The following is a 287,599-nucleotide window of genomic DNA, read 5'->3' as shown; positions in this document are numbered from 1 at the left end:
TACTCAGGCCCAGATGCTAGGATATGCATATTATTAGTAGATTTTGATAGAAACACTCTGAAGTTTCTAAAACTGCTTGAATTCTGTCTGTGACTATAACAGAACTCATATGGCAGGCAAAAACCCGAGAAGAAATCCAACCAGGAAGTGGGAAATCTGAGGTTTTTAGTTTTTCAACTCTTTGCTTATCCAAGATACAGTGGAAATGGGGTCATGTTGCACTTCCTAAGGTTTCCACTAGATGTCAACAGTCTTTAGAACCTTGTTTGATGCTTCTACTGTGAAGTGGGGGCGAATGAGAGGGGATTGAGTAAGGTCTGCCATGAGCTGACCATGAGCTGACCATGCGTGTTCGTGTGAGAGTTAGCTTGAGTTCCATTGCATTTCTGAAGACAAAGGAATTCTCCGGTTGGAACATTATTGAAGATTTATGTTAAAAACATCCTAAAGATTGATTCTATATTTCGATTGACATGTTTCTATGGACTGTAATATGACTTTTCGTCTGAACTTTTGCCTGGACCTGCCTGCGCATCGTGAGTTTAGATTGTGTACTGAACGCGCAAACAACAAGGAGGAATTTGGACATAAATGATGGACATTATCGAACAAAACAAACATTTATTGTGGAACTGGGATTCCTGGGAGTGCATTCTGATGAAGATCATCAAAGGTAAGTGAATATTTATAATGCTATTTCTGACTCCAACATGGCGGATATCTCTTTGGGTTGATTTGTCGTCTGAGCGTTGTACTCAGATTATTGCATGGTTTGCTTTTTCCGTAAAGTTTTTTTGAAATCTGACACAGCGGTTGCATTAAGGAGAAGTGGATCTAAAATTCCATGTATGACACTTGTATTTTCATCAAAATTTATGATGACTATTTCTGTAAATTGATGTGGCTCTCTGCAAAATCACCGGATGTTTTGGAACTACTGAACATAACGCGCCAATGTAAACTCAGATTTTTGGATATGAATATGAACTTTACCGAACAAAACATGCATGTATTGTGTAACATGAAGTCCTATGAGTGTCATCTGATGAAGATCATCAAAGGTTAGTGATTCATTTTATCTATATTCCTGCTTTTTGTGACTCCTCTCTTTGGCTGGAAAAATGGCTGTGTTTTTCTGTGAATAGGCACTCACCTAACGTAATCGTTTGGTTTGCTTTTGTCGTAAAGCCTTTTTGAAATCGGACACTGTGGCTGGATTTACAACAAGTGTATCTTTAAAATGGTGTAAAATACATGTATGTTTGAGGAATTTTAATTATAGGATTTCTGTTGTTTTGAATTTGGCGCCCTGCAGTTTCACTGGCTGTTGACGAGGTGAGACGCTACCGTCCCACATACCCTAGAGAGGTTAAGAGGGAGCCATGTCACCTGGAGAGATAGGGAAACTGTTCAACAGCGTGCACTGTCTAATAAAATCTACATCTGCACTACGCATCATGTATCCAAGATGGCGTAGCAGTCGGACGTCTGTTTTTGTTTTGTCCCGTCCATTCCCGTGTATATATAGCATTTTTTTTGTTTTCTTCGAATATATTTCGTATATATCTTTAATCTCAATTTCCATCTACGGACTGAGCATACTCTCCTGCAACCCGCCTCACCCAATATGGTACGGATCTGCTATTTTTTATACTTAGAACCGGATCCCTCATCAGAAGCTAGCCAGCTAACTAGCCACTGCTAGAGGTCATCATCGTTAACTCGGACATCAGCCAGCCTCAGCCCAGGCAATTCCTGCCAGTCTGCGCAGCACGATATCAACCCAGAGCATATCGGACTGCTTTTTCTCTACCACATCTCCGGATACCTACCGCAAGCTCTGAACCTTTACACCGGATCTAGCTAGATGCTATCCGAGTGGCTACTCCTGGCTAACGTCTCAGTCCCGAAGCAAGCACCAGTTAGCCTGGAGCTAGCCTCGAGCTAGGCCCATCTCCCGGCTAACCGAAGAGGTCCATCAGCCAATTCTTGGGCTACAATACATTGTTTGCCAATTGGCCTGGACCCTTTACTGCCGACACGGAGTCCCGCCGATCCATCACGACTGGTCTGCCGACATAACCGTCTGAGGTGGTTTCAACAGGCTCTTCCGTTGCGACGTCCCCGGAGGCCCATCTGCTAGCCCCGGCCCGCTAGCTGTCTGAATCGCCATGTCTCCAGCTCGCCTAGCGCAGTAGCACTACTGAATTGGCTCCCTGACTCATCTATTGCTACTCACTGGACCCTATGATCACTTGGCTACACATGCTTCTCCCTAATGTCAATATGCCTTGTCTATTGCTGTTTTGGTTAGTGACTGTAGAGCCTCCAGCCCTGCCCAATATGCCTTAAATAGCCCTTTTGTTCCACCCCCCACACATGCGGTGACCTCACCTGGCTTAATTGGTGCCTCTCGAGTCAAAATCTCTCTCATCGTCACTCAATGCCTAGGTTTACCTCCACTGTACTCACATCCTACCATACCCTTGTTTGTATATTATGCCTTGAATCTATTGAATCCACGCCCAAGAAATCTGCTCCTCTGTTCCAAACGCACTAGACGACCAGTTCTTAGCCTTAGCCTTTAGCCGTTACTCTGGTGATGTAAAGGTTAACCCAGGCCCTGCAGCCCCCTGCACCACTCCCATTCCCCAGGCGCTCTCATTTGTTGACTTCTGTAACCGTAAAAGCCTTGGTTTCATGCATGTTAACATTAGAAGTCTCCTCCCTACATTTGTTTTATTCACTGCTTTAGCACACTCCGCCAACCCGGATGTCCTAGCCGTGTCTGAATCCTGGCTTAGGAAGGCCACCAAAAATCCTGCAATTTCCATCCCTAACTATAACATTTTCCGACAAGATAGAACTGCCAAAGGAGGCAGAGTTGCAATCTACTGCAGAGATAGCCTGTAGAGTTCTGTAATACTATCCAGGTCTGTTCCCAAATAATTCAAGCTTCTACTTTTAAAATTGCACCTTTCCAGAAACAAGTCTCTCAACGTTGCCGCTTGTTATAGACCCCATTCAGCCCCCAGCTGTGCCTTGGACACCATATGTGAATTGATTGCCCCCATCTATCTCCAGAGTTTGTACTGTTAGGTGACCTAAACTGGGACATGCTTAACACCCCGGCCATCCTACAATCTAAGCTTGATGCCCTCAATCTCACATAAATTATCAAGGAATTTACCAGGTACAACCCCAAATCCGTAACCATGGGCACCCTCTTAGATTTCATCCTGAACAACCTGCCCTCCAAATACACCTCTGTTGTCTTCAACCAGAATCTCAGCGATCACTGCCTCATTGCCTGCGTGCGTAATGGGTCAGCGGTCTAAAGACCACCCCTCATCACTGTCAAACGCACCGTAAAACACTTCAGCGAGCAGGCCTTTCTAATCGACCTGGTCCGGGTATCCTGGAAGGATATTGACCTCATCCCGTCAGTAGAGGATGCCTGGTTGCTCTTTAAAAGTGCTTCCCTCACCATCTTAAATAAGCATGCCCCATTCAAAAAATGTAGAACTAAGAACAGATATAGCCCTCGGTTCACCCCAGACTTAACTTTTACTGCCTCAGAAACCCGGATCCGGGAGCACCCCCCACCACCCCCCCACTGACTAGCATAGCTAGCATAGCGTCACAAGTAAATTGTAGCTTCTAAATATCATTAAATCACAAGTCCAAGACACCTAATGAAAGATACAGATCTTGTGAATAAAGCCACCATTTCAGATTTTTAAAATGTTTTACAGGGAAGACAAAATATGTAAATCTATTAGCTAACCACGTTAGCAAAAGACACCATTTTTCTTTGTCCACCATTTTTTCTCAACACCAGTAGCTATCACCAATTCGGCCAAATAAAGATATTGATAGCCACTAACCAAGAAAAAACCTCATCAGATGACAGTCTGATAACATATTTATGGTATAGGATAGGTTTTGTTAGAAAAATTTGCATATTTCAGGTATAAATCATAGTTTACAATTGCACCCACCATCACAACTCGACTAGAATAAATACACAGAGCAACGTGTATTACCTAATTACTAATCATAAAACATTTCTTAAAAATACACAGCTCACAGCAATGGAAAGACACAGATCTTGTGAATTCAGACAATATTTCAGATGTTCTAAGTGTTTTACTGCGAAAACACAATAAATCGTTATATTAGCATACCACATGTGCAAACGTTACCAGAGCATTGATTCTAGCCAAAGAGAGCGATAACGTAATCATCGCCAAAATATATTAATTTTTTCACTAACCTTCTCAGAATCCTTCAGATGACACTCCTGTAACATCATATTACAACATACATATAGAGTTTGTTCGAAAATGTGCATATTTAGCCACCAAAATCATGGTTAGACAATGAGAAAAGTAGCCCAGCTGGTCAGAAAATGTCGTGCGCCATATTAGACAGTGATCTAGTCTTATACATAAATACTCATAAACTTGACTAAAAAATACAGGGTGGACAGCGATTGATAGACAATTTAATTCTTAATACAATCGCTGAATTACATTTTTTAAATTATCCTTACTTTTCAATACAGGTTGCGCCAAGCGAAGCTATACCAAACAAAATGGCGGCATAAGCGTTTAACATTTTTCGACAGAAACACGATTTATCATCATAAATTGTTCTTACTATGAGCTGTTCTTCCATCAGAATCTTGGGCAATGAATCCTTTCTTGGGTCTAATCGTCTTTTGGTCGAAAGCTGTCCTCTTGCCATGTGGAAATGCCCACTAACGTTCGGCATGAACTGGAAACGTGCCCAGCGGTTCAAAGTGTCTCAGAAAGAAATGCCTCAAAATCGCACTAAACGGATATAAATTGCTATAAAACGGTTTAAATTAACTACCTTATGATGTTTTTAACACCCATAACGAGTAAAAACATGACCGGAGAAATATTACTGGCTAAACAACAGGTTGGAAGGAGGCGAGTCCGACGTCCTTCGTGCGTCAGGCGCAGGCAGCAAAGGGAAGCTACTTCCACCTTGTGCTGTTTTATACAGGCCCTGATTGCGCAATCGACTCCATTCAAAACGTCACCACGTACTGACATCCAGGGGAAGACGTAAGCAGTGTTTGTATCCTCATAGCATTTACAGGGACTTTTAAACTGACCCCAGATCAGGGGCCAAGATTTCTGAAATCTGACTCCCTGTCAGGAAAAGTGCTGTAGAATGAGTTCTGTTCCACTCAGAGACATAATTCAAACGGCTATAGAAACTAGAGAGTGTTTTGTATCCAATAATAACAATAATATGCATATTGTACGAGCAAGAATTGAGTACTAGGCAGTTTAATCTGTAGAGCAAATTATGCTAATGCGAAACAGCACCCCCTATAGTGGCAAAAGGTTAACTGCCCTTGACCAGCACAAAAACATCCTGTGGCGTTCTGCATTAGCATCGAACGAATAGCCCCCGCGATATGCAACTTTTCAGGGAAGTCAGGAACCAATATACTCAGTCAGTTAGGAAAGCTAAGGTTAGCTTTTTCAAACAGAAATTTGCATCCTGTAGCACTAATTCCAAAAGGTTTTGGGACACTAAAGTCCATGGAGAATAAGAGCACCTCCTCCCAGCTGCCCACTGCACTGAGACTAGGAAACACTATCACCACCGATAAATCTACAATAATCGCTAATTTCAATAAGCATTCTTCTATGGCTGGCCATGATTTCCACCTGGCTACCCCTACCCCGGTCAAGAGCTCAGCACCCCCTGCAGCAACTTGCCCAAGCCCCCCCCCCCCTCCCGCTTCTCCTTCACCCAAATCCAGACAACTGATGTTCTGAAAGAGCGGCAAAATCTGGATCCCTACAAATCAGCTGGGCTAGACAATCTGGACCCTCTTTTTCTAAAATGATCCGCCAAAATTGTTGCTACCCCTATTACTAGCCTATTCAACCTCTCTTTTGTATCGTCTGAGATCCCCAAAGATTGGAAAGCTGCCGCGGTCATCCCCCTCTTCAAAGGGGGAGATACTCTAGACCCAAACTGTTATAGACCTATATCCATCCTGCCCTGCCTTTCAAAAATCTTCGAAAGCCAAGTTAACAAACAGATCACCGACCATTTCGAATCCCACCGTACTTTCTCCACTATGCAATCTGGTTTCCGAGCTGGTCATGGGTGCACCTCAGCCATGCTCAAGGTCCGAAACGATATCTTAACCGGCATCAATAAAAGACAGTACTGTGCAAACGTCTTCATCGACCTGGCCAAGGTCATTCGACTCTGTCAATCACCGCATTCTTATCGGCAGACTCAATAGCCTTGGCTTCTCAAATGACTGCCTCACCTGGTTCACCAACTACTTCTCAGATAGAGTTCAGTGTGTCAAATCGGAGGGCCTGTTGTCTGGACCTCTGGCCTGTTGTCTGGACCTCTGGCAGTCTCAGGTAGGAGACCTGAGCCAATTCCCCGTGCTTACCGTGGCGAGAGAGTGACCGGGCAGGCACCGTGTTATGCGGTGAAGCGCACAGTGTCCCCAGTGCGCACTCATAGCCCGGTGCGCTACATCGCAGCTCCTCGCATCCTCCAGTGCGTCTCCTCGGCCCGGGTTATACTGCACCAGCCCTACGCACGGTGTCCCCGGTTCGCCAGCACAGCCCAGTGCGGCCTGTTCCAACTCCCCGCACTTGCCGGGCTACAGGGGGTATCCAGCCAGGACGAGTTGTGCTAGCTCTGCGCTTGAGACCGCCAGTGCGCCTCCACGGCCCAGTGTATCCGGTGCCTCGGCTAAGGAAGAGGCCTCCTGCATGTCTCCCCAGCCTGGTGAGTCCTGTGCCTGTGCTAAGCCCTAACACTCCTGCATGTCTCCCCAGCCTGGTGAGTCCTGTGCCTGCTGCCAGAGCCAGGCCTCCTGTGTGTCTCTCCACTCCAGTGATGATCCATGGCAAGAAGCCTCCAGTGGTGATCCATGGCACGAAGCCTCCAGTGATGATCCATGCAGGAAGCCTCCAGTGATGATCCATTGCACGAAGCCTCCAGTGATGATCCATGGCACGAAACCTCCAGTGATGATCCATGGCAAGAAGCCTCCAGTGATGATGCATGGCAAGAAGCCTCCAGTGATGATCCATAGCACGAAGCCTCCAGTGATGATCCATGGCAAGAAGCCTCCAGTGATGATCCATAGCACGAAGCCTCCAGTGATGATCCATGGCACGAAGCCTCCAGTGATGATCCATGGCACGAAGCCTCCAGTGATGATCCATGGTACGAAGCCTCCAGTGATGATCCATGGCACGAAGCCTCCAGTGATGATCCATGGCACGAAGCCTCCAGTGATGATCCATGGCAAGAAGCCTCCAGTGATGATCCATGGCACGAAGCCTCCAGTGATGATCCATGGCACGAAGCCTCCAGTGATGATCCATGGCACGAAGCCTCCAGTGAGGATCCATGGCACGAAGCCTCCAGTGATGATCCATGGCACGAAGCATCCAGTGATGATCCATGGCACGAAGCCTCCAGTGATGATCCATGGCAAGAAGCCTCCAGTGATGATCCATGGCAAGAAGCCTCCAGTGATGATCCATGGCACGAAGCCTCCAGTGATGATCCATGGCAAGAAGCCTCCAGTGATGATCCATGGCACGAAGCCTCCAGTGATGATCCATGGCACGAAGCCTCCAGTGAGGATCCATGGCACGAAGCCTCCAGTGATGATCCATGGCAAAAAGCCTCCAGTGATGATCCATGGCACGAAGCCTCCAGTGATGATCCATGGCAAGAAGCCTCCAGTGATGATCCATGGCACGAAGCCTCCAGTGATGATCCATGGCAAGAAGCCTCCAGTTATGATCCATGGCACGAAGCCTCCAGTGATGATCCATGGCACGAAGCCTCCAGTGAGGATCCATGGCACGAAGCCTCCAGTGATGATCCATTGCAAAAAGCCTCCAGTGATGATCCATGGCACGAAGCCTCCAGTGATGATCCATGGCAAGAAGCCTCCAGTGATGATCCATGGCACGAAGCCTCCAGTGATGATCCATGGCAAGAAGCCTCCAGTGATGATCCATGGCACGAAGCCTCCAGTGAGGATCCGTGGCACGAAACCTCCAGTGAGGAGTTATGGCACGAGGCCTCCAACAAAGGCCGTCAGTCCGGAGCCTCCAGCGACGCCCTCTAGTCCGGGGCCTCCAGCGACGCCCTCTAGTCCGGAGCCTCCAGCGTCGCCCTCCTGTCCGGAGCCTCCAGAGTCTCCCTCCTGTCCGGAGCTGCTAGAGTCGCCCTCCTGTCCGGAGCTGCCAGAGTCACCCTCCTGTCCGGGAACCGCTGCGAGGGTCCCCAGTCCGGGGTCGGCGGCGAGGGTCCCCGCTCTAGAGGCGCCACCTAAATGGGCCAAGCCAGAGGTGGAGCAGGGTCTACGTTCCGCACCAGAGCCGCCACCGCGGTGAAATGCCCACCCAGACTCTCCCCTATAGGTTCAGGTTTTTGTGGCCGGAGTCCGCACCTTTGGGGGGGGGGGGGGGGGGTACTGTCACGCCCTGACCTTAGTTCCTTTTTTATGTCTCTATTTTGGTTTGGTCAGGGCGTGAGTTGGGGTGGGCATTCTATGTTTTGTTCTATGTTGTTCTTTTCTATGTGTTTGGCCGGGTGTGGTTCTCAATCAGAGGCAGCTGTCTATCCTTGTCTCTGATTGAGAACCATACTTAGGTAGCCTGTTCCCACCTGTGTTTGTGGGTAGTTGTTTTCTGTTTTGTGTGTCTTCTTCACCTTACAGAACTGTTTTGTTTTTTCATTCTTGCTCTTTGTTATTTTGTTCAGTGTTCAGGTTATTTATTCTATTCAAATATGAACACTTACCACGCTGCACCTTGGTCCTCTCCTTCCAACAGCCGTTACAGCCTTTCCTTCTAGTTCTCTGCTGCCAATGACTGGAACAAATTGCAAAAATCACTGAAGCTGGAGTCTTATATCTCCTTATCTAAATTTAACCATCAGCCGTCAGAGCAGCTTACCGATCACTGTACCTGTACACAGCCAATCTGTAAATAGCACACCCAACTACCTCATCCCCATATTGTTATTTATTCTCTTGCTCTTTTGCACCCCAGTATCTCTACTTGCGCATCATCATCTGCACATCTTTCACTCCAGTGTTAACTTTTACCGCCTCTCAACCCCGTATCCGGGATCACCCCCCACCCCCCCCACACTGATTAGCATCGCTAGCATAGCTTCACAAGTAAATAGTAGCATCTAAATATCATTAAATCACAAGTCCAAGACACCAGATGAAAGATACAGATCTTGTGAATAAACCCATCATTTCTGTTTTTTAAAATGTTTTACAGGGAAGACACAATATGTAAATCTATTAGCTAACCACGTTAGCAAAATACACCATCTTTCTTTGTCCACCATTTTCTCTCTCCACCACTAGCTATCACCAATTCGGCTAAACTAAGATATTGATAGCCACAAACCAAGAAAAAAACTCATCAGATGACAGTCTGATAACATATTTATGGTATAGGATAGGTGTTGTTAGAAAAAAGTGCATATTTCAGGTAGAAATCACAGTTTACAATTGCACCGACCATCACAAATCGACTAGAATTACTAGATAGAGCAACGTGTATGACCAATTTACTCATCATAAAACATTTCATAAAAATAGACAAAGCATAGCAATGGAAAGACACAGTTCTTGTGATTTCAGACCATATTTCAGATTTTCTAAGCGTTTTTCAGCGAAAACACAATAAATCGATAAGTTAGCATACCACATGTGCAAACGTTAGTAGAGCATGAATTCAAGGCAAAGGGAGCTATAACGTTATCATCGCCAAAATATATTAATTTTTTCACTAACCTTCTCAGAATTCTTCCGATGACACTCCTGTAACATCATTTTACAACATACATATACAGTTTGTTCGAAAATGTGCATATTTAGCCATACAAAACCGTGGTTATACAATGGAAATAGTCACAACTCAAGCATCAAAATGAGGGACGTCAGCTTTCAGAGTGATCTAGTTTAATCGAAAGCTAATCATATACTTGACTAAAAAATACAGAGTTGACAGGAATCGAAAGACAAATTAGTTCTTAATGCAACCGCTGACTTACATTTTTAAAATTATCCTTACTTTTCAATACAGGGTTCGCCAAGTGAAGCTATACCAAACAAAATGGCGAAATATGCGTTTAAAATATTTCGACAGAACAACGATTTATCATATTAAATATTGCTTACTTTGAGCTGTTCTTCCATCAGATTCTTGGGCAATGTATCCTTTCTATGTTATAAATTTCTTTTGGTCGATAGATGTCCTCTGTCCTTCGAAATGTCCACTACCAACGACCGAGACCCCCGAAACGTTCCCAAAGCTAAAAAGTGCACGACAAAGAAATTCCTCAGAATCGCACTAAACGGATATAAATTGCTATAAAACGGTTCAAATTAACTACATTATGATGTTTTTAACAACTATAACGAGTAAAAACATGACCAGAGAAATATTACTGGTTAAACAACGATTTGGAATGAGGCAAGTCCGATGTCCATCCCGCTTGTGACGCGCGAACAAAAGAGAGTGTACTCCCACGTTTTGTGGTTTTATATGGGCTGGGATTGTGCAATCGATTCCATTCAAAACGTGATGACGTACAGACACCCAGAGGAAGACGTAGGCAGTGTCGGTTTCTTCATAGCATTCACTGTCGCCTTAAAAACAGACTCCAGATCAGAGGTAAAAATTTCTGAAATCTGACCCCTGTCATGAAAAGTGCTGTAGATATTGTTCTGTACCACTCAGAGACAAAATTCCAACGGCTATAGAAACTATAAAGTGTTTTCTATCCAATAATAACAATAATATGCATATTGTACGATCAAGAATTTAGCACGAGGCAGTTTAATTTGGAGACCCAAATATGCTAATGCGGAACAGCACCCCCTATAGTTCCAAGAGGTTTTAATGCTAAATTGTAATTATTTTTCCTCTATTGCCTATTTATTGCCTTACCTCCCTACTCTTCTACATTTGCACACACTGTACATAGATTTTTCTATTGTGTTATTGACTGTACGTCTGTTTATATGTAACTCTGTGTTGTTGTTATTGTCGCACTGCTTTGCTTTATCTTGGCAATGTCGCAGTTGTAAATGAGAACTTGTTATCAACTGGCCTACTTGGTTAAATAAAGGTGAATTAAAAATAAAAATGTCCTTATTTACCCTATTCAGCAGCAAGATTGTGTAATATAGGTTATGCTAGAAATATTAGGGTAAGGTTATGCACGGGAAGTTTGTGGACTGTGTGTGTTCTCAGCATTAGCTCTACTGTTCGGGGGAGAAGGACTAGATTAGAAGGAGGAATCCTTGGGGTTGTTTCAAGGGTTGCTCTGCACTTTTAGGTTGTTCACACACCTTAGTTCCAGATGCACAGAGTAAAAAATCATTAAAAAATCCAGGGAGATGTATATCTTCACTAACACAGTGTTTCCGTTTTCTTTTTCAGGTTGGTGGTGAAACAGGGGGATGAATAGCTAGCTGCATTAATAGCTTCCTCCACTGTCTGAATGTGAAGACATTACCAATAAACTTTGTTAAGGACTGGTTCAATAACCTCTGCCTAACATCTGACTTAAGAGATCACTTCTGTATTCGTTCATCAGGTATAGAATGGAAGATCACTTTACTTAATAGGCAGTTCAATGATCAATACCCTGCAATAAATGTCTTACTGGCTACGGTATATCATGATCTCAGCTTCCTGAGGAAAAGGAACAACTCACAAATACATGTTTTTCTAGAGTTATTTTTTGTGATCCAGCTGCTCTGGTGATAACATCTGACCAACAACAGCTCTCAACCAATCAGATCTCCTTTCCCTCTGGGTTATCAAAGTTACCAGAGGTTCTCACCAGCTATCAGGTGGATCACATGACACCTGCTGGGCGCTGGGCTTCTAGAACACCCTCTCACCACTTTCAGTTTGAAAATAAAGTGCAATGCACCCCTTAAACTCAGATTTACTGAAGCAAAGTAAGGTCAGTTTCCTAGACAATCCTCATCAGTCCTTCAACAACCCTACTGGCACCACCTCCACCCATAGTCCTGTATGCCAAGAAGAGTGGGAGACGTCATGTTCTTACCATCATATTGTAATGTCCAGTCAGCTGGGCTGATACAGTTATGACGTTCAGCAATTCAGGGTGGGTTTGGCAGGGTGTATACACACACACTTCACACGTCCGCTCTAAAGGCATTCTAGGTTTCCTTTGTGTGTGTGTGTGCATTAGGGCTGTCCCTGACTAAAAAATATATTTAAAAAAATAGTTGTCTGTTCTTTCAATCAATCGATTGGTCAAAATGTTAAAACGTGTATTTTTCCATATATAGACACATCCTATGTGTTTTAATCAAATCAAATATATCCACTGAGCTTGTCTGATGCTTTTAAGCAAACTGTTTGATGAAATAATTAAGACACACAAATGAGTAGAGGGAGTCCGACCGCAATTGATTTGATTGTGCCGGGCCAGGCTCAGACTTGCTGCGCTGTGTTAAAAAAAAAGGCAGTGAGTGACTGTGTGACTAGCATCCGTTGTCTCGCTCTCCTCCCTGCTGCAGCGACCACCAGAGAACATTAACAGTGTGTTTCGTGCTGTCCGTGTTGCTGAAGCTGCAACATAACTTCAGCCATTTCAGACGGAAAAGTTATGTTACTGAAATCTCTCATTTGTTTAGGAAAAAAATTCCATGTTCCCTCAACCCTTGCTCTCTTAACGTGACACATGTATGCATCACATGCACCTGACCAACAGGGCCTGACCTATAGCATATCATAATCACATCAATACATTTGTTATAACAAACTCTGAACACGGTAACACATGACAGCAAAATGGATACACAGGACGTGAAAAATAAACTCGAAACTGGGTAATATTTACTGTTTGCACAGGAGGTAAAGGGGAAGTCAGATGTGTGGAATAAATTACTGGAGACAAAGAAGGTATGGAGGAAGCGCTACGTGCATATTACAGTGCATTCGGAAAGTATTCAGACCACTTTACTTTTTCCACATTGTGTTATGTTACAGCCTTATTCTAACATGGATTAAATCGTTCCCCCCCCTCAATTTACACACAATACAGCATAATTACAAAGCAAAAACATTTTTTTTTTTTTTGTTGCAAATTTGTAAAAAATTTAAAACTAAATTATCACATTTACAGAAGTATTCAGACCCTTTACTCAGTACTTTGTTGAAGCACCTTCAATAGCGGTTACAGCCTCGGCATCTTGGGTATGACGCTACAAGCTTGGCAAACCTGTATTTGGGGAGTTTCTTCCATTGTCCTCTGCAGATCCTCTCAAGCTCTGTCAGGTTGGGTGGGGAGCATTGCCGCACAGCTATATTCATGTCTCTCCAGAGATGATCAATTGGGTTCAAGTCTGGGCTCTGGCTGGGCCACTCAAGGACATTCAGTGACTTGTCCCGAAGTCACTCCTGAGTTGTCTTGGATGTGTGATTAGGGTCGTTGGAAGGTGAACCTTTTCATCAAGGATCTCTGTACTTTGCTCTGTTCATCTTTCCCTCGATTCTGACTAGTCTTCCAGTCCCTGCCGCTGAAAAACATTTCCACAGCAAGATGCTGCCACCACCATGCTTCACCATAGAGATGGTGCTAGGTTTCCTCCAGACGTGACGCTTGGCATTCAGGCAAAATAGTTGAATCTTGGTTTCATCAAACCAGAGAATCTTGTTTCTCATGGTCTGCGTCCTTTAGGTGCCTTTTGGTGAACTCCAAGTGGGCTGTCATGCGCCTTTTACTGAGGAGTGGCTTCCGTCTGGCCACTCTGCCATAAAGGCCTGATTGGTGGAGTGCTGCAGAGATGGTTGTCCTTCTGGAAGGTTCTCCCATCTACACAGAGGATCTCTGGAGCTCTGTCAGAATGACTATCGGGTTATTGGTCACCTCCCTGACCAAGGCCCTTCTCCCCCGATCGCTCAGTTTGGCCGGGCGGCCAGCTCTAGGAAGTCTTGGTGGTTCCAAACTTCTTCATTTAAGAATAATGGAGGCCACTGGGGACCTTCAATGCGTCAGACATTTCTTGGTACCCTTCCCCAGATCTGTGCCTCGACACAATTCTGTCTCGGAGCGCTACGGACAATTCCTTCGATCTCATGGCTTGGTTTTTGCTCTGACATGGACTATCAACTGTGGGACCTTATATAGACAGGTGTGTGCCTTTCCAAATCATGTCTAATCAATTGAATTTACCACAGGTGGACACCAATCAAGTTGTAGAAACATCTAAAGGATGAACAAATGGAAACAGGATGCACCTGAACTCAATTTCGAGTCTTATAGCAAAGGGTCTGAATACTTATGTAAATAATGTATTTAAGTTTTTTAGTTTTAATACATATCCCAAAAAATCTAAAAACCTGTACTGCTTTGTCATTATAGGGTATTGTGTGTAGATTGATGAGGATTTTTTTGTATTTAATCAATTTGAGAATAATTCTGTAACGTAACAAAAAGTCAAGGGGTCTGAATATTTTCCCGAATGCACTGTATGTGTGCCAAACAGGTGCTGTTAGATTACAATATAATTGTTCTGACCATTTTGAACAATGTAAACAACACTAAATAAATGATAAGCGTATTTCTTTTTTTTGTAAAGCCTTTATTACAGCAAAGATTAACAGTCACATTCATAAGTGAATGCAATTTCCGAAATGGAACAAATTGCATTGAGAGCATACGTCATTGACAGAAATGACTTGAATTGTTGCATCTCGTTGTGTTGTTGTCTTCCAGTGGCTAGCTAGCTAAAATTGGCCCTTTCCTAAATTAGCCATCGATGGAGATAGGGATTTGGACTTGTGGTTTAACTTAATTCTCTGTGCTGGCCAATGATTACAACATCGATGCTGATCGAACCATTAATTAATATGTTGTGCCCCTGGCCTGAGAGGATGGAAGTTCCGTATGTAGCTAGATGTAGAAGGCTAATGTTAACTAGCTATCATTGCCCATGAAGTTAGGCTAGCGAGCAAGCATTTTAGCCAGGTAGCCTAGGACAACAAAAAATAAAAGCGTGTACTGTATGACAGAGGGATAGACCGTTTCGTCAAATATGGAAGAGAGGAGGATGGCATTGGTGTTTCTCTACAAGTAGGGTGAGTCAACATGTTTTTCTACTTGCACGAACACGCGCACACACATAAATCAGAATCATGGACAGCCACATCATATTTACATTATGTTGATTGGACTAAATTGTTTGTGGTATCTTTTAGTTGTCGCTGTATTAGACTAAAGCAGAGATGATTTGATGATGTTGAAGTTGACATGGTGCTGAAATAGTGGACGCAGCTCACGTTTTCTTTGTGACTTGAGGTTAACTCACCGTTGTTCTAAATCAATAGTTGTTTAGTGGTCCAAACATGTCGGAAACATTAACTTGCTTGAACATGCTGTAGGTCATGTAACTCGCTGTTACATGCAATATTCTTTGTGGACTTCAACGGTCGGAGGTTGCTATCCATTTTTGTGATAAAACTAAGGACCGACGCTGGAGTAGAGAAGCAGATACGGGGAGTCAACATTTAATAAGGAACAGACATGGAACAAGACAGGAACAGCGTCAGCACACGGGTAACACAACGACATACACAATTAATGCAGAAGCGGGAACAGAGCTGGGGAACAGACAGATATAGGGAAGGAAATAACACAGGTGATTGAGTCCAGGTGAGTGCAATGAATTGCTGATGCGCGTGACGAGGGAAGCAGGTGTGCGTAATGATGGTGGCAGGAGTGCGTAATGCAGGGCAGCCTGGCGCTGTCGAGCACCAGGGAGGGAGAGAGGGAGCGGGCGTGACAGTACCCCCCCTCTAGGGGCGCCACCCGGTGTCTCACCTGGACTAGCCTGACGGGCCGGCCGAGGCATGTGCGCTGGACAAGCTGGCTGGGGTGTAGAAGCCCAACGAACCAGCAGAGGCATAGGAACCTGGCGAACCGGCTGAGGCGTGGGAGCCTGACGATCTGGTTGAGGCGTGACAGCCTGATGATCCCACTGGGACGTGGGAGCCTGATGAGCCGGCTGAGGCGTAGACGCCTGGCGAGCCGGCTGAGCAGTAAAACCCTGACGATACAGCAGAGGCCTGATGTGGGATGGGCGCCTGCCGAGCCAACCGGGGCAAGGAATTTCTCGAGCCAGCTAGGGTGTGGAAGCCAACTAAGGCACCCCCGGTTCCATCGGCGGCGGCCCCCGGACCTGACGTCACCACCAACCGAAAAGCCAGCATTCTGTGAGCACCAACGCTGGAGTAGAGAAGCAGGTATGGGGAGTCAACATTAAATAAGGAACAGACATGGAACAAGACAGGAACAGCGTCAGCACACGGGTAACACAACGACATACGACAATTAATGCAGAAGCGGGGAACAGAGCTGGGGAACAGACAGATATAGGGAAGGAAATAATACAGGTGATTGAGTCCAGGTGAGTGCAATGAATCACTGATGCGTGTGACAAGGGAAGCAGGTGTGCGTAATGCAGGGTTGCCTGGCGCCCTGGAGCGCCAGGAAGGGAGAGCGGGAGCAGGCATGACAAAAACAAAGGTGTGGTTGAATTGGTATTTCTTATTCTTATCGTCTTGGCCCTTAGGCCTATATATCATGGTTGCAAGGCATATGAATTAACAAATTATAGAGCAAACAACTCAATTATCACAACACATAGGTTGTTGTATGGATTCTTTGGGTGGGGGGGCTTCGCTCCCCAATGATTTTACCCACGCACCGCTACTGTACGGTATTAAGACTAAACAGGATGCGCTCTTAGGCCTACTGTCACGCCCTGACCTTAGAGATCCTTATTTATTCTCTATGTTTGGTTAGGTCAGGGTGTGACTCGGGTGGGAAAATGTATGTTTTCTATTTCTTTGTTGTTTTGCCGTGTGTATGGTTCCCAATCAGAGGCAGCTGTCTATCGTTGTCTCTGATTGGGGATCATATATAAGTTGTCATTTTCCGTTTGGGTTTTGTGGGGTGTTGTTTTCTGTTTAGGTTGTTTCCCTGACAGAACTGTGCACTTTCGTTTTCTCCTTTTGTCATTTTGTTTGAGTGTTTTTGTGAACATTAAATTATGAACACTTTCCACGCTGCGCTTTGGTCTCATTCCGACGACGAACGTTACACCTACAGCTCGATGGTGGTTATACAAGGCTGCTATACTAAGCCTACTAAGGATTTTTATTAGTATTAGAATTTTTCTGAACATTTGGAACAGTGTAAGCAACACTAAATAAATGATAACTAATACCAGATAGGCTGGTCAAACGAAAAAAAGTCTACTGCCTTTATTACAACATAGAAAAGATTAAAAACAGACGAATTTGTGAAATTGTTGCATGAGGCTTGGTGCTAACGGAATCAGTAGGCTATTAAACAAACACTCAAACAGGGATAGAAGCAGGATCTGTCTTATTTCTGTAGATATACACAACCATTGAAAAGTTTGGGGTCACTTAGAAATGTCCTTGTTTTTGAAAGAAAAGCACATTTTTTGTCCATTAAAATAACATAAAATTGATCAGAAATACAGTGTAGACATTGTTAATGTTGTAAATGACTATTGTAGCTGGAAACGGCAGATTTTTTATGGAATATCTATTTCAGCAGCACTGATTGTTTGGTCGATAGGCTGTTGGTCGACCGAGATTTCTTTAGTAGAGCAGTAGCAAAACATTTTTATTTTCTATAAAAATCATGGTGTACAAGACAACTGTCTTCAACTGATGGACTGTGCCATCCCCACGGCCTCAACAATGGTTCCATCCACTCAGACAGGTGCGAATCAGACAGTTGTCTTGTACACCATGATTTTTATTTAAAAAATCTAATATTTTGCGACTGCTCGACGAAAGAAATCTCGGTCGACCAACAGCCTATCAACCAAATAATCGACCAGTCGACTAAATTGGGTCAGCTCTAGTGTGCCTGTGTCATTTCAGACATTATTAGACCTCAGTTGATCCCTAACAGTGTATATTCTAGATTCATTCTGAATATTTTCCAATGACAGAGCTGAACACACAAGTTACATTAAACAACCCTGGTCTAGGGGGTTTTCTCCACTATTACAACGCCAGTTACCCAGTCACTACAAGCGGACTCATATCTTACACTGTGTTTCTCTCCTGATAGTGGTCCATAGAAGTGTGTGACTGTTTCTCAAATGACACCCTATAGTATAGTGAACTGTTAAAATGTAGTGCACTATAATATAGAACTGGAAATAAGGTGTCATTTGAGATTTCCTATATATGTCCACTGTGGGGTCTTTTTTACAGCAGTTAGGGGGTTCGGGGTTCGGGGTGGGGGGTTTGGGGAAGTGAAGGGAGGGGGGGTGGGGGGGGTGGGGGGGCAACTGGGGAACTCTCTGGCCCTAAACGTTTCTCGAGCTGTGACTAAATGGCTGGATGATGGAAGCCAAGGTCAGCACTAATTCACACACACACACACCACACCACAGACTACCCTCACTGGGCTGTGTGTGTGTGTGTGTGTGTGTGTGTGTGTGTGTGTGTGTGTGTGTGTGTGTGTGTGTGTGTGTGTGTGTGTGTGTGTGTGTGTGTGTGTGTGTGTGTGTGTGTGTGTGTGTGTGTGTGTGTATGTGTGTTTGATAGACCAAGGGGTAAGAGAGAAAGAGAAGAGACTAGAGGTCGACCGATTAATCGGAATGGCCGATTAATTAGGGCCGATTTCAAGTTTTCATAACAATCGGAAATCTGTATTTTTGGACACCTTTTTTTTTTTTGCGTGTCCTGTGTTGCATATAATCGATGCGGTGCCTGTGAAAGGAGGAGGTAGGGAGACAAAGTAAGGGATCAAGATGTAGATTGGAGAAGGGGAAAGATGGAGAGCCAAATACCAGAATGACAAGGCTTCCTCAGAAGATGCTTCCTGTATCATATCTCTCCATCTGTTGCACACTGGTCTTGGTCTCTCTCTCTCTCTCCCCTGCTCACTCTCTTCCCTGTGCATCAGATGAATGCTTACAGATGAATGCTTACATTCATATCACTGAAGATATACAGTACCAGTCGAAAGTTCAAGGGGTTGTTCTTTATTTTCACTATTTTCTACATTGTAGAATAATAGTGAAGACATCAAAACTATGAAATAACACATATGGAATTAAGTAGTAAGTATATTATATATTTGAAATGCTTCATTCCAGGTGAAGCTGGCATTCTCTCAACCAGCTTCACCTGGAATGATTTCCCAACAGTCTTGAAGGAGTTCCCACATATACTGAGCACTTGTTGGCTGCTTTTCCTTCACTCTGCGGTCCAACTCATCCCAAAACATCTCAATTGGGTTGAGGTCGGGTGATTGTGGAGGCCAGGTCATCTGATGCAGCACTCCATTACTCTCTTTCTTGTTCAAATTGCCCTTACACAGCCTGGAGGTGTGTTGGGTCATTGTCCTGTTGAAAAACAAACAATAGTCCCACTAAGCGCAAACCAGATGGGATGGTGTATCGCTGCAGAATGCTGTGTGCCTTGAATTCTAAATAAATCACAGACAGTGTCACCAGCAAAGCACCCCCACACGTCCTCCTCCATGCTTCACGTTGGGAACCACACATGCGGAGATCCTCCATTCACCTACTCTGCTTCTCACAAAGACACGGAGTTTGGAACCAAAAATCTCAAATTCGGACTCATCTCATGTCCATTGCTGCTGTTTCTTGGTCAAAGCAAGTCTCTTCTTCTTATTGGTTTCCTTTATTAGTGGTTTCTTTTCAGCAATATGACCATGGAGGCCTGATTCACACAGCCTCCTCTGAACAGTTGATGTTGAGATGTGTCTGTTACTTGAACTCTGTGAAGCATTTATTTGGGCTGCAATTTCTGAGGCTGGTAACTCTAATGAACATGTCCTCTGCAGCAGAGGTAATTCTAGGTCTTCCTTTCCTTTGGCTGTCCTCATGAGAGCCAGTTTCATCATAGCACTTGATGATTTTTCAGACTGCACTTGAAGTTCTTGAAATGTTCCAGATTGACTGAACTTCAAGTCTTAAAGTAATGATGGACTGTCATTTCGCTTTGCTTATTTGAGCTGTTCTTTCCATAATATGGACTTGGTCTTTTACCAATTGGGCTATCTTCTGTATAGCACCCCTACCTTGTCACAACACAACTGATTGGCTCAAACGCATTAAGAAGGAAAGATATTCCACAAATTAACTTTTTACAAGGCACAATTGTTAATTGAAATGCATTCACAACTGTTAATTGAAATGCATTCCAGGTGACTACCTCATGAAGCTGGTTGAGAGAATTTCAAGAGTGTGCAAAGCTGTCATCAAGGCAAAGGGTGGCTACTTTGAAGAATCTCAAATATAAAATATGTTTTGATTTGTTTTTCTACATGATTTCATGTGTTTTATTTCATAGTTTTGATGTCTTCACTATTATTCTACAATGTAAAAATAGTAAAAATAAAGAAAAACTCTGTAATGAGTAGGTGTGTCCAAACTTTCGACTGGTACTGTACATAAACTGTAAAGAATGTTTATCTACTTATCGCAATGACTGGAAGTCTATGGGTATCTCCTAGCAGTCATTGCGCTTACGCTAGTTAGCATTGGCTCGCGAAACTACCTCTAACTTCTTTCATATTGGACACAGAGACATAAAAATGTGACGGACCGGCTCGATTTATCAAAATTGGATAAATGTTTCACATTAGATAAAAGTCGAGACTCAGAGCTAGAAAATGGTATATCATACACTACAGTTGAGGAACAATGGGAAAGTAATTCTATTTTGTAACCCAACTTTTGAGAAAATGGACCTTGAATGTTTTGGTACACCTACTGGAGAGCTCTTCTTTGTCTACACCCATTCAGTATCGTTCACACCCTCTTAAGCCTTAGCCCCGCCCATCTCTTTAAGGATTCACATGTGAGGCCATGTACTAAACCACCAAAGATTTCAAGACTAAAGGCTGGTTTATACTACGTCTATCGACAGTTGTCGCAGTGACATCATGACCATTCTATGGTCGTCCGAAATCAAACTCTTTATGAAAAAGAATAAACACAAAAACTACAGTCTGTATGACATCAGGAGCCTGGTGGTCCAAAATAGCGTAACTGGTGTGTTTTAGCACCAATAAATCCACCCGTTTGAAAATGAATGTAGTGTATGTGTAACGGATGTGAAATGGCTAGCTAGTTAGCGGGTACGCGCTAGTAGCGTTTCAATCAGTTACGTCACTTGCTCTGAAACCTATTAGTAGTGTTGCCCCTTGCTCTGCAAGGGCCGCGGCCTTTGTGGAGCGATGGGTAACGATGCTTCGTGGGCGACCGTTGTTGATGTGTGCAGAGGGTCCCTGGTTCGCGCCCGGGTCGGGGCGAGGGGACGGTTTAAAGTTATACTGTTACATTGATGCTGTTGACCTGGATCACTGGTTGCTGCGGAAAAGGAGGAGGTTGAAAGGGGGGTGAGTGTAACGGATGTGAAATGGCTAGCTAGTTAGCGGGTACGCGCTAGTAGCGTTTCAATCAGTTACGTCACTTGCTCTGAAACCTATTAGTAGTGTTGCCCCTTGCTCTGCAAGGGCCGTGGCTTTTGTGGAGCGATGGGTAACGACGCTTCGTGGGTGTCAGTTGTTGATGTATGCAGAGGGTCCCTGGTTCGCGCCCGTGTCGGGGCGAGGGGACGGTTTAAAGTTATACTGTTACATATGTCAATCTAGCAAACCGGGTAACTAAAAGCAACTTTCTCAACAATGTTTTGGTTCATTTGTAGCTTGTTAGCTAGCTAGCTAATGTTAAGTTATCTGGCTAGCCACATTTTTATTCATTATTACAGGAAAATAAACAACAAGATCCTTATTTACAAGTGAATGGCGAGCCACTTACAGAAAATAGCTTACGGTTCTGAGTGTGATGAAATAAAAGCAGGACATTCTACCAGAGAATTTTAGAACTTGGACACTGTCTCGTTGGCCTAACGTTATATCCTGATTTGACTTTGGTGCAGGTCATGTTGTTCTTCACATTACCGTCTCTGGTAAACACATACTCTATCAAATAAAATCTAAGTTTATTTGTCACATGCACAGGATACAGAAGGTGTAAACGGTACAGTGAAATGGTTACTTGCATAGTGGAGTCTTTTGTTTAGACATGTAGCTAGCTAGCTAAACAATGAACCATAATCCCAACTCGTAACGTTACTACCCTGCATGAATCTGCAGGTAGCAAACCAGCCAGGTTCAATGTTAGCTAGCTAGCTAACATTAGGCTATAACTAGCAATGCAAACGGCTCTTAGATATGAATAATATTACAACACAGATCATACACGTAATGTTATCTAGTGAGCCAGCCAGCTAACATTAGCTAGCTAGCTAACAGTACGCTTTAACTTGCAATGAAAATGACTTTCTGACAAAATTTGAAATGTATAATATCTGAAAATGTAGCTAGCTAGACTCTCTTACCTGTATACATGGATGAATGATTCGCCCTCACTGTCACGGTTGCCATGGTTGCCTTCGGTTCTCCAGAAAGTGGAGAGCAACACTTTTGCAGTTCTACTATGTGATATATAAAAAAAAAGATTAGAAAGGATTATCTACATATACTGACCAGCTCATGTTACAGACAGAAGTGTGCTACTTGGCAGCCCAATCCGACCTCATCTCTCGGCATATCCAGCCCATCCATTACCTCAGCCCATCCATTATCATGGCTAGTGGGAAGGTTCTTGTTTTTTCCGTAGCTAAACCAACAAGGCTCGTAATTTTATTCGTATTTACAGATGGCATACAAGTTTGTTATTTAGGCACATGAAAGTTCACATGTTCCAGAAGGCATTTCTGTCTAAAAATGATATTTACGTTCAAATGCCTCTCCTGTGAAGTAGTGACGCACGCGCGACATACGCCTAGTTTCCTGAAACGAGTCACAAATGGTATCCACGAGTTCATCTAACTCTGGGGAAGTAGATAAATGGCCTCATTGCTAAAATCCCGAAGTATCCCTTTAACTTCTTACGGCTGGATATGACAACAGCCAGTGAAAGTGCAGGGAGCCAAATTGAAAACAACAGAAATCTCATAATTAAAATTCCTCAGACATACAAGTATTTTACACCATTTTAAAGATACACTTATTGTTAATCCCACCACAGTGTCCGATTTCAAATAGGCTTTTCGGCGAAAGCACCACAAACGATTATGTTAGGTCAGAGCCAAGTCACAGAAAAACACAGCCATTTTTCCAGCCAAAGAGAGGAGTCACAAAAATCAGAAATAGAGATAGAATTAATCACTAACCTTGATCTTCATCAGATGACACTTATAGGACTTCATGTTACACAATACATGTATGTTTTGTTCGATAAAGTTCATATTTATATCAAAAAATCTTAGTTTACATTGGCGCGTTATGTTCAGTAATGTTTTGCCTCCAAAACATCCGGTGATTTTGCAGAGCCACATCAATTTACAGAAATACTCATAATAAACATTGATAAAAGATACAAGTATTAAACATGGAACTTTAGATAAACTTCTCCTTAATGCAACCGCTGTGTTAGATTTCAAAAAAACTTTACGGAAAAAGCACACCATGCTATAATCTGAGTACAGCGCTCAGAGCCCAAATAAGACAAAGATATCCGCCATTTTTTGGAGTCAACAGAAGTCAGAAATAGCATTATAAATATTCACTTACCTTTGATGATCTTCATCAGAATGCACTCCCAGGAATCCCAGTTCCACAATAAATGTGTGTTTTGTTCGATATAGTTCATAATTTATGTCCAAATACCTTCATTTTGTTCGCACGTTCAGTCCAGTAATCCACAATCATGACGCGCAGGTCAGACGAAAAGTCAAACAATTCCATTACAGTTCGTAGAAACATGTAAAACGATGTATAGAATCAATCTTTAGGATGTTTTAACATAAATCTTCAATAATGTTTCAACTGGAGAATTCCTCTTACATCAGGCAGTGTCTTCAGAAATGCGATGGAAAGCAGGTCGCTCTCACGTAAGCGAGCATGTTCAGCTCGTGCCAGAGACCTGACTCAAAGAGCTCTCCTTCCCTCATTCGTCACAGTAGAAGCATCAAACAAGGTTCTAAAGACTGTTGACATCTAGTGGAAGCCTTAGGAAGTGCAAAATGACCAATATCCCACTCTATATTGGATAGGCAAACCTACAAACCTCAGATTTCCCACTTCCTGGTTGGATTTTTTCTCAGGTGTTTGCCTGCCATATAAGTTCTGTTATACTCACAGACATCATTCAAACAGTTTTAGAAACTTCAGAGTGTTTTCTATCCACATCTACTAATGATATGCATATCTTAGCCTCTGAGCCTGAGTAGCAGGCAGTTTACTCTGGGCACCTTTTCAAGCTACTCAATACTGCCACCCAGACATAGGAAGTTTTAACACATGAAACCTTTAGGGGTTGTGAAAAATGTGTTGCTATTTGCGATATTTGTGAAATGCTCTTTAAATAAAGTTTGATTTGATTATTCTGACTCCACTCTATGAGAAACACCTACAGACATTGATGGGACAGTCACAGTAAGTTAGCATGTTAAGCCACACTTCCACACACAAGCACAGACAGGTATACACTGTATATAAGAGAAATGCAGAGACGACAAACACAACCAATTATATTTCTGCAGAATAATAACCAAGCAATCCCTGGTCAGTTCTGTTATGTTTTGTTTCCACTCTGCATACCAGCTTTTCTACATTTAACACACATTTTGTTTGGAGACCAGCATGAAGACCAGAGACCAGAGACTTTGAAAGCCTTTCCAGGAGCTCTTCAAAGAGACAATCAGAGGAAAAGGAAAAACCTTTGGGTTTGTGGTGCTGCTGCAGTTTCCGTTTTCATATCAGAGCTATCCATCTGCCTCAGCAAGAGAGAGAGAGAAAGTGGGACTGAGGCTATGTCACTCTTTGCTCCTACCTCAGGATGTGTGCTTTATATTAGGACTGCTCTACAGGAAAACATATACTTAATATTACTGGTCAATTGCACACAGGGTCCAACCGAAATTTGATTTCCGCTTTTAACCAAACCCCTCCGAAAGACACACATACATGTTTGGGAGAGGTGCAGGGGGCTGCCACACTGGGAACCCAGGGAGCTGTTGTGGGGGGTTAAGTGCCTTGCTCAGGGACACAACAGCAGGCAATGACATCTAGAATTTGATACCAGCAACCTTTGCCAACAGATTTTTCCAGTCGGACCCAGGATTCGAACTGGCAACACTCCAGTTGCTGGCTCACCTCTCTAACCGCTAGTCTACCTGCTCACCTCTCTAACCGCTAGTCTACCTGCCGCCTATACTGTCACTAAGTTACAGTCTCAACCGAGCAGCAAAAACAGAGGAACAAACCGGTTGTGAGAGGGAGATCGAACTCTGTCCCTTTAAAATGTCATCATCACATCCAAGAGCACTTAGTTGCCTCTGCAAAATAAACTTAGTTCTCCTGATCACACTCAGGCCTTCACTTCACTGCTTTGTAACTTTGGCCATTAAGACAGAACACCAGCTGTAAAATACAAGGTGTGCAAAACCACCCTTAGGCAATACACACAACTCAATGATTAAACAAACACTCTCTAATTTCCTCACTGTCTTTATTGAGGTGTGTGTACATTGTATGTGTGTAAATTGTATATATGCGTGCATTCGTGCACTGTACTTGTGTGTGTGGCTGGCTGGCATGTACCGTGTGTGTGTGTGTGTGTGTGTGTGTGTGTGTGTGTGTGTGTGTGTGTGTGTGTGTGTGTGTGTGTGTGTGTGTGTGTGTGTGTGTGTGTGTGTGTGTGTGTGTGTGTGTGTGTTGCCCGCAGACCACCAACGAACTCACACAGAAACAGATGACGTCAACTTGCAGTGATTACTTTAATAGCTGAGTAGAGTAGAGGCTGTGGAGCAGCACAGAAGGCTGGACAGCATCAACCTAACCATGAGGACCTGTCTCTCTGTCTGTCTGCTCAGCCAGCTACAGATGTAGGATGTTCATTTGGAACCAGCTTGCTACAGCAGGAAAATAATCCTGCAACAACAGGAAATGTGAATTATTATGTGGATTATCATTAATGGACATTTTTTGTAGGGGTTTGTTGGAAACTGACTAATTGACTCGAGCATGTTTAGTATGTTTAAAAAATTCACTGTCCTATAACACTGCCTTATATCTTAACATGTTTTATATCATTGTATTTTCTTAAGATGTTTTATGTCATTATATTTTCTTAATATGTTTCGTATCATTATATTTTCTTAAGATGTTGGATATCATCATTTCTTAGAATAGAAAGAAGTGTTCTCTCTGTGTATGAGAAGAGCAATTATGTAGTGGATTGACTCCCTAACATCAAGGCCTCTCCTGACTGATAAGGATACCAGTTGAGACATTTTTGGTTACGGCAAATCAAGTCTGACATTTTAAAGCAGAATTGACTAACTTTAAAAGCCTTTTTAAACCTTGAATACACTACAAGTTTGAATGTCCTGTTTTGTGGGATAATTCTCACCAACAAAAGAGTGATCAAATTAAGATCCTACATCTGTACTGCCTGATGTAAAATACCTGACCAGAAACACATCTGTAACAAAGACACAGCAACTTCCAGCAGCACACTACTCTATTGGCCAGTACAAGAGAAGATAATTATGAACTCAATGACTGGGGGCTTCTGATCAGTGTTCTGCTGTGTTGACTTAATTGTTCCAACAGAGAATGAGCTGAGTTTCCTGATTGCATGCAGCCAAGACAGGAGAACAGAGCAAAATACAACAGCAGAGGTACGCAAAGACACACTCACACACACACACACACACACACACACACACACACACACACACACACACACACACACACACACACACACACACACACACACACACACACACACACACACACACACACACACACACACACACACACACACACACATGCTGGTGAAGACATTTGGCCTGCTGATTTAAAGAGTGCTGTGAATGTGGGAATGGGGTGATTCATAATAACTTCATGATGTCTGTTTTCAGACAGACTTAAGATGGATCTATGATGCCTGGGAGTCAGAAAGAGACTACTGTGTTCTCTGACAGACTTAGCATAGAGACTAGAGGTCGACCGATTAATCGGAATGGCCGATTAATTAGGGCCGATTTCAAAATTTCATAACAATCGGAAATCTGTATTTTTGGACACCTTTTATTTATTTTTTTTACACCTTTATTTAACTAGGCAAGTCAGTTAAGAACACATTCTTATTTTCAATGACGGCCTAGGAACGGTGGGTTAACTTCCTTGTTCAGGGGCAGAACTACAGATTTTTACCTTGTCAGCTCGGGGATTCGTTTTTGCAACCTTCCAGTTACTAGTCCAACGCTCTAACCACCTGCCTTACATTGCACTCCACGAGGAGCCTGCGTGGCAGGCAGACTACCTGTTACGCGAGGGCAGCAAGAAGGCAAGGTAAGTTGCTAGCTAGCATTAAACTTATCTTATAAAAAACAATCAATCTTAACATAATCACTAGTTAACTACACATGGTTGATGATATTACTAGTTTATCTAGCGTGTCCTGTGTTGCATATAATCGATGCGGTGCCCGTTAATTTCTCATTGAATCACAGCCTACTTTGACAAACGGGTGATGATTTAACAAGCGCATTTGCGAAAAAAGCACTGCCGTTGCACCAATGTACCTAACCATAAACATCAATGCGTTTCTTTAAAATCAATACACAAGTATATATTTTTAAACCTGCATATTTAGTTAATATTGCCTGCTAACATGAATTTCTTATAATTAGGGAAATTGTGTCACTTCTCTTGCGTTCTGTGCAAGCAGTCAGGGTATATGCAGCAGTTTGGGCCGCCTGGCTCGTTGCGAACTGTGTGAAGTCCATTTATTCCTAACAAAGACCTTAATTAATTTGCCAGAATTGTACATAATTATGACATAATATTGAAGGTTGTACAATGTAACAGCAATATTTAGACTTAGGGATGCCACCCGTTAGATAAAATACGGAACTGTTCCGTATTTCACTGAAAGAATAAACGTTTTGTTTTCGAAATGATAGTTTCCGGATTTGATCATATCAATGACCAAAGGCTCGTATTTCTTTGTGTTATTATGTTTTAATTAAGTCTATGATTTTATATTTGATAGAGCAGTCTGACTGAGCGATGGTAGGCAGCAGCAGGCTCATAAGCATTCATTCAAACAGCACTTTTGTGCGTTTGACAGCAGCTCTTCGCTGTGCTTCAAGCATTGAGCTGTTTATGACTTCAAGCCTATCAACTCCCGAGATTAGGCTGGTGTAACCGATGTGAAATTGCTAGCTAGTTAGCGGGGAGCGCGCTAATAGCGTTTCAATCGGTGACGTCACTTGCTCTGAGACTTGGAGTAGTTGTTCCCCTTGCTCTGCAAGGGCCGCGGCTTTTGTGGAGCGATAGGTAACGATGCTTCGAGGGTGGCTGTTGTCGATGTGTTCCTGGTTCAAGCCCAGGTAGTGGCGAGGAAAGGGACAGAAGCTATACTGTTACACCGGCACTAAAGTGCCTATAAGAACATCCAATAGTCAAAGGTATATGAAATACAAATGGTATAATAGAGAGAAATAGTCCTATAATTCCTATAATAACTACAACCTAAAACTTCTTACCTGGGAATATTGAAGACTCGTGTTAAAAGGAACCACCAGCTTTCATATGTTCTCATGTTCTGAGCAAGGAACTTAAATGTTAGCTTTTTTACATGGCACATATTGCACTTTTACTTTCTTCTCCAACACTTTTGTTTTTGCATTATTTAAACCAAATTGAACATGTTCCATTATTTATTTGAGGCTAAATTGATTTTATTGATGTATTATATTAACTATGGCTGAAATCCCGGTAATGGGATCGATATGACAACAGCCAGTGAAAGTGCATGGCGCCAAATTCAAACAACAGAAATCTCATAATTAAAATTCCTCAAACATACATGTATCTCATACCATTTTAAAGGTAATCTTGTTGTTAATCCCACCAAAGTGTCCGATTTCAAATAGGCTTTTCAGCGAAAGCACCACAAACGATTATGTTAGGTCACCGCACAATCACAGACAAACACAGCCATTTTTCCAGCCAAAGACAGGAGTCACAAAAAGCAGAAATAGAGATAAAATTAATCACTAACCTTTGATGATCTTCATCAGATGACACTCATAGGACTTCATGTTACACAATACATATATGTTTTGTTCGATAAAGTTAATATTTATATACAAAAACCTCAGTTTACATTGTTCAGAAATGCCTCCAAAATATCCGGAGAAATTGCAGAGAGCCACGTCAAATAACATAAATACTCATCATAAACTTTGATGAAAGATACATGTTTTACATAGAATTAAAGATACACTTGTTCTTAATGCAACCGCTGTGTCAGATTTCAAAAAGCTTTACGGCAAAACACAATATTCAATAATCTGAAAACAGTGTTCAGCCACAAAAGCAAGCCATACAGTTACCCGCCAAATTATGCAGTCAACAAAACTCATAAAAAGCATTATAAATCTTCACTTACCTTTGCTGATCTTCGTCGGAATGCACTCCCAGGACTCCCACTTCCACAATAAATGTTTGTTTTGTTCGGTAATGTCCATCATTTATGTCCAAATAGCTACTTTTGTTAGCGCGTTTGGTAAACAAATCCAAAGTCACGAAGCGCGTTCACTAAAAGCTGACGAAATGTCCAAAAGTTCCGTAACAGTCAGTAGAAACATGTCAAACGATGTATTTAATCAATCTTTAGAATGTTTTTAACATAAATCTTGAATAATGTTCCAACCAGAGAATTACATTGACTTCAGATGAGCGATGGAACAGAGCTCCCTCTCATGTGAACGCGCATGGTTAGAGCATGGTCAGGTCATGGCAGACCTGACTAATTCCCCTCTCATTCGGGCCCCCTTCACAATAGAGGCATCAGACAAAGTTCTACAGACTGTTGACATCTAGTGGAAGCCGTAGGAAGTGCAAACTCATCCATATATCGCTGTGATTTCAATAGGATCTTGGTTGAAAATCAACCAGCCTCATAATTCCCACTTCCTGTTTGGATTTTCTCTCAGGTTTTTGCCTGCCATATGAGTTCTGTTATACTCACAGACATCATTCAAACAGTTGTAGAAACTTCAGAGTGTTTTCTATCCAATATGAATAATAATATGCATATATTAGCAACTGGGACTGAGGAGCAGGCAGTTTAATATGGGCACCTCTGTGCACCTTTCATCCAAGCTACTCAATACTGCCCCTTCAGCCATAAGAAGTTAAGGTAAAAGAAAAGTGTTCATTCAGTATTGTTGTGATTGTCATTACTACAAATACATTTAAAAAAAAATTGGCCGATCAATCGGTATCGGCTTTTTTTGGTCATTATTACAAATACATTTTTAAAAATTGGCCGAATAATTGGTATTGGCATTGAAAAATCATAAATCGGTCGACCTCTAATAGAGACTGGTGAGATATGTAGGTCACACACACACACACACACACACACACACACACACACACACACACACACACACACACACACACACACACACACACACACACACACACACACACACACACACACACACACACACACACACACACGGCTAATAACAGTCTGGTAACAATGGATGGGAGGTTAATACTCCTGGTCTGGACCTCGGCCAGGAGAAGACATCCGCTTTTGGACCAGAAACATGTTCTCCTTCCTCTCTTCCTTCCTGGTCCAGACCAATCCTATTTCTGTTCTTCCTGAGTATTGACTGTGATCAGTTTCTATTGTACTGAGGTATTAAATACTTCTCAGCAGTATAGAAGCCACTCCTAGCCTCCCCCTTCAGTAACACAGGCCATTTTCCTCCAGGAATCTGATGACTTTACAATAACAAGGCTATAATGGAGCCTGTAATGTCTGTCTACAGAGCAGAGGATCACACAGTGTTTACAGAGAGGGGCGACAGCTAACTGCCTGCCACTAAAACCCTTTCTTTACAAACCCCTAGAGACTAGAGGGATGGTTTCAGAAAGCAGAAAGCATAGAGATGGAGAGGGCTGGAAGAGAGGAAGAGGGAGAGATAAAAGGAGGGCTGAGGGAGATAGAGAGACAGAGCCAGACGAGAAGGAGACAGAAAGGGAGAGTGAGCGAGAGGGAGAGAGAAAAAGGTGAGGGTGGGTGGAGAATGAGGGAAGACGGGGGATAGGGAAAAGGTGAGGGCGGGTTGGAGGGAGGAGGCTGAGAGAGAAAAGGCGAGGGCGGGGGAGGGTGGAGGCTGAGAGACAAAAGGCGAGGGCGGGTGGAGAGAGGAGGCTGAGAGAGAAAAGGCGAGTGCAGGTGGAGGGAGGAGGCTGAGAGAGAAAAGGCGAGGGCAGGTGAAGGGAGGAGGCTGAGAGAGAAAAGGCGAGGGCGGGGGAGGGTGGAGGCTGAGAGAGAAAAGGCGAGAGCAGGTGGAGGGAGGAGGCTGAGAGAGAAAAGGCAAGGGCAGGTGGAGGGTGGAGGCTGAGAGAGAAAAGGCGAGGGCAGGTGGAGGCTGAGAGAGAAAAGGCGACGGCAGTGAAGGGTGGAGGCTGAGAGAGAAAAGACGAGAGCGAGTGAAGGGAGGAGGGTGAGAACACCAGAGTGTAGGGTTCCAGACTGGGAACTCTGGGAGATGGATCACAGATGTCTGACGTTCACTGCCGCCCCTCGGCTGTGCAGGATAATTGTGAAACAAAGCATCTCCCTCCCTCTCCCACCCCTCTTTCACTACCTCTCTGCATTTTTAAGCCCCTCTACCTTCTTCCTTTCCCTCTCTACTTTCACTCGCTGCTTTCTCTCTCTCTTTATTCTTCCTCTCTCCTTCTCATGCTTCTCTCTATTCTTTCTCTATCCTCCCTCTATCTTCTCTCACTTTCTCTAATGACAGCAAACACAGATCCCTTATCTTCTGCAATCAGCCTGGATAACTGCAGCATACAAGCACATGAGTCTTCCATCTCTAAAGGTAACCCTACGCAAACAAACACCCTGTCTCAAGACCAGCCTCCTTGAGGAAGAGGCAACCATATGCAAGCAGCAAGCATTGTGAAGAAGCCTGTGTAAAAGCCCTTAGTAAGAGAAGAGGCGATGAGAACCAGACAGAGTGAGAGATAACAAGACAGAGATAGTCCTCCTTACTCAGACAGGGAACAGCAGCACTCATTTACCTGAGGCAATATGTAAGCACTTCTGATGGCTGCAGATAGCAGCATGCACACACACAGTCTGAGGTTGCAGATACACTACATCACCAAAAGTATGTGGACACCCCTTCAAATTAGTTGATTTGGCTATTTCAGCCACACCCGTTGCTGAGAGGTGTATAAAATCTAGCACACAGCCATGCAATCTCCATAGACAGTACCGTCATAGGATGTCACCTTTCCAACAAGTCAGTTTGCCAAATTTATTCCTTGCTAGAGCTGCCCTGGTAAACTGTAAGTTCTATTATTGTGAAGTGGAAATGTCTAGGAGCAACAATGGCTCAGCCGCAAAGTGGTAGGCCACACAAGCTCACAGAACGGGACTGCCGAGTGCTGAAGCGCACAGCTCGTAAAAATTGTCTGTCCTCGGTTGCAACAACAACTGTTTGTTTGGAGCTTCATGAAATGGGTTTCCATGGCCGAGCAGCCACACGCAAGCCTAAGATCACCATGCGCAATGCCAAGCGTAGGCTGGAGTGGTGTAAAGCTCGCCGCCATTGGACTCTGGAGCAGAGGAAACGCGTTCTTTGGAGTGATGAATCACGCTTCACCATGTGACAGTTCGATGGACAAATCTGGGTTTGGCGGATGCCGGAAAACACTACCTGCCCGAATGCATAGTGCCAACTGTAAAGTTTGGTGGAGGAGGAATAATGGTCTGGGGCTGTTTTTCACGGTTCGGGACCCTTAGTTCCAGTGAAGGGAAATCTTAACTCTACAGCATACATTGACATTCTAGCCGATTCTGTGCTTCCAACTTTGTGGCAACAGTTTGCAGAAGGCCCTTTCCTGTTTCAGCATGACAATGCCCCCGTGCACAAAGCGAAGTCGATACAGAAATTGTTTGTCGAGATCAGTGTGAAAGAAATTGACTGGCCTGCACAGAGCCCAGACCCCAACCCCATCGGACACCTTTGAGATGAACTGGAACGCCGACTGCGAGCCAGGACTAATATCAGTGCCCAACCTCACTAATGCTCTTGTGGCTGAATGGAAGCAAGTCCCCGCAACAATGTTCCAACATCTAGTGGAAAGCCTTCGAGGTTGTTATAGCAGCAAAAGGGGTACTAACTCCATATTAATGCACATGATTGATTTTGGAATGAAATGTTTGACGAACAGGTGTCCACGTACTTTTGGTCATGTAGTATATCTTTGAGCCAGCCAACAGGCCGGCCCACTGAACTAATGTAGCCTCCCAAGAAGCCTCCCTGACATAAGTAGACCAGGTTTAAAGACAATGGAAAAGGGAGGGAGGGAGGTGAGCTGGAGGTGAAGCTGAAACTGTGTCAGTTCTTTCAGTGTTTGTTTACTTACTGAAAGTGTGTCAGTGTCCAGCTGCCCGTACAACACCTGAGATTTCATCAAACAGGATACATCTGCTGATTAGGAGAGGAGAGGCAGTGTGGTGGTGAGATAACTGCTTTGGCAAATTCCAGCTAAATTAAATGAGTCCTGTATTCATATGAGACTGAGAGGGATATGAGTTCTAGGGGCCTTGGGACACAGTGGTGTTTTATGTGGGTTTAACTAGACTTATGGCCATTGCTAACAAACAGACTGCATCTGTCTCTGTCTGTGCAGCATTGTCTGTCTCTTAAAATCTCCCGGTTTGTCCTTGGGCAGTCTGACATGAAGAATTAGAGACAATAAAAACAAGCTTCAAATTTTATTGAATCATATTAGGCATGGTCATGTGTGAGTGCATGTAAGTGTACGTGTGTATGTGTGTGTGTGTGTGTCTCTAGTCCTCTGGTATTATAACGCTATATCTCGCCCCTGTCCGGTCCAGTGTGAGTGCTCTCCAGTCGCCTGGAGCAGCAGGAGCAGCAGCCAACCCTGGAGACTCTTTCTCTCAACTACAAATCCATTCACAGCTGCACACACCATTAAGATAACCCTATACATTACATACATTACACAGAGAGAGCCTGGTACACACCATTACTCTGGCCTGTACACAGAGAGAGCCTAGTACACCCCATTAACCTGGCCTACACACAGAGAGACCTGATACACACCATTACTCTGGCCTATACACAGAGAGAGCCTAGTACACCGGATTACCCTGGCCTACACACAGAGAGACCTGCTACACACCATTACCCTGGCCTACACACAGAGAGAGACCTGGTACACACCATTACCATGGCCTACACACAGAGAGACCTGCTACACACCATTACCCTGGCCTATACACAAAGAGAGATGATACACACCATTACTCTGGCCTATACACACAGAGAGCCTAGTACACCGGATTACCCTGGCCTACACACAGAGAGACCTGCTACACACCATTACCCTGGCCTACACACAGAGAGAGACCTGGTACACACCATTACCCTGGCCTACACACAGAGAGACCTGATACACACCATTACCCTGGCCTACACACAGAGAGACCTGATACACACCATTACCCTGGCCTACACACAGAGAGACCTGCTACACACCATTACCCTGGCCTACACACAGAGAGAGACCTGATACACACCATTACCCTGGCCTACACACAGAGAGACCTGATACACACCATTACTCTGGCCTATACACACAGAGAGCCTAGTACACCGGATTACCCTGGCCTACACACAGAGAGACCTGCTACACACCATTACCCTGGCCTAGACACAGAGAGAGACCTGGTACACACCATTACCCTGGCCTATACACAAAGAGAGATGATACACACCATTACCCTGGCCTATATACAGAGAGAGATGATACACACCATTACCCTGGCCTATATACAGAGAGAGATGATACACACCATTACCCTGGCCTATATACAGAGAGACCTGCTACATACCATTACCCTGGCCTATACACAGAGAGAGAGATGATACACACCATTACCCTGGCCTATATACAGAGAGAGATGATACACATGATTACCCTGGCCTATATACAGAGAGAGATGATACACATCATTTCCCTGGCCTATATACAGAGAGAGATGATACACATGATTACCCTGGCCTATATACAGAGAGAGATGATACACATCATTACCCTGGCCTATATACCGAAAGACCTGCTACATACCATTACCCTGGCCTATACACAGAGAGAGATGATACACACCATTACCCTGGCCTATATACAGAGAGAGATGATACACACCATTACCCTGGCCTATATACAGAGAGAGATGATACACACCATTACCCTGGCCTATATACAGAGAGAGATGATACACACCATTACCCTGGCCTATATACAGAGAGAGATGATACACATCATTACCCTGGCCTATACACAGAGAGAGATGATACACATCATTACCCTGGCCTATACACAGAGAGAGCCTGGTACACACCATTACCCTAAACTATACACAGAGAGAGACATGGTACACACCATTACTCTGGCCTATACACAGAGACCAGAGATCAGGGCTTTAGGTCTCCAGTCAATATGAGTGGAAACAGTGGGCCTTCTTCAAAAACACTTTCTAAACACTAGCTCTTAGGGGTTATTTTATTGCACTATGTGAATTTCCATTTGGATTGATTAGACATAATCAATGGAAATCAATAGAAACATATTTACTATGTGAAACTACACAAAACCTCCTGCAGGGCCCAGGCCACTCACTCACAATGACTGAACTATCCCCCTCTGTTTAGGACCTGGCTTTCTCTGTCTCCATGACTACCCTACCATAGTTTATCACCTGCAGCTAGGGCCTAGTGCCGACGTCATAGCGCTAGTCACAAACCAACTGCCATAACGGTCTCTCTCTCTCTCTCTCTCTCTCTCTCTCTCTCTCTCTCTCTCTCTCTCTCTCTCTCGGTCTCTCTCTCTCTCTCTGTCTCTCAGCTGTATGCTAATGAGGAGAGAGATTACAGCCAATCAGCGACACCTGGCCCTCTGTGCCTGGCGGTAAGGAGATTATCATATAGTGTGTGTCTGATTATGAAAAATATGCTTTGTGTTGGGTTTTATACTGGTGTTGAAGATGACAGGCTACATGATTGTAGTTGTTAGTCAGACTTTGGGATATGAATGCTTTGTGTTGTCGTTCGTTACTGGTTTATATCTGAAAGATAGAACTGCTTCACTGTTGATACAGACATCAACTCCACCCTGCTGTAGAAGTTTAAAGCTGGTATTCTATAAGAGATGCTGTTACTCAAGCTGTAGAGAAGTTCTGGTTTTCAGTACTGGTCAGCCCCTTCAACCAAGTCAAGAAGTCTAATCAAGCTCTGACAACTCTTTTCTAGCTTACCGTTAGTTTACATGCAGGGATGAGTTCCAGACTTGAGTTCCAGCCAATCAATACCCATAAACCCCAGACAGAACATCTGCTACCATGGCAACCTAAGGATGGCTGAAAGGATCATTCTACAAGGAACTCAGAATCCATAAAGGAAAGAATTTGCATTGTTATTAAGTGTCACAGTCATATTGGCAATAAGAAAACCAGTTTAAGTGGACCACGGGACTCCCAGTTGTATACACTGAGCATGTTACATGCAGAAATAACAGATCCACACAGTTTTTGCCACACCAAGTGGAAATACAAACAACTAATCTGAAACTAAATTCTATGATAGGTCAGCTGAGAAAGGCTGCTGTCTGTCTATTGTGTGAGCACCACCCTGCTGGTTTCCCAGTAAAGGCACCAGGCTGGGGGCCAGTAGGGGCCAGGAAGGGGTCGGGAGTGTTGTACCCCCAGCAGAGCCTCATCTCTGGGAGCCACGGAACCCAAAGGACAGCGGGAGAGGAGGAAAAATTTGTCAGACAAAAGAGTGAAAAGTAAAGTACACTCAGGGAGAGAGAGTAAGAGAGAAGAAGCGAGTAATTAACGCAGACGCTGCCTAATCTTATCAGTGTGCATGACTGCCCTAGAGTAGAGAGAGAGAGAGAGAGAGCGAGCGAGCGAGAGAAGGGAAATACCTGTGTGCCATCCCAGCAGCAAGATTTGTGACCTGCTGCCCCAAGAAAAGGGCAACCTGTGAAAAACAAACACCATTGTAAATTCAACCCATATTTATGTTTATTTATTTCCCCTTTTGTACTTTAACTATTTGCACATCGTTACGGGTATGGGTATATACCCATAATATGACATTTGAAATGTCTCTATTATTTGGAACTTCTGTGAGTGTAATGTCTACTGTTCATTTTTATTGTTTATTTCACTTTTGTTTATTATCTATTTCACTTGTTTTGGCAATGTAAACATATGTTTCCCATGCCAATAAATCCCTTTGAATGGAATTGAATTGAGAGAGAGAGGCTGAGACTGAGAGAAAGAATGTGGTATTCACTCTTCTATACAGTTATTTTCCTTACTATGATCAAGTGAACATGGCTCTGAGCAGGATGGTTGTGAAATCTACAGAGAAACTCTTCATCTTCTTTAGACCATCATAGAAAATGTCATCACTTGAGCTGCTTCCACTCCTTTGACCTTTTACATAGCACTGGCCTGCCATAAAACCACTGTAACACATTTACACTGTACACACGCATACACACACACAAACACGCAGACGCATGCACATACACACACAAATAAGAAGAGAGGACAATAGTCTTCCCATTCTACTGCTCTCCTTTTCCACTCTGCTCTGCTGCTGAAGAACAGTGAGCGAGACTTTTCCAGAGACACCTGTATGAGGTAGGCCACCTCATCTCCCAACCCTCCCAACTCTCTGTGGGTCTATAAAGCCATCGGATAGACAGACACTTTTAATTCAATCACAACTGCTCCTTTTGGGAGGATGGGACAGAAAACCTCCTAACGTAATGTGACCCAGTTAGAGTCAGTCAGTAGGTCTGCCTGTGTTCCAACGCAGCCCTCCTCAGAGGCAGTATGGCGGTTGTATTGCCAATTAACGGATCTTCGGGAAAGAAGACACGCTGAAAACAATTAATTTCACGTGTTGGATTGATTAGAGCACTTCCTGGGGTTTGTTGTTGAAAGACTTCTAGCCGACAAACTCGCACACAAAAATCTAAGAATATAGATGGGGGGGGGACAAAGACGATGTCAAAAACAGATGTAGCAGTGAGTCAGTGAAAGTGAAAATGATCATGTTTGTTACTGTCCCCCTCCCGCATCTGGAACACTTTAGTTTGAAGCAGTATAATGCAAACAGTGGTTGAAGGGGCTGACCAGTACTGAAAACCAGAACTTCTCTACAGCTTGAGTAACAGCATCTCTTATAGAATACCAGCTTTAAACTTCAAACCCTGGTGTGGTAAAATAGGAGTAAAAAAAATGGAGTATGGAGTATTAATGGCTCCTTTTTAATTCCCCTTCAGGCAATCTGATACAAACCAAACAGCCTTGTTATCAGGACTATCTCCTCTAGTAGTGGGGTCCTGTGGTGCCAAACAGTACATCAGATGTTGGACCTGGCCTCCACACTACTGCCTGACCCCTGACCCCACAGACTCCATTTAATAAGCCAATTTTACAGGCCTGTCACACCAAGCCTGTGGTCCGGCCTCGGGTTTCACGCACACACTGATAGAGACGGGATCAGATTTCGGCTAAGAGCCCGCTCCAAATATTGATGTTAACATACTCATCATAGCAAATGTTTATATTTGGAAAAAGCCCGACCACTGCTTTGAGAAGGTGTGTATGTGTACCACTGCACCAAACCCTCCAATTGAAAGTTGCTTTAAGCGTCGCCATGCCAAAGGGGAACATATTGACGAAACCTATAAAGTGAGGTCAAGGGCCTGGTCTAATGACACACACACAAGACGATATCATCAAAGAGCAGAAAAGCTGAAGTTTGGAGCGCAGACTATGTGGTCTGTATGGAGCAGACTATGTGGTCTGTATGAACTGGTTGCCAGTCAAAGACGAAGAGGTTTTATGTGACGTTAAAAGAATCGCCAACTGCACCCACACAGCACCAAGCAGGCCGGGGAAAAAAGAGCAGAGGCTGGTAAGATTTTTTCCACTCTTTGATAATTTACCATTCGGTTTAGGCAAAGGAAGAAGAACAAAAAAAAAACATTAAATAACTTTTCTGCACTCCTAGCCTGCACTCCTAGTCTGCACTCCTAGACTGTACTCCTAGCCTGCACAGGCAGCCAGCAGTAGGAATCTTGTATTTTCCCCTTTTCCTGAGGTCAGAGCTGAACAGAGCAGACCAGAGGAACATTCTCCAGCAGGCCTGTAATGATTGAAGCCTGTTTTATTCTGGTTTTTTTATTGGTCCAAACACGGAACCCTGAGGGACACCACGTGCCTCGGCCCTCTGGCTCTAGCCACTGCCAGTGGTCCAACAACCAGCCGGCCTGCCAACGGCTATCATTTTTATTCTTAGATACTGTAAAGTCACCCATTCAATGATGTCATTAAACTTCTAAACCACAACTGGGTGCCCATTAAAGATGGTGATAAAGAAATTGCGTCAAACAAACGTACCAGGAAGGACTTCAACTTGAGATCGAGACCACACAGTGACTGTGCTGCAGCCAGCGACTGCCACGCATCCACGGTTGGCTATAATGTGACAATGAATGGTAGCATATTTAGCAATTCACTTTAAAGGTCCTGTCTTTCTAAATGTGCTTTGTGTATTCATGCAAGTACAGTGACGGGAAAGAGAGAGAAGAAAAATAAAGTGCAACACAGCGAATTCAAACTTAACACCGGGACTAGAAGTGTTCTCTTAGGTGAATGGCTATTGATTACCTACTGACCGTTGCTATGCAGTACACAGTCCATCAATGGCTTGAGCCTTGGGACAAGAACAAGCATTCTCATTCAACACATTGCCACATCCATTATTCATACAAATCAGTATTTTACTGCAGCAATTCAGTTTGGATTCTTTAGACAATTGTATTGGCTGCCAACTCCCCCTGCAGAGTTATGGTCTGGCTAACAAAGGAAAGGGGAGGGGGTCAGGCTGGCCTATAAATGAGATCTCATATATGGGATGTTTTTTTTAATGGGACACAATCTCTATATCCTGACTATTATAAGGTTGACAATACAGGGGTCCAAAAGCTTCACCTTAGTTGGTAATCTAATATTTCTTACCCCCCAGGGCTCTCGCACACTAAGGTGAGCACAAGTGTGTACGAGCACACACCGCACACAGGTGGAATCTGTTTTCAGGTTGTTGGTTTGAAGTGGGGGAAGGGGGAGTAAGGTCAGAACCTTCAATCTCATGAGCCCCTCTAGGAAAGATCTTTAGACTTCCTCAGTTTGTCATGAGCTAGTCATTCAGTTTGTCATGAGCTAGTCATTCAGTTTGTCATGAGCTAGTCATTCAGTTTGACCAGTCAACAGTCTAAATGCAGGTTTAGATATTCAAAAATCACAGTTCAGGGAGTTGCCTCTGGACCATTTCGAGATCGGCCAAACTGCCCATTCACTAGGTCAGAGAGAAAAACAGCTACATCTGCCTCAGTCACAACCACATCTGCTTTGTTTACATTATGAGTTGACTGTTTGTTGTATATAAATAGGTTAATGTGTTTTTTTCATGAAATGTCATTCATTGTGAAGGCAATTGACTTTCCTTTGTGTCCTATTACTGATGTGTCAATAATTAATTTGACAGTTCATTTGACAGGAGAGAAGCTCTGCTAAAATAACTATTATACATAGGCCTATTACTAACATTAATAACGTGATAACGGCAACAGCTGATTGTATTCGTGTCAGAAAAAAAAGAATGGAAAAGTATGCTAGAATGTGCAACGTTGTCTGGCAAACTATTCGTCATTCTGGTCGGCTTTCCTGCCACGAGTTTCCCCTTCAGCGACTGGGGAAAACGCCGAACCAGCAGCTCTCAGACAAATGAAAGTAATTAGGCCTACATTTACAATGAAATTAACATAGCTCAAAAGTAGGCTGAGCGTTGTTGAAAATTTGAAAAGGGGGAAACAAAGTGAATAGGAAATCTGTGTAAATGAATAACGAGAAGAATAGACGAAAAGCGTATTGAATTGCAGAAGAAATCCTTCCCCTTACTTACGAATAGGTTTTCCAAGTTGTGCAAAACGTCCGGTGATCAATATGCTCGCTTTCCAATAAAAAATCCAACTAGCCTAAATATTTTTTGAAAATCGCTGTCTTTGGGATAGAAGTTTTCTTTTAGGATAACGCCGTGTGTTTCTTCCACCCACACGACTCCTTGGTCCAAGTGTCTTCCTCCCCCACGCTCTCTGTGACCACGGATAACAGAGCTGCGAGCCTTTTTCTCCAGACCAGCATGCCTACATTTGGGAGCTAGTGACGTTATCCTCCTGTTACCATTTAATCTCTCTCTCTCTCTCTCTCTCTCTCTCTCTCTCTCTCTCTCTCTCTCTCTCTCTCTCTCTCTCTCTCTCTCTCAAATGAAAATTATTTTATTGGCATGGGAAACACGTTTAAGTTGCCAAAGCAAATTGCTCTATCTCATCCCCTATATTTGCCATAGAGCCCCTATATTTGCCCTACATGCCCTATATCTGCCCTACCTGCCCTTGATTTGTCCTACATGCCCTATATCTGTCCTACATGCCCTATATCTGCCCTACATGCCCTACATGCCCTATATCTGTTCTATATGCCCTATATCTGTCCTACAAAATTACATCTATTTCGCAAACTAAGCATCCTTCACTCATGCTGCCAAACATACCCTCGTAAAACTGACTATCCTACCGATCCTTGACTTCGGCGATGTAATTTACAACATCGCCTCCAACACTCTACTCAGCAAATTGGATGCAGTCTATCACAGTGCCATCTGTTTCGTCACAAAAGCCCCATATACTACCCACCACTGCGACCTGTATGCCTTCGTTGGCTGGCTCTCGCTTCATATTCGTCGCCAAACCCACTGGCTCCAGGTCATCTATAAGTCTTTGCTAGGTAAAGCCCCACCTTATCTCAGCTCACTGGTCACCATAGCAGCACCCACCCATTGCACGCGCTCCAGCAGGTATATTTCACTGGTCACCCCCAAAGCCAATTCCTCGTTTGGCCGCCTTTCCTTCCAGTTGTCTGCTGCCAATGACTGGAACGAATTGCAAAAATCACTGAAGCTGGAGACTCATATCTCCCTCACTAACTTTAAGCATCAGCTATCAGAGCAGCTTACAGATCATTGCACCTGTACATAGCCCATTTGTAAATAGCCCACCAACTCCCTCATCCCCAAATTGTTATTTATTTTATTCATATTTTTTTTGTTACTCCTTTGCACCCCAGTATCTCTACTTGCACATGCATCTTCTGCACATCTATCACTCCAGTGTTTATTTGCTAAATTGTAATTATTTCGCCACTACGGCCTATTTATTGCCTTACCTCCCTAATCTTACTTAATTTGCACACACTGTATATAGACTTTTCTATTGTGTTATTGACTGTACGTTTGTTTATTCCATGTGTAACTCTGTGTTGTTGTTTGGGTTGCACTGCTTTGCTTTATCTTGGCCAGGTTGCAGTTGTAAATTAGAGCTTATTCTCAACTGGCTTACCTGGTTAAATAAAGGTGAAATAAATGAAATAAAACACATCCCCTATATCTGCCACACATGCCCTTTATCTGTCCTACATGCCCAATATCTGCCCTACATTCCCTATATCTGCCCTACATGCCCTATATCTGTTCTATATACCCTATATATGTCCCTCATGCCCTATATCTGCCCTACATGTCCTATATCTGTCCTACATGCCCTATATCTGTCCTACATGCCTTTTATCTGCCCTATATCTGTCCTACATGCCCTATATATGTCCTACATGCCCTATATCTGCCCTACATGTCCTGTATCTGTCCTATATACCCTATATATGTCCCACATGCCCTATATCTGCCCTACATGCCCTGTATCTGCCCTACGTGCCCTATATCTGTCCTATGTGCCCTATATCTGCTCTACTTGCCCTATATCTGCCCTACATGCCCTATATCTGTCATACATGCCTTATATCTGCCCTACATGCCCTTTATCTGTTCTACATCCCCTATATCTGTCCTACATACCCTATATCTTCCCTACATGCCCTATATCTGTCCTACATGCCATATATCTAAATTACATGCCCTTTATATGTCCCACATACCCTTCATCTGTCACACATACCCTTTATCTATCCTACATGCCCTATATATGTCCTACATACTCTATATCTGCCCTACATGTTCTGTATCTGTCCTACATGCCCTATATCTGTCCTACATGCCCTATATATGTCCTACATACTCTATATCTGCCCTACATGTTCTGTATCTGTCCTACATGCCCTATATCTGTACTACATGCCCTGTATCTGCCCTACATGCCCTGTATCTGCCCTACATGCCCTATATCTGTCCTACGTGCCCTATATCTGCTCTACATGCCCTATATCTGCCCTACATGCCCTATATCTGTCATACATGCCTTATATCTGCCCTACATGCCCTTTGTCTGTCCCACATACCCTTCATCTATCCTACATGCCCTATATCTGTCCTACATGCCCTATATCTGCCCTACATGCCCTACATCTGTTCTATATACCCTATATATGTCCGACATGCCCTAAATCTGCCCTACATGTCCTGTATCTGTCCTACATGCCCTATATCTGTCCTACATGCCTTTTATCTGCCCTATATCTGTCCTACATGCCCTACATCTGCCCTACATGCCCTAAATATGTCCTACATACCCTATATCTTCCCTACATGCCCTATATCTGTCCTACAGGCCCTATATCTAACCTACATGCCCTTTATCTGTTCTACATCCCCTATATCTGCCCTACATGCCCTTTATCTGTCCCACATACCCTTTATCTATCCTACATGCCCTATATATGTCCTACATACCCTATATTTGCCCTACATGTCCTGCATCTGTCCTACATGCCCTATATCTGTCCTACATGAATTTATCTGCTCTATATCTGTTCTACATCCCCTATATCTGTCCTACATACCCTATATCTGTCCTACATACCCTATATCTTCCCTACATGCCGTATATCTAACCTACATGCCCGTTATCTGTTCTACATCCCCTATATCTGCCCTACATGCCCTTTATCTGTCCTACATGCCCTATATCTGTCCTACATGCCCTATATCTGCCCTACATGCCCTATATCTGCCCTACATGCCCTTTATCTGTCCTACATGCCCTATATCTGTCTTACATGCCCTATATCTGGCCTACATACCCTACATCTGCCCTACATGCCCTATATCTGCCCTACAGCCCCTATATCTGTCCTAAATGCCCTACATCTGCCCTACATCCCCTATATCTGCCCTACATCTGCTATATCTGACCTACATTACCTATATCTGCCCTACATGCCCTTTATCTGTCCTATATGGCCTATATCTGTTCTATATGCCCTATATCTGTCCTATATGCCCTTTATCTGCCATATATCTGTCCTATATACCCTATATCTGTCCTACATGCTCTATATCTGTCCCACATGCTCTATATCTGTCCCACATGCCCTATATCTGCCCATCAAATGTCCTATATCTGTCCTACATGCCCTATATCTGCCCATCAAATGCCCTATATCTGTCCTACATGCCCTATATCTGCCCATCAAATGCTCTTTATCTGTCCTACATCCCCTATATCTGTCCTACATGCCCCATATCTGTCCTACATGCCCTATATCTGTAACCCCAGCCTACGATTATCAACAGCTAAACAAGGTTGAATAATGGACACAAGTTCCAATGTCATTTAGGCTGAACACTTTACATTGTTTAGACAAGACAGAGGATTTAGATTAGCGGTAGCAAAATACCCAAGACCCGGTCAAGGACCAGAGCGGATCCGGATCCCAAACTCAAAATAATGTCAGGGGTCTGGGTCGGAGCTAATATGATTGTCACGGGTCTCAGTTATGTGTAATTCCAGGGGCGCAACTTTCACTGGGGATGGGGGGACATGTCCCCCCACATTCTGAAATTGTATTTTTGTCCCCCACAGTTTTATCATTGGAATCTGATTCAAAACGGGGCAATGGTGTGCTTAAGGACCATGCGGACGCCTCCGAGAGGCCGGGTAGGCTGTTTGGAGTGTTTATCCGAATGGATAAAAAAAAAAAAAATTATAATAATTATGTCCCGCCCACTCCTAAAACCAAAGTTGCGTCCCTGTGTAATTCTAACTGACTTGTCCGGAATGGCCCGTACAGATCCGAACGCCACTGCACAGTAGAGCGAGAGACATTTTATAATTACTGCTTATGTTCTTGCTTTTCACAAGACTGAAGCGTGGCGGGTGTAGTTAGTTGTTGGCCAATTATAAGTCATCAAAGAGGCGATAGGCTACAGTCATAGAGCTTCGCTCTATGTTTGGCAAAAGTTAGGCAATATGTAATCAATGGAAGATGAAATGAACATTACAGAATTAAAAGTTAAAGGAAAATTATAAAAGAAAAAGTTAAAGGAAAATGAACAAGAGCCAACAGGTAGGCTGCTACTTAATATTCTGAATGGAGTTGTTGTTATTTGTAACTGTAGGAGGAGAAAGCGCATGCACTGTAGCCTCAGTTAGCTAGCTTAACTAGCTTCTCCCAGTTTGATGCAGTCAAGACAGGTACTACGTAATCATATTTGATGATAAATAACCTATGGCAGCTATTAGTCTACTATAGCGGAAGTCAACTTGATTGCTGTCTCTTCTCTTTCCCTCCCTCCTCCCTGCTCATAATCACCATGTCACTAGCTCACAGTCTATCCCCTCCCTGCCTGCTAGAGCGGCACCTCTCTCCCTCCTCTCGCACTTTATCAGCTTCTGGGTCCAATCGGAATGGGGCTCTATATTAAAATAATATAGTTATGCATATCGGGTCTGGTTGGGAAAATCCCAGGTCAATTTTGGAACGGGTCCAACTTTTTGAGTGAAGACCTATAATTTAGAGGTCATACTGAAATCTTAGTTAAACATAATTTACTTATATGAATGTGTAACGGCTGTCCTCCTCCTCTTCGGAAGAAGAGGAGGAGTAGGGATTGGACCAAAGCACAGCGTGGAATGTGGACATAATGAAGTTTATTAAAGTAAAGACGAAAACCAAAAACACTTCAACAAACTACAAAATAACAAACGAACGTAGACAGACCTGAACTATGAGAACTTACATATAACACGAAGAACGCACGAACAGGTACAGACTACAACAAACGAACGAACAAACCGAAACAGTCCCGTGTGGTGCAACATACACAGACACGGAAGACAACCACCCACAAACAAACAGTGTGAACAGCCTACCTTTATATGGTTCTCAATCAGAGGAAACGTCAAACACCTGTCCCTGATTGAGAACCATATAAGGCTAATTACCACTGACCTAAACATAGAAACACAAAACATAGAATGCCCACCCCAACTCACGCCCTGACCAACTAAACACATACAAAAACAAGAGAAAACAGGTCAGGAACGTGACATAACCCCCCCCTCAAGGTGCGAACTCCGGACGCACCACCAAAAGTCTAGGGGAGGGTCTGGGTGGGCATCTGTCCACGGTGGCGGCTCAGGCTCTGGGCGTGGTCCCCATCCCACCATAGTCAATCCCCGCTTCTTTAGCCTCCTCCCAATGACCACCCACCAAATTAACCCCACTGGATTAAGGGGCAGCACCGGACTAAGGGGCAATACCGGAATGAGGGGCAATACCGGAATGAGGGGCAGCTCCGGACTGAGGGGCAGCTCCGGACTGGATGGCGGATCCTGGCTGGCTGGCTCTGGCGGATCCTGGCTGGCTGGCTCTGGCAGATCCTGGCTGGCTGGCTCTGGCAGATCCTGGCTGGCTGGCTCTGGCAGATCCTGGCTGGCTGGCTCTGGCGGATCCTGGCTGGCTGGCTCTGGCGGATCCTGGCTGGCTGGCTCTGGCGGATCCTGGCTGGCTGGCTCTGGCTGATCCTGTCTGGCGGACAGCTCTGGCTGATCCTGTCTGGCGGACGGCTCTGGCTGATCCTGTCTGGCGGACGGCTCTGGCTGATCCTGTCTGGCGGACGGCTCTGGCTGATCCTGTCTGGCGGACGGCTCTGGCTGATCCTGTCTGGCGGACGGCTCTGGCTGATCCTGTCTGGCGGAAGGCTCTGGCTGATCCTGTCTGGCGGAAGGCTCTGGCTGATCCTGTCTGGCGGAAGGCTCTGGCTGATCCTGTCTGGCGGAAGGCTTTGGCTGCTCCTGTCTGGCGGAAGGCTCTAGCGGCTCCTGTCTGGCGGAAGGCTCTAGCGGCTCCTGTCTGGCGGAAGGCTCTAGCGGCTCCTGTCTGGCGGACGGCTCTGAAGGCTCATGGCAGACGGGCGGCTTTGCAGGCTCAGTACAGACGGGCGGCTTTGAAGGCTCAGTACAGACGGGCAGTTCATGCGGCGCTTGGCAGAAGGACAGTTCAGACGGCGTTGGGCAGACGGGCAGCTCTGACAGCTCGGGACAGACGGGCAGTTCTGGGCAGACTGGCACACCTGTAGGGAGGAGACGGAGAGACAGCCTGGTGTGTGGGGCTGCCACAGGACCCACCAGGCTGGAGAGACCTACAGGAGGCTTGATGTTAAAAGGCACCTGAAGGACCGGGCTGTGAGGGAGCACTGGAGCTCTGGTGCGCAGCCTTGGCACCACTCCCCCAGGCTGGAGTACTACTCCAGCCCGTACCCTCCAGAGTGCAGGCACAGGTTGAACCGGGCTGTGGATGAGCACTGGAGATCTAGTGCCTACTACGCGCACCTCTCCCTTAGGCTCCACTCCCACATTTGCCCGGTACGAGCGAAGCGTAGGCATAGGACGCACTGCACCCTCCCAGCGCCCCAGAGACACAGCACGCAGAGCCAGCGCAGGATACCCTGGACCGAAACTGCGTACCGGAGACCAGACGCGCTGAGCAGGCACAATACGCCCCGGCTGGATGCCCACACTCACACGACACTTTCGGGGGGCTGCCCTATAGCGCACCGGGCTATGGGCACGCACTGGCGACACCGTGCGCTTAACCGCATAACACGGTGCCTGACCAGTGACGCGTTGCTTATAATAAGCACGAGGAGTGCGCTCAGGTCTGCTACCTGGCTTAGCCACACTCCTCTCTAGCCCCCCCCAAAAAAATATATGGGGCTGCCTCTCGTACCTGTCGCGCTGCCTTGCTGCCTCCTCATATCGCCGCCGCTCAGCTTTCGCTTTCTCCAGCTCAGCTTTGGGACGGCGATACTCCCCAGCCTGTGCCCAGGGTCCTTCTCCGTTCAAGATCTCCTCCCATGTCCAGGAGTCCTGGGATTTCTGCTGTTGCTGTCGCTGCCCTTTTCCCCGCTGCTTGATCCTTGTTTGGTGGGTGGTTCTGTAACGGCTGTCCTCCTCCTCTTCGGAAGAAGAGGAGGAGTAAGGATTGGACCAAAGCGCAGAGTGGAATGTGGACATAATGAAGTTTATTAAAGTAAAGACGAAAACCGAAAACACTTCAACAAACTACAAAATAACAAACGAACGTAGACAGACCTGAACTATGAGAACTTACATATAACACGAAGAACGCACGAACAGGTACAGACTACAACAAACGAACGAACAAACCGAAACAGTCCCGTGTGGTGCAACATACACAGACACGGAAGACAACCACCCACAAACAAACAGTGTGAACAGCCTACCTTTATATGGTTCTCAATCAGAGGAAACGTCAAACACCTGTCCCTGATTGAGAACCATATAAGGCTAATTACCACTGACCTAAACATAGAAACACAAAACATAGAATGCCCACCCCAACTCACGCCCTGACCAACTAAACACATACAAAAACAAGAGAAAACAGGTCAGGAACGTGACAGAATGTTTGTACTGTCCCATTCACACATAGTCTCTAGTACTTATTGTCTGGTGTGTTTCAGTTTGAATGGAGAGAGCTGGCGCCCATTCATAGCAGATATCTCAGTACAGAGTTGTGCTTCTGTCCCATTGGAAAACAGGAATAGGGAGAAACAACAGCTTTTGTGTATGCGTTGCCATTGTGTTTCGTTTACAGGGCAGGGATCAGGCTGAATGAACTGCTGTGACTGGAGAAGGGGACAACTGGTGCCAGGAACTCTCTGACTTATAATTGTGCTTCTTGGTAAATTGAATGAGATTTGAATGAAGCTGAGAAACAGTTATTGGTATTTCCTAAGTACATTCAACCAAGGAGGTTTGAAGAAAACTATTATTACCTGAGTGCAATGTTTGACAGGTTTTTATAGTTAGCTGCTTGGAGTAGTTTCCTTCGAAAAAACATATTTTGATAAAATAAATAGTGCTTTTGATGTGACTTGATGCAGAACACACATACATCAAGGGCATTCTTGACACAGTTCCCGTGACAGCAGAGAGATAAGGGAAGTGGGCTGTCTCTAGCTCTGTTTGTTTACCGTGGAGCAGAACTTTGTGTCTTTATTATGACTACACACACACACACACACACACACACACACACACACACACACACACACACACACACACACACACACACACACACACACACACACACACACACACACACACACACACACACACACCAGGAGGGCATGGGCGACCTAACACCAAGCACGTACCTCCTCCTAAAGGCTGACTGTGTGTGTGTGTGTGTGTGTGTGTGTGTGTGTGTGTGTGTGTGTGTGTGTGTGTGTGTGTGTGTGTGTGTGTGTGTGTGTGTGTGTGTGTGTGTGTGTGTGTGTGTGTGTGTGTGTGTGTGTGTGTGTGTGTGTAAACTAGTTGATGGATCTGTAGGATAATGTTTTCTGAGGGTTGGGTGTGATGAGCGCTTGTATTTCCCCTGGCTTGCGAGTGAGCGAGGCTCAAGGTCCAACACATTCCTGACTGCATTGGTCAGTAAAGGATTTCTGATATGTTTTCATAGGCAGGCAGGCTGCACAGACACACACACACACAAAAAGACACAATCTTGTTTGGAGTTCCTCTACCAGACCGACTTCACTATGTGAGAGACAGAGAACTTCCCCAGGCCAGTAGATTCCATCCGTGTGGACATTCCAGAATGGAATCAAGGGGTTGCGAGCGAGAGATGCATCTGAGTCTGACACTGGCGAGGACGACAAGGGGCATCAGGGCTGAAGATGGCCACTGTCATATCTATCTATCTATCTATCTATCTATCTATCTATCTATCTATCTATCTATCTATCTATCTATCTATCTATCTATCTATCTATCTATCTATCTATCTATCTATCTATCAGGGTTGAGGAGGACCACTGCCATATCTATCTATCTATCTATCTATCTATCTATCTATCTATCTATCTATCTATCTATCTATCTATCTATCTATCTATCTATCTATCTATCTATCTATCTATCTATCTATCTATCTATCTATCTATCTATCTATCTATCTATCTATCTATCTATCTATCTATCTATCTATCTATCTATCTATCTATCTATCAATTCAATTCAATTCAATTCAAGGGGCTTTATTGGCATGGGAAACATGTGTTAACATTGCCAAAGCAAGTGAGGTAGATAACATACAAAAGTGAAATAAACAATAAAAATGAACAGTAAACATTACACATACAGAAGTTTCAAAACAATAAAGACATTACAAATGGCCGATGACCTCAGGCCTTGGATATTCCAGGATGATATAGTGAATGCTTTTTGTTCCATAAAGTGTCCAATGTTGTTGGTCGTGGTTTGGCCTCAGGCCAGTAAGTGTGAGCAGAGCCTGCTGAGCATCTGGTACATGCCGTTGGCTTGGGCGAGTGTAAGAGTGGGGGTTGGGCCTGTTTGCCCGCTCACTATCTGGGCGTATGTGTGACTTCCATGTTGATGCCCTCTTTGCGGGGGTGGGGTGCATGGGGTGGGCAGGAGTGGCATAGGTCTGATCTGAGGGGGCCTAAATGGGGTGTGGGCATGGTTGATGTGGGGGGGTGTTGATTGGTTGGGGTGGGGGTGTGAATGTGTCTGGGGGTGCTGTGGTCTGGATGTAAGTCCTCTTGGCGTGGGTCCTCTATGTGTAGGTCCAGGGGGGGGTCCTGCAGGTCTTGGAGGGTGTCTCGCTGGTCTGGGTGGGGTGTCTCTTGATCTGTTGCTCCTGTGTGAAGTGTTGGGGCTGCGTTTGAGAGCGATGTCCTTTAGAGTCCGGGCAAAGGTGGGCACTGCTGCCTTGTAGAGGTGGACCTGGTCATAGAGGCTGTTCAAGTCCAGGGTGTAGTGGTGGGCCAGGAAAACATTTGGTTTTGAGGCACAGTCACGGGAAATGCTTGCGTTTACCCGCTGAATGGTAGCAGGGTGGAAGTCTTTTCGTGGTAGCAGGGTGGAGATAACCACTTGTGCGTTGGGGAAAGTAGAAGAAGCTTTTTCAATCACTCCCTTCAGTGCTGTGGCCACCCTTTCCTGCTGTGCTCTCAGGTCGTTTGTGCCTGTGTGTATTATTATGTGGCTAGGTGAGCCTAGTTTGTCCTCAGACAGAAGGTCTAGGGCGCACTGGGTGTTTGGACACCAGAGTTTAGACACACTGTGTTTGGGAAAAAGTTTTTTTTCTTCTATATATTTCCCATTTGAGTCCATAAGGAGAACAATCTGTGTCTTGTGTTTGTCCTCAGTGGGTGTGGGGGGGTTGTCAGGAGGGCTATCAGGGTGGCTGACAGGGGGGGTGCTCAGAGGGGGTGAGAGCTGCTGGGCTTGGGGTTTTTCTTTTGTCTGTTCTGCTGTGATGTCGACTCTATGGTCAGGGTCTGGTGTGGACTGTTCTGCTGTGGTGTCGAGACTTTTGTCGGGTGCTGAGGTGGGCTGTTCTGCTGGCTTCTCTGTGGGGATGGCCAGCTCTCTAGTGGGTTGTTCTCTGTCGCACGCCGTCCCCCTCAACCTCTCCTCCAGCAGTCTGATCCTCTCCTCCATCCCCCTCTCCCTCTCCTCCAGCAGTCTGATCCTCTCCTCTAGTGCTCTGTTCTGCTCCTGCTCCTGCTTCTTCTCTTTCTCCTGTTGAAGTTGTCTCACCACTGTCCAGAGTGCAGATATGTCTCTCTCCACCTCCAGCACTCCGGGTCTGGTTAAGGGTTTTTTGTTGTGCTGGACTGTTGTCTGGGTCTGTGCTGACTGGAGTGTAATCACCTGCTGTTCCAGCTCCACCTGCCTTACCTCCAGCTGGGTAAATTTATCCTTCATTTCAATGAGGAAGAAGTACTCTGTACTGGTAGGTTGACTGTCTGCTGAGGGTTGCTCGTCTGTGGGGTTATATGATGAAGAGGTCTGGTCTGACCCGCTTTGGGTGGGGGTATCTTTATCAAGGGAGAGCTTCTCCTGCTGGGCTAATTCTTTGATTAGGTGAAAGTCCAGCTGAAACTGTTTGGGGTTGCCCTGTACAATTACTGTTCCAGACTTATAGAGATTTATATTAGCTGACTCAGAGTCCTCGTTGTCAAGTATCCTGAGTTTCCACCCCTCGTTAACCCCCCCTCTCTTAACAAAGGGGTAGTGTGCTAATATAGCACTGTGCCATGCCAGGGGATGGTTTGTGTGGAAGATAAGGTTGCTGATGTTCCCATTTTTGTAATAGTCAGCAAAAAGTGTCTCTTGATTTTCCATAAGGAGCTTCATTTTGTGATCTTTTCTTGCCTTATCATTCTTTACATACACAGGGTACTGTATTTTAATTACCTCTGAACAGCGGGAGGCAGCTTCTAAGGCCTCTCCATTTGGTTGGGGTAGACTATTCGACTCTCCTGCCATTGTTGGGCTAATGGGCTTTGACACCTCTCACTTGACACATAAGTGCTAGTTGAAGCTGTATCAAGCTTGGCAGAATTATGTTACCATTCAGTCCTTATAAAGTAATGTCATGTATTTTTCTTCTTGGCTTTTGGAAATAAAATATAGTTTCAGACTAAACATTACTCACTCAGTTCCAGGTTGGGTGGTGTTCTCAGGTTTCTGTTGTTTTCCAGAGAATTTGCTGTATAGAATAATTAATCCTTGGTAGATGTGAACCTTCCAGGTGATTCCGTAATTCCGTCCAAAATCAGGTTGTAGGTTTTGAGTTTTGATTTGAAGTGAGGGTTATGTTGTAGAGGGTAGCATCCTGTATGTGTTCTTGACAAAAAATCCAAGTTTATCTAACTCTAAATCTATATTTTATTAAGAAAATGCTGAAAAATGCAGGAGCTCATCTGATCATGACCTCTGCTCTGCTCCATCTCCTATCTATCTATCTATCTATCTATCTATCTATCTATCTATCTATCTATCTATCTATCTATCTATCTATCTATCTATCTATCTATCTATCTATCTATCTATCTATCTATCTATCTATCTATCTATCTATCTATCTATCTATCTATCTATCTATCTATCTATCAGGGTTGAGGAGGACCACTGTCATATCTATCTATCGTGGGCATCAAGGCTGAAGAGTGCCACTGTCATATCTATCAGGGGCATCGGGCTGAGGAGGGCCACTGTCATATCTATCAGGACATCAGGGCTGAGGAGTGCCACTGTCATATCTATCTATTTGATAAGTTATATGCATAAAATAAAGATGTTTCAAAATGTCACATTTTGGAGAGATTTTTGGACACTAAGGGACGCCTAGGCCTTGTTATGGATAAACGTCTATAAAGACAGATTGGTATAAGATATCTGCTCCATTTTTGGGGCACATGTTGACAAGATGTTGGGGAATCACTGGAGGGGAATATTGATCAACTGAGCACCTCTGAATAGTCACCTCAGTGTACAGCTCAATAAACACACCAGCCGTTTTGTTATATTTAATTCTTCTGCGATGTATTTAAGTGTCATATTGGGATGCAAACTCAAAATGTAATAAATGTACACTGTATATCTGTGTGTAGGTATCTTATTTTTTTAGGCCCCTAACTACATGTGTGAGGTGTATAATTTTGTTTCAAAGTACATTTGTTTAAGACTAACAAGAAACACTGTGTGACCCTGATTTAGCCCACTGCAGTAAAAGGTTAGGGGATATCTAGTTAATGTATTAAAGTCTGCTGTCAAATGTTTTCGTACCTCAGTGGTTTGAAGTTGACTTGAACTAAAGTTTGACATCATCTACTAGATGGACTATTCAGTTCACATCAGAAAACAGAGTCAAATGTACAGATAATGCTGCAGACGATTTAGGAAGACTAAGGTTATCAGCTTCAGTAAGGTTATTAGCTCCAGTAAAGTTATTAGTGATTTCCCAGGAACAAACCTAGCATACTGTAACACACTATACTGTATCTCACGAGGTGAAATCAGACCAAACTAAGGAACTCTTTGTAACTATATTCACTTAGTGAGTCTGGTACGATCAGAGTCTACTTTAAAATGTTATGTCACACGTCAACTCTGCAGTCCCTAGCTAGCTACAGTATGTCATCTCTGCAGTCCATAGCTATTAGCTATAGTATGTCAACTCTGCAGTCCCTAGCTATTAGCTATAGTATGTCAACTCTGCAGTCCCTAACTATTAGCTACAGTATGTCAACTCTGCAGTCCCTAGCTAGCTACAGTATGTCATCTCTGCAGTTCCTAGCTATTAGCTACAGTATGTCAACTCTGCAGTCCCTAACTATTAGCTACAGTATGTCAACTCTGCAGTTCCTAGCTATTAGCTACAGTATGTCAACTCTGCAGTCCCTAGCTATTAGCTACAGTATGTCAACTCTGCAGTTCCTAGCTATTAGCTACAGTATGTCAACTCTGCAGTCCCTAGCTATTAGCTACAGTATGTCAACTCTGCAGTCCCTAGCTAGCTACAGTATGTCATCTCTGCAGTCCATAGCTATTAGCTATAGTATGTCAACTCTGCAGTCCCTAGCTATTAGCTATAGTATGTCAACTCTGCAGTCCCTAACTATTAGCTACAGTATGTCAACTCTGCAGTCCCTAGCTAGCTACAGTATGTCATCTCTGCAGTTCCTAGCTATTAGCTACAGTATGTCAACTCTGCAGTCCCTAACTATTAGCTACAGTATGTCAACTCTGCAGTTCCTAGCTATTAGCTACAGTATGTCAACTCTGCAGTCCCTAACTATTAGCTACAGTATGTCAACTCTGCAGTTCCTAGCTATTAGCTATAGTATGTCAACTCTGCAGTCCCTAACTATTAGCTACAGTATGTCAACTCTGCAGTCCCTAGCTATTAGCTACAGTATGTCAACTCTGCAGTTCCTAGCTATTAGCTACAGTATGTCAACTCTGCAGGCCCTAGCTATTAGCTACAGTATGTCAACTCTGCAGTCCTTAGCTATTAGCTACAGTATGTCAACTCTGCAGTTCCTAGCTATTAGCTACAGTATGTCAACTCTGCAGTCCTTAGCTATTAGCTACAGTATGTCAACTCTGCAGTTCCTAGCTATTAGCTACAGTATGTCAACTCTGCAGTCCCTAACTATTAGCTACAGTATGTCAACTCCGCAGTTCCTAGCTATTAGCTACAGTATGTCAACTCCGCAGTCCCTAGCTATTAGCTACAGTATGTCAACTCTGCAGTTCCTAGCTATTAGCTACAGTATGCCAACTTTGCAGTCCATAGCTATTAGCTACAGTATGTCAACTCTGCACTCCCTAGCTATTAGCTACAGTACGATGGTTTGTATTTAGAGGAACCGTGAATATGACCTGTGACCTCTGTGAGAGCAGCAGACCGCTCCGGTCCTGGAAATCCCAAGCATTTGGAACACTACAACACATGCAGTACATTTTTCACCTTCATTCTGCCAGTCGTTCTCAGTAATTAGTGTCGGTCGTGAAAAGCAGGCACACACTCTGACGCTCTACCCCTTCACACACACACGCGCGCGCACATACGCGTGCGCACACACCACCAAACCATAATCGCCACAGGAAATGGCAGGAGAGAGCTACAGTTAAAATGCTCTTAATAAATGAAGTGAGAAAGAGATGAATGGGAGAGAGGGGGAATGAAGGAGGAGAGGGAATAAAGAAGCCACGAGTAAACAGCACAGTTGTGAGTGAGAGAGAGAGATGTATATAACTGACTGTGAGAGAGAAGAGGGTTGTAGTCAGTGAGATCACAGGCCTGAGATCACAGGCCTGCTGCTGATGTGTCAAAGGTGACGAGAGAGAAACCCATGCATCAGAGAAACCCATGCAGCCTTATTTACAAGTTCGAACACTGGAATGTGAGATGCAATCTACACCTTGATTAGGCTGATAGAAATTCTCATTATTTAATTGAATATTTCTATATAGCCTACATTTTCTCGTTCTGAATTTCTAACGTGAGTGGGACAGGTGTGGCTTCATGACAATGATCAAGAGCAGCTGCTCACCGATTTGTAAGCTCTAACGCAGTTACAGTACACTCAATCAATTAATCAAATTTATTTATAAAGCCCTTCTTACATCAGCTGATGTCACAAAGTGCTGTACAGAAACCCAGCATAAAACCCCAAACAGCAAGCAATGCATGTGTAGAAGCACGCTAGCTAGGAGAAACTCCCTAGAAAGGCCAGAACCTAGGAAGAAACCTAGAGAGGAACCAGGCTATGAGGGGTGGCCAGTCCTCTTCTGGCTGTGCCGGGTGGAGATTATAACAGAACATGGCCAAGATGTTCAAATGTTCATAGATGACCAGCAGGGTCAAATAATAATAATCACACTGGTTGTCGAGGGTGCAACAGGTCAGCACCTCAGGAGTAAATGTCAGTTGGCTTTTCATAGCCGATCATTCAGAGTATCTCTACCGCTACTGCTGTTTCTAGAGAGTTGAAAACAGCAGGTCTGGGACAGGTAGCACGTCCAGTGTACAGGTCAGGGTTCCATAGCCGCAGGCAGAACAGTTGAAACTGGAGCAGCAGCACAGCCAAGTGGACTGGGGACAACAAGGAGTCATCAGGCCAGGTAGTCCTGAGGCATGGTCCTAGGGCTCAAGTCCTCCGAGAGAGAGGAAGAAAGAAAGAAAGAAAGAGAGAAAGAGAGAAAGAAAGAGAGAAAAAGAGAGAGAGAATTAGAGAGAGCATACTTAAATTCACACAGGACACCGGATAAAATACTCCAGATATAACAGACTGACCCTAGCCCCCCGACACATAAACTACTGCAGCATAAATACTGGAGGCTGAGACAGGAGGGGTCGGGAGACACTGTGGCCCCATCCGATGATACCACCGGACAGGGCCAAACAGGCAGGATATAACCCCACCCACTTTGCTAAAGCACAGCCCCCACACCACTAGAGGGATATCTTCAACCACCAACTTACCATCCTGAGACAAGGCCAAGTATAGCCTACAAAGATCTCTGCCACGGCACAACCCAAGGGGGGGTGCCTTCCCAGACAGGAAGATTACGTCAGTGACTCAACCCACTCAAGTGACGCACCCCTCCTAGGGATGGCATGGAAGAGCACCAGTAAGCCAGTGACTCAGCCCCTGTAATAGGGTTAGAGGCAGAGAATCCCAGTGGAGAGAGGGGAACCGGCCAGGCAGAGACAGCAAGGGTGGTTTGTTGCTCCAGTGCCTTTCCGTTCACCTTCACACACCTGGGCCAGACTACACTCAATCATATGACCTACTGAAGAGATGAGTCTTCAATAAAGACTTAAAGGTTGAGGCCGAGTAGGCAGACCATTCCATAAAAATGGAGCTCTATAGGAGAAAGCCCTGCCTCTCCAGCTGTTTGCTTAGAAATTCTAGGGACAGTAAGGAGGCCTGTGTCTTGTGACCGTAGCGTACGTGTAGGTATGTACGGCAGAACCAAATCGGAAAGATAGGTAGGAGCAAGCCCATGTAAAGCTTTGAAGGTTAACCTGTTAGGCGGGCTGTCCCGACATCGGTACACTTATGACAACATCCAGCTCAAGTGCAGGGCGCGAAATTCAAAATCTATTTTTTTAAAATATTTAACTTTCACACATTAACAAGTCCAATACAGCATTTGAAAGATAAACATCTTGTCAATCCAGCCAACATGTCCGATTTTTTTAATGTTTTACAGAGAAAACACCACATATATTTATGTTAGCTCACCACCAAATAAAAAAGAGGACAGACATTTTTCACAGCACAAGTAGGATGCAAGTAGCATGCACAAGCCAACCTAACTAACCTAGAACCAACCTAAATAACCTAGAAAAAACTACCTCAGATGACAGTCCTATAACATGTTACACAATAAATCTATGTTTTGTTCAAAAAATGTGCATATTTTAGCTATAAATCAGTTTTACATTACTGCTACCATCATAGCTACAGTCAGAAATCGCACGGGAGTAGCCAGAGACAATACAGACACCAACGTCAACTACTAATTACACATCATAAAACATTTCAGAAAAATATATGGTGGATAGCTAATGAAAGACAAAGATCGTGTGAATAGAGCCAATATTTCCGATTTTTGAAGTGTTTTACAGCGAAAACACAATATATCGTTATATTAGCTTACTACATTAGCTAGCACACAGCAGCATTGATTCTAGTCAAACGGTAGCATAGCACAGTTCGACAGATATATGAAAAAGCATCCCAAATTGGGTCCTTATCTTTGTTGATCTTCCATCAGAATGTTCTCCAAGGGGTCCTTTGTTCAGAAACGTCTTTATTTCGATCCAGAACGAACGATTTCCCTCTTGAATTAGCAAGCACACTGGCAGTGCGACGCTAACCTCTCCATCTTGACAAAATTCTTGCGTCGCATCACGTCTAAAGTCCAGAATAAATTTCAATAATATAATTAAACTATATTGAAAAAACATACTTTAGGATGATATTGTGACATGTATCAAATAAAATCGAAGCCGGAGAACATATTCACCTTTAACGAGCGTTTTCCAGGAGCCGAGTCCAGGTTCTACTTCGCGCCCAGAAAAAAAAAATAAAGTGCGCAAGTCTCACTCCAAGAGGCTGTATTCAATCCCTGAACGAGATATTCAAGTCCTTTCTGCTCTCACTTCCGCATGACACCCAGGGGAAGGCGTATGACGTGTTTCTATGGTCCCAAGTGACATGCCCTTTTATAGACAAGCTCTTGAAAAGAGACCTCGCATTTGGAAATCTCACTTCCGGATAGGAAATGGGCTGCAGAAAAAGTTCTGGTTCACTTAGAGAAATAATTCAAACGGTTTAAGAAACTAGAGAGTGTTTTCTATCCAATAGAAATGATAATATGCATATTGTACGAGCAAGAATTGAGTAGGAGGCCGTTTGAAATGGCCACCTATTTTCAGGTTACTCAGTGCTGCCCCTTGCAGCCATAAGAAGTTAGCAGTAAAACCTTGAAATCAGCCCTTGCCTTAACAGGAAGCCAGTGTAGAGAGGCTAACACTGGAGTAATATGATCAAATTATTTGGTTCTAGTCAAGATTCTAGCAGCCGTGTTTAGCACTAACTGAAGTTTATTTTGTGCTTTATCCGGGTAGCCGGAAAGTAGAGCATTGCAGTAGTCTAACCTAGAAGTGACAAAAGCATGGATTAATTTTTCTGCATCATTTTTAGACAGAAAGTTTCAGATTTTTGCAATGTTATGTAGATGGAAAAAATATGTATTTGAAACAGTCTTGATATGTTCGTCAAAAGAGAGATCCGGGTCCAGAGTAACGCCGAGGTCCTTCACAGTTTTATTTGAGACGACTGTACAACAGTCAAGATTAATTGTCAGATTCAACAGAAGATCTCTTTGTTTCTTGGGACCTAGAACAAGCATCTCTGTTTTGTCCGAGTTTAAAAGTAGAACATTTGCAGCCATCCACTTCCTTATGTCTGAAACACAGGCTTCCAGGGAGGGCAATTTTGGGGCTTCACCATGTTTCATCGAAATATACAGCTGTGTGTCATCCACATAGCAGTGAAAGTTAACATTATGTTTCCGAATGACATCACCAAGAGGTAAAATATATAGTGAAAACAATAGTGATCCTAAAACGGAACCTTGAGGAACACCAAAATGTACAGTTGATTTGTCAGAGAACAAACCATCCACAGAGACAAACTGATAGGAGGGCCACTGTTATATTCATCTATTTGGGTCATCGGGGCTGAGGAAGGCCACTGTCAAGGATAACGCTTGATCTGATCTAGGCCTAAATCATTTTGGGCCACACAAAAGTACCTCTCTCCCCTCTGACACACATAAAATATATTTGAGAATGTCTTTCTTCTAATAACTCTTTGCCAAAGGATGTATTGACATGATTAAACTCCGTACCATGTAACTAATATTTTGTTATTTCTAAAAGTAACTAACGTTGCGGTTTGTTTTTCTCCTGCTGTCAGCCATCTCAAATGACAGGCCAAGGGTTAAAGTTCATGTGACCCACATTAGTGACCAGGTCGTCGGCCCTCTGCAGGGGGCGTTTCCTGTGATTACCCAGCATGCTGCTTGCCGGACGGGGGTCAGAAAGCAGAAGTCATTTTAAGCATTATAGAGAGGAAATGTGTTTCTTAGAGATGGAAATGGTCACTGGGGGAATGTTTTTACTTCTGTTTGTTATTCTGCACTAACAAGTGTACTACATTAGTATGATATTATGTTTAGGGATTCAAATGTTCACATTTCACTGGCTCGCTGAACCAAAAGGTCATGAGACCACTCTTAAGACACCTAAAAGCATACAGAGTTAGAACTTTAAGTGATTCCAAAATTCACATGCACGCAGACACATACTGTATACGGCCTCTCTCTGATAATGAGACAGATTGGAGGTGGGTGGAGGTGTGATTGGAGGTGGGTGTTATGCCTCTGGCCATGGAAACAGGGAGAGCAGCAGGGCCTGGGACATTCCTCATGTTTCTAACCTCTGACCACTAAAATACTCCTAACCCATTTAGCACCTATTCAGAAACTCTTAAGACAACCACAGCAGGAGTAAGTGACCTTAATCACATGGGTGTTATAACATGGTAAGTAAAGTTATGAAACTAACTCTACTATACAGTATATTTACTGTATTCAAACCTACTTACAGGTAACACATATTCAAGAAGTAGGCGAAGTCAAACATTCAGAGATAAGTGGAAACCAAACCCACAACCCTGCTGTTTCTGGTACAATCCACGTGAGTCATGAAGCTGATCCTATGGGCTGCTCTTTCTGTTAACATCCCTGTTTGACACACACTCAGAAGGGGACTAGAGCTTCAGAATGTAGAATAAATTAAGTTTAACCTGATGCAGAAGGAGGAGGTTCTGACAAATCAGCAACAGGTATAGCCAGCTCTGTTTACACAACGGCTCTAACTCAACTTACCTAACACAGGGGTTGAGGGATAATAAACAATGATGATGTCACAGTCATTAAGTAAACTAACGATGTGTTACAAACCATTTATTCGCCCTTTCCATGTGTTTTAATTGCATGCATAATGGAATAGTAGAAGCCTTCTTTCAATTGGCATAGAAGAATATCACATAGAATCTACAATATTAAATAATTATCTGTTTGGGCTGCCCATGAAATACCTGTAAAAAAGGCTGCAGGTAGTGGCCCAGTCTGCTGAGGAGGTTGTCCACAACGTGTTGGTCAGACACCTCATCCCTCTCCTCTGGGTCTGCCTCCACATCAAACAGCATCACTAGCTTCAGAGGATTATCAGAACCAGCCTTAAAACTGTTGGTTCCAGAACTGTTCTCCAAGCCAGGGTGGGGGAACCATCGGTCACAGCCTGGAGGGTGGACGGCAGAGAACTATGTAATGTAGCAGGGACATGTGTGTGTGCGTGTGTGTGTGCACGTTGCTGTGTGCATACAATTTGTAAATATACTACCCTCATGCTATAGCGCTTCATGCTGCAGATCCAAAGTAATAAAAACCCAGTCAGGAGTCACACTTCACTTTCTCTACAGACTTAACAGACACAGCAGTTAGGATGTGTAACAACTGACAGAGACAGAGAAACTTAAGTTACTGGGTAGCGAGCCAGCAGCTTTCACTGCATGGTGCAGAAGGCAGCGTGGATAGACATTGTCAAGCTTGAGTTAGACCAGGAACAGGGGCTGGAGCATCAGACACAAACCACCCCTGGAAACACCTGCCTGGACTGGGAGGAGGGAGGAGAGAGGAGGAAGGGGAGAGGAGGGAGGAAGAAACAACATTAGAAGCGAAATAGGAGATAGATTATAATGGAGGCCAATCAAAATTGACCAAATAAAATAGAGAAAGTGGAAATTGCTGATAAATGTAGTATTGGTCGACTGCTGGACACAAAACGTTCTCTGTAGAGAGACTAAAGTGAAATAAAGAGTGCCAGACACTGAGCCATGCAGCATACCTGAGAATCACAGACGAGGGCTAGGCAGCCAATACAGAGAGAGGTGTGAAAATAAACAGAGCAATGAGAAAGAGCTCTTTCTTCCCGCAGGCCAAATGATGAAGCAGCAGGAATGGAGAAGTGTTTTGTATTTGAACGTTGGTTAAAATGTGGAATTCAAGGTGTAGGATTTCTCTGGACTTGCACTATTTCTGGGGCCGAACTCGGAAGAATTCACCCTTCGATGCCAAGGTCAGCTACTGGGTAGAGCAGAGTGGAGCGACAGGAAGTCTGACTGCCAGCTTTGCTCACTTAAACCAAAAGGACAACTTGTTTTAATTAAAATGACAAAAGACATATTGTAATGTTTGCCTGTTAAGAGCATTCAGACCAGAGAGTATTTTTATGACACAGATAACGGATTTACTGCTACTCAAGTTAACGTCTAAAGGTTTTTACAGCCCTCTGACTTATCAGATTCACAACATCAGCCGTAGGCCTACTTCACCCACTGAGGCATATCCACATTAGGCCCGTAGCTAGCTCTGTTGCTGCTTTAACCAGAGGCAGACGTTTCACTTCAGGGAGGGTCAAAGTAGCTCAGGCCAGTACTTCTTCACCTCTATAGGAAGATGTCTGCCTAAGGAAAAATACCCATTAGGCTGGTAGTCAGATATTTAGCTGCTTCAGGGATGGTGTAGTAGCCTTGAGGGCATCCCAGGGTTCAGGCAGAGGTTGACCCCAGCAATGTGCTACTAATTAGACTTAGATTGAAAGTAATTACAGGTCGGTTTTAAGCTGCCAAAAACAACCCTTCCCACATTCATTGTGTAACTAACACAGGCCCTTGTTCTCCTCTCTTTGACATACATGGAGCACATAGACTAATGTCTTGTTTCGTGACTCTCTCTCTGCTGTAGCATGACTGAGACATTAAAACACTTCCCATTCCAGACCACATGACTAGCGTTGCAACATTAGACTCTATTGATCCGCTTATGAATGATGTGTGGGTTTTCCTCATAAGCTAATTGTTATCACATGCATTTGGTTATACAACTGCTGAATCCCCCACCCTGATTCTTAAGTGTGCTATATTGCAGATTTGATTGGATCCAGCCATGCGGAAGTTAAGTGAATGTGAAAGGGTTTGGGGTGAGTTTTATGCTTTTGTGCCAGACTGCCAGTGCTTCACAGGCAGACAGAGGCCCGTAATGCCCCAAATCAACCCCTATTCTATACCCTAAAGGATCGGATGGGTTTAAGCAATATCGTGGAAACTGCACCTAGCCTATCATAGTCTATCACCATGTTAGAAGTGAAGGTTGGTGAGAAAGGGTCATAGGTAATGGGCTTGGGGTTGTATAAAAGAAGAGATGAATATGCATGATTGGCCTGAAGCATGTATAAGAGAACATCTAAAACACTGAGAACAGAGAAGCTTGTTCTAGACCTTTCTGTTCCCTCCTCCTCCTCTCCTCAAAGCTAGGTGCCTCAGTCGTCTTCCCCCCACTCTGTGTTCTCCTCTCACACTCTGTGTTCTCCTCTCACACTCTGTTCTCCCCTCACACTCTGTTCTCCCCTCACACTCTGTTCTCCCCTCACACTCTGTTCTCCCCTCACACTCTGTTCTCCCCTCACACTCTGTGTTCTCCTCTCACACTCTGTTCTCCCCTCACACTCTGTTCTCCCCTCACACTCTGTTCTCCCCTCACACTCTGTTCTCCCCTCACACTCTGTTCTCCTCTCACACTCTGTTCTCCCCTCACACTCTGTTCTCCCCTCACACTCTGTTCTCCACTCACACTCTGTTCTCCCCTCACACTCTGTTCTCCCCTCACACTCTGTTCTCCCCTCACACTCTGTTCTCCCCTCACACTCTGTTCTCCCCTCACACTCTGTTCTCCCCTCACACTCTGTGTTCTCCTCTCACACTCTGTTCTCCCCTCACACTCTGTTCTCCCCTCACACTCTGTTCTCCCCTCACACTCTGTTCTCCCCTCACACTCTGTTCTCCTCTCACACTCTGTTCTCCCCTCACACTCTGTTCTCCCCTCACACTCTGTTCTCCCCTCACACTCTGTTCTCCACTCACACTCTGTTATCCCCTCACACACTGTTTCATTCTTATTTTCCCTTTCTCTGCAGGAACGACAGACGACAACTGCAGCTGACGGCCAGGGCCTCTACATCTGGATCCAACTGCACAGCGGGACCAGTACCAACTGGGACAGGGGGAAAGAGGGAGGAAAGGGGGAGTGGAGAGGAGGGAGGAGGAAGAGGGAAAGAGAGAAGGAGAGCAGGGGGAGAGGGAGAAGAGAGAGAAGGAGGGAAGAGAGGGGGAGGAGGAGAGGGGGTGAGGGAGAGAGATGGAGAGAGTAAGAGGGGAAGAGAGAAGTGAGGTAGGGGTGAGATAGAAGGAAGTAGGGGGAGAGAGAGAAGGAGGTAGGGGGAGAGAGGAGGGGTGAGAATGAGAGATGAGAGGGGAAAGAGGAGAGCAGGGGGAGAAAGAGGGCGTAAGGCAAGCGGGGGAGAGGGGTCGAGAAGGAGGCGGGGGAATCGAGGGGATTGGACGACGTCCAGAGTCTCTCTCTCTCTCTCTGCCTAGATGTTTAGAGAACCCCCTCACTCTCTCTGCCCCACTTAAAGACGGAATATCTCGGTCAGATAGAGAGACAAAGAGGAGAGAGGGATTGAAAGAAGTGAGGGAGAGAGAGAAGGATTGAAAGAAAGACCCAGGACTGAATCTTGCCAGATAAAGAAAGACTGGGAAAAGGAGTTTGGACAGAGGAAAAAGTGGGAGAATGAGGAAGAAACTCCACTATTTTGTCAGATAGAGAAAGAGAGAGGAAAGGTGGAGTAGAAGAAGTGAGGAGAGAGAGAAAGGGGGTGGGAGATTGACATGAGGTATGAGAGACTGAAAAAGGCAGAAAATCCCTTGTCAGATAGAGAAAGAGAAGGGGAGAGGGGGATTGAAAGAGAAGTGGAATGAAAGACAATAAATAAATCCCTAGAATGTGATGAAGAAAGCAGAGTGGGGTCTCCTGCTAGAGACAACCCCGGAAGAATGGTGCTGGTCACTATGGTTACAGTTAACAACGGTTCCAACTTGATAAATGAATACATTAAGACATGAATGTATGGGATACAGGAGTTCTTATGGTATGAGAAGTTTACTCCTTCAAGAAGTTTTCCAGTGTTGAGGCCCACATGAAGCTGGCTCGCTCCGCTCACTCGAAAGCTCCTGAGAGAATGAGAAGGAAAGATTCAACATCAACGTGGAGAGAAACGAAGAGGACCAAAGCACTCTTGGTATAATTAAAATGCCTTTATTTTTTAATGGCATGTTCAATGGAACAAATATTAAAAAATGGACACTTTTCTCCAGCATGGCCTTTGTCAGGGAGTAACAACGTGGATAGGTTTGAATCTCTGATGAAGGACCAACCAGATCTCATGTTTATTTCGACACATAAGTTTTGATCAACTGTATCATGATGTATGATCAACTGTATCTACTACCTCTATCTACTACCATGATCAACTGTATCTACTACCTCTGCTGACATGACTTCTCTGAACGAGTCACAGTCTGAAGTGTTGCAGCGTAAAGGCTTTCTTCTCTATCATGAACTCCATCATTTATTTTAGGGTCAGTCAGTGAGGAAGCCCAAACTCCACAAAGTCAACTAGCTTATGTTATGTCAGTATGGCTGCTCCCTCCCAGGCACCTCAGTGCTGTAATTTTTAGACTCAAGACTGGTATAAACCAATCATGTACCAATTACGTGAGGCCTTGCCTGGCTGGCTGGCTAGGACACCCTGGGCCAAGGTAAGCAGTGCTGGCTTTGAACCGGTTGCCTTTCAACAGATCTCTGTTCTGAAAACAATAAAAGCCTATTACTAACAATCAGGGGTTTGAAAGTTGGCTGGTTTCCTGTAGAACCTCAAAGAACCAATGATCTGAGCCAATAAATCTCCACGGAAACACCAGAAAAGGGTTCAACTCCAATGATGTCATACATACACATTCGTCACAGTCATATTAGGATGTTTCTGGTTAAATCACACTCTTTTGCGAAGGCAAATTTCCTCAGTTGACCATTTGATAAAGTTGGTCCATCAGATTAAAAAGATGATGTACATGTGGCAATAAGCCAAGGCATCCCCCTTGTTGAGTAACTTGGTGGAGAAGAAAAGAATATGATCTCTCACTCTACCGAACAGCCCTTTGTTCAACACACAGTCAGACACACTGACCTCTGACCAGGGGCCCCCACACCCCTCTGAATGGGAAGTGGTTTGCTCCACCAAATATTAAGTGGTTTAGACGAGAATGAGAGGGCTCCACTGTGTCTCACAGCAGGGGGGATCGGGGGGGGGGGGGGGGGGCTCTGGTAGTCACAAGACCCATTTCCTGGAATCGCCCCCCGAATTTCCTTCCCTTTGAGGTCTTATCGTCCTGGTAACAAAGAGCTTATTGAAAGACCAGAGACAGATCGCTCAGGGGGGAGGGAGGAATGAGGAGAGGAGGAAGGAGAGGATGAGGAAGGGGAGAGGAGGAGGGGGAAAGGAGAAAGGAGGGGGAGGCTGTCAAACACAAGTAAATATTTTCCCTGATCTGAGACGTGAGAAACTCCTGGAGTGTCTGTCCAGAGCAGAGTAGGACAGACACATAAACTCAGGAATGATGACATACATATCTAATAGCGTTCCACACGTTACAAGCCATCCAGTGGCTTTGTCCCATTGGTCGACCCCTCTGCCAGGCCCAACAGTGTCAGAGATGTGTATGACCTGGCAGGTTGTTTTAACAGCAGGCTGGTCACAAAGCTGATGCCCCTAACCCCAACCTCCCACAGTGACCACTTCCTGCCTCTCAGAGGCCAGTTAGAACCCCCCGACAGAGTCTAACCACCGTTATCTAGAGAGAAAGAGCGCACGAGAGATAGGTACTGGAAAGTGTATTGAGGTGTTAACCTAAATGCATTTGAAATGAAGTTGGATTTGATTCTGATTCCATATCACTGATCAGAGGGTAAGAAAGAATCCCTCTCCACTGATGAGAGCCAGGAAGCCATTTTGACACTGATGACAGGTGAGGGGAACAGATTATGGATATGTCATTTCTAAAGAACTGGAGAGCCCAACCAAAGATACCTTCCAACTCCTCTACAAAAAAGCACTGTCTGTTCTTTCCCTTTCCACTGACTGGCACACAAATGATAAATACATTCAAATTATACATCAATTCAAATAATACAGCAATTCAAATTATACATCAATTCAAATTATACAGAATTTCTAATAATATATCAAATTCACCATGAGAGTACAGCATGATTGGCAAGCACTACTAACCAACATGACTGGATCTATGAGGTCTGAGGTGATTCATACATTGAGGTGTAACAGTGATTCCAAGTGAATTGATCCCATTAACAATGCAATGGTTAGACCTCTGAAGCACAGAACTCATAGAAGAACTCTCTCAGAGGGAGGGAAACAGTAGGGAGGTGGAGATGAAACAAAATGCCTACTGTCTCTCAAAAAGAGGAAGGCTGGCCGTAAGCTGTTAGTTATGGTGGGTTGTTTGACCAATGGCCCTTGGGGTTAATGGAATTGGTCCATTCACAAAAGGTTGGTTAAAACTCACCTGAAGAGGGTGGGTGGAACAAGCAGAGTGAGGCGGGTGGAAAGGACGGGACAGGCAGAGCAGTGACCATACGGTAGAAGGATAGTCCATGTCTCTAATCATCTATGCTTATAGCGATATTGTGTTTCCATAAGTGGATGAATTGGTCTAATTTGGCATGTATGGTAAAGCCTCAACCCTTAGTTACCTCATCCAATTCAAATGAGCCTGAAAAAAGTGAGTAACAACAACATTTATACTGCTTTGTGTGACTACAGCACCAGTGATAAAATGCAAAAATAGAGAAATGTTCTAATTGACGAGGCGTCAAAGCAGACAACCTGCCTTCCCGTCTGGGTCATTATAATTCAAAACAATGCATTCTGAAATAAATCACACACACCTCGCACGCTCGCCTTTGATGAGTTTAGGCCATAATTTCTAGCTTTGCAGAAACAGGACAAAGTGTACATTTTTGTTGCCTTTTTTGTCTTTTCATTTGTCTATGCTTCTCAAACAGACAGAGAGTCAGACAGTGACAGACAGACAGAGACTCTACCCAGAGACTAGTCCAGTATAAACAGACCAGTCGTCCTGGGCTCTCCCTCAGCTAGGGAGACATGGAGAAGGAGAGGGGGAGGAAAGGAGGAGGAGAAGAAGAAGAAAAGTGCCATGTTCAGGAAGTAGTCTATGCAGCTTCCAGGCTGTTCCTGAAAAGGCGCTCCTGTAAGCTCCTCTGCTCACTAATTCATTTTCAATCTGCTTTTGCTCCTTCTCTATGCCAGCTCTCTCTCTCTTTCATTCTCTCTCCCCAGCTCTCACTCACACACTCTCTCCTATCCTTTCTCTCTCTCTCCCCAGCTCTCTCTCCCATTTGGTCTCTCTTGCTTACAGTAAGGCCCCAGTGCGCCAATTAGCTAACAGAGGGTTTCATCGCTAAGGAATCTCAGAGTGCTCCTCCAAATCTTCTAAACTGTGTGTGTTTGAACAGGGCTGGACTAAGACATACTGTATGAAGCTGAAACTTACAATGAGAGAAAAAGGAAGATTAACGAAATCCTTAAGATTCATTTATGGCTGGTGTGTATTCCAGACTAGAGAGATAAAACATAAATGTAAGGCTTTATCACCTTGACTTAGTCATTGTATTTGAAAGCTTTGAGGGAACAGACAAAAGACATAGTCACTCACAATCTGTTTAATGGTAAGGGTTAAGTTTAATGGTAATGAGTTTAATGGTAAGGGTTAAGATGAGAACCAGTGAAGCAGGCCACCTACCTCAGCCCACCACAAGCATAAACCTCTCCACTTTACTCTCACAGAATTGTTCCTGACTTGTAATTAGCCTGTAAAACCCTGCTAGTCCTAAAAATAACTTTATTCTCCTCAACCTTCAAAGCTGCTTTTACCTAGAAGCTTCGGATGCAAACCATTAACAGGCCCAGATGTCAAGGTTGGTATGGCAACTGTTGGCATCCAACTGCAAGGCGCTACAGAAGGGAGTGTGTACGGCCCATTACATCACTGGGGCTGAGCTCCCTGCCATCCAGGACCTCTAAAACAGACGGTATCAGAGGAAGACCCTAAGAATTGTCAAAGAATCCAGCCACCCAAATCATAGACTGTTCTCTCTGCTACTGCACGGCAAGTGTTACCGATGCCCCAAGTCTGGAAGCAGCAGGACTCTGAACAGCTTCTACCCCCAAGCCATAAGACTGCTAAATAGTTAAAGGAGAAATCAACCCAAAACCACTCATTCCTGTAATTTACAGTGTTAAATAACACTAATATGTGAGAACAATATTTTTCGTGAACAAATGTTTCATTTTGGTGTTATAATAAGGTTGGTAGCAACATGGAAAATTGTTGTGGAAATCTGTTGCAGCTCAAGTTGACTACAAAATACACAATGCTAACTCTATGGGCAGGCTGGCTAGCAGTGTCGTATTCGAGACAACCTAAAGTGAAACCGATTCAAGACCAAGACCGGAGCAAATCGAGTCTAAGTCTAGACCAAGAACGGAGGGGGGGGGAGACTGAGTCAAGACCGAGACTGGGAGGGGGACAAGGGGCCTGAGACCAAGTCAAGACCGAGACCAGAAAAATGTGAGTCCAATTCAAGACCATGATTGTAATTTTGTCAAATCACCACCATAAGAGTTCAAAATGTCCAGTAGTTCTGTTGTGAAGAACCATTTTATGTTTGTGATTTTCTAATAACCAATTCATTTGAGTTCATTCAAGTGACTGATTGATCGTGCCAAGCAGGAATAAGCAATTTGGCAGTACGCCCAGAACATTGCTTTGAGAACCGAAAGGGGGTATCTCAGTTTCAAGGTCTCAGCTTGGAAAGGGGAAGCCTTGTTAGGTATTGGTTGGTCACATGCATGAACCAAACGTTAATGATGAATTCATGATGAATTAATGATGAATAATGAATAATGTAAATCATGCAAATATAACTTGTCTGTGTAAGCAGTATATAAGAGAACTAACGGGATTGCCCCGGTGACACATTTTATGAAGCGTGAGGGAAATTCCTTTCTGACCAAAAGATGACGAGACCAGACCCTTACTGCCCAGGATACACATCATCCGCAAACTATTGAGGGACACGGCAACTGAATTTCAGTAAGTGTATTTAAATTAATTTGTATAAAAATAAAATGTTTTAATAAAACCAATGACATGAAACATTAAAAGGTACCACTAGTCTTAAGTCAAGTAATAGCACAATATGTTATTCTATGTGTATATGGCAAGACTATAGAGTCTATAGAGACTATAGCATCTATGACTACTACTGAGACTATTGACATTGAGAGAATATAGAAATGTGAGACTATAGATACTGTAGATACTATAGAAGAACAGCAGAAAATACCTCAAATCAAATCAAATTTTATTTGTCACATGTGCCAAATACAACAAGTGTAGACCTTACCATGAAATGCTTACTTACAAGCCCTTAACCAACAATGCAGTTCAAGAAATATAGTTAATAAAATATTTACTAAATAAACAAAAGTTTTTTTTTTTAATCTGTCAAATAGTAACACAAGAAATTGACAACGAGGCAATATACAGGGGGTACCGGTACCGAGTCAATGTGCGGGGGTACAGGTTAGTCGAGATAATTTGTAAAGTGACTATGTATAAATAAAAAACAGCGAGTAGCAGCAGTGTAAAAACAAAGGGGGGGGGGGGGGGGGGGGGTCAATGTAAATAGTTTGGGTGGCCATTTTATTAGTTGTTAAGCAGTGTTATGGCTTGGGGGTAGAAGCTGTTAAGGGGCCTTTTGGTCCTAGAGAACAAGAAGGCTAGAGCTAATCTTACAGAGAAGACTAGAGTGTGGCAATGTAATGGTACCATGGGAAAGCCCTGCTGACAGCTGTCTGTAGGCATTTACTTGAAGAGTCTACGTGGTCTGCAGTCACTGATAATAGCACCAGCTGTTATTGAGCACGAGGTGTTATTTTATATGTACAGGAAGATACGTATAGTGCATAGGACATAACGACAAGAGAATCGTTGAAGATGCACATTGAGTAATAAGGGAGATTACTGAGTGTGTTTGGGAATAGTACTAAGTGAATGTGGATGTGAGAGTTGTGTGAGTGTGGAAAGGACATATTAAGCTGATTGAAATTTTGATAATGAAAGGATTGAAATTTGGATATTAAGCTGATTGAAATTTTGATAATGAAAGGATTGAAATTTGGATATTAAGCTGATTGAAATTTTGATAATAAGAGTTATGAATTTTAGATAAGATATATTATTACTATTAAGCACTGTGTGAATGAGAGCTGTCAGGGGACTAGCTCTGGTGTAAAAGAAGTGAGTGTCTAAATGAATTCCAACCCGTTCTGTGTGAGCTGAGTTTTTCGATCTATAACGTTATCTAGGGGTTCTGGCCACCACTGCCCGTCGAACTACAGGTACAGGCACTGACAGGAGAAGCCATTGAAATGTTTGAGAGGGTAACAGCTGTGATGGGTAAGGGCTCTTCATTGATACCCCTGGACACTGAGATTTCCTCGACAACATGATATGTGTACCTCTCGGGCTGGCTGCGCTGTGATCGTTTCTGGTGGTGTGGATGTAAATACCTAAAAAAGGTTTATATGGATTCTGTATGGGAAGATATGAAAGGAGAGAGTACTATTCCCAAATATGCTGTTAAAAAGAACACTAGTGTAAATATTTAAATCCCTGTATGAATAGAACACTAGCGTAAAGGAGGAATTTGTGAAGAAGCGTATAATGTGTTACTAGAGATTTGATAAAGTAACAATGGAATAATAATAATAATAATATACAACTTGCACATGTAGACATACGTAAGTGGTGTAAAACCTTTTCTGAGAAGTTCAGGTAGTCCCTTTATGGATCATTTGATAAAGATACGGTTAAAGCATTGTATGACTGTCTAAAGGGTCTGGGAAATAAAGTCTCAGACAAAGATTGGCGCATATCCACTTTTGGTAAATGTACAGGACTTGACTTACCCCAAACCAATAAAACTATAAACGCTTATGAGATTTCCTCGACCCTGGTAATACAAAACCCATGCCCTGTTTAATAGAACCAATGAATGCTGAACATGTAGAGACTTGTTAGCTAAATTTAAGGCCCAGTCTATCCTGTCACTGGTGCCAGACTTATTATGGACAGAGCACTCCATCTACAGTGGACTGATAGACAGTGCCAGCCCATTTATAATACATCCTGATCCCAGAACGTTTATATCTTCCCTTCTGAATTGGCCAATGTATTTTATAAATTCGGTGCATTACATATTCATCTCAAAATAATGTGTGAAGCAGTAAGTGAATATCCCAAAAAATTGGTAATACATACAGTTGAAGTCGGAAGTTTACATACAGTTATGTTGGAGTCATTAAAACTCATTTTTCAACCACTCCACAAATTTCTTGTTAACAAACTATTGTTTTGGCAAGTCGGTTAGGACATCTACAATGTGCATGACACAAGTCATTGTTCCAACAATTGTTTACTGTCACGGCTGTCTTCCTCTTCTTCGTCTGAAGAGGTGTAACAAGGATCGGACCAATACGCAGCGTGGTAGGTGTCCATGTTTTAATATAGAAAACTGAACAATGAACATCAATACAAAAACAATAACCGTGAACAAACCGTAACATTCCCGTGTGGCACAAACACTGACACAGGAAACAATCACCCACAAAATACCCAAAGAGCATGGCTGCCTAAATATGTTTCCCAATCAGAGACAACGATGAACACCTGCCTCTAATTGAGAACCAATCTAGGCAACCATAGACTTACATAAACACCTACAATGAACACAACCCCATAACTCTACAAAAAAAACCTAGACAGTACAAACACCCTAGACGAGACAAAAACACACAAACCACCCTCGTCACACCCTGACCTAACCAAAATAATAAAGAGAACAAAGATAACTAAGGCCAGGGCGTGACATTTATAGACAGATTATTTCACTTATAATTCACTGTATCGCAATTCCAGTGGGTCAGAAGTTTACATACACTAAGTTGACTGTGCCTTTAAACAGCTTGGAAAATTTCAGAAAATTATGTCATGGCTTTAGAAGCTTCTGATTGGCTAATTGACATCATTTGAGTCAATTGGAGGTGTGCCTGTGGATGTATTTCAAGGCCTACCTTCAAACTCAGTGTCTCTTTGCTTGACATCATGAGAAAATCAAAATAAATTAGCCAAGACCTCAGAAAAACAATTGTTGACCTCCACAAGTCTGGTTCATCCTTGGGAGCAATTTCCAAACGCCTGAAGGTACCTCGTTCATCTGTACAAACAATAGTATGCAAGTATAAACACCATGGGACCACGCAGCCGTCCTACCACTCAGGAAGGAGACGCGTTCTGTCTCCTAGAGATGAATGTACTTTGGTGCGAAAAGTGCAAATCAATCCCAGAACAACAGCAAAGGACCTTGTGAAGATGCTGGAGGAAACAGGTACAAAAGTATCTATATCCACAGTAAAGCGAGTCCTATATCGACATAACCTGAAAGGCTGCTCAGCAAGGAAGAAGCCACTGCTACAAAACCGCCATAAAAAAGCCAGACTACGGTTTGTAACTGCACATGGGGACAAAGATCGTACTTTTTGGAGAAATGACCTCTGATCTGATGAAACAATAATAGAACTGGTTGGCCATAATGACCATCGTTATGTTTGGAGGAAAAAGGGGGAGGCTTGCAAGCCAAAGAACACCATCCCAACCGTGAAGCATGGGGGTGGCAGCATCATGTTGTGGGGGTGCTTCGTTGCAGGAGGGCCTGGTGCACTTCACAAAATAGATGGCATCATGAGGCAGGACAATTATGTGGATATATTGAAGCAACATCTCAAGACATCAGTCAGGAAGTTAAAGCTTGGTCGCAAATTGGTTTTCCAAATAGACAATGACCCCAAGCATACTTCCAAAGTTGTGGCAAAATGACTTAAGGACAACAAAGTCAAGGTATTGGAGTGGCCATCACAAAGCCCTGATCTAAATCCTATAGAACATTTGTGGGTAGAACTGAAAAAGCGTGTGCGAGCAAGGAGGCCGACAAACCTGACTCAGTTACACCAGCTCTGTCAGGAGGATTGGGCCAAAATTCACCCAACTTATTTTGGGAAGCTTGTGGAAGGCTACCTGAAACATTTTAAACAATTAAAGGCAATGCTACCAAATACTAATTGAGTGTATGTAAACTTCTGACCCACTGGGAATGTGATGAAAGAAATAAAAGCTGAAATAAATCATTCTCTCTACTATTATTCTGACATTTCACATTCTGAAAATAAAGTGGTGATCCTAACTGACCTAAGACATTGAATTTTTACTGGGATTAAATGTCAGGAATTGTGAAAAACTGAGTTTAAATGTATTTGGTTAAGGTGTATGTAAACTTCTTACTTCAACTGTATATAGAGTAACATTGTTAGGGTAGACAAAAATGAAAACAATCCCTTCCATTAAGGAGAAAGTTATAATGTTTTTTTGTGTTTAAGCCTTACAATAGGGCTAAAAGCAGAACATTGCTTGAGAGTGATCCATGTGTATTAGCAGTAGTGATTGAGATGGTATTCCTATTGGGAAGAGGGGAGAATCCTAGTAAAAGGAAACAGATATGGAGACTAGTGAAAGTAACAAAGTAAATTATCATGTTTGTGGCTTTCAGATAGTAAGATATTGCATTACTAGAGTGCTAATTTGAAGAATTAGCACTCTATATTAGAGGCTGCCATCTGGTGTTTGGGTTCGAGATAAGCTTCCTGTGGACAAATAGATAAGCCGCCAGTGAAAATAAGTGGTACTCACTGAACTCAAACTGGCTGTAAGGGACATAGTGGGACACTTGGGACAGAGGTATGAATAATTGAAAAAGCAATGTTTTTGACAATTTCCAATTATTATTACTAAATTATATAGTTTGGGTAACATCGGTGATTTAAGTAAGAAGGTAAAACAATAATAACAATAATTAAGTAAACATCTAAAACAATAATCTGTTTCCATTATGCTGAACTGTGTCCATGTAAATGTTTTTAGTACCGATTATTGATCTGATAAGCCAGAACCACATTTTTTAAGGACCTATTTTGACTAGTTGATGTCACAGGGACAGTCAGTACAGAACATATGTCAATGCAACAGGCCAAAATGATAAGACTACAAGAAAGGGGCTATGGGATTGTTTACTTTAGAAGGTGCCTATTCCGCTTAACGGGACACTGTATGATCTGATGTGTCTGAAGCATGATTCTGTATACGCATGGTTTTATCAAGACTTCCTGCCCAAGATGCAGTAAACTCAATTAAGATGAAGAGGTTTTAGGACTGACTAAGATGTAGCATAGTGAAAACGACGTGCATGTTTATTTTTTGTTCCACTACTAAGTTTACCAATGATTCTGTATCTCTACCTTTGAAAGGCTTTTTGAGGCAGGTGCCTTAGGAGAGCAGTTATTGAGACTGTGTACTATACAGTGTAAAGGTACCCAGATCCAGCCGTTAAGGGAGCTCCAAATAAAGTAAGTCCTGGCCATTTTGTTTGTTTTTACCCTATGTTTTACCACACACTCCAGCACCCACCCTGTTATGAATATGTGTTAGTGGTGTTAATACTGTCTTTGATTTATTGTGTGGGGTCTTTTTATTTTGGTTTAAGTGGATTTTTCACAGGTTAGAAAGCACCTTAAAGGGCAAACAAATGACATTGTCCGAGTTTTGGTTGCACACATGTAAATTCTCTTGATAAGAAATGTACCGAAAAACCCAATGTAAACCTGGTCAACACAAAACGTTTTAAATGTTTTAAATGTTTTAAATATCTTTATATAATGAGTCTAAAGTACAGGGAAAGAAAATGGAAATAAACACCCACTTAATGGGGTTGACTGATCTCTGACCTCTGTTCTGACTTTCTAGTGAGGCCTGATCACGCTCACTAGAAAGGCTACAGACATTGTACAAAAAAAATGTAATATGTAAACATTGATGATAGTCCTATGTGTGATTCGGGCAACGAGAAGGAGAGAGAGAGAGAGCGCTGCCCCTGAATAAGGGAAACCGGTCTCTTGTCTATTTTACTGTTCCTTGAATTACCTTATGGGATACAATTATTTCCATATGGAGTTATCAAGGGTTGTAATTCTAATTGTATTTGTTAATCTGATTTGTTTATTTTTTATTTAACCAGCAGTATTAATCATGATGTGTGTCATGTTGTCACGTTCGTCGTCCTCCTCATCTGAGGAGGAGTAGTAAGAAGGATCGGAGGACCAATGCGCAGCGTGATATGAATACATGAACACTGAATAAACTTACAAAACAATAAAACGAACGTGAAGCTATATACACTGCTCAAAAAAATAAAGGGAACACTAAAATAACACATCCTAGATCTGAATGAATGAAATACTTTTTTCTTTACATAGTTGAATGTGCTGACAACAAAATCACACAAAAATTATCAATGGAAATCAAATTTATCAACCCATGGAGGTCTGGATTTGGAGTCACACTCAAAATTAAAGTGGAAAACCACACTACAGGCTGATCCAACTTTGATGTAATGTCCTTAAAACAAGTCAAAATGAGGCTCAGTAGTGTGTGTGTGGCCTCCACGTGCCTGTATGACCTCCCTACAACGCCTGGGCATGCTCCTGATGAGTTGGCGGATGGTCTCCTGAGGGATCTCCTCCCAGACCTGGACTAAAGCATCCGCCAACTCCTGGACAGTCTGTGGTGCAACGTGGCGTTGGTGGATGGAGCGAGACATGATGTCCTAGATGTGCTCAATTGGATTCAGGTCTAGGGAACGGGCGGGCCAGTCCATAGCATCAATGCCTTCCTCTTGCAGGAACTGCTGACACACTCCAGCCACATGAGGTCTAGCATTGTCTTGCATTAGGAGGAACCCAGGGCCAACCGCACCAGCATATGGTCTCACAAGGGGTCTGAGGATCCCATCTCGGTACCTAATGGCAGTCAGGCTACCTCTGGCGAGCACATGGAGGGCTGTGCGGCCCCCAAAGAAATGCCATCCCACACCATGACTGACCCACCGCCAAACCGGTCATGCTGGAGGATGTTGCAGGCAGCAGAACATTCTCCACGGCGTCTCCAGACTCTGTCACGTCTGTCACATGTGCTCAGTGTGAACCTACTTTCATCTGTGAAGAGCACAGGGCGCCAGTGGCGAATTTGCCAATCTTGGTGTTCTCTGGCAAATGCCAAACGTCCTGCACGGTGTTGGGCTGTAAGCGCAACCCCCACCTGTGGACGTCGGGCCCTCATACCACCCTCATGGAGTCTGTTTCTGACCGTTTGAGCAGACACATGCACATTTGTGGCCTGCTGGAGGTCATTTTGCAGGGCTCTGGCAGTGCTCCTCCTGCTCCTCCTAGCACAAAGGCGGAGGTAGCGGTCCTGCTGCTGGGTTGTTGCCCTCCTACGGCCACCTCCACGTCTCCTGGTGTACTGGCCTGTCTCCTGGTAGCGCCTCCATGCTCTGGACACTACGCTGACAGACACAGCAAACCTTCTTGCCACAGCTCGCATTGATGTGCCATCCTGGATGAGCTGCACTACCTGAGCCACTTGTGTGGGTTGTAGACTCCGTCTCATGCTACCACTAGAGTGAAAGCACCGCCAGCATTCAAAAGTGACCAAAACATCAGCCAGGAAGCATAGGAACTGAGAAGTGGTCTGTGGTCACCACCTGCAGAACCACTCCTTTATTGGGGGTGTCTTGCTAATTGCCTATAATTTCCACCTGTTGTCTATTCCATTTGCACAACAGCATGTGAAATTTATTGTCAATCAGTGTTGCTTCCTAAGTGGACAGTTTGATTTCACAGAAGTGTGATTGACTTGGAGTTACATTGTGTTGTTTAAGTGTTCCCTTTATTTTTTTGAGCAGTGTATAATAAGTGCAGAAACAAGCAACTAACACATAGACAATCACCCACGAAATACTCAATGAATATGGCTGCCTAAATATGGTTCCCAATCAGAGACAACGATAAACAGCTGCCTCTAATTGAGAACCAATCTAGGCAACCATAGACATATAACTACCTAGACTAGTCAAAAACCCATAGACAAGACAAAACTAAACAAACCACCCCTTGTCACACCCTGACCTAACCAAAATAATAAAGAAAACAAAGAATACTAAGGTCAGGGCGTGACACATGTGTCCAAGGAGGGAATTACCAGTCCCCTGGGGCCCTTGCAAAACGGAGGGAATTACCAGTCCCCTGGGGCCCTTGCAAAACGAAAAATATATGTTGGCAATGGTTGACAGATACTCCTAATGGATTAAGTTTTCCCTGGATTAAACACTTTCTTACAAATACAGTGCAATCTGAAAGTATTCAGACCCCTTGACTTTTTCCACATTTTGTTACATTACAGCCTTACTCCAAAATGGATTAAATACAAATGTTTCCTCATTAACTTCTTTGTGATAGGGGGCAGCATTTTCAATTTCCTACTCAGTCCCAGATGCTAATATATGCATATTATTATTAGTATTGGATAGAAAACACTCTGAAGTTTCTAAAACTGTTTGAATGATGTCTGTGAGTATAATAGAACTCATATCGCAGGCAAAAACCTGAGACAAAATCCAAACAGGAAGTGGGAAATCTGAGGTTTGTAGTTTTTGAACTCACCCCTATCGAATACACAGTGGGATTTGGGTTATTTTGCACTTCCTAAGGCTTCCACTAGATGTCAACCGTCTTTAGAACTTTGTTTCAGGCTTCTCATGTGAAGGGGGGCCGGATGGGAGCTGTTTGACTAAGGGGTCTGCCTGCCGCCTCGTTCTCAGTCACGCGCTTTCACATGAGAGCGACCTGCGTTCCATGGATTTTCTAAAGACAAGGAATTCTCCGGTTGGAACATTATTGAACTTTTATGATAAAAACCTCCTAAAGATTGATTCTATACTTAGTTTGACAAGTTTCTTCGACCTGTAATATAACTTTTTGAACGTTTCGTCCGAATGGACCAGATCGCGCTTTTGAATTTGCTTATCAAACGCCCTAACAAAAGAAGCTATTGGACATAAATGGACATAAATGATGGACATTATCGAACAAAACAAGCATTTATTGTGGAACTGCGATTCCTGGGAGTGCATTCTGATGAAGATCATCAAAGGTAAGTGAATATTTATAATGCTATTAATGAATAATGTTGACTACCCAACATGGCGGATATTTCTCTGGCTGGTTTGGGCTCTGAGCGCCGTTCTCAGATTATGCTTTTTCCGTAAAGTTTTTTTTTAATCTGACACAGCAATTGCATTAAGGAGAAGTGTATATAAAGTTCCATGTATAATAGTTGTATTTTCATCAACATTTATTATGAGTATTTCTGTGAATTCATGTGGCTCTCTGCAATATCACTGCATGTTTTGGAACTACTGAACGTAACACGCCAATGTAACATAAGACTTTTGGATATAAATATGAACTTTACCGAACAAAACATACATGTATTGTGTAACATGAAGTCCTATGAGGGTCATCTGATGAAGATCATCAAAGGTTAGTGATTCATTTTATCTCTATTTGTGCTTTTTGTGACTCCTCTCTTTGGCTGGAAAAATGGCTGGGTTTTTCTGTGAGTTGAGGGAGCCCTAACATAATCGTTTGTGGAGCTTTCGCTGTGAAGCATTTTTGAAATCAGACATGTGGCTGGATTAACGAGAATTTTATCTTTAAAATGGTGCACAATACTTGTATGTTTGAGAAATTTGATTTATGAGATTTCTGTTGATTTGTATTTGGCGCCCTGCAATTTCATTGGCTGTTGGCGAGGAACCCCAGCGGAACCCCAGTCCTACACACAATACTCCATAATGACAAAGTGAAAACAGGTTTTAACACATGCTAGCAAATTTATAAAAAATAAAAAACAGAAATAACTTATTTACATAAGTATTCAGACCCTTTGCTATAAGACTCAAAATTGAGCTCAGGTGCATCCTGCTTCCATTGATTATTCTTGAGATGTTTCTACAACTTGATTGGAGTCCACCTGTGGTAAATTCAATTGATTGGACATGATTTGGAAAGGCAAGATTGTGTCATCGTACAGATCTGGGGAAGGGTACCAAAAAATGTCTGTGGCATTGAAGGTTCACAAGAACACTATAACAACTTTGGAACCACCAAGACTCTTCCTAGAGCTGGCCGCCTGGCCAAACTGAGCAATCGGGGGAGAAGGGCCTTGGACAGGGAGGTGACCAAGAACCCGATGGTCACTCTGACAGTGCTCTAGAGTTCTTCTGTGGAGATTGGAGAACCTTCCAGAAGGACAACCATCCCTGCAGCACTCCACAAATCAGGCCTTTATGGTAGAGCGGCTAGACGGAAGCCACTCCTCAGTAAAAGGCACATGACAACTCACTTGGAGTTTGCCAAAAGGCACCTAAAGACTTTCAGACCATGGTCTGATATAACCACTTTGGCCTGAATGCCAAGCGTCACGTCTGGAGGAAACCTGGCACCATCTCTACAGGGAAGCATGGTGGTGTCAGCATCATGCTGTGGTGATGTTTTTTAGTGGCAGGAACTGGGAGACCAGTCAGGATCGAGGGAAAGATGAACGGAGCAAAGTACAGAGAGATCCTTGATGAAAACCTGCTCCAGATCGCTCAGGACCTCAGAATAGGGCGAAGGTTCACCTTCCAACAAGACAACAACCCTACGCACACAGCCAAGTACAGAGGGGTGGCTTCAGGACAAGTCTCTGAATGTCCTTGAGTGGCCCAGCCAGAGCCCGGACTTAAACCCGATCGAACATCTATGAAGAGACCTGAAAATAGCTGTGCAGCGACACTTCCCATCCATCTTGACAGAGCTTGAGAGGATCTGCAGAGAAGAATGGGAGAAACTCCCCAAAAGCAGGTGTGCCAAGCTTGTAGCGTCATACCCAAGAATAATCAAGGCTGTAATCGCTGCCAAAGGTGATTCAACAAAGTACTGAATAAAGAGTCTGAATACTTATGTAAATGTGATATTTTAATATTTGTAATACATTTGCAAAAAAGTTATAGAAAACAGTTTTTGCTTTGTCATTATGGGGTATTGTGTGTAGATTGATGAGGAAAAACATTTTTATATCCATTTTAGAATAAGGCCGTAGCGTAACAAAATGTGGAAAAAGTCAAGAGGTCTGAATACTTTCTGAATGCACAGTAGCTAGTAATATCTCTGTACTACAGAATGTATCAGATTGTTGGGTTTGTGGATTGTTACAAGACAGTGCTGAGACTATGCCATGTGGACCAAAGCAGGTAACCTTAGAGACAGAGAGCTTGAATGGGTAAGTATAAGGTTTTTTATATGAAGAAGTGGATTGCTGTTGTTGCTTTGTTTTTGTTTTGTTTTTATGTTTTTTTTATAAATTTTTATCTTGCTTCAATACAAATTTCACCAGATTGGGTCTGCTGGATGATTGTGATTTCTCAATAAGGATTAGCCCTCTAACTCCCTGACCCTGTAACTCTGCGGTGAGATCGCCAAGATGATAGGGGAGTGTAAGCCAATTTGCAAAAAAAAATCAACTGTGTGTTGTTATTCTCTTTGACATTTGTCTTAGACATTTGTATTATGAATATTGGTAGAAGCAATAATTTGTCATACAGTGAATAGTTTGACAGAGATTTGTCTGCTTGGGAAAATCTGATTATTCCCCAGATATTGAAATCGGGACATTATCAAGGGCCATCCACTTTGAACATGTGCCATTGGGAGAATGAACTGAAACACTATCCAAAGAAGAAAATAAAAAAGCGCCAGAAGAATGAGTGCCGATAGGGGTTAGTCAACCGTCTCCGTAATTGATTTAGGCTTGTCCAAAAGTGTTAATTTAGGGTATCAGGTTGATTGTGGAGGGTTGCACACTGCAAAATGTATAGTAATTTTGACAAAAAATGCATTGAGATACCGATCTGTCATTAACATGCCACTCGCACAAAAGCTCCAGCTGAAATGTCATTGCCAGAATCCATAAATGAAATTGTGTATTGAAGCATATGCTGGTCTAAAGTAAAATATTCTATTGCAATGGTTTTACAGGTAAGAGCCATGGAAACAATGAGTCTACAGATTCCTTGTGTGTATTTTAGACTGTACAACCGAGAGTGAAGGGTTTGAAAGGATGAAGTGTCTGGTTTTATGTGTTGATTTCGCTTACTTTAATAGAATTATAGAACCTCCTTTTGATAGAAGCTATAATCTAATGCTTACTTCAAAATATAACGATAATTATCACAGAGTGATAAGAGGAGGGAAAATGAAGGAAAAGTTGTGTTTGTGCTTTTCTAATAACAATTTAGACTACGTTCATGACTGATTGATCATGCCTCGGAGGAATCCTCACTATCAGTGTAAGCAATTTGGCAGTACGCCCAGAGCATTCGCTTTGAGACCAGAGCATTGCTTTGAGACCCGAAAGGGTGTATCTTAGTTTCAAGGTCTCAGCTTGGAGAGAGGAACCAAATGTTAATGATAAATAATGAATAATGTAAATCATGCAAATATAACTTGTCTATGTAAACAGTATATAAGAGAACTAACTGGACTGCCCCGGCAGAGCTCCCGACCGATGTGTACTATGGTGCATTAAGATTGTTGGAACCTCCAGCTTGCTCATAATAAAGAATGATTAATTTAAGGTTGACTTCAGGTGTCCCTGATGGCAATTTGCACAACACTGTGTTCATATTTCAGAACAACATACGGATTCTATAGACATTCAAAATAGTGAAAAATAGAGCCACTCTACAAATTATTACTAACCCAAACACAGTGGGGAACAATGGGAATCCTACGCCTTCAGAGAAGGGCTAAGGATTTATAAAATAATAATAATTATAATGATGTTCTGATTTAATCTCTTCAGTTTTTGTTGGAAAGAAAAGGGTTAACACTGAAGAGAAAAAAGTTCCAATCGGGATTATTTTTGCCATCATCCATTGGCAATGCCGTCAGAAGCTAGATAAAGGTGTCTGCCATTCAAATGTATTAGGGAAACATTTTGGACTGACAGTGGAATCAACCAATCACATTTTGACTTAATGGGTGGGACCGTTTTTACAAAAATGTATGGAAACTTCTGCCTTCTTGAAGGCCAACAGGTTGCTGCGCAATAGCGAGCAGTAGTTTTCCCATGGCCTAGCTAGCTAGCTTTTGTTGTCGGCTAGTTTGCAGCGACTGCAGCAGGTGTTATCAAATAGCATGTTGTTGCTAATTTGTTGTCTTCTCCCTATTCAAGAATAACTTTCAACAAGAAGTTACGTTTGAAATTATCATCATCTGGTGGGTGGAAGTGTGTTTTTTATTGCTGTGTGCTTGCTGTTAGTCATCTCTTTGAAAATAACTTGTGTGTGAAACATTGTTGCATTTAAAGTGGAACTGACAGCATTTTATCAACATGAAATATTATTAAAATCTGTTCATACATGTATACACCTCCAGGAAGAATTACACTTTTTTAAACATTTTCTGACGAGCCACCACTTAGATATGGTAATTTTCCCATTTTCATAAATTCTTAGAATGTTTAGGAATTACTTATACTAAGGCATTTGTGAAAATTCTACAGCCATATAGTTTGAAAGCGGCCGTGCGTTTGGACAATTAATTGACACTGAGGTAAATAAAAAATCTGTCTTGTCCAGGACCGTAGTCTACACAGACCGGTGCGCTGTAGCCAATAAGTGCTACAGTAGGCCTTTATACAACCAAGCCATTTGGCACACGGGCCTGCCATCATTCACTTTGAACTGAACTGTGGGTTTACAGACAGTTGCAACAGTGTGACTTTAGATCATTAGAAAGCATTTGCCAAAAGCCACAAAATACACCTGAATGTATTTCTGCAAATATGTAAACACCACAGGAGTCCTCTTATATTAGTGAACTGTACAATCCTATTGATCAAACAACCATGAAAAGGTAGGCTCTCTCCTTCAGTTATGCACATCAACAATAACAAGATAAACAACTAATGCTAGCCAGAGCAAGATCTAATGGAAAATGAGATAAACCCTCAAACTTTTTCAGCTAGTTGGCCGTCAAAATTGCACTGGTAAACGTTGGGGAATTCTAGCCTCCTCGTCCTTCTGCAGTTTGCCTGCTAATGCATGCTTGTCCCAACCAAGCACCCAAGCTAACTGGCTAAAGTTGGTTAGCTATCTACTTCCAGACACAAATGAGAGAACACATCACTCTGACAATTTTACTTGCCATAGAAGAGCTGGTTAGGCTCTTTGCATGTTCTCTAGAGCATTCTTGACTAACCATAACTTTTTGTCGACATTTACTGACACCGGTCATATTCAGCGGGTGTGTAACGGTCTTGAGACGACAGATTCTGGGAGATGGGAAGCAAGTACAGGGCGAGGATTTAATAACAAAAAGACATGAAACAAAGCATGAACAGCGTCTGGACAAGAGAAACAAAACAACATCAATGCAGACACCGGAATGAAACTGAGGAAGTGACATATATAGGGGAGGAAATCAATGACGTGATTGAGTCCAGGTGAGTCCGATGAAGTGCTGGTGCACGTAACAATGGTGACAGGTGTGCATAATGATGAGCAGCCTTTCAACCTCAAGCGCCAGAGAGGGGGAACGGGAGCAGACGTGACAGGGTGTTGCACGTTCGTAAATTCATCAGTTGTTCTGCACTCAAGCACAACGATGAGAGTGCTCTGAAATTGGAGTGGAACGTTTTGGGTGACAAGCCAAATTTCTTCAACCTCCTGAGGTTGAAGAGGCGCTGTCGAACAGGTATTCCTTTTGTCCAGATGGGATAGGACAGTGTGCAGTGGGATGGTGATTGCGTCGTCTGTGGACCTGTTGGGGCGGTATGTAAACTGAAGTGGGTCTAGTGTGGCTGGTAAGGTGGAGGTGATATGATCCTTGACTAGTCTCTCAAAGCACTTCATGATGACAGAAGTGAGTCCTACAGGGCGGTAGTCATTTAGTTCAGTTATCTTTGCCTTCTTGGGTACAGGAACAGTGGTAGCCATCTTGAAGCATGTGGGGACAACAGACTGGGATAGGGAGCGATTGAATATGTCCGGAAACACACCAGCCAGCTGGTCTGCACATGCTTTGAGAACGCGGCTTGGGATGCCATCTGGGTCAGCTTCCTTGCGAGGGTTAACACGTTTAAATGTTTTACTCACGTCAGCCATGGAGAAGGAGGGGGGGGGGGGGGGGGGGGGGGCAGTCCTTGTTAGCAGGCCGCTACGGTGGCACTGTATTATCCTCAAAGCGGGCAAAGAAGATGTTTCGTTTGTCTAGAAGCATGACGTTGGTGTCCGTGACATGGCTGGATTTCTTTTTGTAGTCTGTCATTTCCTGTAGACCCTGCCACATACGTCTCGTCTGAGCCGTTGAATTGCGACTCCACCTTGTCCCTGTACTAGCATTCGCTTGTTTGATTGCCTTGCGGAGGCATATTCCCAGACCTCTTTCCATGGTTAAATGCGGTGGATCGCGCTTTCAGTTTTGCGCGAATGCCGCCATCCATCCACGGTTTCTGGTTACGGTAGGTTTTAATTGTCACAGTGGGTACAACATATCCAATGCACATCTTTATAAACGCACTCACCAAGTCAGCGTATAGGTCGATGTTGTTCTCTGAGTTTGACCGGAACATATTCTAGTCCACGTGATCAAAACAATCTTTAAGCATAGCTTCTGATTGGTCGGACCAGCGTTGAATGGTTCTCGTCACTGGTACATCCTGTTTGAGTTTCTGCCTATAAGACGGAAGTAGCAAGATGGCGTCGTGGTCAGATTTGCCGAAGGGATGGCGGGGGAGGGCTTTGTGTGCATCGCAGAAGTTAGAGTAGCACTGGTCGAGGGTATTGCTCATGCACATAGCGCAATCAATATGCTGGTAGAATTTAGGTAGACTTAGTTTGCTTTGTTAAAATCCCCAGCTACAATAAATGCAGCCTCAGGATGTATGGTTTCCAGTTTGCATATAGTCCAGTGAAGTTCCTTGATGGCCGTCTTGGTGTCTGCTTGAGGGGGAATGTAAACAGCTGTGACTATAACTGATGAGAATTCTCTTGGTAGGTAAAATGGTCGGCACATTATTGTAAGAAATTCTAGATCGGGTGAGCAGAAGGACTTGAGTTCCTGTATGTTGTCATGATTACACCATGAGTCGTTAATCATAAAGCATATACCCCCACTGTAACGACTGTCTAGTTCTTCCTCCTCCTCGGACGAGGAGAGGAGAGAAGGATCGGAGGACCAAAATGCAGCGTGTTGTGAAAACATGATGAATATTTATTAAAGCAAAGACGAACACGAAAAAACACTTGGAAAATTACAAAACAACAAAACGACGTAGACAGACCTGAACATGTGAACTTACAAAACTACACGAAGAACTCACGAACAGGAACAGACTACATCAAACGAACGAACAAACGAAACAGTCCCGTGTGGTGCGCAGACACAGACACGGAAGACAATCACCCACAAACAAACAGTGTGAACAGCCAACCTATATATGGTTCTCAATCAGAGGAAAACGTAAAACACCTGTCCCTGATTGAGAACCATATAAGGCTAATTACAAACGACCTAAACATAGAAACACAAAACATAGAATGCCCACCCCAACTCACGCCCTGACCAACTAAACACATACAAAAATAACATAAAACAGGTCAGGAACGTGACACCCACCCTTTCTTTTCCCAGAGAGGTGTTTATCTCTGTCGGCGCGATGCATGGAGAAGCCCAGTGGCTGAACCGATTCCGACAACATATCTCGAGAGAGCCAACCCTTGATCAAATTTTGTCTACCTTGTTGTCAAGAGACTGGACATTGGCTAGTAGTATACTCGGGAGCAGTGTGCGATGTGCATGTCTACAGAGCCTGATGCATGATGACAATTGTGCAGCACAAATAGCCTACTAACCAACACTGCGGCCTAAACTTTTTCAATACCTGGTTTGCATACCCATTGTTTGCCTTAGTTAGCATTACTGTGAAATATCATAAGTTTAAAGTCTTTCCTACCCTACCCGCTACAGATGTCATTATTTTGTGAGCTGCTCCATGCCAAAACCAGTCAACAGCTGCCCACTCTAGCTGCTTGCAGATGATATTCCGCTGAAACTATGCTGTGTGCAGCGCACATGTGAATATGTTTCACATGCTTAGCGATTGCTTTGGCTACTTTGTGCCTGATTTCTCTATTGTACTACATAATTGATAAGTCGTATACCTCCAATACCCTATTTTGATACGCATCAGTAGGGATTAAGAAGTGAGTATATGCAATGCCCACTGAAAAAGAAGTGGGTATATGGCTACACCACTGGCCCTTTGTGTTTTACGAAAAGTGCGCTCTCCTACCTGAGTGCGCTGGTATTAAGATTGCTGTCCTTTCAGAATCACGAACCTGTCACACACTGAAGGCCTATAGGTTCGCCACTGCGCAGACATGTCTATAATAGATATAAAGCATGTTAAGATAAAGTATTAATGTTTCAAGAATATTTGGCCTGGTGAAGCGGCTTTATGCACTGACTGAATGGAAGCTGATAATTATGAGTTTTTACTCCGCTGGTCTCAGGAAAAAAATATGACAAGACAGAGTCAAAACCAAGTCCAAATGTATCCAACACAGACAAGACCGAGACACTCAATATGTGGTCTTGAGTACCACAACACTGCTGGCTAGCTACCAAACGTAGCTACACATAATAATGCCAACCACAAAATCACCATGTAGCGTAGCTAGTTAGCTATAGAATCGCCTAAACAAACTGCACTATCGAATTTAGGAGTCTACAATCTCACCATGTTCAACCTGCATATCGATGTGCCTCACAGAGTGGAATCCAACATTCGCAACAGCAGATATACTTTAGAGGAGATGGGAAACACTGCCCATGCTATGTCAATAGGCCGCATGGTGCATTCTTGGTGATTCTTGGACAAGGACCGCTCTCCTTCAAGGAGTATGGGAGTATGGGAGTCTATTGGAGCTAGCTCAAAAACCCAGGCACAAATTTCATCAAGAAGAAGTGCAACATTACAAATATTTTCCAAGATGTGAGATAATTAACTTGTTATCTGTAGTATAGTTTTGGAATCGTAACATTACTTACTTTAGAGGAAAATAGACACGTTTCTCGACATATACACTGACTTTGAGATGGGATTGCTTGACGATTAGCTTAGCAACAGCGTAATGCAGCATGACAACGTGAATGCAATTGGTCGAAAGTCTGCTGGGTGGGGCGTTATACGTTCTTTATTTCATTGGATTCCAATCTCCTTTCTATAATATCTCTGGCAACTGCACCATGCAATGCCCCCTGGACTAAAGTGGCAGACAAATAGGAAAAATGTGCTAGACCCTCCGTTAAATTACACATTTCTCGAGGTAAGAATATCGCAAAATTATGATCAATGGCTCATTCGAGTTATGACATCAGCCAGTATTGAAATCTGACATGTATGACAGACGTTTTCGCAATCTAAATGTATTCCTATTAACTTCCAGTGTAGTGAAAGTGACTTTATCACAGTGCTACGTCATACTGGCCAGATTTCTGCCTGCGTGAACGGCAATAACTCAGATACACATGAAAACTGAAATTTCCCAGGGAATCGATAGAACATCACTCAGAGATGCAACAAGAACAATATAACTATAAAAATGGGTGAACCTTTCCTTTAACCAAATAGCTACACGACACGGACTAGCTGCATTGACCCTTTTTTGACTCATAACATACTTACGCTGGTGATACTGTTTATTATCTGTCGCTTTATTCTTAGTTATATTTACATATCTACCTCAATTACCTTGTACCCCTGCTGTATGTAGCTAAGTTATCATCACTCATTGTGTATTTATTGTTTATTTTACTATTACATGTTTTACTTTTCTATTTTTTCTCAATTTTTCCTTTCTGCATTGCTGGGAAGGGCCTGTATGTAAGCATAATGTTAGTCTACACCTGTTGTTTACGAAGCATGTGACCAATACAATTTGATTTAATTTGATCACTATGTTAAAGGAGACCTCCACACTGGTAAATTAGAACCATTTTGAATTTATAATCATCAGCCTTTAACAGTAGGCCTACACACATCACATCTTACAGACTTTTTCTTTAAATACATGTTCAGGAACTTTGGCCGCTACTAATTTGCCTCGCTTTGGGCTGGATGTGTCAATGTGTAGTTCAAAACACAAGTTTTGTTAGATATACTGTAAATACCCCCATTGGGTAGATGATGGAAAAACTTAATGAAACTGTGTTTCTGATGAGAATCTGATGTTACGCAGACATGTAGTCAGGCATAGCCACATCCTGATGAATACATAACAGATGAGATGGTAGTGCAGTAAACATGTCTGCAAGAATCATTTTCATCACTGATGATAAAGTGGTGTTTCTTATTCCCAGCCACAAAGTCATAATTATGGCAAAACCTAGCCCAAAGGCCAGCAGGTGGCGATATTGAGTCGTTTCATCTTACCGTCCAAACGCATTATATTCAGCCAGCAAAACATTTGTATTGATTTAATGGTGATAAGGCAGAAAAAATTGGGAAAATATGCATACTTTCTTTATGGAAGACCATTTTCGACCACCATGCTAGAGTTGCTAATACTGCTTCCGGATGTTACGCCATTCGTTCAGCCAGGGGTAGACTCTAAATATCCGACTGTTGAACGTGAAACACAATGTCCAAGACTAGCTTTCCTCGGCATTAACCACTCTAGCGTGTGGGTGGAAAATGGTGTTTCATAAAGAAAGTATGAATATTTTCCCTGTTTTATATATCGATATATTATATACACTGCTCAAAAAAAATTAAGGGAACACTAAAATAACACATCCTAGATCTGAATGAATGAAATATTCTTATTAAATACTTTTTTCTTTACATAGTTGAATGTGCTGACAACAAAATCACACAAATATTATCAATGGAAATCAAATTTATCAACCCATGGAGGTCTGGATTTGGAGTCACACTCAAAATTAAAGTGGAAAACCACACTACAGGCTGATCCAACTTTGATGTAATGTCCTTAAAACAAGTCAAAATGAGGCTCAGTAGTGTGTGTGGCCTCCACATGCCTGTATGACCTCCCTACAACGCCTGGGCATGCTCCTGATGAGGTGACGGATGGTCTCCTGAGGGATCTCCTCCCAGACCTGGACTAAAGCATCTGCCATTCAGGTCTGGGGAACGGGCGGGCCAGTCCATAGCATCAATGCCTTCCTCTTGCAGGAACTGCTGACACACTCCAGCCACATGAGGTCTAGCATTGTCTTGCATTAGGAGGAACCCAGGGCCAACCGCACCAGCATATGGTCTCACAAGGGATCACAAGGGATCTCATCTCGGTACCTAATGGCAGTCAGGCTACCTCTGGCGAGCACATGGAGGGCTGTGCGGCCCCCCAAAGAAATGCCACCCCACACCATGACTGACCCACCGCCAAACCGGTCATGCTGGAGGATGTTGCAGGCAGCAGAACGTTCTCCACGGCGTCTCCAGACTCTGTCACGTCTGTCACATGTGCTCATGTGCTCAGTGTGAACCTGCTTTCATCTGTGAAGAGCACAGGGCGCCAGTGGCGAATTTGCCAATCTTGGTGTTCTCTGGCAAATGCCAAACGTCCTGCACGGTGTTGGGCTGTAAGCACAACCCCCACCTGTGGACGTCGGGCCCTCATACCACCCTCATGGAGTCTGTTTCTGACTGTTTGAGCAGACACATGCACATTTGTGGCCTGCTGGAGGTCATTTTGCAGGGCTCTGGCAGTGCTCCTCCTGCTCCTCCTAGCACAAAGGCGGAGGTAGCGGTCCTGCTGCTGGGTTGTTGCCCTCCTACGTTCTCCTCCACGTCTCCTGATGTACTGGCCTGTCTCCTGGTAGCGCCTCCATGCTCTGGACACTACGCTGACAGACACAGCAAACCTTCTTGCCACAGCTCGCATTGATGTGCCATCCTGGATGAGCTGCACTACCTGTGTGGGTTGTAGACTCCGTCTCATGCTACCACTAGAGTGAAAGCACCGCCAGCATTCAAAAGTGACCAAAACATCAGCCAGGAAGCATGGGAACTGAGAAGTGGTCTGTGGTCACCACCTGCAGAACCACTCCTTTATTGGGGGTGTCTTGCTAATTGCCTATAATTTCCACCTGTTGTCTATTCCATTTGCACAACAGCATGTGAAATTTATTGTCAATCAGTGTTGCTTCCTAAGTGGACAGTTTGATTTCACAGAAGTGTGATTGACTTGGAGTTACATTGTGTTGTTTAAGTGTTCCCTTTATTTTTTTGAGCAGTGTATATTTAATAATAACGCCTTGTGTTCCTTTAACGCAGTGCTTCTCAATTATTTTCTGTTATCCCCCCCCCCCCTAGGAAGAAGTAAACATTTCGCGCCCCCCCAACTCTCCGCCGCTACTGTAAATAGTATAATTTGTCTATAAAATTGTTATAGGTACACCTCTGCATAACATTGTATCCTTATTAACATCAAAGAAAACAAAAAAAGAAAGAAATATAGATCAACTTACAACAAAGAATAACTTTATTAACATTGTTTTTTAGTCTGTAACAGAAAAGACTTAAAGTTAAAGCCTTATTTAAACTGTAAACATTTTGTTGACCATTCAGGATACTGAAAAATAAAATAAAATATAATCAATAAATAATAATAAATTCAAATTGATCAGCAACATTAACTCAGGAGCACAATATATGAAACACTTTAACTTATAAAACAAAAATGAATAAAACAATTTGTGCTGATTTTTTTTATCAAAATGAGGAAGTCAGGATTAATGGCTACAATGTAACGGCAGTCTAAGTCGTCCTCCTCCTCAGACGAGGAGAGGCGAGAAGGATCTGAGGACCAATGTGCAGCGTGGTAATTTTCCATTATTTAATAAACACAAAACAAGACACTATACAAAATGACAAAACAAACTAACCGTCACAGTCCTAGCTGGTGCAGACAAAACACAAAGACAGGAAACAACCACCCACAATCCCCAACACAAAACAAGCCTCCTATATATGATTCTCAATCAGGGACAACGATTGACAGCTGCCTCTGATTGAGAACCATATTAGGCTGGACACAGAAACAGACAAACTAGACACACAACATAGAATTCCCACCCAGCTCACGTCCTGACCAACACTAAACAAGCAAAACACATAAGAACTCTGGTCAGGACGTTACAGTACCCCCCTCCTGAGGTGCGGACTCCGAACGCACCCCTAAAATTCAAGAGGAGGGTCTGGGTGGGCATCTGTCCGCGGTGGCGGCTCCGGCGCAGGACGAGGACACCACTCCACCACTGTCTTTGTCCCCCTCCTTAGCGTCCTTTGAGTGGCGACCCTCGCCCACGACCTTGGCCTAAGAATCCTCCCCAAGGCCCCCACATGATTTAGGAGGTAGCTCAGGACAGAGAGGTAGCTCAGGACAGAGAGGTAGCTCAGGACAGAGAGGTAGCTCAGGACAGAGAGGTAGCTCAGGACAGAGGGGTAGCTCAGGACAGAGGGGTAGCTCAGGACAGAGGGGCAGCTCTGGACTAATGGCAGCTCCGGACTGGGTGGCAGCTCCGGACTGAGTGGCAGCTCCGGACTGAGGGGCAGCTCATGACTGAGGGGCAGCTCATGACTGAGGGGCAGCTCATGACTGAGGGGCAGCTCATGACTGAGGGGCAGCTCATGACTGGAGGACAGCTCATGACTGGAAGGCAGCTCATGACTGGAGGGCAGCTCATGACTGGAGGGCAGCTCATGACTGGAGGGCAGCTCATGACTGGCGGGCAGCTCATGACTGGCGGGCAGCTCATGACTGGAGGGCAGCTCATGACTGGAGGGCAGCTCTTGACTGGCTGGCGGCTCTGGCAGCTCCTGACTGGCTGGCGGCTCTGGCAGCTCCTGACTGGCTGGCGGCTCTGGCGGCTCCTGACTGGCTGGCGGCTCTGGCGGCTCCTGACTGGCTGGCGGCTCTGGCGGCTCCTGACTGGCTGGCGGCTCTGGCGGCTCCTGACTGGCTGGCGGCTCTGGCGGCTCCTGACTGACGGACGGCTCTAGCGGCTCCTGACTGGCGGACGGCTCTAATGGCTCGGGACAGACGTGCGGCTCTGAAGGCTCGTGGCAGACGGATGGCTCAGATGGCGCTGGGCAGACGGATGGCTCAGATGGCGCTGGGCAGATAGATGGCTCAGATGGCGCTGGGCAGACAGATGGCTCAGATGGCGCTGGCAGACAGATGGCTCAGATGGCGCTGGGCAGACGGATGGCTCAGATGGCGCTGGGCAGACGGATGGCTCAGATGGCGCTGGGCAGACGGATGGCTCAGACGGCGCTGGGCAGACGGATGGCTCAGATGGTGCTGGGCAGGCAGGCAGCTCAGACGGCGCTGGGCAGACGAGCAGTGCAGGCAGCTCAGACGGCGCTGGGCAGACGAGCAGTGCAGGCGGCGTTGGGCAGACGGCCGACTCTGACCTGCTGAGGCGCACAGTAGGCCTGGTGCGTGGTGCCGGAACTGGTGGTACCGGACTGGAGACACGCACCTTAAGGCTAGTGCGGGGAGCAGGAACAGGGCACACTGAATTCTCAAAGCGCACTATAGGCCTGGTGCGTGGTACCGGCACTGGTGGTACCGGGCTGAGGGCACGCACCTCAGGGCGAGTGCGGGGAGAAGGAACAGTGCGTACAGGGCTCTGGAGACGCACAGGAGGCTTGGTGCGTGGTGCCGGAACTGGAGGCACTGGGCTGGAGACACGCACCACAGGGAGAGTGCGTGGAGGAGGAACAGGGCTCTGGAGACGCACTGGAAGCCTGGTGCGTGGTGTAGGCACTGGTGGTACTGGGCTGGGGCGGGAAGGTGGCGTCGGATATACCGGACCGTGCAGGCGTACTGGCTCCCTTGAGCACCGAGCCTGCCCAACCTTACCTGGTTGAATGCTCCCCGTAGCCCGTCCAGTGCGGGAAGGTGGAATAACCCGCACTGGGCTGTGTTGGCGAACCGGGGACACCATGCGTAAGGTTGGTGCCATGTACACCGGCCCGAGGAGACGTACTGGAGGCCAGATATGTAGAGCCGGCTTCATGGCACTTGGCTCAATGCTCAATCTAGCCCGGCCAGTGCGGGGAGGTGGAATAACCCGCACCGGGCTATGCACACGTACAGGAGACACCGTGCGCTCTTCCGCATAACACGGTGTCTGCCCGTACTCCCGCTCTCCACGGTAAGCATGGGAAGTGGGCGCAGGTCTCCTACCTGCCTTCGCCACACTACCCTTTAGCCCCCCCCCCAAGAAATTTTTGGGGTTTCTTCACGGGCTTCCAGCCACGCTTCCGTGCTTCCTCCTCATACCACCGCTCCTGGGCTTTAGCTGCCTCCAGAGAGCGGCGATTCTCTCCAACCTTAGCCCAGGGTCCTTTACCCTCCAAAATTTCCTCCCATGTCCAGGAGTCCTGTGTAGTTGGCCGCTGCTGCTGTTGTCGCTGCCCGTACTCACGCTGCTTGGTCCGAGTTTGGTGGGTGGCTCTGTAACGGCAGTCTAAGTCGTCCTCCTCCTCAGACGAGGAGAGGCGAGAAGGATCTGAGGACCAATGTGCAGCGTGGTAATTTTCCATTATTTAATAAACACAAAACAAGACACTATACAAAATGACAAAACAAACTAACCGTCACAGTCCTAGCTGGTGCAGACAAAACACAAAGACAGGAAACAACCACCCACAATCCCCAACACAAAACAAGCCACCTATATATGATTCTCAATCAGGGACAACGATTGACAGCTGTCTCTGATTGAGAACCATATTAGGCTGGACACAGAAACAGACTAACTAGACACACAACATAGAATTCCCACCCAGCTCACGTCCTGACCAACACTAAACAGGCAAAACACATAAGAACTCTGGTCAGGACGTTACATACAATGAGAACGTTATGCAAAGCGGGACGATTGTTGGCAATATTCGGCACGTTTTCGCTGAAAAAACTCAAGCGGCTTATCAGCGTGATTGGGGTGTAATGTCTTTAAGTGACGCCTTCATTTATTTGGCTTCATGCTGTCCGCTGCCAACATTTTTAGACACAGTAAACAAACCGGTCTTTTCTCCTCTCACACCGTAGTCACAGTGAAGCCATGCTCTACATATGCGTCGTCATATTTCCTCGTCTTAGCTTTCGTGAGACTTACGTTTGTCTCATTATCTCCGTCTCTCTCCGCCTTTCTTTTCATCCCTGTTAAATATTTTTCCATGGTGTCTCTTAAGGGTTTGTTATCTGCACTTCATATCTCCTGCTCTGTGCTGTGTGCTCTTGTTCGGTGCAAAACAAAACTACTCCCTGCGGCAAAAAAAAAGCATGTTCCCCGGGGTCACACGCGCCCCTCCTGGCAGCGCTCCGAGCCCCCCCAGGGGGGCGCGCCCCACTATTTGAGAAGGACTGCTTTAACGGTAAGCCTACCATGACCCCCACATTACCAGGCAAATCCTTTTTTCTATATTTACAATTTAGGTCAGCTATGCTAGCCTTTGGAGGCTCTTGGGAAACCCAACTACCAAACCATCCAATGATGGATGGAGACATGTTGACTGGGTGGGGTAGGGGGAATGGGATGGGAGGTTGGGGGTGGAGGCCCACTTCTTTTTTTGTTTCCTTTTATTATCACTGAAACTTTATGTATTTCTTACAGTTTTTCTTTTGAGTGGCAGCCTACATGGGTACATGTTTTATAAAAGTATCATTTGAAATGGATATGCCTAAATCAGATCAAGAACTGATATTTGGCAAATTGGTTGAACACACACCTCAATGTATTCTCTATAGCTAGGCTAATCAAACCTGGACCTCTACTAAATACAACACTGCTTCAAGACAAGCAACACTGAACCATGCATGAGAGCATAAGCTGTTCTGGACGACAGTGTGATCTCGCTCTCCGTGGCCGATGTGAGTAAGACCTTTAAACAGGTTAACATTCACAAGGCCGCGAGGCCAGACGGATTACAAGGACACATACTCAGAGAAAGCACTGACCGGCGAGCAAATGTCTTTACTGACGTTTTCAACCTTGTCCTGACCCAGTCTGTAATACCAACATGTTTCAAGCAGACCAGCATAGTCCCTGTGCCCAAGAACGCTGAGGTAACCTGTCTAAATGACTATTGCCCTGTAGCACTCACATCTGTATCCATGAAATGCTTGAAAGGCTGGTCATGCCTCACATCAATACCATCATCCCAGACACCCTGGACCCACTCCAATTCACATACCGCCCCAACAGATCCACAGATGACGCAATCTATATTGCACTCCACACTGCCCTCTCCCACCTGGAGAAGAGGAACACCTACAGTGCATTCGGAAACTATTCAGACCCTTTCACTTTTTCCACATTTTGTTACGTTACAGCCTTATTCTAAAACGAGTTAAATAAAACCTTTTCCTCATCAATCTACACACAATTCCCCATAATGACAAAGCGAAACCAGCTTTTTGAATGTATTAAAAATAAAAAACAGAAATACCTTATTTACATAAGTATTTAGACTCTTTGATATGAGACTTGAAATTGAGCTCAGGTGCATCATGTTTCCATTGATCATCCTTGAGATATTTCTACAACTTGATTAGAGTCCACCTGTGGTAAATTCAATTGATTGGACATCATTTTGGAAAGGCACACACCTGTCTATATAAGGTCCCACAGTTGACAGTGCATGTCAGAGCAAAAACCAAGCCATGAGATCAAAGGAATTGTCCGTAGAGCTCCGAGACAGGATTGTGTCGAGGCACAGATCTGGGGAAGGGTACCAAAGATTGTCTGAAGCATTGAAGGTCCCGAAGAACACAGTGGCCTCCATCATTCTTAAATGGAAGAAGTTTGGAACCACAAAGACTCTTCCTAGTGCTGGCCGCCCAGCCAAACTGAACAATCGAGGAGAAAGGCCTTGGTCAGGGAGGTGACCAAGAACCTGATGAGTTCCAGATTTCCTCTGTGGAGATGGGAGAACATTCCAGAAGGACAACCATCTCTGCAGCCCTTTATGGTAGAGTGACCAGACAGAGGCCATTCCCCAGTAAAAGGCACATGACAGCCTGCTGGGAGTTTGCCAAAAGACACCTAATGGACTCTCAGACCATGAGAAACAAGATTCTCTGGTCTGATGAAACCAAGATTGAATTGAAGTGTCACGTCCGGAGGAAATCAGACACCGCTCATCACCTGGCCAATACCATCCCTAATGTGAAGCATGGTAGTGGCAGCAAAATGCTGTGGGGATGTTTTTCAGTTGCAGGGACTGGGAGACAAGTCAGGGTCGAGGGAGAGATGATCGGAGCAAAGTACAGAGAGATCCTTGATGAAAACCTTCTCCAGAGCACTCAGATCCTCATACTGGTGTGAAGTGTGAGAGAACATGTAGGTATTTACCTGATTTGTTTGATATTAATAAACTCAGCAAAAAAAAGGAACGTCTTCTCACTGTCAACTGCGTTTATTTTCAGCAAACTTAACATGTGTAAATATTTGTATGAACATAACACGATTCAACAACTGAGACATAAACTGAACAAGTCCCACAGACATGTGACTAACAGAAATGGAATAATGTGTCCCTGAACAAAGGAGGGGTCAAAATCAAAAGTAACAGTCAGTATCTGGTGTGGCCACCAGATGCATTAGGTACTGCAGTTTATCTCCTCCTCATGGACTGCACCAGATTTGCCAGTTCTTGCTGTGAGATGTTACCCCACTCTTCCACCAAGGCACCTGCAAGTTCCCAGACATTTCTGGGGGGAATGGCCCTAGCCCTCACCCTCCGATCCAACAGGTCCCAGATGTGCTCAATGGGATTGAGATCCGGGCTCTTCGCTGGCCATGGCAGAACACTGACATTCCTGTCTTGCAGGAAGTCACACACAGAACGAGCAGTATGGCTGGTGGCATTGTCATGCTGGAGGGTCATGTCAAGATGAGCCTGCAGGAAGGGTACCACATGAGGGAGGAGGATGTCTTCCCTGTAACGCACAGCGTTGAGATTGCCTGCAATGACAACAAGCTCAGTCCGATGATGCTGTGACACATCGCCCCAGACCATGACGGACCCTCCACCTCCAAATCGATCCCGTTCCAGAGTACAGACCTCGGTGTAATGCTCATTCCTTCAACAATAAACGCACATTCGACCATCACCCTTGGTGAGACAAAACCGCGATTCGTCAGTGAAGAGCACTTTTTGCCGGTCCTGTCTGGTCCAGCAACGGTGGGTTTGTCCCATAGGTGACGTTGTTGCCGGTGATGTCTGGTGAGGACCTGCCTTACAACAGGCCTACAAGAACCTCAGTCCAGCCTCTCTCAGCCTATTGTGGACAGTCTGAGCACTGATGGAGGGATTGTGCGTTCCTGGTGTAACTCGGGCAATTGTTGCGATCCTGTACCTGTCCCGCAGGTGTGATGTTCGGATGTACCGATCCTGTGCACGTGGTCTGCCACTGTGAGGACGATCAGCTGTCCGTCCTGTCTCCCTGTAGCGCTGTCTTAGGCGCATCTGCAGTCCTCATGCCTCCTTGCAGCATGCCTGAGTCACGTTCACGCAAATGAGCAGGGACCCTGGGCATCTTTCTTTTGGTGTTTTTCAGAGTCAGTAGAAAGGCTTTTTTAGTGTCGTACGTTTTCATAACTGTGACATTAATTGCCTACTGTCTGGAAGCTGTTACTGTCTTAATGACCGTTCCACAGGTGCATGTTCATTAATTGTTTATGGTTCATTGTACAAGCATGGGAAACAGTGTTTAAACCCTTTACAATGCTGATCTGTGAAGTTATTTGGATTTTTACGAATTATCTTTGAAAGACAGGGTCCTGAAAAAGGTCTGTTTCTTTTTTTGCTGAGTTTCGTTAACAATTAATACTTAACAAATAGAAAGACATTTCTGTTCTATTAATGCTGTGTTTTTGTAAAGGGATGGTTTCCACTCTAACTTCCTGCAGTTAGTCTGGCTTATGGTCAAGGCAATAGGTTTTGCTAGAGATAGCTTGAGCTGACAATGACTTGGGGATGAAAACCTACAGCCGGCATTGAATAGACAAGATGTGGTGTGTGTGACCTGAGATAATGATAGCCTGGAAGAGTTTAGAACAATCCCTCATTGTCTCATCTTCATCCTGGCGTCTGGGAAACTAAGCCAGGTTGGGGTAAAACAACATCCGTGCAGATAACCAGGAGATGAACCCAAAATGCTTAGTCAGGGCTGGTTCCACCCCTCCCATAATGATCGGGGGCATCATAAGCCACTTATGATGCCCCCGATCATTATGGGAGGGGTGGAACCAGCCCTGACTAAGCATTTTTAGGTCTCCTTTATAAGATCTCTATTTTTTCATTATCAGTTAAACTCTTGGCAACACACACTTCAGAGTGTGCGGTCGACAGCTTCATTATTGCAATAATTAATCAATATTAAATAAGATAATTGTTTGAATAATTGTCCAAGTCTCTTTCAGTATACATGAATTTCCAAGACAATTTTGGCGACGAGGATGGGAACTGCAATTTCATCTGTTGACCGCTCCTGAAGATCTGGGTAAACTGTGTACAGGGGATCAGAAATTGGGATCTCAGGGAAAATCACACTCAATATGATCTGAGAGGTAGTGGGCACGGGTGGATGCCAGATTACGAACATTGTACTGTGAGATGCGCGCTTGGACAATCTATCAATAAGTGATGAAAAGACGCTAAAAAAAATACAAAAAGAATACAAAAATAAGAAACCCCTGTTGAGGTTACGCTCAGAGCGAGTTCTTCTTAAGAGCAGCTGAGGTAATTAGCAGGACTGAGTTCAGTTGATAAGAGTGTTCTTAAGTGAGGTATCCTTGGACATAATTGTTAATTAGCCAGTTGCGGGCAACCAGAAGTCCCGATCCGTGGTACTGAGTTGATCACAGTAGGACTGGTGAGGTTAATGTGGAGTGAAGGACTAGAGTGCGGGTAATCTTGCGAGAAAACTCCGCTTGGTGAAACTCATTTAACAAGGGACTAGAGTGCAGGGGACGCCTTGCGAGGGCATCTGGCTTGGTTGGTGAAGTTCAAATTATAATGTATAATGTTTTGATAAAAAAAATATATAAATGAGGTAAACAGGTATGCCCTGGGTTACTATTGTTATGTGTTATTGTGAGTTTTGTTATTCCTGGTACTTAGAAAATACGAGGTAAGATTGGATTTTTTGGGACCATGTTACATAGATAGGAGACATGGATACTCTGTAGGTAGTTTTTCACATTTGGATAGACATAAGAGAATCTATATCACAGTAGGCGATATCTCAGTGTGGATACAGCACCCTGTTTTGGGACCACTAATTAGGCAATATTTTGATAATGGTATGGGTTTCCCTGTTCATTTAGACAGGGTTTGAAATCTAAAAACAGCGCTGAGCGGTTTTCCTCATCTGTCTCAATCCCCTGTGTGCCCTGTGTTTGTGTTTTCTGTGAATGTGATATGAGAGTGTGAGTGTGGAAATAAGTGTTCATCTGAAGTTTGGATAATAAGATATAGAAATGTGTATAATAAGCTGATTTCAATTTGGATAATAAGATATCACGGGGTGGTATTGAGCATGGGATGTTATTTTAGACAGTAGTGGCAAGCCTATAATTTCTGGATGTCTAGAGAACAGTTGAGGATACGTGTGGCGCATTATTCCCATGACCCGCCGTGCAGCGTCCGGGAAACTTGAGTTTAGGGTTCTGCTGTGAGTAGGGCGATGGCGAGTTGTTGGAAACGCAGATGTAGTGGAGTGGTTAATTAATGTGAGTACCTAAGATTTCCTATATTTTATATAGATTCTGTGAATATATGAAAATGTGACTAATTATATGTGTGTATAATCTATTACTACAGATTTGATGAAGTAATGATGGAACTAAACGATAATAAAATACTAATTTGCGCACCCAAATGTAGACGTACATCAGGGGTGAATTTTTTGGGGTTGAGTTGGTCTCGTTTATGGATTTTGATAGAGATAAGGTTAAAGCATTATATGACTGTCTACAGGATCTGGGAGATAGTCTCAGAAAAGCATTAGCATATATTAAAACTGTGCGTGAGAAAATCTAAACTCTGGACACCATTGAGAGAGGTGCAGAAATAAACATCATAGAAGAGGTAACCATAGCAAAGCCATAGATGCACTAAAAGAAGCGCATTGTCACGGTTTTCTTCCTGGGATGAAGGAGAGGACCAAAACGCAGAGCGGCTAGTGTTCAACATAATTTAATAAAGAATATGTGAACACTACAAACAACAAAACAATAAATGTGAAAACCGACAACAGTCCTATCTGGTCTAGAACACAAAGACAGAAGACAGGAAACAATCACCCACAAAATCCCAACACAAAACAAGCCTCCTATATATGATTCTCAATCAGGGACAACGATTGACAGCTGCCTCTGATTGAGAACCATATTAGGCTGGACACAGAAACAGACAAACTAGACACACAACATAGAATTCCCACCCAGCTCACGTCCTGACCAACACTAAACAAGCAAAACACATAAGAACTCTGGTCAGGACGTTACAGTACCCTCCTCCTGAGGTGCGGACTCCGAACGCACCCCTAAAATTCAAGAGGAGGGTCTGGGTGGGCATCTGTCCGCGGTGGCGGCTCCGGCGCAGGACGAGGACACCACTCTACCACTGTCTTTGTCCCCCTCCTTAGCGTCCTTTGAGTGGCGACCCTCGCCCCCGACCTTGGTCTAGGAACCTTCACCAAGGCCCCCCCTAGATAGAGGAGATAGCTCAGGACAGAGAGGTAGCTCAGGACAGAGAGGTAGCTCAGGACAGAGAGGTAGCTCAGGACAGAGAGGTAGCTCAAGACAGAGAGGCAGCTCCGGACTGAGTGGCAGCTCCGGACTGAGTGGCAGCTCATGACTGGAGGGCAGCTCATGACTGAGTGGCAGCTCATGACTGAGTGGCAGCTCATGACTGAGTGGCAGCTCATGACTGGAGGACAGCTCATGACTGGAGGACAGCTCATGACTGGAGGGCAGCTCATGACTGGAGGGCAGCTCATGACTCGAGGGCAGCTCATGACTGGAGGGCAGCTCATGACTGGAGGGCAGCTCATGACTGGAGGGCAGCTCATGACTGGAGGGCAGCTCATGACTGGAGGACAGCTCATGACTGGAGGACAGCTCAGACGGCACTGGGCAGACGGATGGCTCAGACGGCACTGGGCAGACGGATAGCTCATTTGGCGCTGGGCAGGCAGGCAGCTCAGACGGCGCTGGGCAGACGAGCAGTGCAGGCGGCGTTGGGCAGACGGCCGACTCTGACCTGCTGAGGCGCACAGTAGGCCTGGTGCGTGGTACCGGAACTGGAGGTACTGGGCTGGAGACACGCACCACAGGAAGAGTGCGTGGAGCAGGAACAGGGCACACTGGACTCTCAAAGCGCACTATAGGCCTGGTGCATGGTACCGGCACTGGTGGTACCGGGCTGAGGGCACGCACCTCAGGGCGAGTGCGGGGAGAAGGAACAGTGCGTACAGGGCTCTGGAGACGCACAGGAGGCTTGGTGCGTGGTGCCGGAACTGGAGGCACTGGGCTGGAGACACGCACCATAGGGAGAGTGCGTGGAGGAGGAACAGGGCTCTGGAGACGCACTGGAAGCCTGGTGCGTGGTGTCGGCACTGATGGTACTGGGCTGGGGCGGGAAGGTGGCGCCGGATATACCGGACCGTGCAGGCGTACTTGCTCCCTTGAGCACCGAGCCTGCCCAACCTTACCTGGTTGCATGCTCCCCGTAGCCCGACCAGTGCGGGGAGGTGGAATAACCCGCACTGGGCTGTGTTGGCGAACCGGGGACACCATGCGTAAGGCTGGTGCCATGTATGCCGGCCCGAGGAGCCGTACTGGAGGCCAGATACGTTGAGCCGGCTTCATGACACCTGGCTCAATGCCCAATCTAGCCCGGCCAGTGCGGGGAGGTGGAATAACCCGCACCGGGCTAAGCACACGTACAGGAGACACCGTGCGCTCTTCCGCATAACACGGTGTCTGCCCGTACTCCCGCTCTCCACGGTAAGCATGGGAAGTGGGCGCAGGTTTCCTACCTGACTTCGCCACACTACCCTTTAGCCCCCCCCCCAATAAATTTTTGGGGTTTCTTCTCGGGCTTCCTACCGCGCTGTCGTGCTAACCTCATTCGCCGGTATCCCTCTGCACATTGCTCCATGGAATCCCAGGCGGGCTCCGGCACTCTCCCTGGGTCAACCGACCACCTGTTTATTTCCTCCCAAGTGGTGTAACCCAGATCCGGCTCCCGCTGCTGAGCTAGCTCCTCAAAACGCCGCCTCTCCGCTTTTGCTGCCTCCAGCTCTGCTTTGGGGCGGCGATACTCCTCTGGCTCTGCCCAGGGTCCTTTACCGTCCAGCTCGTCCTCCCATGTCCATTCCTCCTTTCTCTGCTGCTGTCGCTGCTGCCCGTTGCCACGCTGCTTGGTCCGAGTTTGGTGGGTGATTCTGTCACGGTTTTCTTCCTGGGATGAAGGAGAGGACCAAAACACAGCGCGGCTAGTGTTCAACATAATTTAATAAAGAATATGTGAACACTACAAACAACAAAACAATAAATGTGAAAACCGACAACAGTCCTATCTGGTGCAGAACACAAAGACAGAAGACAGGAAACAATCACCCACAAAATCCCAACACAAAACAAGCCTCCTATATATGATTCTCAATCAGGGACAACGATTGACAGCTGCCTCTGATTGAGAACCATATTAGGCTGGACACAGAAACAGACAAACTAGACACACAACATAGAATTCCCACCCAGCTCACGTCCTGACCAACACTAAACAAGCAAAACACATAAGAACTCTGGTCAGGACGTTACACGCATGAGCATTATACCAATTTGGGGTGAAAAATTTAGAAAATTTGGTAGCATTCCCTGCTGATAGGAAAATTCCAATCTAATAGAGAATTCAAGGATGCAATTGTGACTTGGCACAATGACATAAAAGAAGAATCAAAGTTCAACACACCAGTGTGTTGACGTCAGCATCCTATAACAGAAAGCAAAACCGATAAATCAAGATTAGTAGATGTACTCAGCGTAACCGCACCAACAGTACTATTTGTTAAGTAAATTGAGTATGTAGTATGCTTATTGGTCTTAAGATACAAATTCATTGCTTGAACTGATTTTGATAAATGTTTAAAAAATGTTGAGCAATGTTATAAAGTAATGACTTTTCAAATAAAGTTCCGTTATATGTTATATTGGCTGACACATTTGTTGGTTACGCTGTCCTTATGAACCGCATAGCATATCATTGCATCGAACTTGCTAGTATTGTCACGCCCTGACCTTAGAGAGCCTTTTTTATTCTCTATTTGGTTTAAGTCAGGGTGTGACTTGGGTGGGTAAATCTATTTGTTCTATTTCTTTGTTGGCCGGGTATGGTTCCCAATCAGAGGCAGCTGTCTATCGTTGTCTCTGATTGGGGATCATACTTAGGCAGCCTGTTTTCCACCTGAGTTTGTGGGATCTTGTTTTTGTACAGTTACTGTGTAGCCTGCAGAACATTACGTTCGTTTATCTTTTGTTGTTTTTTTGGTGTTCATCAAAAATAAAGACAGATGCACGCTTACTACGCTGCGTCTTGGTCTCCTTCCAACAACGGACGTAACAAGTATATTAACTATTTGCTATTCAACTACTCAACGTTTATTGACTTGATTATTCACATCATTCTCAGCTTAGCTAAATGGTATAGTCGTTGTGCGTTCTCAATGGGCATTGTTAAATGGGGTGCTTTGTAAATTTGCTTTAGCTATTTGTTCAGATTTCAGAGCACTTTGTCTGAATGTACCAGACCGCAAAATAACTAATGAATTTATGAACGCTCAACACCTGTTGAATATGGCCGGTGTCAGTAAACGTCAGGGAAAAGAACGTAATTCAACTATTGCCATGATTTTGTAAATTACATATAGCAGCCAGTGTTTGTTTTAAGATATAAACTGAACGTTTAGCAGCCTGTTTAGTTCAAATTGAAAGGCAAATTTATTCAACATGAATAGCGAGGCGATTTCGAGGTAATACGTTTTTGTGTTGCCTAATGGTTTGCTGGAATAACCTACTGAGAATGGAGTCGTATTTGAATCACTGACTCATGAACTGAATATATGCTTGTCAACAATTGCAAGTGTTTGTTTTATTAGCTGTAGCCAAATCAGAAGAGACAGTTACCTATATCGAATGAATTCTAATAATAGCGGATAGGCAATTGCAATAGAGCTGTGACCATGATCATGTTAAAACAAAGTTGTGGGTAGTAAGAGGCTGTAGTATTGTGCCCACCGAAATGTGTCTAATGTATCTGATGTATTTTATACATTTGGCGCATTACAGGTTAATCTTAAAATAATAGACGTTTGATAAGTGTGAAGCAGAGGTTGGTATTATAAATATTTAGTAATATTGTCAGGGTAGACTACAATGAAAACATTGCCTTCTAGTAAGGAGAGATTAATCATGTTTGCTTTCTTTTATTTTTCCGAACCTTACGATGGGTGACAGTGACGAAGACATTGATAAGGAGGGTTGATGTAAACAGAATGTGAATGGAAATATGTTATTAGTGTTTTTTTTGGATAGGACTCTAATAATGCCATATTTTAGTAATTTGAAGAAGCTGAGGTTTCTAAGGCGATACAGCTCTTACCCATGTCTTTAAACATATGTCCATTAACAACAACTGGATAATTTTACATGGATGGAAGTGAAGCTGATTTTGGGGTTGGATAATCCTTGCTAGAATCAAATACAATGGAGTCTAAAAGGTAACAAGTTTGAATTGGAACGGCCAAATACTCCTTGCAAACCCAGAGAACCTTGGGTGTTTTTAATCTCATGAGAGATTTTATGTCATCTGTGGCAGAAGAATCAGAATTAGTTAGGTAACATTGATAATTAAGATGTCTTATCTGCATAATATGCTTGCATGATATGCTTGTTATTAGAATGTATCCCTTCGGACTCTGGTGTTGGCAGTTGCACTTCTTCCCTCAGCTGGGGCTCAGTCACCTGGGGCCCAGAGAGGGGAGAGGTCAGGCTTGTCTTTCACATGTCTCTGGTGCTATGCAGAATATCAGAAAGAGAAGAGAACAGGAGGGAACATTGTCTTTATATGTGAATGTGTCTTTAACTATTCTAAACCATGTGAATGGATGGCGTGATTAATGGGGAACCAATTACTTGTCTGTGCGCCAGTCACTTCCTCCTTTGGCCTTGGGGGAGATAAGGTCTGAGAAGATGTGTGTGGTAGTGTCTGGAACCATTGTATGTCATCTCTGATGTTGCACCTATCCTGGGGTAGTGTATGACCTAGAGGCTCACTCCCCTCAGTGAGCTTGTCCAGGCGTGTGGTCAAGAAGGGGTTTTACTTGAGATGGGAGCATCTGGAGTTCACAATTGATTTATGCCATAGAATGAATTGGTGTTTCTGTGCTATGAAGTACCAGGAACGAGATCGGAGCCTCGTCTTAGGGGCCAGACTGAACAATAAGAACAGTATTCATAGCAAATGCTATCTGGCTGCGGGATACTCCTTTCTCATATATCAAGTTTCCCCTTGTGACCCATTCCATACATCTGCGGTTTGTCATGAAGACTAAAAGGGCGTATCTTTTCTATAAAAGATATTTGTATTCTTCGTATGTCAGAGCTACTCGCCACAACACTTGCAAGTGTTGAGCCGACCAGCCTCATTATAGAAGCAATTGCTTTATGCTTTCCTTATTAAATAAGTTTTGAATAAAGTAATATCCTGATTGGTGATTGACTTTGTCTCTCCTCATTATTGATTAGAATTTCCACCACACGTCTTATTCTGAAATAGATTTATAGAATGGACGAAAGGGAGGAATGACTTCGATTGGTGTTAATATTGTGAGTATTTTCTAGTAGTAGAGTTTTTAAAAAGCAAATCTGTCAAGCGACAGCATTGGGGTTACCAAATCAAAACCAAAATTGTTGTTCATGAGCATGAGGGCATTGTGGTATGGTGGATACGGAAAATCTTTGGGAAAAGAGAACCAGTTATATACGGGAGTGAATCGTTAGACTCGGTGGCGAGATACATGTTGCCGTGTCTAAGGGTAGTGCATGCTAAATTAAGGGCACATAGACGTCAGGGTAGATTTAAACAAACAATTAATGATTGGAGAGAGTACAGTGGAATTATCTTCATGTTTTGTTTGTAATTAAAATGTTTGAGTTGTTGATAAAGATGTAGTATAGTGAATATTAACAAAATGTACACTTTCTCTTCCAGGAGAATGGGGGTAGTAATTTTCTCTCACTTTGAAATGTATCCCGAGACTATTGTCTTGAAATTCAGCAGTTTATAAGTATAAAGGTATCCAGATTCGGCCATAAAGGGAGCTACCAAATTAAATAGGGCCTGGACGTTTTGTTTGTTTTTGCAGTATGGTTTACAAATACCCACACACAACACACTATTTGTTATTGGCATTAATGCGTGTTTCATTTATTGTGAGTGGTCTATTTCATTTGGTTTTAGTGGGTTTTTCACAGGTTTGAGAAGATGTATCTTAAAGGGGCACACAAATTACATTTTCTTAACACGTGTGTCACGTTCTGACCTTTATTTCCTTTGTTTTGTCTTTATTTAGTATGGTCAGGGAGTGAGTTGGGGTGGGCAGTCTATGTGTGTTTTTCTATGTTGGGGTTTTGTGTTCGGCCTGGTATGATTCTCAATCAGAGGCAGCTGTCAATCGTTGTCCCTGATTGAGAATCATACTTAGGTAGCCTGGGTTTCACTCTTGGTTTGTGGGTGTTTGTTTCCGTGTCAGTGTTTGTCGCCACACGGTACTGTTTCGTTCGTTCACTTCGTTTATTGTTTTGTTCCAGTGTTCTGTTTTGTTTATTAAAAAGACATGAACACTTACCACGCTGCGCTTTGGTCCGATCCTTCTTCCACCACAGACGATCGTTACAGAAACACCCACCAAAAAAGGACCAAGCAGCGTGGTAACGGGCAGCAGCAGCAGCGGCAGCAGCGGGCGAAATCTGAAGAGGAATGGACATGGGAGGACATTCTAAACGGCAAGGGATGTTATACATGGGAGGAGATTCTGGCTGGAAGGGATCGCCTGCCATGGGAACAGGTGGAGGCAGCCAGGAGAGCGGAGGCAGCAGCTAAAGGGAACCGGCGTTACGAGGGAACACGGCTGGCAAGGAAGCCCGAGAGGCAGCCCCAAAAATTTATTGGGAGGGGGCACACGGGGAGTGTTGTTAAGCCAGGTAGGAGACCTGAGACAACTCCCCGTGCTTACCGTGGAGAGAGAGGGCGTCGTACTGGTCAGGCACCGTGTTATGCGGTGGAGCGCACAGGGTCCCCAGTACGAGTGCTTAGCCCGGTGCGATACATCCCAGCTCCTCGTATCGGCCGGGCTAGAGTGGGCATCGAGCCAGGTGCCATGAAGCCGGCTCAACGCATCTGGTCTCCAGTGCGTCTCCTCGGGCCGGCGTACATGGCACCAGCCTTACGCATGGTGTCCCCGGTTCACCAGCACAGCCCAGTGTATTCCACCTCGCCGCACTGGCCTGGCTACGGGGAGCATTCAACCAGGTAAGGTTGGCCAGGCTCGGTGCTCAAGAGCTCCAGTGCGCCTTCATGGTCCGGTCTATCCAGTACCACCAGTGCCAACACCACGCACCAGGCGTCCAGTGCGTCTCCAGAGTCCAGTACGCCCTGTTCCTCCTCCCCGCACTCGTCCTATGCTGCGTGTCCCCAGTCCGGTACCACCAGTTCCGGCACCACGCACCAAGCCTACTGTGTGTCTCCAGGGTCCAATATGCCCTGTTCCTGCTCCCCGCACTCGCCCAGAGGTGCGTGTCCCCAGCCCGGTATCACCAGTTCCTGCACCACGCACCAGGCCTACTATGCGCCTCAGCAGGCCAGAGCTGCCCGTCTGTCCAGCGCCGCCTGAGCCGCCCGTCTGTCCAGCGCCGTCTGAGCCGCCCGACTGTCCAGCGCCGTCTGAGCCCCCCGTCTGTCCTGAGCCGTCAGAGCCGCCCGTCTGAGCCGCCGTCTGTCCTGATATTACTCTATTAAGTAATATCTATACTTAGTTTGACAAGTTTCTTCGACCTGTAATATAACTTTTTGAAGTTTTCGTCCGACGTTCACCTGGACCTGCACGAGCGTTTGGATATGTGTATTAAACGTGCTAACAAAAGTAGCTACTTGGACATAAATAATGGACATTATCGAACAAAACAATTTATTGTGGAACTAGGATTCCTGGGAGTGCATTCTGATGAAAATCATCAAAGGTAAGGGAATATTTATAGTGTAATTTCTGATTTCTGTTGACTCCAACATGGCGGAGAATTTTTTTTATTTTTCTGAGCGCCCTCTCAGATTATTGCATGGTTTGCTTTTTCCGTAAAGTTTTTTTGAAATCTGACACAGCGGTTGCATTAAGACAAGTGTATCTTTAATTCTATGTAAAACATGTATCTTTCATCAAAGTTTATGATGAGTATTTCTGTTATTTGATGTGGCTCTCTGCAATTTCTCCGGATATTTTGGAGGCATTTCTGAACATGACACCAATGTAAACTGGGATTTTTGGATATAAATATGCACATTATCGAACAAAACATACATGTATTGTGTAACATGATGTCCTATGAGTGTCATCTGATGAAGATCATCAAAGGTTAGTGATTAATTTGAGCTCTATTTCTGCTTTTTGTGACTCCTATCTTTGGCTGGAAAAATGTCTGTGTTTTTTTGACTTGGTGGTGATCTACCATAATCGTTTGTTGTGCTTTCGCTGTAAAGCATTTTTGAAATCAGACACGATGGATAGATTAACAGATGTTTATCTTTCATTTGCTGTATTGGACTTGTTAATGTGTGAAAGTTACATATTTCTAAAAAATATTTTAGAATTTCCCGCGCTGCCTTTTCAGCGGAATGTTGTCGAGGGGTTCCGCTAGCGGAACGCATGTCCTAGACAGGTTATGCTGATTGTGACATATGTAAAGAAGTTGTGTACCAAAGATGTTGACACTATTCTCAGCATGCCCTGGTGAATGGAGAGGGGGAACTTTGATCCTGAGAGTGAATCTGATCCTAATCTATTTGACTTATATCCATTACCAAATTACATTTTGATGATAATGATAATACTCAGGAACTATAGCAGGCTTATGCTAATGGCACATTGAGTCCATAGGCATTGCCTTATAAATAGTGGGATCATGATGCTTGTCCTGGGTCATGTTCATTAGGCACTAAACTGAATAAATTTTATTTAAACCGGGAGTCACTACCTGGATTTGTCCAATAAGATATGTTAATTTTAGATTGCTACAGATGGTGCTATAAGGATGGAAATAGTTATTTCTACCATGCTGACCAATGGGAGAATGCTCAGTATCAACTGATTATTTTTTCGTACTGATGAAAAATGTACTCTAACTTAGATGGCTGAGAATTTCTTAACGGTAGTTTTTATGTCTTTTTAAACCTTGAAATTTTTCTTTTAAGTTGAGAGAAATCTCAAAGTGTGAGAGACAAATTATGTCTTTACCTGATTTGTTTGATATTAATAGTTAACAAGTAATACTTAACAAATAGAAAGACATGTCTGCTCTATTAATGCTGTGTTTCTGTAAAGGGATGGTCTCCACTCTAGCTTCCTGCAGTTAGTCTGGGCGTATGGTCAAGGCAATAGGTTTTGCTAGAGATATCTTGAGCTGACAATGACTTGGAAATAAAAACCTATAGCTGGCATTCCATAGACAAGATGTGGTGCATGTGACCCGAGATAGTGATAGCCTGGAAGAGTTTAGAACAATCCCTCATTGTCTCATCTTCATCCTGGCATCTGGGAAACTAAGACAGGTTGGGGTGAAACAACATCTGTGCAGATAACCAGGAGATGAACCCAAGGTGGCTTATGATGCCCCCCGAATAGCATGGGAGGGGTGGAACCAGCCCTGACTAAGCATTTTTAGGTCTCCTTTATAAGATCTCTGTTTTTTCATTATCAGTATAGCTCTCTGCAACACACACTTCAGAGTGTGCGGTCGACAGCTTCATTATTGCAATAATTAATCGATATTAAATTAGATGATTGTTTGAATAATTGTCCAAGTCTCTCTCAGTATACATGAATTTCCATGACAGAAGGTTCACCTCCTAACAGGACAACGACCAAAAGCACACAGCCAAGACAATGCAGGAGTGGCTTCAGAACAAGTCTCTGAATGTCCATTCTTGTCATTATTGTCATTATTTCAACCAGCTTCATGAGGTAGTCACCTGGAATACATTTCAATAAACAGGTGTGCCTTGTTAAAAGTTAATTGGTGGAATATCTTTCCTTCTTAATGTGTTTGAGCCAATCAGTTGTGTTGTGACAAGGTTGGGGTGGTATATAGCAGATAGCCCTATTTGGTAAAAGACCAAGTCCATACTTTGGCAAGAACAGCTCAAATAAGCAAATAGAAACGACAGTCCATCCTTACTTTAAGACATGAAGGTCAGTCAATGCAGAACATTTCAAGAACTTTGAAAGTTTCTTGAAAGGCAGTTGCAAAAACCATCAAGCGCTATGATTAAACTGGCTCTCATGAGGACAGCCAAAGGAAAGGAAGACCCAGAGTTACCTCTGCTGCAGAGGACATGTTCATTAGAGTTACCAGCCTCAGAAATTGCAGCCCATATAAATGCTTCACAGACTTCAAGTAACAGACACATCTCAACATCAACTGTTCAGAGGAGTCTACGTGAATCAGGCCTTCATGGTCGATTTGCTGCAAAGAAACTACTACTAAAGGACACCAATAAGAATAAGAGACTTGATTGCGCCAAGAAACACGAGCAATGAACATGAGAAGTGTGGAAATCTTTCCTTTGGTCTGATGAGTCCAAATTTGAGATTTCTGGTTCCAACCTCTGTGTCTTTGTGAGACACAGAGTAGGTGAACAGATGATCTCTGCATGTGTGGTTTCCACCATGAAGTATGGAGGAGGAGGTGTGATGGTGCTTTGCTGGTGACACTGTCAGTGATTCATTTAGAATTCAAGGCACACTTAACCAGCATGGCTGCCACAGCATTCTGCAGCGATACGCATTCCCATGTGGTTTGCGCTTAGTGGGACTATCATTTGTTTTCAACAGGACAATGACCCAACACACCTCCAGGCTGTGTAAGGGCTATTTGACCAAGAAGGAGAGTGATGGAGTGCTGCATCAGATGACCTGGCCTCCACAATCACCTGACCTCAACCAAATGGTGATGGATTAGGATGAGTTGGACCCCAGAGTGAAGGAAAAGCAGCCAACAAGGGCTCAGCATATGTGGGAACTCCTTCAAGACTGTTGGAAAAGCATTCCAGGTGAAGCAGGTTGAGAGAATGCCAAGCGTGTGCAAAGCTGTAAGGCAAAGGGTGGCTACTTTGAAGAATATAAAATGTTTTGATTTGTTTAACACATTTTCTGTAACTACATGATTCCATATGTGTTATTTCATAATTGTCATGTCTTTATTATTCTACAATGTAGAAAATAGTGAAAATAAAGAAAAAACGATGAATGGGTAGGTGTGTCCAAACTTTTGACTGGTCCTGTATATTGTGACGCCCGGAATTTTTCTGAGCCCTCTCAGTGCTTCTCCTTCCAATAGGGCGCTTCCCCTTTAATTCCTAATTAAATAGTGCTTCTCCTTCCAATAGGGCGCCTCCCCTTTAATTCCCAATTAAATAGCTAGCTTCAGCTGCGCAAAAGTGGGGTTGTGATGGAGACGTGAATGAGGATGTGGTCAACCATCAGTTCCGAAGCGGCGCTATTCCGTTTGTTTTGTAACCTAATAGCAAGTTTACCCAGGATCGGATCCACTCTTTGCGTCCGTGGACTGCACCTCTCCGTTGTTCTTCGTGGCCTTTCTCCGCTGGAGATCTGTTGGCGGATTGGATTGTCTGACCACAACCTTTTTGTATACGGTATTTCATTTGTTTTGGTGTGATGTATACCGTGATGATTTATGTAGTTAGTTGTAGTTGAGGACTTATTAAGAGTTGATACGCTTGATGGTTGTGTGGTAAAATAATTGTTATTTTTATTGTATGATTTGATACTGGGTTTACGCTACACTTGTATGAACGGACAAGCATTGTCCGTTCATACAAGACTAAGCACAGACTAAGGTCACTTGAGTTCCCTGAACTTCTTTACCGGGCTGGACTATTTTTAGGCCCGAGGTACAGGACATTTCTGGAGGAACCAGAGCTAATTTTGTTATATTATGTGTGTGTGATCATTTATGTTGGTAATACAACCCACGCAAAATAATACAATATTTTTAAGTTCTTTCCAATGTTTTAAGGGTTTATGAAAAGTGTATTTCCCCCATCCTGACTTTTACATAAGTCCTTTGTATTGGTGTAGACTTGACGGACCAGATGGTACTCATTCCCTCCCAAACCAAAAGGAGAAACCAATGTTTTCTCTGGTAGGCACAACCTACCTGGCACCTCTATAAATAATAACCTCAAGTCAAAACCGTTACAATATGTACATATCTACCTCAATTACTCTGTATCCCTACACATCGACTTGGTACTCATTGTGCATTTATTCCTCATGTTATTTTTCTATTATTTCTCTTTCTCTCTGCTTTGTTGGGACGGGCCGTAAGTAAGCGTTTACAGTTAGCCTACACCTGTTTATGAAACATGTGACAAATAAAATTTGATTTGTCTGGTTTTTATCTTTCCCCTTTAATCAGGGAGTGATTCAGACCCTGTCTGGCCAATCAATAACATGTTTGTTCTTTCAGGGTCTAGACCTGGTTACTGTTAAGCACTTTGTGATAAATGTTTTTGTAAAAATTCATTACAAGGGAGTGACACCCATATAAATTGAGTTATATTTCTATGCGGACACCTGCCCACATAACAACCGGACAACAACAAGCTCACCAGAATGATACATTCACCTTTGATCCAGATTAAAATGGCTGCAGCAGGGATGTAGTGGAGGGGAAGCACACCTAAACAAGGACTACACCACTGGTTTATTCAATGAAGTGTTAACACACCTGGCTGTTACACCAAATTAGCATTGTTACCTGTAGTGTTTGTTACTCTCTCTGTTATCTCAACCAGCTAGTGTTTAGCCACCTTTTATATTTTAGCTTGTAACCCTAAACATTGAGTTTGTTCAAATGAGTAAACACTGCCATCTTCTGGCCGTTTTGATAAATATCCCCAAGGTAAATCTTTGATATCCAGGAAGTAGCCTTGTCATTTTTGTAGAGTTTTTTTTAATGGTATTCAATGGGCAAAAACGTAGCGCAATAGTTTTCAGCAAAAACACTTTATAAAAGTGGTTTATAACATCTGGCAGAAGTAAATTAATCCACAAACATAATTTTACATATCTTAAATGTCTGCATTTTCACAAATTATTATCAAGCCCATTCAAAAGATTATGGGACAGGACCCGGAAGTATGACGTCACTTGCACATCGTGTTGGCTGGGACTGGGAATGGCTATGGACCTATCATTTGTATGACAAGACAACAGATTCATTCACATCACTTATTACAAACAGGTGTACAATAAACAAATACACTACTCTTCAGTCCTTACTGTAGGAGGGTCATTTCACGGAATTAGTGTCTTTGGAATCCCTTTGATATTTTAAGTAGAAATTGCGCACAAATATTGAATTTTAAAAGGCTGTTATTTTAAATATTTTTTTTAATTGTGGCCGGATTTTGTCATCAACCTGGGATATGGGATATTAAGGGCCAGAGCCAGCGTTCGGCAATCAAAGCTGTATCAGAGGCGGCAGAAGGCAGCAGTCAATGGCTCTGGATGAAGAGGAAAGACCCCAGCTGGGCCCTGAAGTGAGAGGGCCAAGAGGTATGCGGTCAACAATGCTTGACTCAGGGAGGAGGACGCCCCTGCCATGCATAGTCCCATGGGATGTTGGCTATCAACAACAAGGCAACTCCTATGACTAATTGGGAATGGGACGCAAGCGTAGGATTGATCACCCTGTCGCTGGCCGCCTTTGGGGAGGGTGTATAGTGTGAAAGGCCGAAACACCCTAGGAACCAAAGGTACACTACTGACGATGCGCTCCCCAAATTTCACCAGGCTCACTGTTCATGAACTCTTGTAAGTGCTTGCACAAAGGATAGTAACATCTCATCCTGTGTTCTTGGAATCTGTTGGTCCCGGGATCATCCTGATAACATTTTCAGCCGACCTCTCCTCTCAGGTGGGGATGAAGACCAGGACAAATTTCATTCTTTGACCGGAATGTAACAACCTCAGCAGGGCCCTCTTCCTCATCACTGGATTGTTCCACATCGGTTGTCTCTTGGCCTGGATCATATTCTGTGTTGTCTTCAACTTCTGACACTTCCTCTAATGCATCTTCCACTGTCAGTTTCCTGGCCTCTCCTCACCAGTGTCATGATCAAAGATATGATTAAGAGCCTCACATTCAGTATATCATTTGGTCATTGTGCTGCCACAGAATGAATTGTGAGCAAGGCCTCAAAAAAGCTTTATATAACAGAGCTGCGAGAAAAGTTCTATGCATTATTGAAACAATGTTGCGTATGTTTGTGAGAAAGCCAACAGGTGTGGTTCCCATGGGGGAAAGATTCTATTGGGGAAAGGTTCCTGTGGGGCTCAATTTTATACACTAATTGTAGTCTCACCCATTAATTTCTAATGACCGGTCATTTTTGACCAGGAACACCACAGGTGTACAAAGTTAAAACACCCAAAATGTAAGGAAAATCATCAAAATATATTTTGTGTGTTCAGATGCCCTGTGTGGACAAAGTCATGGAACCTTATGACAATCAGATTAAATGAACTACATTTTTCAGAGCGAGAACTTGTAAATTGGTCCAATTCGAACGGAACACAGGAGGGTTAAGATGAAGTTGTCAACCTGTGACAGTCAACCCTGTTACTTTATTTGGCACTTATTAGGCGTATACTATGGTAATTTTGTTGGGAAAAGGTGTTTTTCATTAAATTGAACGTGCTCTTTATGACAGAATATTAAAATTTGGTGAAATAAAACCAAGTTACACTAGTCAAAAGGCACCTAATTGGTGGAACGATCCAGGAATGTTTAAAGTTTCAACAAGTTAAAGTTTCAAGTCTGTAATTTGATTGATGAAAATATTCTAACTGAATACAACAGAATGACTCTTTGGTCAAAACAGTAAGACTACCACTTTGTGAAATAAATACAGTGCAATTCCCTCTAACTTTTCTCCTTTCTAACCCCTCATTAAGGATTTTTATCTGCCCCAACATTTGTCAGATCTCCTCCTCCTACTTTTCCTTGTCCCTGTTTCTGTGATCTGCTCTTCAAGCTAATTACAATAACTAATTTGCACATCTCCCAGTCATCTCTTCAGTCCCTCTATCTCTCCATTCCTTTCCACACTCACTCTATCCTTCTCCATCTCTAACCTTCTCCTTCATCTCTCTATTCTTCTACATCTGTCGGCTGAACTCCCTCTGCATCTTTGTCTTAGAGATCATGATGTTCCTCTGTAATTCAGGTAGGACTATCTTCATCAGGTTTCTCTGCTTCAACTCTGGCCTCTCCTTCATAGTTTCCCCTCATCTCCTCAATCTCCTGTCTGTATCTCCTCCATCTCCTTTCTCTCATTCTCTTTCTCCTCTCTTAATCTCTTTAGCTCTCTCTCATCCCCTTCCTCCTATCAGACTCTTTGCTTATCTCCCTCTCCAGCTCTCTTCTTCTCCTCATCCCTTTCTTCTTTCAACTGTCTCTCCAGTTCAGTTATTCGTTCTCCGAGTATTCTGATATCTCTCTTGAGCTTCTGGATTACTCCATCTTTCTTCTTCAGAGAGTACTGCAGCTCCTTCTCAAACCTCTCTCTTCTCCCTTTGTTTCCTCTTTCTCCCTTTGGATCTTTCCCTCCATCTCCCTAACCTGGTCCTCTGCCTCCTGGTAGGTCTGACTGCTGTAGAATCTCTCTCTGTTTCTTGCCACCATCTCCTCTACCTGCTCCAGCAGCTCTGGAACCTGAGTGCCATGGGCCCTTTCCTTAATGTTGAGGATGTGGTACCTGCTCCCACATTTCTCCACAAGCTGCTGGAGGTCCTGACTCCCTGCTTGGAGTAACTCAATGTTCTGCTCTTTCAGGCCATCATCATGGGTGAATAGAATCACAGTGTTCCCAACAACCATCCCCAAACATCTCTATTCTCTCCAGCACCCCTCTCTCTTCCCCCTTAGAGGGCTCCACTTGTATGACCAGGTGGAAGGCATGGGGTCCCGGGCAGACAGACAGACACAGAGCCCCACATCCTGTCTAATTTCCTCCAGACAGAGTCCAGGGCAGAACCAGTCTGAAGTATCCACCAGCACCAGCCGTCTCCCATACACGTCCCCCTCTCTTCTCTTACACCTCTGGGTCACTGCAGAGGGGCTGGCCTGGGCCCCAAACTCCTCTCTGCCCAGGATAGTGTTTCTTGCTGCACTCCTCCCAGCCCCTGTCCTCCCCAGCAACACCAATCTCAGCTCAGACACACTAGGAGACACAGGGGAGTCTTGACTGCTGCTTTTTCTTCCCACTGCAACACAACACACAGCACTGTTCAACACACTTTCTGGAGGTTGGATAATTTAGAAACATTTTAAAACAACAGTGAAAACGTTATATTTGGGGTTTCATTCATTCTGTTTCTCCTCCTCAGTAGAAGTGTCTGTACCTGAGGTATCTCATCCCACTGAAACACAAGATAGAGAACTGGTCAACATACTGACTTATCAGAGACACATTTAAAACATAGTATATGACCTTTGCTAAATTCCAAATACAATACGCATCATGGTGTCATGACGTTGCCCTCTTTGGGTACAGCGAGCACCCCTCCCTCTGCACCGGCCTTTTCTATGCACAATCCCTCTACCCCCCTGTCTCCTACACCCAGGCTGCTGTGGTCAGAGAGAGGTCGTAAATTTCTGGAGGAGATTATCTCCTCATGGCCACAGTATAGAGACAGAGTGAATTTTCATAGAGAACAAAGGAATTTCTTCCACCTCACAGAACTTGAGGTCCGAACAACATTTATGTTCTGGAGAAGGTATAAAAGATCGGTGAAGAATCCAGCTACGAACTGGTCCGTTTGGTACAATTTGGTGAAACTCATGGAAGACAATACGGCCACATTACCATAACGCTGTTTATATAATAGCCTCAGATATGAGGTTTCATCTAATTGTTGTATAAGATGAATGAGTGAAGATGATACTGTTTGTAAAATTGTGTAATGTGATTTTGGACTGTTTAATGAAGGAAACTCCAATTCCCTTTTGAGTTGAACTAAATCAGAGGACCGCCCATGAGCCCAGTTTGGACCTGGCTTCATGAGACAGCCTTTTTCTGCTCTCCCAAATAAAACCCCCACTTTGAGAATTTCTCAACACCATGTTTCTCTCAATTACGAGAGGACAAAGGTTGCAGACCAGCTTACCTCGATAACGAGAGGGCCAAGGTTGAGACCAGACTTTTAACCATCCCACGTGGTTAAACTCTTAGACTATTGATAACGACAGAATAAGAACAAGTCTTTGATATTAATTACTAGTCTGCAGCTAGGAATTCGGTATCATTGAACGCGAAGACCGACAATCGCCGAAACATCTATCCATAACGACATGAATGAATGTCACTCTGAACTATCCATTCTAACCACGACAGAGAGGGCGGACAAACTCTCCAACAGAAACAAACCTTTCAACAGAGACCCCGACGACACACTGAGCGTAAATACACTGCTGAAAAAAATAAAGGGAACACTAAAATAACACATCCTAGATCTGAATGAATGAAATATTCTTATTAAATACTTTTTTCTTTACATAGTTGAATGTGCTGACAACAAAATCACACAAAAATTATCATTGGAAATCAAATTTATCAACCCATGGAGGTCTGGATTTGGAGTCACACTCAAAATTAAAGTGGAAAACCACACTACAGGCTGATCCAACTGATGTAATGTCCTTAAAACAAGTCAAAATGAGGCTCAGTAGTGTGTGTGGCCTCCACGTGCCTGTATGACCTCCCTACAACGCCTGGGCATGCTCCTGATGAGTTGGCGGATGGTCTCCTGAGGGATCTCCTCCCAGACCTGGACTAAAGCATCCGCCAACTCCTGGACAGTCTGTGGTGCAACGTGGCGTTGGTGGATGGAGCGAGACATGATGTCCCAGATGTGCTCAATTGGATTCAGGTCTAGGGAACGGGCGGGCCAGTCCATAGCATCAATGCCTTCCTCTTGCAGGAACTGCTGACACACTCCAGCCACATGAGGTGTTACATTGTGTTGTTTAAGTGTTCCCTTTATTTTTTTGAGCAGTGTATATATATATTGATTGCAATTGTTCCCGAATGAGTGAGCGTTCATGTGCAAAGGATTAGCATTTCGATTGTTATAATTATCAACTGTGTGTTGTCTTATCTCAGTCGACCCCCACTTCCCTTTTGTACACCAAGCCGCGATGCCGGTTTATCCCACTAGGGAAACTCCGCTATCATTTCCTTGTAACTATCTACTGTTTGTTTATGCATTTCTGTGAATTACTTAGTTAGTAAATAAATGATTTAAGACAATTGATGTATGGATGACTCATAGTGAAGACTGGTTCGTGCAAATAACCAACAATTTACGACGTTTGGAATGAGACTAACGTGAGGTAAAGAAGAATTCATTAATCAGAAGACTATTGATCAGATATGAAAATATCTGAAAAGTTATATTAGGAAAATTATATCGTTGTAATCTGAATATTTTCCTTGGTGCCCCGACTTCCTAGTTAATTAGTTACATGATTAATCAATTTAATTGCGTAATAATAATTACAGAGAGTCATTTGATAGATAATCTTCAGTTTAATGATGCCAAAGACACGACAATGGTGAAAAATGGATTGTTGGAGAAAATAGTAAATATCAAGATTGATAACAGTTTGAGGCAACATTCATAGACTAGAAAAAGCAGGAGAAAACAGGACAATATTGATAACTCACTGTCTGGAGTATAATCCATGCTGTCTCCTTCTGACTGGGAGTATGGAACCTGTATCTGAGGTCTCTCCATGTTCTAAAACAACAAATAACATCCATTTAGAATGGGAACATTTAGAGAGCTTGGGACTAAGGTTTTACATTTGATTCTGAGATCATTGGCTTTAAAAGCGTCTATTGGCGCCTTCCAAGTGGCGCATCGCAGTGCTTGAGGTGTCACTAAAGACCTGGGTTCGATCCCAGGCTGTGTCACAACCGTCTGTGAACAGGAGTCCCATAGGGCGGTGCACAATTTTCCCAGCATCATCTGGGTTAGGGGAGGGTTTGGCGGGCCAGGCGCCTGCAGGCTGACTTCAGTCATCAGGTGAACTGTGTTTCCTCCGACACATTGGTGCGGCTGGCTTCCGGGTTAAGCGGAAGTGTGTTAAGAAGTAGGTGGCCAGGTTGGTCATGTTTCGGAGAACGCATGACTCGACCTTACCCTCTCCCGAGCCCATTTGGGAGTTGCAGTGATGAGACGAGATCGTAATTGGATATCATGAAATTGGGGAGAAAAAGGGGGTAAATAAAACATTTTAAATAGTCTATTGACACCTGTGCGTCAATCTAAGTAACACCATAAAAAATCCCCATCAAAAACCATCAGTTTAAGCAGGGAGATATGTTTTTTTTGCAGAGCTGCATCTCAGTCCACCATCTCTGCCTAAAGTATGTCGGCCTCCCACATCTGAGGTGGAAGGTGGCCGAGCTACAGTGGTGTTTGTCAGACCATGAGATATTTCAAATCGGTTTTCCATTGAAAACATAGCGTCCAAACAATTTGGCCTACAATATGACCACTCTATGGACCTAAAGCGGTCCTAAAATTCCAAATAAAATAGCTAACTGATCCATGGTATGACCATCTAAAAACAATTCCACATGTTAGCTTAGTAGAAAGTACAGTAAATATGATGGAATGGTAATAATCTTACCCAGTTTAGCATTTTCATTGTTGACATCCTCCACTTGTTTGTCTCTTTCCTTTTAATTACTTCTCTCTCTCTTCCAGTAGTTTGTCCTTCTCTCCCAGTCTGTGGTTCCTGTCCTCTAGTTGAAGGTCTTTTTCCTTCAGTAGGACTCTAAAGTTCTCTACTTGGCTTTTCTTGTCCTGCAGTTCCTTCCCCAGTGACTCCAGTTGTCTCTTCTCCACCTCGGCAGTGTTCTCCAGTAGTCTCTCTTTCTCTCTCACTTGCCGGGTCATATCATCCAGTTGTGTCTTTCTCCTGAAGGTGTTTGATGTTCTCGTTCAGTTGCTTTGTTATTTTCTCCGATCTGCTCTCTGTGTCCTTCAGTCCTTTATTCATCTCCTCCAGTGTGGAGTCCTTCTCTTTTAGTTTCTCTTCAGATTCCCTCAATGCCTTTCATCTCCTCTACTTCTCTGTCTTTTTCTTCTAGCTTATTTTTTACTGCTGGATGTCTGAATGCTTCTTTTTCCAACTTCAACTCTTAGGGAGAATGAGCATCTTTGATTAATTTATTGTTGACTGACTGAACTGGTAATTTGCTGAACATCATTCATTCATTAGAAAAAACAAATATTGGATTAACCAGTCATTATCTGATTTATTGATTATTCTATACATTAACAAATTAATTAATCTAAAAAAACTGAATGAGATCCTGTTCCCTGAATCAATGCACTTTCCTCCAGACTCTCTTGTACTTACCAAGCTCACCAGCTGATTCTTCCCTCCTCAGCTTCATCTTCTGGGTCTCATGTTGTAAATAAACGGGACCTGTCCCTATGGTGAAAAACAGATAAGTGAGTTCTGTGTGGTAGATTACATCACATGAATACAGGACAAACTAGACCAATCAGATTTCTCAAGTCCCTCAATCCTCTCTCTCATGTGGAGACCGTAGACACCAACGGGATCTGATTAGCTCTATTAAAAGCATGTTTTATTGGCCCATTTCTGGTAATAAAGTCAATTGTCTTTTTTTTTTTTTGTGGCCAATATTGGGTTCGATGGCAGATATATAATATTGGAGGAGGCAGGGCTATGTAAACCCAGGTGGATATCAATAAGAAAAACAGCCAAATAAAGAATTACTCACCCAACCACCATTCTCCTGATTATGCATTATCCAAGAAGGAAAGTCGTGAACAATGATCATGTAAAACAAAATGTAATAATTATTATTATAATCTTCAACTCGCCACCTGTCCATAGCCGCGGGAAGTAGTTTGGGGGTGCTGTGCTTTTTTAGCCGACAGGGAAAAATGTCCCCTGCACAGGTAATATCAGGGATATTGCCTCAGCGTATTGAAACAGATCAGTATTGTGGTGAAATGGAAGAGGAAATACTATGTAACTACTGTGACCTCGAAGAAAGAGAATTAAACTCATTTTATCCTCTATTGCCATTTCTACCACGATATACGCTTGCTCTTATTCCAGAAAGCACACCAGATATACCCTGGCATTATGTGGCTGAGTGATGACGAGAAATTGAAATGGTTTGTCTTAGGTCAGTTAGGATCACCACTTTATTTTAAGTACGTGAAATATCAGAATAATAGGAGAGAGAATGATTTATTTCAGATTTGATTTCTTTCATCACATTCCCAGTGGGTCAGAAGTTTACATACACTCAATTAGTATTTGGTAGCATTGCCTTAAACAAGTTAAACTTGGGTCAAACTTTTCGGGTAGCCTTCCACAAGCTTCCCACAAGAAGTTGGGTGAATTTTGGCCCATTCCTCCTGACAGAGCTGGTGTAACTGAGCCAGGTTTGTAGGCATCCTTGCTCGCAAAAGCTTTTTCAGTTCTGCCCACAAATTTTCTATGGGATTGTGGTCAGGGCTTTGTGATGGCCACTCCAATACCTTGACTTTGTTGTCCTTAAGCCATTTTGCCACAACTTTGGAAGTATGCTTGGGGTCAATGTCCATTTGGAAGACCAATTTGCGACCAAGCTTTAACTTCCTGACTGATGTCTTGAGATGTTGCTTCAATATATCCACATAATTGTCCTTCCTCATGATGCCATTTATTTTGGGAAAGTGCACCAGTCTCTCCTGCAGCAAAGCACCCCCACAACATGATGCTGCCACCCCCCTGCTTCACGGTTGGGATGGTGTTCTTTGGCTTGCAAGCCTCCCCCTTTTTCCTCCAAGCATAACGATGGTCATTATGGCCAAACAGTTCTATTTTTGTTTAATCAGAACAGAGGATTTCTCCAAAAAGTACCATCTTTGTCCCCATGTGCAGTTGCAAACCGTAGTCTGGCTTTTTTATGGTGGTTTTGGAGCAGTGGCTTCTTCCTTGCTGAGCGGCCTTTCAGGTTATGTCGATATAGGACTCGTTGTACTGTGGATATAGATACTTTGTACCTGTTTCCTCCAGCATCTTCACAAGGTCCTTTGCTGTTGTTCTGGGATTGATTTGCACTTCTCGCACCAAAGTACGTTAATTTCTAGGAGATAGAATGCGTCTCCTTCCTGAGCGGTATGGCGGCTGCGTGGTCCCATGGTGTTTATACTTGCGTACTGTTTGTACAGATGAACGTGGTACCTTCAGGCGTTTGGAAATTGCTCCCAAGGATGAACCAGACTTGTGGAGGTCTACAATTTTTTTCTGAGGTCTTGGCTGATTTCTTTTGATTTTCCCATGATGTCAAGCAAAGAGGCATTGAGTTTGAAGGTAGGCCTTGAAATACATCCACAGGTACACCTCCAATTAACTCAAATTATGTAATTTAGCCTATCAGAAGCTTCTAAAACCATGACATAATTTTCTGAAATTTTCCAAGCTGTTTAAAGGCACAGTCAACTTAGTGTATGTAAAACATTAGTGTTCATCACATGCATTACTAATGAGAATCAATCCACTGGGCACACACTGGTTGAATCAACATTGGTTCCACGCCATTTCAATGAAATTACGTTGAACTAATGTGAAATAGACGTTTAATCGACTTCTGTGCACTGTCGAAAGGGACGTTACCAGTAATGTTGGAATGGTTCAATTGCTTTAGGACATCAAGCTCAAAGCTCAGAGTGATTGTAATATGCATTCTAACTAGTTGATATTCAGAATTCATCTAGTCTACTCATCTGTAACTCCTACTATGAACTCCTACCTACATGATAAAGTAGAAGTGTTCTGTACAGGGAAAGAAGCTGGTTGTTATTGTTGTTGTTTAGGTGTTTATAAACATTACTGGAGTTATAGAACACTTACCTCCTCTGACCCTTAAACCCACTGCAGCCACCTCCTTCTGTTCTCCATGGATGACCTGACATATGTAGACTCCTATATCTGACTCCCTGTAGTCTCTCAGCCTCTCTCCAGCTCCTGGGTGATCAGACTCACTCTTCCCTCATAGCCACTCCTCTCTGTCACCTGGCCATTCTTATACAGGTAAATACACTCTGTCCCTTTAAACCACCTGATTGTCATGTCAACAGCACTGGTCTCAGGGGAGGGTGATATCATCAACATCCCACCCCTTAACATTTTTTTTATTTTTTTTTTAATAACATCCCGAGCCTCCACACTGTCTTCAGGGGTGGTGAGTTTAAACTCATCTGTTCAGAAAGAGAGAACACATCTAGTTTAATGACATTTTCTGTGTTAACAAATACTCTCACCATAAACACAGCTCAATGAAAAGCTACAATAGAAATACAATGACAGGGACAATACCCATTCTAAAGTACAACACAATCTCAAGAAGACATACTGAAAGTATAGGAAAGCAGAAGATGAAAACTACTATCTAGATTGGGACTCAAATGCAGGAGAGAGGTCACTGTGGAGCATAAGAGCCGTTTCTCACAGACAAACTACAACTCCTCATCTTCCAAACACATTTAATCCATGCAAATACAGATGTACAGAGAACCACACATGTATTTCACTCTCAATAGTTGGTTTAGTATTGCTTTCCAATATGAATGCAAGAAAATAGAATAATGAATTCCAACATGGTGACTTAGTATGAACTCTGGCCATTTTCCCTGCAACAAAAAAAAGAATACATTTATATTTACATAATTCCACCATCTATTCATCAGATGATCTCTTTTTGTCAGGCTCTTTCTCCAGTCCTCGCTGTTGTGGCTAGTTTGGAAAGTGAAATGTACTGAGATCTCCTCTTACCTTTACTGGTCTTCATGTCCGCCACAGACTAAAAATACTTGATTTAAATCCATAACAATGTACCACTATTCATGAGAAACATACTGTACATAAGTACATACAGACCTATCTTCACAACGTTTTTACCGATCACTGTTGCTCAGGCCTGTACAATAACTCTACAGACTCTCACCTTCACTCAGGTACACCCTCACAGCTAAACTCTATCTCTCTTCGATTACCACTCCCTTCTCTTTATCTCTATGTCAAGTATAGAAATGAAAATACCATGAAGGGTGTGATCAGTGGAATGGTTTACTTATTATGCACAATAAATTTAATTTACTCAGGTACTTCTGTCCTTCCTCCTCTCTCTCAAGTAGAGAAGTGAAGATCACATGAAGGGTGTCATCAGTAAAAATCCTTTACTTATATCATCATATGATCCTATTGTGATTCATGTACAACTGTGAGCAATACAGCAACATTCAGTACAGTTTATTGCCATAAAATGATTGCAAAGTTTGTGTGCAGGGAAAGAGCAAAGTTGATCAGTTGTCACTGATCTTAGAAACTAGAATGCTGCAGTTGTAGTTACTAAAGCTAAATGTATTAGTGACTGTAATAACGTTCTCCTGGCTGGTGATTTTAATGCAGGTAAACTGAAATCCATTGTACCTCCTTTTTACCAGCATGTCACCTGTGCAACTAGAGGAAACAAAACTCTAGATCACATTTACTCCACACACACAAATGCATACAAGGCCATCCCTCACCCTCCCTTTGGCAAATCAGACCATAACTATATTCTCCTGCTTCCTGCTTAAAAGCAAAAACTTAAACAGGAAGTACCAGTGACTCGATCAATACGGAAGTGGTCTGATGAAGCGGATGCTAAGCTACAGGATTGTTTCGCTAGCACAGACTGGAATGTGTCCCGGGATTCATCCAATAACATTGAGGAGTTTACCACACCAGTCACCGGCTAACAAGTGTTCCATACCCGGGTTCTGATCAAGAAAAACTTTTCATAACAAATTACCTTATTTTTGCTTTTTATAAAAATAATTGTATGATGCAATACATTCATTCCATTCTTTTGAATCTTCTATTGTTGGTTGCTACTGGATATTGTGTTGTTGTGTAGTGGTACAGTGGAGTGACACTTGTAATACCAAAGTTCAAATAACCAATATGATTGATGTTGCTCCATACAGCGGGAGGGATTAATTCTAGTGTTTGAAATGTCTAGAATCATTACAAAAACACACAACACCAAGCTTGGCATTGGATTTAATTAACCAATGTTTAAATGTACAGACAATTTGACAAAATAATTGAAAGGATAAAGACATTGTGCTCTAAAAATACAGTTTCCTTAGCTTGTCCTGCCTTGTGCATAGTTGATTTATTATCTGCAATATGCCCGCCCTGCTTTCAAGACTGAGGTTTGTGCAAAGCATTATCATAGTTAATTGTCTCTTCCACATAAGGTAGAGACTACAGTAGGACGTAAAGCAGCATCTATTTGGCCCATTCTTCTTGTGATAGTGTAGCTACAATAACACTTCTACCAAGACTCTGCTTTTCAACCCCATAATAACCCTTAATACCTGGAATTTAAAAAGCCATTCAAACAGATAACACTGCAATACTGAGACATTAAAATGCCACCTAAGAGTAATGATTGGCTCTGTTGCTAAGCAGTTATGGTATAGGTACTTAATGACCACATTCTAAGCGTTGGATGGATTCAAGACTTAAGCCAAAGGTATCATGACTTTAAAGGCTCAGTGTTTTATATACATTTCCACACTACGAGGTTAGAACACAACTGTGAAAATGATAATGCCCTTTTAGTGTAAGAGCTGTTTGAAAAGACCACCTGAAATTTCAGCCTCTTTTGGTGGGATGGAGTTTTGGCCAATAAGAAAGAGTTCCAAACCTCTCTGCCAATAACAGCTAGTGTAAGACCACTCCCAAACAAAATGCTTGCTTGAGAAATTGCACCTTTTTCTTTTCTTAGGGGCAAATTTTTTTATATATATTTTTTAAACAATCACAGTTTGGTACTTAATTGTTACCAAGAAATGATTTGATATCGAGATAAAATGGCTGCATTTGACCTGTAATACTATGAATACTGAGACGAATACAAGTATAAGTCTACGTTCCAATATGTCCATAGGTCCACATTGGAACCTAGAGTTAAGCTCTTATATGCACATTCTAGGTTGCTCTAGCTTATTCTTCCTCACCAGATGACCAAACAGGAAAGTATATATATATATTTTTTTTAACTTCACAGTCAGTCTGTCTCAAATGATACCCTATATAGTACACTACAAACAGTGCACAAAATAGGAAATAGGGTGTCATTTGAGTACCATTAATCACATCTAAGTATTTTTCATAAGTCACTGTCAGCCAGCATAGTTCACTTCACAGTGTAGTTGCTTGGTTGGTGTCGGCTCTACCGTTTGCGGACCTTGGTCGAACCTGGGTTGAAATTAGCACCAGGAGCATACTGTAAATATTTGAAAGAAAACATCCTATTTTCGACCCAGGTCTGGTACTCTAGTTCTAAGCTGGTTCTCTGCCCGTACCCAGTGTCTATGCCTTGCTCTTCTTCTGCAGCCGGGTCCTGGTTGGTTCTGTGAGGACCAGTGGCTCCTGGACCACCATGGCAGGGTACTTCCTCCCCAACATCTCCACTTCCACCTTCTGCCCTACAGAACACAGCTCCACTGGCAGGTAGGCAAACGCCAGGCTCTGCTGGGTGGTGTAGCTGTAGGCCCCAGATGTAGTGTTACCAACCACCTAGGAGAGATAGAGAAGGTTGCAGGAAGGCAAACAGTGGGTGGAAGTGTAAGCCTCTAATGTTGTGTTGCCTCTATACCACACACACACACACACACCTTAACCCCAAACCCTAACCTTAATCCCAAACCTAACCCGTAAGCCTAAAATAGCATTTTAACAAATTAATTGAACAAAAACACAGAACTCTGTTACTACTACAAAATCAAATCAATTGTATTTGTCAAATGCTTTGTAAACAACAGGTGTAGACTAACAGTGAAATTGTTTCTTACCTTGTCAGAACATTCTGGTGACTTGTCAGGACACTGTGGTCCTGATAAGGTAGGAAAACAATGTACACACACAGCTCACCTTGCCATTGAGCCAGATAGTCTCGTTGCCCTCTGGGTCAACATCATCCGTTTCCATGGTGATGTATGACAGCTTCCTCTTCAGACCTTTAGCTTTGATCTCCTGCAGCGCTGCCTTACCGATGAAGTCAGCATGCTGGAGACAGACAGGGAGAGATGTTAGTGTTGGTATGTGTGCTTTATTTATAATTAGCATAAATAACCCCAAAAATAATACAGGTGTGTAGGAGAAAATGTTAACTAAGTAGACTTAGTAGGCCACAATTTCATAACATCTCAAAAATAAGCTACACATTTGAATATGACACCTCGATTTGAACACACAGTGGTTGACTGGTGAAACAGCAGTAGCTAGTAACAATGTCTACCTTGTTGAGTTTGATGAAGTAGTCCAGACCAGCTTCCAGAGGGTTGGTGTCACAGTTCATCTGATGAGACAAAAACATCAGTCCAACATCCACAAACAACTTAAAAAGGTGTGTGTGTACGTACCTCTGCACCCCAGCCTCTGAAGCCTTTCTCCAGTCGTAGTGATGACATGGCGTAGGTACCAAAGTTGTCGATGCCCTCGTCCTCTCCTGCAGCCATGATAGCCTGGTACACAGCTGCCATGTCCTTGTGAGGAATGTACAGCTCCCAGCCCAACTCACCTGAAACACAATCCGTTAGTTGAGCTGTACATGCACTCACATACTCTTAGAAATGTTTAAGCCCACAAACACACGCACACCTGTGTAGGAGATCCTAATAGCTCTGAGGTTGATGCCACCCAGTTGAATGGGTTTGCAGTGGAGGAACTTAAAGCTTGCATCGCTCATGTCCTCCTGAGTGAGTTTCTGTAGAACATCTCTAGCCTTTGGTCCAGCCACACCCAACACCCCAATGTCCTCTGTCACATTGGAAATATCTACATCATACGCCCCCTCTGCTACCTCCTTCTCCATCCACCTGGGGTTAGGAAGGGATCCATAGGGTTATATTTACAACTTGAAGGAACTCAAAAGGAAACGAAACTCTGGCACAATGTTGATTCAACTAATTAGTCTTCAATATGAACTTTGATTAGTTGAATCATGTATATTAGTGCAGGGCTGGAGCAAACCCTGCCCCCACATGGCCCTTGGTGGAAAAGATAGGTCACCACTAGGGGGTGATATACAACACCAGCAGACTGTCTCAGGGTGTATAAGAGACCGTGAGCTGAATGAATAGGTAGAATAGAGATTCATTTGTTTTTAATGTGCTGTTTGCCTATTGGAGCAGAGGGGCCGTTAAAGTAGCAGCTGCTGTAACTACCAGTGTTTCTAAGTGGGTTAGAATAATGTTATATAATGGATTACTGAATCCTTTTATATGGGACGGCTTGACTCTACACCTTGTTAGCTGGCCTGGGCTGCTTAGAGTCTGTCTGCCTGTGTTACCTGAGGTCATGCAGCTCTGATCCAGATCCTGTGATGAGGAGGAACTCTCCAGGTGTGAGCTGGGTAATGGTGACCTCAGCGTAGACTCTCCCAGTGGGGGTCAACATGTGGCTGATGTTAGTCAGGCCCACCTGACAGGGGAGAGAGTGAAACCTAAATATAACATAAACCTCTGCCTGAGCAGCAAACAGAACACTGCCACCTGTTGGCAATAGTGAGTTATATAGGGACTTATACAGTGGTGCAATGAGCTGTCTATGAGAGTGAGTGAGTTTTGCCTGGTGCGATGCAATGATACATTTAGTCCCTCTCGTTTTGGGCCTAGCATTGGTGAGATACAGTAAGATGTAATATAAAAGCACAGTGAGTTGTGTATAGAATAGTTGTAATACAGTGAGTTGTAATACAGTGAGTAGGTGTGTGGTGTTATCCTTACCTTGGGCATAGTGTTGGCGAACAGTCTGTCCAGCAGTTTATGAGAATCTTTCCCTTTAACCATGAACTTGCCGAAGGGTGTCAGGTCAACGACCCCAACCTTCTCCATCACCAGCTTACACTCCCTCCCCACCGGACCGAACCAGTTGGTACGCCTGAAACTGGGCCTGGGGAGTAAAGACAGACACATGTGGGTTAGTTACTTGGTTAATTTAAAATGTAATGGCAAAGTATTGGCTGAGACAAAGCTGCACAGTTGTGAAGAGGGCATGGCAGTGCCTCTTTCCACTAAGGAGATTGAAAAGATTTGGATCCTCAAAAAGTTATACAGCTGCACCCCGAGAGCATCTTGACTGGCTGCATCACCGCATAGTACGGCAAATGCACCGCCCTCGACTGCAAAGCGCTACAGAGGATGGTGCGGACAACCCAGTACATCACTGGGGCCGATCTCCCTGCCATTCGGGACCTCTATATCAGGCAGTCTCAGAGGAAGGCCCAAAAATTGACAATCTCCAGCCACCCAAGCCGTCATTTTTTTTTTAAAAATTAACCTTTATTTAACTAGGCAAGTCAGTTAAGAACAAATTCTTATTTACAATGGCGGCTTAGGGGCAGAACGACAGATTTTTACCATGTCAGCTTGGGGATTCGATCTAGCAACCTTTCGGTTACTGGCCCAACGCTCTAACCACTAAGCTACCTGCCACTCCGTCATCAAGGCAAAAGGGTTACTACATGATTCCATATGTGTTATTTCATAGTTTGGATGTCTTCATTATTATTCTACAATGTAGAAAATATATTTTTTTTTAAAGAAGAAAAACCCTGGTATGAGTGGGTGTGTCAACTTTTGACTGGTACTGTACACACACAAAGAAAAGTATGTGGACACCTCTCGTCGAACATGTAATTCCAAAGGTGTTCGATGGGGTTGAGGTCAGGGCTCTATGCAGGCCAATCAAGTTCTTCCACACCGATCTAGTCAAACCATTCCTGTATGGACCTTGCTTTGACCTCAGCATTGTCATGCTGAAAACAGGAAAGGGCCTTCCCCAAACTCTTGCCACAAAGTTGGAAGCACAGAATCGTGTAGAATGTCATTGTATGCTGTATCGTTAAGATTTCCCTACAATAGAACTAGGGGGCCTTGCCCGAACCTTGAAAAACAGCCCCAGACCATTATTCATCCTCCACCAAACTTTACAGTTGGCAATATGCATTCAGGTAGGTAGCGTTCTCCTGGCATCTGCCAAACCCAGAATCGTTCATCGGACTGCCAGATGGTGAAGCGTGATTCATCACTCCAGAGAGCATGTTTCCGCTGCTCCAGAGTCCAATGGTGGCGAGCTTTACACCACCCCAGCCAACACTTGGCATTGCGCATGGTGATCTTAAGCAACCTGTGAATGTTGCAAATGAGGACAGACAATTTTACCATGCTATGCGCTTCTGCACGCAGAGGTCCCGTTCTGTGAGCTTGTGTGGCCTACAACTTTGTTACTCCTAGACGTTTCCAGTTCACAACAAAAGCACTTACAGTTGACCGGGGCAGATCTAGAAATGCAGAAATTTTACAAACTGATTTGTTGCAAAGGTGGCATCCTATGACGGTGCCAAATTGAAAGTCACTGAGCTTTTCAGTAAGGCTATTTGACTATGGAGACTGCATGGCTGTGTGCTTGATTTTATACACCTGTCAGCAACAGGTGTGGCTGAAATAGCCGAATCCACTAAGTTGAAGAGGTGTCCCCATAAGTTTGTATATATAGTAGAGGTCGACCGATTATGATTTTTCAACGCCGATACAGATACCGATTATTGGAGGACCATAAAAAGCCGATACCGATTAAATAAAAAATATATAAAAAATAATTTGTAATAATGACAATTACAACAATACTGAATGAACACTTTTCTTTTACCTTAATATAATACATCAATAAAATCAATTTAGCCTCAAATAAATAATGAAACATGTTCAATTTGGTTTAAATAATGCAAAAACAAAGTGTTGGAGAAGAAAGTAAAAGTGCAATATGTGCCATGTAAAAAAGCTAACGTTTAAGTTCCTTGCTCAGAACATGAAAACATATGAAAGCTGGTGGTTCCTTTTAACACGAGTCTTCAATATTCCCAGGTAAGAAGTTTTAGGTTATAGTTATTATAGGAATTATAGGACTATTTCTCTCTATTATACCATTTGTATTTCATATACCTTTGACTATTGGATGTTCTTATAAGCACTTTAGTATTGCCAGTGTAACAGTATAGCTTCCGTCCCTCTCCTCGCCCCTACCTGGGCTCGAACCAGGAACACATCGACAACAGCCACCCTCGAAGAAAAAAATAAAAATAAAATTGGGCACATGACAGCAGTGTGGTTTTGTCCTGGTGCAGCTGAGTGTGTTAGAATGTTCATGGACGCATGAAAGTGCTGTTTGAATTAATGCTTACGAGCCTGCTGCTGCCTACCATCGCTCAGTCAGACTGCTCTATCAAATCATAGACTTAATTATAACACACAGAAATACGAGCCTTTGGTAATTGATATGGTTGAATCAGTAAACTATTATTTCGAAAACAAAACGTTTATTCTTTCAGTGAAATACGGAACCGTTCTGTATTTTATCTAACGGGTGGCATCCCTAAGTCTAAATATTGCTGTTACATTGTACAACCTTCAATATTATGTCATAATTATGCACAATTCTGGCAAATTAATTACGGTCTTTATTAGGAATAAATGGACTTCACACAGTTCGCAACGAGCCAGGCGGCCCAAACTGCTGCATATACCCTGACTGCTTGCACGGAACGCAAGAGAAGTGACAAAATTTCCCTAATTATAAGAAATTCATGTTAGCAGGCAATATTAACTAAATATGCAGGTTTAAAAATATATACTTGTGTAATGATTTTAAAGAAACGCATTGATGTTTATGGTTAGGTACATTGGTGCAACGGCAGTGCTTTTTTCGCAAATGCGCTTGTTAAATCATCACCCGTTTGTCCAAAGTAGGCTGTGATTCAATGAGAAATTAACGGGCACCGCATCGATTATATGCAACGGAGGACACGCTAGATAAACTAGTAATATCATCAACCATGTGTAGTTAACTAGTGATTATGTTAAGATTGATTGTTTTTTATAAGATAAGTTTAATGCTAGCAACTTACCTTGGCTTCTTGCTGCCCTCGCGTAACAGGTAGTCAGCCTGCCATGCAGGCTCCTCATGGAGTGCAATGTAAGGCAGGTGGTTAGAGCGTTGGACTAGTAACCGGAAGGTTGCAAAAACAAATCCCCGAGCTGACAAGGTAAAAATCTGTCGTTCTGCCCCTGAACAAGGCAGTTAACCCACCGTTCCTAGGCCGTCATTGAAAATAAGAATGTGTTCTTAACTGACTTGCCTAGTTAAATAAAGTATACTTTATTTTTTATTTTTTTAAATCGCCAAATCGGTGTCCAAAAATAACGATTACCGATTGTTATGAAAACACTGAAATCGGCCCTAATTAAATCGGCCATTCCGATTAATTGGTCAACCTCTAATATATAGTGTATTTATTGGGTAGAGTTGGTTGCCAGACTTAACTGTTATAAAATAAGTTATACAAAGACATGGTGTTAGGAAGGAGACTATTCACTGCCAGTACTTACATAATGTTGCATCACTGAGTCCTTATACAGTAGGTTTTATAGTTTTACATATGGAAAACTATTTTCATATACCATGGGCATAATTTCATAAAGAAATCCCACAGGTTGTGCTAAATTCTTTGAGTCAATAAATAGCCTAGTCAGCCACTGGTGGGTGGCCAAGTGGAAGCTAACCCTGGGTTTGAGTTGGCCAACAATCTTAAACCTGAGTTTAAACGGGCCAAATGGAACCTAACCCTAAGTTTGATCTCCAAAACACCTCCAGCTCTTAAAACAAAAGTGGTTTCAGACTAACACCTGATGAGGATGAAGACTAATATTATCAGTCTATAAGGGTATTGAACAGTAGCTACACAGGATGTATTTCCCAAGGCATTACATGTAAATAAATGTATTTTGATGTTCTCTCTAAATGGTTCTATTGTGCTGGCTAGAGTAACTGTTACATAATGCCATGTAACAGTCGGTGAGCTCACCTCTAAGACCCATATATATATATTTACAGGGGGTGGTCTCCACTCCTCCACTGGGAGCTGTCCAGCCTATCATAACCTCCCCCTTCCATCCCCCCCAAAAAAGAACAAGTCCTTGAACATTCTAACACACACTCAGCTGCACCAGGACAAAACCACACTGCTGTCATGTGCCCAATTTTTTTCTTCTACTTTAAGTCCATCAAAGCATATACAAAATGAATTTATATGAATGATATAAGTACAGAAATGGTTTGCTCTGTGGGAAATGAATGTCCTACTAGTCAGTGACAATTGCGTGGAGTTGAGTTTGTGACAGCAACTATGTGAGATTGGAAATCCCAGGACATGGTGTCTATAATACTATGATCTTCTATGTGGAGGAACCCCTTACCTTCTAACGACTCTTGTGTAGCTTGTGAGCGTCAGAGCAAAACATGTTACACGTGTGTGTTCGTGAGTCTCATAGATAACGTTTAATAGTTTGTGTATCAAACTATTCCGACTCCACAGATGTTTTTGTAATAAGACCCGGCCCTGGCCCCTTCGGCATCCACCCATGTCTCACAAACAACTCAGCCCCAGTTAATCACACAGACTAATGGTTGGTATCTGCGGATGCAGACAAAATAGACAAATCCAATGGTATGACTCTGTAGCTCAAAGTCACAATGTATAAAAGGGGTTTGAAGTCCTAAATCATGCCGGCGTTATGGTGGGACTCATTGGGTTAACGCTCAGTGTATTGTCATATTTGTACTGATTGATTGACTGGTTTGGTATCTTACTTGTAACTGGCATTGTCTCCAGGCTTATAGAACCAGTGAGGCTGTTCCCAGCCGGCGTGGAACCCCATGGAAGCTTTTCCCTTTAGCAGCTCATACACACCACTGGTCCTGTTGGTCGGACGGCCAGCAAAACGCTCCTCTTTAGGGTAGCCCACTGAGGGAGGGGGGAAGGAGAGCAGAAGTGGGGGATAGAAAGAAGAGTTGACAGCATGAGCGGTTGTGAGTAGATGCGCTTGTTTTGTAATTAAAGCGAGAGCTACAGGTAGTGACGTGTGTACATCTGTTCATATCCTTTACTAGTTTCTAGCCCAGTTATGGATCATTTGCAGTCAGCAATGGGCAAGTGAGCTCAAGAGCTCAAAATCTTTGAAAAGTGCATCAGGTAAAGAGCTTTTTTTTGTCTTAAAGGGGCTGTGTTGTATTTTGAGACAGGCTTGCATAAGCTAAGTAGGCAGAGTGTAGCATAATTTGTCTGATTCTCTAATAGTGGTATGGGAATAATGATGCATTTTATTTTGTAAAGTGGTTTCTTGCATCAAACACCACTATAACATGTTCAGTCACCTTGTCTGAAGGACAAGTGGATAAACAGGTTAATGTCAAGACCTGCATGTTTTTTTCAAAAGTTATGGAATGTAAGCACACATTGGCTGCTACTGTAGACTGAACAATAGAACAGCTATGTCCATGTTAAAATGTTATGGGATGCATTTTCTCCATTGCTTTTGATGGTAGACCACTCTCGTCGGCCTACATTATGATCTATTAGCCACAGTAGCCTACTTGACCACTGTTAAAACAAACTTAAAGCGGGTACAGCCTCAGTGTTCACAATAAACACGCTGGAATTTGCACAGGATTTTCACAACCGTCAAGGTTGTGCAGATCTGAAAATTTGCTCAGTGATGAAAAACATTTGAGGGAACATTGGTAGTGACTACTCACCCATGTTGTTGAATCCATAGGACTCTCTGGCTTTGGCACACATGTAGGGTACAGTGGTCCATTTTCCATACCGGTTGGGGTCACACTCAATGAGGTCATAGGGGGGTTCCCCTGTTACGATCCAATCACTGAGGAACTTCCCAATGCCACCGGCGTGGATCACTCCATACCTGGGACACAAACAGACCCTGAGGTATGCCTTTAAGCTACAACCTCCTACTCCCTGTCAATCAAACATAACAAGGCTTTTATAGTTCCCACAATAGGGAAGATGCTTAGAAATTTCACACTACACCATCCAGTCATATTGATTTCAGCATCCACCCGACCCCATCACACACACAAACACTCCCGTTTACCCGAAGCCGATAGCGGTCCAGTAGTTACGTGCCCCCTGGTGCGGTCCGACCATAGGAAGGAGGTCAGGGGTGTAGGTGATTGGTCCAGATACAATGTTGATGATGTCAGCATTCTTCAGCACAGGCACCATCTCCATGGCCATCTCTACGTGGTGCATGATACGGTCCAGGTCTGACTCAAACAACTCCTTACCAAAACCTGTTCAACACACACAGAGAGAGTACAACTGAGGTTAAGGCATAGAGAGCGAGGGCGAGAGAGAGGGTGAGAGCGAGAGAGATCAGCAGACAGACCTGGTGGTACTCCATCTCTAACCCAGGAGTCCTGCAGCACCATCTTCTCCTCTTTCTCGTAGGGTCCAAACAGCAGTCCATCTCTCTCCTGTCTGAGGTAGTAGGAGCCCTCCAGGTCCCTGATCACTGGCAGCTCTGCCTTTAGGGCCTTTACCTAGACACAACAAAACAAACTTTATTAAACATCAAATCAAACGCTGTTAAACATCACAACACATTTACTGTAAAATATGCACAATGAAGGATAGTTAATACAGTAAGACATTAAGATGTAATTAAATTAGTACCTCAGGCACCGTTGCCGTGACAACATACTGGTGATGGACAGGGATAGTGGGGTGCTCAAAGCCAATCTGCTGGCCAACTTCCCGGGCCCAGAAACCTGTTGACCAATCAAAGATTAGTAATGAGTTCATGGTCTGCACAGGAAATTGATGAGTTTTGATGAGACCAGGAAGCAGTTAACACAGACAGTTGGGAGAAAGACACCACCAGTATGTAAACAGCAATCCCTGAACCGCTCCAGTCTCCACCATAAGGAAAGCAAAACAAGGTTAAGAATAGAGCCTCACACACACTTACACTCTCTGCCCTCTACCAACCAGCCTTCACTTCTTGAGACCAAAACACTGTAAAGCCAACTGGGTCCCACAGAGGATTGTAAAAAGATAATGACATAAATGGAGGCATGTCTTGAGTATAAAATTGTAGAATATTAGAATCCCATATACAGAGTGTATAAGCTGGCAGCTAAGAAGAGTGAGAGCATGACTTACTACAATACTATGGTGTACTCTATGCCACTCAGATATGGGCTGTGTTTGAAATTGTACCCTATTCCCTATATAGTTCACTACTTTAGGCAAGAACCTTGGGTCTCTGGCCAAAAGTAATGCACTATATAGAGAATAGGATGCCATTTCAGAATGAGACCTGCTATATTACACTAACAGAGTTAACTGTCTGAATATGGCGCCAACACTATGGCTCCACCACAGAGATCCTATTAAATTACTCAAATGTTTTATCTTTATTCTAATTCCGAATTTTAAGGGCTCCACATCTTAGGACAGGGGTTCCCAAACTTTTTAACCTAAATAGAAAAACATTAGCTGACATGGGCTAGGTGATCTGGACATTTGACAAGTTATAAATAGCTCTCTAAGGTATGCAATGACTGACATGACAAGAAGAACTGATGATGCACTACCCAATTTCAAAATTGCACCTTGTGCATTCTACTATAACAACTTTCAAGAGTAAGTTTAAAGCCCCCCCTGCAAACCCCTCGCACCCCCACCCCACAGTTTGGGAACCACTGAGATCGGAGACTCCCTGTTCTACCAGCTGATTCACTTTAGAGGGAATGTCAAGTTACACTCCGACTCACTCCATAGAAGCTAATTTCTGTTTTAAACTTCATCAAAAGGCTTCATTTTCTAGGAGCTATTTCAGTTTAAGAATCATTCCAGTTTCTTTTGAAGAGGTCAGCTGAGATTGCAACACCTGGCTGTTGGTGATAATGTGATCTGATTTGGTCTTATTTTATGACTGTGGTTGTATAACAAGACAGCTCTTTCCCAAAGCAGTCGCCTTCTTTTGGGGTTTAATGACGGTGTGTAAACCAGCTTTTTAGAAGCATTACCGGGGTTCCCAAAGCCTTTCTTGGGAGCATTTTACTGCCGCCCTGCTAATTAGCTTCCCCACAGAAATACTGGCACAAACATGAATGTTCCTACCCCATAACATTCTGAAGGTGAAAGAAAACTGACCAGCCATAGCCACTAGATTCACAAAGTAATGGATACACCTCTTAAATAAAAACACTCACTCACTACAGTACCTGTGTATGTCACAGAACTATTGCTTGACCACGACAAGCGCAAAAGTCAATTCATAATATTGCACAACTTTATATATATATATCCATACACTACACAGCTTTAATAAGAGACACCCATAAAACTGTACACATAAAATAATAATTTATGACATAACCTCTGTGTACAGCAAACTGACTACTAACCAGTATTCATGGGTTGCATGTTTCGTCACAATGTTGTTTTGAACGTTAGTTTTGGACTGATTCCCAACAGCATTCTACTCAAATGCATTGTCAATGAGTGTTGATAAAGATTTTATCAAAAGTGCATTACAGTGGCTTGGAACTACAATGACAAATCAAAAAAAGGAAGAAAGGAAAAGCATGTCATTTTGATGTCACCAAATTGACTTTAGCTAGCTAGGACTGAGGGGAGGTCACCAGATTTTAGCTAGCTAACATTGCTAGCTATTTTTGACAAACTTTGCTAATAACATTGCAATCTGTCTGAAGTCAATTTGATGACATGATAATGCTGGCAAAGTTGTTCCCTACTAAATATTTTACTACTTCAGCTTAAGTCATTGTATTTCCAGGCACTATAGTTTAATTTAGACTAAACAGTAGTTAGCATTTGTCCAGAATGACTGTGCTTATCACCACTTTACCAAGGGCACCACTATGGAGCTGCCGATAGAGGGCGGCTAGAGAAATGTCATAATAATGTCATACTGCGACTGAGTGACGGAGGTGCAACCTATGAAATGGAAGACTGTTGCTACTGGTCCCTAGCCAGACAAACAATGATTTGTGGGGCGAAAGTCCGACGCGTGTCAACTGCGCTCTCTCTCTCTATACACACAGACACACACCATGGCCCCTGCAGCCACCACAGCTGTTTGTCCCCACAGATCAGACTGGTAATGGCCTGCAGGAACTAGTTGTGACGGGGAACAAATGTCAGATAACCCCAGTTGTTGACTTCTGCTGTAATCTGCTGAGTTGCAACTGTTCTACACCAGACCCTGGCTCAAAAACAGTGCATTCAGAAAGAATTCAGACCCTTTGACTTTTACCAGATTTTGTTATGTTACAGCCTTATTCCAAAATGGATTCAAATTTTCCCCCCTCATCAATCTACACACTACACCCCATAATGACAAAGCAAAACCGTTTTTTTAGAAATGTTTGCAAATGTATTTAAAAAAAATCTAAACTGAAATAATAATTAGTCAGACCCTTTACTCAGTACTTTGGCAGTGATTACAGCCTTGAGTCTTCTTGGGTATGACATTACAAGCCTGGCACACCTGTATTTGGGGAGTTTCTCCCATTCCTCTCAAGCGCTATCAGGTTGGATGGGGAGTGTCACTGCACAGCTATTTTCAGGTCTCTCCAGAGATGTTAGATCGGGTTCAAGTCCGGATTCTGGCTGGGCCACTCATGGACATTTAGAAACTTGTCCCGAAGCCACTCCTGCGTTGTCTTGGCTGTGTCCTTAGGGTCGTTGTCCTAATGGAAGGTGAACATTCAACCCAATCTGAGGTCTTGAGAGATCTGGAGCAGATTTTTAAAAATTAAGGACCTCTCTCCGTCCATCTTTCCCTTGATCCTGACTAGTCTCCCAATCCCTGCTGCTTAAAAACATCCCCACAGCATAATGCTGCCACCACCATGCTTCACCGTAGGGATGGTATTGGCCAGGTGATAAGCGGTGCCTGGTTTCCTCTAGACGTGACGCTTGGCAGTCAGGCCAAAGAGTTCAATGTTGGTTTCATCAGACCAGAGAATCTTGTTTCTCATGGTCTGAGCGTCTTTAGGTGCCGTTTGGCAAACTCCAAGCGGGCGGTCATGTGCCTTTTACTGAGGAGTGGCTTCCATCCGGCTACTCTACCATAAAGGCCTGATTGGTGGAGTGCTGCAGAGATGGTTGTCCTTCTGGAAGGTTCTCCCATCTCCACCGAGGATCTCTGGAGCTCGGTCAGAGTGACCATTGGGTTCTTGGTCACCTCCCTGTCCAAGGCTCTTCTCCCACGATTGCTCAGTTTGGCCTGGTGGCGGCCAGCTCTAGAAAGAGTCTTGGTGGTTCCAAACTTCTTCCCTTTAAGAATGATGGAGGCCACTGTGTTCTTGGGGACCCTTCAATGCTGCATACATTTTTTGGTACCCTTCCCCAGATCTGTGCCTCGACACAATCCTGTCTCAGTGCTCTACAGACAATTCCTTCGACCTCATGGCTTGGTTTTTGCTCTGACATGCACTGTCAACTGTGGGTATGTAGACAGGTGTGTGCCTTTCCAAATCATGTCCAATCAATTGAATTTACCACAGGTGGACTCCAATCAAGTTGTAGAAACATCTCAAGGGTGATCAAACAGGATGCACCGGAGCTCGATTTTGAGAGTCTGAATAATTATGCAAATAAGATTTTTTTTATTTTATACATTTGCAAACATTTCTAAAAACCTGGTTTTGCTTTTTCATTATGGGGTATTGTGTGTAGGTTGATGAGGATTATATATATTTTTTTGCCCATTTAGAATAAGGCTGTAACGAAATGTGGAAAAAGTCAAGGGGTCTGATTACTTTTGGAATGCACTGTACATAAATACTTAAACTACGTGTAGGGTCTTATATAAATCGCTCATTTTAGATTCCGCTTTCACACTCTCAAACTGGGCAGTTTGGCTGATTTGAACAACATCAGCATGTTTACATTTTCCAGCTCAGAGGGACATACGTACTCTCTACTTTTAAAGGTTGCCCTGCCCCAATTCTGTAGAATACAGCCAGTTGGGCCAGGGCAGAGCTTCTGGGGAGGCAGAGTAGACAGCACACATGTTTACAAGCTCCTTGTAGCAGGACACACACAGGGCCATTCACAGACCCTCCCAGGAATAACCTCTAATGAATAGACTCATTGGAAGTGGGGCTTTGTCTGACACAGGCTCAGCTATGTCCAGAGTACAACCACCTCCACACCTCTAACTAACTAGTTAATTTCCCTCCCTCGCTTATATTTATGAGCACCAGTGATAACCTAAATAGTTTCTGAAGGCCAGAGACTCTGATAAACAAGGTTTCTCTCTCTCGTTGAGACACTGTCCTTTCACTGGGGGTCTCAGTGTCCTGTGCACCTTTAGTAGGTCACAGGGCCAACTTTTGAAACCGATCCTTCAGGGGGAGACGCATTCCAAGAACCACAACCCTTTACCTTACTCTGGGGGTTCTCATTGGTCAAAGTGCCAAACAGTGATGGGGTGTAGCATTATGAAGGTAGGGTTGGAGAAGGGGAGGTAGAGATGGAATGGGGTGAATGTGGGAGTGAAACAAGGGGGGAGGAAAGGGGCGAGTTTGAGACAGTGGAAGGAAAGAGATGGAATAGGGTGAGTGTGGGACTATAATTTGTGTGTTACTTGTGTATTGTATTTGTGAGACATTCTACTGCACTGTTGGAGCTACTGCAGAAACATAAGCATTTCACTGCACCTGCTATAACGCCTGCAAATATGTATACGCAACCAATAAACTGATTAGATGTATATATATATATATATAATTTAAGGTGGGAGGGATGGAACGAAATGAGTGTGGGAGTAGAGGGAGGGAGGGAGCATTTGAGACTCTGGTGTTTGTGAGGAATGCTACAGCAGTACTTCAGGATCTGCTTTCACATGGAGTTATTTCTGCAGACCATAGCTCCAGCAAGCATAAATCACATATCCTACCATGCATGTGGAAAGGTGGACTCACCCACCCACTAAAGGAGAGAGAGTAGTTTGACCTGAGGGTTAGAGAGTTGTATTGTAATGAAAGATATAAACTTCCCAATTATATGTATAGAGAGGGAGGCTTCCGGAAGTGCTCTTTTTTGGAATATGTTTTTTCTTCACAAAAGATCCTCCTCCTCTTCCTCCCAGGGTTATTCCCACAAATACGAACAAAGCTCACAAAATGTCCAAAACTCAACCACAAATCAGTGGGCCTATTCCAAAGTAGTATAATGAAGTTGAGAGATTTAACTCCTAAGTAAAGGAGTGAGTTTAATGGGTGTAGTAGCTACTGTTTATGAGTACAACCAAGGATGTTCTGATAAAAAAGAAGCACACAAAACCAAAACTGGACACACAGATAAGACTCTCAGACTGCAGTTTGTGTTTGTGTCTGCAAAGTGCAAACACAGCAACTGACACAATCACCACAAACTCCCACTACCCGGCCTGTATATGCTGTACTATTTTACTGGACCATATGGAGACAATAGTCATTACTGCATTGGTCAAACACTATAAATCCACAGTGTCGTTTCAAACAACAGCAGCTTCAACGACAAGGTTTTAGATTAAATCCCTCAGCTGCGCTATGGGATGTTTCCATTGTACCCCTGACAAAGTGGCTTTCATTTGGCCCCAGCAGATTTATGTGCAGCTATACATTTCTCTCTCCATGTTGATTGTATGCAAAGTGTAATGTATAGGACAAGGCTGTAAGGCTCTCACCAGCCGTGACTTATGCAATAACACACGTCTATGGGCAGTATATCTGCAGATCCCTTATAGGAAGTGTTATATCTACCAAGCACTCGTTATCCTCTGTAGCTCAGTTGGTAGAGCATGGTGTTTGCAGCGCCAGGATAGTATGTTCGATTCCTGGGACTACCCATACGTAAAATGTATGCACGCATGACTGTAAATTGCATTTGGTTAAAAGCGTCTGCTAAATGACATATTATACATTATATTAATATTATAGCCTAATTCATCCTGTCTACCAAAACAAAACATATCAATTTTTTTGCCTGACTGGACAATGTTGTAGCTGCTGTGAATCAACTACGTATCAAGCACTAGACAACATTTAGGTAGTTACAGGCAGCAGGTAGCCTAGGGGTTAAGAGAGTTGGGCCAGTAACTGAAACGTTGCTTGGTTAAAGCCCCAAGCAGACTAGGTGAGGCACTTTACCCTAATAGCTCTGGATAAGAGTGTCTTCTAAATGTCTTAAATGTAGTTACAGCTTGTTAACATTACACCAACTGAGGAAATCAAGTTGAGTTGACAAAACATAATGAGTAAAATTCTAAGATAGCTGACTGTTATTCAAAGATGACTTGCCTATGTTTTTTTTATTGTAATAAAACCATTTCTACCCCTTTTTCTCCCCAATTGGTAGTTACAGTCTTGTCTCATCGCTGCAACTCCCGTACGGACTCGGGAGAGGTGAAGGTCGAGAGCCATGCATCCTCCGAAACACGACCCTGCCAAGCCACATTGCTTCTTGACACACTGCTCACTTAACCCGGAAGCCACCCGCGACACAGCCCGGGATCGAACCCGGATCTGTCGTGATGCCTCAAGCACGGCAGTGCCTTAGACCGCTGCGCCACTCGGGAGGCCCAGTCAGCTACGGTTTGACTGTTGTACATAGATGATGTTAACACTAGGTTGTCAAATGAGTGGACCCAAACTGCAAATTCATGAACTTAAAGAAAACATCAAAGTTTGCAGAGAAAAGGCACATGGAAACCCAAGATTCACTAAGGAATCAGAAACTGTTTGTTCTTCAAGATTTAAAAAAATCTGTCAGCAAAGTGTTAAACGTCTGCTGAAGAGGCGTCCTTCAGCTGCTGCTCTGTGATTGGCTAAAACCTGTTGGCCTGTTTGGATAAACTGATGAGGGAATGGAGGGCCAGGGGTCATAATATTAATGGGTTTAGCAAAGCTAGAACAAAGCAAAGTAAACCTACAACGTGCCCCCGTCCTCCTCCTCCAGGGACCCATAAAGGAGAGAGCAAACTTCAGGCAGCTGCAAATTGAATCAGTTATGCAAGGAGGTATGATAGTGGTGACAAAACCTTGCCAACTAAATCCTCCCAGAACTGGTATGACCCAGTTCAAACCATGTGACCCTGCTTCCCCTGAACTCAGAATGCTGTGTATATGGTAAAATGTCCCTAAGATAGCAGCCTTGGAATAAGAGCAGTTCAGACAAGAGTCAGAAAGACAGAGGCTCAGCACTGGGCCAAATCAAACAAGAACTACAACTGAACTCACCCCTAAAGTATTTAGGTTCATCAACTTCTTTGTCCTCAGGACTGGGGTCCTAAGATCTAATTTGTCTGTGCCGAGTGTGCTCTTTACTGTAGTCTATACCCAATTCTACTTTTACTACGGTAATCTCTTTCGTCTGTCTACAAGCAGTAAAAAAAAAATACACAGCCAGTGGCTGAACTGAAAATGAGTTAATGAGGAGAGACTGGTTTGATCGACTTGAGAGACATGGGGTTCTGCATTTTAACCAACCCAAACTGGTAAACCAGGTCTGTGGGTTTAGTTTCTGACAACCTGGAGAGGAGCTAGAGGTGTTAACTTCCCCAGCTCACCCACCCAGATTGGTCTGTGTTATACAGACAATCTGACTCACCCCAACTCGTTGAGAAAAATCTTCAACTGAAGTTGTTGTTCAAGCATTTTGGCCAGCTCTAATCATAGTTTCTCAATGTTTGCCAGTGAGATTTCAATCTGACCCAAGAGCTGTGAATAACAGGACTGTGTTGCTGAATGGACAAACTGCAGTCAGTTTTAAACATTAGAAACTCATCTATAGCCCTAAATGACCTCTACATGCTGATATATCTACAAGATACTACAGTGCATGATGCAATGTATTGATACAATTGATCTAGAAGTCAACAGTCAATGCATGTTCTGTAGTATGGTCACTAATGTTAGTTTGGACATACAAACTTGTGCGAGGAGCAATCAATCATGATTTGCAGCACAAACACACTCTGTACAATAACATAGAGCCTGGACCCAACTACATCAACGCTCATCTGGCAGACAAAGTTCTAGTAGGAAGCTAAGCCTCCCAGTTTGCCAAAGGTTCTTGTTTCTATTCTCCATGTATGCAGCAAGAAGTACATGTTGTGCATGTATTCCTGCATGCAATTGTATGTACCAGTGATGACCCAGTCCAGCCATTACAATGAGCCTGTCGACAGATTCTGCCCTCCTCTAGCCTCCATTGAGGTTTACATAGAGACAGATATTTTGCCACTGACAAGTATTCGACCACTGACCTGTGGCGTTGACTATGCGGTTCGCTCTGATGGTCCCGTGTGGGGTCTGGACATCCCACTTCCCATCACTGGTGGGTGTGAGGCCAGAGACCAGGGCTGGGTTGTAGATCTGGGCTCCATACATACGGGCCCCAGCAGCCAGGGCCATGGTTAGGGAGTAGGGGTCAATATGGCCATCTCCTGGGTTATATAGACCCGCTAGCACCTGGGGAGGTAGATATAAAGTGTTACTGTCATGTCGTTGTCTACTGGTTCAAACAAACGTTCTTGGTCAATGACAACTTTAAAGATACATTATGGAAGTTTTGTTTCCCTCAAGAGCCCCCGCAGAGAGAAAAGTTGTGTAAAGCCTCTTTAAATCATTAGAGTATATCCACTAGGCTCTTAAGTCATGACATGAAACTGAGATCACAATGATGTCTATTAGCCTGGTCCCAGATCTGTTTGTGCTGTCTTGCCAACTCCTATGGGCATTGTCATACCAATGGAGTTGGCAAGACAGTGCAAACATATCTGGGACCCAGGCTACATGTCTATGGCGCATGAGAATGCGTTCCTCCGGTCCAGACCAGAACAATAGATATAGAGCCATGGTTATAGATCAGTGGTGGCTGGTGGCACTTTAAAAATGGAGAGGACAGGTTCATAGTAATGGCTGGAACGGAATAAATGAAATGGTTCAAACACCTGGTTTTCCATGTGTTTGGTACCATTCCATTAACTCTATTCCATCCATTATTACCAGCTGTCCTCCCCTCACTAGCCTCCTCTGACAGATATAGATCTTTTTGGTTCAGGTCCGGACCTTGTCCATGTTGAGCAGGGGGAAGAGCTCCTTGATCTTCTCAGGGGTGATGAGCCACTGGGGCGTGGGGTGCCAGTGGGTTCTTGCCATCTGGTACTTCAGCTCATCCACTCTGACTGGGGTGGAGGCAATACGGATACTGCCGGGCTGGTGGAAACCCACTGCCTATAGACACATGGATAAAATGTGTGAAACATACATACAGAGTGTATCATAAGTATTCACCCCCCTTTTTCCCCACATTTTCTTGTGTGACAAAGTGATATACAAATTAATTTAATTGTGATTTGTTGTCATTGAGCTACACAAAGAACTTCATTAAATTAATACAAATGTAATAACTAAAATAGTTATTGCAAAAGTATTCACCCCATTTATTTAGACAAGCCTAAAATAGTTCTGGAGTCAAATTTGGCTAAACAATTCTCATAATAAGTAGCATGTCAATCCGTTATGTCACGCTAATAACTGGGGTTGGCATAATTCCTCTGTCCCCCCTATATACAACATATGTAAGGTCCCTCAGGCAAGTATTGAATTTCAAGTACAGATTCAACTACAAAGACCAGTGAGATTTTCGAAAGACTCATAGTAAAAGGGCAGTGATTGGTAGATTGGTAACAATAACAAAATAGACATTTAATATCTCTTTTAAGCATGTTCCAAGTTAATAATTATGCTGTGGATTATGTATTAAACCCCCCCCAGACACATGAAAGATGCAGTCGTCCTTCTGAACTGAGCTGCAGGACGGGAATGAAACTGCTCAGGGATGTCACCATGAGGCCATTGCTAATTTTAAAACAGCTCAATGGCTGTGAAGGAAAAAAAACTGAGTTTACTGTATTTACTCCACAATAATGACCTAAAAAGTAGAATAAAAAAATATACAGAATATAAATATTGCAAAACATGTATCCTGTATGCAACGCCTTATGTTTGTGGCAAGTCAAACAACACTGAGTTACTGCCTCCTTATTTTCAAGGATGGTGGCGGCTGCATCATGGTATGGGTATGCTTGACATTGGCAAACAGAATTTTTCACAATAAAAATAAATGGGACGGAGCTAAGCACAGACAAGATCCTAGAGGAAAATCTGCTTCAGTCTGCTTTACACCAGACACTGGGAGAGGAATTCACCTTTCAGCAGGACAATAACCTACAACACAAGGTCAAATTTACACTGGAGTTGCTTACCAACAAGACAGTGAATGTTCCTGCGTGGCCAAGTTACAGATAACTTAAATCTGCTACAAAATCTATGCCAAGACTTGAAAATTGCTCTCTAGCCAACATCTAGAATAATTTTTAAAAGACTAAATGGGCAAATATTGCACAATCCAGGTGTGCAAAGCTCTTAGAGACTTACCCAAGAAGAATCACAGCTGTAATTGCTACAAAAGGAGTTAACATGTATTGACTCAGGGGAGTGAATACATGTCTAATCAAGGCATATTAATGTTTATATTCTTCCAATTTCACAATACAGACTATTCTTTGTGATCAATGACAAAAAAAAAAAACTTATTAATTTCAATCCCACTTTGTAACAACAAAATGAAAAAATCCAAGGGGGGTGAATACTTTGATACCCACTGTACATAGATACACTCATACAGACATTATATAATCCGTTGTGCTGTGGTTGACGTGTAGTATACCTGTCCTGTCTCGGCCTCCAGACTCTCATACAGCTTGATGCTGTGGTAATGGACCTTCTTCAGGTTGATACCAGGGTGGTAGTACGTGGTCAAACCAGCCTGGAACAGACAATAAACATGGACACTTAGAGGAGGCATGGTCATGTAAATGGAAACACTGACAACACTTGATCTACTGTATTGACCCTGCAAGTTTGCAAAGCAATGATTTGAAAGTGCATCTTATAAAATCATAGTAATACACATTTCAACAACATCATGTTATCTCCATTGACTTTAACTACACTACACAACCAGGGCATGCAGTTCACATGTTCCTAACATAGATACATAGAATGAGAAGTTTGATAAGTCTACTAGGAAAGTTGGCCCCTTGACATTAAGGGCAGCATATTTATGTAGGGTAACCTATATGGGATAGGGTTGGTTGGAAGGGGGTTATAGAGAGGCAGAATTAGGTCATCAGATCCTTGGCAGAACCATATAGGCCTGGTTCTTTGACAGCAGCTGTCTTTGACAGCTACCATAACTTAGATCTTCTTACATGCCTCCATCTGCTTCTTGAGAATCTCCCTCTGCCGAGCGGACTATCTGATATCTCGCCGTGGTATCTTCGGTTGGGTTTTTCCTGTTAACTGTAAGTCACTCTGGATAAGATGACTAAATTACAAAATGTAAATATCTTCAGTGTGGTCTCAATGTATTTTTCCCCATGTTGAATATCTCTGAACTCCTTTATCTTTTTCTCTAACAGTTCCTTCTAATAGTGGGTGTGTGTAATAACTCCTTAACTTATTCAAATGTTGGGGAACATGAAAACTTCCATGCATTTGCTAACTTATGTATTAGTAGAAGAACGTCAGGTCGAAACAGGTGTCAGACCATCAATAAATGGGCGAGTTCATTTGCATGCCCCGGGTGGGTGGAGATTTCACTTAAGGGGCACAGGGCCTTGCAAAACGAACTCTCCCAATACGTTTGTGTGCCCCCCTGACTGACAAACAAAACAAGACTCTATCCATGAACCCCTGAAGCCATCTGTTGCTCCCAGACAGTTCTGTCTTCCCTCATATGGTTAAGATAAGGTTTTGGGACAGGTAAGCTGATCCTAGATCTGTTTTAGTTTTTGTTGTTGTTGACCTACAGCGTGCCAGGTGGATCCAGCGGTCAGTTCAGACTTCTCCAGCAGGACCACATCCTTCTGTCCAGCCTTGGCCAGGTGATAGGCCAGACTGACTCCAACACAGCCCCCTCCGATGATCACCGTCTCAGCCGCGTCCTTCCATCTCTTCCCCAGGACCATAGTGCTGTCCCTAAGAGGGGGAAGAGGGGGTAAAGAGGGGTGAGATGAAAGGAGACAGTGAGATTGAAATTTGAAAAAAATGTATTCATTGATTTGAATGCATTTGAATCTATTTCAATACAGGTAAAGATGTGTAGAGTAGTTATGTGACTTCTATGAAGCAGAAGAGATTATTGTTTAGAAAATCAACCCTGACCAGTTCTGACCTGACATATACCCCTGGAAGGAAATGCAACACATGTTGCCATGAGATCACTCAGACAGCCTGGCACATTATTGTCAATTGGAGATATAGGCTATATTGTTTGTCACATTATAAACACAGAGAACATTAGCGCGTCAGAAGAATCTCATGGTCTGTTCAGCAGGGAAGTCATGTGCATTATGCAAACTGAATTAAAACGGTTGGGTTGTGGACAGACCCATAATAACATTACGCTATCAAAGAGCCCCTTATAGCCTACCGGACACCTCTGTGGTCTCCTCCAACTGTCCCAAATGTGAAATCTGTAACCTTACTGTCGGATACAAGAAAGCTGAAAGGGTAACATGAGTTGTTTACGACAAGGCAAAAAATGCACGAGGGGGCTTACCCATTTCCCACATGTTTCTGCGAAGTGTAGTTTATTGTACGCAGTGGAAGACACACAATGGCGCGATATGCGGTAAAATCTCTCCGGAGGTGAGTATTAATTGCGTTAAAAAACCTAGACATGGTTTAACTAATTAAAATATCTATTGAAACACCTCAAAGCATACCAGAACCACCTCTGCCTAATCCCCCACCGCAATTTACTGCAGGCATCCTATACCAAAGCACAATTGTGTTAGCTGAACACGCCCTCGTCCGCGCAGAGCGCCAGTCAATTTAGGCACAGTGAAACTTGGTGCGTTCAAAACAACTGGGAATTCAGGTAAAAACGAGTTCAGATTGGGAAAAATCGTGACATCAGTGATCTTCAGGTCGGAGAAGTTGGAGCTCTAGGATCTGGCCTTAATGACTATCTTGGTTGAAGATCGATCTGGCCTTAATCGCCATGTACTCGTATAATCTCCACCCGGCACTCCACGGGACTGGCCACTCCTCAGAGCCTGGTTCCTGCCTCTTCCCAGGTTCCTGCCTCTTCCCAGGTTCCTGCCTTTCTAGGGAGTTTTTCCTAGCCACTGCTTCTACATCTGCATCGCTTGATCTTTGGGGTTTTAGGTTGGGTAAAAATGGCTTTATAAAATACATTGATTGATTGATAGCATGATGCTCGAGTTTCCAACTTGTAATTCCGATTTGGATGCCCGTTTAAAAGATTTTTCCTAGTCGGAGTTCGTTTCTTTTCGAGTTCCGAGTTGTTTTGAACGCACCAACTGTGTCCAGACCCTCCCAGTCTAAAAATCCCTGAAAGGTTAACTCTTTAGATACCATCGGTCAGGCTGTGGCTCAAATATAGGTCACTGGTCTAGGGAATAGAAGGGCCCCAGCGTATAACACAAAAGGTAATATACAAATAAATTAATAATACACACAAAATGGATAAGCACGGTTGATATTGATGATATTTAGTCCAATAGACCCTTTACAAAATCTAGTTTTTGTGACAAGATCTATCTATGTCATTGTCATCTAATGGCAGTGTAGACAGACAATGCTTACATAACTTGAGTCGACATCAACTGCCCATAGAGCATTGGCCAGGCACAATCTCACCTAGCCTACACAATACACATTAACCAGGGCCAGTGATGTGTAATGACACAATATGGGTAAAGAACTCAAGTTACTCTGAGCGACACACCGGATAAGAAAACTATTAGGACAAGACTAGAATATTGAATTCCTTTGTGGGTGACATTAACAGTAGGCTATGGACATTTAAACAAAATCTCTATATATTTAACCTTTATTTAACAAGTCAGTAACTTCTTAGTTACAATGACGGCCTATCCCGGCCAAACCCTAACGACACAATTGTGCACCGCCTTATGGGACTCCCAATACAGCTTGGAATCGAACCAGGGTCTGTAGTGACGCCTCTAGCACTGAGATACAGTGCCTTAGACCACTGCGCCACTCGGGAGCCCCCATGTTAATACTCCCACTCAATTGGTGTAGCACATTTCACAAGGGCTCCTGGATTGACACAGGAGGTTATGTGCTGTTTTTATCAGTCCCTGCTGGTCTGCTGGTCTGATGTATTAGATCCAGTCTGAACAGGCCATGGAGGGACATAGAGTTGCATCCCAAATTTGACGAGAGCTCAATAGGGAGCCATTTGAGACACACACAGACTTACAGTATCATCTACTATTATATAAGTACAACCCATAGAAACCCCCTGGAACAACTGACCTGCATTCAGGTTGTATCTGTTGATGAATGCTATTGGTACTATTGTTACAAAACAGGGAGTTTAACCATAACTTAACCATATGTTTCTAAAAGTGTGCGTGTATGTGCGTGTGCGTGTGTATGTGTGTATCCACACATTGTCACGCCCTGACCTTAGAGAACCTTTTTATGTCTCTATTTTGTTTGGTCAGGGTGTGATTTGGGGTGGGCATTCTATGTTTTTGTATTTCTATGTTTTGGCCGGGTATCGTTCTCAATCAGGGACAGCTGTCTATCGTTGTGGCAAGTTGACTTTGTTAGTGGCACTTATGCCCTGTAAGCTTCACGGTCGTTTTTGTTATTTATTGTTTTGTTGGCGACATTTTAACAAATAAAAAGAAAATGTACGCTCACCATGCTGCACCTTGGTCTACTTCCTTTGACGGCCGTGACAGAACTTCCCACCACCAAAGGACCAAGCAGCGTGGTAAGGGGGAGCAGCAACATCCTGGACGGCAAGGGATCCTGGACATGGGAGGAGATCCTGGCCGGAAGGGATCGCCTGCTGTGGGAGCAGGTGGAAGCATTGAGGAAGGCGGAGGCAGCGAGTAAAGGGGCCCGGCGTTACGAGGGAACACGGCTAGCAAGGAAGCCCGAGAGGCAGCCCCCCACCCCAAAAAAAATTGGGGGGCACACGAGGAGATTGGCTGAGTTAGGTTGGAGACCTGAGCCAACTCCTCGTGCTTACCGTGGCGAGCGTCATACTGGTCAGGCACCGTGTTATGCGTTGGAGCGCAGGGTGTCTCCAGTGCGCGTTCACAGCCCGGTGCGCTACATCCCAGCTCCCCGCATCTGCCGGGCTAGGGTGAGCATCCAGCCAGGACGGGTTGTGCCAGCCCTGCTCTCCAGACCTCCAGTGCGCCTCCTCGGCCCAGTATATCCTGCGCCGGCTCTACGCACAGTGTCTCCAGTGCGTCTGCACAGCCCAGTGCGTCCTGTGCCAGCGCCCCGCATGTGCAGTGCGAAGATAACCATCCAGCCAGGACGGGTTGTGCTGGCTCTTAGCTCGAGACCTCCAGTGCGCCTCCACGGCCCAGTGTATCCGGTGCCTCTGCCAAGGACAAAGCCTCCTGTATGTCTCTCCAGCCATACATTTTGCAGTTATTTGTGTATTTTTTTCTTAACAGATTGGATGAGTTTAAGAATTATATTAATCAATCTAACAAAAACAGACAAAGAAACATATTTCTGCACAAACACTGAACACATGTTAGTCTTGGCAAAAGAGGTCCCACTTTATATCTGAAGGCTCTGGAATAAAATGTATAAAATGTGATCCTATTTTTTGGTGGTCACACATGACTTAGAAAACTGTAATTCCAAGTCATAATGGAAAGAGCTATTGCACATATTGATTGACCCATGCTAAATATCTGTGCTGTGGGCCTTCACTGAAGTTACAAACAACCATGATAAGCTATTGCACATTGCCCTGTATGCATCTTTCTTTTAAGTAAACATGCACAAGGTAAAATAACAATTGTTCTTTGTGCTACATTTGCATTTATAGATGCAGAGAAAAAAGAGATCTATGCTGTGTTCAAAACAACTGGGAATTTATACATCTGCATTGCTTGCTATTTGGGTTGTAGGCTTGGTTTATGTATAGTAAGTTGTGACATCTGCTGATGTCTCCGACTTCTGACTTCAGTACGTTCAAAACAATTGGGAACTCGGAAAAAAACGAGCGACATGAAAAATAGTTTTGGACTATCATCCAACTCGGAATTCCAATTAATGAACTGGGGCCTCTTTCTAGAGCTCAGAGTTTCCAACCTGGGGATCATTGACGTAATGATTTGACACCGTTTTTCCCCGAATTCCCAGTTGTCATGAAAGCGCCATGTGTAAGAAGCAGGAGCAGGCGGATCTGTGTGTGACATCACTGCGCACCACACCTCTCTTTTGGCTTATAAAGGCAGACGTTTCACTGCTTCAAACACCAAATCTAGCCGAGGCGTTTGGTTGAGAAGGTGGATCTAAAATACAACTGCAATCACCAATGATCATGGCACCCGCTGGAGCTAAGAGGGTAAGTGGCGAATTAATATGAATGAACGTCATTGGCTGTATCCAAATGCATGCAGTCTTTTGCAGAACCTTTGCAGATGTGCTATGTATTGCTTCAACTATTGAGAAGTTCTTTGGTATAATGCGTAAGTTTTTATAACTATAAAAAATTCACCAAAAAAACGTGTTTGATGGAACAATTGTGACTTCTACTTTAACTATATTCTGTAACTTTGTTTTAGAGAAGCGTTTCCCAAACACGGCCCTAGGAGTTTTGGTGGATGAGTTGATAGTCTGAACCAACTGTGTAGTACTAATTTGGGTAACACGGCTAAGTTTAAGGGTCCCTAACCCACTGAAGTGGAAATGTTAAAATGGATAAGGGTTGGGGTTAACGGAAGGCACGTCCCAAGGACTCCTGATAGCACTGACCCTAGTTTACGGCTTGCTTATTTCATCCAGGGAGCTGTTATGCGTATATTAATTAAGCGTGCATATTTCATACTTGGAGAATGACCAACTAATTACGCAATGTTTGTGCAGAACATTCTGGAGCGCCTGGATGCAGGCGAAATTGTCATCGGGGATGGGGGCTTCGTCTTCGCCCTGGAGAAGAGGGGATACGTGAAGGCGGGTCCCTGGACTCCTGAGGCCGCCGCAGAGCATCCTGAGGCTGGTAAAATGAGCGCGCTTATCTAATTGCTTGGCTACCTGGCCTGGACCATGCATCAGCCATAATACATAGCAGTTCGCGTAGCCTCTCGCCTACAACTTGTCCACCAGACGCACACTGTAAAGTAGTTAGTTCCGCTAACAACATTTTTGTGGAAATACTGTTATATTTTTAAGTTGTAAATCGTTTTTTGTCTTATGAACTTTATGTATTCTGAGCTATAACGATTGAAGTTACTTGAACATTAATATTTGTTGCAGTGAACATAGTGTCCCTAAAAAAGGTTAGTACTTTAAGTAGATGTTTTTCTAGTGTAAGTAGTTCTGATTACTCATTTTCAGTGGTGTCTTAATGTTTAGCCTAACATTGTTTTATGCGTTTGAAGACTTGCCACTTGAACCCCCCTTACCAGGCCTTCTTGGGCACCGTGCTCATTTCTCGAACAGTAACTGGTGGTAGAGCTGTAAGCATTACAATATGCTGCATTAGCTTCTGTTATGACGAGTGGGGCACATTACCTTGCTGATTGTGGGAATGGGTTGTCTCATTATTGAATGTCAGTTTTCACAACGGTTTTGATATTATTCATTATCAATTACACATCATAGCACAACAAACTGCTTAATACTATTTTAGAAATGCGTTTCCTTATTAACACTCTTAAACAATGTATACGTATTGAAATGTTGAATTACCCCAAATCCCCCCAAAACAGAGCCATGTGGCACTAAATATTCTTAACTTGCAAAAAAGTGTAACTATTACAGCACAACACATACATGTCATTGTTTTACTCAAATATCAATCTCTGACTACTTTATTTTAAGTAAAGACAAACATAATACAATCAAGTAATAACAACTTATTTTATGAATGTTGGACTGACTGTAAAATATTGAATAATCATAACTTGTGAACTCTACTTTAGATTAGCAGAACACAAGTAAATGGTTATTTACTCTATAACCTAATTTGTTAACAGTACTCAAACATTAAGTGATAAATCTTATTGACATGAGTTGGTACCACTTTTATGCTTAGAGTTCTACTGACTGTTGGAGTAGACACTACTAGTTACTTTTTACAGTGCACGTTTTAACCCGACGAGGCTGAGGGCATTAAGTTGAAGTTGTAAATACTTAGCCAAAAGCCGATTGCTCTTACTTCCAGTGAGACAGCTGCACCGTGAGTTCCTGCGGGCGGGGTCAAATGTCATGCAGACCTTCACCTTCTACGCCAGCGACGATAAGCTGGAGAACAGGGGTAATGCTCAGCGCTTCACAGTGAGTATCTGTCTGCTCTGTTGGGAAAGCTCAGGGGGGAATGAATAAGCATGCCAGACCCATGCTACTGTAATTACCTTTTAGCCAAGCATTTCTAAGCAAGATTGACCAATGACTGAAAGAGCTTATATAAATTAATCTACCTGTAAATCAGTTTACTATATGTTTCTCAACGCCTGTTCTGTTCAGCTCCACTTTATTTCCCAATGTGGTGTTTAGCCTACTTTGCAGGTTTCACAATTGTGATATAAAATACATTGTACTGGACCTCAAACTACATCAATAAGGTTGTACACTAATCAATGGCTGCTTTGACACCAGGGTGCGCAAATCAACGAGGCTGCCTGTGACCTGGCCAGAGAGGTGGCCAATGAGGGTGACGCGATGGTGGCAGGTGGGGTCTCCCAGACCCCCTCTTACCTGAGCTGCAAGAGCGAGGCCGAGGTCAAGGGTATCTTCAAGAAGCAGCTCAATGTCTTTGTCAAGAAGAATGTGGATTTCATGATTGCAGAGGTAGGAATGTGATGTTGTACATGCGTATAGCACATTTTCTTATACACAACATACTGGTACTGTACGTCTCATTTTGACCTGACCGTTTCTATGTTCAATGGATCATCACTTGGACAATGCTGTGTTTTCGGTCTTCACTTATTCACCCCATCTGTGTGTTTGTGCAGTACTTTGAGCATGTGGAGGAGGCAGAGTGGGCCGTGCAGGTGTTGAAAACGTCCGGGAAGCCAGTATGTGCCTCCCTGTGCATCGGCCCTGATGGAGACCTCAACGGTGTCAGCCCTGAGGATTGTGCTGTCAAGCTGGTCAAAGCTGGTATGGGACTTAATTTAACCATTAGATGTGCACACATGTTTGTTTTACTATCCTTGTGGGGACCAAAAAATTCGAGGTTGGACTCTTTTTCCTTAACCCTAATTGTAAGCCTAAAATAGCCTTTTCCTTGTGGGGTCCCTCCTTGTTTTACTATCCTTGTGAGGACTTCTGATCCCCCACAAGGATAGTAAAACCAAAAACGGTGTCAATAGTGATATTGTCAAACTGTCAACTCACTTTATCTGCTTATAGGAGCCAATATTGTTGGCATCAACTGCCACTTTGACCCCATGACCTGTGTGAAGACTGTGAAGATGATGAAAGAGGGAGTGGAGAGGGCAGGGCTGAAGGCCCATTACATGGTGCAGCCTCTGGCCTACCACACGCCTGACTGCAACTGCCAGGGATTCATCGACCTGCCAGAATTCCCCTTCGGTACACACACGATAACATCTCCATCACAATCTCTCTCCTGCCCCCTAGTTGTGTTCTTTTTCTTTTTTTCTTCCTTTCTTGCCTCCCTCTTTCCCCCCCTCAACTCCCTCTTTCTGACTACATTTCTCTCCCCCAGGTCTGGAGCCCAGGATTCTGACCAGGTGGGACATGCACAAGTACGCCAGAGAGGCCTTCAACGTTGGCATCCGTTTCATCGGTGGCTGCTGTGGCTTCGAGCCCTACCACATCAGGGCTGTGGCTGAGGAGCTGGCCACAGAGAGAGGCTACCTGCCCGCTGCCTCCGTCAAGCACGGCAACTGGGGTGCTGGCTTGGAGATGCACACCAAGCCCTGGGTCCGTGCCAGGTAACGAGACCGTATACACCACAAGGGTACAAATTAATAAGATACCAGGAACCACGAAGGAGTGCCAGTATATGACTCCAGTCCAAAATTACAAGAGTTAAATTATTTAACTCTAATCGGTACTATAAAACACATGAGGTTACGTAGTACTGTAACATTTTAGTACCAGCTTATAACTACGTTTGGCGTATACATATGACCATCCTTCTCTTCCCGCAGGGCCCGCCAAGACTACTGGGAGAAGCTGAAGCCAGCATCCGGGCGTCCCAAGTGTCCCTCCATGTCCACCCCTGACAGCTGGGGTGTCACCAAAGGCCATGCCGACCTGATGCAGCACAAGGAGGCCACCAGCCTGGACGAGCTCAAGCCCCTGTTTGAGAAGGCAAAGGCCAGCCACTGATCATTCCTCCTGGGTAAGGAGGGAGGTGGAGCCCCTGGAGGAAAACCAGCCAGGAGGACGCTGTTCTCTACTCGTGGTAGGTGTGTTGTGGTATTGTGTGAGAAAGGCAGAGGGAAGAGCTCACACATATTCCGAGTTTACATACCAAAAATGATCAGATAACGTCTTATTCTCCTGATTTCTAGGACCATCTTCTTGTCAACCAAAAGTTATTTTTATTGTCATTTAGATTTGCACCACCTGTACATAGTGTAGCACCATCGTATACTCTTCTGTAATAATTGAAGTAACATGTTATAGATTTCTCATTTCAAACTTGATATGTGCTTTACTTGGACAGAATGTTACAGGAGTCATCAAGCCAGTGATGTGTGGTGTTAGTGAAACAAACTAAAAAGCTGCTGTCGTGTCCACACGTCTCCAGAGTGTGCTGTTGATCTGGGGTGTAGTCATTACGCGGAGCCTGTTGCAAAACATTTAGCAACAACTGTTTACTCCAAACAACATTTGGCAACAACCAGTTTCTATTGGACAAATTCAGTTAGGTTTTGTTCTGCTTGCTTCATCATTTGTTTGTTTTTTAAACAGTTTCCGTTGCAAGAGATAATGAATACATCCCTGGTGCAATCAACCTAAGCTTATAAAGTGTTAACAAAACTACTGTGAACACAATGTTAGCTCTGGTGAAGAATGTAGCCTAGTTCTGAACACAAATGTTCTAGTGCCAAATATTGTCTTACCAAATGGAAGTATTGATTTCAATACTGTTTTATTTAATAAACTTCCACGTGACCTTAATGTTTGACTTTTTATTGTATTTCTTATCAAAACATTAGACATGCAAATGTTTTCTGAAATAAAAAAGAACCAAGTGTTAATTAACAATTACAGTAAATTGTGACATCAAAATAGAAATGATTCAATACAAATGAGTACTAAAAAGCAGTCATTCTACCCTTACAAAAAATGTCCTGCAGAAATATTCAATCATCTGAACAGTTTCTTTCACCGGCTGGGGCCCTCACCAACCGGCCATCTCGTTCATAGGGAATGTAATATGCACATTAAGCATTCTCCGAACTGCACATAAAACAACTGCATTTGCACTCCGTTCATCTATGCATTGTGACACTGTAAATTTGTACATCCTTTGTAAATATTAGTATATCCATTGCTCATTCCCTTACGGCTCTGTTCCTACCTATTTTGTATTTAATGTATGTAAATTCCTGTCTGTATTTTACTTTTAATGTCAGGTACAGTGCCTTTCTTGCTAGTGCTAACCCCAACAATGCAGTAATCAATAACTATGTAACACTATAAATAACAAGGTAGAACCAACACACGATCTAGAAATATCAAAGTACACTATATACAGGGTCAGTTCCCGTACCATATTTACAATGTGCAGGGATTGATAGATACAGTATGTATAGGGGTAAGGTGACAAGGCATTAGGATATATGATAAACAGAGTAGCAGCAGCGTTTATGATTGTATGTAGAGTCAGTATAAATGCATGTGTGTGTGAGCAAATGATGGATGGAGTGAATGTGTGTTGGCGTATCAGTGTACGTAGTGTGTAGGGCCCTGTGAGTGTGCATAGAGACTTGACGCACGGGTACCGCTTGCTGTGTGGAAGCAGAGAGAACATTCTATGGCTTAGGTGGTTGGAGTCTAACGATTTTCCGGGCCTTCCTTTCACACCGCTTGAGAGGTCCTGGATGGCAGGGATCTTGGCCCCAGTGATGTACTGGGTTGTCTGCAGCACCATGCGATCGAGGGCGGTAGTATTGCCATACTTAAGCAGTGAACAGGGAGTACAGGAGGGCACTAAGTACGCACCCCTGTGGGGCCCACGTGTTGAGGGTCAGCGTGGCAGAGGTGATGTTGCCTACCAGCACCTGGGGTCAGACCATCAGAAAGTCCAGGATCCAGTTGCAGAGGAAGGGGTTCAGTCCCAGGGTCCTAAGCTTTGTGTCGAGCTTGGAGGGGACACTGGTGTTGAACAGTATTCCTCTTATTTAGGTGGGTGAGGCCGGTAATGGAGTGCAATTGAGACTGCCTCGTTTATGGATCTGTTGGGGTGGTATGCAAATTGGAGTGGGTCTGGGATGATGGAGTTGATGTGTGCCATAACAAGCCTCTCAAAGCACTTGATGATTACAGGTGTGAGTGCTATGGGGCGGTAGTCATTCTGGTATGAAGACTTAGAGTCCTTAGAGCAGCGTTTCCCAAACTCGGTCCTCGGGACCCCAAGGGGTGCGCGTTTTGTTTTTTGGCCCTAACACTACACAGCTGATTCAAATGATAAAAGCTTGATGATTAGTTGAATCAGAGGTGTAGTGCTAGGGTAAAAACCAAAACGTGGACCGAGATTGGGAAACGCTGCCTTAGAGTTCTTGTCTCTAAATGTTGTCTGTCACTAGCAGCACCATATTACCAAGTAAAATTCTGAGTGTGTAAATATACTTGACGAATTAAGGTAATTCTCATTCCTGCAGTAATTACCATATCCTGCAGGAATATCAAAAATCCAGGACTGAGTATAGGAAAACATGATTTAGCAGACGCTCTTAACCCTAATTGCGCCTGTAAGTCGCTCTGGATAAGTGCCTTGCTCAAGGGCTCATCGGCAGATTTCTTTACCTAGTAGCGTCAGCGATTCGAATCAGCAACCTTTCAGTTACTGGCCCTGTAACGATCGTCTATAGGTGATTGAGTGGACCAAGGCGCAGCGGGTGATGAATACATGATGAATTTAATTGACAAGACGAACACTGGCACGAAAATACACTTGATAATTACAAAACAACAAACGACGTTAAACAGACCTGAACATGAGAACTACATAAAACGAAGAACGCACGAACAGGAATGAACGAGACGAGACAGTACCGTGTGGTGTAACAAACACAGACACAGCAACAATCACCCACAAACAAACAGTGAGAACAGCCTACCTTAATATGGTTCTCAATCAGAGGAAACGTCAAACACCTGCCTCTAATTGAGAACCATATCAGGCAACACATTTAACCCAACATAGAAACACATAACATAGAATGCCCACCCCAACTCACGCCCTGACCAACTAAACACATACAAAAACAAAGGAAAACACGTCAGGAACGTGACAGGCCCAAAGCTCCTAACCACTAGGCTACCTGCCACCCGTTCACAAAAACAAACATTCCTCCAGGAAATGTATCTTTTAGTTTTCAGAATGATGCAATTTTTACATGGTAGGCTATCTCTATGTAACTGTGCTACACTGCTCAAAAAAATAAAGGGAACACTTAAACAACACAATGTAACTCCAAGTCAATCACACTTCTGTGAAATCAAACTGTCCACTTAGGAAGCAACACTGATTGACAATACATTTCACATGCTGTTGTGCAAATGGAATAGACAAAAGGTGGAAATTATAGGCAATTAGCAAGACACCCCCAATAAAGGAGTGATTCTGCAGGTGGTGACCACAGACCACTTCTCAGTTCCTATGCTTCCTGGCTGATGTTTTGGTTACTTTTGAATGCTGGCGGTGCTCTCACTCTAGTGGTAGCATGAGACGGAGTCTACAACCCACACAAGTGGCTCAGGTAGTGCAGCTCATCCAGGATGGCACATCAATGCGAGCTGTGGCAAGAAGGTTTGCTGTGTCTGTCAGCGTAGTGTCCAGAGCATGGAGGCGCTACCAGGAGACAGGCCAGTACATCAGGAGACGTGGAGGAGGCCGTAGGAGGGCAACAACCCAGCAGCAGGACCGCTACCTCCGCCTTTGAGCAGGAGGAGCACTGCCAGAGCCCTGCAAAATGACCTCCAGCAGGCCACAAATGTGCATGTGTCTGCTCAAACGGTCAGAAACAGACTCCATGAGGGTGGTATGAGGGCCCGACGTCCACAGGTGGGGGTTGTGCTTACAGCCCAACACCGTGCAGGACGTTTGGCATTTGCCAGAGAACACCAATATTGGCAAATTCGCCACTGGCGCCCTGTGCTCTTCACAGATGAAAGCAGGTTCACACTGAGCACATGAGCACATGTGACAGACGTGACAGAGTCTGGAGACGCCGTGGAGAACGGTCTGCTGCCTGCAACATCCTCCAGCATGACCGGTTTGGCGGTGGGTCAGTCATGGTGTGGGGTGGCATTTCTTTGTGGGGCCGCACAGCCCTCCATGTGCTCGCCAGAGGTAGCCTGACTGCCATTAGGTACCGAGATGAGATCCTCAGAGCCCTTGTGAGACCATATGCTGACACATGCACATTTGTGGCCTGCTGGAGGTCATTTTGCAGGGCTCTGGCAGTGCTCCTCCTGCTCAAAGGCGGAGGTAGCGGTCCTGCTGCTCGGTTGTTGCCCTCCTACGGCCTCCTCCACGTCTCCTGATGTACTGGCCTGTCTCCTGGTAGCGCCTCCATGCTCTGGACACTACGCTGACAGACACAGCAAACCTTCTTGCCACAGCTCGCATTGATGTGCCATCCTGGATGAGCTGCACTACCTGAGCCACTTGTGTGGGTTGTAGACTCCGTCTCATGCTACCACTAGAGTGAGAGCACCGCCAGCATTCAAAAGTGACCAAAACATCAGCCAGGAAGCATAGGAACTGAGAAGTGGTCTGTGGTCACCACCTGCAGAATCACTCCTTTATTGGGGGTGTCTTGCTAATTGCCTATAATTTCCACCTTTTGTCTATTCTATTTGCACAACAGCATGTGAAATGTATTGTCAATCAGTGTTTCTTCCTAAGTGGACAGTTTGATTTCACAGAAGTGTGATTGACTTGGAGTTACATTGTGTTGTTTAAGTGTTCCCTTTATTTTTTTGAGCAGTGTATATAGTGTGACTGCTTGGTTTAGAGTAGACTAAAGCAGTTTGGCTGCATACATTTTAGAGACAAAGTATTCCATCAAGTGGACAAAATGGAAATCACCTTGTAGTATACTACTGTGAAATAAACTATCATCTGTAGGTGGCAGTGTTGGGCCATGTGGCCCACTATCATCCCCAGTAGGCTTCAGTATCATCATAACAAACAATGACTGTATCAAAGGCAAAAGCAGCAAGTAAAAACGAATTAATTCATGATTTACAAAATATATTGTAGCTTAATGGCTAAAAGTTTGTTTGTACCATGTTTTGTTTTGCTACCATGTTGTATTACTACCATTTGTTGTCATGTGGTGTTGCTACCATGCTGTGTTATGTGTTGCTTCCATGCTATGTTGTCTTAGGTCTCTCTTTATGTAGTGTTGTCTTGTCGCTCTTGTCGTGATGTGTGTTTTGTCCTATATTTTTATTTTTAATCCCAGCCCCCGTCCGCGCAGAAGGCCTTTTGACAGGCCGTCATTGTAAATAAGAATGTGCTCCTAACTGACTTTCCTAGTTAAATAAAGAATAAAATACAGAAAAGTGGAAACGTCTGTCATTTAAACACCTCCCAAATAAACAAAACAGATGTTCAACGGTGAGTCCTCAAAACATCAAATGAGAGTAACCTAACCATTCAGTTGATTCTGTCACTGGCAACAAATGGTCTGAAGTTAATGAAAAATGTATCATTTGATTATTTAACAAATTGTCACCACCATGCTTGTTGCTATGACCCTTTTATGTCATGGTGCTTTTGTTATTATTTTATGTATTAGTTCAATGCAGGTCTATATGCTACATTGACAGAGTGAAAGTTGTATGAGCACAAATGATTACTTGCCAGGGCAAGTACTAGTTGTGTTATGCATGATTTATAACACATGAATAAAGGTTTATATTAAAAGTGATTTGATTAAAATAAATAGGGATTTGTAGGCTACATTTGACTTTTTGTTGTTGTTAATTTTTGCGTCACCACGTCCACTGCGTGTCCCACGTGCAGATGTTTAGGTCCTCGTGCAGAACTACGTCACAGCACTTCGCAGTTGGAAGAAAAACGTTTGAAAGAGGTAAAGATGCGACATCAAAACAACAATTTATCGGATGGAAAAGAGGGACAGCTCATGGACAATATCCACCGGTTGTCTTTGGACTATTAACAATCTAGAAACAGTAAAGACAGTATTTCCGAACATTTCAGAAAAGTGGTTTGTTCAGAAAATCCCCCCCGGGTTTGACAGCACAGCAGCTCTCAACCGTTTCACTGCTTGTAAACAGATCCTCACACGTGACTATGGGAACCGCGGCTCTGCATTGTCTGTAGTCGCACAAAGGGAGCCATCCAGCGCATGTAGCAGGCTGGTGAGCGAGGCAGGTGGAGAGATGACAAGCCTGCCAATTTACGATAATAATTCGACTCTTACGCTTTTCGTGTCTGTTTTGTTCTTATGGATGTAGGCGAGCTTTTTACGTTCAGAGGGTAATCAACTCCAAGCTTGTACACAAAGCTAGCCACGGCTGGTTTTCTGTAATCTTTTTAGTTAACGTAGCTAGCTAGCTAGCCTTTTTAGCTTCAACGGAGAACTGTAAAAAGGGGTATTTGTGTGTGAGCTCACTAGCTCCGTCTTTACTGGCTGGATGAGATGTCATTCATGATGGAGGATTCTGTAGAGTCGGACTGGGTGGCCGTTCGACCAAATGTTTTCGACGAAAAGGAAAGACACAAATTCATTTTCATCGTTGCTTGGAACGAGATCGAGGGAAAGTTCGCCATAACCTGCCACAATAGAACAGTACAGAAACGGACAGCATTTCGGGATTCGCTATTGGAAACTGTCGAATGCGACCTCGTATCCCCCGTCACCGTCAAACTAGCCCCCGAGGCAGACAAACACAAAACTCCACTAAAAAGTCATACCAAAAGGAAAGATGACATCTCCACATTGGTTAAAGTTAGATCTAACGTCAGCCCGAAAGAAAAAAAAACGACAAAGAGCCCCATTCGAGAGAGAACGGCGGCGGTGGGTGCCTCGTCAAGGCCAGCCGAGAGTGTTATCAAAACACTGGGGTCGTGGGACATCGTGTCCTGCAAGGTGACCGACATTGAGGTCCTGGAACCAGCGGATGTCCCTAGTTTGCCTCGCTCCCCGGACGATGGCGACGGAGAGGAGTCGGACAGCAGCCGAGAGGGCTACAGCTGGGCCGGGCTATTCTCCTTCCAGGACGTCCGGGCAGCCCACGTTCAACTCTGCGCGGTCAACTCGGACCTGGAGCCCTGTCTGCCCCCCTTCCCTGAGGAGCCGGTGGGCATGTGGACCGTGCTATTCGGGGCCCCGGAGGTGTCCCAACGGGAAACGGATGCCCTGTGTTACCAACTACAGGTGTACCTGGGCCATGCTCTAGACACCTGCGGCTGGAAGATCCTTGCCCAGGTGCTTTTTACGGAGAGTGATGACTCAGAAGAGTACTATGAGAGTTTGAGTGAGCTGAGACAGAAGGGGTATGAGGATGCTCTCCAGAGGGCCAAGAAACGTCTCCAAGAGGTAAATTAAACTTCACTCCGGTCTCTCAGCACCCATGTTTTATTGGGGAATAGCTAAACGTTGTGAAGAACCAGTCTCCAGACAAAAATAACAAGTGTAGCTACATTAATCCTCAACTGTTCTGCATCACTAACATTACAACATAGCTGCCATAAATGTTGAATAACACAAGAGAATTGATTTCATGCCATCATATTATCATCATTCTGGTCTCACAATGAAGAGTATTTAGTGTTTCACATGAAGGAGAATGCCTGGAGAAACTCCTGACACTCTTTACTGTGTTTACAATTTTTGTTTCAGCTGGCATTACTGTACATTACTGTATACACACACACACTGTGTCCATGGGCTGGTGAGATCAAACATGCATGTCAGGGTCACCCAACCACATGTCGTCTGTCCCCCTCTCTCTCAATTCTATTCAAAGGGTTTTATTGGCATGGGGAACATACATTGCCAAAGCAAGTGAAATGGATAATGATCAAAAGTGAAATAAACATCTGTTGCTCTAAACTCCACAGTCCCAGGCCTGTAATATGATCAGGCCTGGCCCCTGCCCTGACAATCCAGTTCTTGCTAGGTGGAGGGGAGTCCATGGTTATAGTTGGATAATGGGGTATGGGTCCACCACACTTGAGTCATGCAGTTCAGCAAACTTAGTTTAAATGTTATCATTTGAATGGCTACCATGATGACAAGAAAGGACAATCAACATTCTAGTAACAAAGACCAGTGCCTATGGGGGTGGATGGTAAAGCTCCTCCTTTAGGGCAGCTCCTACTATCACCCTGTTATAATCATCATCGTTATTGTAAGTGCTAGGGCACGCTTTATATAAAAACTATCCGCTCCTGCTTCTCTCTTTATCTCCCACTCTATCTCTCTCTCTTTATCTCTCCACCCCCCTATGTCTGTCTTCTCAATCTCTCTGTCATAGTGTGTGTGTTTGAGTCAGAGACCACAGAACATCTGAGCAGGCTAGGACAGGGCAGGACTAACCGGTGCAAATAAGACTCACAGTTACTCACAATCAGGCTATTGCTTTGGTGTTACAGAAGGGTGTTTCACTCATTATGAGGACTAGATTGTTATTGGGTAGGCTAATGCTAATTATGTTATGACAAATGTATAAACATTTGGCTGAATTTGGACTGATTTGTACTGTGTGAAGAGTACACTGTCCTTTGTTTTTATGGAAAAACTTGGGTAAGAATGATGGCAGGATGTTGATGGCAATGGAGGTTATTAGGTTATTACTGGAAAGATCTTGTGTATTCCCTATTGCAATGATGACCTGGTTTGACTCCGTAAGGTGTTTCTTCCTCATGTCTGGACTGAGAGAGAGACAGAACACTGTGTTTTCATATTGTAGGTAAATGAGGCTCATAAAACAACTAGGGTAATGCCTCATCTAGTGTGTGTGGAGGTGCCTGCAAGTGACTTCACATTAGAGGTCGACCGATTAGGATTTTTCAATTACGATACCAATTATTGGAGTACCAAAAAAAGCTGATACCGATTAATCGACCGATTTTTATGTATATATTTGTAATAATGACAATTACAACAATACTGAATGAACAATGAACACTTTCATTTTAACATAATATAATACATAAATAAAATCTATTTAGTCTCAAATAAATAATGAAACATGCTCAATTTGGTTTAAATAATGCAAAAAACACAGTGTTGGAGAAGAAAGTAAAAGTGCAATATGTGCCATGTAAAAATGCTAACGTTTGAGTTCCTTGCTCAGAACATGAGAACATATGAAAGCTGGTGGTTCAATATTCCCAATTCTTCAATATTCCCAGTTAAGAAGTTTTAGGTTGTAGTTATTATAGGAATTATGACGCGTCGACTATTTCTCTCTATACCATTTGTATTTCATATACCTTTGTCTATTGGATGTTCTAATAGGCACTTTAGTATTGCCAGCCTAATCTCAGGAGTTGATAGGCTTGAAGTCATAAACAGCGCTGTGAGCAAGCATTGCTAAGAGCTGCTGGAAAACACAGTAAAGTTTGAATGAATGCTTACGAGCTTGCTGCCGCCTACCACCGCTCAGTCAGACTCCTCTATCAAATCGTAGACTTAATTATAATATAATAAACACAGAAATTTGAGCCATTAATATGGTCAAATCCAGAAACGATCATTTCGAAAACAAAATGTTTATTCTTTCAGTGAAATACGGAACCGTTCCGTATTTTATCGAACGGGCGGCAACCCTAAGTCTAAATATTACTGTTACATTGCACAACCTTCATTGTTATGTCATAATTATGTAAAATTCTGGCAAATTAGGTCTCAAAGAGCCAGGCGACCCAAACTGTTGCATATACCCTGACTCTGCGTGCAATGAACGCAAGAAAAGTGACACAATTTCCCTAGTTAATATTGCCTGCTAACATGAATTTATTTTAACTAAATATGCAGGTTTAAAAAAATATACTTCTGTGTATTGATTTTAAGAAAGGCATTGATGTTTATGGTTAGGTACATTCGTGCAACAATTGTGCTTTTTTCGCGACTGCGCTTTTGTTAAATCCTCCCCCGTTTGGCGAAGTAGGCTGTGATTCGATAAATGTACAGGCACCGCATTGATTATATGCGACGCAGGACAAGCTAGTTAACCTAGTAATATCATAAACCATCTGTAGTTAACTAGTAATTATGTGAAGATTGATTGTTTTTTATAAGATAAGTTTAATGCTAGCTAGCAACTTACCTTGGCTCCTTGCTGCACTCGCGTAACAGGTGCTCAGCCTGTCACGCAGTTTCCTCATGGAATGTTATGTAATCGGCCATAATCAGCGTCCAAAAATGCCGATTACCGATTGTTATGAAAACTTGAAATCGGCCCTTATTAACTTCTTTCAGCTAGGGGGCAGAATTTTTATGTTTGGAAAAATAACTTTCACAAGGTAAACGGACTATTTCTCTGGTCCAGATGCTAGAATATGCATATAATTGACAGATTAGGATAGAAAACACTCCAAAGTTTCCAAAACTATCAAATATTGTCTGTGAGTATAACAGAACTGATTTTGCAGGCGAAAACCTGAGGAAATCCAACCCGGAAGTGCCTTTTATTTGGAAAAATCCCTTCGTCTCCCCTCTGTATTCAAGCAGCCCTTCACAGCTGATTCTAATAGAGAAGAAATGGTATGCTGCTGACAAAGACAATACAGTATGCTTTTCATGAGAGTGGCGCTTAGCTTGTTGTTATCGGCCAATCACAAGTCATCAAAGGGGCCCTACAGTCATAGAGCCTCTGTGTGGCAAAGAAAGTTAGGAGATTATTTAATCTAATATTTCTCAGTATGTAAAAATGTAATAAAATGTATGCACTCTACTGTAAGTCGCTCTGGATAAGAGCGTCTGCTAAATGACTAAAATGTAAAATGTAAATGTAATCAATGAAGGACTGGCCCTGACAAAAAAATGTTAACTTCGCTGGGATATGTGGGACGGTAGCGTCCCACCTAACCAACAGCCAGTGAAATTGCAGGGCGCCAAATTCAAAACAACAGAAATCTCATAATTAAAATTCCTCAAACATACAAGTATTATACACCATTTTAAAGATAAACTTCTCGTTGATCCAGCCAAAGTGTCTGATTTCAAAAAGGATTTACGGCGAAAGCATACCTTGCGATTATGTTAGGTCAGTACATAGCCACAGGAAAACACAGCCATTTTTCCAGCCAAAGAGAGGAGTAACCAAAAGCAGAAATAGAGTTAAAATTAATCACTAACCTTTGATGATCTTCATCAGATGACACTCATAGGACTTCATGTTACACAATACATGTATGTTTTGTTCGGTAAAGTTCATATTTATATCCAAAAATTGGAGTTTAGGCGGGACGCTACTGTCTAACTTGGCCAAAAGCCAGAGAACATGCAGAGCGCCAAATTCAAATAAAATACTATAAAAATCTAACTTTCATTAAATCACACATGAAAGATACCAAATTAAAGCGAAACTGGTTGTGAATCCAGCCAACATGTCAGAATTCAAATAGGCTTTTCGCGAAAGCAAACGATGGTATTTTCTGAGGATAGCAACATTGTAAACAAAGAGAGAGAAGCATATTTCAACCCTACAGGCGCGACACAAAACGCAGAAATAAAAATATAATTCATGCCTTACCTTTGACGAGCTTCTGTTGTTGGCACTCCAATATGTCCCATAAACATCAGAAATGGTCCTTTTGTTCGATTAATTCCGACGATATATATCCAAAATGTCCATTTATTTGGCGCGTTTGATCCAGAAAAACACTGGTTCCAACTTGCTCAAACGTGGCTACAAAATATCTCAAAGGTTACCTGTAAACTTTGCCAAAACATTTCAAACTACTTTTGTAATACAACTTTTGGTATTTTTTTTACGTAAATAATCAATAAAATTGAAGACGGGATGATCTGTGTTCAATACAGGATTAAAACAAACTGTAGCATGCTTTCAGGTTACGCGCCTCAAACAAAAAGTTCACTTCACTCGACTCTTGTTCTGAACAGGGCTACTTCTTCATTACACAAAGGAAAAACCCTCAACCAATTTCTCAAGACTATTGACATCCAGTGGAAGCGGTAGGAACTGCAAGAAGGTCAATTAGAAATCTGGATTCCCAATGAAAAATCCATTGAAAAGAGAGTGACCTCAAAAGAAAATAATCTGAATGGTTTGTCCTCTGGGTTTCGCCTGCTAAATATGTTATGTTATACTCACAGACATGATTCAAACAGATTTAGAAACTTCAGAGTGTTTTCTATCCAAATCTACTAATAATATGCATATCTTATCTTCTGGGGATGAGTAGCTGGCAGTTGAATGGGTATGCTTTTCATCCAAATGTGAAAATGCTGCCCCCTATCCTAGAGAAGTTAAAAGATGTATTTTTCCATATATAGACAAACCCTATATGTTTTATTAAAATCAACTATATGTAGGCTACTGAGCTTGTCTGATGCTTTTAAGCACACTGTGATGTAAATAATTAGACACGCAAATTACTGAAGGGAGCCAGAGATCAAGGTAGCCTAGCCAGAAGAAAAAAAAACTGTTCCCGATCCCCCTCCTCCAGCTGCTGCTGGCCTTTGCAAATTCTGCCGTTATCCTCCTGAAGTTGCCGGTAATAGGCTACGCCAGGGGTCGGCAACCTTTTCCATTTGAAGTGGCACTTAATCTTACCATTTCTACCGATTTCCGTGCCAGTTATGATTTTCATATGCACATTTTCGTGGAATCGTTTTATTCAATTTATAATAAAGTCTTTGTACCTCAATCATTATCATATGTTTAATAAAAATTCTAATGGCCAACTATGTAAAAATAGTCTACATAAAGCCAACAAATAAAAACATTGCAGACTGCAGGTTGAAAATATTCTGATTTAAAAAAGAAATATCCTATAAATCACATTGTCTACTCATGGCCTGTCTGCAAGAAACTTGAAGCATTGTATCAACTATCAACTTGGTCTGGCCTGAAAAGCTGGCACTAGCAAACTTGCATCATTGTATAAAATATTCTTGGCCTTCAGTTTCCTGTGCCAGTGAGCTCCTGACAGACACAGCTGTAGGCTATTTGCGCAAGGGATACGAAGTAATCAGTTAGAAGTAATCAGGTAGGCCGATTTTATGGTGTTTCCACCGGATCAGAGCATTACATTTTTTCCCTCCTTTCACACAAGTTGTTATCGAAAGAGAACTGGAAATCTTTTTCAAATAGGCTACGTTGAGGAACTATTGTCATTCTCAATGGATGTAAAAACAGACTTTGTTTACTTGCTGTTTGAGGTGAATAAGAAATTACTTTGAGAAGCTCCACAGTGGTGGTGAGTTAACCTGTTTGGGCTGCAGGGGCAGTATTGAGTAGCCGGATAAAAGGTGCCCATTTCAAACGGCCTCGTACTCAATTCTTGCTCGTACAATATGCATATTATTATTACTATTGGATAGAAAACACTCTCTAGTTTCTAAAACCATTTGAATTATATCTGTGAGTAAAACAGAACTCCTTTTGCAGCAAACTTCCTGACAGGAAGTGGAAAATCTGAAATCGATGCTCTCTTCTAGGGGCTGCCTATTAAAGTCCTTGATATTTATTCGTTTAGATGCACTTCATACGTCTTCCACTAGATGTCAACAAGGAGTGAGAGAAGAAATGAAGTGTGTAACTTGATCTGGGCTCGTATAATAGCTCTTGGCATGACGTGTCATCAGTTTCCTGTTTTCTGGAGAGCGCGTCAAGGGACCTGGATTTGCCTTCTGATAAGCTGTCGTTATGGACGACTAATATCTCCGGCTTTGATTTTATTTGATACATGTGACCATATCATCGTAAAGTATGTTTTTTCAATATAGTTTAATCAGATTATTGAAATTTTTTCGGGACGTTTGCCGTGTTCCGTTCTCTTCCGTTTGTTGACATGGAGAGCTTCGTGCCACTTGGCTAGTGTGCTTGCTAAATCGAGAGGGAAAGAGGCCGTTCTAAATCCAAACAACGAACATTCTGATGAAAGATCAGCAAAAGTAGGAAACATTTTATGATGCTATTTCATATATCTGTCGTACATGTGAACTAGTCGTCGGCGCCCAGCTTTTGGGTACTCTAGCTATACCGAAGCTGTATGTCGTAATGAAGTTATTTTTAGAATTCTAACACGGTGATTGCATTAAGAACTAGTGTATCTATCATTTCCTATACAACATGTATTTTTTAGTTATGTTTATGAATAGTTATTTGGTCAGAATATGTGTGTCAGAAAAAGTGTCAGAAAAATATCCGGACGTTGTGGGAAAAATATGCTACCTTAGCACAATGTATAACCACTGATTTCAGCTCTAAATATGCACATTTCCGAACAAAACATAAGTGTATGTATAACCTGATGTTATAGGACTGTCATCTGATGAAGAATATCAAGGTTAGTCAAAAATTATATATCTTTTACTGGTTTGTTACGATCGCTAACTTTTGCTACTGGGAAATGGCTTGTGTTTCTGGCTATTGTGGTAAGCTAATATAACGCTATATTGTGTTTTCGCTGTAAAACACTTAATAAATCGGAAATATTGGCTGGAATCACAAGATGCATGTCTTTCATTTGCTGTACACTATGTATTTTTCAGAAATGTTTTTTGATGAGTAATTAGGTATTTGACGTTGGTGTCTGTAATTATTCTGTCGGCTTTCGGTGCAATTTCTGATTGTAGCTGCAATGTAAACTATGATTTATACCTGAAATATGCACATTTTTCGAACAAAACATAGATTTATTGAATAACATGTTATAAGACTGTCATCTGATGAAGTTGTTTGTTGGTTAGTTTGGTTGGTTCTTGGTTAGTTAGGTTGGCTTTGTGCATGCTACCTGTGCTGTGAAAAATGTCTGTCCTTTTTTGTATTTGGTGGTGAGCTAACATAAATATACGTGCTGTTTTCGCTGTAAAACATTTTAAAAATCGGACATGTTGGCTGGATTCACAAGATGTGTACCTTTCATTTGCTGTATTGGACTTGTTAATGTGTGAAAGTTAAATATTTCTAAAAAATATATTTTGAATTTCGCGCCCTGCACTTGAAGTGGCTGTTGTCATATTGATCCCGACTTAGGGCTTGCAGCCAGAAGAAGTTAAGACAATCAGAAATACTATCAGATCCCCATATGGGAACATTTATAGGCCTACATTTGTGTGACGGTTGCCTAGGCCTACTTCTATGCGTAATCGGGTGCGCACCGTTAATCAACATTGACAGGAGCGCTTCAAACAAAATACAATTAATAAATTGGCAACTTGTAAATGGAATGAAATACACCAAAACGTGTTCCTCACAAATGTAGCCTAGGTTGTGCGGTCCGCAAACAACATGTCCACTCCGACAATGAGAACGGTAAAAGACTGTAATAATAATAATATATTGAATGCATTAACAGAAATTACTGTCACTAAACAAACAATGTAGATAAAAAATTATGGGAATTAACGGTAAATGTGATACTGGTGTGCCATCCCGTGGCCTCCACAATGGATTAGTCCACTCAGACCAGACAGGTGTGAATCAGACAGGTGTCTCGTGCCATAAAAAAATGAAAATATATTTGTGACTGCTCGACCGAAAAAATATTGCTCGACAGTCGACTAAATGGGGTCAGCCCTAAGACCCGATGTGGGGTCGCCTGATTTGAAAATGGGGTCGCCTGATTTGAAAATGCGGTTGCGAGAGAAACTCAGAAAACAAACATTTTGCTTGGCTCATTGAACCGGGGTTACATCAGTAACCTCCAATAGCCGGTAGATGCGGTTGTAATTAACAGTGGTTTCTGAATGCCTTTATGGACCAGCACCTGCAGTTTAGCTCCTCAGTTGGTCAAGATGGTCAACCCCGCCCATTTTCTTGTTGTAATCCATTACAAGCTCTGGAACAGATATAAATTCCAACCACTTTTAACTTCTTATGGGCAGGTGGGACGCTAGCTGGCCAACATCCGGTGAAATTGCAGAGCGCCAAATTCAAAATACAGAAATAGTCAAATTAAACATTCATAAAAATACAACTGTTATACATCGGTTTAAAGATTAACTTCTTGTTAATCCAGCCGCTGTGTCAGATTTCAAAAAGGCTTTACGGCGAAAGCATACCATGCGATTATCTGAGGACAGCGCCCCGCTTACAAAAGCATACAAACATTTTACAACCAAGTAACGGAATTACAAAAGTCAGAAATAGCGATAAAATTAATCACTTACCTTTGATGATCTTCATATGGTTGCAGTCACAAGAGTCCCAGCTAAACAATAAATGTTCGTTTTGTTCGATAAAGTCCCCTCTATGTCCCAAAAACTCAGTTTTGTTGGTGCGTTTTGTTCAGTAATCCACTGGCTCAAAGGCGGTCACGACATGCAGACGAAAACATCCTAATAGTACCTGTAAAGTTCGTCGAAACATGTCAAACGATGTTTATAATTAATCCTCAGGTTGTCTATTGTCTAAATAATGTATCATATTTTAACCGGACAATAGCGTCTTCAATAGAAAGGAAAAACAACGAACGGCGCGCAATCGGTCATGTGCGCAAAACAGCTCTGGTTCATTCTACAGTCCACTTAGAAAATGGTCTCATTCTTCCTCATTTTTCAGAATACAAGCCTGAAACAATGTCTAAAGACTGTTGACATCTAGTGGAAGCCATAGGAACTGCAATCTGGGTCCTATCCCAATACATACTGTGTAGGCATTCAATTGAAAAATTCCCGCATCAAAAATATCCCACTTACTGGATGGATTTTCCTCACGTTTTCACCTGCCATATCAGTTCTGTTATACTCACAGAGATTATTTTAACAGTTTTGGAAATATTAGAGTGTTTTCTACCATGCATATGCATATCCTAGCTTCTGCTTCCTCCACTCCCTCCTCCTCTCCCTGTTCCCCTTCCTGATCCTTTTCACTCTCCTCTTCCTCTCTCCCTCTACTCTCCTCTTGCTCCATTCCTCCTGCCTCGCTCCACATCTCTATCACTCCAGTCATCTCTAACTCCTCTTCCTCCCTGCCTTTTGCTGCTAAGCCCTGATTCTCCACATCACTTCCCTCACTTTCACTGACCTAGAGGAACAGAGGGAGAGGAGAGGAGCAACAAATAGGATACCATTGTAGTCAGGAACATAATCTCTCTCTCCCTCTCACACTGTCTCTCTCTTTCTTTCTCTCAACCTTACAGACTCTCTTCCTATTAATCACCTCTTAGGGATTCCCATAATAAATTGTGTTTTACAGTTACACGCCTCCCATTCCACACTCTCCCGCCCTCTCTCGCTCTCTCTTTCGCCCCAATCAACTCTCAACTAGAGATTTCTTCAATGTTAGCTGATTAGTTACGAAGATGGGACAGTTTCCAAATTTAATTGCATCTGTAGAAACAGGACAAAATAAGCACCTTGTTAGCTGGCTATGTAATTAAATATCCAACTCAATATCATATGTGTAACGCACGTCGTCAGGAGAAGAGGACCAAGGTGCAGTGTGGTAAGTGTTCATACTATTTAATAAAATAGGCAACACTTGACAAAACAACAAACATGACAAACTGAAAGGTGAAACAAACACTAAACAGGAAACAAACACCCACAAACACAGGTGGGAACAGGCTACCTAAGTATGATTCTCAGTCAGAGACAACGATAGACAGCTGCCTCTGATTGAGAACCATACCAGGCCAAACACACAGAAATACAAAACAAGGACAACATAGAACACCAGACATAGAATGCCCACCCAAACTCACGCCCTGACCAACCAAAATAGAGACATAAAAAGGATCTCTACGGTCAGGGCGTGACAATATGAGCTCCACTGCATGGGCATCTACCTTAACACAACAGCTAAGCTGTCAAATAATAGGAAAACAAGGCAATGTATAGCCTATGAATATCTGCACCTAGCAAACCTGACAAACCATAACCTAAGCAGACAAACACAAATTACTCTACTCATTTTGGTGGCTAGTTCGCTGGATGTCTGTATGGATAGCTAGTGAAAGTGACAGCTGAGGTTGACGATTCAAATTTACCACTACACACAACTTTCCTTGCCTGACGGACTAACTAGCTAGCAAGCTATAGCAAGCAGCTTGGGCCGTTTCCATCTTTTAATTACATCAGTAGAAACAAGACAAAATACAGCTAAACACTTCAACTATTTCCATGAGACCGAGAGCAATCATTTGAGCTCCACCGCTGATGTGCTTGCCTGTACCAACTAAGTGATCATGACAGGACGTGCTAATCTGAGAGCTGTTCCCAAATTTTCACAGCATCAAACATCGACAACACCAGGCATATATCTGCTGTTTACATATTTCACTCACCTTGACATCACCGCTTTTCATTGTGCAAGTATGTGTTCGAATCCTTATCACCAACCAACATAAATGCAGCCTCTTTCACAGTGAAAAGTCGTGCCTGCTTCGGCGCCGTCATTTTGAGTAATGAAGTGGAAAAAAAGACAAATGACAGCATGATCTTTTTCTGGTTGACAACAACAGCCACACGAATATGACAACCTGTTGTTTGCAAGTCAATTCTGTGATTATTAACACTGATATTATTGTTAGAAAAACAAGGCAGTTCGCGACCACTATAGTAATTCAATGAAAGGCCGGTCGCTGCCGCTATAGTAATTCAATGAAAGGCCATTCGTGGCCGCTATAGTAATTCAATGAAAGGCCGTTCGTGGCCGCTATAGTAATTCAATGAAAGGCCGTTCACGGCCGCTATAGTAATTTAATAAAAGGCTGTTCGCTGCCGCTATAGTAATTTAATAAAAGGCCGTTCGCTGCCGCTATAGTAATTTAATAAAAGGCTGTTCGCTGCCGCTATAGTAATTTAATAAAAGGCCGTTCGCTGCCGCTATAGTAATTTAATAAAAGGCCGTTCGCTGCCGCTATAGTAATTTAATAAAAGGCTGTTCGCGGCCGCTATAGTAATTTAATAAAAGGCTGTTCGCGGCCGCTATAGTAATTTAATAAAAGGCTGTTCGCGGCCGCTATAGTAATTCAATGAAAGGCCGTTCGCGGCCACTATAGTAATTCAATGAAAGGCTGTTCGCGGCCGCTATAGTAATTTAATAAAAGGCTGTTCGCGGCCGCTATAGTAATTCAATGAAAGGCTGTTCGCGGCCACTATAGTAATTCAATGAAAGGCTGTTCGCGGCCGCTATAGTAATTCAATGAAAGGCTGTTCGCGGCCACTATAGTAATTTAATGAAAGGCTGTTCGCGGCCACTATAGTAATTTAATAAAAGGCTGTTCGCGGCCGCTATAGTAATTTAATAAAAGGCTGTTCGCGGCCGCTATAGTAATTCAATGAAAGGCCGTTCGCGGCCACTATAGTAATTCAATGAAAGGCTGTTCGCGGCCGCTATAGTAATTCAATGAAAGGCTGTTCGCGGCCACTATAGTAATTTAATGAAAGGCTGTTCGCGGCCACTATAGTAATTTAATAAAAGGCTGTTCGCGGCCGCTATAGTAATTTAATAAAAGGCTGTTCGCGGCCGCTATAGTAATTCAATGAAAGGCCGTTCGCTGCCGCTATAGTAATTCAATGAAAGGCCGTTCGCTGCCGCTATAGTAATTTAATGAAAGGCCGTTCGCTGCCGCTATAGTAATTTAATGAAAGGCCGTTCGCTGCCGCTATAGTAATTTAACCCAACTAGACGTTGAACTGACGTCTGTGCCCAGTGGGATGTGTCTTCTGTTTCCCACTACAATGCTCACAAGCTGCACAGGACTCAATAGAAAATAGTAGACGACCTGGCAGTAAATCAGACTGGGGGAAAAAGAACAATCAATAGTGATGTTATTTTCTACACAGAATATCATACAAAATTATTGCCTGATCTTCTGAACATCCCAATACCTTTCTGATGCATTTCAGTTACTTCCAACCATACGTCCTTCAGATTCCAATACTGTCAGGCTAATTTGAAATAGAATGTCATAGCCCCAATAAAAAAATTAAACCTTAGCCTTTGATTACATAACTTTATTGTTTTACATGGTCGGGCCACAAACAAAATGTTGGTATCAAAATGGGGTTGCGGGCCAAAAGGTTTAGGAACCCCTGCAGTACACACACCACAAGGCCTCTCCTCTGACACCTTGCTCTCCCTCGTGCTTTATCAGTTCTGGTTAATAAAGTCACTTACAAATGGACTTTTAATCTGGATCGAACCGGGTCTGGATCCGACAAGGTCTGTACGGAACTGTTCTAGTTGTCCTCGGGTCCGTTCGGAACAGGTCTCTATATAAAAAAAAATATTTATGCATATTGGTACTGGTGGGAAAGCCCCAGGTCCATTTTGGAACGGGTCCTACTTTTTGGACACGTGAAGAGCTCCTACTTTATGTCAAAACAGACAATGCCAGGAACATTGTGAATTTTGTCACAGAAGCTGGACTTGGGCCACAAATGGGGTGCTTTTTAGTTCTGTGTCTTTTGCAAAATAAACTAAAATGAGCTACAGTAATTGTTGGCATTTCATTTCCCTGCTGTACCAAAACTGAACAGTGACCCAAAAACCACAATATGTACCAAACCCACGTGAACCGTTACACCCCTACCTAATACTAATTCACAACAGGCAAGCCAGACATCTCACAGAGTAGGACAGAGAGAACTCCTCTCTGAATACAGTGCAGTGAAAGAGAAGGAGGAGGAGACTTGGAGGGAGAAGAGGAGGCCATTATGTAGTGTGGGTTGGTGAAGGCCAGGGACAGAGAGGGAGAGCAGCAACTCAATGGACACACAATGGCTCCCTCTGACTGTTCAGTACAGAAGCCTGAGGCTGTGGGCGATGATGAGAATGTCACAGCGGATTGAGTGGAATGTTCACATTCAGAAGCAGACCTCTGTCAGTCATTCTGTAGGTGATCATGTCAATGGGGGGAGACTGAGGGACATGTTTTGCAGGCCTCCATGCTGATAGTGAGAAGTTCATGGGAACAGCAGGGACACTAGTCAGAGAATTACTGGGTTAACGCACTCTGTCCTTATCCCAACATCTGCCCTGCCTGTCTGTCTGTGTCTGCCTCCCTGCACTCTGATAACAATGTCAAATATTCCAAATTATTCAGTTGAGGGCTGCACTGTTTGAGAAGAGATAGCAGCACTGTCCAAGAGATAGCAGCACTGTCCCAAACATTTGTAGAATTGATTGGAATAGAGCAATAGTCTTGTCTAAATAGCCTAAACAGAACCATCACAACATCAATATCACTTGTCAATAAGAACATCCAAAGTAGGCTACAACATGGAAAAGACAGAGTCAATAACACAAGGCATTTATAGTGTATTAGTTTATTACCATGAAGGTTATTACTGGAGGTCATCTGTAGCTAGAAGAAAAAAATAGGCTACTTTCTCTGGGATCCCCAGGTTGGAGTCATTAAAACTAGTTTTTCAACCACTCCACAAATTTCTTTCTTGTTAACCTGTCTGGCTCTGGCGTTCCGCTAGCGTTCCGCTAGCTCCTCCCACATTCCACTGAAAAGGCAGAGCGCGAAATTCAAAAGATATTTTTTAGAAATATTTAACTTTCACACATTAACAAGTCCAATACAGCAAATGAAAGATACACATCTTGTGAATCCAGTCAACATGTCCGATTTTTAAAATGTTTTACAGCGAAAACACCACATATATTTATGTTAGCTCACCACCAAATACAAAAAAGGACAGACATTTTTCACAGCACAGGTAGCATGCACAAAGCCAACCTAACTAACCAAGAACCAACCAAACTAACCAAGAAACAACTTCATCAGATGACAGTCTTATAACATGTTATACAATAAATCTATGTTTTGTTCGAAAAATGTGCATATTTCAGGTATAAATCAGTTTTACATCACAGCTACCGTCACAAATAGGACCGAAGCAGCCAGAGTAATTACAGACACCAACGTCAAATACCTAAATACTCATCATAAAACATTTCTGAAAAATCGATGGTGTACAGCAAATTAAAGACAAACATCTTGTGAATCCAGCCAATATTTCCGATTTTTTAAGTGTTTTACAGCGAAAACACAATATAGCATTATATTAGCTTACTACAATAGCCTACCACACTACCGCATTCATTCATCAAGGCACGTTAGCGATAGCAATAGGCACGTTAGCGATAGCGAATAAACCAGCAAAAGATATATAATTTTTGACTAACCTTGATAAGCTTCATCAGATGACAGTCCTATAACATCAGGTTATACATACACTTATGTTTTGTTCGAAAATGTGCATATTTAGAGCTGAAATCAGTGGTTATACATTGTGTTAACGTAGCATCTTTTTCCCACAACGTCCGGATATTTTTCTGACACTTTTTCTGACACACATATTCTGACCAAATAACTATTCATAAACATAACTAAAAAATACATGTTGTATAGGAAATGATAGATACACTAGTTCTTAATGCAATCGCCGTGTTAGAATTCTAAAAATAACTTCATTACGACATACAGCTTAGGTATAGCGAGAGAGTACCCAAAAGCTGGGCGCAAACGACTAGTACAACATGTTCGACAGATATATGAAATAGCATCATAAAATGGGTCCTACTTTTGCTGATCTTCCATCAGAATGTTGTACAAGGGGTCCTTTGTCGGGAACAATCGTTGTTTGGTTTTAGAACGGCCTTTTTCCCTCTCGATTTAGCAAGCACACTTGCCAAGTGGCGCGAATCTCTCCATCGTCAACAAACTCAGAGAACGGAACACGGCAAAACTCCCGAAAAAATTTCAATAATCTGATTAAACTATATTGAAAAAACATACTTTACGATGATATTGTCACATGTATCAAATAAAATCAAAGCCGGAGATATTAGTCATCCATAACGACAGCTTATCAGAAGGCAAATCCAGGTCCCTTCTCGCGCTCTCCAGAAAACAGGAAACTGGTGACACGTCATGCCAAGAGCTATTATTCGAGCCCAGATCAAGTTACACACTCAATTTCTTCTCTCACTGCTTGTCGACATCTAGTGGAAGACGTATGAAGTGCATCTAAACTAATAAATATCAAGGACTTTAATAGGCAGCCCCTAGAACAGTGCATCGATTTCAGATCTTCCACTTCCTGTCAGGAAGTTTGCTGCAAAAGGAGTTCTGTTTTACTCACAGATATAATTCAAACGGTTTTAGAAACTAGAGAGTGTTTTCTATCCAATAGTAATAATAATATGCATATTGTACGAGCAAGAATTGAGTACGAGGCCGTTTAAATTGGGCACGATTTTCCCCCAAAGTGAAAACAGCGCCCTCTGTCCTCAACAGGTTAACTTCTCTAGGGTAGGGGGCAGCATTTTCACGTTTGGATGAAAAGCATACCCAAATTCACCTGCCAGCTACTCATCCCCAGGAGATAAGATATGCATATTATTAGTAGATTTGGATAGAAAACACTCTGACGTTTCTAAAACTGTTTGAATCATGTCTGTGTGTATAACAGAACTTATTTAGCAGGCGAAACCCCGAGGACAAACTATTCATATGTTTTTTTTTTAGGTCACTGTCTTTTCAATGGGTTTTCATTGGGAAACCAGATTTTTCAGCGAATTGCTTGCAGTTCCTACCGCTTCCACTGGATGTCAACAGTCTTGAGAAATAGGTTGAGGTTATTCCTTTGTGTAATGAAGAAATACGGTTATCTTGAAGTCGAGTCACTCCAGGTGTCGTGTTTGATTGAAGTGCATGTCCAAAAGGCATGCTACATTTCGTTTTAATCCTGTATTGAACACAGATCATCCCGTCTTCAATTTTATCGATTATTTACGTAAAAAAATACCTAAAGTTGTATTACAAAAGTAGTTTGAAATGTTTTGGCAAAGTTTACAGGTAACCTTTGAGATATTTTGTCGTCACGTTTGAGCAAGTTGGAACCTGTGTTTTTCTGGATCAAACGCGCCAAATAAATGGACATTTTGGATATATATCGTCGGAATTAATCGAACAAAAGGACCATTTGTGATGTTTATGGGACATATTGGAGTCCCAACAACAGAAGCTCATCAAAGTTAAGGCATGAATTATATTTTTATTTCTGCGTTTTGTGTCGCGCCTGCAGGCTTGAAATATGCTTCTCTCTCTTTGTTTACTATTGTGCTATACTCAGATAATAGCATCGTATGCTTTCGCCGAAAAGCCTATTTGAATTCTGACATGTTGGCTGGATTCACAACCAGTGTAGCTTTAATTTGGTATCTTTCATGTGTGATTTAATGAAAGTTTGATTTTATAGTAATTTTCATAGTAATTAATATTAATTTGGCGCTCTGCATTTTCTCAGGCTTTTTGCCAAGTGATACAGTAACGTCTTGCCTGAACTCAGATTTTTGGATATAAATATGAACTTTACCGAACAAAAAATACATGTATTGTGCAACATGAAGTCCTATGAGTGTCATCTGATGAAGATTATCAAAGGTTAGTGATTAATTTTATCTCTATTTCTGCTTTTTGTTGCTGCTCTCTTTAGCTGGAAAAATGGCTGTCTTTTTCTGTGACTTGGCTCATACCTAACATAATCGTTTGGTGTGCTTTCGTCGTAAAACCTTTTTGAAATCGGACACTTTGGCTGGATTTACAACAAGTGTAGCTTTAAAATGGTGTAAAATACTTGTATGCTTGAGGAATTTAAATTATGGGATTTCTGTTGTTTTGAATTTGGCGCCCTGCAGTTTCACTGGCTGTTGACGAGGTGGGACGCTACCGTCCCACATACCCTAGAGAGGTTAACAAACTATAGTTTTGGCATGTCGGTTAGGACATCTACTTTGTGCATGACACAAGTAATTTTTACAACAATTGTTTACAGACAGATTATTTCACTTATAATTCACTGTATCACAATTCCAGTGGATCAGAAGTTTACATAAACTAAGTTGACTGTGCCTTTAAACAGCTTGGAAAATTCCAGAAAATGATATCATGGCTTTAGAAGCTTCTGATAGGCTAATTGACATAATTTGAGTCAATTGGAGGTGTACCTGTGGATGTAATTCAATACCTACCTTCAAACTCAGTGCCTCTTTGCTTGACATCATGGGAAAATCAAAATAAATCAGCCAAGACCTCAGAAACAAATGTGTAGACCTCCACAAGTCTGGTTCATCCTTGGGTGCAATTTCCAAACGCCTGAAGGTACCACGTTCATCTGTACAAACAATTGTACGCAAGTATAAACACCATGGGACCACGCAGCCATCATACCGCTCAGGAAGAGACGCGTTCTGTCTCTTAGAGATGAACGTACTTTGGTGCGAAAAGTGCAAATCAATCCCAGAACAACGGCAAAGGACCTTGGTACAAAGAAAACGCGTACAAAAGTATCTATCTCCACAGTAAAATGAGTCATATATCGACATAACCTGAAAGGCCGCTCAGCATGGAAGTATGCCACTGCTCCAGAACCGCGATTAAAAATTCCAGACCACGGTTTGCAACTGCACATGGGGACAAAGATGGTACTTTTTGGAGAAATGTCCTCTGGTCTGATGAAACAAAAATAGAACTGTTGGCCATGATGTCCATCGTTATGTTTTGAGGAAAAAGGGGGAGGCTTGCAAGCCGAAGAACACCATCCCAACCGTGAAGCACTAGGTGGCAGCATCATGTTGTGGGGGTGATTTGCTGCAGGAGGGACTGGTGCACTTCACAAAATAGATGGCTCCGTGAGGAAGGAAAATTATGTGGATATATTGAAGCAATATCTCAAGACATCAGTCAGGAAGTTAAAGCTTGGTCGCAAATGGGTCTTCCAAATGGACAATGACCCAAGCATACTTGCAAAGTTGTGGCAAAATGGCTTAAGGACAACATAATCAAGGTATTGGGAGTTGCCATCAAAAAAAACCTGACCTCAATGCTATAGAAAATTTGTGGGCAGAACTGAAAAGGCGTGTGCGAGCAAGGAGGCCGGCAAACCTGACTCAGTTACACCAGCTCTGTCAGGAGGAATGGGCCAAAATTCACCCAACTTATTGTGGGAAGCTTGTTTGACCCAAGTTAAACAATTAGTATTTGGTAGCATTGCCTTTAAATTGTTTGTATTTAAACTTCTGACTCACTGGGAATGTGATGAAATAAATAAATGCTGAAATAGAATGATTTATCTACTTTTATTCTGACATTTCACATTTTAAAAATAAAGTGGTGATCCTAACTGACCTAAGACAGGGACTTTTTACTAGGATTAAATATCAGGAATTGTGAAAAACTGAGTTTAAATGTATTTGGCTAAGGTGTATGTAAACTTCTGACTTCAAATGTACGTACATACATATGTTTGAATCTGATGTCACTTTAAAAAAAAATTTTTATCCGACATTGTAATTTGGAGAGAATCAATTATACGGTGGCTTCGGAAAGTATTCAGACCCCTTCACTTTTTCACATTTTGTTAGGTTACAGCCTTATTCTAAAATTGATTACATTTGTATTTTTTCTCTTCAATCTACATACAATACCCCATAATGACAAAGCAAAAACAGTTAAAAAAATGCTTTTTTGCCAATTTATTTAAGATTTAAAAAAAAACATCACATTTACATAAGTGTTCAGACCCTTTACTCAGTACTTTGTTGAAGCACTTTTGGCAGCAATTACAGCCTCGAGTCTTCTTGGGTATGACACTACAAGCTTGGCACACCTGTATTTGGGGAGTTTCTCCCATTCTTCTCTGCAGACCCTCTCATGCTCTGTCAGGTTGGATGGGGAGCGTTGCTTCACAGCTATTTTCAGGTCTCTCCAGAGATGTTCAAGTCCAGGCTCTGGCTGAGCCACTCAAGGATATTCAGAGACTTGTCCCGAAGTTGCTCCTACGCTATCTTGGCTGTGTGCTTAGGGTCGTTGTCGGGGCGGCGCCCAAGTGGCACAGCGATCTAAGACACTGCATCTCAGTGCTTGAGGCGTCACTACAGACACCCCGGTTCGAATCCAAGCTGTATCACAACCGGCCGGGATTGGGAGTCCCATAGGGCGGCGCACAATTGTCCCAGCGTCGTCTGGGTTTGGCCTAGTTAAATAAAAAGGTGTCCTGTTGGAAGGTCCTGAGAGCTCTGGAGCAGGTTTTCATCAAGGATCTCTCTGTACTTTGCGCTGTTCATCTTTGCCTCGATCCTGACTAGTCCCCCACAGCATGATGCTGCCACCACCATGCTTTACTGTAGAGATGGTGCCAGGTTTCCTCCAGACGTGACCTTGGCATTCAGGCCAAAGAGTTCAATCTTGGTTTCATCAGACCAGAGAATCTTGAGGGTCCTTTAGGTGCCTTTTGGCAAACTCCAAGCGGGCTGTCATGTGCCTTTTACGGAGGAGTGGCTTCCGTCTGTCCACTCTAGCATAATGGCCTGATTGGTAGAGTGCTGCAGAGATGGTTGTCCTTCTGGAAGGTTCTCCCATCTCCACAGAGGAACCTTAGAGCTTTCTCAGAGTGACAGTCGGGTACCTTGGCACCTCCCTGACCAAGGTTCTTCTCCCCCGATTGCTCAGTTTGGCCAGGTGGCCAGCTCTAGGAAGAGTCTTGGTGCTTCCAAACTTCTTTGTTTTTTCTCTGACATGCACTGTCAACTGTGGAACCTTTTTATATAGACAGGTGTGTTCCTTTCCAAATCATGTCCAATCAATTGAATTTACCACAGGTGGACTCCAATCAAGTTGTAGAAACATCTCAAGGATGATCAATGGAAACAGGATCCACCTGAGCTCAATTTCAAGTCTCATAGCAACGGATCTGAATACTTAACTGAAATAACATATTTACATGTTTTTTTTTATACATTTGCAAAAAATGTATAAAAACCTGTTTTCACTTAGTTATTATGGGGTATTGTGTGTAGAATGCTTAGGATTTTTTTTGTATTTAATACATTTTAGAATAAGGGTGTAACATAATAAAATGTGGAAAAAGTGAAGGTTAGGTTATAAGGTTATAATTATAGTGCCTTCGGAAAGGTTATAATTTCCGAAGGCACTGTATATTTCTGGGCTGCACACGGATCATAAAAATATGAAATGGAACATTGTTCATGCTTCAGGTGTACTTTTTCAGATTCAGGTGTACTTTTGGAACGCTGAGCCATTGATAGCCTGGCTGCACCAGATGGCAGTGTGAGAGTGGGTTTCTTTTGAAAATTAAGCACCGGACTACAGTCATTGTTTTGAACCTAGAAGAAGACCTAGAGAAGGGAGTAGGCAAGAAGCAGTCGGCTGAGGTTGGCTAAAGTAATGTCTAGTTGGTCAGAAAAGTATAGTAAGTTAACTTCTTGCGACTACAGGGGGTGCTGTTCCGAATTAGCATTTTGTCGTCTCCAAATTAAACTGCCTAGTACTCAATTCTTGCTCGTACAATATGCATATTATTAATTCTATTGGATAGAAAACACTTTCTAGTTTCATACAAAGTTGGAATGATGTCTGTGGGTGACCCAGAACTCTTTCTACAGCGAAATCCATGACAGACAGTGAAAGGTCTGAGAGCGAAGCTCTGATTTCAGATCAGTTTTAAAAGTCTGTGTATATCCTATGGAACGACACGAACTGCACCCGCCTTCCCCTGGATGTCAGTAACCAATGAGAAGTGGAATGGGCCTTCTGCGTAGCTCTCAGAGGTTATAAAGGACCAAGGAGTGAGGGTAGCCCCCCTTTCGACGCTCGCCTTTACGCAGGAAGACACCTCCGGATGCCATTTTCAAAGGCTCGGTTATCAACGTAAAATGTATCCGTCTGTAATTTAATTCGATATAGGACTTAGAAACATCATAAGGTAGTTAATTTAAACCGTTTTATAGCAATTTATATCCGTTTAGTGCGATTTTGATGCATTTCTATGTGAAGCACCGGGCACATTTCGGGGTCCCGGTCGAACGTTAGCGGGCATTTAGACGGACAAAGGACATCTTTCGACCAAAAGAAGATTAAACCCAAGAAAGAATACATTGCCCAAGAATCTGATGGAAGAACAGCTCAAAGTAAGCAATATTTAATATGATAAATCGTTGTTCTGTCGAAATATTTTAAACGCATATTTCGCCATTTTGTTTGGTATAGCTTCACTTGGCGAACCCTGTATTGAAAAGTAAGGATAATTTTAAAAATGTAAGTCAGCGGTTGCATTAAGAACTAATTTGTCTTTCGATTCCTGTCAACTCTGTATTTTTTAGTCAAGTATATGATTAGCTTTCGATTAAACTAGATCACTCTGAAAGCTGACGTCCCTCATTTTGATGCTTGAGTTGTGACTATTTCCATTGTATAACCACGGTTTTGTATGGCTAAATATGCACCTTTTCGAACAAACTGTATATGTATGTTGTAAAATGATGTTACAGGAGTGTCATCGGAAGAATTCTGAGAAGGTTAGTGAAAAAATTAATATATTTTGGCGATGATAACGTTATAGCTCCCTTTGCCTTGAATTCATACTCTACTAACGTTTTCACATGTGGTATGCTAACTTATCGATTTATTGTGTTTTCGCTGAAAAACGCTTAGAAAATCTGAAATATGGTCTGAAATCACAAGAACTGTGTCTTTCCATTGCTATGCTTTGTCTATTTTTATGAAATGTTTTATGATGAGTAAATTGGTCATACACGTTGCTCTATCTAGTAATTCTAGTCGATTTGTGATGGTCGGTGCAATTGTAAACTGTGATTTCTACCTGAAATATGCACTTTTTTCTAACAACACCTATCCTATACCATAAATATGTTATCAGACTGTCATCTGATGAGTTTTTGTCTTGGTTTGTTGCTATCAATATCTTAGTTTAGCCGAATTGGTGATAGCTAGTGGTGGAGAGAGAAAATGGTGGACAAAGAAAGATGGTGTATTTTGCTAACGTGGTTAGCTAATAGATTTACATATTGTGTCTTCCCTGTAAAACATTTTAAAAAACAGAAATGATGGGTTTATTCACAAGATCTGTATCTTTCATCTGGTGTCTTGGACTTGTGATTTAATGATATTTAGATGCTACTATTTACTTGTGAAGCTATGCTAGCGATGCTAATCAGTGTGGGGGGGGGGGGGGGGGTGATCCCGGATACGGGGTTGAGAGGCGGTAAAAGTTAACGAGTGAGTGTCTTTGATAACTACCTAGTTGGTTAGCTAGCTAGCTATCTGTGTTTTACACTTATCTAGTTAGCTAGCTAGATAATTAAATAACTGCAATTATCATAAACCATTATTATCTAGCTAGCTACAGTAGCTAAATATCTGTCAGATGTGAAGTAACCAGGATTGTGGCAAGTCAGAAACAATGCATGTTGGCTATCTAGCTCACGTTAGTGCCTACAGATGTAACTTGGAGTTGAAGTCTACTTTTTGAATTCAGCAATAGAGTCAATACTTCTAGAATTAATAGGGTTGTCATTTAGCTAGCTAGCTACTTAGGCTAATCACCCTATTTGAAGCAGTTTGGCTGCAAAATTAGCCTGGCCTCAATCACAGGGTGCATCTGGCTAAGCTAGCAGCTACACTATAGTCAAATAAGGAGCATGTTGTCTGTGATGTCATGATTTTTGTGTGAAATGATACGTGGTGCCATAATATAAATAATAGGTTAGCTATAAATTCACATTTGTCGTAACCATTGTCACAGAATGGCGTGCATATTAGTTACCACAAAGTAAAAATTGGCCAAATTGTAAAATTGCATGAAAACAATCTTTAAAGTTTAACCTCTCTAGGGTATGTGGGACGGTAGCGTCTCACCTCGTCAACAGCCAGTGAAACTGCAGGGCGCCAAATTCAAAACAACAGAAATCCCATAATTAAAATTCCTCAAACATACAAGTATTTTACACCATTTTAAAGATACACTTGTAAATCCAGCCACAGTGTCCGATTTCAAAAAGGCTTTACTTCGAAAGCACACCAAACGATTATGTTAGGTCAGAGCCAAGTCACAGAAAAACACAGCCATTTTTCCAGCCAAAGAGAGGAGTCATAAAAAGCAGAAATAGAGATAAAATTAATCACTAACCTTTGATGATCTTCATCAGATGACACTCATAGGACTTCATGTTACACAATACATGTATGTTTTGTTCGGTAAAGTTCATATTTATATCCAAAAATCAGAGTTTACATTGGCGCGTTATGTACAGTAGTTCCAAAACATCCGGTGATTTTGCAGAGCCACATCAATTTACAGAAATACTCATCATAAACATTGCTAAAAGATACAACAGTTATGCATGGAATTTTAGATCCACTTCTCCTTAATGCAACCGCTGTGTCAGATTTTAAAAAAACTTTACGGAAAAAGCACACCATGCAATAATCTGAGTACAGCGCTCAGAGACCAACACAACCCAAAGAGATATCCGCCATGTTGTGTAGTCAACAGATGTCAGAATAGCATTATAAATATTCACTTACCTTTGATGATCTTCATCAGAATGCACTGCCAGGAATCCCAGTTCCACAATAAATGTTTGTTTTGTTCGGTGAAGTCCATCATTTATGTCCAAATAACGCCTTTTTTTAGCGCGTTTAGCCCAGTAATCAAAATTCATGACGCGCGATCACTAGCTGCAGACGAAAAGTCAAAAAGTTCCGTTACAGTCCGTGGAAACATGTCAAACGATGTATAGAATCAATCTTTAGGATGTTTTTAACATAAATCTTCCATACTGTACCAACCGGAGAATTCCGTTGTCTTCAGAAATGCAATGGAACGCAAGCTAACTCTCTCACATGAACGCGCATGGTCAGCTCGTGGCACTCTGTGAGAGACCTTACTCAATCCCCTCTCATTCGCCCCCACTTCACAGTAGAAGCCTCAAACAAGGTTCTAAAGACGGTTGACATCTAGTGGAAGCCTTAGGAAGTGCAACATGACCCCATTTCCACTGTATCTTGGATAAGCAAAGAGTTGAAAAACTACAAAACTCAGATTTCCCACTACCTGGTTGGATTTTTCCCCCCATAACGCTGGAATTGACCTAAGGTAAAATAAGTCAGAAGCCAGATAGCATTGCCAAGTTCATGCATTTTACCAACAAAAATCATATACACATATAAGAGACAATTACCTTCAAGCAGATCATTTTAGTTTTATTCTAGGACTTCAGGCCGAGGAGTAATAGCTACTTGTTTGTAGAACCGGTGTCTTCTCCAGATATTGTCCCCAGTCAGCTCCAGAGTCTTCACCTGAACGACCGTCACAGGCGAAATCACAGGCTGTGTCATGCACTTGAGGGGACGTTGCTTACTAGCGCACGTGCTTCACACATCTTTTTCTTTAGCATCCCGGAAAAAAAATAGTACGTATATTAATAAAAAAAATTGCCATGAGACTGGGTGTATATTCTATTTATTTTGGCAAATTTAACTTGCAACATGGCCTTTAACAGTAAGATGGAAACTCCCATTCTGTAAAAGTCTACTATGCTCCTGTAATTAAGTCAGAGTTTTCCTCAGACCTCCCTTCCCTCAGACCTCCACACCCCATTGCGCATGAGAAGTCTTTACATCTGTACAGCCCAAGATACAGCTTCAATAGCTATCTATAGCTTTTCATCTTTTCTTCCCTGCACAGGATTTCATTCTCTGTATGTAAAATAGTAGGCTATATGAGAGCTTATCTGTTGAGTGTTTCTGAGATGAGTGGCATGACTGTAAAGGGACAGCTCTGGTTGGTTGCCTTGGGTTTTAGCCCCCCGGTCAGAGCAAGTATGCCCTATATTTCTGAAGGGATTTAATAATTCCTCTGGTTGTGTGTGTGTGGTGTGGTGTGTGTGTGTGTGTGTGTGTGTGTGTGTGTGTGTGTGTGTGTGTGTGTGTGTGTGTGTGTGTGTGTGTGTGTGTGTGTGTGTGTGTGTGTGTGTGTGTGTGTGTGTGTGTGAGTTAGTCATGGGGAGTTAGCATGTCAGACACTGGGCGCTAGACTCCAACTGCAGCATTGAGGATTAGTTCAAATTAGCCCACACACATCTCCCCCACCATTCAGGGCAGGGACCCAGGCTTTGGGTCAAAGGTAATTGAAGGTAGTATGTGTGAGGGCCTGCAGAACTGCATATTTTCCGACCTGTAGCTAAGTTAAGCGGCTTTGATGTTGCTTCCTCCTAGACACTGATCTAAGGTGAGTTTTGCGTTCCTCACTCCACCTTAATGGTTACATAAGGGTTGGGGGGGGGAAACTGATCCTAGGTCTGTGTCTATGGCCAACTTGTACCCAAAGCAAAGTAAGCAAACTCACTTGGTAGGCTTGCTATTATAATAGCAGGAACAGTACCTGCCTGGTTTCAGTTGATGTGTGGATGATTGTATGCAAAGTTCCATGCGCTGAAATGTGCACACATTTACAAATCAAATCAAATTTTATTGGTCACATACACATGGTTAGCAGATGTTAATGCGAGTGTAGCGAAATGCTTGTGCTTCTAGTTCCGACAGTGCAGTAAATCTAACAGTTACTCTAACAAATTCACAACGACTACCTTATACACACAAATGTAAAGGGATGAATAAGAATATGTACATATAAATATATGGATGAGAGATGGCCGTGCGGAATAGGCAAGATGCAGTAGAGGGTATAGAATACAGTATATACAGTTGAAGTCGGAAGTTTACCTACACTTAGGTTGGAGTCATTAAAACTCGTTTTTCAACCACTCCACAAATTTCTTGTTAACAAACTATCGTTTTGGTAAGTCGGTTAGGACACCTACTTTGTGCATGACACAAGTAATTTTTACAACAATTGTTTACAGACAGATTATTTCACTTATGATTCACTGTATCACAATTCCAGTGGGTCAGAAGTTTACATAAACTAAGTTGACTGTGCCTTTAAACAGCTTGGAAAATTCCAGAAAATGATATCATGGCTTTAGAAGCTTCTGAATGGCTAATTGACATAATTTGAGTCAATTGGAGGTGTACCTGTGGATGTATTTCAATGTCTACCTTCAAACTCAGTGCCTCTTTGCTTGACATCATGGGAAAATCAAAAGAAATCAGCCAAGACCTCAGAAAAAAGATTGTAGACCTCCACAAGTCTGGTTCATCCTTGGGAGCAATTTCCAAACGCCTGAAGGTACCACGTTCATCTGTACAAACAATAGTACGCAAGTATAAACACCATGGGACCACCTAGCCGTCATACCGCTCAGGAAGGAGACGTACTTTGGTGCGAAAAGTGCAAATCAATCCCAGAACAACAGCAAAGGACCTTGTGAAGATGCTGGAGGAAACCGGTACAAAAGTATCTATATCCACAGTAAAATGAGTCCGATATCGACATTACCTGAAAGGCCGCTCAGCAAGGAAGAAGCCACTGCTCCAAAACCGCCATTAAAAGCCAGACTACGGTTGTCAACTGCACATGGGGACAAAGATGGTACTTTTTGTAGAAATGTCCTCTGGTCTGATGAAACAAAAATAGAACTGTTTGGCCATAATGACCACTGTTATGTTTGGAGGAAAAAGGGGGAGGCTTGCAAGCCGAAGAACAGCATCATGTTGTGGGGGTGCATTGCTGCAGGAGGGTCTGGTGCACTTCACAAAATAGATGGCATCATGAGGCAGGACAATTCTGTGGATATATTGAAGCCACATGTCAAGACATCAGTCAGGAAGTTAAAGCTTGGTCGCAAATGGGTCTTCCAAATGGACAATGACCTAAAGCATACTTGCAAAGTTGTGGCAAAATGGCTTAAGGACAACAAAGTCAAGGTATTGGAGTGGCCATCACAAAGCCCTGACCTCAATCCCATAGAAAAATTGTTGTCAGAACTGAAAAAGCGTGCGCGAGCAAGGAGGCCGACAAACCTGACTCAGTTACACCAGCTCTGTCAGGAGGAATGGGCCAAAATTCACCCAACTTATTGTGGGAAGCTTGTGGAAGGCTACCCGAAACGTTTGACCCAAGTTAAACAATTTAAAGTCAATGCTACCAAATACTAATTGAGTGTATGTAAACTTCTGACCCACTGGGAATGTGATGAAATAAATAAAAGCTGAAATAAATCATTCTCTACTGTTATTCTGACATTTCACGGGTTCAAGTGGTGAACCTAACTGACCTACGACAGGGAATTTTTACTAGGATCAAATGTCAGGAATTGTGAAAAACTGAGTTTAAATGTATTTGGCTAAGGTGTATGTAAACTTCTGACTTCAACTGTACACACAGTGGGGCAAAAAAGTATTTAGTCAGCCACCAATTGTGCAAGTTCTCCCACTTAAAATGATGAGAGAGGCCTGTAATTTTCATCATAGGTACACTTCAACTATGACAGACAAAATCAGAAAAAAAAATCCAGAAAATCACATTGTAGGATTTTTAATGAATTTATTTGCAAATTATGGTGGAAAATAAGTATTTGGTCACCTACAAACAAGCAAGATTTCTGGCTCTCACAGACCTGTAACTTCTTCTTTAAGAGGCTCCTCTGTCCTCCACTCGTTACCTGTATTAATGGCACCTGTTTGAACTTGTTATCAGTATAAAAGACACCTGTCCACAATCTCAAACAGTCACACTCCAAACTCCACTATGGCCAAGACCAAAGAGCTGTCAAAGGACACCAGAAACACAATTGTAGACTTGCACCAGGCTGGGAAGACTGAATCAGCAATAGGTAAGCAGCTTGGTTTGAAGAAATCAACTGTGGGAGCAATTATTAGGAAATGGAAGACATACAAGACCACTGATAATCTCCCTCGATCTGGGGCTCCACGCAAGATCTCACCCCGTGGGGTCAAAATGATCACAAGAACGGTGAGCAAAAATCCCAGAACCACACGGGGGGACCTAGTGAATGACCTGCAGAGAGCTGGGACCAAAGTAACAAAGCCTACCATCAGTAACACACTACGCCGCCAGGGACTCAAATCCTGCAGTGCCAGACGTGTCCCCCTGCTTAAGCCAGTACATGTCCAGGCCCGTCTGAAGTTTGCTAGAGAGCATTTGGATGATCCAGAAGAAGATTGGGAGAATGTCATATGGTCAGATGAAACCAAAATAGAACTTTTTGGTAAAAACTCAACTCGTTGTGTTTGGAGGACAAAGAATGCTGAGTTGCATCCAAAGAACACCATACCTACTGTGAAGCATGGGGGTGGAAACATCATGCTTTGGGGCTGTTTTTCTGCAAAGGGACCAGGACGACTGATCCGTGTAAAGGAAAGAATGAATGGGGCCATGTATCGTGAGATTTTGAGTGAAAAGCTCCTTCCATCAGCAAGGGCATTGAAGATGAAACGTGGCTGGGTCTTTCAGCATGACAATGATCCCAAACACACCGCCCGGGCAACGAAGGAGTGGCTTCGTAAGAAGCATTTCAAGGTCCTGGAGTGGCCTAGCCAGTCTCCAGATCTCAACCCCATAGAAAATCTTTGGAGGGAGTTGAAAGTCCGTGTTGCCCAGCAACAGCCCCAAAACATCACTGCTCTAGAGGAGATCTGCATGGAGGAATGGGCCAAAATACCAGCAACAGTGTGTGAAAACCTTGTGAAGACTTACAGAAAACGTTTGACCTCTCATTGCCAACAAAAGGTATATAACAAAGTATTGAGAAACTTTTGTTATTGACCAAATACTAAATTTCCACCATAATTTGCAAATAAATTCATTAAAAATCCTACAATGTGATTTTCTGGATTTTCTGGATTTGTTTCTAATTTTGTCTGTCATAGTTGAAGTGTACCTATGATGAAAATTACAGGCCTCTCTCATCTTTTTAAGTGGGAGAACTTGCACAATTGGTGGCTGACTAAATACTTTTTTGCCCCACTGTATGAGATGAGTAATGTATGATATGTCAACATTATTAAAGTGGCATTATTTAAAGTGACTCTAGTGATACCTTTATTACATCCATTTTTTAAAGTGGCCAGAGATTTGAATCTGTATGTTGGCAGCAGCCTCTCGGTGTTAACGATGGCTGTTTAACAGCCTGATGGCCTTGAGATAGAAGCTGTTTTTTAGTCTCTCGGTGCCAGCTTTGATGCACCTGTACTGACCTCGCCTTCTGGATGATAGCGGGGTGAACAGGCAGTGGCTCGGGTGGTTGTTGTCCTTGATGATCTTTTTGGCCTTCCTGTGACATCGGGTGCTGTAGGTCTCCTGGAGGGAGTTTGCCCCCGTTGATGCGTTGTGCAAACCACACTACCCTCTGGAGAGCCTTGCGGTTGTGTGCGGAGCAGTTTCCGTACCAGGCGGTGATACAGCCCGACAGGATGCTTTCGATTGTGCATCTGTAAAAGTTTTTGAGTGTTTTAGGTGACAAGCCAAATTTCTTCAGCCTCCTGAAGTTGAAGAGGCGCTGTTGCGCTGCCTTCACCACACTATCTGTGTGGGTGGACCATGTCAGTTTGTCCGTGATGTGTACGCCGAGGAACTTAAAACTTTCCACCTTCTCCACTACTGTCCCGTCGATGTGGATGGGGGATGCTCCCACTGCTGTTTCCTGAAGTCCACGATCATCTCCTTTGTTTTGTTGACGTTGATTGAGAGGTTGTTTTCCTGACACCACGCTCCGAGGGCCCTCACCTCCTCCCTGTAGGCCATCTCGTTGTTGGTAATCAAGCCTACCACTGTTGTGTCGTCTGCAAACTTGATGATTGAGTTGGAAGCGTGCATGGCCACGCAGTAATGGGTGAACAGGGAGTACAGTAGGGAGCTGAGAACGCACCCTTGTGGGGCCCCAGTGTTGAGGATCAGCGGGGTGGAGATGTTGTTTCCTACCCTCACCACCTGGGGGCGGCCCGTCAAAGTCCAGGACCCAGTTGCACAGGGCGGGGTCGAGACCCAGGGTCTCGAGCTTATTGACGAGTTTGGAGGGTGTTAAATGCTAAGCTGTAGTCAATGAACAGCATTCTTACATAGGTATGCCTCTTGTCCCGATGGAATACAATGTATGTTGTTCGAGCTAAATACACACACACACACACACACACACACACACACACACACACACACACACACACACACACACACACACACACAAACACATACACACTCAGTCATTCGTCAATCTGTGCTCCCAGGGCTGTAACCACAGCCACCTCCTGCCTTAACCACAGTTGGGTCAGAGGTCACAGGAAATGTCACTCACCAGACAACATATTCCGTTCTTGCCTCGAAGGTTGCATTGATCCCCCAACTGGATTTTTTACATTTATGCCTATGGGCAGCTTGTACCTTCTCTGATTCAGAGGGGTTGGGTTAAATGCGGAAGACACATTTCAGTTGAATGCATTCAGTTGTACAAGTGACTAGGTATCCCCCTTTCCCTTTCCTAATACAACAGTTCTAGTGCTACAGTAGCTCTCTCCCTCTCAGCCACCCCTCTCTTAGCTAAGTGCAGGGCTGGCCTGTCTGTGGTTACCTTGGAGATGCCTGGCCAAGGTAAACAGTAGGAGCAGTGTTGGAGCTGAATCGACCAGTGTCTGTCTCTAGCCCCTGATCCCTAGAGTGGACCTGTGTGTGTGGCTGGCTATGGAAAGCCTGGCTAGGGTTAACAACTTAAGAGCCCCTATTCATCCTATCCACAGCTCCTCCTCTGTTTTCAAGCCACACCAGACAGACAGAGCAGAAGGGTACTGTTAGGCTATTCACTGCTTAGATTGGTGATGTAGCATCAGCCTTTCAATATACATTCAATATTGCCCCTGGGAGAACTGAGGGAGGGTTGTACTGTATGAATTGAAACGAGTGGTTCCTAGTAGAGGGCTGCATTCCTGAGGTTCTTGAAAGAGATCATTGCGGTGTGGTCAGCATTTTTCATGCTGCGGGTCGGTCAGACAGACAACTTTGGGATGAAAATATTTTTGTTGTCCCGCAGATTATTTGGAAACAATCATCTTTCTGCTTTGTATGCATTAGCCTACCTATTGTATTAAAAGTACATTTTTCGCATTATTCAAACACAGAATTTGCTGCTTAAACTTCAGTAGCCTACCTCTCCTAGTTGGGCGTCTGAGTTCAAGTGTGCCTAGTATGTGTGGTCTCATTGAAATAGAGTAGGCTGCCTACATGGGCGGAGAATCACGTGGCAGTTAACTTAAATTCTGAAATTAACTTGAATTTGATTAGACTGTAGTTTACAACAGTGTCTGTAAATAAATATTGATAATGGAAAGAAGTGGAGGGTGCTCAACCAATGTGAGTCGAGGTGCAATCAAAAAATGTAATCATCATGGAAAAGGCACAAAGCCTTACGTTAGGCTACTATGGTGAGCGAGCATTGCGTCTTTTCATTTTCAATAAGTATTGATTACCCATTTATTTGTCTTTGCCTGCAAATCAGCCTCCTGAAAGGTAGTGTCACGATCGTCATGGGAAGAAGTGGACCAAAGCGCAGCGTCGTACGTGTTCATTCTATTTTTTTATTAACTGAACACCGACAACAACAAAACAAAGTATGAACGTGATGTTCTGCAGCGCAAAATAACAACCAGTGCAAAATTAAGAACCCACAAATGAAAGAGGGAAAAAGGACTGCCTAAGTATGATTCCCAATCAGAGACAACGATAGACAGCTGCCTCTGATTGGGAACTACACTTGGCCAAAAACAAAGAAATAGAAAACATAGAAGTAAAGAAACTAGAATGCCCACCCTAGTCACACCCTGGCCTAACCAAAATAGAGAATAAAAACCTCTCTATGGCCAGGGCGTGACAGTACCCCCCCCACCAAAGGTGCGGACTCCGGCCGCAAAACCTGACTCTAAAGGGGAGGGTCCAGGTGGGCATCCCTTACGGAGGCGGCTCCGGTGCGGGACGTAGACCACCCTCCGCCTGCAGATCCCGCCGCTTTGGTGGCGGCCCTGGTGCATGGACCTTCACTGGAGGAACCGGGCCGCAGATCATCGTCGGAGGAACCAGACCACCGATCATCGCCGGAGGCTCCGGACTGGGGACCGTCGCTGCAGGCCCCGGACTGGGGATCGTCGCTGGAGGCTCCGGACTGGGGACCGTCACTGGAGGCTCCGGACTGGGGAGACACACTGCAGGACTGATGCGTGGAGCAGGCACATGACTCACCAGGCTGGGGAGACACACAGGAGGCCTGGTCCGTGGAGCAGGCACAGGACTCACCGGGCTGGAGAGATACACTGGAGGCCTGGTTCGTGGAGCAGGCACAGGACTCACCGGGCTGGAGAGACACACTGGAGGCCTGGTTCGTAGAGCAGGCACAGGACTCACCGGGCTGGAGAGACACACTGGAGGCCTGGTTCGTGGAGCAGGCACAGGACTCACCGGGCTTTAAAGACACACTGGAGGCCTGGTTCGTAGAGCAGGCACAGGACTCACCGGGCTTTAAAGACACACTGGAGGCCTGGTTCGTGGAGCAGGCACAGGACTCACCGGGCTGGAGAGACACACTGGAGGCCTGGTTCGTGGAGCAGGTACAACCCATCCTGGCTGGATACCAACTTCAATCCAGCAAGTGCGGAGCACCAGCACAGGACGCACTGGCCTGTGAAAGCTCACTGGAGGTCTGGAGCTTAGAGCTAGCACAACCCCTCCTGGCTGAATCACCACTTTAGCCCGGGACGTTCGAGGCGCTGACACAGGACGCACTGGGCTGTGCAGGCGCACTGGAGACACCTTGCGCAGAGCCGGCGCAGGATATCCCAGTCCGAGGAGGCGCACTGGAGACCAGGAGCGCTGAGCCGGCACCACCCTTCCTGGCTGGATACCCCTCTTTACGCGGCAGGTACGGAGAGCATGTACTGCACGCACCGGGCTGTGACTTTGCACTGAAGGCACGGTGCGTAAAACTGGAAAACATGGCACTGGAACCGTGACCAACTCCTCTCGCCCCGCTCGCCAACCCGTGTTCCCCCCCAAAATTGTTTTTGGGGGTTGCCTCTTGTGCTCCCGTCTCTGCCGTAACTCCTGATCTCTCCGCTCCTCTCTATCTGCCTCCGCCTGTTTCCATGGCAGGCTTTTGTCGCCTGCCATGATCTCCTCCCATGTCCACGATGTCCTAAACTCCCTTCTCTCCCGTGCCCAGGATCCCTTCTCCTCCTGGCCACGCTGCTTGGTCCTTTTGTGGTGGGTTCTTCTGTCACGATCGTCATGGGAAGAAGTGGACCAAAGCGCAGCGTGGTACGTGTTCATTCTATTTATTTATTAACTGAACACCGACAACAACAAAACAAAATACGAACGTGACGTTCTGCAGGGCAAAATAACAACCAGTGCAAAATTAAGAACCCACAAATGAAAGAGGGAAAAAGGACTGCCTAAGTATGATTCCCAATCAGAGACAACGATAGACAGCTGCCTCTGATTGGGAACCACACCTGGCCAAAAACAAAGAAATAGAAAACATAGAAGTAAAGAAACTAGAATGCCCACCCTAGTCACACCCTGGCCTAACCAAAATAGAGAATAAAAACCTCTCTATGGCCAGGGCGTGACAGGTAGGCTAAATTTTCCTTCACTCTGCGGTCCAACTCATACCAAAATATCCCAATTGGGTTGAGGTTGGGTGATTGTGGAGGCCAGGTCATCTGCCGCAGCACTTCATCACTCTCCTTTGTCAAATAACCCTTACACAGCCTCAAGGTGTGTTGGGTCATTGTCCTGTTGAAAAACAAATGATAGTCCTAAGCGCAAACCAGATGGGATGGCATATCGCTTCAGCATGCTGTGGTAGCCATGCTGGTTAAGTGTGCCTTGAATTCTAAGTAAATCACCTACAGTGTCACCAGCAAAGCACCATCACACCTCCTCCATGCTTTACATGGGGAACTACACATGCGGAGATCATCCGTTCACCTACTCGGCGTCTCACAAAGATATGGCGGTTGGAACCAAAAATCTCACATTTGGACTCACCGGTCTAATGTCCATTGCTCGTGTTTTTTGACCCAAGCAAGTATCTTCTTCCTATTAGTGTCATTTAGAGTTACCAGCCTCAGAAAGTGCAGCCCAAATAAATGCTTCACAGAGTTCAAGTAACAGACACATCACTACATCAACTGTTCAGAGGAGACTGCGTGAATCAGGCCTTCATGGTCGAATTGCTGCAAAGAAACTACTACTAAAGGACATCAATTAGAAGAAGAGACTTGCTTGGGCCAAGAAACACGAGCAATGGACATTAGACCGGTAGAAATCTGTCCTTTGGTCTGATGAGTCCAAATTTGAGATTTTTTTGTTCCAACTGCCGTGTCTTTGTGAGACGCAGATTAGGTGAATGGATGATCTCCACATGTGTGATTCCCACCGTGAAGCATGGAGGAGGAGGTGTGGGGGTGCTTTGCTGCTCACACTGTGATTTATTCAGAATTCAAGGCACACTTAACCAGCATGGCTACCACAGCATTCTGCAGCGATACACCATCCCATCTGGTTTGCGCTTATTGGGACTATAATTTGTTTTTCAACACCTACAGGCTGTGTTGAGGGCTATTTGACCAAGAAGGAGAGTGATGGAGTGCTGCGTCAGATGACCTGGCCTCCACAATGACCCGACCTCAACCCAATTGAGATGGTTTGGGATGAGTTGGACCGCAGAGTGAAGGAAAAGCAGCCAACAAGTGCTCAGCATATATGGGAACTCCTTCAAGACCGTCGGAAAAGCATTCCAGGTGAAGCTGGTTGAGAGAATGCCAAGAGTGTGCAAAGCTGTCATCAAGGCAAAGTAAGGCTACTTTCAAGAATCTAAAATATAAATATATTTTGATTTGTTTACAGTTTTTGGTTACTACATGATTCCAAATGTGTTATTTCATAGTTGTTATGTCTTCAGTCTTTTTTTACAGTGTAGAACATAGTAAATGAATGGAATGAGTAGGTGTGTCCAAACTTTTGACTTGTACTGTGTGTATTGGATAACGGCACAATCATTTGGGCTTTTTGGGGCTTGGCCTCATTAAATGCCTTTAATGTGGGGCTCATACATTTTTTAAACTGTATTTATTTATTTCACCTTTATTTAACCAGGTAGGCTAGTTGAGAACAAGTTCTCATTTCCAGTTCTCATGGCGACCTGGCCAAGATAAAGCAAAGCAGTTCGACACGTACAAAAACACAGAGTTACACATGGAATAAACAAACTTACAGTCAATAATACAGTAGAAAAAGTCTATATACAGTGTGTGCAAATGAGGTAAGGCAATAAATAGGCCATGGTGGTGAAGTAATTACAATATAGCAATTACACACTGGAATGGTAGATGTGCAGAAGATGAATGTGCAAGTAGAGATACTGGGATGCAAAGGAGCAAGATAAATAAATAAATACAGTATGGGGATGAGGTAGTTGGATGGGCTATTTACAGATGGGCTATGTACAGGTGCAGTGATATGTGAGCTGCTCTGACAGCTGGTGCTAGTGAGGGAGAAAAGCTAGTGAGGGAGATATGAGTCTCTAGCTTCAGTGATTTTTGCAGTTAGTTCTAGTCATTGGCAGCAGAGAACTGGAAGGAAATGAATGTATGTAATGTATGGCTCATCAGGCTGAAGTAGCATCAGTCTTGAATTTTCGGTCAAAGCTTTAATCAATGCTTTATTATGCTTTTGAATGACACTTCCGGTTTTGGCAGGAAATACCGGGTTACCTGGGAGAAAAGTGATTTACTCTCGGGATAGAACATTTTGTCAAATACCGGGAAAATATTCAACCCTAGTTGTTCCGATATATGATTAAATTGACTATTGTGAAATGACATTGACGATATATAGTGAAATGCAAGACTATACTCTATTTGAACTTTACAAATCACAACTGTGCAGTTTTATTAGTTAGGCTGTATCAGTTTGTTCAAAATGAAGTCTAAATGAATTAACTAAGCCTTATTTCTTCTGCCATACTAAGATTATTTAATGAGAATGTTACTATAATATCATAAATAAAGGGAAAAAAATTCACAGTCTGGAATGATCTAGTCATTAACGGAGCAAACCGATTTATATCGGATATCACAATATTTGAAGTACCATATTGTAGTAGAGGTCTCCCCAAGTATTTCTCAACCTTAATGGCCACAGACACAAACTTTTACACATGCTCACACACATGTGTATGCTTGTGCACTGCACACACGCTCAATCCTTCTCATTTTACCAGTACTGTAACTTTTGGTAAATACTTTTTTTTCTTCTGTGCAGCTGGTGAAAGAGCTCTTTGTTTAGACAGCCATTATGAAATGGTCTGTGCTGGTGCTGGGGCTGAGACCACCACACACTGTGCCAGTCACTCCTGTGAATCAGCATTGGAACTAGTTTCGACACAGTCTGAAATATGAGCTATTCCTGACCATTGTTAGCGCCTTTCCTATAACACCTTATTCAGAGGCACAGAATAAACTTCTTCAAACTTTTCCCCCATATTTTCCCGTTTCTTCTTCTAATCCTCCTAAACCAGTCTTGCTGCTAAATTGTTTTATTTGGTTCCTTTTTATTTTTGATGATTTGCTGAATTGCTAAATGATCTTCTCTGTGTGTGTGTGTGTGTGTGTGTGTGTAGCTGCTGGAGAGGCACCGGGCCATGGAGAGTATGGTGGAGCTGCTGCAGGTGTATCCAGAGGAGGACGAGGCCTATGGAGAGTTACTGGAGGCTACAACACAACTCTACCACTACCTGCTACAGCCCTTCAGAGACATGAGAGAGCTGGCCATGCTGCGCAGACAGCAGATCAAGGTAACAAACTAGGGCTGAATTTATGGGGCCTCCCGAGTGGCGCAGCGGTCTAAGGCATTACTACAGACCTGGGTTCATTCCCGGGTTGTGCCACAACTGGCTGTGGTCGGGAGTCCCATAGGACTGCGCACAATTGGCCCAACGTTGTCAAGGTTAGGGGAGGGTTTGGCCGGTGGGGCTTTACTTGGCTCATTGCACTCTAGTGACTCCTTGTGGCGGGCCCGGGTGCCTGCGGGCGCCAGTTGAATGGTGTTTTCGCCAACGCATTGGTGCGGCTGGCTTCCGGGTTAAGCTGGCAGATGTTAAGGAGCGCGGTTAGGCGGGTCATGTTTCGGAGGACGCATGACTCCACCTTCTCCTCTCCCGAGCATGTTGGGGAGTTGCAGTAATGAGACAAGATTGAAAAAGGCAAAAAATAAATAAAATATTTTATGTTTTAGCACGATGTTCCAAATGACTATTACAAGAATCAAGGTTTTTATTTTTTTCCTGATTTTATGAGTTTGTCTTTTTGGTCTTGTCTCTTTCGCTCCTTCTGTGCTGTGTGCACTGTGCACCTTCACACACAGACACCAAGCCCCTCCCTCTGCCACTCATCTTCCTCTCTGATAACAAGCAGTTTCAACTTGCTATTTGCATTTGAGGTTTGGGCCAATGTAATCGGTCATATGGACACCGAAACACATTGAGACAATATTTTATTGTAATAGAGGATAACCTAATGATAACATTTTTGTCTCATCTGCAGAAATGTAAAACAGAGAAGACTCTACTAAAACAGAAGTATCAATGAACATGATTGGGGATAATTAATGGTCAGTTTCTGTTGTGAGCACCACCATGTACCTCTAGCAGCATTTTAGCCACAAACTGTTATACTAGCTGTCTAGTCTGTGTTTTAGAAATGTGCAATGAGCATAAAAAGACGCAGTTATATAAGGAATTGGCAACTCATTCTCATTCTGAGAAATAAGCATATTATTATCCTTGATTTCAACATCTAACATAGTGAACAGGCTATGTTTTTCAAACAGTTTGAGACAGACAAGAGAATGTATTCATAACAGTTCAAGTGTTCTACCTTGTTAGCAAGCAAATAGATCCAAGTTGTCTAGACTTTAAATATAAAGATTAGCTGGCTACTCACTAGCAGGTGGGCTTGTGCTTGAGAGATTGTTTATGAGACCTGTGTTCATGTTATTATGCCTGTTACCAGAAGTTAGTCATTATTACTGGATGTGCATTGAGCATGGTTCTGGTAAAAAATGTAACAAAAAGGGCAGTGATTATTGCAAAAAAATAGGTTAAACTATTTAGATAAAATAATACAATTATTAGTGGGTCTTATAGTTGAAGGCTTATATTTAGCCTGGGTATAAATGTACATGCCCTGAATTCATTAGACCCCCCCCCCCCCCCCCCCCCTGAATGTTTGAAATGCAGTGTATTGACTTTTTAATTGTGCAACAAAGATTATTTAGACACTGAATATATATAAATATATACAGTAACAGTCAAAAGTTTGGATTTTAGATTCAAGGCAAAGGGTGGCTACTTTGAAGAATCTAAAATCTAAAATATATTTTGATTTGTTTATCACTTGTTTGGTTACTACATGATTCTATATGTGTTATTTCATAGTTTTGATGTCTTCACTATTATTCTACAATGTAGAAATGAGTAAAAATAAAGAAAAGTAGGTGTCCACACTTTTGACTGGTACTGTAGTACAGTGCAAATTACAATACAAGATATATACAATGGCTGTGTCTCTTCACAGTCCCCTTTGTGCAGTAAAGTGTTCTTTTGTCAGTTTTTTTGTACTGTTTTTATTGCTAGTTTGAGTTACCTGGGGTGGCAGAGAGTTCCATGTAGTCATGGCTCGATTTAATACTGTGCGTTTCCTAGCCTCTGTTCTGGGGACTGTGAAGATACCTCTGGTTACATGTCTCATGTTGTACCGATGAGTGTCCGAACTGTGTGCCAACTGCTTGAACAGAGAGTTTGGTATCTTCAACACATCAAAGACCAATAGTGACGCAGTCAACTCTGAGCCAGGAGAGACTGACATGCGTGTTACTGACACTTTCCCTCCTTGTACATCTAAGTGCGATACGTGCTGCTTTGTTCTGGACCAACTGGAATTGACCTATTTCCTTCTTTGCCGCACATGACCACACAGTTGGGTAGTAGTTCAGGTGCAACACAACTAGGGCCTGTAGGACCTGTCTTGTCGACTGAGATGTCAAGAAGGCAGAGCAACGCCCTATCATGGACAGACCTCTTCCCATTTTAGCAACCATTGAGTCTATATGTTTTGACCATGACAGCTTGCTATCTATGGTTACACCCAGCAGTTTAGTCTCCTCAACTTGTTCAATAGCCACATTATTCAATACTAGAGCTAAACAAGGTTTAGCGTTGAGCAAGTGATTTGTCCAAAAATGATGCTTTTATTTGATATTATATTTAGCACCAGTCTATTGATAGTTATCCATTCTAAAACTGACTGGAGCTCTATGTTAACTGTCTCCATTATTCATTTTACTGTTGCAGCCGATGTGTATATTGTTGAGTTGTCAGCGTACATAGACATACAGACTTTATTCAAAGTCAGTGAAAGGACATTTGTAAAAACAAAACAATAATGGCTCTAGCCGGCTGCCCTGCGGTACACCACACTCAATTGAATTTGCATGAGAGAGGCTTCCATGAACGAAAACCCTCTGTGTTCTATTAGATAGGTAACTCTCAATCCACAATAAGGCAGAAGATGCAAATCCAAAACACCTACGTTTTTTCAGCAATAGGTTATGATCAATGACAAAACTACACTGAAGTCTAACAAAACAGCTCCCACAATCTTCTTACTATCAATTTATTTCAGCCAATCATCAGTCATTTGTGTCAGTGCCGAACACGTTGAGTGCCTTTCCCTATAAGCATGCTAAATGTTCATTTGTTTTCTGTAAAATAACTTTGTATTTGATTAAACACATCATTTTTTCAAAAAGTTTGCTAAACACTTGTAACAGGATGATTTGTTGGCTGTTTGAACCATTAAAGGGTGGGCCAAAAGCTCTTTGACAGACAGCAGCATACACTCTAATACATATTATTTCTTAAGTCCTATCTACTGACATTAGGGTTAGCTTCTGTGGCTAACTGGATTGACGAGATGGTGGGATGAAATTGCTCCTAGTTTTTTGTTGTCCTACTCCACTGTAATGGTTAAGGCTAAGCTGTTCCTAGGTATGTGGTTAACACTAACCTCTACCCGCAATATGATGGTGTGTGTGTGTGTGTGATGGGGGATCAGATCAGCTAGAGAGGCTTCACCCCCTCAGCCCGCCTGCCTCCCTGCCCAGAGCAGCTTAACCCACAGTAGAAGTATTAGTGCTGTGGTCAGTACTCAGGCTCTAAACCAAACCAGGCTGGAATACTGCTCAGCACACACATACACCTCACCTCTCCTCTCTTCTCTTCAGCTGCTTATCATTCTGTTCAGTCTCTTTCTCCCACCCCCCTCTCGCCTTACTCTCTGCCTCTCTCCCCCTCTTTCTGTCTTTCTGTCTCTCTCCTTCCTTTCCTTGCCCTCTCCCCTCTCTCTCTGAGGGTGTTGTGTTAGTGAGGATTGTGTGTTATTTTAGTAATCTCTTGTGAGGGTTCAGCCTATAGTCATGGAGGTTGGGGTGATTTCCCCATGTTTGTCTTTGGCCACATCACATTCTTCACCCAGCATGGCTGTCTGTGGCGCTGCACTGGTCACACACATACGCACACGTACGTACATACATACATACATACATACATACATACATACATACATACATACATACATACATACATACATACATACATACATACATACATACATACATACATACATACATGGCCATGTGTAAGGGGAGTTCCTTCAGAATACAATGCAGCATTATGAGATCCGGGTAGAACCTGCTTCCCGGTAGGTACAGATCTAGGATCATTTGGGAAGGATTACCCACCCCAAATCCTAACACCAACCATTAGGAGGAGAAACGCTGAACTGACCTTGAATCAGCGTCTAGGGTAGGGTAACCCTGTGAGATATGCAGGAAGGATCTGGGCTCTGTGCTCGTTTGATAATCCTACCAGTGTGGTCAAAGCTGCTCCACTGATCTGCTTTCCTCTAGTACACCTGCCAGATGTCCAGAACCTGGAGCAATGATATGTCTCAGTAATCCTGCCTGCCTACCAGGGTTTCCGTTAGCCGGTAGTAGCCGGCCTTTGTCCGGTAAAAAAATGAAACAGCCGATAAATAAAATTGTCAAAAATCTCATTGTGAATCTCAACCAATTCATTGATGGAAATACCAGTCGATGGAAATACATTTGACTGGTCATGCTTATCGATCTATTGGTTAATTTGCATAATTTAGTGGAATTAAATTGGCGCGTGTACAGTATATTTGTTATGTATCTTTTTTATCACACTCGTACAGCATACAGATACAGAGCCTTTAAGTGGAAAATCTGTCAGATGCTGCTAGAGCTGCTGCTACAGCATCTTGTGGTGCTTTCAAGACATCTGGGAACTCTGAAAAATACGATGTGAAATCATGACGTCAGAGATCTTCAGGTTGGAAAGTCAGAGCTCTAGAAAGAGAGTTCCCGAGTTGGAATTCCGAGTTGGGTGACTGTTCAAATAAATGTTTGTAGTCAGAGCTCGTTTTTTCCCCCAGTTCCCAATTGTCTTGAACGCACTGAAGTCAGAAGTCGGAGATTTCTGAGTTCCCAGTTGTTTTGAAGGCGGCATCAAACGGCAATGGAAGGCAGGCTTCATCAGCATCACACACCACTTTGCAATAAGCTGGAGGCAGTAATATGCATTTTGAAAACATACACTTAATTGTTTGAAATCTGAACATTTTAATACATATTATGAGGCATGTCTTTCCTTGCTTCAAAGTAGCCTAGAGGATTTTCTCACTTTCTAAATGGATATTTTCATCTCTGTCACATGAAACTGCTGGCATGTATAGTGCCTTTTTGACAACTGTGTTTTCCTGCTAATTGTATTATGGAAATCACATTCCCGCATAGCCTACTGCCTTGTGCGCATTGCTACACTTATAATGTGAAGAAATTATAGTTGATCAACATTTTAAGCTAAACGTTCTGATCTGTTGCTTTTTAACATATTTTTTAAATGTATCCTAGGCCTACTGCTTGTTTGAATTTGGGATCTATTGTCCCACAACTGTTTGGAATATGACATGTCTTTCTCAAAGAGCTGACCAATAGACTAGGTAGCCTACACTTTTCTAATATAGTAGATTGACATAGGCTAGTGATTTTGCTGTTCCTTACTCGTCTTGTTGGCCGAGGAAAAGTAAATGTTATTTACAGTTATTTTAACATGTTCAAAGTGCACATCAGAATTGGGTAAGAAAGACCGCACATCGTTGCATCCTCGACATGCCTGTTCTGTTAAGTTAAATTACCATATTACCATAGATTTCTGTCATTCTGAGCGCTGTGGGTGTACGCCCTAATCACATTTCTAAAATGTCCGGTAAATTTAAAATGTAGCTGGTCAAATGTCCAGCGTCACATTTTCCTACCGGAAACCCTGCTGCCTACTGGGCTCTAATAAAGGAGAAAGTGCTTAGTGGGCTTGCTGGTAGTCCATTGTTAAACCCCCCCTACAATATGCTTATGTTGTGTTATTTTTAAAAACGTTAGATTTATATGAGGAGCTGCAGTACTGTATATTCTATCCACCATAGAAATCCAGAACTGTTGGTTCATCTTAGTTAATGTCTAAGGTTTCCACACACTAGTCATTATTTCTGATGACAATTACAAAATATTAGTAAATCCCTAAACTCTGCTATATCATGAGCTAAGTAGATCCGTCTGGGATAGTTAGCCAGAAGGACTATTTGATGCTTTAATGCTGATTTAGCCTTAGTCCAACCACCTGTTGCCCTCAGGAGAAACCAACGAGCCAACGGCTGGAAACAAAGCTGTATGCAAATGAACCCCAATACCAGACGGGCCAGTCAGTTCTTGGTTGGGAGGATGTTGGATGTTGTGTTTTCTCCCAGACTGATGAGTCAGTTGAACGGCCCTGCTGTATACAGCTGGCTGTTTCATTAAAGGAGGAGTCTGTGTATCACTGAGAGGAAGGAAGAGAGCGAGAACAGGGGGAGGGAGAGGAAAGATGGGTGGGAGAGGACAAAGAGGGGAGGGTAGGGTAATTTGCATGTGTTTTGCATTGTGCTTGATGTTCAAATTGGTAAATGTTGCAAGTAATGTGAGGTGGGAAATGTAATGTGTAGAGATGAGGGTAGGTTAGGTAGTCTCTCAGTCTCAATAGACTACTATCAATGTCCCAAGGGAGAGATATAGCCTACCTGCTAAAGTCACAGCCTCCTCTTACCTTCTCTGGGAGTGTGAACACACACACACAGTGTCTGTGCTGACGCCTATTGTCCTAGTCGAAGGTGTAAATAAAGCCTGTCACCTCTAGAAAGGAAGAGGATGACAAGGCCAAGAGTTATATTTAGCTGTTTGAAGCTTTGCAGATGGGAATTAATACAATCGAGCAGACACATTATCTTATGATGAGGAGTTGCAATGGTCTGAACAAAGGCCTAAAAAGAGTAGCCGCCACCCTCCAAATGAGGGTAGATTTTGGCATTGGCGGTTAAGATGTCTATTTCCCCAGCCACATTGGTGGGTGGTCAGGGCTCCACAGTGCGAACATTTCACTCGCATTTGTGAGAAAAATAGTCAAGTATGATCACATTTATAGTAAAATAAATGCCCTAGTAGCAGCTTTCAAAGTATTTCTGATGTGTTGTTTCATAGCGGCTAACTTAATCACACAGTCAAAGACCTATGAACCCTATATAGCCTATCCCACATCGCGCTGCGACACTGCCTGGCGTGAAGAGTTGTGGAAGATTCATTTTTAGAAGCCCTGCGCACAGGCATAAAAGTTGGTCTAATTTACTTGAAACAAAAGTCGACTGAAGTGAGACTTTGTTGTTGTGTTTCTTGGCTATTTACATTGTTCACAAGCTATGTTGTTTTTCTATGTTTGAGTTTCAACTGCTAGGGAAGAGAAGACAGCACAGCTACTAGTCACTCTCAATCTCACAGCACAAACATGACCCAAGTCACATTACCACGGTAATCTCCAGCCCTTAAAGAGGCAGATGAACATTTTGTCTCATCTGTGATAATTTGGTTAAAAAACTCAGGTCACAAAAAATGTAATTAAACAAATCTAATTTTAGTTGTCACATACACGTGTTTAGCTGATTTTATCGCATCTGTAGCAAAATGCTTGTGTTTCTAGCTCCAACAGTGCAGTAATATCTAACAAGTAATATCTAACAATTTCACAACAATACACACAAGTCTAAAGTAAAGGAATGGAATTAAGACTATATACATATTTGGAGAGAAATGTCAGAGTGGCATAGACTAAAACACAGTAGAATAGGATAAAATACAGTACATACAGTTGAAGTCGGAAGTTTACATACACTTATGTTGGAGTCATTAAAACGTGTTTATCAACCACTCCACAAATTTCTTGTAAACAAACTACAGTTTTGGCAAGTCGGTTAGGACACCTACTTTGTGCATGACACAAGTCATTTTTCCAAAAATTGTTTACAGACAGATTATTTAACTTATAATTCACTGTATCACAATTCCAGTGGGTCAGACGTTTACATACACTAAGTTGACTGTTCCTTTAAACAGCTTGGGGGAAAAAATAAAATGATGTCATGGCTTTAGAAGCTTCTGATAGGCTAATTGACATAATTTGAGTCAATTGGAGGTGTACCTGTGGATGTATTTCAAGGCCTACATTTAAACTCAGTGCCTCTTTGCTTGACATCATGGGAAAATCAAAAGAAATCAACCAAGACCTCAGAAAAACAATTGTAGACCTCCACAAGTCTGGTTCATCCTTGGGAGCAACTTCCAAATGCCTGAAGGTACCTCGTTCATCTGTACAAACAATAGTGCACAAGTATAAACACCATGGGACCACACAGCCGTCCTACCGCTCAGGAAGGAGACGTGTTCTGTCTCCTAGAGATGAACGTACTTTGGAGCGAAAAGTGAAAATCAATCCCAGAACAACAGCAAAGGATGTTGTGAAGATGCCGGAGGAAACTGGTACAAAAGTATCTATATCCACAGTAAAATGAGTCCTATATCGACATAACCTGAAAGTCCGCTCAGCAAGGAAGAAGCCATGCTCCAAAACCGCCATTAAAAAAAGCCAGACTACGGTTTGCAACTGCACATGGGGACAAAGATTGTACTTTTTGGAGAAATGTGCTCTGCTCTGATGAAATAAAAATAGAACTGTTTGGCCATAATGACCGCCGTTATGTTTGGAGGAAAAAGGGGGAGGCTTGCAACCCGAAGAACACCATCCCAACCGTGAAGCACGGGGTGGCAGCATAATGTTGTGGGCGTGCTTTGCTGCAGGAGGGGCTTGTGCACTTCACAAAATAAATGGCATCATGAGGAAGGACAATTATGTGGATATATTGAAGCAACATCTCAAGACATCAGTCAGGAAGTTAAAGCTTGGTCGCAAATGGGTCTTCCAAATGGACATTGACCCCAAGCATACTTCCAAAGTTGTGACAAAATGGCTTAAGGACAACAAAGTCAAGGTATTGGAGTGGCCATCACAAAGCCCTGACCTCAATCCTATAGAACATTTGTGGGCAGAACTGAAAAGACGTGTGCGAGCAAGGAGGCCGACAAACCTGACTCAGTTACTCAAGCTCTGTCAGGAGGAATGGGCCAAAATTCACCCAACTTATTGTGGGAAGCTTGAGGAAGGCTACCCGAAACGTTTGACCCAAGTTAAACAATTTTAAAGGCAGTGCTACCAAATACTAATTGAGTGTATGTAATCTTCTGACCCACTGGGAATGTGATGAAAGAAATAAAATCTGAAATAAATCATTCTCTCTACTATTATTCTGACATTTCATGTTCTTAAAATAAAGTGGTGATCCTAACTGACCTAAGACAGGGATTTTTTACTAGGATTAAATGTCAGAAATTGTGAAAAACAGAGTTTAAATGTATTTGGCTAAGGTGTATGTAAACTTCTGACTTCAACTGTACATATGAGATGAGTTATGCAAAATATGTAAACATTAAAGTGACTAATGTTCCATTTTTAAAGTGGCCAGTGATTTCAAGTCTATGTATATAGGCACAGCTAGTGATGGCTTTTTAACAGTCTGATGGCCTTGAGATAGAAGCCTTTTTTCAGTCTCTCGGTCCCAGCTTTCATGCACCTGTACTGACCTTGCCTCCTGGATGATAGTGGGGTGTAAAGGCAGTGGCTTGGATGGTTGTTGTCCTTTATGATCTTTTTGGACTTCTCGTGACATCGGGTCCTGTAGGTGTCCTGGGGGGCAGGTAGTTTGCCCCTGGTGATGCGTTGGGCAGACTGCACCACCCTCTGGAGAGCCCTGCGGTTGCGGGCGGTGTAGTTGCCGTACCAGGCAGTGATACAGCCCGACAGGATGCTCTCAATTGTGCATCTGTAAAAGTTTGTGAGGGTTTTAGGTGCTAAGCCAAATATAATGAACCCCGGTTATTACTTCTTACTTGTCATACATTTATTGTTTTAGAAACATTACAAAGCATACTCATCCATGTTTTTGTTTTGTTGTGTTGGTGTAATTGTAGCTCCAAAAAATATTTGGGCCGGTAGAAAATCTGAGTGTCTGGTAGATTTATTTTTATTTTATCTACCTGCCACAGTGGCTGGTGGACCAAAAAGTTCATTTTATGCTCGGGTCTGAACTGATAATGGGTATCGTTAGGCAGGCTTTTGTTCAAGCCCAGCAATAACTACAATTCAAGTAATCAACTAATCGTGGTTTTCAAATCGCCAATTTTGATCACTGTGTTAGAGCTGGGTTGGAACAAAAGCCTGCACACGCTGCAGTCTATCAGCAATAGAATTGCCCATCCCTGAACCCTAGCCCCTGTCAACATGCCAAGTGGAACAAGTGAATGAGGGATCTGATGAATGAAGGGATGAAGTGAATGAGTGTCGAGGACAAAGGAGAGCAGGTATAGGATGAATGGTGCATTGTGGGAAGGCAATATCGCGTGTTGGAGTGATGCAGCGTGGGTATTCTGTTACAGCCAGGGTCAGAAGGCATGCATTAATAAGTCATGTAGCTTCTGTAACCTACAGACCGGTGGCTATGTAGCATAGGTAGGAGGAAGAACATTAACATTCTGGATGATAAAACTCTGTGTCTGTGCTAACGTTCCCCACTCCCAAAGTGATAGAAGGCAGTTTTAAGCATCTGTGATAAGGACCATGACACCGTGACACTGGTTTATCTGTTGTTATCTTTGTGGTCTGTCTGTAGTTATCTCAGCCTGTGGCCATATGGCCCTGGAAACAGACCTGGCTGCTATTTCTGCCTCATTCACTTCGACACCAGCTGTCTGAAGCTGCAGATTACATAGTGGGCTGTAGAGGACGTGTGGAAAGATGGGCAAAAGAATGGAGATATATTGTAGTGTAGTTCTATTACTGGAGGCAGTGTCAGTGTGTGTGTATAATTTAGTGGTGTGGGATTAGGTCATGGATAAATAGGGTGTCGTGTCTGAGATGAGACCCACACCACATGGTCCACACCACAGTGACACAGCAACGAGGAAGTGACGGCTGAGAGGGGGAGGGGCTTACTGGACCAGGTGGCAGACTGGACAGAAAACAACATAAAGGCTCTCTGACATCATGTCCACTATTCTATTCGCATCTCATTATTCCATTCTCATACTTCTATTCTAGATTTCCCGATAACTTCATCTATTCATGTCTTTAGCTCTTTCACTCCAAGAACACCTTATTTAACCAGAACCATGCCTAACCCACCTAGGCATACACAAGGACAACAGTCAACAACAAAATCAGGGAAACGGAGAACAATGGCAGAGTAGAAATTGTGTATTTTACATGGGGTCAATAGCCCTTGGAAAGAAAGTCTGCAGTGAAGTGACTAGCCAGTGTTTACAGTAGACCTATTTCTTTTAAGATGGACATCCCCATTGTTATGGTGTTTCCATAGTTCCACAGCAGGATGTGTGGCCCAGATGTTAGTCAAAGTCTAAATGTTCTAGTTTTTGTAGAGGGCTAATATTCCCTCTCTATTGGAGAATGGATACCTCAGCACTAAGGTCATGTCTAATTTTGTGGGACTGACTGAGTACTCTCCCTTTATCTTGCCTTTTCTCTCTCTAACACACACACTCTCTCTCTCTCTATCTACTCTCTCCCCCCTCTATCTAAGTCTTTCTCTCCCTCTGTCACTCACACTCAGCATACAGTTTGTTGGCTGATGTAAACCACTCAGGTCACGTGTGGCGTGCTGTTGATTACTGTGTGTGCTTGCCTGCGTGCATGCATGCATGTGGCGTGTGTGTGTGTGAGAGAGAGAGAGCGCCCATACAGACACATCTGTTTTACATTGAGATATTAACATATGAGTGAGTGTATGTAGTCTTCCAGTAAGCAAAATTATGTCGAAAACACGTCTTTCCAGTTTCAGTTCTGAATGAAAGTTGAAAATACATATTTTCTGGATGTTGAAAACATGTATTTTCAGGATGATGAAATTAAGTTTGTTTTCAGTTCTGAATGAATGTTAAGAATTAAGAAGACATCATTTACAGAAATTGAAAATATGTATTTTTTGGTCATTGATTCCATGGCTAAATTTCAACTGCACATACAGTACCAGTCAAAAGTTTGGACACACCTACTCATTCAAGGGTTTTTCTTTATTTTTACCATTTTCTACATTGTAGAATAATAGTGAAGACATCAAAACTATGAAATAATATATGGAATCATGTAGTAGCTAAAAAAGTGTTAAACAAATCAAAATATATTTTATATTTGAGATTGTTCGAAGTAGCCACCCTTTGCCTTGATGACATCTTTGCACACTCCTGGCATTCTCTCAACCAGCTTCACCTGGAATGCTTTTCCAACAGTCTTGAAGGAGTTCCCACATATGCTGAGCATTTGTTGGCTGCTTTTCCTTCACTCTGCCATCCAACTCATCCCAAACCATCTCAATTAAGTTGGGGTCGAGTCATTGTGGAGGCCAGGGCATCTGATGCAGTACTCCCTCACTCTCCTTCTTGGTCAAAAAGCCCATACACAGCCTGGAGCTGTGTTATGGGTTATTGTCCTGGTGAAAAACAAATGGTAGTCCCACTAAGCGCAAACCAGATGGGATGGCGTATCGCTGCAGAATGCTGTGGTAGCCATGCTGGTTAAGTGTGCCTTGAATTCTAAATAAATCACACAGTGTCACCAGCAAAGCACCCCCACACCATCACACGTCCTCCTCCATGCTTCACGGTGGGAACCACACATGCAGAGATCATCCATTCACCTACTCTGCGTCTCACAAAGACACGACGGTTGGAACCAAAATCAGACCAATGGACAGATTTCCAATGGTCTAATGTCCATTGCTCGTAGTTTCTTGGCCCAAGCAAGTATCTTCTTATTGCTGTCCTTTAGTAGTGATTTCTTTGCAGCAATTGGACCATGAAGGCCTGATTCACACAGTCTCCTCTGAACAGTTGATGTTGAGATGTGTTTAGTACTTGAACTCTGTTTATTTGGGCTTCACTTTCTGAGGCTGGTAACTCTAATGAACTTATCCTCTTTAGCAGAGGTAACTCTGGGCCTTCCTTTCCTGTGGCGGTCCTCATGAGAGCCAGTTTCCTCATAGCGCTTAATGGTTTTTGCAACTGCACTTGAAGAAACATTCAAAGTTCTTGACATTTTCCGGATTGACCTTCATGTCTTAAATTAATGATGGACAGCTTGTTTGAGCTGTTCTTGCCATAATATGGACTTGGTCTTTTACCGAATAGGGCTATCATCTGTATACCAACCCTACCTTGTCACAACACAACTGATTGTTTCAAACGCATTAAGAAGGAAAGAAATTCCACAAATTAACTTTTAACAAGGCACACCTGTTAATTGAAATGCATTTCAGGTGACTACCTCATCCAAATCAAATCCAATTTTATTCGTCACATTCTCCAAATACAACAGGTGTAGTAGACCTTACTGTGAAATGCTTACTTACAAGAACTTAAACAACAGTGCAGTTGAAGAAATAGAGTTAAGAAAATATTTACTAAATCAAATCAAATCAAAAGTAACACAGTAGAATTACAGTGGCAAGAAAAAGTATGTGAACCCTTTGGAAATACCTGGATTTCTACATAAATGGGTCATAACATTTGATCTGATCTTCATCTAGGTCACAATAATATACAGTTGAAGTTGAAAGTTTACATGCACTTAGGTTGGAGTCATTAAAACTCGTTTTTCAACCACTCCACAAATTTCTTGTTAACAAACTAAAGTTTTGGCATGTCGGTTAGGACATCTACTTTGTGCATCATTTTTCCAACAATTGTTTACAGACAGATTATTTCACTTATAATTCAATGTATCACAATTCCAGTGGGTCAGAAGTTTACATACACTCAATTAGTATTTGGTAGCATTGCCTTTAAATTGTTTAACTTGGGTCAAATGTTTCGGGTAGCCTTCCTCAAGCTTCCCTTAATAAGTGAATTTTGGGCCATTCCTCCTGACAGAGCTAGTGTAACTGAGTTAGGTTTGTAGGCCTCCTTGCTCGCACACGCTTTTTCAGTTCTGCCCACAACTTTTCTATGGGATTGAGGTCAGGGCTTTGTGATGGCCACTCCAATACCTTGACTTTGTTGTCCTTAAGCCATTTTGCAACAACTTTGGAAGTATGCTTTAGGTCATTGTCCATTTGGAAGACCCATTTGCGACCAAGCTTTAACTTCCTGACTGATGTCTTTAAGATGTTGCTTCAATATATCCACATAATTGTCCTTCCTCATGATGCCATCTATTTTGTGAAGTGCACAAGTCCCTCCTGCAGCAAAGCACCCCCACAACATTATGCTGCCACCCCCGTGTTTCACGGTTGGTATGGTGTTCTTTTGCTTGCAAGCCTACCCCTTTTTCCTCCAAACATAACAGTGGTCATTATGGCCAACAGTTCTATTTTTGTTTCATCAGACCAGAGGACATTTCTCCAAAAAGTACGATATTTGTCCCCATGTGCAGTTGCAAACCGTAGTCTGGCTTTTTTATCGCGGTTTTGGAGCAGTGGCTTCTTCCTTGCTGAGTGGCCTTTCAGGTTATGTCGATATAGGACTCGTTTTACTGTGGATATAGATACTTTTGTACCTGTTTCCTCCAGCATCTTCACAAGGTCCTTTGCTGTTGTTCTGGGATTGATTTTCACTTTTCGCACCAAAGTACGTTCATCTCTAGGAGACAGAACACGTCTCCTTCCTGAGCGGTATGACGGCTGTGTGGTACCATGGTGTTTATACTTGCGTACTATTGTTTGTACAGATGAACGTGGTACCTTCAGGCGTTTGGAAATTGCTCCCGAGGATGAACCAGACTTGTTGAAGTCTACAATGTTTCTTCTGAGGTCTTGGCTGATTTCTTTCTATTTCCCCATGATGTCAAGCAAAGAGGCACTGAGTTTGAAGGTAGGCATTGAAATACATCCACAAATACATCCTCCTGTCAGAAGCTTCTAAAGCCATGACATCATTTTCTGGAATTTTCCAAGCTGTTTAAAGGCACAGTCAACTTAGTGTATGAAAACTTCTGACCCACTGGAATTGTGATACAGTGAATTATCAGTGAAATAATCTGTAAACAATTGTTGGAAAAATTACTTGTGTCATACACAAAGTAGATGTCCTAACCGACTTGCCAAAACTATCGTTTGTTAGCAATAAATGTGTGGAGTGGTTGAAAAACGAGTTTTAATGACTGTGTTTATGGAAACTTCTGATTCCAACTGTACAAACACAGTCTGCTTAAACTAATAACACACAAACAGTTATACGTTTTCATGTCTGTATTGAACACACTGTGTAAACATTCACAATGCAGGGTGGGAAAAGTATGTGGACCTTTGGATTTTCTAACTGGTTGACCCTCTTTTGGCAGCAATAACCTCAACCAAACGTTTTCTGTAGTTGCGGATCAGACTTGCACAACAGTCAGGAGGAATTTTGGACCATTCCTCTTTACAAAACTGTTTCAGTTCAGCAAATTTCTTGGGATGTCCGGTGTGAACTTCTCTCTCGAGGTCATACCACAGCATCTCAATCGGGTTGAGGTCAGGACTCTGACTGGACCACTCCAGAAGGCGTATTTTCTTCTGTTGAATCTATTCTGTTGTTTATTTACTTCTTTGTTTTGGGTCGTTGTCCTGTTGCATCACCCAACTTCTGTTGAGCTTCAATTGGCAGACAGATAGCCTAACATTTCCCTGCAAAATGTCTTGATAAACTTGGGAATTCATTTTTCCGTCGACGATAGCAAGCTGTCCAGGCCCTGAGGCAGCAAAGCAGCCCCAAACAATGATGCTCCCTCCACCATACTTTACTGTTGGGATGAGGTTTTGATGTTGGTGTGCTGTGCCTTTTTTTCTCCACACATAGGGTTGTATCTTCCTTCCAAACAACTCAACTGTAGTTTCATCTGTCCACAGAATATTTTGCCAGTAGCGCTGTGGAACATCCAGATGCAGTTTTGCAAACTTCAGATGTCCAGCAATATGTTTTTGGACAGCAGTGGCTTCTTCCGTGGTGTCCTACCATGAACACCATTCTTGTATAGTGTTTTACATATCGTAGACTCGTCAACAGAGATGTTAGCATGTTCCAGAGATTTCTGTAAGTCTTTAGATGACACTCTAGAATTCGTCTTAACCTCATTGAGCATTCTGCACTGTGCTCTTGCAGTCATCTTTGCAAGACTGCCACTCCCAGGGAGAGTAGCAACAGTGCTGAACTTTCTCCATTTATAGACAATTTGTATTACCGTGGACTGATGAACATCAAGGCTTTTAGAGATACTTTTGTAACCCTTTCCAGCTTTATGCAAGTCAACAATTCTTATTCTTAGGTCTTCTGAGATCTCTTTTGTTTGAGGCATGGTTCACATCAGGCAATGCTTCTTGTGAATAGCAAACTCAAATTTTGTGAGTGTTTTTTATAAGGCAAGGCAGCTCTAACCAACATCTCCAATCTTGTCTCATTGATTGGACTCCAGGTTAGCTGACTCCTAACTCCAATGAGCTTTTGGAGAAGTCATTAGCCTAGGGGTTCACATACTTTTCCCAACCTACACTGTGAATGTTTAAATTATGTATTCAATATAGACAAAAAACATACAATAACACACTGTTTGTCTATTGTTGTGACTTAGATGAAGATCAGCGAGTAGCAGCAGTGTAAAAGCAGGGGGGGGGGTTAATGTAAATAGTCCGGGTCGCCATTTGATTAATTGTTCAGCAGTCTTATGGCTTGGGGGTAGATGCTGTTAAGGAGCCTTTTGGACCTAGACTTGTCACTCCGGTACCGCTTTCCATGCGGTAGCAGAGAGAACAGTCTATGACTTGGGTGACTGGAGTCTTTGACAATTTTTTGGGCCTTCCTCTGACACCGCCTGGTATATAGGTCCTGGGTGTCAGGAAGCTTGGCCTCTGATGTAAGGGTACCCTATGTAGCGCCTTACCGTCAGATACCGAGCAGTTGCTATACCAGGTGGTGATGCAACCGGTCAGGATGCTCTCGATGGTGCAGCTGTATAACTTTTAGAGGATCTGAGGACCCATGCCAAATCTTTTCAGTCTCCTAAGGGGAAAAGGGTGTTGTCGTTCCCTCTTCACAACTGTCTTGGTGTGCTTGGACCATGTTAGTTCGTTGGTGATTTGGACCCCAAGGAATTTGAAACTCTCATCCTGCTCCACTACAGCCCCGTCGATGTTAATGGGGGCTGTTCGGCCCCGCCTTTTCCTGTAGTCCACGATCAGCTCCTTTGTCTTGCTCACATTGAGGGAGAGGTTGTTGTCCTGGCACCACACTGCCAGGTCTCTGACCTCCTCCCTATAGGCTGTCTCATCGTTGTCGGTGATCAGGCCTACCACTGTTGTGTCGTCAGCAAACTTAATGATGGTGTTGGAATCGTGCTTGGCCACGCAGTCGTGGGTGAACAAGGGAGTACAGGAGGGACTAAGCACGCACCCCGAGGGGAACTGGTGTTGAGGATCAGCGTGGCAGATGTGTTGTTGCCTACCCTTACCACCTGGGGACGGCCCGTCAGGAAGTCCAGGATCAAGTTGCAGAGGGTGGTGTTTAGTCCCAGGTTCCTTAGCTTAGTGATGAGCTTTGTGGGCACTATGGTGTTGAACGCTGAGCTGTAGTCAATCAGCAGCAGGACAGTTTAATTCAGTAGAGTACAGTTTAGTTCAGTAGAGTACATTAGAGTAAAATAGGGTACAATACAGTACATTATACTGTGCTATACTCAACTTTTCTTTACTGTATTGTGCTGTCCAAACTTGTGAAATGTCTATGTTTGGGCCAAATCAAGGCCAGTCTGGATCGGACCAAATCTGAACCAATTATAGACGTCTATGTTTGGACCAAATATAGGCCGGTAGGACCGGACGACTCTGGACATTGAAATCAAGACCGGACCAAATCTGAACCAAGCATATATGTTTGTTTGAGCCAAATCAAAGCTAGTTCAGACCGGACCAAATCTGAACCAAACATAGACGTCTATGATGGATTCAGATTTGTTCTGGACCGGACCAAAAATCTACATCCGTGGACGTTGAAATCAAGGCTGGTCCAGACAGGAGCAAAACAGTGGGCTGTGTGGGGGCTGTTCTTAGGAAATCAGCTACTCTAACTACAATATGTTCCAGCTGCTCTCTTGAAAATAAAGGAGAGCCGCACACTAGGAGCTCAGATGCAAAAATGTAATATCCAACGTTTCGACAGCCAAGCTGTCTTCATCAGGGTATAATCACAAACACTGCGGGATGACTCGTTTATATAGTGTCAAAAGACACACAGGTGTCTGTAATCATGGCCAAGAGTGGCCTAATATCATTGGTTAATTCTCAAATATTAAAATGCCATACAAAGAACAGCATACAAAAAACAAATGGATAGCATACGATCATAGATTCATTTTAGACTACACAAGCTTACAAACAATTACAATGGCAAAGTCACAATAATCACAAGAATGGCTTCAGATCAAAGTCTACGTTGAGACCGAAGGGAGCAAGGGTCTTTAAGTTAAAGATAAAACACACAATGAACAGAACAATAATCAGCTGTTTTACTAACTCCCAGGACGTATCCAGGGCTGGTTAGCTAGCTACAAAGACAGTGTAAAAGACCTTACCCAAGTCACTTCCAAGTAATGAACTAAGCCTGAGAAGTCAGTAACACTTAAGCACTTGATTGTCGTTGCCTCGGTATGTTTGATTAAATGAGATTGTCTTAACCTTAGAGAACGTCCTACAGTTATCAAAAGTTACAACAAAGGAGGACACTGGGTTTAGTAGTACAGTAAACACATGTCCCTGACTGCTACACCACAGCACAACCTGCTGTTAAAGACTGACATGAGGCCAGGTGAATTGAGGTACTTTAAATCCTCAATTAATAACTATTTGTAAGGTCTGAATTTCTCAATGTATCAATGTGCGAGAGTTTGACTTTCATTTATTAATCCAATCCCTTTATTTTATCCTGCTGGACCGGCACACCATATTTCCCTCTGGGATAATATATTAATAAAAATGTAATTGATTTATGTTGATTTGACCTTTGCGTGACCCCTATTGATCTGTGTCCCCTCGGTCAGATCTCCTTGGAGACGGAGCGTCTGGGGCCTCGTCGTGTGGAGGGGCTGAGGAGGGAGAATGAGGAGTGGATGAGGAAGGCTCACGCTGCCGTTCTCTCCATACAGGACCTTACCGTCAAGTTCTTTGAGACCACCGCCAGGGCTCAGAAAGGTACACACACACACACACACACACACACATATAAGGCCTTTTCACACTGGCATTGTTCTTCGCCCCGGGATATCTTAGCTCCAGGCTAGACTGGCCTGGGTTAGCGTAGCCTGTGTTCACATAAGTATTTGTCAACCCTGGGCTAAACTTTAGCCCTGGCTAAGGATTCACACTTGTATACCCAAGCCCTGGGCTAACTGACAAACACAACATGCGACCAACATCTCTGACGCACAACCAATATTATAAGCAATTTATTAACACAATATTTCCTGTTGCTTCTAGCATTTGATTTCCAACAGTGATGCTTTGTATAAACTTTGCTGTCTGCCTGTCTGACATCGGAAACAATGTTTCACTTTTGAAATTCTATCTCGCTCCTGTACAGAGATTGCAGTGAATGAACGAGACGTCAACTTTTCTGATCCAGGCGAAATCATGCAACAATATTATTATCATGTATATATGCAATTAAATGTCAATAGAAAAGCTATGAAAACAGAGGAAAATGGATTGTTTGCTGCCCTTCCAGCTGTAGAGTTTGTAGCTTTAGTTGGCTAAGTGAGAAGACCTTAGCCAGCCTGCATAGCAACCATTTTTGTTAGGCATAGCAACCATTGTTTTTTCACTGATTTAAAGTATTTTGGTTTTTGTCCTCAGGATTAAATAGTATGAATTTACTTATCAAAATAACCTTCAGAACGCATTACAGGCCTCACAAGCATATGTAAATTGAGTGTCGCTTTTGTGATTGGACAGTGATCATTCTAGGTGTTGTTCTTGACACAGTTTCACACATGCTTTTTTGGCGCTGTGTTTCTGGGACTAACCCCGAAAAGTCGGTACTAACCCTGCTCCGGAGCAGGACCAGCTAGTTCTGGGCTAAGGTTGGTGCTAGCCCACTTTAGAATGTGCAAGTGTGAACTAGAGGTCGACCGGATAATTAGGGCCGATTTCAAGTTTTCATAACAATCGGAAATCGGTATTTTTGTACACCGATTTGGCTGATTTTTTTATTTTTATTTTTTTACACCTTTATTTAATCTTTATTTAACTAGGCAAGTCAGTTAAGAACACATTCTTATTTTCAATGGCGGCCTAGGAACGGTGGGTTAACTGCCTCGTTCAGGGGCAGAATGACAGATTTTTACCTTGTCAGCTCGGGGGATTCAATCTTGCAACCTTACAGTTAACTAGTCCAACGCTCTAACCACCTGATTACATTGCACTTCACGAGGAGCCTGCCTGTTACGCGAATGCAGTAAGCCAAGGTAAGTTGCTAGCTAGCATTAAACTTATCTTATAAAAAACAATCACTCAATCAATCATAATCACTAGTTAACTACACATGGTTGATGATATTACTAGTTTATCTAGCGTGTCCTGCGTTGCATATAATCGATGCGGTGCGTATCGTTGCTCCAACGTGTACCTAACCATAAACATCAATGCCTTTCTTAAAATCAATACACAGAAGTATATATTTTTTAAACCTTTTATATTTAGCTAAAAGAAATCCAGGTTAGCAGGCAATATTAACCAAGTGAAATTGTGTCACTTCTCTTGCATTCATTGCACGCAGAGTCAGTGTATATGCAACAGTTTGGGCTGCATAATTTGCCAGAATTTTACATAATTATGACATAAAATTGAAGGTTGTGCACTGTAACAGGAATATTTAGACTTATGGATGCCACCCGTTAGATAAAATACGGAACGGTTCCGTATTTCACTGAAAGAATAAACTTCTTGTTTTCGAGATGATAGTTTCCGGATTCGACCATATTAATGACCTAAGGCTCGTATTTCTGTGTGTTATTATGTTATAACTAAGTCTATGATTTGATAGAGCAGTCTGACTGAACGGTGGTAGGCAGCAGCAGGCTCGTAAGCATTTATTCAAACAGCACTTTCGTGCGTTTTGCCAGCAGCTCTTCGTTGTGCTTCAAGCATTGCGCTGTTTATGACTTCAAGCCTATAAACTCCCGAGATTAGGCTGGTGTAACCGATGTGAAATGGCTAGCTAGTTAGCGGGGTATGCGCTAATAGCGTTTCAAACGTCACTCGCTCTGAGACTTGGAGTGGTTGTTCCCCTTGCTTTGCATGGGTAACGCCGCTTCGAGGGTGGCTGTTGTCGATGTGTTCCTGGTTCGAGCCCAGGTAGGAGCGAGGAGAGGGACGGAAGCTATACTGTTACACTGGCAATACTAAAGTGGCTATAAGAACATCCAATAGTCAAAGGTTAATGAAATACAAATGGTATAGAGAGAAATAGTCCTATAATAACTACAACCTAAAACTTCTTACTTGGGAATATTGAAGACTCATGTTAAAAGGAACCACCAGCTTTCATATGTTCTCATGTTCTGAGCAAGGAACTTAAACGTTAGCTTTTTTACATGGCACATATTGCACTTTTACTTTCTTCTCCAACACTTTGTTTTTGCATTATTTAAACCAAATTGAACATGTTTCATTATTTATTTGAGGCTAAATTGATTTTATTGATGTATTATATTAAGTTAAAATAAGTGTTCATTCAGTATTGTTGTAATTGTCATTATTACAAATACATTTTAAAAAATCGGCCGATTTAAAACTTCTTATGGCTGCAATCCCGGTAACGGGATGATATGACAACAGCCAGTGAAAGTGCAGGGCGTCAAATTCAAAACAACAGAAATCTCATAATTAAAATTCCTCAGACATAAATGTGTTTTATACCATTTTAAAGGTAATCTTGTTGTTAATCCCACCAAAGTGTCCGATTTCAAATAGGCTTTTCAGCGAAAGCACTACAAACGATTATGTTAGGTCACACCAAACCACAATAAACACAGCCATTTTTCCAGTGAAAGATAGCAGTCACAAAAAGCAGAAATATAGCTAAAATTAATCACTAACCTTTGATGATCTTCATCAGATGACACTCATAGGACTGCATGTTACACAATACATGCATGTTTTGTTTGATAAAGTTCATATTTATATTTAGAATTCTGAGTTTACATTAGCGCGTTACATTCACTAGTTCCAAAAACATCCAGTGATAGTGCATAGCCACATCGTTTCAACAGAAATACTCATCATAAATGTAGCTCAGAACAAGAGTCAAATTAGCCGCCTTGTTGGAGTCAACAGAAACCAGAAATACATGATAAATGTTTCCTTACCTTTGATGATCTTCATCAGAATGCACTCCCAGGAATCACAGGTCCACAATAAATGCTTGATTTGTTTGATAATGTCCGTTATTTATGTCCAATTAGCTACTTTGGTTAGCGCGTTTGGTAAACAATTCCAAAGTCACAAAGCGCGTTCACTAAAACGTGACGAAATGTCCAAAAGTTCCGTAACAGTCAGTAGAAACATGTCAAACGATGTATTGAATAAATCTTTAGGATGTTGTTAACATACATCTTGAATAACGTTCCAACCGGATAATTACATTGACTTCAAATGAGCGATGGAACAGAGCTGCCTCTCACGTGAACGCGCGTGGTGAATGCATGGTCACCTCATGGCAGTGGTTACTCATTCCAGTCTCCTTTGGCCCCCCTTCACAGTAGAGTCATCAAAGTTCTATTGACTGTTGACATCTAGTGGAAGCCGTAGGAAGTGAAAACTCATCCATATCTCGCTGTAATTTCAATGGGAGCTTGGTTGAAAATCTACCATCTACCAATCTACCAGCCAAATCCAAACAGGAAGTGGTTTTTGCCTGCCATATGAGTTCTATTATACTCAAAGACATAATTCAAACAGTTTTATAAACTTCAGAGTGTTTTCTATCCAATACTAATAATAATATGCATATATTAGCAACTATGACTGAGGAGCAGGCCGTTTACTCTGGGCACCTCTGTGCACCTTTCATCCAAGCTACTCAATACTGCCCCTGCAGCCATAAGAAGTTAATCGGGATCGTCTTTGTTTGGGCCCCCAATAATTGGTATCGGTATCGGCGTTGAAAAATCATAATCGGTCGACCTCTAGTGTGAACACTCCCTTATCCCTGGGCTAAAATCTCCCTTAGCCCCAGGCTAAAATCTCCCTTAGCCCCAGGCTAAAATCTCCCTTAGCCCCAGGCTAAGGTGCAGTGTGAACACGCCTATAGAGAAACACACAGAGAAACACATAAACACACACAAACTCTGTACAGACAAACTCCAGAGCCATGAATTATCCAGATGGCAGATCACCCCCTCAGTCAGACCATAATCTCCAGGCTTTAAACTGCTCTCCCAGAATCCCCAAACTAACCATAACCCAACTATCCACTGGCTCCACACTGACTACAAAGTCTATAACTATTCCCAAACATGTAAATCATTTGTTTTTGTCTCCAGCTTAGGCAGTACAGACCCCTAGAAATCAGCAGATAGCCCTCTAGTGGTGAAAGTAAGAACTGACTAAAATGCACAGAGGGGTATTCTGTCAAGGACATATCTTGTAAAAACAATATATATATAGAGGCATACTAAGACAAAATAAATGTGACATGGTGTGCAAATGATAACACATACGTGCCTGTTGTGTTCTGTTTAAGCAAATAAACGCCCAAGCTATTGAAGTTTTACAGTAATTGTTCTGTGGGTGTGTGTGTTGCAGCGGTGTATGAGCGGATGCGTGTGGACCAGAGGAAGTTTGGCAAGTCGACGTGGGCTGCAGCTGTGGACCGCATGGAGCGTCTGCAGTACGCCGTCTCCAAGGAAACGCTGCAGTTGATGAGGGCCAAGGAGATCTGCCTGGAGCAGAGAAAACACAGCCTGAAAGAGGAGGTATTACTCCTATATTACAGTACTACAACTAATACTATTACTATACTACTACTGTTATTATAGTAATAAATAGTCAACTGATGAGGGCCAAGGAGATCTGCCTGAAGCAGAGGAAACACGGCCTGAGAGGGGAAGTACTGATAAATCTATATAGCATTTTTCAAGATGCTCAAAGCACATTGTATTGGGGAATCATGCCTCATCCACCACCAATGTGTATCACCTACCTGGGTGATGCCACGGCAGCCATTTTACACCAGATATCTCACCACACATCAGGTACACCAGGGATGGGCAACTGGCGGCGGCCCCCCTTCTGAAGGCCCTCAGATCAATAAAACAAAAAAAACTCAGCCGGGTCTCAAATTTCTGTTGCAGTTAGAATAGTAGAATAACCAAGGTGCAATTTCGAAATGCACATGTGTGTACGCAGACCCGCCAGCAACTGCGGCCCTTCATGATGAGTTCAGATTTCTTGTGGCCCTCACTCCCATCAAAGTTGTCCATCCCTGATGTACACAATACTCTGATTCTCTGTCTGTGTTTCTGCCCATCTATGTCTGTCTGTCTCAGATGCAGAGCCTGCAGGAGGGAGAGAATGCCATGCAGCGGTTGGACCAGATGGAGGCGCTGTACTATGAGCTCCAGCTGCAGCTCTATGACATCCAGGCTGAGGTGCTGCGCTGTGAGGAACTGCTGCTCAACGCCCAGCTCACCAGCCTCCGCAGACAGATCACTGGTAATACTATGCACTTTATACCTGTTACTTCTAAGTAACATTCAGACTAGGAACTGCTGCTCAACGCCCAACTCACCAGCCTCCCCAGACTACTATACATCTATACCTGTTACTGTTAATGAACCACTAGACCTGTTCTAACTGCTCAGCTCCAAAGCCTCTGTAGAAACACTACTAGTGAGGTTATCTAACAGTGTACCTCTCTGCGCCCTTCCCTCCCCAGAGCGGCAGGACGAGGTAGTGTACTATGATGCGTATGAGAGTCCTGATGCCATGCGGAGGGTAGAGGACCCCTCGGCCTCTCTTCCCCCCCTCAGAGACAAGCTCAGCCAGCTGCAGCAGAAGACCAGACAGCTAGAGGCACGCAGGGGACGCATCACCGCCAAGAAGGCCTACCTTAAAACCAAAAAGGTAATAATCAACCAATCACACGCTTAGCTCTGGACTTACTAACAAATCAAAGCCATGAAAGCCTACCTCGAAATCAAAAATATGTAGAAAAGTAAAACCAATACTTTCAATCCTCCTGTAATGTGTTGGCTGTAATATGTCTTGTTTATCTGTAACCAGGAGATCTGTATCATCAACCACAACCAGAAGATACAGCAACGCCAAGGTAGTAAGGACGACCAGACCCATCAAGCACTGCAACAGGTACACTGATATGTTTCATTAGTGTTTGTGTTGATTCTAGAGGTCGACCGATTATGATTTTTCAACGCCGATACCAATACCGATTATTGGAGGACCAAAAAAAGCCAATAACGATTAATCGGACGATTTTTATATATATATTTGTAATAATGACAATTACAACATACTGAATGAACACTTTTATTATAACTTAATATAATACATCAATAAAATCTATTTAGTCTCAAATAAATAATGAAACATGTTCAATTTGTTTTAAATAATGCAAAAACACAGTGTTGGAGAAGAAAGTAAAAGTGCAATATGTGCCATGTAAAAAAGCAAATGTTTAAGTTCCTTGCTCAGAACATGAGAACATATGAAAGCTGGTGGTTCCTTTTAACATGAGTCTTCAATATTCCCAGTTAAGATGTTTTAGGTTTTAGTTATTAAAGGAATTATGATGCGTCGACTATTTATCTCTATACCATTTGTATTTCATACACCTTTGACTATTGGATGTTCTTATAGGCACTTTAGTATTGCCAGCCTAATCTCGGGAGTTGATAGGCTTGATAAATTGATAAGTCATAAACAGAGCTGTGCTTCATGCATTGCTAAGAGCTGCTGGCAAACGCAGTAAAGTGCTGTTTGAATAAATGCTTACGAGCCTGCTGCTGCCTATCACCGCTCAGTCAGACTGCGCCATCAAATATCAAATCATAGACTTAATTATAATAAACACACAGAAATACGATCCTTAGGTCATTTTTAATATGGTCAAATCCGTAAACTATTATTTCGAAAACAAAACGTTTATTCTTTCAGTGAAATACGGAACCGTTCCATATTTTATCGAACGGGTGGCAACCCTAAGTCTAAATATTGCTGTTACGTTGCGCAACCTTCAATGTTATGTCATAATTATGTAAAATTCTGGCAAATTAATTACGGCCTTTGTTAGGAAGAAATGGTCTTCACACTGTTCGCAACGAGCCAGGCGGCCCAAACTGCTGCATATACCCTGACTCTGCTTGCACCGAACGCAAGAGAAGTGACACAATTTCCCTAGTTAATATTGCCTGCTAACATTAATTTCTTTTAACTAAATATGCAGGTTTAAAAAAAAATATACTTCTGTTTATTGATTTTTAGAAAGGCATTGATGTTTATGGTTTGGTACATTTGTGCAACGATTGTGCTTTTTTCGCGAATGCGCTTTTGTTAAATCATCACCCGTTTGGCGAAGTTGAAGTAGGCTGTGATTCGATGATAAATTAACAGGCACCGCATTGATTATATGCAAAGCAGGACAAGCTAGTTAACCTAGTAATAGCATCAACCATGTGTGGTTAACTAGTGATTATGTGAAGATTGATTGTTTTTTATAGTTAGCTAGTTTAATGCTAACTAGCAACTTACCTTGGCTCCTTGCAGCCACAGGTCATTTTGATGCTGCACTCGCGTAACAGGTGGTCAGCCTGCCACGCAGTTTCCTCGTGGATTGCAATGTAATCGTCCATAATCGGTGTCCAAAAAGGCAGATTACCGATTGTTATGAAAACTTGAAATCGGCCCTAATTAATCGGCCATGCCTCTAGTTGATTCAGTGTTATGGGAATGATGGTGAATAGTTCCTCATCCTGTCTGTGTTTCTCCATAGCGAGGGGAGGAGCAGGAGGAAGAGGAAGAGGAGGAGAAGAGTAACGCCAGAATGAGTATGGATAGGTCGAGAACTCTGGACAGACTACGCAGCTTCAAACAGGTGAGAGGACGCAGTTACTTCTGAATAACACAGTCTAAACCTCTCATGTTGAGTACATCTTAGGTTGACGCTGTGTTTAGACGCATGTTGTAACTTTTGTTTTTTTGTCTGTTGCAGCGTTTCCCTGGTCAGGTGACTCTGAAGTCCAGCAGACTGCGTATGTCCCACGGCCACTCTCGGAGGAAAACCTCCTCTCCCCTCTCCCCCGCGGGGAGGCCTGAGACCCTGGCTGCCAGTGTCCAAACAGACACTGTTGACCTCCCTGAGCTCTCTGCTCCTCCCTCTGATGCCTGTGGTCACCAGAGTGTCTCTCTAACCCCGCTAGGGGGCGCCACTGAGCCTCTCTCTGCCCCCTCTCTTCCTCCCCTCTCAGCGATCCCCTCCTCTGCCCCTCCACCTCCTCCCCCTCCTCCTCCCCCACCCGTTCCCTCCTTAGATGACCTCTCCAGTGAGGGAGTTGAGTGGGCTCACCCCACTAGCCCAGTCCGGCAGTCCAAGGCTGGGTCGGATTCAGAGCCTCTCCCCCTGGCTCCCTTCTCCCCACGTTTCTTTGACAGCAGTCAGCTGCAGACAGCCAGAAAGAAACTGAAGAAGACAGCCATGCTGGACTCCTCACAATGGAGGAGAGGTCAGACATGACAACATACTGTTACCTGGATTTTAAAGGAATATATCAGAATCATAACTTGACTAGATTTTTAACATTGTTCCATTCTCCCATCTCTCCAGCGAGTTCTCCCATGGACGAGGTCCTGAACTCCCTGAAGAGAGGCAGCTTCCACCTGCGTAAGGCTGAGCTGAGAGTCCTAGCCCCCGACCCAGACGATGACGAGAGCAACAACATCCTGGCCCAGATTCGGCAGGGTGTCCGGTTGAAGAAGGTGCGGACGCAGCCGGAACAGCAGCGGCACACCAAGGGCTTGTTCCCCCACTCTGCCGACGCTCTGACCCGTTCCATCCATGAAGCCCTGAGACGCATCAAGGAGGCTTCGCCTGAGTCTGAGTCTGAGGACGAAGGCCTGCCCTGCACCGACTGGGAGAACTAGATACAAGATACACACACCGGCACCGACTGGGACTCTGACCTTTGACCTCAGCCACTACCATCTACTATTTCTGGCTCCACATTGACAGACTGAAAGCTGAGTAGAGATGTTTCCTGAGTAGAGATGTTAATTATTTCTTACTATTTCTTCTCGTCTTTGTAATGGACCAATAGCCTTTGCTCCTGGTTTTCTGTGTTGTGCTGACTTCTCACGCTCTACATAAAATAATTCCTTCACTCGATTCCTTCTTTTTCCTGGACCAAGCGGGGGAATAAGGCTCCTTGTCAGTGCACTGACTGGAGAGCTAGGGTTCTGGGATCCCTTTATATAGAATTAACTATGAGGTTGGAGAGGTTAGGTTGCTGGGGTGAGTTTGTTTTCCGTTTGACAGGATTGAGTGTTTCCTTTAATGTTAATTCAACCCCCCATAGAATAAAGTGTGATATTGTTTGGCTGGAACAAAATGCCTGCACTCACACCGTCCAGTCCTCTGCGGGTGAGCGTGGCAACCCCTGGTGTCGAGAAGTCATGATATTTTTCTCTGTAAAACCAGTGCCCTTTAAAGTCAGCTGATCTGTCCAGCTCTACAAAGACAGGTGTCATTCATTCCATACTCTATATTCATATTCCATCATGACATGTGTTTCTATTGATGGTTTTTAAAGTGTGCTTTTACCTTCTTTTTAAGGTCGTTTTCATTTAGAAAGGAGTTTCTTTTTCTTTTTTTCACCACTTTATTTTCACTGATATTATTTTTCACGAGTCCACTATTACCGTGGAGTCGCTTCACCTTATCTACGCCTGATTCTTCTATCTGTTGTATCTAAGAGTTGTCAAAACTGAAACTATTTCTATAGGAACAATCTGTGTTTACTGTAATGAATCATGTTGAAGAGAAAATGATGTACTGTTTGGAACTGAAGGACTGTGTGTACAACTGCTGTCCAAGTTGACATTTGGCCAGGTCAAAGGTGGTAGTACTGTATTTTTCCGGTCTTGAAAAACGCTCAGATAGAAATGTATGGTGCAGAACTGATATGATTGTCGGTCATGTAGAACAGGGATCTTGTCAGCTCTATTCATTATATTTCTATCTGTGTTTACCTCACTGAATCCACCAGTGGTATGGTACTGGTAACTAACCACAGTGAGTCAGTAGGCTGAGCATATGGGGCTCATGCTTCATGCTGTGTCTTCATGGCAAGTGGTCAAAACCCAATCATGTGACTTTCTGCAGCGTCCGCATATCTCTGACTGGGTTTCTAGTCTGAAGTGGCTTCTTCTCCTTCATCTGCACTGATCTATAAATGGTAGGTAGGTGACAGCAACACAGTAGAATGACTCAGAGGAATTAGCTTTTCACTGTAGATTTTTTTTAGTGCAGCTGTAGAGAAGTTTAGGAGTGTAGAGGCAGCCATTTTAGTTATATTGAGATGCCCCCTTCCTAGTCCTGTCTCATGGTCTCTAGACATATACAGTACAAACCTGTCTGTTGGAAAATCACTTTCATTTTTGTCAGTTTTCTTCATTGTATTTGGGGTCTTTAAGTATTTTATACATGATTTGTAAAATCTTTTGTATTATTCATTTCCATCTCTTCTTTCTGTCTTTAGCTAACACTACAGTTTGACCTATAACCTTATGCATGTGGCTGGCCTGGTCTGATTTGAAGATGAGTCCGTCACTAGATAAGTGCAATATTATTATATTAAACTGAAATGTAATATATAATGTAATGAAATGTACATCCTGAAAATACATTGGCATGCTTAAAAACATCCTAAGTATTTATTGAGTAAAACAAGAATTTATAAAGCAATACCATACAAAATGTAAATGTGCTTTAATGTTAGTTTTTTTTGCCTTTTACTCTCGTTTTACTGTTATTGCATTCCTAACTGCTTTATATATCCCATTATATTTTTTCCCTTCAAAATAAAACCAAGTACCAAAATGTCTTCCTGTCCTGTTCTTTGACTTGGCATCACAGAGCCATTAGAACTCAACTCAGCCTTTGGCCAAACCAGACAGCCTTTTGTTGGGTCTAGTACATCATGCACATCCACATGAGGTCAACCACAAATAGTATTTCATAAAAATACAGCCAAACAATCCCCTTTTAGGCAGTGAGTGGATGTGATGTTATACAAGAAGCATCAGGACAGGAACTGAAGTGAGTGCAGATTAGAGAAAACAAGGAGGAACATTCAGATAGTGAAAAATGACAACCCTTCATTTGTTAAATTTTTAAAAACATTTTACTATAAACTCAATTACAATTGTTTAAGCATGTGGTATAATCATTTAAAATTATTACTCAAACATTATTCCCTTTCAAATTGTAGTACAGATCATAATTGAAAACGCCAACCAGCCCAGAAACCACATTCAAATCTCTCAAAGATACCAGAACCAACAAGCCCTTAATAGTGTTCTTCAGGTATACATATAGTTTTATTTTTTATACATTATCACAGATTTTTGGCAATAGTAAACCCGACAAAAGTACCGTAGTTAGCTACCATTGATGCATCTTTGTACCAAAGGCAATGTCAGCAAAATTCATATTCTGTACAGGAAAACATTTGGCAAAAGGAAATAATGTCTCTGCAAACCACACCTGCTATGCACAAGGGTCTCTGTAAATCCATTTCCTTTTAAAATAGTTCAAAAATATTGCCCGTTTTTTTTTTACACCAAAAAAAATAAAATAATCTACCTTGACACCCACATACCAGACATGAAAATCATTAAGTTCAAAGAAAAATGTGTGTCATAAAGTTCTCAATCTGTGGTTATAATATATCTGGAATAATAAATTAAGGGAAAACATAGGAACCAATCAATCACTGCACTTCAAGTTGTAACAGAAACAAGGGGAGGGAAAATAAAGAAAAATCATTTTGGATTCACCCAAACATTCAATTCCATTTTCACAAGTGCACTATAAATTTGTTATATTAGTATTTGTAATACAAAAGTTTATAGAAAGGAAAGACTTTTGTAGTAACTGCTGACCCAAACCCCAGCTTCTGGCCTTGGGTTGGCATTGTTCCCACCTTGTCTCTCCTTACATTTCCCAGAAGAGGAGGAAAATACCTGAAAGTGAGACTGAAATGTGTATTTTTACTCTTGACGCTCTCTCTTTATATTGCTCATTTAGTATATAGAAGGTTGTCCCAGATCGGTCCTCAATCTTGGACAAGATGCCACATTCTTCTTTAATCTCCATGGAAATGTTGTGATAGGAGGAGGACATTAGGAGCATTTAATAACAAGGTCACTGGGAGGTCATCTGTCTGACCTCTGACCCTTAGTCCTAGCCCAGTGTTAGATGGAGCCTCGGAGCAAACGACCATAGAGTCCAGTGAAACGCTGTAAGGACCAGTGAGTACAACTGTCTACATCTCCATGACCTCATCTAATCAGACTGTCCATTTGGCTGACAATGATATCTCCATAGTAACCAGAGCAATAATAGTACTGTAGTAATAACTGAATAATAAAGTGGTATATGCAGAATAGTTAGAAAACAGACCTGAATGCATGACGGACAACAGCAAAGATTAAACAAAAACATCCACCAGCAACTCATCTGAACTTTGCACCAAATAAATATAGAAAATGAGGGCTTCCTATTTCTGTTAATAGTGTCTGTAATGGAAGAAAAACCCAAAGCAAAATAACCCACCATATTCAACGTCCTCTCCTATGGAATGCTAGCCAGACTTGGCAAAAAAAAAGCAGAGAGAAAATAGATATTTGAGCAGCTTGTAGTCTGTAATGTGTAAAGAACATCCCACAGGGAGAGAGAAGAGATGGAAGGCAGGGCCCAAACAAAGCCTCGACAGGACCTCTGAAGTGTGTGTGTATAAAGTGTGTGAGTATGTTCATATAGTATACAGGTGTACCAGCAATATGTAGTGAACATTAGCCAAAACTAGAGAATCCAAGCGAGCAAGTCTATCTATTTACAATTATGTTCAAGCAGGTGGCATAATCAACACATGCTTGATTATGTGCATGTTAGTGTGAGTGAAGAATAATGACTGTATGTACTAATAACAGTGTGAATATTTTCATACAGTGCCCTCGTGCACGGACTACAATTCCTTCTCCAGTCACTATGTTATTATGGTGGTGATGGTGCTCCACTTGGGGGCTCTGTTGTAGCACTTCTCTTGTCTATTCTAGCTGCTGCTGTCCTCGATGAGTCTGGCTAGGCTGTCTCGGAGCTCTGTCAGCTCAAAGATCTTCCCGTCCAGCAGCTCCAGCAGGGACCGCAGACTCTTCCTGAAGGCCTCGCTCTCTAGCTGACTGCCCTCCAGACGCAGCTCTAACTCCCCCAGCTGGGCCTCCAACGTTTGGTTCCTCTCCTCAGTCTCCTGGGGGTGGGGTAGAGGGGGGGGGTGTTGTGTTAACGTGTGCACACAGCAAACTTACTCATACAGTGGCTTGAAAAAATATTCATACCCCTTGGATTCTTCACATTTTATTGTGTTAAAAAGTGTGATTAAAAAGGTCCTGTGTGGCTCAGATGGTAGAGAGCATGGTGCTTGCAAAGTCATGGTTGTGGGTTGGATTCCCACGGGGACCAGTACAAATAACAAATGTATCCACTCACTACTATGTCGCTCTGGATAAGACGTTCTAAAACTTTGGGGGAGGGGGGCGTCCTAAACTGACATATGGAATTGTTTTCAAATGGTCATACTATGGATAATTTAGCTATTTGGTCCTACAATTCGAATTGTAGGACCCCTTTAAGTATCAATTACTTGGTAAAATATAGATTTTCTAAAGCCCATAGAAACGCATCGAATAACATTCATAAATGGCAAAAAGTACAAAAAAAAAATGAAATCCTAAGATACAAGGATAAAGTGTCTGTCCTAACAACATTATTATCCTTAATTTTTTTAATCAAGCTGCCGGAAGTATTTTTGGGGCTGCAGATGTTTTGCCCGCACTGCAAAGGGCTATATCAGTCCGCTAATACAGGACTATTAAAGGCCCAGTGCACCATTTTTATTCAAAGATATCCAGTACCAGTCAAAAGTTTGAACACACCTACTCATTCAAGTACTACTCACTAATTTTTCTTTATTTTGACTATTTTCTACATTGTATAAAAATAGTGAAGACATCAAAACTATGAAATAACACATATGGAATCATGTAGTAACCAAAAAAAAGTGTTAAATAAATCAAAATATATTATATAATTGAGATTCTTCAAAGCAGCCACCCTTTGCCTTGATGACAGCTTTGCACTCTTGGCATTCTCTCAACCAGCTTCATGAGGTAGTCACCTTGAATGCATTTCACTTAACAGGTGGGCCTTGTTAAAAGTTACATAGAGGAATTTCTTTCTTTCTTAATGCATTTGAGCCAATCAGTTGTGTTGTGACTAGGTAGGGGTGGTATACATTAGATAGCCCTATTTGGTAAAAGACGAAGTCCATATTATGGCAAGAACAGCTCAAATAAGCAAAGAGAAATGACAGTCCATCATTACTTTAAGACATGAAGGTCAGTCAAAGCGGGACATTTCAAGAACTTTGAATGTTTCTTCAAGTGCAGTCGCAAAAACCATCAAGCGCTATGATGAAACTAGCTCTCATGAGGACCGCCACAGGAAAGGCAGTGTTACCTCTGCTGCAGAGGATAAGTTCATTAGAGTTAACTGCACCTCAGATTGCAGCCCAAATAAATGTGTCACAGAGTTCAAGTAACAGACACATCTCAACATCAACTGTTCAGAGGAGACTGCATGAATCAGGCCTTCATGGTCAAATTGCTGCAAAGAAACCACTACTAAAGGACAACAATAATAAGAGACTTGCTTGGGCCAAGAAACACGACCAATGGACATTAGACCGGTGCAAATCTGTCTTTTGGTCTGATGAGTCCAAATTTGAGATTTTTGGTCCCATCCACAGTGTCTTTGTGAGACGCAGAGTAGGTGAACAGAAGATCTCTGCATGTGTGGTTCCCACCGTGAAGCATGGAGGAGGTGGTGCGATGGTGTGGTGGTGTTTTTGCTGGTGCCACTGTCCGTGATTTATTTAGAATTCAAGGCACACTTAACCAGCATGGCTACCACAGCATTCTGCAGAGATACACCATCCCATCTAGTTTGCACTTAGTGGGACTATCATTTGTTTTTCAACAGGACAATGACCCACCACACCTCCAGGCTGTGTAAGGGCTATTTGACCAAGAAGGAGAGTGATGGAGTACTGCATCAGATGACCTGGCCTTCCCAATCACCTGACCTTAACCCAATTGAGGTGGTTTGACTTTCAAACACAGGTCCCTCAATTCAATACTGTAAGGTCCCTCAATTCAACACTTGACTGAGGGACCTTACATATGTTGTATGGGGGACAGAGGAAGAGGTAGTCATTCAAAAATCATCTCAAGCCCTATTATTTCACAGAGTGAGTCCATGTAACTTATTAGATTTTTACTCCTTTACTAAATTAGACTTGCCTGATCAAAATGGCTTAATACTTATGCAATGACTATATTTAAGTAATCAAATTTGTATATATCTTAAACATAGACATTGTCATTATAATATTTTGAGTACATTGCTGACAAAAAAAGACAATTAAAATCATTTTAATCCCACTTTGTAACACAATAAAATGTGTAGAAATCCAAAGGGTCTGAATACTTTTGCAAGGCACTGTATAGACAAACACACAAAGACAAAACACACACCCACACTTATAAACACAAAGACAAACACGCACAAACCAACAAACACACACTGCAGTGAAAACAGATGTCTGAGGCCCAGTGTGGTGTGCAGTGCAATACAGTAGTGTTGTTCATTAGTCTCACCTGTAGTTTTTGTGTTAGCGATTCCTTCTGAATCTGGAACTCATTGGCACTCTCCACTTCCTCTTTCAACCTCTCTAGTTCCTGCAGGGAGGGAAAATATACAATCACAGGGCTCACATGTACGTTTTCTCCCTCACAAATACAGTTTACACACACACACACCTCCTCCTTGGCCTTTAATGCTGACTCCAGTTCTTCTATCGTCTGGTTGAGCTCAGTCTTCTGGGATTTGATGACTGGCGTCTGACCACTAACACACTCCAGCTCTGTCACCTGAGGACACACAGTGTTGGTAATCATATCGTTTTTATGTTCTTTGTGTAACCACTCTGATCTGTTTGTGTAGCCTCTCTCTAGTATCCCTTTATAAAGTCAGTCTTACCCGTTTGTGTAGTCTCTCTCTAGTATCCCTTTATAAAGTCAGTCTTACCCGTGTGTGTAGTCTCTCTCTAGTATCCCTTTATAAAGTCAGTCTTACCCGTTTGTGTAGTCTCTCTAGTATCCCTTTATAAAGTCAGTCAGTCTTACCCATTTGTGTAGTCTCTCTCTAGTATCCCTTTATAAAGTCAGTCAGTCTTACCCGTTTGTGTAGTCTCTCTCTAGTATCCCTTTATAAAGTCAGTCTTACGCGTGTATGTAGTCTCTCTAGTATCCCTTTATAAAGTCAGTCTTACGCGTGTATGTAGTCTCTCTCTAGTATCCCTTTATAAAGTCAGTCTTACCCATTTGTGTAGTCTCTCTAGTATCCCTTTATAAAGTCAGTCAGTCTTACCCATTTGTGTAGTCTCTCTCTAGTATCCCTTTATAAAGTCAGTCAGTCTTACCCGTTTGTGTAGTCTCTCTCTAGTATCCCTTTATAAAGTCAGTCTTACGCGTGTATGTAGTCTCTCTCTAGTATCCCTTTATAAAGTCAGTCAGTCTTACCCATTTGTGTAGTCTCTCTCTAGTATCCCTTTACAAAGTCAGTCAGTCTTACCCATTTGTGTAGTCTCTCTCTAGTATCCCTTTATAAAGTCAGTCTTACGCGTGTATGTAGTCTCTCTCTAGTATCCCTTTATAAAGTCAGTCTTACCCATTTGTGTAGTCTCTCTAGTATCCCTTTATAAAGTCAGTCAGTCTTACCCGTTTGTGTAGTCTCTCTCTAGTATCCCTTTATAAAGTCAGTCTTACCCGTTTGTGTAGTCTCTCTCTAGTATCCCTTTATAAAGTCAGTCTTACGCGTGTATGTAGTCTCTCTCTAGTATCCCTTTATAAAGTCAGTCTTACGCGTGTATGTAGTCTCTCTAGTATCCCTTTATAAAGTCAGTCTTACCCGTTTGTGTAGTCTCTCTCTAGTATCCCTTTATAAAGTCAGTCTTACGCGTGTATGTAGTCTCTCTAGTATCCCTTTATAAAGTCAGTCTTACCCGTTTGTGTAGTCTCTCTCTAGTATCCCTTTATAAAGTCAGTCTTACGCGTGTATGTAGTCTCTCTAGTATCCCTTTATAAAGTCAGTCTTACCCGTTTGTGTAGTCTCTCTCTAGTATCCCTTTATAAAGTCAGTCTTACGCGTGTATGTAGTCTCTCTCTAGTATCCCTTTATAAAGTCAGTCAGTCTTACCCATTTGTGTAGTCTCTCTCTAGTATCCCTTTATAAAGTCAGTCTTACGCGTGTATGTAGTCTCTCTAGTATCCCTTTATAAAGTCAGTCTTACGCGTGTATGTAGTCTCTCTCTAGTATCCCTTTATAAAGTCAGTCTTACCCGTTTGTGTAGTCTCTCTAGTATCCCTTTATAAAGTCAGTCAGTCTTACCCGTTTGTGTAGTCTCTCTCTAGTATCCCTTTATAAAGTCAGTCTTACGCGTGTATGTAGTCTCTCTCTAGTATCCCTTTATAAAGTCAGTCTTACGCGTGTATGTAGTCTCTCTCTAGTATCCCTTTATAAAGTCAGTCTTACCCATTTGTGTAGTCTCTCTAGTATCCCTTTATAAATTCAGTCAGTCTTACCCGTTTGTGTAGTCTCTCTCTAGTATCCCTTTATAAAGTCAGTCTTACCCGTTTGTGTAGTCTCTCTCTAGTATCCCTTTATAAAGTCAGTCTTACGCGTGTATGTAGTCTCTCTCTAGTATCCCTTTATAAAGTCAGTCTTACGCGTGTATGTAGTCTCTCTAGTATCCCTTTATAAAGTCAGTCTTACCCGTTTGTGTAGTCTCTCTAGTATCCCTTTATAAAGTCAGTCTTACCCGTTTGTGTAGTCTCTCTCTAGTATCCCTTTATAAAGTCAATCAGTCTTACCCGTTTGTGTAGTCTCTCTAGTATCCCTTTATAAAGTCAGTCAGTCTTACCCGTTTGTGTAGTCTCTCTCTAGTATCCCTTTATAAAGTCAGTCTTACCCGTTTGTGTAGTCTCTCTCTAGTATCCCTTTATAAAGTCAGTCTTACCCGTTTGTGTAGTCTCTCTCTAGTATCCCTTTATAAAGTCAGTCAGTCTTACGCGTATGTAGTCTCTCTCTAGTATCCCTTTATAAAGTCAGTCAGTCTTACGCGTGTATGTAGTCTCTCTAGTATCCCTTTATAAAGTCAGTCTTACCCATTTGTGTAGTCTCTCTCTAGTATCCCTTTATAAAGTCAGTCTTACGCGTGTATGTAGTCTCTCTCTAGTATCCCTTTATAAAGTCAGTCTTACGCGTGTATGTAGTCTCTCTCTAGTATCCCTTTATAAAGTCAGTCTTACGCGTGTATGTAGTCTCTCTCTAGTATCCCTTTATAAAGTCAGTCTTACGCGTGTATGTAGTCTCTCTCTAGTATCCCTTTATAAAGTCAGTCTTACGCGTGTATGTAGTCTCTCTCTAGTATCCCTTTATAAAGTCAGTCTTACGCGTGTATGTAGTCTCTCTCTAGTATCCCTTTATAAAGTCAGTCTTACGCGTGTATGTAGTCTCTCAGCCTCCTCCTGGTAAGCAGCCAGTTGTTGTTTCCACTGTTTGACGTTGGCTGTGGACTCCAGCAGAGCTGCTGTCAGCTTGGCATTGTTGCCCTTCAGGGCTGCCAGCTCGGCCTCCCAGTGCTTGTTAATACTGGACGAACTGGAGACAGACAGACACTTCAGCAGAGTTTCAGTGACCATGACCCAGACATCGGTGCCAAGACCCAGACCCAGTGTATTGAGACACATGACAAGACCAACTGACCAAGACTGCTTTTTTGTGGTCACGACTGGTCTTAAGACTGCAAGATCAAGACTCCATCTTTGATATAAACTCAATCATTGTTTTCCTGAGTTTCTTAACAAATTAACAATGCTGTCATTTGACTAGAAGACTATGAACCATTCCAGCACCAATGTACAAATACATGTTCAACTTCATGTTCATCAGCATTACTGACCTCAGAGGCTAGAGTGGACATGAGGGGAACCATGTATGGTGAATACGGAGGGGTGGGGGAGTGAAATACATTTTCCATTTATTTAGTCATTCATAATTAAAATCAGCGCTACACAGTGTTTTGATATAATGCTTAACTGCTGTCCAGGGTTCTGGGACCACATGAATAAGAGATGGATGACTGGACACATTCAGGGACGGGCGGACCACGCACACGCAGTGCTGCTGCTGTGAGGTCCCAGTGAACAGCTAAACCCCTCCAATACCAGACTGAACTTGGGAGCACAGTGGAGCACAGTGGAGCACAGTGGAGCACAGTGGAGCACTGTGGAGCACTGTGGAGCACTGTGGAGCACTGTGGAGCACTGTGGAGTACTGTGGAGTACTGTGGATGTTCAGCTTGTACAAGGGAAGATGAAAGTTTTAAAGGAAGGAATTGGAAGATAGTTTTTGTATCAATTGGTATTATCTTACCATTTCCAAAGAGAACTGAATGTGCTCATTTATTCAGCCTTCACCCACTGACCGACCATGCCTTGCCCACTGAGGGGAACTATCTTTGTGCTTGACACCCTACTCCAGCCCCTGGCTTCAGAGCCTTGTTCTTACCTGTGGGAGAAGGGCAGTTGGTTCTGAGACGGCTCGGGACGGGGCTCGGGTGGGTGCTGCGGCATTTCAGGGGTGGTGCCCCTCTCGTCATCAGTGCCGTTGATGCTCTCCGGGGTCAAAGGTGACTGCAGGTCCCCGGTGGCCGACTCCTGGCAAGATGTAAACAATAAGGTTAAAGGAACAGAAATACAGTTGAACTGTATGTTCTCAGCTGCTGAGTAAATAAAATACTGATGTAATGTGGAGAGAATACCTGCACAATGAGTTACACTCCACAGAAAGTGATGTTTCAAGTGAGTTTTTGTTTCTCTCAAGTGAGTAGGCCTGTGTGTTTTCAAGTGAGCTTGTTGTTTTCTCACTTGAAAAAAGAAACATCGCTTTATGGGAGCATATCTGACACTGGGAGATCAGAGTTAATCTGAGACTGAGAAGGGATTAATTCATCTGTGTTAATCTGATATTAGGATGGGAGCGAGAGGGAGAAGTTGTTAAGCCACGGAGGGCAGGGTTCTCCCCAAAGAGTGGAACAGTGCCATTCAACACCTCAATTCTAGGGTAAATATACACTGTACTGTATAATGGACATTGTTTGGTCCATTTTTCTACAGCAGTGACAACATTGTGGGGAGACCACCTGAAGGGCTGGAGTGTTAGCCTGGGGTAGTTGGGGATTTCAACACTGGACTGGGGTAAGAGGGCGAAGCAGGAGGGTTATCGGAGACTAGGGTCAGATGACAATGATTTTGATTCCATTTTACCTTCTTTTTTACAGGTACTCTGAGAGGTACTCTGGGAGGTACTTTGTGAGGTACTTTGTGAGGTACTGAGAGCACATTCTTTTTTAGTGCAGCGACCTGGGGAAGAGTTGCAGGGGAGAAGAGATGGGTTGAATGAGCCAATTGAAAGCTGGGGATGGTTAGGCCAGGTTGGGAGTTTAGCCAGGACACTAGAGTTAACACACTTGCCATGAGAGTACTGGCTTCAGAAACTCCCATTAGGAATTAGTTTAACATCTCATCCAAGAGTAGTGCTTTGCAGGTAGTGTTTCCAATCACTTCCTGTGATACCTAAATCACTTGGGGTCCATTCACTCCCATTGTTTTCTGGTAACAAAATGTTAGTGGTGGGTTATACAAAACCACCAGGTGCTTTGCAGTCTATACCGGCCCAAAAGCTACATTTAATGTGAGGAAACAGGTTTCTTTTTAATTAAGGTGAGTAAGTAGGTGTTGGTGAACTATCCCATCTGAGGTAGGGGTGTGTGTTGTTGGCACTACCTGAGAGGGGGTGCTGGTGAGTTCCATCTTCTCCTGGGATTTCTCCTTGGCTAATCGGGCCGCCTCTTTAAACTCTGCAAACTTCTCTGCAAACTGAGAAAGAACCACAATGACACAGACAACACTGACTAAACTAGTCTGTGTGTGTGTATGTGGTGTGTTTGTGAGCTCAACTTTGGCGATGTGTGTGTGTACCTTGAGCAGGTGGTTCTCTGAGGAGAAGCCCAGGCCATAGACGGTGTTGGCTCGGCTGTCGGCCCACTGGCCAAACTTCTGGGAGGTCTTGGTGAAGGTCATGTTGGGGGTGATGGTGCTGTTGATGATTGCCTGGGGAAGGAGAGAGGAGTTGTATGAATCACAAAAGCAATGCTGACCCATTTGCCTAAAAGATGAGTGGGCTTGTTGTTTTCTGGACGTTTTCCTTCAGCAACAGTAACAACTAGATGTGTTATCTGTGTTTGTGTCAGACGAAAAGTGTGTGTGTCAGACGAAAAGTGTGTGTGTCAGACGAAAAGTGTGTGTGTGTGTGTGTGTGTGTGTGCACACAGGAAGCCGTCAATGAGAGGAGAGGCCCCAGTGAGGCTGATTGACTCTACTGGCATCGACCACAGTGGGTGAGGGAGACAGGAAGGTGGGCGAGGCACACTGTTGGCCTGTTAGTTCTATGTAAAGCTCTGTGTGTGAAAAGTTGTGTGTGTGTATGTAAACTCAGCAAAAAAAGAAATGTCCTCTCAGTGTCAACTGTGTTAATTTTCAGCAAACTTAACATGTGTAAATATTTGTATGAACATAACAAGATTCAACAACTAAGACATAAACTGAACAAGTTCCACAGACGTGACTAACAGAACTGGAATAATGTGTCCCTGAACAACGGGGGGTCAAAATCAAAAGTAACAGTCAGTATCTGGTGTGGCCATCAGCTGCATTAAGTACTGCAGTGCATCGCCTCCTCATGGACTGCACCAGATTTGCCAGTTCTTGCGGTGAGATGTTACCCCACTCTTCCACCAAGGCACCTGCAAGTTCCCGGACATTTCTGGGGGGGTATGGCCCTAGCCCTCACCCTCCAATCCAACAGGTCCCAGACGTGCTCAATGGGATTGAGATCCGGGCTCTTCGCTGGCCATGGCAGAACACTGACATTCCTGTGTTGCAGGAAATCAGCCATACTGCTTGTTTTGTGCGTGGTGGCATTGTCATGCTGGAGGGTTATGTCAAGATGAGCCTGCAGGAAGGGTACCACATGAGGGAGGAGGATGTCTTCCCTGTAACGCACAGCGTTGAGATTGCCTGCAATGACAACAAGCTCAGTCAGATGATGCTGTGACACACCGCCCCAGACCATGACGGACCCTCCACCTCCAAATCGATCCCGCTCCAGAGTACAGGCCTCGGTGTAATGCTCATTCCTTCGATTTATTGCCCTGGCCATATCTGCAGTCCTCATGCCTCCTTGCAGCATGCCTAAGGCACGTTCACGCAGATGAGCAGGGACCCTGGGCATCTTTCTTTTGGTGTTTATCAGAGTCAGTAGAAAGGCCTCTTTAGTGTCCTACGTTTTCATAACTGTGACCTTAATATCCTACTGTCTGGAAGCTGTTAGTGTCTTAATGACCGTTCCACAGGTGCATGATAATTAATTGTTTATGGTTCATTGAACAAGCATGAGAAACAGTGTTTAAACCCTTTACAATGAAGATCTGTGAAGTTATTTAGATTTTTACTAATTATCTTTGAAAGACAGGGTCCTGAAAAAGGGACATTTCTTTTTTGATGAGTTTAGTTACTTCGGGCTGTGTGGATGTTGATGACGAGTATATGCTAGAGTGGCAGGCAGGCAGCACCTCAGCACAGCCCACCGTCTCTCTGCTATTTCCAGCTCAGCACAGTAGCAGTAGCCCCACAGTTGAGGTCACCTATTCGCTAGCTTTACAGCACCAAGGGTCACATGCAAAGCAGTGTAGAGAGTGTGTGTGTGTGGAGAGCTTTACATAACGTTGCGGTACTAAAATAGCTCCTCCCCTGCACCCCTCTGAAGACTAAAATAATTTTTGTTACAACAGAACAGGCCACAACGCCCCCATGCCACTACCAACCATGGGCTCTGCTGCTACCACTGGCCATGGAAACACACACACACGTGGGAAATGTAGTGTGTGTGTGTGTGTGTGTGAGTGAGACTACAACTTTCTTCAATCTTTGGTTCTGTCTGTCCGTGTCTGTAGGGACGGTCAAATGTGTAAAGTCTGCCTGTGGGAAAGAGAGGGAATACTGTACACAAGTACGGATGTGTGTTTCACGTGCTGTATGTAGTCTGTGTACATCAATCCATGATTGATTCTAACGGATCTATAGCGCGGCGTGCCCTGAGCCTGAGGGAGCCTTCCTGTTGCCACTTCTAATCCCCTTGCTGAGGGGGAACCATGCACTGTATACATTGCCTTCAGAAAGTATTCATACCCCTTGACTTCTTGCACATTTTGGTGTGTTACAGCCTGAATTCAAATTCTACACACAATACCCTATAATAACAAAGTGAAAACATGTTTTTAGAAAAATGTGCTAATATTTATTGGAAATGAAATACAGAAATCTAATTTGCATAAGTATTCACACCCCTGAGTCAATACTTTGTAGAAGCACCTTTGGCAGCGATTACAGCTGTGAGTCTTTCTGGGTAAGTCTCTTAAGAGCTTTCCACACCTGGATTGTGCAACATTTGCCCATTATTATTTTCAAAATTCTTCAAGCTCTGTCACATTGGTTGGTGATCATTGCTAGACAACCATTTTCAGGTCTTGCCAGATTTTCAAGTAGATTTCATTCAAAACTGTAACTCGGCCACTCAGGAACATTACCTGTCTTCTTGGTAAGCAACTCCAGTGTAGATTTAGGGCAGCAGGTAGCCTAGCGGTTAAGAGCATTGGGCCAGTAACTGAAAGGTTGTTGGAACAAATACTTGAGCCAACTAGGAGAAAAAAAATCTGTTGATGTGCCCTTGAGCAAGGCACTTAACCATAATTGCTCCTGTAAGTCGCTCTGAATAAGAACGTCCGCTAAATTATTATAATGTTTTGGTGAAATCCTTGAGTGGTTTCCTTCCTCTCTGGCAACTGAGTTAGGAAGGACGCCTGTATCTTTGTAGTGACTGGGTATATTGATACACCATCCAAAGCGTAATTAATAACTTCCCCAAGCTCAAAGGGATATTCAATGTCTGCTTTTTTTTACCCATCTACCAATAGGTGCCCTTCTTTGCTATGCATTGGAAAACCTCCCTGGTCTTTGTGGTCGAGTCTGTGTTTGAAATTCACTTCTCAACTGAGGGACCTTACAGATAATTGTATGTGTGGGGTACAAGGACGAGGTAGTCATTCAAAAATTATGTAAAACACTATTATTGCACTCAGAGTCCATGCTTATTGACTTGTTAAGCCACATTTTACTCCTGAACTTTAGGCTTGCCATAACAAAAGGGGTTGAATACTTATTGACTCACTAAATTTCAGCTATTCATTAAATTGGTAAACATTTTGAAAAACATATTTCCACTTTAGCATTATTTAAATGTGGGAAAAGTCAAGGGGTGTGAATACTTTCTGAAGACACTGTATATCTTCCCTCTCCTTTTACACAACTTTGCTGCACACACACGCACACCAAAACACACACACACACCTTAGAGCCGTCCAGACTGATGATGCGGTAGACGTTGCGCGTGCTGTCGTAGAAGTAGGAGACTGTGACGGCGTGTTTACTGGTGGGAACCCAGTTCTTCTTGGTGGTGGGGTCGATCTGGAAGACATGTGCCCTCGTACTGAAGATAGGCTGCTCTCTGTAGGGGAAACAGGGGGGGGGGGGGGGTCAGTATATACATAGGAATTAAACTCACCACCCAGTTGTTGGTTCGTACAGCTGCGCCATGGGAAACAAAAGTACTGGGAGTGTGTGAGGGCTGAGGTAGGAGTGTGGAGTGTGTGTGGTAGGTGACACACACAGCCTCCCAGAGATCGCTACACACATCCATTCTTCACAGTCACCTGCAGCACACTGCACTGGCCATGACTGAGAGGGGGAAAACACACACACACACACACACACACACACACACACACACACACACACACACACACACACACACACACACACACACACACACACACACACACACACACTTCAGTTCCAGTATTTGTGTGTGGTATCTTCAATCCAGATGGAGCCCATTAACATTAACAAGGAGTTTTAATACCAGCACTAGAAAGACAAACATTACTTAGCCACAGACAGAAATCACTTACTAGAAATGAATGGATGTAACATTGAAGTTAATCAAATTGACTGGCTGGGTACATTAAGGTACTAAAACAGGAGCAACAGGGATAAACGATTTTCCACTAGTCCATTAATTAATTACAGTTAACGTGCCTTTGCTAAGACAATAGAGAGGAGGTTCATTAAAGATGATGCATCCACAGCACAGGGCCACGTTTAAAAACTGTTACGGCTGCCTGATAAATATAATAAAATATTAAAGTATGGGCTCCCGAGTGGCGCAGTGGTCTAAGGCTCTGCATCTCAGTACTAGAAGTGTCACTACAGACACCTTGATTCGAATCCAGGCTGTATCACAACCGGCCGTGATTGGGAGTCCCATAGGTCGGCGCACAATTGGCCCAGCATCGTCCGGGTTTGGCCGGTGTAGGCCGTCATTGTAAATAAGAATTTGTTCTTAACTGACATGCCTAGTTAAATAAAGGTTCAATAAAAGGAAGTGGTTCTTCAACATAATGTTCTTTGACAATGTATAGGTTGGTAGCATTAAAGCTACCAACCTATACTGTGCTACTTGGGAGATAAGAGGAGAGTAGTGATATTAGCCTGACGACTCACTACATTTTTGTAATTCTTCGGCTGCTCTGTCGTTCGCTACATACTTTAGTCTGAGACTGCCATTACTGAAGTGGTTTCTGGTGACGAGTGGTGTTGTACAAAACAAAGTCATCAGTGACTGGCTCTGGCCCAACCTATCGGTTTCTGGACCAATCAGACGGCCCCGAAAGTGCGGAGAAGAAACTAACGTCTGTGAGTGTGGCGTAGCGTTTGGCCGCAGCAAGGAGTCTGGGTAGCCAGGCAATATAGGATTGAAAAAAATGTAATGGGATAAAAGAATGAAAGGAACTGATGGAATAAGGTCTGGAGGAGAGGATGCGAGAGAGAAAGAGCATGTGTGTTAGGGTGAGAGAGAATTAGCTGGAGAGAAGTGGGTCTAATTTCAACCGCCCTGCCTGTGAGTGAGTGTGAGTTTTAAAAGCAGCCGTAGGAAGGGCATATATGCAAATTTTCTGCCACAGAGCTGAACAATGAGAGCCCCCCCACACACACACACACACATCACTCCTCCCATTATATCACACACAGGAGTCAGGGGGAAATAGGAACAATAAGGCTTGAAAGCTGCACACTGATTCTGCTAAAGTTAAAAGGGAAGTGGAGCTAAGCTTTTACACAGAAAGTACACAATCCAGAATACAGTCCATTAACGTACTGTATGTGATCGACTGGGTTAATCTCCTATGACAGCGTTAGCACGCTGAGCTAAAGCCTAGGCATTAGGCCTGGGTGCTAATGCAAGTCCTCAGGACTCAGGCAAGGTTACTAATCACACAAGCATGGTTTACCAAACCAACTCTGTTACATCTCTCCCAAGAAAATGTGTGAATGTGGTTATACCAACAGTCCAGCAGAGGGCAGATGTCCATGAGAGTCAGGCTGCAGTAGCAGTGCTGTGCTGTAACAGATGAGCCAAAGGTGACCTGGTAGTACCTGGGCTGGGCCCACATACACAGATCAGACAACTGTCCTGGCCCTGTGGCCCTGGCCAGCTTCCAAACATAATATAACTATGGAGGAAAGCAGCGCTCAGGTAAGGTCTTGGATTAAAGGCATACATAGTACAGCAAGCTAATAGCATAGCCAGCGGCATATCTATGGCTGGGACTGACTGGGCTAGAAGCCTCTTCACATCATCAACAGCAAGCGGTGGGTAGAAGTCTTCCTGTCGGCAATTTGCTAAATGTCTCATACTTCCTCAAAATCAAAATCCATATATCCTAAATAAGTGTAGGCTTAATATATCGAGAGTGTGATGGAAAGAGAAAGAAAGAGGAACACAGCACACAGAGAGAGAGGAGTGATAATTTACCCGTGAGCAACAGTGCCTCAGATAATGTGACTACACTCTTTGAGACCCCTGTATAAAACTAGGGGGGAAAAGCTCTGGACATGAACGAGCACATTGTTCTCATAACTGGTTCTGTTAGGAGAAGTAGAGCGCTTACTTTGCTTTTTATGAATCACATTTTATTATGACAGCAATTTGCCCCTCAATCACAAGCCATTTGAATATATTCTCCCTGATAGACGGCAGGGAGGAGCAGGAGCCCCATTCAGAAAGCATGGATTTGTACAAATGTCCACAGCTACACACACATTTCTATGTAAAAGGGCACGTAAGCACCAACATGTAAAGTTCAAAGGAGCGTGCCAAATAAAAAGCTAAGAGTGTATCATTTATTTATTAAGGCATATATACATTTTTCAACCATGTTCCATCTAAACACTTTGGAATATGCCAAGGCTTTGATTTCTGGTCAAACAGATGGAAAAGGGGTCTTAGAAAACTTTGCCCAGAAAGTCTTAAAAAAAGGTTTTATAAATACATCAAAACACAACGACGTTGAAGGAAAGACCCCTCCAGAGTTGGGGTCAACCCCATTTCAATTCCAGTCAGTTCAGGAAATACAATGAAATTCCAACCCAAATGATCTTGTAATGCTTTTCTATGAATTTTTTTTTCTCTTTCTAAACCGACTGAAATTGAAATGGAATTGACCCCAACTCTGCTGCCAACTAATACTAACACTACTTAGTTTTGGAGAAATGACTTGCCTTCTGTAAGTTTAAGAAACATTGCCTTGTAATTACATTACCAAAAACCAACATATCTTAAAGATATTTTCACATTTCGCTCCCTCATATGAGACCAGTGTGTAGAATAATACCCAAATATGCAAAGGAGGATATTGCATATGTATAGCTTTGTGTACCTATTTAGGACACATCCCCATGAAGAGAATGAGGTTCAAAGTCAATGTGTCATGTCATAGCTGACACCATTCTTTCTGCAGACATCATTGAATCTTAATTCGGAACAGATATTTAAGAGTTTTTGGAAAATGTGGACACATAAAAAAAAAAACTGAGGTTTTACAGAAATTCTGTTGCCAAAATTTGCATCTGCACAGCTCTTCCAGTAAATGTGTTTTTGTAAAATGTTCAGTGTAAATTGTTACAAGTAGTCCTTGTGCATAGAGTTGTATGGTTTGTTAAACTTTGAAATTAATGTTTGTGGTTTGGCATACCTTTTAAGTGAAAAATCCATTACTGTGAAATTGCCCATATGCTAACATTGCATTTAGGTCAGATGTATTTGTGGGTAGTTTTCCAAGTAAACACTAAGTAAATCACTAAACCAAAAACAAGACAGATGTGAACTGTAAAGAACCATAACAGTTTAGCATTAACTAAGTGGGCCCATAACTTTCTTGGGCAGGGCACATTTGGTTTTCAGGGTAATGGAAGACAGCCTCTGTCTTCCGCTTTTGGACGTTAACAAGACGACACTCCATCTTAACTCCTCGTCCACATGTACTGGATTGGTTGAACAGTGCAGAAGAAAACCTCCCAGGAGCAGGACCAGAATGTGGGCATCCTGCTCAGGGTTTTAAAAATAATTATAATAATTTACACCTGCTATGTTAAGTTACTGACAGGCTGCCAACCTACTATAACATGAAAGCGCCAGGGCAGGGTCTGTGTGTCCTTATGGCATGATGTTATGTCCCAGCATGCTTTGGTTACCATCTTGGATGCCCGCTGATGACGATCCCAAAACACAAAGCAGAAACACTTCCTCTTCCTGGTGGAGTAACTGACATCCCTACATCCTCAGCTTAACTCAAACCCTTTACCAAATCTGCCAGTCTTAGGCTACTCAACACATTAGCCTTCACTCTCACGTCAAAGCTACGATTCTTCTTCTTGGAGACCCGCTGACATTAGACATAACTACATAGTGTCAGACAACAATTAGAGGGACTAGTGCAGGTTCACAAACCAGAGGTTGAAAATCACAAGAGGATGGGCTTCAGACAGGTGGGCTGTGGTTTCCATCTCAACATCATTATCTTTTCCTTTATACTCCTCTGTAATGGAAACTGCCATTAAAAACATACTTGGCATTAAAAAAAACCTGGTTGGACTGGGTTGACTGAACCAGGAGTGAGAGGGCCCCTGGGGTGCAGCTCTGGCCTGGCCAGAGTGAGCTCCCCTCCAGAACTCTCCCACAGATCTACCACACCGTCCAGCCTGTGGTCCCTCAAAGATAAACACTATTATAGCTGATTCTTCTGCCCTCAGCATTAAAAAGCCCACAACAGCAGCCCCCAGTATGGCAGCCAAGCGTTGTACCTTTAAACGGGTATCATTTCATGGAGATTCAGTCCCTAGATGTCTATCTGCCGGGCTCTGACAGGAATCCGCAAGGGAAAGCACAGCTAATTGCTCGGCGGTGGCTCAGAGCTGGTTTCATTTCATTCTTACTACTGTGATTCTTCTTCAGTCCCTCCCGGTCTTAACCAGTTAATTAAGTTAGCATAGTGGTGGGTCTGGGGCCTTGCTAGCTATTATTTAACACATACACTGAGGGTAAAAAACATTAACACCTGCTCTTTCCATGACACACTGACCAGGTGAAAGCTATGATCCTTTATTGACGTCACTTATTAAATCCACTTCAATCAGTGTAGATGAAGGGGAAGAGACAGGTTAAAGAAGGATTTTTAAGGCTTGAGACAATTGAGACATGGATTGTGTAGGAGTGACATTCAGAGGGTGAATGGGCAAGATAAAATATTTAAGTGCCTTTGAACAGGGTACTGGTAGTACGTGCCAGGTGTGACGACCCTCCCACTCTGTCTGCCGTATTCTTTCTCTTTGCTCGTTTTCCTTATTAGGATGTCGGTGGGTGGAGCTGGGAGGGTTGTCAGCGAAATGGGACACACCTGGGCCCGGGTGTGTCCCGGGATAAATACACATCTTCCCCATTCATTGAAGAGACTCTCTCCATGCAGACACTGTTGGATTTTGGTATTGGCATTTTTGTTTGGGCACCTTTCAACAACCCTCATTATCACATCTATGCATGCAACCACTCACTTACATTACTGACTACATAAACCATTGTAGGTTGGGGGAGGGGGGGGGCTGTAATGTAGAGACAATGCAAATAGATATGTGCTATACAGTACACTACTAATTAGGGATGCACGATATATCGGTAAGCATATCGGAATCGGACGATACTAGCTAAAAAGGCCAACATCGGCATCAGCCCGATGTCTAGTTTAACACTGATGTGCAAAGCCGATGTCAAAGCTGACGTGCATACCTATATAACATAGGTAGATTACGTAGTGACGCCATGACAAATACAGCACTACACAGAACAAAAGCAGAAAAAACGCTAAGTGCCCCATTCCAACAACTAAACAAGTTCAAGTTGAGTAAGAAATTTTCAGCGAGACAACTCAAAGGCGAAATCCACGCCAAGATAATGGAATTCATTGCCCTTGACAATCAAATGTCCTCTGTCGTGGATGATGTTGGCTTTCACCCGGCACACGCTACCAAGTAGGCACTATTTTTCAGTGTTGCCCTACCGGAAATACAGTTTGTTGAAAAGCACATCTATGAGCTACTTTCTATGGGCGTCACTACTATTAGCTTCACGACTGACATTTGGACCAGCGATGTCAGCCCCATGAGCATGCTGAGTCTAACAGCATTGTGGGGGGACAAAAAATGTTGTACTGAGGAAAGCCGTATTGCATGCTGAAGAATGTGCTGGTTCTCATACTGCTGCTGCCATTTCAATGGCATTTGAGAACATGTTTGAAACATGAACACAATCCTAGCTCCATTCGAAAAATGACTGGAGAAATAAGCAAATTAACTGTGTCTGCAGCAGACGTGATACCCTTTGTCATGGCATTGAAACGCCTGCTCAACAAAACTACCCACACAGACCGTGGGGATAAAACTTGCAAAAGTACTCACGGCTGTGAACAAGCGATTCGGCGGCATTCTCTCTGAGCCTCTTTACGGTGTCGCCAGCATGCTCGATGCTAGGTACAAGGACCGCTACTTCGTTAACAGGCATTCTCTCTGAGCCTCTTTACGGTGTCGCCAGCATGCTCGATGCTAGGTACAAGGACCGCTACTTCGTTAACAGGCATTCTCTCTGAGCCTCTTTACGGTGTCGCCAGCATGCTCAATGCTAGGTACAAGGACCGCTACTTCGTTAACAGGCATTGTCTCTGAGCCTCTTTACGGTGTCGCCAGCATGCTCGATGCTAGGTACAAGGACCGCTACTTCGTTAACAGGCATTCTCTCTGAGCCTCTTTACGGTGTCGCCAGCATGCTCGATGCTAGGTACAAGGACCGCTACTTTGATGCAGACAAGAAACAGGGTTTACGTGAAATGTTACATACACAGCTAGACAAGATGGAAACGGACACAGTGACAATGCGCACCGAGGAAGAGAGGCCACGGACAGACAGAGCTGAAACTTCACTGCTTGACATGTATGATGAAATCCTGGTTGAGACTGAACAAAGAAACAGCACAGCAAGTAAGTGAAAGAAATAAGATTTGATTGTGTTGTACTGGTAATGGGGATATACGTAAATGCCAAAAAAAATAACTTTTTGGTCAGTGTGTGTGTTTCTAACTATTTAACTGTACTAGAATTCTTAAAAAGGCAGATATAATTTTAAATATAGTTTATAGGTATCTTGTTTTTTGGCAAGGAAAATATTGGATACCGGTATCGGCCAAAAATGCAATATCGGTGCATCCCTACTAAACTCAGCAAAAAAAGAAATGTCCTCTCACTGTCAACTGCGTTTGTTTTCAGCAAACTTAACATGTGTAAATATTTGTATGAACATAACAAGACTCAGCAACTGAGATATAAACTGAACAAGTTCCACAGACATGTGACTAACAGAACTGGAATAATGTGTCCCTGAACAAAGGGGGGGGGGGGGGTCAAAATCAAAAGTAACAGTCAGTATCTGGTGTGACCACCAGCTGCATTAAGTACTGCAGTGCATCTCCTCCTCATGGACTGCACCAGATTTGCCAGTTCTTGCTGTGAGATGTTACCTCACTCTTCCACCAAGGCACCTGCAAGTTCCCAGACATTTCTGGGGGGGAAAGGCCCTAGCCCTCTGATCCAACAGGTCCCAGACGTGCTCAATGGGATTGAGATACGGGCTCGTCGCTGGCCAGGGCAGAACACTGACATTCCTGTGTTGCAGGAAATCATGCACAGAACGAGCAGTATGGCTGGTGGCATTGTCCTGTTGTCATGTCAGGATGAGCCTGCAGGAAGGGTACCACATGAGGGAGGAGGATGTCTTCCCTGTAACGCACAGCATTGAGATTGCCTGCAATGACAACAAGCTCAGTCTGATGATGCTGTGACACAACGCCCCAGACCATGACGGACCCTCCACCTCCAAATCGATCCCTCTCCAGAGTACAGACCTCAGTGTAACGCTCATTCCTTCGACGATAAACGCGAATCCGACCATCACCCCTGGTGAGACAAAACCGTGACTCATCAGTGAAGAGCACTTTTTACCAGTTCTGACTGGTCCAGTGACGGTGTATTTGGGCCTATAGGTGACGTTGTTGCCGGTGATGTCTGGTGAGGACCTGCCTTACAACAGGTCTACAAGCCCTCAGTCCAGCCTCTCTCAGCCTATTGCGGACAGTCTGAGCACTGATGGAGGGATTGTGCGTTCCTGGTGTAACTCAGGCAGTTGTTGCCATCCTGTACCTGTCCCGCAGGTGTGATGTTCGGATGTACCGATCCTGTGCAGGTGTTGTTACACGTGGTCTGCCACTGCGAGGACGATCAGCTGTCCGTCCTGTCTCCCTGTAGCTCTGTCTTAGGCGTCTCACAGTACGGACATTGCAATTTATTGCCCTGGCCACATCTGCAGTCCTCATGCCTCCTTGCAGCAGGCCTAAGGCACATTCACGCAGATGAATAGGGACCCTGGGCATCTTTCTTTTGGTGTTTATCAGAGTCAGTAGAAAGGCCTCTTTAGTGTCCTGCATTTTCATTACTGTGACCTTAATTGCCTACCGTCTGTAAGCTGTTAGTGTCTTAATGCACCTGTGGAACGGTCATGTTCATTAATTGTTTGTGGTTCATTGAACAAGCATGAGAAACAGTGTTTAAATCCTTTACAATGAATATCTGAAGTTATTTGGATTTTTACTAATAATCTTTGAAAGACAGGGTCTTGAAAAAGGGATGTTTCTTTTTTTTGCTGAGTTTACAAACCCATGTCCTTCCTTGTAGTTTTCCATTACCATGTATCTCGCTATTCCTAATTTCACCTCACTGAACACTCTCCAAGTCCACTGCTTGTTGTGTTGAAATGAGGGTTTGTTTGTTTAGGGAGTCTCTCCCTGTAACATGACACATCTGCAATAACATGACAGTTCTGCAATCTATCAATCTGATTTTCATTCAGACTAATATTACTGGCATCAAATGCCATTACACCCACTTCCTCCTGAAGCAACATTTGCTTAATTAAAGCAAAGTTTCTCTGTTATCAGTACATCAGTGGCCAGGTGTGTGTGTGTTTGTTTGTTAGCCTCTAATCCCTCCCACAATGGACAGTTGTGTGGCATGCGGGACTCAATGACAAGTGCTATGCCAGAGGAATCCGATCGCAGATGTTATCAAATCAGCAGTTCTCCACTTACCACCACACATACACACAGAGATTGCTGTTTGCATAGAGGTTGTCAAAGGCAGGTACTGTTTGTGGCCAAAGGGGAAAGCACCCTGGTGCAGTCTCCAATTATGGCCCTTTATCGGCGTGTGGTCAGTAAACACTCATGTTCAAGTAACCTCTCTGTCCAGGACAGTGCACCTCCTCTTATTCCTCTGATTCCCAGACTAGAGAGCATATTGAGAAGCCTTCAAGAGGAGCCAACCTGTGCTTAGGTCCTTTTCATCCTCATCTGACCTGTCTGTCAGTCTGTCTGGGATCCCTTTCACAGTCAGTCTTCATAGAGATGAAGGCTAAGAACCAAGTTGTTTTCAAAAAGGTTTTACTATAATGTTTCAACGATTACTATATAATATCATTGTGGTTCCTCAGATGTTGTTAAAACACTTCTCCAGGCATTGTGAGATCTGATAATCTGCACTAGGCAGTGTGACTGTGTAAAAGACAGGTTGGAACGCCACCACTCACAAAATAAAAAAAACTGCTTGCCTGCATTACAAATTTAGCTGCTGCCTGGTTGCCAAGGCAACACCCATGTGACTCAGGGCCGGTCAGGATCTGTGAGCATCCTCTAACCCCCTCTCTCCCTCCCACAGGCTCTCTAAGCCAATCACAAGGCAGCGTGTCCCATACGGGTTAAACCTACTCACAGAGGGAGTGTGTGGTCTTTGCTTGGCGCTGCCTGAGGTTTAAAATACCCATATGCTAGGCTAAGGCCTGGTATGTGGATACATACAGGCTGGGAGTATTGGTGCAAACTCTGGCTTAAAATACCCATATGCTAGGGCCTGGTTTGTGTTCTGGTGACACACATATGGAGGGTGGTTTGTTGTTTGAGTGGACTCTTCTGATCCCTCTCTCTCTCTCTCTCAGATTCAGATCAGCTTTATTAGCATTAATGACAAGGCCACTGTTGCTAAAGTAAAGTGAGATAATGACACCAACCACCATAAAAAAATGGAATAGTAGTAATGTGATTAGAGAAAGGAGAAATCTCTCGCTCTCTTCCCATAGCCTTCTCTCTCTCCTCATCTCTTTCTCCATTGCTCCTGTTGTTAACTCAGGGTCCAGGGAAGTATTGACAGCTGGAGCCCAGTGAAGATGTCTGGCTTTCCCCTACTAACTGCAGCCCACCCTCTCACACACACTACCCCACTTCTTCCTCTCTCTTCCTGGCTCTCTGGATCTCACTGGGCTGGCTATCGCCCACTCTCTCTACCTCTCCATATGCCCTTCTTTATTTCTCTTTCCCTCACTCTCTATCTCTCCCCACGCCCTCGGTCTTGCTAACTCTCTGGCTCCATCTCTCTCAGGTTGGGGGTTCTACTGGGTCCATCCACTCAGACTAGAGAGTAGGATATCTAACCTCCCTCTACCTCTGGGGACATTGCCATGGGTAGAAGTCAGGAGGGATCTGCTAGGAGGTTCTTCTTAATACATTCACACTGCAATCTTTTTGTGTTTCCTCAATGAAACTATACTTTGTTTTAAAAGTGGGGCAATTCCACAGAAAATCATAGAGAAATCAAAGCCTTTTATGTATCCCTACATTTTGGAACTTCACATGTTGGTGCTCACTGCTCATGGGTCCTTTTATGATGGAAATGCCCAGTGCATATGCTCCCATTCTGCATTCTCAGCTTCTGACTGGCATTAGCCATGAGTAAGATTGAAACAGGGCAGGGCTACTGTGGCTCTGGTAAGTCAGAGTCTGGTTGTGATGTCTGGGTTTTGAGTAAGGACACAGCAGTGATGCTTCCAAAACAAAGTGCTCCTGACTTTGACCATCCACTTAGTCTCACAGTAACTGCCTTGTCCAACACTGGCACCTCGTATGATTGTGAAGATCATACCTACTCAGTCTGAGGACAGGGAGGGAAGTTTTAAAGGTTGGCGCAGGACAGGCAGTCCTTAAAGGAGCAATCTGCAGTAGCTACATCCATTTTTGGACTTGTGAATTAATGATATGTACCCATTGGTTCTTGAAGAATATAACTTATAAATATCTCATGAGCTTAGTTCAGCTGTCGTACTTCATCAGAACCCAAAATATTAGCCTGTTTTACTCCAATATTTGAAAACAAAGTAAATGTACCGTAACCAAACACTATATAGCCTCAAAACGTGGTTAAAACTATCATTTTTATATCATAGATGATCAGTCTTTTCATCCATAGTGCTGTTCATGAATTTGAGAGTGGTTACATTTCTCCAGCCCCATCCCTCAGCTTTTTACTGAAACGGGCGGGGCTGACGCTTTATTGTTTTAACTGCTGATTGCCGCTTTAAAAACTGACGTGTTTCAGCGCAAACGCACCACATAGGCTAGTCAAGGTTTTGGTTAAAGTTGTTGAACCAGATAAGGGCAGGGCAGACAATGAGTTGGTTCAGTTGATGGGAGATTAATCATAATTTGAGAAATCATTTGTGCAACATTTAACCCTGAGAATAGTTTTAAAATTATGCCAAATAAAAAAAATCTAACACACTCTTGAAACCTCCCTATTTCAATCCATCTACACTAATGATTATTAGCCCAATATATCAGACTGTTTATGACACGTCCTGAGAGTACTGTAGGCTGCTGAGGTGCCACGTTTCAGCCTGGTTTGCATTAATACATTATGCAGAACAGAATCCCTGCACTAAAACACTTTAACAGCCAACACTCTGAGAGGCTTCATTTAAGATAAGGGCACACTTTGAAGAAAGATGCATTCCTCTCATTTATTTGTCCGAGAAATCGAGTCCTAACTGGATCATAGACTAGGAATTTAAGGTTAGTGAGGTGCTGTATGGCTTAAAGCCACAGTTCACCCCTGAAATAAACTTTTTTCTAATTTAATCTAAGATGGTCTAAATTAGGTTTAGTCCATATTCAACAATACAGTGAGTTTGTTGTGTAGGTATAGGTGTATGCCTATGCATCAGGTGAGACCCATCGGCTGGGGTTAGGGCTTGATTAGTCCCGACGTTCCTATGCTGTCCTTTAGACAACATAGTCACGTTCATTTGTATTGACAAAAACCAATATGTCCCCCGTCTGTCGCAAATGTTGAATAACATTCCATTTGAACTTACTCTACTGGTTGTCCTCTGATTTAGTCCTTTGGGGCCAGAAATTTTAGACAAAACATCCACAGGGAAGTATAATTAAACCGACTTCAAAACGCGGGTCTCTGTGTGTGGCCATCACCATTTGCTTACTCACCACATGAAGAACGTGCACAAGACAGAAGTACATGCATGCAATGCAAGCATACTAACTGAAGTCTTGCAGGTGTTTACATTGTTTTGCGTATGTGCCAGGTGACTGCAGTACCAGCATTTGGGGAAATCTGTTTAATAATACTTTCCTGTAGATATGTTTTCTCAAATTCCAAACCAGAAAACAACAAACTGCAGAGACTACAGGTAGAGGAAGTTTAAGACATATTATATTCAATTTTCTGGCTTTCCAAACAAATGTATGGCACTAATCTCAGACTGTAACCAGCGGTATCACAGTCGGATTGCCAGGCAAAGGCTTGAAAAGATAACAGGATCCTCTGGGATGGGGGTTCCATATTAAGGTGTTTAGTCTGAACTGTAAATAAACTTAATGACTTCTGGGTTCCTTTCTGGTGTCAGTATTTCTTCAGAAAGTATGACAGGCATATTATGCCTCTGTATGATCTACGTCTATGGTAGATATTATAGCTTTTGTTTAGGCACTGGAACAAATCTTAAACAAACGTGTGAAATAATTGATACATGTTCATGTAGACAGTGCAACCCCATCACAAGGCCATCCCTCCAGTACTGGATGAGATTATAGTTTTCCAATGACACCACATACTAAACCCATCTGACGTACTCTAATGTATTGAAATAAAACCGATAACATGCTTTACGTGGCCTATCTTAGAATAACGGAGGAATAGCCTATTCATCAGTGTTTGATAAATTGTTCAGTAGGCATTTGGAAGCTATAGCTCAGGCCATGGACTAATGGTGAGCCTGGCATAGTAATGCAAGCCAACTTCAGGTAAACCCATGTAGCCTGCCAGCATATTGCTCTCAACCTTCTACCCACACGTATCTATCTTGAAACAAACCAGGCTTACTAGGAATCATAACACCTCCCATGAACACCATTCTTGTCAGGGAAGATTATTACAGGATCAAAATGGCACTACATTGCGCGATACGTACCCCATTTTGCTTGGTCTGTTAATCGAAGGGATTCAGGCCGTGGTCGCCGAGGGCTCCAACGCGGGAATGAACAAGCTGTGTTTTCCTCTCCAATAAGCGGTTCTTCACAACGCTGTTGACGGCTATGGCTAGACGGGGGACTCGAGATAGTCAGTGCGGTTCCCTTCACGCCGACATAGCTTGTTCGTCTGTTATACACTGTGGGTGTTGGTTGAAAGCTCACCCAAACAAACGTGTCGGTGCATGCATGAGGATCGAAAACATCGGTGTTGACGTTAGATAAATGATATGCACTTTTCAATCATGCTCAACGACGATAGCAGCTAAGCTAATGTTGGCTACCAAGGACCACATACATGATTGACAGAGACTGTTTTTAATTCCTATGTAGCGCGAACCTCATTTTACACTTATAAGGCAGGTAAATAGGGACCGCTTGCATTAATATTGGCAGAACACAATCTTCTCTTGGCTGCTAAAATAGGCTTAAAATATCCACTTGGTTCTAGACGGACTTAGGTATTACAGCACCGCGCTCCTCTCCGCTGCCTTGTATTTCGCTACTCTCCAAAGACACCGCCGCTTTCAATGTGACCAGCTGCCTGCACCGCATACAGTTATCCTCGGGCGAGAAAAATGCTGAACATTCATTCCTGCATGTCACTTTGTAAGGCCCGACTGTTCAAAATTGCACAATTTACTCGTTGCCTCTTTCCCTGGCGTCGTAAGTGCCATCAAAATCCCTCCAGCAGCTATTCTACTACAGCTTATCAAACGCATCATTGCATGGCACTAACATCATAAATACATCTGCAACAATAATAAACTCATTTTTAGCTACAGGGGAATATATGTTTTTTTGTCGAGTAGGCTTCATCTCCCATCTGTTTTCGCGGAAAGACTTGGTGCATTCTCATGGCTCCACCATCTCCTCTAGTACCAGATCAGACAAGCAGCTAGCATTTTTGATGCCGAGCGAATATGAAATGCTATGGTAAATTATGTTTAAATATGAACGATTGCCAGTTCGTTGATATTATTTATCAGAGATCTCAAATGTCAAATCACGTCCTCTTTTCGCTCCATCGAACGCCTCCCTTCTTCAGCCGTCTGTTTGTGTAGTCTCTGATTTCTCCTCTCATCCCATTCATCACATCTCTTGTCGCTTTCAAAACATCTGGGAACTCGGAAATCTCAGACTTCAGTGCGTTCAAGACATCTGGGAAGTCGAAAAAAATCGAGCTCCAACTGGGAAAAATCGTTTTCAACGGTCATCCAACTTGGAATTTTAAGTCGGTAACTCGGTTATCTTTCTAGAGCTGTGACTTTTGGACCTGAAGACCACTGACGTCATGATTTGACCCGTTTTTTCCGAGTTCCAAGTTGTCCTGAAAGCACCATCTCTACCCATCCTCAAGCATTAAATTGGCCTACATCATCACGCCGTCCTCGCACCGAAGTCACCGTATCCTTCGAAATCTAACGTAATGCGCGATAAATATGTCCGTCACTTCCGGTTAGCAACTGTCAAATAGTGTAGCAACACCTACCAACCTGCAGTTTATTATGTAACCCATAATAAACCTGTAATAAACATGAAATGCAGTATTCCATTCAAGTCTTTTACTGTGGTATGTTTTGTGAAGATAGAGTGAATCGCATGAAAATGCTGACATGAGATTTTCAAAAGAGTCCACTAATTCAGCCCACTGCACAGATCTTTAATTCCTTAGAATTATACTGAACAAAAATATAAACGCAACATGTAAAGTCTTGGTCCTATGTTTCAAGAGCTGAAATAAAAGATGGCTATATGCTATTTAGCAGACTATTTTATCCAAAGCGACTTAAACATCTGTGTGGTCCCGGGAATTGAACCCATTATCCTTGAACTGCAAGAGACATGCTCTACCAGCTCTACCAGCTAAAATACAGAGATCCTATATGCACATGCCTGTTAATGAGCATTTCTCCTTTGCCAAGATAACCCATCCACCTGACAGGTGTGGCATATCAAGAAGCTGATTAAACAGCATAATCATTAGACAGGTGCACCTTGTGCTGGAGACAATTAAAGGTCACTCTAAAATGTGCAGTTTGTCACACTACACAATGCTACAGATGTGTCCCGTTTTGAGGGAGCGTGCAATTGGCATGCTGAATGCAGAGATGTCCACCAGAGCTGTTGCCAGAGAATTAAATGTTAATTTCTCTACTATAAGCTGCCTCCAACATTGTTTTTGAGAATTTGGCAGTACGTCCAACCAGCCTCACAAGCGCAGACCACGTGTAACCACGCCAGCCCAGGACATCCACATCCGGCTTCTTCACCTGCAGGATCGTCTGAGACCAGCCACCCGGACATCTGGTGAAACTGAGGAGTATTTCTGTCTATAATGAAGCCCTTTAGTGAGGAAAAACTAATTCTGATTGGTTGGGCCTGGCTCCCCAGTAGGTGGGCCTGGCTCCCCAGTGGGTGAGCGAATGCTGTGTGGCGCAGCGGTCTAAGGCACTGCATCTCAGTGCACAAGGCGTCACTGTAGTTCGTGGTTTGAATCCAGGCTGCATCACATCCGGATGTGATTGGGAGTCCCATAGGGCGGCGCACAATTGGCCCAGCGTGGGGTAGGCATTGATTGTAAATAAGAATTTGTTCTTAACTGACTTGCCTGTCTTTTTTTTAAACTCCCAGGCCACCCATGGCTGTGCCCCTGCTCAGTCATGTGAAATCCATAGATCAGGGCCTAATGCATTTATTTCTATTGACTGATTTCCTTATATGAACTGTAACTCAGTGTAACGGATGTGAAATGGCTAGCTAGTTAGCGGGTACGCGCTACTAGCGTTTCAATCAGTTACGTCACTTGCTCTGAAACCTAGAAGTAGTGTTGCACCTTGCTCTGCAAGGGCCGTGGCCTTTGTGGAGCGATGGGTAACGATGCTTCGTGGGTGACCGTTGTTGATGTGTGCAGAAGGTCCCTGGTTCGCGCCCGTGTCGGGGCGAGGGGACGGTTTAAAAGTTATACTGTTACATTGGTGCCGTGACCCGGATCACTGGTTGCTGCGGAAAAGGAGGAGGTTGAAAGGGGGGTGAGTGTAACGGATGTGAAATGGCTAGCTAGTTAGCGGGTACGCGCTACTAGCGTTTCAATCAGTTACGTCACTTGCTCTGAAACCTAGAAGTAGTGTTGCACCTTGCTCTGCAAGGGCCGTGGCCTTTGTGGAGCGATGGGTAACGATGCTTCGTGGGCGACCGTTGTTGATGTGTGCTGAAGGTCCCTGGTTCGCGCCCGTGTCGGGGCGAGGGGACGGTTTAAAAGTTATACTGTTACATCAGTAAAATACTTGAAATCGTTGCATGTTGCATTTATATTTTTGTTCAGTATAGTATTTCATAGAATTAGAACTTTATATTTATGATTCACCCAGAGGTCCACTTTGTGGATAGCTGCTATATTACTACACTATTACTACTCTACTACTGTGCTTTTTTCTAATGGGAAACATTTATTTACCTTCTAGAAATTAAAAGCATACACAGAATGATAATGGATGTAGTGTACACATTGATTTGTTCAAGTTGCATTATTGTGCAACTGATGGTGGCCACCTTGTGGACATTGGATGACAGTGCCAAATGTGGCCGTTAATGGTGTCTACTGTTATCAAAATCATTTTCCGGCCCGCCAACTAGTTTTCTTTTAAACAAGACAACAGAGACATATTGGCCTTTAGTTTTGATCAGGGCCCATATGTTAATGGATTGTTCTATGCTTGAGATAGACATGTTATAAACTCAATGATGAGGGGGATACAATGTATACTATTTTGCAAGGAGGCGATTGCCATTCTCTCTTTGGCATCAAAGCAGATCCTTTTTACATGCACACTGCAGTATCAGATATGTTATCAGTGTTTTCAGATACTATCTACTTCAAAGGTATTCAACTCCTATCCTACGAAGTCCGGAGCCTGCTGGTTTTTTGTTCTACCTGATAATTACAGTAATTGCACCCACCTGGTGTTACATTTTTATTTAACCTTTATTTAACTAGGAAAGTCAGTTAAGAACAAATTCTTATTTACAATGACGGCCTACCCCGGCCAAACCCTAACCCGGACACAGTGCTGGGCCAATTGTGCGCCGCCCTATGGGACTCCCAATGTGATACTAGCACTGAGATGCAGTGCCTTACATTGCTGCGCCACTCGAGAGCCCGAATCAGTCCCTGATTGGAGGGGAACAATTAAAAAAATGCAGTGGAACTGGCTTCCAGGTCCAGAGTTGAGTTTGAAGGCTCAACTCTACAGTGCATTCGGAAAGTATTCAGACTCCTTGACTTTTTCCACATTTTGTTACGTTACAGCCTGAACAACAGTAAAAAGAGAGTGAAAATAACATTAGCGAGGCTATATACAGTAGCAATGCTATAACAGTAGGGAGGCTATATACAGGCACCGGTTAGTCAGGCTAATTGAGGCAATATGTAAGGGGTGCGTAACTGGTGGCAGGGAAGTCAGACGCAGGAGAGCAGAACTAGGTAATAGCCGGAGCAGTTTAATTCCAAAACCAACGGCATCAAGAAAATAACAACTTGGGTACAAAACCTGACACGCACCAGTCAACATGTGCACAAGCACTTACAAACAAACAATACCACACAAAGACATTGTCACGTTCTGACCTTAGTTCCTTTTTTATGTCTTTGTGTTAGGTTGGTCAGGGCGTGAGTTGGGGTGGGTAGTCTATGTTCTTTTTTCTATGTTGGTATATTTCTATGTGTTTGGCCTAGTATGGTTCTCAATCAGAGGCAGGTGTCGTTCGTTGTCTCTGATTGAGAATCATACTTAGGTAGCCTGTTTTCCCCATTTTGGTTGTGGGTGTTTAATTTCTGTTTAGTGTCTGTTCACCTGGCAGAACTGTTTCATTTTCTCTTCATTGTTATTTTGTGTAGTGTTCAGTTTTTTCATTAAAATATGACGAACACTTACCACGCTGCATTTTGGTCCTCCTCTCCTTCCACCAACGAGAATCGTTACAGACATGGGTGGAACAGAGGGTTAAATACACAACACTTAATGAGGGAATGAAAACCAGGTGTGTGGGAAAACAAGACAAAACAAATGGAACATGATAAATGGATCGGCGATGGCTAGAAGACCGGTGACGTCGATCGCCGAACACCGCCCGAACAAGGAGAGGAACCAACTTCGGCAGAAGTCGTGACACATTATGTACATGTAGGTATAGTTAAAGTGACTATGCATATATGATAAACAGAGAGTAGCAGCAGCATAAAAGAGGGGTTGGCAGGTGGGGGGTGGCGGGACACAATGCAGATAGTCCGGGTAGCCAATGTGCAGGGGCACTGGTTATTCGGGCTAATTGAGGTAATATGTACAGTACATGCAGGTATAGTTAAAGTGACTATGCATAGATGATAAACAGAGAGTAGCAGCAGCGTAAAAGAGGGGTTGGGGCGGGACACAATACAAATAGTACGGGTAGCCATTTGATTACCTGTTCAGGAGTCTTATGGCTTGGGGGTAACAGCTGTTGAGAAGCCTTTTGGTCCTAGACTTGGCGCTACGGTACCGCTTGCCATGCGGTAGCAGAGAGAACAGTCTATGACTGGGGTGGTTGGGGTCTTTGACAATTTTTAGGGCCTTCTTCTGACACCGTCTGGTGTAGAGGTCCTGGATGGCAGGTAGCTTAGCCCCAGTGATGTACTGGCCCGTACGCACTACCCTCTGTAGTGCCTTGCGGTCGGAGGCCGAGCAGTTGCCATACCAGGCAGTGATGCAACCAGTCAGGATGCTCTCGATGTTGCAGCTGTAGAACCTTTTGAGGATCTGAGGACCCAGGCCAAACCTTTTTAGTTTCCTGATGGGGAATAGGCTTTGTCGTGCCCTCTTCACGACTGTCTTGGTGTGTTTGGACCATTCTAGTTTGTTGGTGATGTGGACACCAAGGAACTTGAAGCTCTCAACCTGCTGCACTACAGCCCTGTCGATGAGAATGGGGGTGTGCTCGGTCCTCCTTTTCCTGTAGTCCACAATCATCTCCTTTGTTTTGATTACGTTGAGGGATAGGTTGTTATTCTGGCACCACCCGGCCAGGTCTCTGACCTCCTCCCTATAGGTTGTCTCGTCGTTGTCGGTGATCAGGCCTACCACTGTTGTGTTGTCTGCAAACTTAATGATGGTGTTGGAGTCGGGCCTGGCCACGCAGTCGTGGGTGAATAGGGAGTACAGGAGGGAACTGAGTTTTTCCCATTCTTCTCTGCAAATGCTCTCAAGCTCTGTCAGGATGGATGGGGAGCGTCGCTGCACAGATATTTTCAGATCTCTCCAGAGATGTTCGATCGGGTTCAAGTCTGGGCTCTGGCTGGGCTACTCAAGGACATTCAGAGACTTGTTCTGAAGCCAGTCCTGCTCTGTCTTGGCTGTGCGCTTAGAGTCGTTGTCCTGTTGGAAGGATCTCTCTGTACTTTGCTCCGTTCATTTTTCCCTCGATCCTGACTAGTCTCTCAGTTCCTGCCGCTGAAAAACATCCCCACAGCATGATGCTGCCATGATCTGAGAGTCCTTTAAGTAACTTTTGGCAAACTCCAAGCGGGCTGTCATGTACCCTTTACTGAGGAGTGGCTTCTGCTGGCTTCTGCTGTCTCTGCTGCAGTAGTTTGTGTCGGGGGGCTAGGGCCAGTTGGTTATATCTGGAGTACTTCTCCTGTCTTATCCAGTGTCCTGTGTGAATTTAAGTATGCTCTCTCTAATTCTCTCCTTCTCTCTTTCTTTCTCTCTCTCGGAGGACCTGAGCCCTAGGACCATACGTCAGGACTACTGGGCATGATGACTCCTTGCTGTCCCCAGTCCACCTGGCCTTGCTGCTGTTCCAGTTTCAACTGTTCTGCCTGCAGTTATGGAACCCCTACCTGTCCCAGACCTGCTGTTTTCAACTCTTAATGATCGGCTATGAAAAGCCAACTGACATTTATTCCTGATTATTATTTGACCATGCTTGTCATTTATGAACATTTTGAACATCTTGGCCATGTTCTGTTATAATCTCCACCCGGCACAGCCAGAAGAGGACTGGCCACCCCTCATAGCCTGGTTCCTCTCTAGGTTTCTTCCTAGGTTTTGGCCTTTCTAGGGAGTTTTTCCTAGCCACCGTGCTTCTACACCTGCATTGCTTGCTGTTTGGGGTTTTAGGCTGGGTTTCTGTACAGCACTTCGAGATATTAGCTGATGTACGAAGGGCTATATAAAATAAACTTGATTGATTGATTGATTCTGTCTGGCCACTCTACCATAAAGGCCCGATTTTTGGAGTGCTGCAGAGATGGTTGTCCTTCTGGAAGGTTCTCCCATCTCCACAGAGGAACTCTGGAGCTCTGTCAGAGTGACCATCGGGTTCTTGGTCACCTCCCTGACCAAGGCTCTTCTCCCACGATTGCTCAGTTTGGCCAGACGGCCAGCTCTAGGAAGAGTCTTGGTGGTTCCAAACTTCTTCCATTTAAGAATGATGGAGGCCACTGTGTTCTTGGGGACCTTCAATGGTGCAGAAATGTTTTGATACCCTTCCCTAGATCTGTGCCTCGACACAATCCTGTCTCGGAGCTCTACGGAAAATTCCTTCGACCTCATGGCTTGCACTGTCAACTGTGGGACTTTATATAGACAGGTGTGTGCCATTCCAAATCATGTCCAATCAATTGCATTTACCACAGGTGGACTCCAATCAAGTTGTAGAAACATCTCAAGGATGATCAATCGAAACAGGATGCACCTGAGCTAAATTTAGAGTCTCATAGCAAAGGGTCTGAAAACTGATGTAAATAAGGTATTTCTGATTTTTATTTTTTATAAATTAGCAAACATTTCTAAAAAACTCTTTTTGCTTTGTCATTATGGGGTATTTGTGTGTAGATTGATGAGGGAAAAATGATTTTAATCAATTTTAGAATAGGGCTGTAACATAACAAAATGTGGAAAAAGGGAAGGGGTCTGAATACTTTCCGAATGTACTGTAGATCTTATATAATACATTATATAATACATCCAATATAATACAGGTGGAGTAACGGCTTTCGTCTTCCTCCTTGTCTGAGGAGGAGAAGTTAGAAGGATCGGAGGACCAATGTGCAGCGTGGTAATTGTTCATCTTGATTTAATAAAAGTGAACACTCAAAATACAAAAAAACAACAAATGTGAAAAACCGAAACAGTTCTGTCTGGTGCAGACACACGAAGACTGAAGACAACCACCCACAAAACCCAACACAAAACAGGCTACCTAAATATGGTTCCCAATCAGGGACAACGATTGACAGCTGCCTCTGATTGAGAACCATATCAGGCCAAACACAGAAATAGCAAAACATAGAAATACAAACATAGACTGCCCACCCCAACTCACGCCCTGACCATACTAAATAAAGACAAAACAAAGGAAATAAAGGTCAGAACGTGACAGGTGGAGTGTTGACGTGAGCTTTGAGGATAGCATGGCCATGGCGTGACTAACATAGTGTCAAAAACACAACTCAGGTCAGTAGCTGAAATCTTAAATGGTTGAATCTTTCAGTGTTAATGCTAATTATCAAACACTGTTATTACATTTTCCTGGGCTGTTCATGGCTTCACATAAATCAGATATTGGGGGTGGTATTTCACTGAAACATAAGATCCTCATGCCCTGTCCCTCACATCTGATTTACCACCCGACAAGAGAGGGAGCAGGGAACATTGATATACACTGATCTTCCTAATATTGAGTTGCCCTGCCCACTCCACCAGGACATGGACTCTATAAGGTGTTGAAAGCGATCCACAGGATTTTACAAGTTACATCAATAAGCGATCATAGCTTTCACCTAATCAGTCTATGTCCTGGAAAGGGCAGCTGTTCGTAGTGTTTTGTACACTCATTAAGTGTAGAATTAGCACACAGACAAGGTTTGGATGGCAGGGACATCACTACCGTCAGCACAGTGGAGTCACAGAATCCCCACCCTTCTCTCCTTATCTTCTCCCACTCCTCTCCTCCCCTCCTTTCCTATCCTTCCTCCCATCCTCTCCCCTTGATTATTCCACTGTTCCAAAACATGTTGACATAGCATTATAGGGTTCTTCTGACTATATAGATACCTCTTCTCCTCTCGTGTTTCCTCTCAGAAGAGTCAAAACTGATCAACTGTCACATGTCCAGAGAGTGCTGTAGGACAGGCCAGAAGTGCCTGTCTGTTTTTATTCTCCAACACCACCACGCCTGCCTGATGTGTTCCGTAACCCTCACCCCAGTTGGTGAAACCCTCACAGAATACTTCACACTCCCATTCCCCACATTCCCTAAACTGGAGGCTCCTAGGCGACTGATAATATTACAACCATAATCCACAGGGGTCTTAAAAGGGTAGGATGAAGTTACCGGTAGACACTGATCTAAGTTCAGTTTTGTGTTTCCTCCTCTAATTGTTAAAGGCCCAGTGCAGTCAAAATTCAGGAACTTCTAATCAGCCTGTTTGCATGAGCGGGAGTTTCGGCTTCCCTGGTGATATCACCAGGCGGTAAATTGGTTAATAGGCCAATAACAAAGAGAGTTCCAAAACTCTGCCAATAACAGCTAGTTTTAAGTTTTCTCCTCCCAACTCAGACCACTCCCAGACAGTCCTAGTAAAATTCTTGCTTAAGATTTTTTTTAATTATTTTTTTAAAGCTAATATTAAAAATATTACAATAAGGTACTTAATTGTTAACCAAATGATTTGATATAAAAACATCTGCGTTGGGAAAGGGAGATACCTAGTCATTTTTACAACTGAATGCATTCAACTGAAATGTGTCTTACGCTTTCAACCCAACCCCTCTGAATCAGAGAGGTGCAAGGGGATGCCTTTAATCAACATCCACGGAGCCCAGAGAACAGTGGGTTAACTGCCTTGCACAGGGGCAGAACCACAGATTTTTACCTTGTCAGCTCTGAGATTTGATCCAGCAACCTTTTAGTTACTGACCCAACACTCTAGCCACTAGGCTACCTGCCTTCACAGTTTGGATTTTAGGACAGTAATCTTTTCCTAGATCTGTTTGTACATTGTTAAGGGTTGTAGTAGGAGACTATACCTGAGAAAGAACCCCTGTCATGTGCTCCAACAGCAACCCCCACCCCTCTCCTTGAGTCTCATATTCCCTGTCCAGTATCTGTTTCACATTGCGAATGGAAGGACATTAGCAGATGACACTTTGACATTCAAGACTCACCAAGACCTGAGAGAGACCCTGTAGGCAGAAAGATGATCCTAATTTAATGTGAAATAAATGTATTGAATTTGATTGGCTTGCATGACTACATGCTCGCTCTACTCTTGCACACTGAGAAGAGAAAGAGAGAGAGAAAGAGGCTCTGACCACTGGTGCTGGCCATGGTGCTGGACTTTGAGAAAATCGATTATAATAAACATGATACTCCCTTGTTAATTATGCACCGCTAAATGACATTCTACATGTGTCAATTTCAATCCTTCTTTATCTACCCTTGTTGTGTCAGACTGGCAGACAGCACCGTGCCATTGGACATAGGCTGGTGACAAGTATTATTTTTAGACCTGGCAAAAACAAAATGTAAAAAAGAAGTGGGCGTCTTTTCTGCTGATACTGCTGCAACTGTATATGACGTCTATAGGTAGCCTACACACCCTGGGTCAGGATACACTTTTCCCCCACGAAAAATAGTTTTACAGCTATAGTTATTGGTCCTATACTTCAACATTAGTGTCAACTGTCAAGGGATGACACATTTTGAAACCCTGGATGCCGTTCTTTCTATTTCAAGATTACGCTGAGCACAAAATCTCTGAGCAAGTTCTCGAACTTGGAATGTCATCAACGTTGCTCTGCGGAGTGCCGATAAGAAGCCATTGAAAATAGATGAGAAGAACCTGCTACAATGAATACAATGGAAACGGTGGAATGTATCAGGATAGATCCAGATACTCTGACAATGCTAGAGGATGATGTGGACATCACTGAGGGAGTCTCCCAAATCAATGATGAGGTTGAGGATCTCCGCAACAGGTAGCAGCCTATATCCTACATCATTTCTGACATTCTGTACAGCCTACTAGAAGTGAAATCTGAGTCTTTTTCCAAAGTACACTACCGGTCAGTTTTAGAACACCTACTCATTCAAGGGTTTTTCTTTATTTTTACTATTTTCTACATTGTAGAATAATAGTGAAGACATCAAAACTATGAAATAACACATATGGAATCATGTAGTAACCAAAAAAGTGTTAAACAAATCTAAATATATTTTAGATTCTTCAAATAGTCACCCTTTGCCTTGATGACAGCTTTGCACACTCTTGAATGAATAGGTGTTCTAAAACTTTTGACCGGCAGTGTACATTCGCAAAAAACCTTATCCCCTCCTTCGTCGAGATCACATTAGTGTGGATGAATAGTTAAGGAGATAATTAAATTATTTGATAAAGGATTGAAAATGATTTCTGTCTCTGAGCATCCCACTTTGTCGAGATAAATCAGAGTTCAATCCATAGTAATCATGTCTTGTTATGATTTCAGTAAGGTTTACTCCATACAAAAGGTCACATTCCTAGTGAGACAGACAGACAGACAGACAGACAGACAGACAGACAGACAGACAGACAGACAGACAGACAGACAGACAGACAGACAGAGGGGCAGGGGTAGAGGGATCGTCACATATATAAGGCTTTTATTTCAAGTCATTTTTTATTATAATTTCTTGATGTGCCTCGAAATGGGAAAATGTACATTTGCCCCAGTACCTCACCATGTTATCTGTATTATCGCGTCTCTTCCAGTTTGCGGTTGGCGGTTCAGGATGAGGCGGTGCGTCCCAAGATGCAGTGCTTAATGATGGACCCCTCCTTCTCCATGGTTACCGTGCAGGGCGAGGACAGCGGCATCCAATGGGAGACCAGCTCCAGCCGCTGCTCCACCCCTTGGGGTTCCGAAGCTGAACCCACCCCTACCGTCGCCTCGGAATTCTGCTTTCCCATTAATGAAAGGTCTGTTTCACCTGGATTAGGATCTGGAATGGCAGGTAAAATAACCTTTGTCATGGATAAGGCAATGATGGTGAGGAGGCCAAGGATGAAAACAAGTTGTGGAGGAGGACGCAGGAGCCGGGCTGACAGACGGGGACGGACTCCTCTGCCCACAGGTGATGACTTAGGTGAGGTCACTGAAAGAAATTAGGTAATGTCTCAAACTCTGATATGCTCAAACTGTAAACTATTGAGAAACATTTTTGCATATTTTTCCTTCCTCAGGTGAGTTGGTTGAGAAGGCAGAGCTAGTGGAGGTCTCCCTGCCCAATGTGAGGGCAGAGGGAGATGGGGAGGAGGAGGAAACGACAGATCCCAAAGAGGAGAAGAAGCAGAGTTTGTTCCGCCTGGTGTCAGAAGGCTCAGAGATCCTGAACATCGTGGTTCCTCCCAGGCTGGTGAGCATAGACGAGGAGGAGAGCCAAGTCATGGTGGACAACCTGTCTTACCTGGAGGAATCCACCTTCACCAAACCCAGTAACGAAATCATAGAAGAGGTGACAAACACAATTGAATTAGATCTGTAGACCTTACTCTGTGTATCCATCCATCCATTCAGTCATTCATTAATTTATTTGCTCATGCACTTGTTTGTTTATTCATTCACTGATCCATTCATTCAGGTGTTTGAGGAGGACAACGCACCATCAGTAGGAGGTGGAGATCAAACGGTGGAACACACTGACTCCTCCCATCTCACCAGGCCTGATCAGACTGACCCTCCTGGGGCTCCGGTGGCAAAGCAGCCCAGACGAGGAGCCACCAGCGACATGGACTACTTTGAGACATTTACTCAGATGGATGAGCCTGCTCCAGGAGGCCCCACCATGATTGAAGAAGGACAGGAGGAGGAGGAAGCAGACTGTGGAGAGGAAAACCAGCAAGTGAGTGAGGAGCCGGAACAGCTCCAAGATGCCGCACCTATGACCGAAGACTTGGGAGGTTCCAACACAGGCGTTAGCGGAGAAGAAATCTCCAGTGACCATCTAGATGAGGTGTTCTACGGCGGTATGGACAATATGCCTTCTAAGAACTATCTGGAAGTAGAGGAGAGCGCAGTAGACAAGTCACCCAAGTCCCCCCTGAAGGAGAGTGGATCGGCCCTCTTCGGCAGCGAGGAAACCGTCCTCACCCCCATCTTCCTCCCCTCGGGACCCCCCAAAATCATCAACCCCACTCTGCTAGAAGAGCCTACGGCCATGGCCTTCCTTTACACAGACCTGTATGAAGAGGCGGTGGGCAGCAGGGAAGGAGTGAAGGAGGAAGACACTGAGAGTATGACCTCCGAAAGGTCCTTCCACAGCAGACACTCAGACCGGGAGGCCAGGGGGTACCTGGAGAAGTTTGTCCTGAAGGACGAGACTCCCATGGTGGAGCTGGAAGGGGAACCGGCAGTAGAGGAAGGCTTCAGAACTTGGGCACAGGAATTGTACACGCTGGACAGCTTTCTCTCACACCCTGATGATGGAGAGACAGAAGGGGAGATCCAGGAGTTTGAGCATGACATGACAGATTTTTTCCGTACGAACGCCAGTTCCTCTCCATCTGATGATCGGTACATCCCATCACTGGATAAAGAAAAGAACCATGCAGAACCTGTGAAGGAGGACAAACATGTTAAGGCAGACAATGTTTTAAAGACAGTGCAGGAAGCACCTCAGCTTCAAGTGGTTAAAGAAGTGAAAACCACAGAGGAGGAGAACAAGACTCAGGGCGTTGTCACAGATTTAAATGATCCACCACTTTCTGACCCAGAGTCTTTCTCTGAGAGGGCTGGTGGGGGGAGTGTCACTGAGCCCCCCACAGACATAGATCTCTCATACAAACATGATGCTCCCACAGTGGAACTACAAACACTCCCACCTCTGAGTGACAGTGGAACAAATCAGGAAGCTCCAAAGCCAGTAGCCCCCCCTAGAAGGAAGCCAGCTGCACCTCACAAGAGCTCTCTGAAACTAGCGCCACTGGCTCGAGCCCAGACCCCAGTTGAGATCCTAGAGGGAGGAGGGGATAGAGGGAAGGAAGAGAGGGAGGAGGAGAAAGAGAAGGCTTCACCAGCTGAGACTGCTGATGAAGGAGAGGGGGATGGAGAGACAGGACAGAGGGAGGAGGAGAAAGATATGACAACACCAGTTGACGGCTCATCCTCATTTTACCAATCCCAGATTACGCTGCTCTCAAGTATAGCTACTGAACAAGTAAAAGCAGAGGATAAAAAGACTGAATTGGCTGAAGGACACAGAACCACAGAACCACCTCAGGCTGAGGAGAGTGAGAGCCCCAAGCCAGAGGCTGACCCGTTATTGACAGGACAGGACAGTAAAACAGAACCAGCTAAAGGAGAGGCTGAACCAGCTGAGTCAGCCAAGCTAGAAGTTGAACCTACAACAGGACCTAGCCAGACCACTCCTTCCGTTCCTGCCCCAGTGAATGACCCAGCCAAAGTTGGCGGCGGATGCATCATCCTTTAGCCTTATTAGGGGGAAAATACTATGTCCTTTTTAGTCTTATTGGCTTTATACTGCAGCAATTTGAAATTGAGAGGCCAAATGATGAATTGAAGTAAAAATTACAGAACTTCATATTTTTTTCTCAACCTGGTCTCAGAGCATTTCGTATTATTCTGTACGTAAATCCGAAACACTCCATTTAGTATGATATGTTATGGTTCGTATGGTATGTATTAATTTGTGGATGATATGTTCCAAATTACAATTTGTATTATATTTTATGAATTTGCAGAATGTACAGTATGTTACAAATTTTCAAACTGTATGATATGTAATGAATTCTAGCTAGGTGGCTAGTGGCTAACGTTAGCTAGCTGTCTAACATTATGTAGGCTAGGGGCTAGTGTTAAGTTTAGAAGTTCAGTTAAAGAGTTAATGTTAGGGTTAGCGGAAGGATTAGCTAAAAGGGTTAAGGTTGGGGAAGGGTTAGCTAACATGCTAAGTAGTTGCAAAGTAGCTAAAAGTACCAAGTAATTGAAAAGTTGCTAATTAATTAAATGCTAAAGTTGTCTGTGATGTGAAATTGCAACTATTGGGTTGCTAGACGTTCACGCTGTATGCCCACCCACCATCCCAACTAACCATCCTACTTTAATTTTTGCCTTAAGTAACCATCTGTCTTATGTAACCATACTAACATACAGTATTATACTAATTTTAGTGTCCTGGATTTACATTTACTATGTAACGTCTATCAGACCAGGCTGTTTTTTCTGGATATTTATTTTTATGCATACTTGTTAATTTTACCATTTTTAAACAGTAGCACAGTAGCACTGGTTTCCCGGACCCAGCCTAAACACTTTCAACGGAGATTCTCTATTAAGCAGTCAGTCAGACTCATAGGTAATTGTTAGGTTATTACCATTTAACCTTGTAATTTCTAAATAAATATCTGATCATTTCTGAACTGTAAAATAAAGTTCTACCCATTTTCCTCTCCTTTTGTATCTAAGAGCCGCTGCTCCAGATCATCCAATCTCCTGTGTGTTGATGGATGGTGGCCAGCTGAAAAAAACCTGTGTGTGTGTGTGTCTGTATTCGTGTGTGTGTGTTAGAAATAGGAGGTATGAATCACGGAGGGGGAGGGGGGAATTGGAGAGGTTGGGTTTGTCAAATGAGTAGCCTCTTGTACACATTGATGACCTTATAGGAAGGGAGTGTGTGTGTGTTGTGAGGGGGGGGGGGGTCTTAAGTGCACCCCTTGCCTCTACTCACTGTAAAGGGTTATAAATAACCATCCTTGGCCTGAGCCTGACAACCCCCATCTTGACACCAAGTCTCTGTAACCCTGTTCTCTTCTCAGATTGGTCTAGTGAGCCTCTGTAACCATCTTCTTGGATTGGCTCCCACTGCAAAGAACCTTGCAGCCTAAACACATAGTGTGATATGTACTGTATGTTCAGGTTTCTTATTCCACGTGAAGCATGGATGGAAATTAAATATAAGTTTACACGTTTATCCAAGTGTTCCCTGTGTGTCAGCTTGTTGTTGTGGATGATCTAACTGAAGACTGAAGCAGCTGCCAACTCAATCTGAGGAACTGAAGTAGATCTGCATACCTGTTCCCTTTCTTGTATTCACACAGTATTCCTCTTCATTCTCCTATTCATCATGTTTATGTTCCCCTGTGAAGAGTTTATGTGCTTTTCACTGGTTTTCAAAGGGTTTTGCATTGTATTGTGTTATATGGGGCTATAAAAGAGATTTTGATAACACATTCACATCACTATCAGCGTGTTTTATTTCATTTTTAGTTTCAGGTGAGATTGTAACATTTTGTTAACATTTTGTTGAAAGGCTTTAGTGCCATCTTCTGGCCAAATGGAAAATCGTACGGTCTTTCCCGCACCAGAACGGCAGGACACGGTAATGCACCAACTGTGCGGTTTACGCTAGTTACCACAAACACAAAGTAAATATTATCTATATTGTAAAAAAAAAAAAATGATTTGTGATCTTAATTTAGGTTAGGGTTAGGCATAAGGTTAGCAGTGTGGTTAAGTTTAAGGTTAGGTTTAAAAATACATTTTAAGAAAATACATTGTAGAAATAGGAGAGGCTTATGACTGTAGTAACTAGTGAAGACTAAACTGCAGTTTAACACCAGGAAATTCCAAACGTCACGACAGCAACATTTTCAAATCAAATGAAAACAAAATTATCGAATTAGTCGTTAATTTCTTAATTCTCTCTGGTAAATGTTATATACACAAAAACACATAGTTAAAATATATTTTTTACTTGAAATCCAATATTTAATAAAATATCTAGAATTAGTCAATAATTATTTTTATTTTTTTATATATATACATATATTCTTACAACTCTATCATAGGTTTGTACAACTGTAACCCCTGGACTTTATGAATTCTCAGTTCTTGTTATTACATTTTTCAACTTTTAATATTATTTTATGTTTTTCAAAGAAAATATACGTGCAGTGATGTCTTATGTTTTTTTGTTGTATTGTAATTTGAAATGTTATAATAATATATATATATATTTTTAAAGCAACATTATAGTCCTGGCAGCAGCATTAAGACTTCCGGTTTTCGTATTTTGCCTTCAAAATAAAAGTCCATGGTAAAACGCTGTGTGGATGATACAAAATCCCCCCCAAAATTGCAGCTTTGCATAGTGCGTAATGTAAAAATTACGTACAAAATATATAATTACATGGGAGAAAATCTAAACTTAAGATAATTACTATATATGAGATAAATAATTATATAAGGTGAAGCACATTGAAAAATGGTTGGAGCTTATGTATAGTAAATAACAATAATGGCCTACTGGTAAAACGTATATACAATAACAATTAAAAAATATATATAATTATTTTGGTTGTATGATTCTTGTTAATTTATTGGTGCTATTGTTCAAGGATTATATTTTGAAATGTAATGTTTAAAAAAAAAGTGTTACTGTATTTTTGTTATATAGCACAAACAAACTGAACTGTAGAGGGAAAAGGATTGATTGTGTGTCCATAAAACCAGGGTCTAGTTTGAACAAAAAGCAAGGACATAGCACGTGTTACAGGACTTTTACTGTGGTCAAACATCTTAAAATGGAATGCCTGGACACTATACGGTACAAATATAGCACTGTACAGGCAAAATTATCGATAGTGTGTCCATAGAACCCGGGTCCAGTCTACTTACGAGAGTCCCTAGAATACAAATAAGGTGAGTTTGAAGAAAAAGCTAGATCATAGAAAGTGTTATCATAGAAAGTGTTGCTGGACATTTACTGTGGTCAAACAGCTTAAAAGGGGACGCCTGGACACTATAAGAAACAAATATTGCACTGTACAGGCAAAACGATCGATTGTGTGTCCATAAAACCAGGGTCCTGCCAACTCACTAGAGTCTACCTTTTCCTGGTGAGCACATAGCTATTTTATGAGGCAATAATATGTCACACAATCACAAAAACCAGAACCCACATCCCTGCTACTTTCAATCCAAAAACCCAAGTCCAAGATACAAACCTTTTGATGAATTGCGGCCAGGGTTGGTTGAAGAAAAGTGCTGTTAACCTCCGTGATAACCGTTGGTAGACTACAGGCATAATCGGGGTGATACTAACTAGCAGCATGATCTTACTATGATACGGCTTCAAAAAATAATATTTTATTTGTCTAGCAAAAACGCTCGACCTGATGCATGTTTTGGCAGTGTTGTGGCTTTACTTTCATTAATCTGATGACTGTTCTTTATCGAATCAAATGACTATGTTTAATTGCTACCTGATTAAATTAATAATGTAACAATTAACTCATTAGGAATTTGGGGCACCACGTGAGCGGTTGTTTAAAGCGAGAGGGAGAGGAGTATGTATGCGTGGTGGAAGAAGACTGAGAGGAAGATCAAGAGCTGTAGTCTCAGATGAGATTAGGGATACTATAAATGATCATGTAATAAATCATGGTCTATCAATGAGAGAGGCTGGTCTGAGAGTGCAGCCAAATCTGCAACGCTCAACAGTGGCATCTATTGTGAGAAATTTCCGGCAAAACAACAGGTAAGATGTACATTCTGCAAGGGCATCTGACTGAACTGCACATTACAGAAGTAAATTGAGGAAAGCCTCCAAACCCACGAGTCAAGCAACTCAGGAAACAATATGTCCAGGTAAGATGACTATAATATACAGAACTGTCACGGATCCCTCTGGAACATTCATTGTGCACACTTGGCCCCTATTCCCACTGATTGTATTTGTATATATGTGCCCTTTGTTCACCATGGTGCTGTCGGTTATTGTTACAATGTCCGTTGGTGCGTGTGAGTACCTGTGCTGTGTGTTTTGGGCTTTCGTGCCCTTGTGGATTGCGCAGATGACTACGGGTCTCGTCCCGTGTGTTAATCATTGTGCGCATGTGTATTTATTTGAGGTACTCCTCACTCTTTTGTTTGGGTTTCAACCCTGTGTTTTGTGTAGTGTTTGTTTGGTCTTCGTGCCTTTACACGGCACACCGTAATTTGGGGTATAATTATTTTTAAACTATTACGCATTCCTGCGCCTGTCTTCCGAATCATTGTTACCAAATCATTGTTACCAACACTCTGACATAAAAAAATGACAAAAAATGACAAAACATATTGAAGCATATTGCATCATGTCTGATTCATTCACGTAACATATACTGCAATGAATTCTAAACAGCAAAGACATTTTACAAAAAAAAACATTGTTTTTAGTGTTAGAGTTTTTTAGGTCATGGTTTTATGAGTGACAAAGTGTGCTTGTTGGATGACAACCTTTGCTAGTGTGGAAGAATGAGTTGATTTGAGACATGTATGAAGTATTTTGGTAGTTTTAGTGCATTTTGGATGTGAAATTAACTGCTGTGCCAAGCTGAAAGTTGGTTAGGAGAACTGTGTGAAGAGTTTTGAAAAAGTATTGAGAAATGGGTCCTAGCAATTGAAAAAAACTGTATTTAGAATTCAAGGCACACTTAACCAGAATGGCTACCACAGCATTCTACAGCAATGCACCATCCCATCTGGTTTGCGCTTAGTGGGACTATCATTTCTTTTTCAACAGGACAATTACCCAAAACAGATCTCCAGACTGTGTAAGGGCCATTTGACCAAGAAGGAGAGTGATGGAGTGCTGCATCAGATGACCTGGCCTCCACAGTCACCCGACCTCAACCCAATTGCGATGGTTTGGGGTGAGTTGGACCGCAGAGTGAAGGAAAAACAGCCCAAAAGTGCTCAGCATATGTGGGAACTCCTTCAAGACTGTAGGAAAAGCATTCCAGGTAAATACCTCATGAGGCTGGTTGAGAGAATGCCAAGTGTGTGCAAAGCTGTCATCAAGGCAAAGGGTGGCTACTTTGAAGAATCTAAAATATTTTTGGGTTACTACATGATTCCATATGTGTTATTTCATAGTTTTGATGTCTTCACTATTATTCTACAATGTAGAAAATAGTAAAATAATGAAAACCCTTGAATGAGTAGGTGTGTCCAAACTTTTGACTGGTACTGTACTCTCACGGTGCACCTTTTCACTCCATGATATGTGCGAGGACAACATGTGGTGTGCACGCGTTTGTGCGCACGTGTACTTGCACATACACGTGCACACAAACGCGTGTGCATCCCATGTAGTCCTCAAATATATCATGATTGTGGCTCATAGTTTTTCCATGTTAGATTTGAAGATAAGGCTTAGGAGGATAATTAATGAATAAATAACATCTCTTAAAAATACATAATAGAGAATGTATATAGATGTGCCCAAGCAACCCTCTCACAAACCCAGCAACTGCATTTTTATGACAGTCATACAGAGTAAACGGCAAGGGGATAGAGGGGGTGAGAGCTAAAAAAAAAATGGTCAGAGTAAGCTCTGGTATCTAAGCGGCATCTAAAATGAGAAACGTTAAAGAAAATCTGACCACACACACGTCACCAGAGACTAAGGACTGACAGTCTATATGGATCCGATTCGTGTGGGACGTTAGTCCACTGGCTTGAGCTGACAAACGTTTGATACAAATATAAGTTTCAAGATTTAGGAAAACACTCACCATGATCACGCACCAACTTTTTTTGTACTTACGCTTCAGAGGACTTTGTCTCAAATGTCGGTAGCACCGTAGCAGATCTGTCCTGGGAGCAGCATTGCGTGGATGATTCACTGAATGTTCGCGTAGGACAGCACCCGTTTGCTGGCGAGACGACCTCCACACCAATTCTTCGTTGGAATCACACCATGTTCCTTACAGAACTTTTATCACTGCAGTCAGCTTTTTGTAGAAATTCTGAAATCAGAAAATACATGATTTAAAACATGCCTTTATGCGCTGAAAGGCACAATGTATTCTCAGCTCTTTTATTTATATTCATAATACAGCTTACTACTCATTATTTCTTAAATACGATTTCCTCTGATGTTTCTTTTCTGTTTGTTTGCTCCTTTTCGAGCTGACAGTTTTCTTGGAAAGGTTAATGGAACCAGCAATCTTGCCAATGAGCACTATATGTTTTCCATCTGAAAAATAAGACAAATAATAGTGCATAATTCTTTAACATTGTCACCATAATAATATATTCTAGCCAATACATTTTCAGGTTATATCAACAAACTTTCAATAAAACACACAAACTACACATTCCCTGCGCTTATTGAAATGTATGCATGAAATCCACACACACAAACCACAAACAGTACACACACACACACACACAAAAAAAACACACATACTTTTACTAGGACAGTAAATGGGTCATGTTTGACATATCTTTATAGATGGTCAAGTTATATGATAACTTTATTGATGGCCATTTCATGCATTTATGTAACCTGTCTTTAGAACAAATAGGACCCTCAGGGGTTGGACTTGCAAGAGCACCCGAACAAGCAAGCCTTTTCAATTTCTTGCCCAGCATCACTTACATATTTCCCCTCGACCGACTGAAGCACCGTAATTGACGAATCCAACCTTTAACGGGTGGTTTTCCTCAGTTTCGTCCTCAAGGGGCTCGGCCTCTACTTCGGTGAGCTCGTCTGAGTAGGTGTCTGTTCCATTTGCGGAGTCGCTGATGGCCACTCTCCGGCTCAGGTCAAGAGTAGTTGCCAATAAGTTGACGCCACTGATCGTCTGAACCTTCTCCCAGTACAACATTCTTACTAATTAAAAATCGAGCAATTACTCTCTCCTGGGAATCCATCGATGCAGTAGAAAGCTAAGCTAGCTACTAGCAAGGCGTAGTGAGACTATGTATGATGGGTTTTGAGATGCGAGAGTGTAGCTTGAGGTACTTTTAGTTTTTCCATGGATGATACGCTACACCTCGATTTACAGTAGTGAGTGGACACATTTTAATCTGTAACGGTCCCCCGTGGGAATCAAACCCACAACCCTGGTGTTGCAAGCCACACAGGACCACAGTAACTTTGATTGGGTGAACAGGAAAATGATCCGATTGAATAGCCTATTGTTGCTTGATTCAAAATATATAGCTTATGTAATAAATACCATTTAAAATAACACAAGCATATTGCTATTACATTGTTATAACTAACTTCTTTCTAAGCAGGGTTTCTCACACACCCAAGGACAGAGGGCTGACGTAAACCTTTCATAAACACTGATAAGAAAAGGGTGCTTGGGTCCGCATTTCACGAGATAATAAGACACACACACATACCCAAGGACAGGGGGCACACACAAAATCTCCTGTTTTAGCTGAACATTTGGTAACAAAGAACTTTTGCTATAAGACTCAGAAGGATGACGCCCAGCTCATCAGGACCAATCTGAGAAGACAACAACCTGTCCAGAACCAACCAAAGGACCAGAACTTCCAGACTCAACCTACTTTCTGTGTTGTATAAAATGTCTATGCATTCTGTTATCTGGGCTTTTTCTGGAGGTTCTCTATGAGCCGAAGGAACGAGACCGTATACGCTTGTACCAGATATCTTTACTCATAATTAAACTGTCGCTTGTCATACAATTTATCACCTTGTCTGAATCGATCCTTGACCGGCTCACCCTTCTCCATATCCAATTATCAACAGAAACTTGGTAAGCAGAGGATGGTTGTCTAGAGACCCGGTCCAGAGTGGTTGATTTGGGTGGGAGAGGGCGAGTTGGTGAAAGGACGGTTCACGGAGGACAGGTGAAATCTTTTGGGGGGGAGGACGACAGTTCTGCTCAACTCGGGAAACTGATCTTCTGGTCGACCATAAACAAGGTAAGCAAGACCTGTTAAATCAAACTTTGCATATTGTCGTATAGTTCTTCCAAATTTCGATCAGTGGTACCGAGTCTGGGTAAGAATTCTTGTTTAAATTTATGTGTATAGATGACGTGAAGGACAGTGAAGTAAACATATGTGGCCATAATTTTGTTCCGATAGTCCGGCGGCGACCGGTCCGGCTGAGTCCGGTAAGGGATAAAATTGTGTTAGGGTTCCGATAGTCCGGCGGCGACCGGTCCGGCTGAGTCCGGTAAGGAACGATATTCCGATAGTCCGGCGGCGACCGGTCCGGCAGAGTCCGGTAAGGAATAGTTAAAGTTAAAAGAAATAGACTTATCCGATAGTCCGGCGGCGACCGGTCCGGCAGAGACCGGTAAGGAAGTCTTAGTCCTAAGTCCGGCGGCGACCGGTCCGATTAGATTCGGTAGGGAAATCTATTCCGATAGTCCGGCGGCGACAGGTCCGGCAGAGTCCGGTAAGGAATAGAATACTGTGTATTGTTTAATGACAAACGCTCCATGTACCAATAGGGTCGGATGTGTAAATGTCAACTGATTAATGTGTATTGTTTAATGACAAACGCTCCATGTACCAATAGGGTCGGATGTGTAAATGTCAACTGATTAATGTGTATTGTTTAATGACAAACGCTCCATGTACCAATAGGGTCGGATGTGTAAATGTCAACTGATTAATGTGTATTGTTTAATGACAAACGCTCCATGTACCAATAGGGTCGGATGTGTAAATGTCAACTGATTAATGTGTATTGTTTAATGACAAACGCTCCATGTACCAATAGGGTCGGATGTGTAAATGTCAACTGATTAATGTGTATTGTTTAATGACAAACGCTCCATGTACCAATAGGGTCGGATGTGTAAATGTCAACTGTTTAATGGATGTTGTTTAATGATGAACATTGCTAGTTAAAAATAGGATTCCGATAGTCTTAAAGTGTATAAGCCTCATCCAAAAGCCCGAATATTCGTTCGGTGAAGGATGTAGTTAAAGTGAACAGTGGTAAATGATAAAGTGGTAACTATTCTAAGTCCGGCTGAGACCGGTCCGACTGAGGTCGGTAAGGAATAAACTTAATTTGTGTTGTGATAAGACCTACTCAATAGTCCAGGCGGAGACCGGTAAGGAGTAGGTTTGAATTGTGTAGTGATAAGTGATAGCTATTCAATAAGTCCGGCTGAGACCGGTCCGACTGAGATCGGTAAGGAATAGGTTCAGAGTGTTTGAGAGATCTCTAATGTAATGTGTAAGTGTTGAAAGTATACTGATTAATGTGAAGTATTTTAAGTGATAAATATTGACTATATTGAATGAATGTCTAAATGATGTGTTTTAATGTGCTGATATAATCTGTTGGTTGCGCATTCCACAACGCCGTATAAATCAAATAATATATGTATAAAAATTCTGAATATACGAGGGAGGAGCTCTGAGATAAGACAGAGTACGTGTCTCCAAGAATTCATCACGGGTATTTACCAGTGACGGGCTAAGTATATTCAGATAGTCTAAATATAGTGATGAAATTTAATCAGATGTTTTAAAATATAGAGATAAAAGTTAAAATATAAAATACATGACAATATGACGACCCCAAATACTCCAAAGCTAAAATTCAATGATTTTCTAGATCAGAAAATACAGGACAGGTAAGGGGGAAAGGAACAGTGGAAGACTATAAAGAAGGTTTGGGAGGGATTGAAGTTGAGATAGACACAGGTAGGTTATCTAGGAGGGGGGCCGCCAAGCAGGGTCCAACTGAGTACGATGGAAGGCGGACTGAGAGAGGCAGTGCAGGAAGCTAGAGACAGGGAGGTAGAAAAGAATAAAAGTCATTTGTTTAAGAAGGAAAGGACCACCAAGAGAGGGAGGTCATATGCCCGCTCTTGATGTACACCAGATAGGTATGACTGATTATGTGAAAAAACTGACAGAACTTTCTGCAGCTCTCTCCAAACAGATTCACAAGGTCCGAGAGGGGGAGCTGCCAGGAGGCACGCCACCACTGAATGTAAAATGGTGACTGGGTGGGGATTAAAGTCCACAAGAGAAAGTGGCTGGAACCCAGGTGGACTGAACTGTACGAAGTGAAGGAGGTTACTTCACACTCAGTTCAGGTCAAAGGTAAATCAGGCGCACCTTGGCACCACCTCACACATTGCACTCTAGCTCCAATTCCTTACAGAAGTCAGAGTCGATTTGAGCGGCCTAAATTCGATTCCAAATTAAGACACTCCTGACTCAGGTGATGCGGCATCAAACTTCGCCTCCCCTGAAAAAGGAATCTCTCCCAGTTAGAGGGATATCTCCCTCCCTGGGCGAGATTAGGGATATCTGGCCCCTTATTTGTGATATTCCTCCACACACTCATAACTCTTAGAATAGTTGGGGGTGGAGAGCTGTACAGAGAATGGACAGAAGATGGCAGTATTGCAGCACTCAACGGTCTCCCAGCAAACGGGAGCCTGTTTGAATGCTGGTGACAGAAAAAACTTAGAACCAATTCGGAGTAGAGAGAATACATTTAATAACTTATTTAGGTTAAATTTACAGACTAATGATATTATTGTTATGGATTGGCTGACATGCGATATAAATTTAGCGAAGTATATGGTAAGTTTACACTTTGGAATGGAGAAAGTTGAGAAGTTGATTTTACTTATACGATAGTTTTGCTGCTAAACTTAGTTGGAGTAACTAGATGTTTTGCCTAGAGGCATGAATAAGACAGTCATTTTTGGTATCACCAGAGAATTCGAACAATAAGTAAACGTATTCTAAACGTGATCTGTTTTCATTATGGGGAACAAAGAACGACTCGCAACCTGGTATGGCTGGCATGAGAGTTTTTAAAGGGACAGTGTACGTTTATCACAGTTGTATGGTTAGTACATGAAACATCGGGGAAATTTAAAACGAATGATTTAAGGGTATTATCATAATTATTAGGTTTTGTTTTTGTGGTAAACGTTTTGGGTTAAGGGGTTTTCCGTGTTCCGAGAGACAAGATAATATTAGGTGTTTTACTTTCTGAGTTTTATTTAGACAAGGGACTTTGTTAAGATAAAGGGTTCTTTTGGTATGTCTAGATATGGTATGGAACACGAATGTAGGTGTAACCTTTTTGACCTCTTTTCGTTGCATTTTCCTGTGACTTGATCAATCACGGGGGGATGTAGTGAGAATAATGAAATTGTGGTCATTTGGGAATACTAGTTTTGAGGTAAATTGATATAATAGAGTTTATAACTCTTGACCATAATTGTAGTTTTAACCACAGAGGAGTCAGGATTCTGTTTTTAAACATTGGCTATGACGGTTTTGAATGGGCTGTTATTGAATTGGTTTGAACAGGAGATATTTTAAGCCTATAGGGCATGGAAATAAAAGTGATAGAGAGCTTATTAGTAAAGAAAGGAATTTATATGGTTAGCATTTGTTTTGGCCATAAGAAGATAGAGATAGGTTTATTAAGGTTATGTAAGGACTTTAGAGATTGACACTATAAGACATGTTGTTATTTTTAAATCCATTTGGGATAGATAAAGTCAAAACAGTGAGACACTTAGTTAATATTGCAAAAGAACACATAGTTGTTATTGACTATTATTAGAAAAAGGCAGACAGATGGGTCTACCCCGCACTGTTGAGACCTTGAAGGTTTGAGAGTAGAGTGGGGAGGGTGGACCAGGAAATGAGCAAGGTAGACTGTGAAATAAGATAGGAGAGAAAGGGTTAACACATATAAGCAGCACAGATACATTTTAAAGTAGATAAGTCACTTGACAGATAATTAGTAAAGGATAGAATGGACACCCAAACCCAAGGGACAATTGGACATGTGGAAAAGTCATTATTTAGAGTAGGTAAGGTTGATACCTGGCCAGAGCCAGGTATCAAACGGGGGAGGGGTACATTGTGGTCTAGGATAGGATGGGGCCTATTGGATAATAAACTAATTAAAAATTAAAAATTCTAGCTAAAAAATAGACATAGAAGTTAAATATATAATCGGATAGAACAAATGAGAAACTGTTTGTTAACCAAACCTGTATGTCCAAGATTTTATGCATTGCAGGTGAATTAAAGGAGAAGGTGATTCACTCGACCTGGGGGCATATCGCACTTGGAGGGTGAGACACACTGACACTGTCGAATGATCACAGAGTTAAGGAGAAGAACCGTTGCTAATAGAGTTCGGGGATCAACTCCTTAATGAAGAATTCCCTGCCCCCGACCTTTCCTCACTGTGTTTGTTCAT

General features: G+C 43.1%; 4 protein-coding genes across 4 annotated transcripts; 2 read left to right on the top strand and 2 right to left on the bottom strand.

Moving 5' to 3' along the window:
• Positions 1-127,352: 127,352 nt before the first annotated feature.
• On the bottom strand, positions 127,353-151,600 carry LOC120025444 (dimethylglycine dehydrogenase, mitochondrial-like). The gene is made up of 17 exons (XM_038969984.1): positions 150,891-151,600; positions 150,139-150,307; positions 148,995-149,093; positions 147,332-147,496; positions 146,527-146,731; positions 137,913-138,007; positions 137,626-137,779; positions 137,332-137,530; positions 136,973-137,142; positions 136,028-136,181; positions 131,107-131,272; positions 130,671-130,801; positions 129,980-130,197; positions 129,742-129,899; positions 129,618-129,677; positions 129,251-129,385; positions 127,353-128,896 (listed from the first exon to the last, which is right to left on the bottom strand). Exons 1-17 carry the CDS (start codon positions 151,010-151,012, stop codon positions 128,690-128,692), a joined length of 2,607 nt encoding a protein of 868 aa, XP_038825912.1. The 5' UTR covers positions 151,013-151,600; the 3' UTR covers positions 127,353-128,689.
• A 2,975-nt stretch (positions 151,601-154,575) lies between these two features.
• Positions 154,576-159,469, top strand: LOC120025679 (betaine--homocysteine S-methyltransferase 1-like). Its single transcript, XM_038970240.1, has 8 exons — positions 154,576-154,709; positions 155,231-155,363; positions 156,531-156,643; positions 156,965-157,156; positions 157,324-157,471; positions 157,724-157,906; positions 158,043-158,271; positions 158,491-159,469. The coding sequence occupies exons 1-8, from the start codon at positions 154,680-154,682 to the stop codon at positions 158,669-158,671; spliced, it is 1,209 nt and encodes a 402-aa protein (XP_038826168.1). The 5' UTR covers positions 154,576-154,679; the 3' UTR covers positions 158,672-159,469.
• A 5,118-nt stretch (positions 159,470-164,587) lies between these two features.
• Positions 164,588-233,200, top strand: LOC120025750 (junction-mediating and -regulatory protein-like). Its single transcript, XM_038970362.1, has 10 exons — positions 164,588-166,092; positions 203,123-203,296; positions 222,128-222,278; positions 226,890-227,059; positions 227,633-227,798; positions 228,022-228,209; positions 228,369-228,452; positions 230,095-230,196; positions 230,314-230,824; positions 230,926-233,200. The coding sequence occupies exons 1-10, from the start codon at positions 165,193-165,195 to the stop codon at positions 231,240-231,242; spliced, it is 2,763 nt and encodes a 920-aa protein (XP_038826290.1). The 5' UTR covers positions 164,588-165,192; the 3' UTR covers positions 231,243-233,200.
• A 2,232-nt stretch (positions 233,201-235,432) lies between these two features.
• Positions 235,433-247,193, bottom strand: LOC120026233 (homer protein homolog 1-like; the record flags this gene model as incomplete). Its single annotated transcript, XM_038971057.1, has 8 exons — positions 235,433-235,627; positions 238,095-238,175; positions 238,257-238,367; positions 240,999-241,158; positions 242,068-242,216; positions 243,345-243,437; positions 243,540-243,671; positions 247,026-247,193. Coding segments are annotated over 8 exons (1,089 nt in total), but the record flags the coding sequence as incomplete, so codon positions are not given.
• Between the last annotated feature and the right edge of the window lie 40,406 nt (positions 247,194-287,599).

The sequence above is a fragment of the Salvelinus namaycush genome, chromosome 31 (genome assembly GCF_016432855.1).
Source record: "Salvelinus namaycush isolate Seneca chromosome 31, SaNama_1.0, whole genome shotgun sequence".
In the NCBI taxonomy this organism is placed as follows: Eukaryota; Metazoa; Chordata; class Actinopteri; order Salmoniformes; family Salmonidae; genus Salvelinus; species Salvelinus namaycush.
Note: the sequence above shows the minus strand (reverse complement) of the source record. Positions and strands in the feature narration are given on the sequence as shown.

Coding starts and splice junctions, on each gene's coding strand:
- LOC120025444 (XM_038969984.1), bottom strand. CDS start 151,012: ATGTCTAGGTTTTTTAACGCAATTAATACTCACCTCCGGAGAGATTTT. Junction 149,094..150,138: donor CTGGATCCACCTGGCACGCT/GTAGGTCAACAA, acceptor TGTCTGTTCCAG/GCTGGTTTGACCACGTACTA. Junction 136,182..136,972: donor CTATGGATTCAACAACATGG/GTGAGTAGTCAC, acceptor CCCCTCCCTCAG/TGGGCTACCCTAAAGAGGAG.
- LOC120025679 (XM_038970240.1), top strand. CDS start 154,680: ATGATCATGGCACCCGCTGGAGCTAAGAGG. Junction 157,157..157,323: donor TGGATTTCATGATTGCAGAG/GTAGGAATGTGA, acceptor GTGTTTGTGCAG/TACTTTGAGCATGTGGAGGA. Junction 158,272..158,490: donor AAGCCCTGGGTCCGTGCCAG/GTAACGAGACCG, acceptor CTCTTCCCGCAG/GGCCCGCCAAGACTACTGGG.
- LOC120025750 (XM_038970362.1), top strand. CDS start 165,193: ATGTCATTCATGATGGAGGATTCTGTAGAGTCGGACTGGGTGGCCGTT. Junction 230,197..230,313: donor GACTACGCAGCTTCAAACAG/GTGAGAGGACGC, acceptor TGTCTGTTGCAG/CGTTTCCCTGGTCAGGTGAC. Junction 230,825..230,925: donor CTCCTCACAATGGAGGAGAG/GTCAGACATGAC, acceptor CCATCTCTCCAG/CGAGTTCTCCCATGGACGAG.